This window comes from Ochotona princeps, chromosome 1, assembly GCF_030435755.1.
Source record: "Ochotona princeps isolate mOchPri1 chromosome 1, mOchPri1.hap1, whole genome shotgun sequence".
Taxonomy (NCBI): Eukaryota; Metazoa; Chordata; class Mammalia; order Lagomorpha; family Ochotonidae; genus Ochotona; species Ochotona princeps.
Genome location: NC_080832.1, coordinates 53495692 through 53784049, shown reverse-complemented (window position 1 = coordinate 53784049; position 288358 = coordinate 53495692). Strand labels below are relative to the sequence as shown.

At 43.4% G+C, this 288358-nt stretch overlaps 2 protein-coding genes, 1 long non-coding RNA gene, 1 other non-coding gene and 1 pseudogene across 6 annotated transcripts; 3 read left to right on the top strand and 2 right to left on the bottom strand.

The window, feature by feature from the left end:
- Positions 1-12289: 12289 nt before the first annotated feature.
- On the bottom strand, positions 12290-12396 carry LOC118758358 (U6 spliceosomal RNA). The gene has a single exon (XR_004995656.2). It is a non-coding gene; the product is annotated as a U6 spliceosomal RNA (small nuclear RNA).
- Positions 12397-12658: 262 nt separating this feature from the next.
- Positions 12659-52600, bottom strand: SNX3 (sorting nexin 3). Of its 2 annotated transcripts, XM_012925539.2 has the most exons (5): positions 52140-52600; positions 19271-19366; positions 14420-14544; positions 13280-13391; positions 12659-12876 (listed from the first exon to the last, which is right to left on the bottom strand). In XM_012925539.2, exons 1-4 carry the CDS (start codon positions 52299-52301, stop codon positions 13286-13288), a joined length of 489 nt encoding a protein of 162 aa, XP_012780993.1. In that variant the 5' UTR covers positions 52302-52600; the 3' UTR covers positions 12659-12876; positions 13280-13285. The 2 variants fall into 2 exon arrangements, with proteins under 2 accessions (XP_012780993.1, XP_004580396.1); XM_004580339.3 differs by having other exon boundaries at positions 12718-13391.
- Positions 52601-76451: 23851 nt separating this feature from the next.
- On the top strand, positions 76452-263604 carry AFG1L (AFG1 like ATPase). 2 transcript variants are annotated; one of them, XM_004580338.4, is made up of 13 exons: positions 76452-76764; positions 96250-96473; positions 125662-125713; positions 133597-133698; positions 135328-135458; positions 149081-149180; positions 172277-172335; positions 197708-197790; positions 225478-225548; positions 225805-225905; positions 259365-259505; positions 262032-262145; positions 262777-263604. In XM_004580338.4, the coding sequence occupies exons 1-13, from the start codon at positions 76626-76628 to the stop codon at positions 262903-262905; spliced, it is 1446 nt and encodes a 481-aa protein (XP_004580395.2). In that variant the 5' UTR covers positions 76452-76625; the 3' UTR covers positions 262906-263604. The 2 variants fall into 2 exon arrangements, with proteins under 2 accessions (XP_004580395.2, XP_058516027.1); XM_058660044.1 differs by lacking the exons at positions 76452-76764; positions 125662-125713 and having other exon boundaries at positions 96344-96473.
- Positions 204864-206233, top strand: LOC105941555 (ribosome biogenesis protein NSA2 homolog; annotated as a pseudogene).
- A 1550-nt stretch (positions 263605-265154) lies between the features above and the next one.
- On the top strand, positions 265155-282010 carry LOC131479492 (uncharacterized). The gene is made up of 3 exons (XR_009244895.1): positions 265155-265263; positions 269813-269980; positions 281779-282010. It is a non-coding gene; the product is annotated as an uncharacterized LOC131479492 (long non-coding RNA).
- The last annotated feature ends 6348 nt before the right edge of the window (positions 282011-288358 follow it).

Below are 288358 nucleotides of genomic sequence, written 5' to 3'. Positions count from 1 at the left end.
TCATCAGAACCTCTCCCAATACCAGATCTCACACACACACACACACCAGTAGTTCCATAGGCCAGTCCTGCTTAGTCCACCTCCTGTTGCACAGGAGCAGTGGCCTTTCCTGACTGGCCCTCACCCATTCCAGTTCTTGTTGTTGGGAGCTACAGCCCAGCCAGACCTGATCCATACCCTGGCATGACCTGCACTCCAGCCTGGTTTCTGCACTCGCCAGTGGGCTAAGATTTGCTCGGCTCTGCCCAGTCCACCTCTTCCAAAACCAACCCACACACTTGCCAATAGATGGGCTACCTTGCCTACCTGGCCTGACCCCTAGGTCTGGACCATGTGCTCACCAATGGGAGCTATGACCCAGTGGGGGAGTTTTCTAGGTTGTCCCATTTGGCCCACTCCCAGACAGATTTCATATGCATCGGTAGGGGCTAGGCTCTTAGCCTGCCTCTTCCTTCTTGGCCTTTGGATGAGCTGGTGGATGTTGTGGGCCAGCCCACCCCATACCCTGTTTAAAGGATGCACAATTGGGTGCAGCAGCTTGGACCTGCCTAGCCTATTCTCGGCACTGTACATGCAACAGCGGGTTCCATGTTCATACCTAGTTCAGCCCAACTCTTGAGTTAACCAGTGAGACTTGCATTTCCACAGGGTTGGGCGACTTATCCCCCATGGAATCTACCCCCAGACCTAATTCTCTTGTGTGCTAGTTAGTGTCATGGCCCTGTCTGATGTGACCCGTTCCCTGTTCCGACACTCAGTTAGGTACTGGGATTTAGCTCTGCTAGACAGGCTTCCAGCCTTAGCTTTTGTATAGGGTGGCATGTGGCAGTCAGAGATGCTCTGTGCTAACAAGCCCATTTCAGGACTCCCATGTGGGCTGCGGAATCAGTCTGACGCATACAGATCTTTTAGTCTCTACCCTCCAAACCACCAGGTCTCAGTCCCCTTGCTTACCTGCAAGTACAGTTGCCCTGTTGTTGGGCGTCCCTCAGGATTCACTCCTCATCTATATGTACTGTGGCCTTATCCATGGACGTCCCTAGGCTGTAATTCGTTACTCCCAAGTCCCCAGAGCTTGTCGGCAGGTGGCCAGTGGGTGGAGCCCAGTGCTGATTGGCATTCTGGCTGCCCTAGTCAAGATGGCCATAGCCGCTCCAAATCAGCCAGGTTCGGCCACGCCCCGCACCCCAGCCAGAAGTGGCTGATTGGGTGAGGGATCCTGTTTGCACAACCAGCCCTCCAAGCCCTCCAAGTCCTCCAGTTTTTTGTGTGTTTCCTCCTGGTGACAGGAAATATATTCCAATTTTGAGATTCTTTCTTCTGCTTGTTTCATTCTGTTATGGAGATTCTCCACTGCACTTTTAATTTGCTCCACTGTATTCTTCATTTCTGATATATCAGCTTTTATTTGATTCATTTCCTGTGATATATTCCTTAAATTCCTTGAACTCCTGCATCACGTGCTTCTCACTGATGATAGGAAGCTTTATAACAAGTGATTTGAATTCTGTACTCCCCATTTTCTCAATGTCTTCCTCAGTTAACTCTGAGGTTGGTTCCTTTGCAAGGAAGTCTTCAGTAATATTCATTGTGCCTTTGTCTCTTCCTTTGCTTTTGGTCATTGTAATTCTAGTTATAAGATTCTTCTCCTTGGGACAGTTTTTTTTAAAAGAATTATTTTATTATTATTTTTTAAGATTTATTTATTTTTATTGCAAAGCCAGATATACGGAAACGAGGAGAGACAGAGAGAAAGATCTTCCATCCGATGACTCACTCCCCAAGTGACCACAATGGCCGGTACTGTACCGATCTGAAGCCAGGAGCCAGGAGCTCTTCCAGGTCTCCCACATGGGTTCAGGGTCCCAAGGATTTGGGCCATCCTCGACTGCTTAGGGAGTTTGCTCCCAGCTCAGCTTATGCACAGCTCACTATTGTCTGCGCAGTCCGTTTTTCCACGCTGAACAAACTGGCACCTAATGTGCCATTACTAGAGTTCTTGATCTGCTGGCCATCAGGTCTGAGGGCTACCTGGACAAATCTTGGCTGGAACCTGTAGGATGCCTTGTTGTTGCAGTTCACTGAGCCAGAAACGAGTTCACTCCCAGCTCAGTGTATGCGCAGTACTGCCCCTTGACCTTTGCCTTCCTATACAAAATGGTGCCCGATTCGGCTTTAAATGGCAGTCTGGGCTGTGAAATCCACTCTTTTCCTGAACCACCCATCTGAGACCGGCCACTCTGTCTTTGCTCTTGGTCAAATCAAACAGACCAGCAGGATGGGCAGTTTTTGTCTGGGTTCACCTCCTGAGCTCCCGGTGAACACCCCTGCCCACCTTGTTGCTGGTGTAGTTCCAGCTGCTGGTGCAATTCAGATCACAGCTGGCTGAATGCTGCTGGAGTATTAGTCACTGCAACATCACACCATTGTCTCTGCTGCTTTCCTGTGTCTGTCAGTCTCCAGGTGCCCCTCTGCTGTCATTCTGTCCTCCCCTATTTCCTGGAATGTTCCCTCTCTTTTTCACATTGGCTAATGTTTCTCTGTTTAAACATATCCTTGCCCTATTCGGCCATCTTGATTCCCCATCTACACTTATATATATTTTTTTTATATTGTTTTTTTAAAGATTTTTTTTATTTTTATTAAAGTCAGATATACAGAGAGGAGGAGAGACAGAGAGGAAGATCTTCCATCCAATGTTTCACTCCCCAAGTGACCCGCAATGGCCGGTGCTGCACCAGTCCAAAGCCAGGAACCAGGAACCTCTTTCAAGTCTCCCACGCGGGTGCAGGGGCCCAAAGCTTTGGGCCATCCTCGACTGCTTTCCCAGGCCACAAGCAGGGAGCTGAATGGGAAGTGGAGCTGCCGGGACTAGAACCAGCGCCCATATGGGATCCCAGTGCATTCAAGGCGAGGACTTTTGCCGCTAGACCACGCCGCCGGGCCCTATACATATTTTTAATTTACTTAAAAACAGAATTATGGAGAGAGGGAGAGACAAATACCTTCCATCCACTAGTTCACTCCCCAGATGGTCACAATAGTTGAGAATGGGCTGGAATAAAACCAGCATCCAGGAACTCTATCCAGGTCTCCCACGTAGGTGCAGAGGCCCAAGCACTTGGGCCATCTTTCACTTTTTTCCCAGGTGTCTTAGCAGGAAGCTGGATCCGAAGTGGAGAAGCTGGGACTGGATACTGTCATTGCAAAGCAACAACTCAACCCACTGTGCCACCACAATAGCCCGTTTCTTAATTATTATTTTCTTAAGATTTATTGAGAGTTACAGAGAGGGAGAGAGAGAGATATAGACAAAAGCACGTACACACAAACACATACACAGAATTTTCCATCTGCTAATACACTCTGCAATGGCTGCAACGACCAGGGCTTGGCCAGACTGAAGCCTGGAGCCAGGAGCGTCATCCTGATCTTCCATGCAGGTGGCCCCAAACCTTTGGACCATTTTCTGCTGCCTTCTGATGGTGTGACTCACATACTTAGGCTCCTGCACCCATGTGGGAGACCTGAAAGAAGCTTCTGGCTTTGGAATGACCCAGCCTTGGCCAGTGCAGCTATTTGGGGAGTGAAGAGTGGTTAGAAGAACCTATTTGGGCCCCGTGCGATAGTCTAGTGGCAAAATCCTCACTTTGCATTTGCCAGCATCCCACATAGGTGCCGGTTATGTCCTGGCTATTCCACTTCCCATCCAGCTCCTGTGTGTCACCTGGGAAAACAGTGAAAGCCTTGGGACCCAGCACCCACTGAGAGACCCGAAACAAGCTCCTGGCTTCAGATAGACTCAGCTCCGGCCAGGAACCACTTGGGGAGTGAACCAGCAAACAGAAGATCTTTCTATATCTCCTTCTCCCTATATATCCGCATTTCCAATATAAAAATCTTTTTTTTTGTTTTTTTAAAGATTTATTCATTTTATTACAGCCAGATATACACAGAGGAGGAGAGAAAGAGAGGAAGATCTTCCGTCCGATGATTCACTCCCCAAGTGAGCTGCAACAGGCCGATGTGCGCCAATCCGAAGCTGGGAACCTGGAACCAGGAGCTTCAGGTCTCCCACACGGGTACAGGGTCCCAATGCATTGGGCCGTCCTCAACTGCTTTCCCAGGCCACAAGCAGGGAGCTGGATGGGAAGTGGAGCTGCCGGGATTAGAACCAGCGCCCATATGGGATCCTGGGGCGTTCAAGGCGAGGACTTTTGCTGCTAGGCCACGCCGCCGGGCTCCCAATATAAAAATCTTAATGAAAGAGCCTCTTTGCCTCTCTCCTCCTCTTTCTGTAACTGCCTTTCTAGTAAATTAATCTTTTCTGAAAGGGCGGATTCCCACTTGTCAGTGGGCCCCACCCACAATCAAGGGTCATGCGGTGTCCTGTCCCCTCTGACGACCATGACCCCTGCCGACGGCAGCCATGGGTTCCCCAGGCTTCCGGCTTTCCATAGGGGTAACCATAAGGGAGTCCAGGAGATTGGCAGGAAAGGGGGCTGTGAAGCCAGCTCTTCTCTGGTGCAGAGTCTATCTCCAGTCCAGGCCACGGCTCCCACTGCAGTGTCTTCTCCCAGCAGCTGCACGTCCAGCCAGCAGGTCCACGGCTCCCCTGGGCCAAGCATCAGGGCCAGTCCTTGTGGCTTCTCTATGTCTTGCCCTTGTCTTTGCAGATAATTTTTTGCTGAACTCTCCTCCAATTACACAATGTGAGTGGTTAGCTCCTGTCTCCTGGAATCCCAAGAATGTGGATAATATTCTGAAAGGGAGTCAATCAGCTTTGTGCTTGTAGCCCCCCCCCTTTTTTTACATATACATTTACATATTTAATATCCAGATTATAAGATATTTAATCAAGTAAAATGCTAACTTTGAATATATATAACTATATAACAGTGTCATATAACAACGTATTGTTAATACCTTGCCTCTTATCCTAGAAAGTACAGATATTTAGTAATTTAATTATATGCTTGTAGCCCTTATAGGTGATCCTGCGGCACCAGTTGCCTAACATACACATGTATATTAATATTATACCACATTTTATACATTATATAATTATATATTAAATAAGTTAATACTTTAAACATTATACATAAATATATATAATATAGCATGTTGATATATATTAAATCTATAATAACTATATCAATAATATGTACATAGTATGTGAATATCTATGTTGTTGGAATGAGAAAAGGAAGCAGAATCTTCTTTTTGGGACCAGCGTAGTGACCTAGTGGCTAAAGTCCTTGCCTTGCATGCACCAAGATCCCATATGGGCCCCAGTTCATATCCTGGCTGTTCCACTTCCCATCCAGCTCCCTGCTTGTGGCCTGGGAAAGCAGTAGAGGATGGCCCAAAGCCTGGGGACCCTGTACCCGTGTGGGAGACCTGGAAGAGCTTCTGGTTCCGGGCTTTGGACTGGTGCAGCACCAGCTGTTGTGGTCACTTGGGGAGTGAATCATCGGATGGAAGATCTTTGTCTCTCCTCCTCTCTATATATCTGACTTTCTAATAAAACAAGTAAATCTTTAAAAAAAGAAAATAAATATATCTTTTTTTTTAAAGAATCCTCTTTTCATACTGATAATGAGCTGGAGGGGTGGGTGTTGTGGTACAGCATGTTAGGTGCTGCTTGTAACACACACACACACATCCCTCAGGGTGCAGGTCTCAGTCCTGGTTACTCCCATGCTTGCAACCCAGCTTCCTGCTGATGCACCCTAGCAAACAGTCAATGATGATGCCTGAGGTGCTTGGGTCCCTGGCACTCAGAGAGAGTTCCTGGCTCCTGGCTTCAACTTAGCCCAGCCCTGGCCATGACGGCTATTCAGGGAGGAAAGCTCTCTCCTCTCTTTTTCTGTTGCTCTGCTTCTCAAAGCAAGTAAATGAAAATAAATATACATTGAACGAGCAGACTTAGATATAACAAGCTTACAAAGCAAAACTACTATTTTGAGCATTCCAAATTCTTTAATTCTCTCCTTTCTTTTAAAGATTAAAAAAGATTTTTTATTTATTTAAAAGATTTAGACAGAGAGAGATGAAAGAGAAAGCTCTTTCACCTGCTTGTTCACTCCCCAGATGATGCAACAGGCAGGGCCGGGCCAGGCCGGGCTGAAGCCAGGAGCCAGGAGCTTCTTCCGGGTTTTCCATGTGGGTGCAGGGTCCCGAGGCCTTGGGCCATTTTCTGCCGTTTTCCCAGGTGCATCAGCAGGGAGCTGGATCAGAAGTGGAGTAGCTGGGATTCTAGCGGGGGCATGTGTGGGATGCTGGTACTACAGGCGGCAGCTTTGCTGACTGCTTAGTTTAGTTGTGTTCAGCCATCTCCCAGGGAAGTTGCACCATTCATGTTGCCAGACAGTATCCCTGAGGGCCTGTGGTCTAGCACGCCACTTTTGGACAATCCCCTGCGGAATGCTGTCACAGACCCCTACAGTGTCAGGCCACAGGGACTGGACGGGCAGTCTAACAGGGACCAAGCAACCAGACAGCGACAGCGGAACTGCAAAAACGCTTCCTGACAGCAACACCTACTGTCCCCAAGAGGAGACCTCCCGAAGGCAGTGTGTGTGGCGCGGCACACAAAGAGTCAACCTTCTCTGCTGTGCTCCTAGGGGTGGGGGTGGGGGGCGGATTACAGCCCCAGGAAGGAGCTCAACTGCACCCAACTCTCCTTCCCCCTTGCCCACGCCCACCAGCAAACCAACCGGTTCAGCACGGCTAGGACTCGCTAAGGCCCAAGCACCTGCATGAAAGGGTCAGGATGTGGGCGGGCAAAGCTGCAGTGTTTGCACCCCCATCCAGCCTTACAGCAACTTCTCTGCAACATTTGCTTGTCCTTGGCCCAGCCCTGCTCCCCAGGGCTGTTGGCCAGCCTGTCGTGCAGTCTGCATCCCTAATGGTGGTGGTGGTGAAGGGGCAGCATCCAGGGAACATGTGCAGCTTCTATTGGCACGAAGACTTGGGTTTGAAACCTCTTTTCATGTTTATTGGCGGTGACCTTGGGTGTGCCAAACTCTGATCCAGTTCCTGTTTTAGTCAAACCAGGAAAATATCCTTCAATTGGGGTTACTCTGGGAAGTCAATGCGATATCAGCACAGGTGAAGGGCCATGGTTGAAACCACAGCCACGGTTTCTCTTCCTCTCAAACACCCATAACCTGCTTCCCATAAGGCGGATTGTCACACTAGGGTACCTTCACCTCATTTTTGTTGTTGTTGTTGTTATACCAAAGACCTCTATTTGCGTATCAGATTCTTAAAACCCGAAACACGCAAGATTACACAAGAGGGAGCAGTGCTCTGGTGTAGTGTGTAAAGCTGTAAAGCCATAAAGCGGCCGCATGACGTGCCACCATCCCATATGGGTCCTGGCTGCTCCACTTCCAAGCCAGCTCCCTGCTCATGTGCCTGGGAAAACAGCAGAAGATGGCCCACGTGTCTGGGGCTCTGTACCCCACATGGGAGATCTGGATGGAGCTCTGGCTTCGGCCTTGCACAGTTCTGGCTGTTAAGACTGTTTAGGTAATGAATCAGCAGATGGATTCTGTCTCTTCCTCTCTGTTTTTCAAATAGATGAAAAACCAATTTATTGCAGTATTAGTTACATGTATGCTACACCTGTAAAACGATTTGTCTCCTTTCCTCTCTGTATATCTGACTTTCCAATTAGAAATAAATAAGATTGCTATGAAAAAGGTGCAATTTGCAAGATCTTCCACATGCTGATTCTCTCCAAGCGGTCACAACAGCTGGTGCTGAGCCGATCCAGAGCCAGGAGCCAGGAGCTTCTTCTGGGTCCCCTACATGGGTGCAGGCTCCCAAAGCTTTGGGCCATCCCTGGCTGCTTTCCCAGGCCACAAGTAGAGAGCTGGATGGGAAGTGGGGCAGCCAGAACATGAGCTGGCCCCCATATGGGATCTCAGCATGTGCAAGGTGAGGATTTTAGCCACTAGGCTACCGCATCAGACCTAAATAGCAATCTTTTTTTTTCTTAAAAATTAATCTTACTTGAAAACAGAAGGATACAGATAAAAACAATGATCGCTCATCCAGTGGTTCACTCCCCAAATGCCCAGTTAGAGCTGGTCTAGGCTGAAGGCTGGAGCCTGGAACCTTATCCAGGTCTCCCATGTGGCTGGCAGGACCCAAATCCCTGAGCTGTCATAGCTGCCCCCTTAGGTGTGAACTTGCAGGAAGCATGAATGAACAGTGGAGCCAGGCCTTAGTCCCAGGCACTCTAGTATGGGAAGCAGGCATCCCAAGCGGCAAATCAATCATCCTGTTAGATGCCTGCTTACTGCCCTGCACCCCCATCAGAACCTCGGACATTGTGATTCATTTGGTTATCTGAAAAGTAAAGAACAAGACCCACAGAAGGATCTTCCACCCACTGGTTCTCTCTCCAAATGGCTGGCAAGAGCCAGGGCTGGGCCAGGCCAAAGCCAGCAGCCAAGTACCCCAGGTCTCCCCACATGAGTACCAGGAACCCAAGTACTAGGACCATCACCTGCTGCCTCCCAGGATGCAGTAGCAGGAAGCTGGGCACGAGAGGTGGTGGAACTTGAGCCCATGCACTCCAATATGAAATGGGGCAGCAGCTTTACTCATTATACCGCGCCAACCCGGCTTTGGTAATTCCAAGTGGAGACATAGCTGACTCTACTTCTGATTGCTTCACCTCTTCACACTCTTTTCTTGCCGAAGATGTGCCACTGGGTGACACTGTGGACATGGCTGGTGCTCTTTCTGGGGGGCATGGATGCCCGAGGCTTCTCCTCTCCTCTTGTCCCTTTTTGCTCCTCTCTCAACCTTGGCTTTCCCAAAGGACTCCTCAAAGGAGCCTTCACCATTATCCACATGGCCCACACTGGAGCCCACCAGGATGGGTGTCAAGGCAGGGGACAGGCAGGCTACACCAGCATTCCTGTAGGGCTGTGATCATCACAAGTGCTCCCCCCACAGTGTGGTTCTTGGCTCCTATTACTTGCCTGGCTGCCACATTTTTGACCCATCTCTTCCAAGGCCTGACCACTCACTGTTGACTGCTCTTCCTAGGGCATGATATGAAGGTAAGCAGCAGGGAAGGCTAGAATGGCAAGAATGACCAGCTGGACCTGGCACAACAGCTCAGTGGCTAAATCCTCACCTTGCACACACCGGGATCCCATATGGGTGCCAGTTCAAGTCTCGACTTCTCTACTTCCCTTCCAGCTCCCTGCTTGTGGCCTGGGAAAGCAGCAGAGGACGGCCCAAAGCCTTGGGACCCTGCACATGTGTGGGAGACCCGGAAGAAGCTCCTGGCTCTGGATCAGCCCAGCTCTGGCTGTTGCTACCACTTGGGGAGTGAACCAGCGGATGGAATATTTCCTTTGTCTCCTTTTCTCTGTAAATCAGCCTTTTCAATAAAAATAAATTTTTAAAAAAATAAAGTGACCAGCCCCCAACTTGCATAAGCTTTCATCTGGCAGTAGGTCTTTCTGGCTAAAAAGCTTCTAGCTGTTACTTCACAAAGGTTATTCATCTGATTCCCTTTTCCTGGATTTCACAGTGAGGCTCTGGTGTGGGGTTGTTGGAGCAGAGGCCATGAACACACAGTCTGTCCTAAGACTGCAATTCTCCAGCAACTCATTCACATTTTCATGACAAGTTTTATAGCCCAGCAACTTCCATTCTTGCTAATCCATGTTGGCACTATTTCTAAAACTTGGGGATGGTTTGACCCTACAAACTTCAATTCTCCAATGGGCCCTATAGTCATTGATGTGGCCTGTCCACCTTTTTTTGGCTCCAAGAGTGCCAACTCTTGAGTGCTTTACGTGTAGAAGCCGCAACAGGAAGTATTCACTTTCAATGACCATCCCCCTCCTCTGCATTCGAATCCCAGGCTCTCCCTGCACTCTCATTTACCAGGCAAGACCGGCTGGAGCTAAGTGCTGCCCTCTATCTTCCCCTGTGTGTACTGCACTGTAGTCAGATGTAGCACCAGCTGTCGCTGCTGTACTTCCAGGCTGACATTCCTGGCCTCAAGTCAGGTCTGATTTCTTAAATAAGATGGGAATATGGCTAATTGCACTTATGCTAGGTTCAACTTGCAAAAATGGTATCCTAAGAACAAAATTATTTTTCTCAATTTCCTGGTTTATTTTTCTGATGAATAAGGTAGGCAGGTAATATATGTATATAATATAAATATGTGAGCCTCTCCGAAGTCAGGAGTCAAGAGCTTCTTCTGGGTCTCCCATGTAGATGCAAGGTCCCAAGGCTTTGGGCTGTCCTCGACTGGCTTCCTGGCCACAGGCAGGGAGCTGGATGGCAAGAGGAGCAGCCAGGCCACATGCTTAAATCCCATGTGGGATTCTAGCGCTTGAAGACGGAAGGTTAGTCAGTTAAGCCATTGTGCAGGGCCCAGCTGTGTAACTTCAAAATCTCATTACATCTGATCAAATTTTAGGAAAGCAAAAGGTCTCCAAGTTAAGTGCTCAAACTAGGCTATTGCAGTTTTTTATTTGTTTTTAAATATTAAAAAATGAAGACAAAACAACCTGGGTCGGTCCAGGTTGTATACAGCTACATTTAGGACAAGATGGTACCTCATTACATAAACTCTCCACGTACACAAGAGCTGTGTACAAGTTGAGAAGCAAGCCAAAAGTGCTTCCACTTAGCTCGCAGATATGGGAAGTGTTACTGAGGCCTGATCCTTTCGCTCACTCACAGTCACTGAGTGAAACTGCCCCCAGTCTCACATCCCTACAGTCTAAACCAAGCATGCACCTGGGTCTCCTCATCTGGAAAGGAAAGCACTGTGAGGGTCCAGCATGGTAGCCCAGTGGCTAAATCCTCACCTTGCACACATTAGAATCGTAAATGGGCACTGGTTCATATCTCGGCTACTCCACTTCCCTTCCAGTTTCCTGCCTATAGCCTGGGAAAGCAGTAAAGGATGGCCCATGGCCTTAGGACCCTGCACCGGTGTGAGACCCAGAAAAAGCTCCTGGTTTCACATTGGCTCAGCTCTGGCTGTTGTGGCCATTTGGGGAGTGAACCAGAGAATGGAAGATCTATCTCTATCTCTCCTTCTCTCTATAAATTTGACTTTCCAATAAAAATATTTAAAAAAAAAACAAAAAGAAAAAAAACACTATCTACTTCCAAAGCTGTGATGGAGCTCAGAGTGGGACAGCTGCAGAGGAGCCCTCTTGTGTCCCAGTGCAAACACTGGCCTGCTGTGCGGCAGCAGGCAGCCGCTGGGCCTTGATCCACAGGCCTAACAGGCTGTTCTCTCAGCTGCTCCTCCTGTGAAAGCCAACGAGCCTGCAATCTTCTCTTTTGGTTGGGTCTGGTCTTCCCCAATCCTGTAACTGCCACAACTTTTTGCTGGGTTTCAGTGACACTGTCTTAAGTGATCAACACCCAAAGGGCCCTCAGAGCCCGTGGCCAGCTTTCCGCTGAGCGGGACCATCCTGGGCCTCCCCCTCTGGGATTCCAGTAGCTTCTCCTACCTGTAACAACCAGACTACATTTAGGCAAAAATGAAATGTCCCCCCCGGGGGGGGGGGGCAAGCCATCCCTGGCTGAAAGCCATTGCTTTAGGGAAATCATTCAGTTTAGCAGACTCATCATGCCCTTTTCTGCCAGCCTTGGAGTTTCTTTCTCTAGCTCATGGAAATGCAGTCAGGGTGCTGCTTAGCTTTGTAGCTTTTGCAGTGACCAATGTACTCAGTATCCGGGAATTGTGAAATACTGCTTGAGCAATGAAGGGCCTTACCAGAATGCAACTCTTGGCTTCTTCCTATATGACTTCCTATTCTCCACCTTTGTGGGGCCAAGACCTCAACCTCTTTCCTCTCAGATGGACTGGTCTGTGTCAGAGAAGAGGCATATGATATAGCTGGAGAACACTTTCCAGGTCATGGTTGGTCCCTAGATCAGCAGAGGTTGTGCAGTTCATCTGGAGACCCCATCCATGGCTGCGAGCAGCTGGCGACAGCACAGGGCAAGGGCAGGCAGCCATGGCCTTTCTCATCTCCCATCACGTACCCGAGTCAGGGTAGAATGCTTCTCCCCTTAAAGAGGATAATGCATGCCACTACCCCATGTCAAATTAAGCACAGCACAAATCTGCTAAGGAGAGGATTATTATACTCTTGTGAAGTTTAAACAAGTCACTTGGACGAATTAGGGGAAAAAAGTTCTTCTGAGAAGTAGGAGGTATGGTATGGACTCAAATGGCCTTTTAATGAATGACTTGAGATCATAAGCTACTTTTTTTTTTTTTAATATGTAACGCTTCACGAATTTGCGTGTCATCCTTGCGCAGGAGCCATGCTAATCTTCTCTGTATTGTTCCAATTTTGGTACATGTGCTGCCAAAGCGAGCACATAAGCTACTTTTCAAATACACAGAATGCTGCATAACAACTCGCTAAGCTTTAAGGAATGCCTCTTTTTTTTTTTTTTTTAAAGTGCATCACGTTTTATTGTCTAAAACACCCCATTCAGGGGGCGGAAGCACATCTGATATTACCTCTGTTGGAAGAGGAATGGAGTTACAGGACTGAAAGGCACGATCAGTAAATAATCCCTCTCAACAAGGGAGCCAAGCAAAGCCAGGAGGGAGAAGAGTCAGAGGCAACACAATTAGTACATATCAGAAATGCATTTCCATTTTTATTTGAAAACAACCTAAATTTTTAGACAAACGATTTTAGTATATAAATTTTATTTTATTTTTATACAGAATATAAAGATTTCCCTCATTAATCTTCCACGTGAAGGGTCTTACAGGCCTGAAGGAAGAGACTTTTTTGCACACAAATGTAGATCTCACATGGTTGGTACTGGAAACATGGTGTAGTGCTCCTACACATAGATTAGGCCGAGTGATATCACACACGTAAAGGGGCAGGGAGAAGAAATATTCTAGTTAATCAGATTCAAGAAGCAAACATGACACAAAAACTGTGCAAATGAGACAAAGTAATTTTAGTTAGGACAGAGTAGATTGTACGAGGAGAATTGTGAGGCTATAGTGTACACCACACCAAACAGCAAGGAAGAGCTATTCGTATAGAAAGGCTGGGGTGAGGGATTTTCACTAAAGCAAATTAACTTCTTGTCAACTGCCAAAACAAAACACAACTGAGCATGTGAGTGTTAGTATACTGAAGGCATGTTACACCAGCTTCTGTGCAGCATGCTAAAAGTTAGAACTTCTCCACCGGTGCCTATGAATCACAAATGGTCATGTTTTGCCCCTTCTCACCAAATCTCAGGCATGTCTTATTTTAGATGGAGTATAGCTTTTATCTATGATTTCATCCTGTAAAAACATGTGAAGACAACGTTCATTCTGGGCCAGCGGGTGACCAGCAACCCTGGGAATAAAAAATGCACATTTAAATTGAATACAAGAGCTTAGTAGCGGTGCAAACACACACAAGCAGTTTACTACTGACAAGTCTTACCCTGGACCGCCCATAAAGCTACACTCTATCAACTAATGGTATGTCTTCTCCTCTGGTTCACAAGATTAATTCAGAACACAATTAAACATAGATCAATCTTGCACAGCTTCCTGGCATGGTTGCCTGATTAACTTCCTACACATTCACTGATGTATTCATAAGGAATTTGAGTGAATTTTATGTTAAAAGTGAAATATGTCAATGGACTAAGAAATTACAGTCAGTCTTCTCCTGGCATAACATTGGCTCTGAAAAACAGGCACAGAGAATCCTCAAATCTTCATGGACAAATACACATATGGTTTTTTAAAAAAATAAATTTCCAACTTTTTTTGCACCCAAGTAATTTAATTTTTCCAGACATTTTGAAGCCTTTTTGTCTGACAGTTCATGTAGGAGTAAATTAAAAGCTAGAAATATTGGTCTAGTTTTATCAAGCGTTTCTACAGAAAAAAGCAAACAGTCCTAAGTTTTACATTTTCAAAAGAATACATTTTGCATTAAAATTAAAAATGTACACCTTTACGTAAGACATGCTGATAATAAGCTCCATCTGCAATCAAACAAAATGATTGCAAGTGTATTGTTAGCTTTATTGTTCATGCTAGAGCATACCGTAAATCAGAAAGAATCATAAGTAAAAGTATATTTTTTAAATGCTGTAATTTTAAATGTAATTTGCATAAATTATCCAAGAAAAACAAATAGAAAACTTAGGCCAACACAAAGCTATTCATTTCAGTTACTCAGGTGTGTTAATATTTATCACATGATACTCAACTTGTCAAATACTTTTATTTTGCTTAAAAAGAAAGTTAGGAAATGGTCAGAAGCAAAGGCGCGTTCATAGTTGAACTCACCACCGAGTTACTGGCAGTCACCTAAAAAGAGTCTCCAAGCACCATTCACATACACATTGTGGAACAGAAAGCACTTACTTGTTTATAAACTGCTCCAGCCCTTGCTTCCTTTCTTCAATAAAACTGTCATCAAATATTCCATCATCTCCTCTAAAAGGCAGTTGTCGCAAAAATGCTTTCCCAGGGAGTGGGGGGACTACAACCTAAAAGGTGAAGAAAGAACATTCCTGACTTCACCAGCTGGGCTGTGGGAGTTTACAAAGCACATCCTGAAGGTCAAGTATACCTCCTCCATGAGAGCCATCTTACTCTCACACTTGTTCAAATAGAAGAGAGTTACTTTCAAAAAAAATAAACATTGAAAAAAAAAGACTGTCCCGGAAGCAAGATAACCAAATGTGGCCCAAAGCTCCTCAAAGGCTTGGGTCTGGCACTCCAGAGAAGTGGTGTACAACGAACATTCACTCAACCGACGTGAGGGTGCTATGCACCCCTGGAGCTGATGACACACGGGAATGAAATGCGGTGTTCCCACCGCACATGGCTGGATTCGAATTTTGTGCTAACCATCTGCAAGTTTCTTCCTTGTGTCTGAAGTGATGACAAAATACCCAACCACATCTGTCACCACTCTTCCAACTTTCTCCCCAATTTCCTACTCTGGATCTTTCCCTATAGACCTGTCATTTCATCTTTCCACACTACCAGAAAGTCCTAAATTTAGCCCCCACTTACGTTCAAAACCTAACAGAACCAACTTGGGTTGATCTTTCCTCCTGGAAATTATCTGAGGACCAACTCACTTCAGCTAGCGATGAGCTCTTCATCTCACAGTTGACTTGGGCTTCTCCAATGTGGCATCCTGCCACTCTGAACCATGTGATTCTGTTATTGGGGGCTGCCCAGTGCACTGAGCCACATCCAGTAGCACTCCCGCACTCTCTACCCAACAGCTGCCTGTGCAGCCAGCCCTCATAACAAGAAAAAAAATCTCCAGAAATTGCCAAATGTTGCCTGGAGGGAAACTGTCCTATTAACACCTTCAGACGGAGAACTCTGCTTTAGGATTCTAATGGTTCAAAAGAGTTGGACATACTGTAGAAGATCAAAGGTCTTCAACGACCAGTCACTTAGCTGGATCCTCATCCTATATCCAAACAGGAAAGGTTTCAGCAAACAATCAGTATGTGGAAAAATGAAAATAACAAACATATATTCAAAATACTTACCGCAGGTAACACATTCTACCAGAGTGAAAATTTTAAGTCCTTGTTTTAGTTGCTCTCTCTAGAAACTTTTCCTAAAACAATGACCTTATAGAACAAAAAAGTGAACTAGCAATTCAACAGCATATAAATAAGCAAAAACCAAACGATAGCAAAGAAACATGAAACCAGATGCCTAACACATGTGATAATTCCTCCCAGATATTCAATGATTAAACACCCAAGGTTTTATTTTACAAAGTTTGCTCTATCATTCATTAATCTCTCCCATAACAACACTGTTAAGTCACAAGTTGCAATCTGCAAGTTCTACCCTTGGGAAACAAGGGATTCCAACCACTGAGTACCTGGTGAGCAGGAGAAAAATATCACTCGTTACAAAGCTATGAGCTACAGCCTATGATATGAAAAGAGACTTGAGAACCTACATACTAAATAAATGACCACTATTAACCCAGGGAAGAATGTAACATGAAATTGAGCAACAAGAACATGATGTATGTAAAGATACACTCTAACATATACTAAAAGAGTCCTTCAAATGGTCGGTAAGACTGCATGCAATGGAACTAATCACCCACAATCATGAGCAGCTCGTATTGGCTGAGCTCCCAAAGATCCTCTTCAACATCGCATTCTTTCTGCTTAAATAGTCTGAAAAGATCTAATTAGACTTTCTTACACCACTTTAAGTTATGAATCCAAAGATTCTGGAAGCCAGAGCACACTCAAAGGAAAGCTGAGAGACCTAACCAGTACCACCAGGAAAGACATAAAAAGTCACCTCATTTGATCGTAGTTAAAAGTACTAACACGGTAACTTGACTATACTATTCTTAGCAATACAATACCACGAGTACAACTTCCACATAGGGTGAATGTTAAATGTGAAGCACATGCTTCAAAAGACACCACGAAGAAGGTGAAAAGGAACCCACAGCCAGGGAGATTTCTGCAAATCCTGTATCTGATAAGGAAACTGTGAGAGTCTTTTGTGCATTGTAGCTACAAAGCCAAGTAAAGAAACAAACAACAAGATAAATAGGCAATGGGCTTGAATAAACATTAGTCCAAAGAAGGCACCTACATGGCCAGTAATCACACCAAAAGACCATTCACATTATTAGCCATCAGGCACGAGAAAAATCAAAGCCAACAGTAAAGGAGACAGCACTTTCACAGCTGTAATGCAGAGGAGAAGCGGGTGGAGAGAAGTGAGACCTTCACATGGCTGGTGGGGATGGGAACAGGGCAGCTGCTCTGGAACACAGCCTGGCAGAAATGTTATGCCTAAGAGAAATGAAAGCAGGTCTGACAAAAATATGTGCATAAACGTTCACAAGAGTACTAATCACAGTCTCAAAAAAATAATAACCTGAATAGCCACTAAATGATGAATGGACAAATAAATCATGGCATATCCACAACAGGATGTCATTTACCAACACAAAGAAATGAAGTACTGATACATGTTACAACTGGCTGACCCTTAGAAACCTGCCAAGTGAAATGAGCCACACACAGAAGAGCACATATTCTATGATCTTCTGGTTATTTTAAGCAAAGCTGGATATACAATTTGAGCTCAAATATTTGTTAAATGCCATGTACCATTTTTGTCCCTGGGGAAAACAGCTTAGCGGTTACTTATAGCTACAAGAGGAGAAATTAGAAGTGACTAATGAGAATAGGGCGTCTTTTAAAACTGACAATGATGTTTGTACAGCTCTAAATACTACTGAACTGTACACTTTAAATAAATGAATGTCGGTGGGCATTTGGTCTAACAGGATGTCAGTACATATGTATTCCACATCAGAGCATCTGAGGCTGATTCCTGGTTCTGGCTGATTTCAGCTTCCTGCCAATGAGGACCCTGGCAGGAGCAGTGATGGCTCCAGCGTTGGGGACCTTTTCCTCATGTGGGAGACACAGATGGATTTCTGGGCTCCTGGTCTCAGCCTGGCCAGGCCCGCATTGTTCCGGGTATTTTGGGAGAAGGAACTAGCTCTCTCTTGCTCTACTGATTCTCTGTCAAGTACATGAAAATGAAACACTAAAATATAAAAAAGGTGAATATATTGAATACACTTTTAAAACATTCCAGCACGCCATGCCTGGAACAACACACAGAAAAGCTCCTAGCCTATGATCACAATTCTACTTCCCCTAGCAAAAACACTGTATCGCCCCTTCCCTTCTACTAGCTGTCACAGGCCATACCCTGAGGCTATAATAGATAAAACAGCAAGGAATTGCTTGAGGTTGGGCATATAGATTAGCAAAATGTTATAACTTAGAAACTGACCTTTGTGCTTTAGGGAGCTTAGTTAATAACAGAAATATTGTCAGTGGGAAAAATGGTTTCATAAGTGGCTGACACATTTGCTTGCCTATTTAGGAATAAAGATTGATCAACCAAATGCACACAACTTACAATTGGCTAGAAGACCTAAATGTGTGTGACAGACCAGCTGGGAAAGGAGGGATGATGCAACAGTGCTCCTTTCTTTCTACTACATCTTTTTCTTTTTCTAAGATTTATTTATTTTTATTTGAAAGGCAGATGTACAAAGAAAAGAGACAAAGATCATTCGTTTGCTGGTTTATCTCCCCAGGTGGCCGACAAGGCCAGAGCTGAGCTGATCCAAAGCCAGGAGCCAGGAGCTTCTTCTGGATCTCCCACACTGGTGCAGGGTCCCAAGGCTTTGGGCCGTCCTCTACTGCTTTATCCCATCACAAGTAGGGAGCTGGATGGAAAGTGAAGCTGCCAGGACGTGAACTGGTGCCCACAGGAGATCTTGGCACTTGAAGGGAGATGATTAGCCAATCAAACCATTGGACCAGACCCACCTGCTTCATCTTCCTATTTATTCAGCAGAAAGGGACAGACACAGAGAGAGAACACTCTTATGTGCTGCTTCACAGCAGCTAGGGCTGGGGCAGGCTGGAGGCGGAGCTGGGACTTCAATCTGGGTCTCTCACGCGGGTAGCAGGGACCCAACTAATGGAGCAATCACATACTGCCTCCCATGGTGTTCATCTACTCCATTTCAGTCACAAAGTAACTTTTCACCAATGACTCCAAGCCTCTGAAGCCATTTTGGTACAGGGCTGAAATAGGGACATTAGGGATGGACTCTGCTCCACCTCATTTATTCTGAAGCCAAAGCCACCGTCAAATTTTCTTCTAAGAGAAGCCAATTCTTATCAAGGAAATGTGTTCTCCAAGTTACAGACAGCCACCCCTGATCAGGGCCACCCCTGAGGAAAATCTAAAGAATTTGTACATCTTACACAAAGATAACTGCTGTTTTACAAAAACCGTTCTTTGTACAATGTGGTGATGGAAAAGTATACTTATGACAAAATTGGAAATACACTGACAGGAGATGTATGGAGGAAGAGAAATGCCAAGAGGAATGGAGAAGGTGAGGTGGGACAGAAGACAGAAAGGAAGGAAGTGAAGAAGAAACTCCTGAGAAGTGTTTCTCAAGTGATTTGGCAAAGGCCGTGGCTGACAGGAGAGTTCGAAGCAAAACTACAATGGCTCTTCTCCAACTCCTGTGAAATCATGTGAGACTGAGCTATTTGAAAACAAGAAATTGTGTCTGCTTTTCTACCCGACTTTATCCAACATAATTTTCCTGAAAGGTCTTCAACATTGAAACCTGAGACATTTTCATTTAAAACCAACTCTTACCTTGCTTTCTCTTTCTAATTCACTTCGCAGCCACTCAAAGTCACTGTATCTTCTTCTAACGGTTGATTCCTTCAGCTTGAAAATTGGAAGATTTGTCTGAAACAAAAAAGTCACTGCTAAGTTGAAATGGTTAAGGAGGTTTCAAGAAAAGGGGTGGGGTGGAGGGCAAATCTGTCAGATTAACAATCTTGTTACCTTAGATAAAAAAAACCATTAACTTCTTAAGACTTTTTAAAAAACCTATAACAACACATTGCTGGTGGTAAGAGTAACTTGTTTAAACTAGAATACAATTTCTAAAATACATCTTTATGGGTCAGTGCTACTGGCTAAATCTTCACCTTGCAATCACCAGGGTCCCATTTGGGCACTAGCTTGTGCTCAGGTGGCTCCACTTCCCATCCAGCTCCCTGCCGGTGGCCTGGGAAAGCAGTGGAAGATGGCCCAAAGCCTTGGGACCCTGCACACACGTGGGAGACCTGGAAGCAGCTCCTGGTTCCTGGCTCCTGGCTTCGGATCAGCTCAGCTCCCAGCCCTGAGGGAGCAAATCAGCAGATGGAAGATCTTTCTGTCTCTCCTTCTCTCTGCATATCGGTCTTTCCAATAAAAAAAAAAAAAAAATCTTAAAAAAAAATCTTTACATGCACGTTTTGATTGTCACTGCCTGAGGTTATTTACATAAAGCCAGCTCTGTTACCTAGCTTAGCCAGTACCTCACTATTTAGTGTCCAGAGGGAAATTAGACGCTACCTACTTGTAAATGAAATACAAAACACTGTTATTAGGACTAGATTAAATCTTGCATAATCAAAGAAATGAGTAAGGCTTTTTAAAGTTTTACTTCTTTAAGCACACATTTATGGGGTGCAAAAACCAGAGAACTGAGTGAGAACGTAGATACTGCTTGTTACTGGCTGCAGTCCCCGGATTGAGCCCGAGCAACAAGCACTTAGCCTGCTCACCCACAGAGACGTCCACCCACCAGCCTCTGCCCTCTTTCCTGGCCTGTCCCACCTCTGACTGTAAAACATCCTGCTTAAATTATTATTATTCCTCCTAAAGAAAGTAAGGAAGCATATTCCTTGATTCAACTTTTGCTTCTAGAACTACAAAATATTTTCAAGTTGAAAAGAGAAAAAATTCCATCTGAAGGGCAGGCAGGTGTTCCACTTTGCACACGGGAACATCTCCGACTTGTAAAATCATTGCTAGGAACATTCTTCTCATGTTAAACCTAATGCTACTGGTAAATACTTGTCATTCAGCAAAAGAAAAGCTCTTTATTCAGGTCCTTAAATCCATTTTGTAGTGGCCTCAAATTTTTTCCCCGAGTATATTAATTCCTCTGTGTTGTATACCTTACAGCCTGGAATCTTCTACAGATGCGATTGGGCATAACAGTGTATAAGTTTCAAGCATGAAACTCAATCTCAAAAGAGGTTTAAAAGCACTTGAATTTTCTTTCCCAGGTAACCACAACATTTGTTCATTGTATTAATGACTCAGAGCAAAACTGCACCTAACAAGACTCTCATTATACTAAAAGTCAAGCTTATATTTAGAGGTGCTGGTTTGTTGTACAGAAAGGTACTCTCATTTCCCACAGGGACTAAAACCGGGTCCCCCGGAGAGCAGGACGCTAATTCCCAGAAAGAAAGCACAGGATTATTTCTCTCTAATTTCACCCATTGGCTTTTTAACCAAGTTCACCCTTCCGCATAAAAATATGAAGTCTTTGTAAGTGTCTAAAGATAGAAAGGCCTTTACAGAGCAGTGTTTTCTACAGGTGAGATTTTACATTTTGAATTCCCTCCTCTCAAATTACTTTACAAAAGGGATTAACTGCTCTCTTTATTCAGTATGTTAAGATCAAGCCTGTGAAAAAGAGTTCCTGAAGAATTTTCATACTTCTGGGTACGGAAGTCTATAAAGTTAATCTCTGAAACAACATATCAAGCTTACAGGTACAATGTTGAGGGAAAAGTGCCAATTCAGCTCATTTTACCTTCCATTTTCCCTTTTGAACTTTTGACACAATCACGGTTATATCTGATTCACTTTAATCGAGGGGGGAGGAGTAAGTGAGGGAAAAGTCCCTTCCCTTCATGATTAGCTAAAAATCTGATATATTACACATTAAAAAAAGGATCACGGTTGATTGAAGAAAAATTCTTTTTTTTCGTGCTTGCACCTGGCTGTGATGAGTGCTGTTTCAGAGTTTTGACAAAGTCACATCAAGAAACTATTATCCGCTTACATTGAAAGCGGTAAGTCCACTTTGTTCACCTTTTGGCATGTATTACCCAACATTAAAATGCCCCCTGTCCCACACTGCAGCACCTGGTTCCAGTTACTTGCTAATGCAGACGCGGGGCAAGGAGGGGGTATGTCAGAGGTGGGGAACAGCAGCTGACTCAGGTAGCCGAGCTCCTGTCACCACGTGCAAATCAGTTGGATTAAGTTCCCAGTATCTGCTTCAGCAGGTTGCCTGCCGCTATTGTGAACCAGAAGAAAGGGTGTGTCTCTGTTCCTCCGCCTTTCAAATGAGAATTTAAGTAAGTTTTTAAAAATTAGGATGGGCGAACGGCATTGTGACACGGCAGGGTAGCCACTGACTGCAATGCCAGCCAGCATCTCTATGGGCACTGGTTCTAGTAACTAGCTGCTCCACCCCCAGTCCGGCTCCCTGCTGAGGCACCTGGGGAAGCAGTGGGAGAAGCGCCCTCCGTCCTCGGATTCCTGCCACTTATGCAGGAGGAAACCCGGAAGAAGTTCCTGGCTCCTGCCTTTGGCCTAACCCAGCCTCAGCCACTGTAGCCATTTGGGGTATGAACCAGGGAATGGAAGATCTCTAACGCTGCCTTTCAAATAAATGTAACTTACAAAAAAAAAAATTTCTCTTATGTAACCACAAAATAAGCACCAAATACAGGACATTCAACATGACATACATATTCAAAATTTCCTCATTGCTTCAATGGTATTTATGATTTTCACTTATTTTATATTTATTTTTCTAAAAAGATCTATTTATTTTTATTGGAGGGCAGATTCAGAGAGGGCGAAGGACAGACACAAGACGGATCCTCCATTTGTCAATTCACTCCCCAAACAGCCACAATGGCCACAGGAGGGCCAGTCTGAAACCAGGAGTCCAGAACCTCCCCCAGGCTCCCACACACATGCAGGGACTCAAGGACTTGGGCTATCCTCCACTGCAGCTGAATCGGAATTGGGAGCAGCCAGGTCTGGAACCAGAACCCAAATGTGATCTGATACTGCAATCAGAAACAACTTGCTACACTAGGCACCAGCCCTCTTTATAATTAAAAAAAACAAAAACAGAATCCAACGAAGATTCAAGCACTAGGGATTTAGTATTCCAGTGGGTTAAGCTGTTGCCTGGATGCTCATATCCCATGACGAAGTAACTGGGATTGAATCCTGTTTCCATTTTCAACTCAGCTTCCTGCTAATGCATATCTTGAAGCTTACATACTCAGATCTCTGCTACTCGTAAGGAGGACCTGGTAGGAGTTCCTGGGTCCTGGCTTCAGCCTGGCACAGACCAGGGCATTTGGAGATTAAACTAGCAAATTGAAGATCAGACTCTCTAACTGCCTTCAAATAGATGCTTTAAAAATAAAAACCAGGTATTTAAATAAGAAAAGTGTGGCAAACTGGTGAATGAAAATAACCTTTAGGGCCTGGTGTGGTGGCCTAGCAGCTAAAGTCCTCACCTTGAATGTACCAGGATCCTGTATGGGCACCAGTTCTAATTCCGACAGTTCCACTCCCCATGCAGCTTCCTGCTTGTGACCTAGGAAAGCAACCAAGGACGGCCCAAGGCCTTGGGCACCCTGTACTGGCATGGGAGACCTGGAGGAGGTTCCTGGCTTCTGGCTTCAAATCGACGCAGCACCGGCCATTGTGGTCACTTGGGAGTGAATCATCGGAGGGAAGATCTTCCTCTCTGTCTCTCCTCCTCTCTCTGTATATCTGACTTTGTAATAAAAATAAATCTTTAAAAAAAAAGATTTATTTTATTTTTTTATTACAAAGTCAGACATACAGAAAGAAGGAGAGACCGACAGAATGTTCTTCCGTCCGATGATTCACTCCCCAAGCGAGCCGCAACGGGCCAGTACACGCTGATCTGATGCCGGGAACCTGGAACCTCTTCCAGGTCTCCCACACAGGTGCAGTGTCCCGATGCATTGGGCCATCCTTGACTGCTTTCCCAGGCCCCAAGCAGGGAGCTGGATGGGAAGTGGTGCAGCCGGGATTAGAACCAGCGCCCATATGGGATCCTGGGGCTTTCAAGGCGAGGACTTTAGCCGCTAGGCCACTGTGCCGGGCCCAGCGTATGTGTTTTTAAATAGCCTTCTGGACCATTTTATGTTTCTACATATGAATCTTTGCTTCACTTACAATTTTTTTAGAGCATTCACTTTTTTTTTTTTGAAGTTGGAAAGGCAGATGTACAGAGAGAAGAAGAGACAGAGAGAAAGATCTTCTGTCTGCTGGTTCACTCCCTAAGTGGCTGCAATGGCTGGAGCTGAGCCAATCCAAAGAAGCCAGGAGCTTCTTCCGGGTCTCCCATGCAGGTACAGGGTTCCAAAGCCTTGGGCCATCCTCTACAGCTTCCCCAGGCCACAGCAGGGATCTGGATGGGAAGCAGAGCCACCAGGATTAGAACCGGAACCCAAATGGGGTCCTGATGAGTACAAGGTGAGGATTTAGCCAACTGAGCCATCACACCAGCCTGTACTTAAAGCTTAAAAAAAAAAAAAAAAAGACAGATGAATGTTGAAAGGCAAAGTGCCAGACACAGACAGACAGACAGACAGACACACACATACATACATATATACAGAGACACACAGTGATTATCTTCCATTTGCTGGTACATTCCCCCAGTGCCTGCCAACTGCTGGGGTTGTGTTAGACCAAAGCCAGGAGCTTTAAGATCATCTAGATCTTGCATGTGGGTGAGGCCCAACTATTCAGACTCTTCTCTACTGCTTTCCCAGATGATCTGAACTGCAAAGGAACTGGACAGGATGCACGGTATCAAAAACTCACCCTGGCCTTTGAACTGGGTGCTCCAGTACGAGATGCTAATGTTGTGGATAGCACTTGAAGCCACTGCACCATGTTGTTGGTACCTACTGCTAATTTAAAAGAATTCCAAAAACTGGCACTGTGGCTCAATGGGTTATGACGCCCTACTTGACAAATAGGGCCAATCATTTGTGCTTGCTTCTTAATAAAATAGAGCAGTATTTTATTTATTCTTTTTTGTTGAGGTGCAGAGAGACAAAAAAAAGAAACTGCTACCTGCTGGTTTATTCAACAAATGTCTATAATGGCAGGGATGGGCCTGGGGCCAATTATTTTAGTCATCACTGATATCTCTCGAGGACTACACTGAATGGAAGCTTAAGTCAGGAACGGAACCAGGGAAGTGTAATCCAGGCAAACCAATGCAGGACGCAGGTGTCTTAACCACTGGGTTAAGCAATTATTCCAAAAATATTTTTAAAAAGATATTATTTAGGGCCCGGCACGATAGCATAGTGGTTAAGGGTCTCGCCTTGCATGCCCAGGATCCCATATGGTCGCTGGTTCTAATCCCAGCGGCCCTGCTTCCCATCCAGCTCCCTGTTTGTGGCCTGGGAAAGCAGTTGAGGACTGCCCAAAGCCTTGGGACCCTGCACCCGTGTGGGAGACCTGGATGAGCTCCTGGCTTCGGATTGGCTCAGCTCCAGCCGTTGCGGCTCACTTGGGGAATGAGCCATCAGAAGGAAGATCTTCCTCTCTGTCTCTCCTCCTCCCTGTATATCCACCTTTCCAGTAAAAATAAATCTTAAATATATATATATATATATATATATATGTAATTTATTTATTTTTATTGGAAAGTCAGATTTACACAAAGAAAGATCTTCCATCTGCTGGGCCACTCTCCAAGTGGTCACAATGGCCGGAGTTGAGCTGATCTGAAGTCAGGAACCAGAGCCTCTTCCAAGCCTCTTCCAAGCCTTTTCCAAGGGTTCCTGGGCTTTGGGTCGTCCTCCACTGCCTTCCCAGGGCACAAGCACAGAGCTAGAAGGGAAGTGAAGCAGCCAGGACACGAACTCATGCCCACATGGGATCGCAGGCATGCAAGGCAAGGACCAGCCACTAGACTACCACGCAGATCCTTTATTTATCCCTTTTAAATTAATTTTGGGCCTGGAGCAGTAGCCTAGCAGCTAAAGTCCTCACCTTGAACACACCAGGATTCCATATGGGCGCCAGTTCGAATCCCAGCAGCCCTGCTTCCCATTCAGCTCCCTGTTTGTGGCCTGGGAAAGCAGTCAAGGATAGCCTGAGGTTTGGGACCCTGCACCTGCATGGGAGACCCAGAAGAAGCTCCGAGTTCTTGGCTTCAGACGGGCTCATCTCTGGCTTGAGGAGTAAAACAGTAGATGGAGGATCTTCCTCTTTGTATATCTGACTTTCCAATAAAAATAAAAATTAAAAAATTGATTAAAAACAAGAAATTGAAAAAATTATTTTTATTTGAAAGGCAGACTATTTGTAAAGAGTGAAAAGACAGAGAGAGGGATTTCCCATTTGCTGATTCACTTCCTTGGCCAAAATGGCTGGAGCTGGGCCAGTCCTAAGCCAGAAGCCTGGATCTTCTTCCGGGTCTCTCATGTGGATACAGGGGCTCGCATTTGGGCTGTCTTCCACTGCTTTCCCAAGCTCATTGGTAGGCAGCTGGATCCAAAGCAGAGTAGTCAGGACTCAAACCAGGGTGCATAGGGGATGTTGGCACTGCAGGTGGAAGCTGCACAGGGCTCCAAAAAGATTAATTATTTCTATTTTTATTTTATTTATTTATTATTTTTTTAAAGATTTATTTTTATTACAAAGTCAGATATACAGAGAGGAGGAGAGACAGAGAGGAAGATCTTCCCTCCGATGATTCACTCCCCAAGTGAGCCGCAACGGGCCGGTGCGCGCTGATCTGATGCCGGGAACCTGGAACCTCTTCCAGGTCTCCCACGCGGGTGCAGTGTCCCAATGCATTGGGCCATCCTCGACTGCTTTCCCAGGCCACAAGCAGGGAGCTGGATGGGAAGTGGAGCTGCCAGGATTAGAACCAGCGCCCATATGGGACCCCGGCGCGTTCAAGGTGAGGACTTTAGCTGCTAGGCCACTGTGCCGGGCCGATTAATTATTTTTGAAAAGATTTATTTATTTTTATTGGAAAGTCAGATATACAGAGAGAAGGAGAGACAGAGAGGAAGATACTCCGTCCAATGAATCACTCCCTAAGTTACCACAGCAGCTGGAGCTGCACCGATCTAAAGCCCGGAGCCTTTTCTGGATCTCCCAATGCAGTGCAGGGTCCCAAGGCATGGTGGTGCAGCCGGTTAAGCTGCCACTTGTGCCAGCCAGTCTCAGCCGCTCTGCTTCCAGTTCAGCTCCTTACTAACGCACCTGAAAAGCAGTGGATAATGGCTCAAGTACTTGAGTCCCTAAAGCCCACATAGAAGATCCAAGATGGAATTCCAGTTTCCTGACTTGAGCCTGGCCCAGCCCCAAACGCTATGGTCATTTGGGGAATGAGCTAGCCGACTGAAGCTTGTGCATGCTCTCTCTCTCTCTCTGCCTTTCCAATAAATAACACAGACTGAATTCACATTTTCATGTAGTTATTTGGTTTTAATCATGGGGAGTAAGAATGTCACAGAACAGCCACACACCTGGCCAAATTTAGAGTAAATATGCAAATTTGTAAATACAATAGGCTCACAATTTAACAGACTATGAGGAGGGTTTGTCTGTATGGTCTATTTTGCTAGAATGAAGTGATATTTAAAATTCAGGACAACTCTTATTCTTCTGCATGACTTGGCTTTGCCTTTACAAAATCATCATGTATTCTGCAGTACTACCTCATGGAAAGGTGATGGGCCAACTGTAAGCTCTAAGGATAATGATAAAACTAGGAAAGAACAAGACTAAAAGCCTGAGAACCATCTAATATTATCTGGTTGCTGTGTATTTGCTCTGATAATACACCAAAAACAAAAATTGTAATGAAATGAGACATATTTGTATGCCTGACACTCTGAAACTGCTATATGTATCAAAGAATAAGAGCAATGTTCTACAAAAAGTATTACTAACCACAGAAGTGAGATTATCAGGAATCCAAATGGGCATCATACACCAAAGAACAGATTTTGAAACCATGATATGGTATGGAAATCTAAAACAAGTGCTTCCTTCCAGTCTGAGCACAGGAAACTGCCACAAAAAGGCAAGTCCTACACACTTACACAGGCTCATCTAGGAAAGTCAGCAGCTCGCTGATACCCTATCTATACCCTGATTATCACTGATAGCCAAGCAGAAAATCAATCCTGAAAATGTGATCCCCTAAACTAGGTTCAGAATAGATGTCAGAGAATTGTTTACTAGGTGTGTCTAGTATTTCTTCAGATAGTGTCACGTGTACATTTGAAAGAGACTGGCAACAACATCAAAAGTATTCTCAATAGGCCACACTCTATTCACCAATCCTAAGAGATGTAAATGGATGCCCAGGACCGTTCTCATTGAACAGTTGCATTTCTTCAAATATCTACATCTAGAGATAAAGGATAAGCTGAGAAGTGCTTAAGCTATTACCTCCCCCTTCAGCACTTTGGATACTTGTTTTACCCTATCTGGAACAGCATGAATAACTGGAGATATGGTTCATAACCTAGATGAACTCTAACTATGGCTACAGAGAAGTCACTTAAAGGAAGAATAAGCTTTTAGTCTGGAGAACCTTTGAAATGTAGATTGTCACTAAGCCAAGGTATTTGGTTTCTCTCTTTTAAAAAATAAGGACATAGCCTTACAGTGATACAATTCCTCACCATTTTAAAAGCAGTATCCTTTATGGTATTATTTCTAAAACAGTAGAGAATTATCTGGTTTAGCTTTAATGCATAAACCAAGTAATTCCATATACCTTTCCTACTTTTGTCCATATTCATTATTTGAGGATTAGCAACAAGCAACATTTGTGTTACACTGCAGTTTTCACTGAATAATCTTTAAACGACCTGTGTAATAGTTATTCTATAATAAAGAAATAACAGTTTGTAAACATTTACATAATTCTACAGGCTTATGGGGAAAGAAAACTGCTTGTTAACAGCCTAGAAGCTTTCTGAACAACAGTAGTGGAGTATTTTCTTTATCTTTCCAACTCATATCATTCTAAAAATCACACCCCTCAAAAGTGTCATTATCTGGAGAATCTCATTCAACTTTTCATGACAGAGTTTGAACACTAGTATTTTATCAAGTACACAGAGAGAAAGATAGCTCCCATCCACTGGCTCACTCTCCAAATGCCAGGAGCCTCTTCCTGGTCTCCCACACGGACACAGGGTCCTAAGGCTTTGGGCCGTCCTCCACTGTATTCCCAGGCCACGAGCAGGGAGCTGGATGGGAAACATGGCTACTGGGATTAGAACTGGTACCCATGTGGGATCCTGGCATATGTAAGGTAAGGACTCTCTAACCACTAGGCTACCACAGAGGGCCCCAAAATAAATAAATCTTTAAAAAAAAATTAAAAATGGGCAAAGATCGTTCTTCAAAAACAACAAGACACAGTATGTCATCTTTTTGGTACAAGCAAAAAGGGACTGAAATCGTCACCTCCTAAAGCCACCTGCACGGCATGTGCACGGCAGCACTGTTCCCAGCGCTATGCCTGCACAACTGAGAATCATCAGCTCTGAAAAAGGTCACCCTGCAAGGGCCATGACTTGAGTGGACCCAGACATCATCATGCTAAGTCAAGTAAGTTAGACACAGAGAGAAAAATGACATGACCTCACTTACAGGTGAGTACTAAACTGTAGATAATTAAAACAGAGGTTACCAGGATCAGGCTGGGAAGGAAAAAACGGGAAGATGCATGCCACAGGATACTAAATGGTAAACAGATAAAATGTAAATTACGGTTGCAATTCCTAAATGTGATCAATTTTGGAAGTCTGCATTTTCTTTATTCAGAACCTGAAAAAAAGAACTGCTTTTTATTTTCTTTCTAAATGGAGTTTAGCTTTGGTCCATCTTTTCCTTCACCATCAACTTCCTGTTAACAGTCTGTTGCTCAGTGAGGTTGAAACACAACAGTGTTCATTTTTTTTTAAAAAAGATTTATTTATTTTTGGGCCCGGTGGTGTGGCCTAGTGGCTAAAGTCCTCTCCTTGAACGCTCAGGGATCCCATATGGGCACTGGTTCTAATCCCAGCAGCTCCACTTCCCTTCCAGCTCCCTGCTTGTGGCCTGGGAAAGCAGTTGAGGTCAGCCTAAAGCCTTGGGACCCTGCACCTGCGTGGGAGACCTGGAGGAAGCTCCTGGCTCTTGGCTTCGGATCAGCACAGCACTGGCCGTTGCAGTCACTTGGGGAGTGAATCATCGGATGGAAGATCTTCCCCTCTGTCTCTCCTGCTCTCTTAAAAAAAAAAAAAAAAAAGATTTATTTATTTTTATTGCAAAGTCAGATATATAAAGAGGAGAGACAGAGGAAGATGCATCCGTCCAATGATTCACTTTCCCAAGCAGCTGAACCTATCCGAAACCAGGAGCCAGGAGCCTACTCTGGGTCTCCCATGTAGGTACAGGGTGCCCAAGGCTTTAGGCCATCCTCCACTGCATTCCCAGGCCACAAGCAGGGAGCTGGATGGGAAGCGGGGCTGCCAGATTATAACCAGCGCCCATATAGCATCCCGGCGTGCTCAAGACAGGACCTTAGCCACCAGGTCCCGATGTGGTAGCCTGGTGGCTAAGGTCCTCGCCTTGAACTCACTGGGTCCCAACATGGTTCATTTTTTACCAGATGATCTATTTCTAGGCACCAAGTATGGAACTGATATATGAGGACTCTTCAAAAGTTCACAGCACAGGTGAGCACTGCAGCCTAGTGAGTTAAGCTACCACCTGCAATCTGGATCGCATAGGGATGCTGGCTCCAGTCCTGGATGCTCCACTTCCAAGCACCTGCTAATGCACCAGGGAAAGCAGCAAACTGCCCAAATGCTTGAGCCCCTGCTCCCACCAGGGCAACTCGGAAGAAGCTCTGGTCTCCTGGATTCAGCCTTCGCAAACACTTGGGGGAGTGACCCAGCAGATGGAAGATCTCCATCACTGTCTCTCCGCTTTGTAATTCGCCTTTCAAGTAAGTGAACACAAATCTTTAGAAAAAAAAGTTCATACTATACAGCTTTAATGTTTTTGTGCCAAAATAAGCATATTTCAATTCCATTTTCCATGAACTTTATCTTCATCTACTTGAAAGGTAGAGCCACAAAGACAAAAGAAACCCCTAAATCTGTGGGTTCACTCTCTAAATACGCAACAGCCAGGGCCAGGCCAGGCCATGCGGGCGTAGGTACCCAGGCCACTTCAGTCTTCATCTGCCACCTTGCAGGATACACCAGCAGAACGCTGGATGTGTAGTGGAATAGCCAGGACAGGAAGGAGTACTCTAACCTCACAGCTACAACATCTGCCTCTTCATGACATTTGGAAATTTTAACTAACTTACTTCATTTTATTTGAAGGCAGAGCAACAGAGAAAGGAGGAGTAAAAATCTGTCCACTGGTTCACTCTCCAAATGGCCACAACAGCTGGAGCCAGGTCAGGCTGAAGATGGGAACCTGGAACTCCATCTAAGTGTGTGACATGAACAGCAGGTGCCCAAGCACTTGGGCCATATTCTGCTGTTTTTCTGGTGTGTTTACAGGGTCCTGGATCAGAAGTGGAGCAACCAGAACTCAAACCAGCACTTGTGGGACATGTGCTCTCAGACTGCAGTAGCTTAACATGCCGTGCCACAACAGCTGCCACTCCATGAACTTTTAAAAACATGTTCACAAAAAAGGTCATTCTCAACTTCTAGTTAACAGCTAAACCCAAGTTCATGAGGAAAAATATTTCAGCAATATGTCATTTTCCTAGATTTTTAAAATACCCTCATGGTAATCACAGTATCTTGGTTTATAATGAGGTATTCTTGGGAAGGATTTTGCTTTTGTATTATCCATGTAAATGGGGGATTATAGTTAAATGATTTGTAAACAATCAGGTACAAAAACTGGTAATACTACTCAGCCACCCCTCTAAACATACACACACATACACACATACACTCCAATTTTTTTATACTCTAAACAAAGTTCTAAAATAATGTAAGATTCAGCTACGCTTTCTATAATAAATGACATGATAAACCTCTAAGGATAGATACTAGAAAACAGTATGTCATCTAAAAACAAAAAAGGGAATGGGCAGGTTTTTTCAAAGCATGTAATTCTACCTGGAAACGTTAAAAAAAAAAAAACCACGAAAAGGATACTGAACGAGTCTTAATTCTCTAAAACATATTAATAGACTTCTTTCTCTTGCAGGAAGTGATTAGCTATAAAAAGAGCAATCAGACAATGACATTAAATACTATACACATGCGTGCTTGACATTTGCAGACTGACAGTGGTGCCACTGCAATACTTTATTCCTTTCACAAAGTCCCACAAAGAATAATTACTGTTATAATAGCTTGACAGTACTCAAGTCAATAACAGAAATCCATTAGAAACAGAAAATAACTCTTTGTCTAAGAATTCTCATCGTAAACCCTGCCTAACAGTACAAGTCAGCAGAGGAACTGCAACTTGCCATCAAAGGCTTCCAGACATTTAGTTTGGCACAATTTAAAATATTTTCAAGCTAGGGGCCAGTGTTGCAGTGCAACAAGTTAAGTTGTCACCCAGCAACACCAGCATCCCACACAAGTGCAAGCTATAAGTTTTGGCCGCTCCATTTCCCATCCAGTTCCCTGCTAATGTGCCTGAAAAGCAGAAGATGGCCCAAGTCCCTAGACCCTACATTTGCGTAGGAGACCCAGAAGCTCCTGAAGCTCCTGGTTCCTGGCTTAGCTCCAAGTTACTGCAGCCACTTGGGGAGCAAACCAGTGGATAGAAGACCCCACTCTCTTTCAAAAAAATAAAATAAATCTTAATTTTTTTCAAGGAACACACCACCTGTGTTGGGGGTCACCAGATGTGAGGTGGGACGAGGGAACATGGTACTCCGCTGTTTCAGGCTCTTCTCCCAGTCCTCCGTTCCAGTCTTCTTCGTGCCCATACTTCTACCCCTTGCTAAGTTGTAAAGTTTGTAAGGAAAGGAAGGCACTTCAGATCCTTCACCAACACTTCCAAACCTTGCTAGGAAGAATGGTGAATGAAGGATTTAAGTTATGCCATTCATAAATATTAATTATGAAGCATTACAGGCTATTAAATTCATGCTGCTGAGACTGTCATTAAGTATAAAGCCTAAGACATTACATTAAGAATCTACTGTAGGGACAGGTACTTGGTGAAGCAATGAAGTATTTATTTGGGTTATTCACATCCCACATCAGAGTGTGTGAGTCCGAATCCTGGCTAATGCACACTCTGGGAAGTAGTAGGTGATGGCTAAAGTAGCTGTATCCTTGCCACTCACAGAATTCAGCCTCCCTCAGCCCCAAATGTTGCAGGCATTTAGGGAATAAATTAATGGGAAATCTGGTTCACCTCCTTTCAAATTAAACAAAGTTTTAAGAACAATTAATTTAAAGTTTAAAATAAAAAAAGAACTGACTGTGACCGCTGCACCATGGGGTACACGGACCTGGTCCCTGGCTTAGCTGGTCTGTAACACAGGTAAGCACTGTAAGCGGAAACCAAAGCAGACAGGCCAGGCCAGAGAGGATGAAGGGTCCTGGAATATTGTTGGGGAACTTCTGTAACATATACGTACATGCAACCTAAGGGTTCTATTTACTGCTGTTTACACCAAAAGTGTTCAAGTTGTGCTGTTCACCTTTGAGGATGAAGAGTTTATAGTCTCTGTTTCTCCACTGGCCTAAGAAGTTTAAGGTTACATTAACACTGAACCTCAGACACAAGGTTCAGACTGCTCCATTACTATTTGTGGAAGTTACTGACATGTTGCACTGTTGAAGAAAAAAGTGCAAGCAAATACATGAGTATAATTCAGTATTTGCTTTGTACCAGGATAGTTGATTTAGCATAACAGGAGCTAATCACCAATTTGACAGCATTTCTCATTTCTGGAGGTAACAAGAAACAAATCCATTAATCAACCTGATCTGGGTTCAATTCTTCCTCTGGAAATTATTAACAGTATACCAACTTACTATCTCTAAATCTGAACCTTATAGTTTTATTTATTTTAAAAAGACCTAATTATTTGAAAGGCAGAGTGACAGAGATGAGAGATAGAGATCTTCTGTCCACTAGTTCATTCCCTAAACAATTGCGATTGGTCGGCAACGATCAGGACTGGGTGAAGCCGAAGCCAGGAGTCAGGAACTCTCCCAGGGTGTCTCACACGGGTGGCAGGAGGCCAAGCACAGGGCCACCTTCTGCTTTCCCAGGCACACTGGTAGGGATGGGACTAGAACTGGTGCCCTGATACAGGATGCTAGTGTTGCAACTGATATAACGTAATCTACCAAAACACCAGCCCCATGAGTTTCATCATTTTTTAAATGAAAATGCTGCCCATAATTAAAGGAACTATTACCACCTCACACAGCTTATCAGTTTGCATATTTAGTGTATGGCAAATGCCATACTTTCTGTCACAGTTTATTCTCACAATTTACTTTTTGGCCGAAGAAATGCAGAGAAGTAACTTGTTCAAGGTCACAGGTATACTGACAGACAGATTCTGCCCATGGATACAAAAATCCAAGTTCTGAAGGCATCCTGTAGTTACAAGTACCTGACTCACAGCAGAGATTAAATAAATAAAGCTTTAAAAGTACACTAAAATGACATTTGAGAAGCATTTTCCTCCTGGCTGTTATGAAAAGCCATCTTTGCCATGTTCCCGGACGGGCTCCCCGCTGGCAGTGGCCACCCATAGCAGCTGTGGTCACCCTGAACTTCTGCTCGCCTTGAACTCTTCTGCAGCATCAGCTCACAGGTGTCCCACAGGCCATAAGCTCCATCTCCAAGATCAACACCCAGGACTTAGAGGAGGAAGTTGTGGGGAGAACGGAAGAGTCACTAATGAGCACACTAATGAGGAAAATGGGGAGGAGGCAAAGACTGAGGTATAAAGAAGGGGAGGAACAGGTGGAAGAAGAATAGGGTGATGGGAGGAGAAGAACGGAGATGACGATGAGATGGCTGGGGGAGTTACAGGCAAACTGGCAGGTGAAGACGATAAGGATGGTAATGGTGACACCAAGAAACAGAAACTTTTTGAGGATGACCAGACAGCAAAAAGGGGAAAATCCAAAGCAAAAGGTCACTTGCCAGTATGGGAAGTGCCACCAGCAGATAATATATGCTCTCCACCACATAATGGGAATTTGTAATAGGAGAGGAAAAAAGAATCAAAATGACTATTGAACCACAGTGATGCTAGTGCTCAATGGGCTAATCCTCCACCTGCAAGCTCCAGAATCCCGTATGGGTACTGGTTCCTGTCCCAACTGCTCCACTTCCCATCCAGCTCCCTGCCTGTGGCCTGAGAAAGCAGCAGAGGATGGCCCAAAGCTTGGGACTCTGTACCTTCGTAGAAGACCCTAAAGAATCTCCTGAAAGAAGCTCCTGGCTTTGAACAGGCCCAGCTCTGGCTGCTATGGCCACTTGGGAAGTGAACCAGTGGATGGAAGATTTTTCTCTCTCTCTCTCTGTAAATCTGCCTTTCTAATAAAAACAAATCTTAAAAGAACTAAGACTCTTAAAAGGCAGAGTTAGAGGAGAGATTCACCATGGGCTGGTTTACTCCCCAAACACCACAATGCCGGGAGTGGGCCAGGCCGGAGCCAGGAGGTTCTTATGGGTAACCCCAGCGGGTGGCAGGGACCCAGGCACTCAGGTCATACCCTGCTGCTTTCCTAGGAGCATTAGCAGGGAGCTGGATAAGAAGTGGAGCAGCCAGGACTGGAACGAGCCCTCATGGGATGACAGTTCAGCACAGCTGCAGGAGGCAGCTTACACCCAGCACACAGCACTGAGCCTTTCCAGGTGTTTTGAAAACGACAATGTGTGGAAAGAGGACATCTTGAATACAGAGCTCGTTCCTTCCCCAAGACTGTGACTTTCAAAGTCAACCCTGCCCTCACCGCCTCTTGTCTTTGATAAAGAGTCTATATTTTACCCTGATATAATGATTAAAACATTCAAGAGAACAAAAAAGGAAAAAGTGCATTTTTTTATACTTTATGTTTACATATATTATTAGGGGGCCACCACTTTTAATGGCCACTTTTAAAGACCAAGCCAGTCTTTGGAGCATCCCCTGACTTCTGACTTGACTTTGCTTTGACCACGGTCACTGCAACCTCAAAGGAGGAAGAAAAAAAAAAACAAAAAAAAACCCACCGGTTTTTCCCCTCCAAAAACAAGTAAGTGATCTCATTCTGAGCATTTCAGTGACCCGTTTGTGTATGTACATACGTGCACTCTAAGTGGCTGTACTTTATAACCTGCATGAGATGGCTAAAAAGGACAGAGACAAAAGATTTTTGTCCATTTTTGTCTATAAAGTTACTGTTTATGTTTTGCTGTTTGATGTATGTGTGAAATAATGTCCAAAAATAAACTGGAATTTTTTCTTTAAAAATTCCAACAATTATGTTAAAAATATTTTTTGAAGTTTAAATGCTACATAAAGAGCACTCTTGAGCAACAATAAATTGTCATTAAAAGCTTAGTAATTTAAGAGGCTGGAGGCATTGCACAGCAGGCTAAGCCTCTACCTGAGGCCCTGGCAACCCAACTGGGCGCCAACTCAAGTACCAACTGCTCTACTTCTAACACAGCTCCCTGACAGTGGCCTGGAAAAGCAGCATACCTTGGCACAAGTTCTTGCTCCTGGCCTTGGACTGACACAGCTCCAGCTATTAGGCCATGTGAAGAGTAAACCAGCCAATGGGAGATCTCAATGTCTTTGCCACGCCTTCTCTCTGTAAATCTGCCTTTCAATAAAAAATATATCTTTAAAAAAAGCTTGTTAATATCAATAAATAGGGTTAAGGTCCTCGCCTTGCATGCGTCAGGATCCCATATGATCACCGGTTCTAGTCCCGACAGTCCCGCTTCCCATCCAGCTTCCTGTTTGTGGCCTGGGAAAGCAGTTGAGGATGGCTCAAATCCTTGGGACCCTGCACCCACGTGGGAGACCTGGAAGAGCTCCCGGCTTCAGATTGGCTCAGCTCCAGCCGTTGTGGTCACTTGGGGAGTGAACCATAGGACAGAAGATCTTCCTCTCTGTCTCTCCTTCTCTCTGTATATCCGCCTTTCCAATAAAAATAAATAAATCTTAAAAATATATATATATCAATACATAACTGCTAAAAAGTGCTCCAAGATAAGAATAAGATCTTTAATCCGGGGTCCGGTGGTGTGGCCTAGCAGCTAAAGTCCTAGCCTTGAACGCCCCGGGATCCCTTATGGGCGCCGGTTCTAATCCTGGTAGCTCTACTTCCCATCCAGCTCCCTGCTTGTGGCCTGGGAAAGCAATTGAGGATGGCCCAAAGCCTTGGGACCCTGCACCCGCGTAGGAGACCCAGAAGAGGTTCCAGGTTCCTGGCTTCAGATCAGCGCACGCAGCACCGGCCGTTGCGGTCACTTGGGGAGTGAATAATTGGACGGAAGATCTTCCCCTCTGTCTCTCCTGCTCTCTGTATATCTGACTTTGTAATAAAAATAAGTAAATATTAAAAAAAAAAAGATATTTAACCCACACATTTACAGAGTTAAACAAAGCCCAAGCAAGATAAGCACAGACATCTCCACCAAAAAAACATCAGGTCATGGGTGGGCATCTGTGAGTGGTCAGTAAGGGGGCCAGGGTGGTGGTGTACATACTAACCCTCCGCCTGTGCCACCAGCATTTCTCATATGGGCACTGGTTCATCTCCCAGCTGCTCCACTTCCCATCCAGCTCCCTGCTTATGACCTGGGAAAGCAGTGGAAGATGGCCCAAGGCCCTGGGCCCCTGCACCCATGTAGGAAACCTATGAGAAACTCTTGGTCACGGTTCTAGGCATCCGCAGACCTGGCAGGTCCTGTCAGGGCTGTTGGCTGCTGCAGTGTGCAGATTATAACTGTTTTTATATATTGTAAGTTCCCAAAACATCAAATTTGGTTCCAAGTTTTATAGACGAATCACTATAATTTGTATTATGCTTTCTGATTCCATAAAGGTTTTCTTTAGACTTAAGAATTAAAAAAAAAAAAAGGAAGATAAACTGTCCCACCAAAAAAGAAGCTCCTGGCTTCAGATCAACTCAACTCTGGCTCTTTTGGCCATCTGGGAAGTAAATAAGCAGATGGAAGATCTTTCACTGCCTCTCCTTCTCTCCATAAATCTGCCTTTCCAAAAAAAAAAAAAAAAAAAAAAAAGAATAAAATCTTTACAAAAAAAAAAAGTTCACATGGAGCCCCAAGACAAAAACACAAGAACACAAGCACCAAAATGACAGATGCAAATCCAATCATCCCAATAACTTCATCGAGTAGATTAAATAATGCAATCAAAGGGTAAGATGGTCATATAGAATAAAAAGTAAAATTCTATCATATGTCTCTATAAGACACACTGGGGGCCAGTAATGATAGCTTAGCTAGTTAAGCCTCTACCTGCAACACTGGTATCCCACAAGGACACCAATTCAAGCCCTAGCTGTTCAACTTCCAATCCAGCTCTCTGCTAATGGCCTGAGAAAGCAGTGGAGGATGGTGCAGAACATTGACCCGAAGCCTTGAGATCCTGCATCCATGTGGGAGACCAGAAGAAGCTCCTGGCTCCTGGCTTCGGACTTTGCTGCTGAGGCCATTTGTGGAGTGAATTAGTGGACAGAAATTCTGTCTCTCCTTCTCTTTTATGCTGCCCTTCAAATGAAATAAACAAATAAATCCTTGAAAAGAGACACACAGTTGGGCCCAGCGTGATAGCGTAGTGGTTAAAGTCCACGCCTTGCACGCCCGGGATCACATATGGTTGCTGGTTCTAATCCCGGAGGCCCTGCTTCCCATCCAGCTCCCTGTTTGTGGCCTGGGACATGGGAGACCCTGAAGCTCCTGGTTCCTGGCTTGAGATTAGCTCAGCTCCAGCCATTGCGGTCACTTGGGGAGTGAATAATTGGACGGAAGATCTCACTCTCTGTCTCTCCTCCTCTGTGTATATCTGCCTTAAAGTAAAAATAAATAAATCTTAAGAAAGAAAGAAAAAAGAAAGAAAGAAAGACAAACAGACAGACAGTGAAATTTCAAAACAAGGTTAACAGTGAAGAAGGACAGTATATATTCTGAAAATGACCCTGAGAGTGCTGAAAGGTGTGGGCATCGTAGTGCAGGGGTTTAAATGCAAACTTTAACACCTAAAGCACATCCCGTCGTGCCTGGACTGTATACAGACTCCTCTGCTGCCAATGCAGCTTCATGAGAATGCGCTCAGGGGGAGCAGATTATGAGTCCAGCGCCTGGAGTCCTGCCAACTACACGGAGACTCAGACCTGGCTTTGTGGGCACTGGGGGATCGAAACAGCAGAAGGAAGGTCCCCCAGCCTCTGCCTCTCTTTCTCTGTTGCACTCCCCTTCAAACAGTCAAAAATAATAAATACGCATTTTTTAAAATAATGGAATGGCAGTGTTCTATTGCATGGCAAGGCAACTACAGATGACAATTCATAGTTCAAAAAAGCTTGAAGGAAGGAATTCTGATTATTTTCATCATAAAGAAATGATGTATGAGAAGACAAAAATGTTTACCCTGATTTAAACATTACACAACGTACACAGGTATTAAAACATTTTTGTATCAATTAAATAAGTAAACTGGATTATTTTTATGTCCATACCAGATTAAGGATATTGTATTAAATGAAATAAATCAAGGAAGCCAAGTTGTGGTGAAGTGAGTTAAGCCACCGCCTGCTTCCCATAAGCATGCCCACAGTGGTTACCAGGATGGGCGAAGCGGAGAGGCAGGCAGGCAAGGGAGAGGGGAAGATGGAAAGGAGATGGTTAATGTGACAGTGGCGGTGGTGTGTGTTTGCCATTTAAACACATTAAACTATCAAAAGGAAGAAAACTTGTCCAAAAAAAAGATGTGTTGAAACAATTCAAACAATCTTTACACAAAAGGATCTGTCAACAAGAACTGAAATCAGGAAGTTACAAAAACGGAAATTCTCAGAGGCATTTCAAGAAGCGACAATGGAGGTTATTTCTGCTCTGCAACTCGTGCAGGATGACCAACACTGAGTCCTTACCAACTTCAGGTGTTCTAGAACATGCATGTTCTTGTGCATACTCACGACAAAAACGGTTCATAAAAATGCTTTCAATTCTAGGGCCCAGTGCCATGGCCTAGCAGCTACATCCTCGTCTTGAATGCACTGGGATCCCATACAGGCACCGGTTCTAATCCCGGCAGCTCCACTTCCCATCCAGCTCCCTGCTTGTGGCCTGGGAAAGTATTGTTGGATGGCCCAAAGCCTTGGGATCCCGCACTCACATGGGATACCTGGAGGAAGCTCCTGGCTCCTGGCTTCGGATCCAGCACAGCACCAACTGTTGCAGTCACTTGGGGAGTGAATCATCGGACGGAAGATCTTCCTCTCTGTCTCTCCTCCTCTATGTATATCTGACTTTGTAATGAAAATAAATAAATCTTAAAAAATATTTTCAATTCTAAATATCTACGCTGGATTACCTTAGGTTTGTCTATATGAGAACTTACGTCACAAACTTTTATAGTTTATTCTTTCCCTTTCTGTATAAACAGCCTACTTTTGTTATTCTGGCGACTGATGTCAAAAAACTTTGAGATGACAAAACGTAAAACAAATACAAACCCTGGTCAACAAGTCAGGTGTTAACTGTGCTGTCATGCGGACACACTAGGAATGCGGCATGGGTGAACAAGGCGGGCGGCCGCACAGCTGGGCTGCTGTGACGCTGCTTGTGTTCACAGGGTGTGTGTGCTCACAGAAGAGGAAGGGGTGCGCATGCCTGGTCAAGACAGGGGCGTCCTGCTCTTACCACACCCCCTTGTTCTCGTTTTTACTGATTAAAAGTATTTATTGATACAGAAAACATAATTTTTTAAAGATCTATTTATTTTTATTGGAAAGTCAGATATACAGAGAGGAGAAGAGAGACAGGAAAATCTTCAGTAAGCTGATTTACTCCCCAAGTGGTCGCCAACAGCCAGAGCTGAGCCAATCCGAAGTCAGGAGCCTCTTTCGGGTCTCCCACGCGGGTGCAGGGTCCCAAAGCTTTGGGCCGTCCTCGACTGCTTTCCCAGGCCACAAGCAGGGAGGTGGAAGGGAAGTGGAGCCGCCGGGACTAGAACCGGCGCCCATATGGGATCCCAGTGCATTCAAGGTGAGAACTTAAGCCGCTAGGCCACGCCGCCAGGCCCGAAAGTGTGTTCTTAAAATTATGTTTTCTGGGGCCTGAAGCAGTAGCCTAGTGACTAAAGTCCTCGTCTTGAATGTGCTGGGATCCCATATGGGTGCCAGTTCATGTCTTGGCGGCCTTGCTTCCCATCCAGCTCCCTACTTGTGGCCTGGGGAAGTAGTGAAGGACGGCCCAAAGCCTTGGGACGCTGCACCGGCGTGGGAGACCTGAAAGAGGCTCCTGACTTCGGATCAGCGCGCACCAGCCGTTGCGGCTCACTTGGGGAGTGAATCATCGGACGGAAGATCTTCCTCTCTGTCTCTCCTCCTCTCCTTGTATCTGACTTTGTAATAAAATAAATAAATCTTAAAAAAAAAAAAAAGAACACACTTTACACACATTTTGAAGGGCTTATAAATCACAAAGAACCTTTGAGGAGGTGGGACAGGAAGGGAACTAGGAAGCACTTCCTCTTCCCCTGTCAGTACAGAGGTAGAAGAGGAAGTCACTTTGAGACCCTGAGCTGACAATTCGAGGGAGGGCCTAAGGTTGTCCACAGAGGTAAAAGCAGATCCAACAGATATCCATCCAGGAACAGGCACTTTCAGATTTTTAGCATCCAACACGGACAGGTCTGAAAGAAATTAAATCACTGTCCATAGCAAGAGGAGCCAATGACCCTCATCTTGGCTCACTGTAGCTAAGCTGCAGTCTAATACAAGACTATAGCCTTTAAGATTATATTTAATTTCCCAACATAATAAAATATTCTGGTCAAGACAGTAAGTCTTTATTCTTTGGCTAAGCAATGTTTTCTCCTTTATCTTGATCTGCATGTTCAAGTCTGTCATCCCGTGGTTTGTGGCACAGTTGTGGCAAGCCAACTAACAGATGCTTAAGCCGAGACAGGGTGAGCCAGACTGATCAGAGCAGCTCAGGTGGAAAGCTCTTGCATGGGACACTGGTCCCTTCACATCCCAGCAATCCTGAATATTCCAGAGAAGCTGATATCAGGCATAGTCACGAATGACAAGTCTTAACACATCAACTTCAATTCAAGGAAACCGAACTAACAGAAGTCTTGTGGTTTTAGCAGAACACTTCAATTGAAACAGCCATGGGTGGCCACTGGCTACAATATTTAAACAATTTTAACGAAAAACAGATCAATGAACATTTTCCCTCTAAACAATCAAAGAACTAAATTGAAAACGGATGGCCTACTCCAACCTTTAAAGCTTTTCTTAATTTTATGAATGTTTTCTCTGATTGTGATTTATAAATTTGCTTCTACAATGTAATCCCCACCCTTTATTTTGCCAGTTAGAGACAAGATATTGATCTTCCATCCACTGATCCATTCCTCAGATAAATGCAACGTCCAGGGCTGGGTTAGGCTGAAGCCATGAACCAGGAAATTCATCCAGATCTCCCAAATGGGTGGCAGGACCATAAACGTTTGAGCCATTTTCCGTTGTTTGTTTCAGACCATCAACAGGGAGCTGGTTTGGAAGTGGAGCAGCCAGGACATGAACTGGCACCCATAATGGGATGCTGCACCACAGGCAGAGGCTTTTACCCGCTATATCACAGCACTGGCCCCCCCTTTTTTTTTTTAAGACTAACTTACTATTTAACTTATTAACTTACTAAGTTAACTTACTTAACCTAATAAGTTACACATAGAGAAGGAGATTCAGAAAAAAGAGATCTTCCATGCACTGTTTTACTCCCCAGTGCTGGGCTGGGCCTAGGTCAGGTGCTAGGGCTTCTTGGAGGTATCAGTTGCTTTCCCACGCCATCAGCAGAGAGCTCGATTGGAAATGGAGTAGCCGGGACTCGAACCAGGCCACATAATATGGCAACAATGCAGGTAATGGCTTTTTCCGCTGAGCCACAACATCTTACCTATGGTATTTTCTTATGTTGTATTTTTAGTTTCTGACTCTTTTTTAAAACAAATTATTCTTAATTATTTTAAGTGACTGAAATTATAGTGAACATGTCAACTAAACACAGAAACTAAAAAGTCATTTGACATTAGAAAAAAAAGTAACTACTCATATATTTAATATAATGTCTCAGATACCAAAACAAATTTTAGATAATGGGACTTGAGAGTCACCAGTTGCAAAAGCGAAGGGACTGGCAGATAGGGAGGGAAGGCCTGAGGTCTCGGGCAGCTTTGCCGCCCACACACCTTAACTGTACCCCAAGGGCACCAGTGGCAAAGTCAATGCCCTGCCTGCCTTGGCCACAAGACCAAGATCTGCCTCCAAAAAAGGCTGGTGAAAATACTGCCAAGCCTTCTGGGAACCGGAAGAGCCTGAGGGTCAGAGGGCCCTAATTCAGTGGCAAGTCCTGCCTCCACCCTCATCATCAAACCCTCAAGGAAGCACCAAGAGAGAAAGACGAAAAAACATCCAACACGGTAGAATCTTCCCTTTGAGGAGTCTGACACCATTACCCAACAGAAGTGGCACTGACCTTCAACCAGAGAATTCTCTCAAGCCACTGAGGAGCTCCTAGGGACTCCCCAGTCTGTGAACTGTCACCGTGACATCATAGAAGACCAACAGAGGATTTGTAGAATGTCTGGCTGATCACAGCTCTGCAAACACAGTGAGGCGGATGGAGACAACTGGGAGGCAGTGCACTTGGCCTGCCAGTTAGGCAGCTGGTTAGGATGTCCACATTCTGCGCCAAGAGTGCCTGGACTCGAGCCCAAGTCTGCTACTGACTCCAGTTTCTTGCTGCTGCACACCAAGAGAGGCTGCCAGGAATGGCTGAATTTACTAGATCCTTGCCGCCCATACGGGTCACTGAGACTGAATTTCTGCCTCCTGGCTTTGACCCACTACTTCAGTTTTGTCACTGCTTTGATGGCCAGCTCTAAATTATCAGGAATCTGTCTTCCTATTAGTTTTATCAGCAATAACTTCCACTTTAGTTACTCAAAGATGTTCATAAAAGGTATAAATGAGAAAAGAAGTCTGTAAATTGGGCTCGGCAACGTGGCCTAGTGGCTAAGGTCCTTGCCTTGATCCCATATGGCTGCTGGTTCTAATCCCGGCAGCTCCACTTCCTCTCTATCTCTCCTCCTCTCAGTATATCTGACTTTGTAATAAAAATAAAATAAATCTTTTTAAAAAAAAAAGAAGAAGAAGTCTGTAAATTGAAACAGCAGAGTAACATACAGAGTCTACATAAAACTTGGGACTCTAGAAAGAAAAAGGAATGTCTAGGGCCCAGTACGATAGCCTAGTGGCTAAAGTCCTTGCCTTGAGCGCACCAGGATCCCATATAGGCACTAGATCTAATTCCGGCAGCCAGCTTCCAATCCTGGGAAAGCAGCCCAAAGCTTTGGGAGCCTGCACCCAAATGGGAAACCTGGAAGAAGCTCCAGGCTCCAGACTTCTCATCGGCACAGCTCTGGCCGTTGCAGCCATTTGGGGAGTGAATCAGCAGACGAAGATCTACCTCTCTGTCTCTCCTTTTCTCTGTATTTCTGTCCTTCCAATGGAAAAAAAAATCTTAGAAAAAAAGTCAGGGCCTGGCACAGTAGCCTAGCGGCTAATGTCCTCGCCTTACATGCGCCAGGGATCTCATATGGGTACTGGTTCTAATCCCAGCTGCTCCACTTTCCATCCAGCTCCCTGCCTGTGGCCTGAGAAAGCAGCAGAGGATGGCCCAAAGCTTGGGACTCTGTACCTTCGTAGGAGACCCTGAAGAATCTCCTGAAAGAAGCTCCTGGCTTTGAACAGGCCCAGCTCTGGCTGCTATGGCCACTTGGGGAGTGAATCAGCTGATGGAAGATCTTCTCTGACTTTCCTTCTCTCTGTGCATCTCACTTTGCAATAAAAATAAATAAATCTTAAAAAAAGAAAGAAAAAGTAGTGCCTAACATAGCATTCACTCAGCAACAGGTGTATGCATTAATATCCTCTTCAGGGCTGGAGTTGGCACAGCACACTGTCTCGGCATGCCTGACGAAGCTCCAGCTCCTCCCGAGGGACAGAGGAGAGGGAGAAGGAGAAAGACAGGGGAGACAGGGAGAGGGAGCTGGGTGCTCATCCACTGGCTCACCCTCCAAGTGCCTGCCTTGGCCAGGGCAGGCCTGGAGTCAGGAGCCAGAAAGCAAGCTGGGTCCCCCAGATGGGTGACAGTGAGCCTGAGGGTCATGACCACAGACTTCAAGGGTCTACATTAGGTGTGGGCAGCTAGTGTCAGGAGCGGCAGCCTGGAACCGCACCAAGGTGCACTGATACGGGATGCATTTCCATTATGTCATTATTTCAGTGCCTCATAAACAAGCTTCAGGCCAGAGATTGGGAAGTTTTTTCAAACATCGTCTTTACTTCTTAAATTTTACTTAAAGATTTAATCTGAAAGTTACAAGGAGAGGAGAAAGAGATCTTTCATCCACTTGTTCATTTCTTAGATAACTGCAAAGGTCAGCGCTTCACCAGGTGCTTCATCCAGGTCTCCCATGCCGATACAGAGGCCCAATGCTCTTCCCAGGCCACAGCAGAGAGCCTGGATGGGAAGCGGAGCAGCGGGGACACAATTTTTTTGCTCCCACAGAAGGATGTCTGTCGCAGGCAGTGGCTTTACCCTCTACATCACAATGTCAGCCCCCAGGAAATTTTTTCTTAAAAACAGATATTAAATATTTTAGGCTACTGCAACTATTCAATTCTGTTTGATACTATGTGCATAATATAGTACAAACATCAAAGAACCTAACAACAGCCCAGTACTTGGGGGGGGGCGGTGACAACCATAATTACGAAAGTGAGAAGTAAAGGAAAACCTGTATTATATGGAATCACCGGATTGTTGAAAACTAATCATGGTTAGACTTTGATCTTTAAACTATAGACAACTGGGCCCAGAGCCATGGCTCAGTAGCTACATCCTCGCCTTGTACATGCCAGGCGCTGGTTTAATCCTGGCTGCTCCACTTCCCATTCGGCTCCCCACTTGTGGCCTGGGAAAGCAGCAGAGGATGACCCAAAGACTGGGGACCCTGCACCTGCATGGGAGACCCAGGAGAAGCTCCTGGCTCCTGGCTTCGGATTGGCTCAGCTCCAGCCATTGTGGCCACTTGGGGAGTGAACCAGTGCATGGAATATCTTTCTCTGTCTCTCCTTCTATAAATCTGATCTGCCTCTTCAATAAAAATAAATCTTCTAAAAAATATATAAAAAGTTAAACAAAACTTTGGAGAATGGCAATATTTATAAAATACAGATTCCTTTCTTAAACGAACAAACATTCTGTCTTTTGGCTTCCTTCCATGATTATGCTCAGGCTTAGCTGCATACGGTCCACACCTGCCCCTTTTCAAAGGCGAAGCTGTAGAAGCTGGCATGCCTTCAGCTCACACTTAAATCTCTGCCCTTCAAAAAGTTTCCTCTCTGACAAATACCACTGCTTTTCTCTCTGCTGTCAGGATCTGCTATTTTTTGGTTTTGTCTCATATACCGACTACAATTTTAGAATCTGCTTTTTTAAACCCCATGAAGGTTTCCAGTCGTCGTGACTGTTTTTCTCGTTATTTCTCAGTGACACAGAGAACACAGTGCAGCCTTGCTGTGAATCAGTCAACACCCTTACTGGAATGCCTTTTAAATTCGCCACTGCCCAAATATGACCTCATTTCGATTTTTAAAATACCTCAATAGTTTCAAAAGCTGCTTAGGCAATCTGAATGTTTAGTGAGGGTGAAAGAAAAATAATGGGTTCCTAAGCTCAGAAGATTGATTTAGATCGCATTTTAACCATTTAATAGACGTGACCTGGGAATTTTCCTAAATTTTGTTTATCACAGAGCAATGTGAGGCATTGCATTAGGGTGACTTAACAGTCCTGTCCTCCAGAAGTTTACAACAGAAAATAAAGGAATCACAGAAAGCCACAGAGAAGCAAACAATTCCAACAGAGCTACTAGGACATGCAGGAAGCACAGGGATCAACAAGCCCGGGTGCTGAGACCTCAGTACAGCCCCGCTGCCAGGTGAGATTGCTAAGGGAAGCCCACTGCCAACAAAACACAAGTGCCTGCCAAGGCCTGCATGTAACAGAACTCAGCTTGGTCAGCAGGACTAAAGCATAAAACAAGTAAGGCCCAAGAGATGAGGACCCACAGCAATTTCAGCTTCTTAACCTGCAAAACAGGGATAGTATCTCCTCTATTCAGTTACCTGGACCATGGAACTATACACACACAATACATATACACATACACTTAACACAATGCCTTGTACAGAACAGGTACTCAGGTGAAAGATTTCTTTATTACTCAGTTTTAAAATCTACAGAAAAAGAGCCTTTTACAGGCACCCCTAGAGAATCACTAACATACCTTCCTGTTGAACTCACACCTCATCAGAGCATTCCGTTTAATGCTGAGCTCGCTCTTCATTTCTCCTGGGTGCACCTTACCTGTGCTGAATCACGGGGCTGAAGTCAGCTCCCAGGTATCAAGGCTGGCATTTCCTTCAAAGGGTCACACACTGGAAAGGGCCCCACCACTTCACTACATGTAACACAGACCTGAAAGTACGCTTGACTTTTTTCTGGCTTTAATTAAACGGGCTGCAGCTGCTGACCTATTCAAACCTAAGCTTAAATACTGGTTGACATCAATTAGATAACTTGGTTGAGAGAAAATCACCTGCACCTTGGCTCTGTGATAGGTGAAAATGAATAAAGTACAAAGTTTCTAAGAACCTGAAAGATAAGAACAGCAACGTTTGTATTCATGTTATAATTCTTTTCATTTTACTTGAAAGAAGGAGAATGCTATCTGGTATGGTAGCCTAGTGGCTGAAGTCCTCGCCTTACATGTGCACCGGTTCTAATCCCGCAGCCCTGCTTCCCATCCAGCTCCCTACTTGTGACCTGGGAAAACAGCTGAGGACAGCCAAGGCCTTGGGACCCTGCATCCACATGGTAAACCCAGAAGTGGCTCTTGGCTCCTGGCTCCTGGCTTCGGATCGGCACAGCTCCACCTGTTGCGGCCATTTGGGGAGTGAATCAGCTGTTAGAAGATCTTCCTCTCTGTCTCTCCTCCTCTCTGTATATCTGATTTTCCAATAAAAATAAATAATTATAATTTAAAAAACTCAACTTCAAAAGGCTAAGACAGCTTCTTGTCACAACACACTTGCCTCAATGAAAGTGCATTTCCAGTCCAAGTGTTTTTTTTTTTTAAATTTACTCATTTTTATTGGAAAGGTAAATCTTTTTTAAAAGATTTATTTATTTATTTTTTATTGGAAAAGCGGATATACAAAGAGGAGGAGAGAGAAAGGAAGATCTTCCATCTGATGGTTTACTCCCCAAGTGACCACATCAGCTGGAGCTGAGCCAATTCAAAGTCAGGAGCCAGGAGCTCTTCCGGGTCTCCCACACACGTGCAGGGTCCCAAGGCTTTGGGCAGTTCTCAACTGCTTTCCCAGGCCACATGTAGGGAGCCGAATGAGAAGCAGGGCCTCTGGTTTTAGAACCGGCAACATATGGGACCCTGGGTGTACAAGGCGAGGACTTTAGCTACTACCGTATTGCGCCGGGCCCTGGAAAGGCAAATTTCACAGAGAGGACAGAAAGATCCTCCATCCACTGGTTCACTCCCCAAGTGGCCATAACGGCCAGAGCTGAGCTGATCTAAAGCCAGGAGCCAGGAGCTTAGTCCCATGTGGGTACAGGGTCCCAAAGCTTTGGGTCATCCTGTACTGCTTTTCCTGGCCATAAGCAGGGAGCTGGATGGGAAGTGGAGCAGCTGGGACATGAACCAGCACTCAATTGGGACCCTAACACATGATGGGGGAGGATTAACTACTAAGCCATCACACAGGACCTAAACATGTTTCTTGAAAATGAAAACTTTTAATGTTGGTAATTGAACTGCATATTAACACAGAAAATGTCTCTGGGCCGAGACATTTTATTTAGAAGACACATGTTGGGCCAGGCACAGTAGTCTAGTAGCTAGAGTCCTCACCTTGCACACGATGGGCACCAGTTCATGTCCCGGCTGCTCCACTTCCTATCCAGCTCCCTGTGGTGGTGGCTGGGTAAAGCAGTCAGGGACGGCCCAAAGCCTTGCGTCCCTGTACCTGCGTGGGAAACCCAGAAGAATTTCGGGTTCCTGGCTTTGGATCAGCTCAGCTCCAGCTGTTGCGGCTACTTGGGGAGTGAACTAGTGGATGGAAGATCTTTTTCTTCTCTCTGTAAATCTGACTTTCCAATAAAAATAAATCTTAAAAAAAAAAAAAAGACACTTGTTTTCAGAAAAATCTAACCTCTGTGTGTGTGTGTGTGTCAGTGCTCACGAGGTTGATGTGTATTATCTCAGTTCTGGGAGTGAAGTACAACCCTCAGCAAGCTATTCCACAGAGGGGAAGTGGAGCCCTTCCTCTGCTAGTAAATGATGTATTTATTCTTTGAACCCAAAACTATACCAGAGCTCAAGAATGCTCCTTACCTCCAGTCCTGCTCAAAACAGTCATGTCAAGGTACAATAGATCTTAATTAATTAAAAATATTGGAAAATTAAAGTTACAACACACTTCAAAAACAGTGACTGAATTTCCCTTCTCCAGCCTTCCCTTTAATACGCCAAAATAATTCTAGCCCCTGAGCTTTCCTAAACCTTTAATCACTGATGGTACTCTGTGCTGTACCTAGCCATTAGAACAATTTAAAAAAAATGAACACTGTGCCAATTATCTTCAACAGCCCAGAGATATCAATCAAGTGATCCTAATAGTCCTAAACACCACCCTCAAACCAAAAGAGAAATGGAGATTGGAAAACTTGCATTCTAAAGTGCTGCCATCCAGACAAAATTACCCTGTGAATTAGAGTAATTTCAATCAGATCCTGTAAAATTGAACATTTTTCTCAAAACCAGAATTACAGAGTAACTATTAAATTTGTTTAAGGGCCCAAAGCCTGGAACAGAAAATGGTTTTCTCTGTGGTAAATTCGATAGCAAAAGGCAGGAAGCAGGAGCTAAGGAGAGGAGCAACAGTTTAGGAAAGTAGCAATAAATAAAATTACAAAACGATTAACCTATTCATCTACCTTAAGGCAAGATCTCACAAAACCACACACTGCTGAAATAAGGCCTAATGTCTTACTCTCCTATGGGGGCCTGAGATTTCAGCTAACCCCACTGCACGTTCAAGGTGCCTCCAAGGCATTTCAGAAGTGTTAAAAATTCACCTGTATTTTCATACAGGGCAACTGGATTCATGACTGTAACAGTCTTTAAAAGGCAATGGTTTGGGCCCAGCGGTAGGGCCTAGCGGGATCCCTTACGGGCGCCGGTTCTAATCCCGGCAGTCCACTTCCCATCCACCTCCCTGCTTGTGGCCTGGAAAAGCAGTCAAGGACAGCCCAATGCTTTGGGACCCTGCACCCACGTGGGAGACCCGGAAGAGGTTCCAGGTTCCTGACTTCGGATTGGCTCAGCTATGGCTGTTGCACTCACTTGGGGAGTAAATCATCGGATGGAAGATTTTCCTCTCTGTCTCTCCTCCTCTCTGTATATCTGACTTTGTAATAAAATAAATAAATCTTTTAAAAAAAAAAGGCAATGGCTCGCCTAAAAATACAAACCAGAACAGGAGTGCTTTTTCATTCCCTAAATCATAAATCACTCTTAAAAAGGATTACTTTCTCTAATGCACAAATCACAACATCATAAACAATCTGAGCATCACAAAAGATAAGCTACCTGGTAAATAACCTATCAGATGTATAGAAAAGGAAAGGCTTAAATCACTACTCTAGAATCCATTTAAATATAACCCACTCAGCAAGATAAACACGAAGTTAGTGAAGTGGAGGAAGTGGAGGGAGGAGATTCCATTCAACTGCTTGACAGGAAGCTGCCAGGCAGGGAAGTTCAGACACAGGAATACCAGTTTTGTTTCAGCAAAAGAATAAAGGGAAAACACTGGTGAGAGAGGGCCAAAGAGGAAGTTCTTTTTAGCGAACAATCTGCCATATATTAAAGACAATCCAAAATCATTTAAAAAAAAAAAAACCCTCACTTTTTCATGAATTCCATGTGCAAATGTACTTGCTAGGCAGACTGGAGCCTGAACTGGCAGCTTCCCTGCTTCCCTATAGCAAGAACGCATCAGGGTGACTGACAACAGTCCATCACCTTCAAAATAAATTTTGATGATTAGCCTTTTTTAAAAAATCAACACTTTTAAGAGGAACATTAAGTTTCACAACTATGTGAATATACTTAACATTAGACATTTCAAAAACGGATAGGGTGGCAAATGGTGGCTTTGTGGGTTTATTTATTTATTTATTTATTTACCACACACACAAATGAGTAAGTTGAGAAATCATTCCACTCAAATGTTGATAGTAGCTTGTTACATAAATCCTGAAGTACCCTAAAGGAAATAATCTTTCACTTATTTTTCTTTAAACACAGTAACTTGTGGTTGTCTTTAACGACTAGGTTATTTCTATGTATACGTAACTGATCTTGAAAGATCCCTTCCACATACTTGGGCAAGGTCTTTAGAGTGAATACAGAGTGAAAATGAAGAACCCTTCCCAATTAGCATCTTTCAAATCCTCCGAAAGACTCTCTGCCAACCAATACCGCCTGTGAAATTCTAAGTTGTGTGTGTGTGTCAACTTCAGCTGAGTCCTTCATTCCGCGAAGTGTAAATCTCGAAATTAAAAGAGGTAAGACTCCCCAAACCAACAAGCATGTCTTTAATGCACTTGTCATACTGGCCAGCGAAGGAGGGACACCTCCCCACATCCTAGCCTTAAGCACCACTGCGGTCACCGTGCTAAGTCCTTTGCAAAGGCCTTGTGGGCGCTCCCATAGGTTTCACCCTAAGACTCCACAGGGCACGGCTTAGGAGCGCGGCAAGCCCGGCTTTGGCAGCCCAGGGGGAAGCCTCCTGGCGAAGAACCTCGGAAGGCTCCAACTTTGCGCAGACACCCTTCCCTGCGACAGGCGATGTTCTCGAAAGATCTACTCCCTTCCCAACTCAGATGTCATTCCCAGATCAGCTGCCTCAAGGGCTGGCGGCGCTCAGCCCACGCCCTCTTCTTCGAGCACCTTGTTCGGGGGGCCAGCGCCGGGCTCGCACCGCAGCCACCTCCCAACCCCCAGCCCCCACAAACCAGCAGCGGCTCTGGCTCGCGACCCCAGCCTGGCCACAGGGCTGCCCGGCCGAGTCCGCAGGCGGGAGGGACAGGGGGAGGGATCGCCGGGCCTGGGCGATGCGGAAACCCGATCCGCTGAGGGGAGCAACAGGGCGGGCGGGCGGAGCCTTTCCAAGGGGTCCGGGGGCAAAGACGGCCTCACCTTGACTCTGATTTCGTAGGTGGTGAAGCGGCCGCGGCCGACCCCCACGGTCTGGGGGTTGCTCACGTCGATCTCGAGGAAGTTGCTGGGCGGCCCGTAGGCGTCATTCAGATTCTGCGGCTTGGTGATCAGCCGTCGGGTGTCCGCCACGGTCTCCGCCATTTCGCTGTAGCCGCCGCGGGCTCCCTCCGCCCCCTGCGCCTGGCGCCGCCGCTGCCGCCCGCTGCGGGGACACGGGGCTCGCGCGCTGCGGTCGCGAGGGAACGAGCACGTAGGGCGGGCGTTCTCCCCGACGCGCGAAGCCCCTCCCCACGCCCCTCGGGTTTCCGCCTCTCGGAATCCCAAGGGACAAACAGCTGACTCGCCGCGAAGCCGCGCCCCGCGGCCCGGAGGCCCTGCGGAGACAGGGAGGGGCTCTGCGGGCGCGGACCTGAGCCTCAGCGGGCTCACGCGATCTGTGCCCGGCCTCGGGGCCAGCCGGACTACAATGCCCATAATGCAGCGGGCGAGCGCGGTGTCACCAGGCGGTGGCTGAGAGGCCAGGCGCTCGCCGGCGGGAGCTTCCTGTGTGCCGGCTCCAGGCTAGGCCGGATTGGGCTTCAGCCCCCCAAAGGAAGTTTTCACCGGTTGCTTTGGGGGTTGCGAGACAAGTTTAAACGACAAGCCTGGAGGGGAAAAAGTCTGCCTCTGCCTTAGGCCGGTCTAACCACTCTCATTTTGAACACATGAAATTGTCTTTCTAGATAGCCTTTTAAACATTAATGCAAATGATGATTTTAACTTTGGCCGGGGTTTCACCAGACATGTTTCTGGTAAATTGAAGGCGGTCAGTGAAGGAGAGGAAACAAATATTTAAAAGCCTGGCGATGGCCCAGCACGATAGCTGTGGATAAATCCTCACCTTGCATCCACCGTGATCCCATATGGGCACCAATTCGTGTCCTGGCTGCTCCACTTCCCTTCCAGCTCCCTGCTTGTGACCTGGGAAAGCAGTGGAGGATGGCCCAAAGCCTCGGGACACTGCATCTGCGTGGAAGATTCGGAGGAAGCTTCTGGCTTCGGAATGGCTCAGCCTTGGCCTTTATAGCCGCTTAGGAAGTGAGCCAGTGGATGGAAGAACTTTCTCCTTTTCTATATCTGCCTTTCCAATAAAATAAATATTAAAAAATAAAAAAACCTGGCAAGATTATGGCGCTGATATCAGTTTTTGGAGACCGATCTGCCTGCTAAAACCATGAGGAGTTGACAGGCTGAAAGCTACCTAGAGTAGCCTATGTCTGGAAGATCTCTCTGGATTCCTCATTTCCCACAAAGTCCCTTTTGTTTGTCAAGTGGTAACTATGTCGCTACGACACTTCAAACACAACTCAGACAAGTTTTCTAAAAAAACAACGAGACAATCAGATCCCAGTTCATCTCTCCCGGTCCAACAACAAAGGCAGATTTGAACTTCGACAACCTAAGATGATTTTCCAGCTCTGCCTTGTAGTCATGACGTCATCATGAGTGACATCTTAATATGGTAAGTATCACTAACTTCATTTTGATCTGCCCCTCCTGGAAAGTTTTCCAGATCAACAGCAGCTATTCTTTCTCTAAGAAAAAAGAGAGAGAAGGAAGAAAAGAAGGAAGGGAAAAAAGAAAAGGGCCTGGCACCGTGGCTTAGGGGCTGCATCCTTGCCTTGGCTATGCTGAGATCCCGTGTGGGCGCTGGTTCGTGTCCCAACTGCTCCACTTCCCATCCAGCTCCCCGCTTGTGGCCTGGGAAGGCAGTGGAGAACAGCCCAAAGCCTTGGGACCCTGTGCCCATGTGGGAGACCTGAGGCTGTTGCTGGCTCCTGGCTTCGGATCCCCTCAGCTGCAGCCCACTGCAACAGTTTGAGGGTGGGCCAGCAGATGAGGATGTTTCTGTGTTGCCTTCTTTCTCTGAATCTACTTTTCTAAGAAGGCTAAATGAATCTTTTGGAAAAAAATTATTCATTGTTATTGGAAAGGCAGAGTTAGAGAGATGTTATATCTGCTATTTCACTCTCCAAATGGCCTTAACTGTAGGAGTTAGGCTGGTCTGAAGCCTAAAGCTTCTTCTAGGTCTCCTTTATGGGTGCAGGAACCCAAGGCCCTGAGCCATCTTCTGCTGCTTTCCCAGGCCCTAAGAAGGAAGCTGGGCTGGGAAAGCTAGATAAGAACCAATGTGCTTATGGGATTCAGACATAGGGCCAGTCTGGATGCTAACCCATGACCATGATGTACATTTGGTGGGGATGTCTGTGTTTGTCTTACTTGGATTTTGTTTAGGTTTATAGATGGGTGGGTTAAAGATCTTAGTCAATCATATTGGGGGACTTTTCAATGATTATTTACTGATATTTGTATTAGCCTTTTAAAATATATATATATATATATTGTTTGTTTGTTTCAAAAGCAGGTTTACAGAGAAAGAAGGAGAGGCATAGAGAAAGAGATCTTCCATTAACTGGTTTACTCCAGTGTCTGGAGCTGAGCCGATCTAAAGTCAGGAGCCAGGAGCCTCCTCTGGTTCTCCCACGCAGATGCAGTGTCCCAAGGCTTTGAGCCATCCTCCATTGCTTTCCCAGGTCACAAGCAGGGAACTTGATGAGAAGCATAGCCACCAGGACCCAAATCAGTGCCTGTGCAGGATTTCAGGAGCATGCAAGGATCCAGCCACTGGGCCATCACACCGAGCCCATATTACTAAGATTTTAATGTCAATTTATTAGTCCTCAAGAGTATTCTTTATGTAGCATTTAAACGTTTTAAAATATTTTAAACGTAATTGTTGAAAAATTTTAAAGAAAAAAGCAAAATTCTGGTTTATTGACAAACAGAATAGTTTCATTCATCAAACAGAACAGAAAAACCAAGCAGGTTCATAGGCAAATAGGGAAAAAAATCTTTTATCTTTGGCTTTTTTAATCATCTCAGGCAAACTTATAAAGTACAGCTACTGATAGTACAAGTAAGTATGTACACAAAAAAATTTACTGGAATGCTCAGTGTGACACTATTTTAGAAAAAAACAAGGATTTTCTTTGTTTTCTTTCTTTCTCCCTCCTTTGAGGTTATAGCAAGTTTGGTCAAACTAAAGTCAGAAGTAAGAGGGGGCCCGGCGCGATAGTTTAGCAGCTGAAGTCTTCGCCTTCGTGCCAGGATCCCATATGGGCGCTGGTTCTAATCCTGGCGGCCCTCTTCCCATCCAGCTCCCTGCTCGTGGCCTGGGAAAGCAGTCGAGGACAGCCCAAAGCCTTGGGACCCTGCACCTGCGTGGGAGACCTGGAGGAAGTTCCTGGCTGTTGGCTCCGGATTGGCGCAGTACCAGCCATTGTGGTCACTTGGGGAGTGAATCATCAGACAGAAGATCCTCCTCTCTGTATATCTGCCTTTCCAATAAAAATAAATAAATCTTAAAAAAAAAAAAGTAAGAGAGTGCTTCCGAAACTGGTTTGGTCATCCTAAGGTTATTAAAAGTGGTGGAGTCTTCATGAGTGGTTTCCTCCTTTGTCTCTCCCCTTCCCTCAGGAACAAGAGGCAGCAGCAGCAAATTTGGAAGCAAGGAGTTCACCCAATTTTCCCTAACCCTATGTCCTTCCCACTCTGATCAACTATGCAATCATTATTTAAAAAAAATAATAAAACAAAAACAAAAAAAGTGGTGGACTCTTAACAGCCAGAAGACAAACTCCAGCTCTTATGGGATGTTGGCAAGGCTTTAGCCTGCTACAGTCAGTAATGGTTCCAACAGTAATAATTCTTAGTAACACTTTGAAAGTTTGTAATAAAAAGAAATTACATGACGTATATTAATGATGCAGATTATTTTCTAGCAAAGTCAATGCACAATGAATATGTATTGAAGGCCTAAATGTGTTTTTCATCTACAAATTTAACTGTAAGTTTATGGTCCTCCTAGAAAATTCGATCGTACTTGCCATTATGATTGATATTATGAAGAAAATAAAACTTGGTGATACAGCAGACAAAGACAAGCTTATTAGATGCTATAATGAGAGAAGCTTCAGTATGTTTCTCTTTCAAAATAAATAGTATATTTCTCTTTCAAAGAAACAGATTTTTTGGCTTGAAAGAAACCAAGTGGGAACTGGTATAAGCCCAGCAGTAACCTGAACAGATGAATTAAGCAAAGTGTGGTTTGTGAGAGCTGAGAGAATCTGTGCATTGTGATGTCATTCATGACTCTGCCACAAAGCAACAAGTCTTATGGAAAGCTCTTGTCTCATTCCTTGGAGGCACCTAGGACAGCATAACAAATGCCTATGTAAGGGAGGGGGCTGCAAAAGGATGTCAGCCCAGCCTTGTTGTACAGTCAGCCAGCTAGATCTTCTTATTGTAAAACTCAGGGGGGAAAGGAATTTAACGTTTTAGGGACTAAAATTGTTTTTTTCTGATGCCAGCACGGTGACTTAACAAGCTAATCCTCCTCCTGCAGGTGCTAATAGCCCATATGGGTACCAGTTTATGTCCCGTCTGCTCCACTTCCCATCCAGCTTCCTGCTTGCGGCTTAAGAAGGCAATAGAGGATGGCTCAAGTCCTTGGCCATTTGGGGAGTGAGCCAGTGGCTGGAAGATCTTTATCTCTCCTTCACTCTAAACCTGTCATTCCAGTTTAAAAAAATAATAATAATAGGGTCCAGCGCCGTGGCCTAGCGGCTAAAGTCCTCACCTTGAATGCACTGGGATCCCATACAGGCACCGCTTCTAATCCCAGCAGCTCCACTTCCCATCCAGCTCCCTGCTTGTGGCCTGGGAAAGCAGACGAGCACAGCCCAAAGCCTTGGGACCCTGCACCCGTGTGGGAGACCTGGAGGAAATTCCTGGCTCCTGGCTTCAGATCGACGCAGCACCGGCCGTTGTGTTTACTTGGGGAGTGAATCATCGGACATAAGATCTTCCCCTCTGTCTCTCCTCCTCTCTCTATCTGACTTTGCAATAAAAATATAAAATAAAATAAATCTTTAAAAAATTATAATAATAATAAAATGTAAAAAAATTAAAAGAAAAAAAAAGGGTGGAGAGACATCTTCTATTCGTTGGTTCACTCCCCAAAGGCCCACAACAGCCAAAGCTGGACCTGGCTGAAGCCAGGGTTCTCTCACATTGGACAGGGAAGATCCAAGTATTTTGAGCTGTTGTCTGTTTCCTCCTAGGGTATCTGCTGACAATACTGCTTCCCACAATGGCATGAAGAATGTTGGAGAGATTGAGAAAATCAGAGGTGAGACAGACAAAAGCTAAAGACTGTGAAAGCAGGCGGCCAGAAGGAAGGGCGAAGAGGCAGAACTGGGAAGCCTCCCTTCACTAAGTAAGGGAGGTCGACCTAGAAGGCTCGATGCCAAACCTTGTTTTGAGCTGCTTTTGGAAGTTCAATAACAGGAATTGATGTGGTACAAACTTTGGAAGCTACAACCCATACTGATGTTTATCAGCCAATGCTTGATAATCAGGAAGCAACAGTGTGACCAACCACAGAAGTCAGTACATGATTGTCTGAAGGAAGTTCTTAAAACACACAGGTCTGTAGCCTTGGACCATTGCCCACTGGCACACACCTGTGGGCCTCAATCTTGGCCGTGGACTTTTGCCCACTTACAGACGATTGTCCACAGAGGTAGACCTCAGTCTCTGGCACCAGCAGTCTGTGAACTCAAGATTCCAGGCACAGTCTTTCCTGCTCTTCCTTAGCTTGTCATGCTGTCTTGTTTGTGGCAAGCAAGAAGTTGAACAGCTGAATTAGAGGCAGAGGCAGGTCTCAACTCCAGACAAGTTAATGTGGAATGTGGCATCTCAGAGAGACAACCCAGCTCTGCCACAACGTCTACCCCATTTATTTATTTATATATTTATATGAAAGTCAGAGTTACAGAGAAAATGGTTTTTCCATCCCCTGGTTTGCTTCCTAAATTGCTGCAATAGCCATACTGAACCAATTCGAAGTCAGAAGCTGGAGCTTTCTCCAGGTCTTCTATATGAGTGCAGGTGCCCAAGCAATTGGGCAATCTTCGACTGCTTTCCTAGGTGCATTAGCAGGGATCTGGGTTAAAACTGGAGCAGCTAGGACTGAACCAGCACCCATGTGGAATGCTGTTGTGCAGGCAGAGAGTGGTTTTACCCACAATGCCACCATGCCAGCCCCTGGTATATGCTCATTTAAATTTTGCTTATTCTGAGTGCATTTGAGCATCTTTTCATGTTTAAAGTCATCAGATATCCTTTTTTGGTAAGCTACTTTTACAAATTCTTTGTTCCTTCCTCTCCCCCCTTTTAAAATTTATTTATTTTTATTGGAAAGGCAGATTTACAGAGAGAAGCAGAGACAGAAAGATCTTCCATCTGCTAGCTCACTCTGCAAGTGGTCACAATGGTCAGAACTAAGCCAATCCGAAGCCAGGGAGCCAGGAGCTTCTTCTGGGTCTCACACACAGGTGCAGGGTCTCAAGGCTTTGGCCAGCCTTGACTGGTTTCCCAGACCTCAAGCAGGGAGCTGGATGGGAAGCAGGGCCACTGGGAATAGAACTGGCACACATATGGGATCCCAGCATATACAAAGTGAGGACCTTAACCAGTAGGCTACTGTGCCAGGCCCTCCCCTCCTCCTTTTTTAAAAATTGTGATTGTTTCTGGTGAGATATCAGAATATATTGAATATAAATTGGATGGGCAGTGTGGCACAGTGTGGTAAGTCATTGATTGGCATGCCCATGTCAGAGTGCCTGGTTTGTGTCCTGGCTGCTATGCTTCCAAATCCAGCTCCTGCGAATGAGCCTGGAAAGGTAGGCAATGATGGCTCATAGGAGGTCCAGCTGGAGTTCCTACTTCTGACTGTTGTGCAGTTTGTATAGTAAGCCAACCATAAGAAAATCTCTGTCCCTCTTTCTGTTACTCTGGCTTTTAAATAAATCTTTTAAAAAATATATACATAATAAACCTTTCATGTTATAGAAATCAGATAATCTCCTTGCTTTAATTGATTACATTACTAATAGTTGTTTTTCAGACATTTTGTAATTTTTTATATAGCTGGCTTTATTGCTTGCTCCTTTATAACCTCTAAGTTTTGAATTATTACTGGAAAAATAATTGTGATCCTTTATAAGATGGTGAAAAATGTTTTTATTCAAGCCTGTTGGCAGTTAGGAATCATGATTATTTCATTCAGGGACAGATACTGGGGTCAAAAAGCATACAGTAAAAACAAGTGGAGATTTATAGCCAAGGGGAAGGATGGGAGGCGTCAGTGGATGGAGAGCTAACAGCAGTAACAACAGAGGCATGGGGATTCTTGCTAGACCGAGTTAACAGGAGTCTTACGAAAGGCCAACCAAGGATTTGGGTGGTAAAAATTTTGTTTATTTATCTGGAAGACAAATTTACAGAATGAAGGAGATAGGGTGATCTTCCATCCATTGGTTTACTCACTCAAATGGTCACGAAGGCCAAATCTGAGCCAATCCAAAGCTGGGAGTCCAGAGCTTCTTCCGGGTCTGCTTTGTGGGTGCAGAGACCCAGGGACCTGAGCTGTCTTCTGCTGCTTTCCCAAGCCATAAGCCTGGAGCTGGATCGAAAGTGGAGCAGCTGGGACCAGAACCAGTCCTTGGGATACCTTGTGCTACAAGGCAGAGGATCAGCCTGTTGAGCGACCACTCCAGCCTCTAGGGAATAAGCAACTTGATCAGATGTCAAGGGTGGTAAAGACCTAATGGAGCAGAATCCAGAGCTTGGTCAAGGAGTTTGTCTGTAGTTTTGGGGCTCAGGAAGTGATACCTGCAGTCCCCTAGTATGGTGACTTCGAACTAAAATAGTAAGCTCAAATTTCTGTACTGACCTCCTCTTCCTCCACTACCACTGCCCAGACTCTCAAGTACATTTCTTTGTGTGTGTGTGTGTATATATATATATATATATATATATATATATATATATATATATTCATTTTTGTTGGAAAGACAGATTTACAGAGAGAAGGATAAACAGATCTTCCACCCACTGGTTCACTCCCCAAATGGTCACAATGGCTAGAGCTAGGCCTAACCAAAGCCAGGAGCCAGGAGCTTTTAACACTTCTGTAAGTTTATTTAGGATGTTTTGTTTTTCATGGGCTTCTCCTGAAATGCATTAGCTAGGAAAGATTAACCACTGCCTGGGATAGCAGAGACTAAAGGTCTTAGAATCCAGGACTCTAGAATAGACTTGTCATTTGTTCATCTGAAAACAGCTCACCTCATAGGCTGTCTTCAGGGTGAGATGACCTTTGTTCCTTGTTGTCCCCTCCCATGGCCGCTCCCCCCAGCTGGTTCTCATCACCTTCCAGGATACACCAAACTCACTGCCAACCTGCTGTTCTCAGTAGCTCCTGAAGTTACGTATGCAGCAACCATCTGGCACTTAGGGGTGGCTCATACTTTGTATGTGTCCCATGCTGTGATCCCAAACTCTGACATATGTGTGTCTCTTTTCTCCTTTTTTAGTCTATCTTCAGCTCATTTTTTAGGGTGGAAGGAAAAATTTTCTCTTTATTACTAATAGGTCTCTTTAAAAAGCCCTTCCTTCTGTTATTTAAAAAATTGCTTGTTAAAAAAATGTATTAAGTTTTTAATATTTCTGCATTTTGTTTACCTGGACTTTATTTTTTAAAGACTTATTTATTTAAAAATCAGAATGACAGAGAGAGGAGAAGAGATGACAGAAAGATCTACCGACTGCACTCCTTAAATGGCTGTAACATTCAGGGTGGGCCAGGTTGAAGGCAAAACTTCATTTGGGGGCCCAGCATGGTAGCCTAGCAGCTAAAGTCCTCATCTTGCATGTGCCACAATCCCAAATGGGTGTTGGTTCTAATCCCGGTGGCCCTGCTTCCCATCCAGCTCCCTGCTTGTAGCCTGGGAAAGCAGTCAAGGACAGCCCAAAGCCTTGGGACCCTGCACCCATGTGGGAGACCCGGAAGAGATTCCTGGCTCCCTGGCTTCGAATCAGCACAATTCTGACCATTGCGGCCATGTGGGGAGAAAAATTAATGGACAGAAGATCTTTCCTCTGTCTCTGCTCCTCTCTTTATATCTGACTTTGCAATAAAAATAATTATTAACAAAAAAACTTCATTTGGATTTTCCACTTGGGTAATAGGGACACAATTACTTGAGCCATCACCTGCTGCTTCCCCGGCACATGAGCTGGGGATGGAACAGAAGTGGAGTAGCCGGGACTGGAACAGGCAGTCCACCTGTAAGGCAGACTTCTGAATCAGTCCGTTAATGTGCTTCACCTCAATGCTTGTCCCTGGATTTTATTGGCATAAGAAAATTATGGATCTAAATTTTTTCCGTATTTATCTATCCAGTTTTTTCCAATACTGTTTGTCAAACAGCTCTCTTTTACTCGTTGATTTCAGTGTATTATACATAAAGTTTCACGAGGGACAAATTTCTTAGTCTTGTGGATTTCTGTACCTGTGCATGAAATAATAAAAGCTATATTTGGGGAGCCTGATGCCATAGCATGGCAGTTTAAGCCTCTGCCTGTGGTGTTGGCATCCCAAATGGGCATTGATTTGAGTCTTGATTAGTCCACTTTCAACCCAGCTCCCAGTTTGTGGCCTGGGAAAGCAGCAGATGGCTGTTTTTTTTTTCCCCCTGCACCCACTTGGGAGATGTGAAAAGAGCTCCTGGCTCCTGGCTGCAGAACAACCTGGCTCCATTGCAACCATTTGGGAGTGAACCAGTCGATGGAAGATCTTTCTCATTGTCTCTCCTTTTCTCTCTGTAACCATGCTTTATGTGTGTGTCTATGTGTGTGTGTGTGTGTGTGTGTGTGTGTATACATATATACGCTGTATTTGATTTTTGTCTCCAGTTCTTAGCATAGCTTTGTGAAAACCTTGAGTGATAACAATGTTGTGTTTTTCATAATAAGCCCTTTTGGAAAACACCTGAGTTTATCCTAATAAGGTGGCTGAAATAGGGACCAGATAGCTTTACTGTAGAGACTGGGCTTCAGAAAGACCAAATGTTTTTGAACCAAGGATGGAAATTTTCTTTTTCTAAAATATTTTTTAATTAATGTTACAAGCAATAAGTTCTTTTTTAAAAAAAAACTTATTTTTATTGGAAAGGTAGATTTATGAGAGGAGAGACAGATCTTCCATCCACTGGTTCGCTCCCCAGTTTGCCATAATGGCCAGAACTCAGCAGATCTGAAACCAGGAGCCAGGAGCTTCTTTTGGGCTTCCCACGCAGGTGCAGGTCCCAAGGCTTTGGGATGCTCTACTCTGCTTTCCCAGGCTGTAAGCAGGGAGCTGCATGGGAAGTTGAGTAGCTGGGACATGAACTGGCACCTATATTGTATTCTGGTGCTTGCAGGAGGAGAATTAGTCTACTGAGCCATTGTGTCTGGCCTGGATGGGAACTATCAACACACTCTGTCACCAGGCATGGAGAATGTCTGGATATTGGGTTCTAAAAACTCAGGAATTCAGGAAGTTCCTAGATGGGTGAACACATGGACATGCTGGGGTAGTCTGAGCATCCCTTTTGCAACTGGTGTCTGAAGTGTAGACAGTTTTGGGGGACTGAGTCCTTCAGCTGTGGGATCTGCACTTTCTTCGGAGAGTTCATATTCAGAATTGAGTTGAACTGTTGGATACCAAGGCAATGTCAGAGAAACGAAGAGTGAATACAGTATTACCTTGGGGATGATGCTCCTATTCTTTGAGGCCCCCAGAACTAGACTCTGGATCCTCTTAGTAAACCTCCACTGGCTCCCCTGAAGGTTGCTTGTCCTGTTGAGCTGCTCCAGTGGCAAAGGAGATCTCTCCGCGCCTAACTTCCCAACCACCACAATTAGGAAGACATCAGTATGTAGTTAGCCCTCTGCATAAGAATGTCATGTCTTCTTGAAGTGACTATTTAAGCACATCTTTATCTTGTTTTTCTAAGACATTTATTTGCTTTCTGTAGAGAAAGAGGTTAAGGGTTGCTGAAGACCAGAGCTGGAAAGAGCTAGTGCCCTATTTGGATGTTCCTTTCAACAAAATAAGCCTGCAGGTCGCCCAGTCTCCCTCCCGGCAGACTAGGGAGTTAGTGCTCCTGTGTTTAGGCAACCATCTCCTCTAAGGGATCTCCCTTGTTGCCCTGAGATAGTTTACAAAGATCTCTTTCAAAATACACATGTAGAGTTACATTTTTGGTTTTGTTGGTTTTTTTTTTGCATTTTATGTATTTTTGTTTGTTTGTTTTTTATGTATTGGTAAATTAAGCAGTGCCCAACTAGTTGTATCAATATCAGTACTACTGCCACTTGCTTTTTCCAGGATCTTCAGTATCACAGTTATTATTATTTTAAATTGTATTTATTTTTATTGGAAAAGCAGATTTACAGAGCAAACAAGAGAGCAAGAGAGAGAGAGAGAGAGTGCTTCCATCTACTGGTTTCCCAAATGGCTGCTAACAGCCGGAGTTGAGGCAGTCCTACCTAACCCAGGAACCAGGAACTTTCTCTTGCTCTCTCCCATGGGTACAGGGGCCCAAGAGCTTGAGCTATCCTCTGCTTCATTCCCAGGTCATAAATGGGGAGCTGGATGGGAAGTGGAGCAGTTGGGACATGAACTAGTGTCCATATGGGATGCCAGCACTGCAGTCAGAGGGTTAGCTTGATATATCGCTATTCTGGCTCCACCAATTATCCTTCCCCTGCCCCATCTTCATATCCCATGTGGTAGTCACAAGATGATGCCTCTCTGATTTCCAACTGTCTGAAGCATCATTTACCAATGTCCTCAGCTGCTGTGCTTTGAAATTCATTACTGCATTTACTCTCTGGTCACACTTCCCAAAGGCTGCTCTCTGCCAATGCCTAAGCACACCAGAAATACTAATGCAGGCGAGAGGAGGGACAAATGACATTGAATCGGATGCCTGGAGGAGTCAGTGACACCTAGGGCAAGGAGCAGTTTCTATCTTCAGTCAGGTGGTTGATGTCCCCTGGGGTTAAGTTCTGAAAGCACAAGGCAAAACAAAACAGGATTCCTGCAGAGATAGGTGAGTCCCTGATGTCATGTCATGCTGAGTGTAAAGCCAGATAAGGTTCATATAAACCTGGATTAGGGGGCTATTACAAAGGTCACTGGTCACCCCGTGATGGCTCACAGTTAAATCCTCAACTTGCAAGTGCTGGGATCCTTTATGGGTGCCGCCTCCTATCCCAGCTCCACCTCCCATCCAGCTCCCTGCTTTTGGCCTGAGAAAGGGACCCTGCAACCACATGGAACACCTGGAAGAAGATCCTGGCTCTTGGCTTCAGATCGGTTCAGCTCTGGCCATTGGAACCATTTACAGAATGAACCAACAGGTGGAAGATCTTTCTGTCTTTCCTTCTTTGTGTAAATCTGATCTGCCTTTCTAATAAAAACAAAACAAAAGTTCTCCACTGATTGAACACAGGGAAGCAGGAATCTTTCTTGCTCCATAAGTTGGATTGCCAACATTTAAAGTAAAGAAATAGTGTTTCTGGGCCCGGCGGCGTGGCCTAGCGGCTAAAGTCCTCGCCTTGAACACCCCGGGATCCAATATGGGCGCCGGTTCTAATCCCGGCAGCTCCACTTCCCATCCAGCTCCCTGCTTGTGGCCTGGGAAAGCAGTTGAGGTCCCAATGCATTGGGACCGTGCACCCGTGTGGGAGACCTGGAAGAGGTTCCAGGTTCCCGGCTTCGGATTGGCGCAGCGCCGGCCGTTGCGGCTCACTTGGGGAGTGAATCATCAGACGGAAGATCTTCCTCTCTGTCTCTCTTCCTCTCTGTCTCTCTTCCTCTCTGTATATCTGACTTTGTAATAAAAATAAATAAATCTTTAAAAAAAAAAAAGAAATAGTGTTTTTTAGAGTACTGTTTCTCAAGCCTTAATTCATATAGTAGATTAAGCTCTCTGCCTGCAGTATGGGCATCCCATATGAGTTCCAGTTCAAGTCCTGGCTGTCCATTTCTGACCCAGGTCCCTGTTATTATGCCTGGCAAAGCAGAAGATGGCCCAGGTCCTTGGACCCCCTGTGCCCACTTGGGAGACATGGAAGAAGCTCCAAGCTCATGGCTTTTCATTGTGACCATTTGGGGAATGAACCAGCAAGTGGAAGATCTCTCTTTCCATCTCTCATTCTCTCTGCTGTGACTTTGCCTTTCAAATAAAAATAAAGAAATCTTAAAAAGAAACAAAAAGGCCTTGGACTTTGTAAAAACTGCACGTTCTATCAGTACTTCTAGGATGAGGCCTTGGATTGAGTAGTTCTAACAAGTTCCAGGTGATTTTAATGTTGCCAGTTCCCAAAACCTTCCCTAACGTAGATGGAAGTATCTAGAATGTTAGATACATTTGATTAATTAGTGAGTTGTGGGGATTGCTCTGCTCCGGAGCCAAGGGCATTGCTTGGCCCCTTTAGCTGCATAGACTTGAGCTGTTTACTCAGGTGACACAAAAACTTATTTTACTAGGTGCATATGAAATGGAGGAAGAAAGATGGTGAACAAGGTATACTTTTTGCTTCCTCCTGAATGTTTCAGTCTGGTCACAGGAACAGAAAGATGGAGCAAGCCATGTCACTGGATGTGTGATAGGAGCCACGCGGTCTAGCCTTGGAGGGAGAGGAGAGGGGAAAAATTTCAGAGTGAACCAGCAGTGAGATGGAGACATAATATTGGTGCTTGACAGGCAAATTGTGACTCAGGTGTGCTTGAGTCACATTCCACAGTCAGGGAAGACCCATGAAGGAGCTCAGAATGGAAGAGCATGGCCCATCCAGGCGATTGCACTCAGTCAGGAGCTGCTGGGATGAAAGGGTGGTATGAAATGGCCTAAGACCAGGGGACTAGGCCAGAGAGGCATTGCATGTTTGTGTAGTTCTGTACATTACCAAGCGATGTTGTAAAGGAAATCATTGAATGGGATGACTTAATTCCATTTACATATGTTTTTAATTTCATCTTACTTAAAAGGCAGAGGAATATTTTCATTTTAATAAATTTATTTTTACTGGAAAGGTAGATTTATGAAGAGAAGGAAAGACACAGAGAAAGATCTTCCATCTGTTGGTTTACTCCCTAAATGTCCATAATGGCCAGAGCTGAGCCAATACGAAGCCACAAGTCAGGATCCTCTTCAGGGTCTTCCACTTGGTTGCAAATTTCCCAGGTTCGGGGCCATATTCTGCTGCTTTCCCAAGCTACAAGTAGGGAGCTAGATGGGAAGTAGAGCAGTCAGGACATGAACTGGGATCTAAATGGGAGCCTGGTGCATATAGGGGGAGGATTAGTCAATTGAGCCATCAGGTCAGGCTCAGAGGGATATTTTTCGTCCTCTAGTTTATGCTCCAATTGCTAACAATAGCTAGGGCTGGGGCAAACCAAGGGCAGAAACCAAGAATTCAATCTGGATTTCCTGCATGGAAGGCCGGGACTCAAGTGTTTGGGTCATCTATCACTTTCTGCCTCCCAGGGTACACATCAAGAGGAAGCTGGAATCCAAAGAGGAGTCAGATACTGAGGTGTGGGATAGAGCAGTCCCAAGTAAAGCATCTTAAATCACTGCACCCAACTCTCATCCAAAATGATGTCATTTTTAATTTTGAAAGAGTATACTGATAAAACTAAGATAATACCAGTGGAAATGTGGAGAAATAGATGAACTTGAGCTGTCTCTGGCTAGACTCAAAAAAGGTAAAATGGAGGGGATTCCTCCGACCAGAAGTCTATGAGATGCCAGGTCAGAGGAAGGATATGAAGATGCTAACAGCATCACGACTTCTGTGGGGAGTGGGAGGGTGTGGCCAGTGAACTGCTGTCACTGTTCTAGAGGAAGGCTTTACTCACAGGGACAATGTAACCCCACACACACTGGGTTTGATTCGTAATTCTATTTGAATGCAAGTTAACACTTCTAACTTTTCATTTGGAAGCACATTGGTATAGGAGATGTATTTGTCCAAAACCTGTAGGTTGGGATCTGATATAGAGTCTGACTAGATCAAGGTTTGGCCCCCCTCAGCTGTCTAAAACTCCTAAATCTATACTTGCCTCAACCAGGAAAGTGGGCTTGTCATGGCAGCATACATCTTTAAACATACCACTCACATAGGCACCCACTTGTTATTTCTGTTTGTAATTCTACTAGCTCAACTCAAATTGTCTACAGTCTGGCTTGGGCCAGTTGTTGAGGTTCACAGAATGCCAATTAAGACAGCTGTGTCCCACATCAGAGTACCTGGCTTCCACACCCAGCTCTGGCTCCTGACTTCAGCTTCCTGCTAATGTGGATGCTGAGAGGGAGGGGTAATGACTCAGTAGTTGGGTCCCTGCCACATGTATGGGAGACCTGGATTGAGTTGCAGTTCCCAGCCTCAGCCTCAACCCACTTCCAGGCGTTGCAAGCATTTGGGAAGGGGATCAAGGGAATCAACAGATGGGGGTTCTCTTCTGTCATTCTTCCTCAAGAAAGAAAGAAAGAAAGATGGAAGGAAGGAAGGAAGGAAGGAGAGAGAGAGAGAGAGAGAGAAAGAAAGAAAGAAAGAAAGAAAGAAAGAAAGAAAGAAAGAAAGAAAAAGAGAAAGAAAGAAAAAGAGAGCAAGAGAAAGAAAAGGAAGGAAGGAATTAAAATCAGTCTCATTCCATTTGCCCCAAGCAACTCCCAATATTAACATCATTTTTTTTTTCTGTAAATGACATTATTATTCTACTTATTTGAGCTGATAACTGCAAGTCATCTTTTTTTCTGTTTCACATCTACCCTTCATCACTCTGTCATACCTGAGTTCAGTTATTGTTCGATTCCAGAGATCCTCATCTTGCCTTGTTTTCTCCCATCCCTCAGGCCCATTGTGCATAATGCGAGCATGATTTGCATATGCCTATTCTGGTATGTTTGGCCTTTCTATTATAAATATCTCTTGGCTAGCGTGTTATATAAATCTGTCTGGCTTGAAGACAATAGTTTGAGCAAATCAATGCTGTTTCATCAGGGCTTGATAGAAGAGATGGGCAAAATCATTTAGTAACTGCATTAGCCTGGACAGGTTATTTCTCCTGTCTGTGTCTCCAACTCTTTCAGTATAAAATAGGGACAATAATTGTACCTATTTAACAGGGTGCTTGTGAGGCTTGAAGGAGTCAGTGTGTGCAAATCATCTGAAACAGCGCCAGACACACGGTAAACCCCAACATGCCAGGAATCTGTACGTGAATTACACGGGAAAGAGGCTTATCTTGAAAAGAATGTGTTTGGAAATGACAAAATAAGGTCTTGAATGCTGCGATAACTTTGGTTTGGATGGGTTTGTGAGCTGGGAATAGTAGAGAAATGAATCTGAGGGTGGAATATCTGAAGAACTTGGGCTTCCACCTACTAAGAGAATGTTTGAGCACCTCATTTACTTACTGTTGATTTAGATTCAAAACATTGGTTTTCACAGGTATTCCAGTAACACGCAGTGTCAGTTATGTCTCAGGTAGAAGAGTTGCCACAAGAGGTTTACATTACCCTCCTTTGCATTTGAGAAAGCCAAAATTCTTAAAATATGGATTGTTCCAAAGTATATCTTTGATAAAGCAGCTTGAATACTGCATTGTGGATAACAAGGTTAAATAAAGGTTCTAATAAGACAAACAGTGACAATTTAAATAAATCAGATGTTTTTGTGGAAGATTACTCTGTGATTTTCTCCAATTATTCATGACATTTCACCCATTCATATTGTGATCGGCTTTAATAGTGGAAGGAAAAAAAACCCCTTGTCTCCTTGTTTATTCTTTGTTCTCAAGGAGATAAGCTGTTTATAAAGATACATTATTTGTTATTTAAATCACTTTTACTGAAGTTGTTTATTTCCTTGTTTCAGTTTCTAAAAATATTGCAACAATTGTAATGCTTCTTAGAGATGTCTATTCAATTCAGAGTGATTTGTACTGAAATTCTTTGCTAAATGGGCACAGGTGCTGGTGTATATAACATACTAGAGTGAGTCAAAACTAATTGATGCTTTTTTAAAAAAAAAGGTTCTTGTGTCATCTAATAAGGTCTGTGATTAAAAACATTTAGACTTCAAGTCTTAAATATTTGTAAAGATTTGCCTTTACATACACCATTTTGTAAGTATTTAATAATAATAATAATGTCCAGAATAAATTAGACATAACACTGAAATTATATGCAGAAACATTGTGTAATATAAATACAGAAATCTATTTCTTAGACAGTGCCCTTTAGTCACTTTTTGCACTTTCAAGATCAGAATTATTATATAAGGGTAATTACATTAAAAGATAATTTACCTGGTAGTAAAGTATCAAATTAAAGCTGACAGACAGTACTTGTAAACAGAATTTTAAATGCATACATATATTTAAAAATTGTTGAACAGCAAACATGTGAAATTATATCTCTTGCTCTCTTTGCTGTGAATAAAATTGCCTTCAGAATAAATTTTGGCAATTTGATGCTCTACAACTAGATAACAGTATAGCCAACAGCTACATCCCATGCCTTGCGTATCAATCTGTTCACCATATACTATAGCTTATCTAAGGTAATCAGCAAGATTAATGTATGAAGTAAAGCCAAGTGGATTTGGTATCTTAAGGGACCATTGATTATTTCCAATAACTGAAGGTTCAAAATCCTGCTGGGATGATTTGGCTTAAAAAAAAAAAAGTAAAGCCTGGTGCCATAATTTATAGCCTATGTTCCTGCTGAGTAAGCCCTGGGAACTGCAAACTTGGATCTGTGGGCGCACATCTCTCCCTTTGAAGTTGATGAGAATTGCTTGTGCTAAATGAGATGCATGCTGGGAAAATTGGGCCTTTACAATTGGTGTATATAGACATTAGAGGTTTCATAACACTTTTCTCTTCTGGTCTCTCAGTTTTCTCCAGTCCTGGCCTTGGAATGAAGGAACACTCTGAATTAGATATGCCTGTTACTAACGGCCATGTCGGTTTTGTTTTGTTTTTGTCTTAATTAGGAATTTCTCCATCATCAGTAAAGTTGGGTAAATACAAGTTACCTTGATCTAAATCTTATTCAAGCAATCTCCATTGGCTGTCTATTTGAAAAACAAAGTGAAACAATGATTGATTTCGTTGAAGTTTAGGTCAAATCCTGATTTCTTCCATGTGTTGTCACCCTGAGCAAGTACTAGACTTAAAATCACAGAAGTTTGGGCCCAGCACAGTGGCCTAGCAGCTTAAATCCTCGCCTTGGGATCCTGCACCCACATGGGAGACCTGGAAGAAATTCCTGGCTCCTGGCTTTGGATTGGTGCAGCTCCAGCCATTGTGGTCACTTGATGAGTGAATCATCGGATGGAAGATCTTCGTCTCTGTCTCTCCTCCTCTATGTATATCTGATTTTGCAATAAAAAAAAATAAATCTTTAAAAAATAGTCATTATTAAAAAAACATGGAAGCTTATAAATTGTATCATGGCATTTTCAAGTTTTAAATATTGACTGCACTTTAGATCGACTTTATTTCTATAAAAATTTAAAAAAAGACTTTAATTGTTTTAAGTAGGTCGTATATAGAACTGAGAGAACAGCAGGACCCTTTGATTCCCCATAGCATAGTATCAGATCCAACTAACCAGTCAGCAAAACCATATTGGCTATGGCCATTTATCAGCAGCCGTCAAGGCTCTATGTGGCAGTCTACTTTTTTCCTTTATATAGATCTGGTGTAAGGGCTGTTGAAGAACTGCTTCACAAAGTCAGGTTTCAGTCCTAACTGTTAGCTTCAAGAAAGGTATTAGCTGTGTTGCCTTGGACAAATCATTTATTGTAACTCATATATAACATGACTGTATTAAAAATCAGGTCTGGAAGGTCCTTTGAGAATGAACTCTATATGTCCATACTACATGAAGTGCATCATGTGAATGCAATGGGTCATATTAAACACATACACAATACTAAACTCCAGAACATTTTTGAGGTTGTCGTAGAAATATTGAAATTTAATTAATAATTGTTAAAGATTATGTACATTTTTTTGTGATTTACACGCTATTAGGAAAAAGTATCATTATGTTTAGGAAATGACTGAGCCAGTCAGTGGTTGGATGAGACCAATTTTTTCAGTTTTTCCAGAGTAGCATGTACTGGTTCATTAAAACAAGATGTTTTGATAAATCATGCAGGCCAGGTGATTTTTTCTGGGTTTAAAGCATTTAGGTGATAAAAGATGGAAAGGTAAGAAGAAACCAGTCCTTGATTTTCTTCATTTTTTTTAAAGATTTATTTTTTTTTTATTACAAAGTCAGATATACAGAGAGTAGAGACAGAGAGGAAGATCTTCCGTCTGATGATTCACTCCCCAAGTGAGCACAACAGCAGGTGCTGTGCCGATCTGAAGCCAGGAACCAGGAACCTCTTGCGGGTCTCCCATGCGGGTACAGGGTCCCAAATCTTCGGGCCATCCTTAACTGCCTTCCCAGGCCACAAGCAGGGAGCTGGATGGGAAGTGGGGCTACTGGGATTAGAACTGGCGCCGGCGAGGACTTAAGCCGCTAGGCCATGCTGCTAGGCCTGATTTTCTTCTTTAAAACATTTTTTTAAAAGATTTATGTAGGGTATCTCTCTCTCTCCCTCCTCTTTCAAGAGGCACCCACCTCCCGGCTTTCTCTCCAGAGGTGCTTCCCCTTCCCTCTCCCTTCCCTGCTCACCTGGTCGCTTCGCAAATAGACTTTTCTGTCTAAAAAAAAAAAGATCTATTTACATGAAAGGCAGAGTTAGAGAGAGAGGGGAAGACGGAAAGATCTCCCATGATCTGGTTCACTCCTCAAATGACTGCAATGGCCAGAGCTGGGCTGTTCTGAAGCTAGGAGGCAAGAGTATCTTCCATGTCTTCCACATGGATGTAAAGGTCCAAGGACTTGGGTCATCTGTTTTGCCAGGCTTCAGACTGGCTCAATTCCAATCATTGTGGGCATTTTGGGAGTGGAACGGCTGATGGAAGAGCTTTCCGTCTCTCCTCTCCGTAAATCTGATTTGCCTTTTCAAAAAAATAAAGAATAAATTTTTTTAGGTTTTCTTTTTTTTTTTTTAATTTGCAAAATCAGATATATAGAAAGAGGAGAGACAGAGAGAAAGATCTTCCATCCGATGATTCATTCCCCAAGTGACCACAACAAACGGTGCTGAACCGATCTGAAGCCAGGAGCCAGGAGCTCCTCTGGGTCTCTCATGTGGGCACAGGGTCCCAAGGCTTTGGGCTGTCCTTGGTTGCTTTCCCAGGCCAGAAGCAGGGAGCTGGATGGGAAGTGGAGCTGCCGGGATTAGAACTGGCGCCCATATGGGATCTCAGCGTGTTCAAGGCGAGGACTTTAGCCACTAGGCCACCATGCCAAGCCTCAGGTTTTTAAAAGATTTATTTGAAAGAAAGTGATAGAGAGGCAGAAGATCTTCCAACTGTAGCCTGAGAAAATAGCAGGCGATGGCTCAAGTGCTTGGGGCCCTTAAGCCATGTGAAGATGGAGACGTAGCTCCTGGTTCCTGGCTTTGTCCCTACCCAAACCCAACCGTAGTGGCCTTTTGGGAGAGAACCACAAGGTGGAAGATCTCTCTGTTTCTCTTGTCTGTAATTTTGCCTTCAAGTAATAAAATAAATCTTTAAATACACACAGGAATATTATCAATTCTTAAAAGTGACAATTCTTGTCACTTGCTACAACACAGAAGGACCTAGAAGACATTATTCGAAAGGAAATAAGCTAATATTGAAAGAATCTTGAAAACTGGGGGAAAAAAAGTCAAATGTACAGAAATAATGAATAAGCAGTCACTACCAGGTCAGTTTAGGAGAGGAGAAAAAAGTAAGATGTTTAGGTCAAAGGTTCAAAGTACGAGATAGGATGAACAACTCTAGAGACTTAATATGTAACATGAAGACTCTTGTGACTGAAAGAAATGGCATGGTATTTGGAGTCTGCTAAATAGGCAGATTTCAGCTACTATTGCCATAAGAAAATAGCTGTGTGGGATGACAGGTTAATATGCCTCAGTATAGTAACTATTTTACAATCTAAGTGTACAACATTGTACTGTAAACTTCAAGAACATCATATTCATTTTTAAAATTTGTTTTTATTGGAAAAACAGATTTTACAGAAGAGAAAAAGAGACAGAGAGAAAGATCTTCCATCCGCTGGTTTACTTCCCAAATGGCTGTGAGCTGAGCTGATTCCAAGTCAGAAGTCAGGAACTTCTGGGTTTCTCACATGGATACAGGGTTCCAAGGTCTTGGGCCATCTTCTACTGCTTTCCTAGGTCACAGGCAGGTTGCTGGATAGGAAGTGGAGTAGCCAGGACAGGAAGCGGTGCCATATGGGATCGTAATGCATTCAAGGTGAGGATTTAATCACTAAGCTATTGTGCCGGGCCCAAATAAACTTATCTTTAAAGTTTCATTTTTCCATAAAGTATGCTTGTATATCCTCTGATTCCTAAAATTGTACATTTTCCACTGACCATTCTCTTTCATTTATTTCATTAGTTTATCTGTCCTTTTCTAGATACTTCTTTTTAAAAGATGTATTTATTTTTATTGGAAGGGTAGATTAGGTTTACAGTGAGAAGAGGAGACAGAAAGATCTTACATCCATTGGTTCACTCCCCAAATGGCCGCAAGGGCCAGAACTAAGCCAATCTGATGCCAGGAGCCAGTAGCTTCTCCCAGGTCTCTCAGGAGGGTGCAGAATCCCAAGACTTAGGCCTTCGTTGACTGCTTTCCCAGGCCACAAGCAGGGAGCTAGAAGGAAAATGAAGCAGCTCGACCACAGAATGTGGTTAAGAAATCGCATTTGTTTTCAACATATTGGTTACTCAATACTATATCAATTAATTCCACAACGAAGTTAATTGTTGGTGAGGGTATGTTGGAGCTTTTAATTGATCGGAATGATACTCTGCTGGTTCTGCCCTTGGACCAGACAGGGTCTCCCCAAGAAGTCGAGGAATTTGACTGGACTATAAGATGTTGGACTCTATGTATAGTTTATGCTTTCAAAGAGGGAATCTCAACTGAACTTGAACTGCGGTTATGCAACAAGGTGGAGTAATCCACCATGAGGGGAGGGTGCAGGGAGGGGTGGGGAGAATCCTAATACCTATGAAACTGTGTCACATAATACAATGTAATCAATGAATAAAAAAAAAAAGAAAAAGAAAATGAAGCAGCTGGGACACGAACCAGCACCCATAAGGGATCACTGTGTGTGCAAGGTGAGGATTTGGCCACTATGCCATCAAGGCACCAGGAATTGTCAAGAGAGAAAGAGAGTAAGACAGAAAGAGAGAAGAGAAGAGAAGAGAAGAGAAGAGAAGAGAAGAGAAGAGAAGAGAAGAGAAGAGAAGAAGAAAGATATTATTTGAAAGGCAAAGAGTTTTTAGAAAAGTCCCAAAATTACTATGTTGTGCCTCATTTTCCTCACACTTGATCTTAGCCAAAAAGCTGAGAAGCGATGCCACACTTTCTCCTGTTTGTTTTAAATTCCTTCTCAAGTGTGGACCAATTGATCAACTTTCTGGAGCTCTTCTTAGTGTTGTCTTTGCATCTGTTTTCACTCACCTAAAACTTGACTTTCTCCTTCCTATGTGCCAGACATTTTGCTTGCCTTTGTTCATACTATTTCCTGTTCTGGAAGGTTTTTATTTATTTATTTTTCTTTGTCTCTTTAAAGATTTATTCAGTTTGGGCCCAGCGCGATAGCGTAGAGGTTAAAGTCTTCGCCTTGAACGCGCCCCGCGATCCCATATGGGCGCCGGTTCTAATCCTGGCAGTTCCGCTTCCCATCCAGCTCCCTGCTTGAGTCCTGGGAAGGCAGTGGAGGACGGCCCAAAGCCTTGGGACCCTGCACCCAGGGGAGACCCGGAAAGAAGTTCCTGGCTCCTGGCTGTTGTGTTCACTTGCGGAGTGAATCAACAGATGGAAGATCTTCTTTGTCTCTTCTCTTCTATGTACATCTGCATAAGTCTTAAAACACACACACACAAGATTTATTCAGTTCATTTGAAAGGCAGAGTTACAGAAGAGATCTTCTAGCTGCTGGTTCACTTTCCCAAATGGCCAGGCCTAGCTCTGGGTCTCCAACATGGGTGGCAGGGATAGGGTTGTCTTTTGTTGCTTTTCCAGGTGCATTAGCAGGGAAATGGATTGGAAGTGCAGCTGCAGGGACTCATCCTGTGACCTAGGCAGTGGCTTAACCGGCCCCAGCAGGTCTTCTTGATTGTGAAAGTTTTGGAAACCGTCCCTTCACTCCCAAGCCAAAGTTATTCCATGAGTTACACCAGAATTTGAATTGTTTTCTTTGTCTCATTCTCCGCCTCCTGCCTATGATAGTGTTAGCATCTTTTTTCAGTGACATTTTCTGCAGTGTCGCATGAGGGAAGATCATTTAGAAGTTCCTTTCCAGGGCCCTAGCGGCTAAATCCTCACCTTGAAAGCACAGGGATCCCATATGGGCACTGGTTCTAATCCTGGCAGCCCCACTTCCCATCCAGCTCCCTGCTTGTGGCCTGGAAAGCAGTTGAGGACGGCCCAAAGCCTTGGGACTCTGCACCTGCGTGGGAGACCTGGAAGAGGCTCTGGGCTCCTGGCTTGGGATCAGCTCAGTTGCAGACATTGGGATCAGTTGAAGAGTGAACCAGCAGATGGGCAATATTTCTGTTACTCCTCCTTGTAAATCTGACTTTCCAATAAAAATAAATAAAACCTTAAAAAAAAAGTTCCTTTCCAGCTGCACCATCCATCCTCCAGTCACTCAGAGCCATGGGCTTTCCTATGTCTTAGAAAATCTTTCAAAATATTTTTGAATGTGGGCCATATTGGAAGCTAGTCATAATTTTTAAAATACTGACAGGAATAGTGGTGGGAGAATATTTTAGGTACACTCCCAAGGATGAGTTGGATACTAAAACAAAAGAAAAGGAGAAAAAAAAAGCAAGGGCGGAGAGGGCTATTATTTATGAGGGTGGGAGGGTGTAAGGAGATAGTCAATACTTTGTTCAAAGATGACGGCCCACCGAGCCACCTCCAGGTTATCTGGATTTCAGTGTATCAATCACGTGCGTTAACTTTCCAAGCCAAGGGAATGATACACATCATAACCGTCTCCCCGTTCCTCAAAGCTTTGCGTTCCCTAGCGGCCCTCGAGAGCCGAGAACTCTCCCTTCCGCCGCCAGAGCAGACCTTTGCCCCGCCCACCCTGGGCGGCGCGTTGCACGCTGGGAAATGTAGTCTTCGGCCGCTCCGGAAAAGTCTGAAAGGCACGGAGTTCAGGCAGCCAGCTTCTCTTGTTCTGGAGGTCACGTTCCTTGGTTGTTCTCTCTATCACTCGAGAGGAGCCGTCAGCGAGCGAGTACGGTTAGATTGGACTGTGCCACAGCCTCTGTTCTGTGTTTCAATATAGTTTTCCTCTTCCTCTCTTCAAGATGGCGGCCTCCTGGTCGCCCTTGGTTACCCTGCGCTCCTTAGCGCTGAGCCGGCTGAGAGGGCGATGTTTGGGTTTCGGGGCCTGGGTCGCCGCTCTTGCTCCTCTAGCCACCGCCCCAGGAAAGCCCCTTTGGAAAGGTCAGTGACTGTGACATGAGTAGGCTGAGCGTCTGGGGTCACTCTTCCGCTCCGCGTCGCCCCCAGCTGCCTCCGGGGTTCATGGCATTTCGGAACTGAGGGTGCCTTCAAGAGGTGTTTCTGTGTCTCTTTATTCTGCCTGTGCCTGAAGGGAGGCCTGAGCGCAGAGGGCTCTAGCCCGGAGAGACTTTCTTTCTGAGGGCCAGAGGTGCCTGGCCCTTGTCCGACATGAGAGACCCGTTGAACCAGGTGTGACAGTGACTGACTCGAAGGACCCCCAAGTGTGGGTCCCCGGCACTACGACCCTTTCCCAGACTATCCCGGCTGGCCAGGGGGCTCAGGAGGAGCTCCGCCTCCGACCCCTGCAGGCCCCTGGCTCCCGGGATTCTGGGAATGCCAAGTCCGGAGCGTTCTCAGAATGTGGGTTCGGTTCTTTTCAGGGGGGCGGGGGTGTAGGGTCTTCGGGGGTGAGGTGAGGGTGTTTTTCTCCGGGATTCATTCATTCATTCGTTCTGTATGCATTCATGAGGGAATGAATGTGGATTCTTTTGCTTGGCCTCTAGCTGGACAGCAGGATACAGAGGGGCAGGGAGCTTGTGTAAGGTTTCCTCCGCGCTAGGCGCCGTGATTGGTACCTCATGGGCAGATAGGGTTTTTGAATGAGGTTGTTCTGGTTGCCCCTCCCCTCCATATACCTTTCTCATCTCCAAGCACCCCTTCTTACATACTTAATACATGGATATACTGTAATAAATATATGCCTTTATGAATTGATACTCATTGGCCAATTGAGCTAAGAAAACTTTAGTCCATTTTCATCGATAATGGATACTGCAAGTGTGGTTAGGTCACCTTAGATTTTTTCTGCAAAAATCAGTTTATGCACCTTGTATGATAAACCAGGATATAATATGTACTTTGTATAATAGGACATAATACGTAATTTTATTTCAGCTATTATTTTTGGAATAGTTCATACAATAATGATCTACATTTTTTTTAAAAAAAATGCAGTATTGAGCATAGTAAAATGTAGAATTTTTCTTTTTATTGCTTTTTAGTTGCTTAGCTTTCCTGCCCCATAGGCAACTTCTCATACCGGTTTATTCTTAAGCATACTCTTGTGCTGCCAGTTTATGTGTGCACAGAGGTACTTGTATGTAAATATTTGGATTTTAAAATCCAGTAATGGTAAAAAAAAAAAAAAAGAAACAGTAATGGTAACATACTAAGAAACTTCTATGCCTAGGACAGTTACTTCTATTACTGCTAATTTTATTTTCAATTTAGTATATATTGGAGATCATTTGTGATCAGCAAATGTGGAACTTCTTCATCTTTTAAACTGCTGAAATAGCATTGCAGGCTACGCATGAGCCATAATTGATGAAAATTAATGTAACATTTAAGGAATGTTGTTACCACAATGCATAAAACTTACTGTGTGCTTATTCTGCATCGTGTAATACAGTAAGTACTTTCTACTTATCGTATCTCATTTTGGAAATCGTGTGACTCTAAAGTTCCACAGGTGATGTAGTTACCAGGCGGCAGAAAGTGTGGGCTCAGGTACAGGCTATCCCTGAGTTTAGATCTGATCCTAAAGACCATGCTACTGCATTTATGCCCTCCTGTGCTCAAAATCCAGCCAGTTCTGATTTGGGGGAATTGATAAAATGCAGTTAGGGAAGAGGTCAAGGTAATTGTAATCTAACATGTTTCATTCCACTCTAAAGGAAATTTTGTCAAAATATTGTTCAGTATTTAGGAAGTCTGATTTACAATTTTGACTTCTGTCCTCTTCTTGATCTTGTGGAGGGGCATTATGTGTAGTTTATATTTGTGTTTCATCTCAGTTTTCTATTTTGAATTCTGTTATTTCCTACGGAGTAATGTGAGTGAAGCATTAGGTTAATGTTAAAGCAGAGAAAGAAACGAAGACAGGAATGAGGAGAGGAGGAGCATGTTCTTGGCTTTCTGTTTATGCCTTGTCTCAGCAGAATGCTCCTAAGCTTTCTAAAAATTAAAAATTTGCATGTCTTGAATTGCTTTAGCCAAAGCACCCTTAGAAATTGTTTATTTTGGGCCCAGCATGGTAGCCTAGTGGCTAAGGTCCTTGCCTTGAATGCTCTGGGATCCCATATGGGTACAAGTTCTTATCCCAGCAGCCCCACTTCCCATCCAGCTCCCTGCTTGAGTCCTGGGAAAGCAGCTGAGGACAGTCCAAAGCCTTGGGACCCTGCACCTGCGTGGGAGACCTGGAAGAGTCTCTGAATTCCTGGCTTCAGATTGGCTCAGCTCCAGCCATTGCAGCCGCCTGGGGAGTGACCCAATAGGTGGAAAATCTTCTCTGTCTCCCCTCCTCTCTGTGTGTCTGACTTTGCAATAAAAAAAAAATTGTTTATTTTATACAGGCAACATAATATGCAGAGTGTACATTGTTACTGTGTCCTTCTGTATTACAGTGCTGTATTTTTAGGTATGGCTAGTAAATGATGACTCATATTTACCTTTAACTCCAAAATCTTTTTTTTGGGTCTATATACATAGGCAATTATTCCCAATTTGATATTAGTGTGAGCAGAGTTAAAACTCTCTACCCCTGTCCTGTGGCCTTAAGAACTGGCATAATTTATTGGTAATACAAATTAGCTTAATTTTTTTGCCATTTATTTGAGAGAGAGATTGAGCAGTTAGGAGAGAGACAAATATGCAGAAGGAAAGAGCTCTCATCTGCTTGTTTACTCCCCAAATGCCTGTGATGGCTGCGGCTGGCCTTCAACTCAATCCAGGCCTCTCACACAGATGGCAGGGAGCCCCATGACAGGAGCCAAAATCTTCCTCCTCTCAGGGCACACATTAACCGGAAGCTGGAGTGGGAAGTGGAATCCATGCATGAAGCCAGCACCTTGACATGGGATGTGGCTGTCCCAAGTGATGGCTTCACCACTGTACCCCAGCACCTGCCCCCTGAATCTTTCTTTTCACAATACACGGTTTTGTAGGTGGTACAACCACCCCCCATGAAGCTGGAGTCCCGTATGGGTGCTGGTTTGTGTCCTGTCTCCACTTCCAATCCAGCTCTCTGCTAAAGGCCTGAGAAAAGCAGCAGAAGATGGACAAGCACTTGGTCCCCTACCACTCACGTGGGAGACCCAGATGAAGCTCCAGGCTGCTGGTTTTGGCCTCGCCCAGACTTGCCATTGCCATCTGGGGAGTAAACAAGCAGATGTCTCTTTCTGTAACTCTGACTTTTAAAAAAATATGTGTATCTTTTAAAAAAGATCACTTTTATTAACAAAAAAGAAACTACAGAACTAATAGACGTAGAGTTTGGAAATTGATATTTCAGTTTGAGACCTGGAACTGTAATACACTATATAAATCCTCTGATGAAAAATCATTTAGGTTTGGCTTGAATGTATCCCACCTTTGATTTCCCAAAGTCATGTTTATAATTTTCTGATGTTTGACCAAGATTTGTCTAAAATCATGTTCTGCTTTAGAAACATCTAGACAGATTCTTCCTGCTGGGATTTGTCTCCTTTGCTCACATTCCTCTGTTGGGGTCCCATTTCTTCTTTCCTTCTTTCTTTCTTTCCTTTTTTTTAATTGTTTATTTTTGAAAGGGACAGAGAGCGAGCGAGAGCTTCCATCTCCTAATTTGCTCCCTAAGTGTTAGCAACAACCAGGGCTAGGCCAAGCCAGAGCCAGAAATTCCACCCCATCTTCCACATGAGTGGCAGGCTCTAAGTTCTTGATCCATCATCTGTTGGCTCCCATGCTGCCTTAGCTGCAAGCCAAATTGGAAGCAGAACACTTGAAAATGAGGTGCTGGCATTGCAAGTGGCAGCTAAACTCACTGTACCACCATGCTGCCTCCTGCTCACTTCTCTTCCTTGCTGCATTCCAAGAGGCTATTCTCTCTTAACAACTTATCTATCTAATCTTGACCAGGCAATTGTCAATGTGTGAAAGTATGAAGGTGTATTGTTTTTAAAAAGATATATTTATTTTTATTGGAACAGCAGATCTACAGAGAAGGAGAGACAGAAAGATCTTCCATTCTATGGTTCACTCCCCAAGTGGTCGCAATGGCCAGAATTAAGCCAATCCAAAGCCAGGAGCCCAGAGCCTCTTCTGGGTCTCCCACGCGGGTGCAGGGTCCCAAGGCTTTGGGCTGTCCTCAATTGCTCTCCCAGGCCACAAGCAGGGAGCTGGTTGTGAGCTGGAGCAGTCAGGACATGAACTGGTGACCTTATGGGATCCTGGTGGATGTAAGGCAAGGATTTGGCCACTAGTCTACTGTGCCAGGCCCATGAATGTGTATTTCTTTCTTCCTTTATTTTTTTTAAAAAGGTTTATTTTATTTTTATTGGAAAGGCGGATATACAGAGAGGAGAGACAGAGAGGAAGATCTTCTGTCCGATGGTTCACTCCCCAAGTGAGCTGCAACGGCTGGAGCTGAGCCAATCCGAAGCCAGGAGCCTCTTCCAGGTCTCCCACGCAGGTGCAGGGTCCCAAGGCTTTGGACTGTCCTCAGCTGCTTTCCCAGGACTCAAGCAGGGAGCTGGATGGGAAGCAGGGCCGCCGGGATTAGAACTGGCGTCCATATGGGATCCTGGCGCGTGCAAGGCGAGGACTTTAACCACTATGCTATAGTGCCGGGCCCAAATGTGTATTTCTTTTTTTTTTTTTTTTAATTTTTTTTTTAATCTATTTTATTGTATTGTTGTTGACAATCTTTACATAGTTAATTACAGTTAAAGAAAGAAAAAAAAAAGGTTCAGGGGGATAGGGAAGTGGGTAATACTATTATGTCCATATTGTTTCCATCATGTATCTGAGGTAAAGGGGAATATTGAGGGAGAAGCCCCACCCAGTTTCCCGCCCACCCCGAGTCCCAGATGTGGGGCATGCTCTGAGATATGTGCTCGAGTGGTGTTAATAGTTCTCCGGTTATGAATCGCTGCCAGTTTCGCTCGATGAGGTCGTCCACTGATTGATATGGTCCATCATAAAGTCTCCGTTTGCCCCATATTTCGCTGCCAACATATAGCTGAGATGAATGATTGATCTGCTCTGTCTTCTGTCTTTTCTTGATTAGAGTTCTGAGTCCAGCAGTTCGATTGGGGAGATCTCCAAAGAAACTTTGAGGTATTCCCAGACTAGTTTCTTGCATGTTCTAGCAAGCACAGGGCCTGGCACAGTCCATCACCCCGATCAGCTGGTGGTTTCAATTGCTGGGTTGGTTCTGTTTTCAGTCCCGAGTTGCACTGGAACCAATGGGTGTTGCAGTCCAGTCTGGTTCGGCCCTTACATCAACCAGTGGGAGCTGCAGCCTAGTCGGGGCGACCCACAATAACCCCCACCAGGCCCGCCCCCTACCCTGGTTTGCCAGTATGTATAGCAGAAGACCAGTCTGTCCCCCATCCCATTTGGCTCTTGTACTTGTCAATGGGTATTAAAGCTTAGTTCTATCTAACCAACTCAACCATCCAGCCCTCACGGGTGTTGTTGAGTGCCTCTCTATCTAGCCATTCCAGCCCCCGTCCTAGTTTTCATGCCCTCCTGCGGGAGTAGTGACCCAAGAAGGGGGAACCCACTTTTTCCCTTTCAGGTCTCTGTCTCGGTTTGTGCACTCTTTAGGTGGTTCTGTGATTTGACTTGACAGAATTAATCCCCAGTGCCAGCTTCTGCAGCTATGCCCATACATCCCTCACCCACTCTAATTTATGCTTGCACCAGCAGGGATAATCAGCCCAGCCTGGCTTTTCCCTGGTCTAATCCACATGCAGCGCACAGGTGATGTAGCCTTGCCTAGTCTGGTCTGTCTCTATCCCAGCCCACGCTCTCCAGTGGGAGTAGCTGTCCAGCGAGGGGACCAGCCCCTTAATCCCCCTGCCGGCTCTGCCCCTCCCTTCCTGGATCTCACGTGTGCTGGTTGGATGCTGCAGTCAAATCCAGTACAGGCAACCACGCCCTGGCATTCCATAATGTGTACTTGTTTTGTCGCGACCAAACCCGGCTCATCCCACACTCTGTTCTGGTGATCGGATTTGCCAGTGGGTGACATGAACTGATTGAGCCTGGTCTGCTCCTGACCCATGCTGAATGTGTGCCAGTGGGAAACTTTCCATGGCCTATTCTGGGCTGTTTCCTATCATGCTTCTTGCGCTAACCTGCAGGGATTGTGTCCTGCCACAGGAGTTGCCCAGGCTCCTCCATCAGAACGCCTCCCAATGGCAGATTTTGCGCATGCCAGGGGGTCCTTGAGCAACTCTACCCAGTTCACCTCCTGTCCTAGCAGGAACAGTGGCTTTTCCTGGCTGGCTTTCACCCCATTCTGGTTCTTGTTGTTGGATGTTTCAGCCCGGCCATGGCTCGTCCATACCCACATACAACTCACGCATGGCTCAAGAGGGGATTGAGACCCAGCCTAATCAGTCCCACATCTACCCTCTGGTTCTTCATGACAGCAGATGGTGTTAGGATCTGAACTGGCCTGGTGCATCCAATCCCAGCCCACACTAGTGCCTCGGGTGACTACAACTGTTTCCTAGATAGAATGCAGCCCCCATTACAGCACACGCACCCCTTGGTGGGAACCTCAACCCAGTTAAGGTGTCCCCATGCCTCCCCAACTGGGCCTGTTCCTAGCCGTAGATCATGTGCCTGCCAGTGGTTGCTCTGACTCAGCTTATCTCAGTCCCTCACTTGCCCTGGCCTCTACCTTAGACAGTATGACTTAGCGTCCTTGACTCAAGTAGCTACCTAAGCAGCGATTCAGGCAACCAATACCCCACAGCTCCCTGGCCGGGCGGCCAGCAGACAGAGCCTGGCACCACATGGTGCCCTGGCCGCCCTGGGGGAGGCCGAGGACTCGTTCACTGCCTTGCGGCAGTGTCTTTGGCGTGAGCCCCCAGCATTGGGTCCGACCCGGCAGGGGCACCCCCCACAGCCGCCACACTGTGAGGAGCGTCACTTGCCCCCGAATCCCAAGGCCCGAACCCCCAAATGTGTATTTCTTATAGTGGTTTCTTCAGTGGCAGATTGTAATATATGTCTTAAATATGACCCTTGTAGATTCAATGTACAATTCTCATTTATGTAGGTATGCACATATGCAGTTTGAAATAACCAACATAGTGAATACATCTGATGTGTTTATAGTCTTTTGAAAGAGATAGATCCCTTAGATCTCATTATTACATGCTGCCTGAACAGAGTGAATATTAAGGAGTTACCCAGTATGCTAGGCCATGCCGATATTGCTGCAGAATAATTTTATTCAGATTTTCAGGCAGTATTTTACTGATTTGTTATTTTGAAATTTGAAATACTACTTCTTTCCTTTTGTAAAGTTATACACATTTAAGATAAACATCTTCTTGAGGAAAGAATGTTAACCAGGAAGCATTTAGTTTTAATTTTCATAATTTGTTCTATTTAAATCAAAAGCACCCTTTTAAAGCCTCTAAATCAGCCTTTTATAAATAAAGTAAATCATCTTGTGATGCATTCCTTGATGATGGCTTATGTTGTTTTTCTAAAGAAAGAGTTTAATTAAGATTTGATTTTCTTCCATTCCACGCTTCTCCTATTCATCACTGAATCACACACAGGTCTTCAACGTCACTGATCAGTTTGACTTTAAGGGGCCATTGATGATGGCCACAGTTTCTGATAAAGCAGCTGAATGTTTATCTTCTGAGTGTCATTAAAACCAATCGAGCGTAAAGGGGCTGGCTGTGGCCTTGGCATGGGTCTCTGTCGTGCAGCACAACAGTTCTGGTCAGTGGCTACTGTTCCCAGTTTGTGAAATTCATACAAATGTCTAAATAACCCATGAATAATTGTGAGTACTGTATTTGAATGGCTGTTTAATCAATATGCATTAAAATCTAATTACAGTAATGAAGTTTACTGCTGAAATTTTAATCCAGCCCTTTAGAAATATTAAATGTGCTTTTCCTGATTGTGCATTTTTTCTCACAGCAGTTGGGTAAACATTTTAAACTAGGAATCTAAATTCCTATATAGTTTTGATTTCACTTAACTAGACATGTGTTCTTTTTGGCAACAGTCTTCTTTCTCTTTGTGAAGAAGTGAAGCCTCATTATTCCATAACTGTTATTTTGAAGAATTTTGATCCATTCTGTGTTAGGACTGGTGAACATATGGGATGCCAGATGACTAATAAAGCCTGACCTGAGAAGATTGGAGTGTAGATTTGGTTTCAGTCTGTACTACAGGACCAATCATTTAATTTTTAAAAAAAGATTTATTTATTTTTGTTGAAAAGGCAGATTTACAGAGAGGAGAAACAGATCTTCCATTCACTGTTTCACTCTCCAAATGGCTGCAATGGCTGGAGCTGAGCTGATCCCAAGCTAGGAGCCAGGACATTTTTCCAGGTCTCCAAGACGGGTACAGGGTCCCAAGGCTTTGGGTCATCCTCTGCTGTTTTCCCAGGCCATAAGCAGGAAGCTGGATGGGAAGCGGAGCAGTCAGGTCAAGACCCAATGCCCATATGGGATATCCGTGCTTGGAGGTGGAGAATTAACCAGCTGAGTCATTGTGCCAGCCCCAAATTATTTACTTTTGTATTTCTATCTCCTCATCTGTAGAATGGGATTAGGTTTCCTAATTCTGCCTGCTCTGCAGAAGCACTTATAAGGCTCAGATAGGTTAGCATATAAGAAAACCCTTAGGAAACTATGAGAAATGCTGCATAGGGGCCAAGTGTAGAGGAATAGCCTCATCTCATCAGGGTACTGATTTGAGTCTTGGTTGCTCTGCTTTTCATCCAGCATTTTAGCAAAGAAGCAGATGGTGGCTAAAGTGTGTGGGACATTGCTATCCACCTGGGTGGCGGCCTGGATGGAATTCCTGGCTCCTTGAGTCAGCCTGGCCCAGCCCTGGCAGTTGTGAGAATTGGGAGTCAACCAGGCAATGGAAAAATCTGTATCTTTTCTTATTTATCACTCTGTTTTTATCAAATAAGTAAATAGCACAAAAAATAGTATCTCATGTATATTCTAATAGAAAAACCAAGACTTCATTGGTTTAAAAAAAGAAATGTTATATAAATGTGCAGCTATGCTAGGAATAAATTAAAATAGTAATACAGAGGCAGTGGATTCCAGTCAGCGATTAGAAATGGAACGAACCCAGCTCTACACAGATTTACTAAGGCCATTCTATTTCTGGTAAATTTTGGCATTGGCAAAGGAGCCAGTCTGATTTCAGTGCTTTGAATTCTAGAAAGTGTAGTTTTGATTTTTCTCACACTTTGCAGAGGGCCCTGTAGATAACCACGGATGGGTTTTGTTCTCCAGGACTTCCCTGCCTTTTTGTCTGGATGCTCCGCACCTGGAGGCTCATAGGAATTGGGTATTGCTGTTTTCATCATGAGGTTTCCAAGAAAGCTGTTGAGATTTGACATACAGTATGTAGATAAATCACTCAGGTTATTTCTCTCCATCTAGTAAGAAATGGAAAAGTATTTTCCATGATTTTTTGTGCAGCAAGCTATAAAGACATCAGTGCATAGAACTGGAGAACTGAAGAGGCTGTTTGGGTTATGTTGATATTACACAGGCATGTAGTTTATGTTCTTATTTGGATAACCCTAATTGTGAAAAACTCTATGCTTAAATTTGAGTCTTTCTGTAACTTCTCTCCGAGGCACAACATCGATAAAATGTTCTTAATTTCATGTGAGACAGATGTTTATACCTATCAGCACTGCTAGTATCTAATTCACTTACTTACCCATGCATGCATCAGATTATTGAATGCTACCTTGTCCGAACTCTACCTGCCTACCTTTAAAACACTGAAGACTTACTATATTTCTCTCATTCATTCATTTCCCATATATCTCTCGATGTCATCTATATACTACACAGAGGTGCCGGGATGTTATTCAGCCTCAGCATCAACTGTTCTTTGTTTTATCACTAGTCTCATTGCATGGTTTATGGATGTGTGAACTCCTTCCCTTCTTGAGATTACAATCTGCAATATGCTTTTTGAATGCCCTTCTGAATGCAGGGTCCCTAGACTTTGGGCCATCCACTGCTTTCCAGGCCACAAGCAAGGAGCTGGATGGGAAGTGGGGCTACTGGGATTAGAACCAGTGTCCATATGGAATCCCTGTGCGTACAAGGCGAGGACTTTAGGTGCTAGATTAGTGTGCTAAGCCTATTAATATTTTTTTTGTTATTCTTTCTTTAAAAGGACTTATTTAATTATTTATTTGAAAATCAGAGAGGTAGATGTGGAAGAATGAGAGAAAGGGAAAAAGAGAACTTCCATCTGCTGGTTCACATTCATGTCTCTCAAGTGAGTGACAGACTGAATTAATTCAGCCGTAGGTTGCTTCTTTCCAGGCACATTAACAGGGTGCTGGATCAGAAGCACAATAGCCAGAGTTCATACTGGTACTAATTTATGTTTTAAGATTTAAAAACTTAAAAATTGCGGGAAATGCACTGGGTTGAAGCTGCTGCTTGTGATGTCAACATTTCAGATTGCAGTGCTGGTTCAAGTCCTTGCTGCTTTGCTTCCAATCCTGCTACTGCTCTTCAGAGACAGCAAATGATTGCTCACATATGTGAGTCTGTGATACCCACTTGGGAGACCAAAATGGGGTTCCTGGCTCCTGCTTCAGCCTGGCCCAGACTTGACGGTCGCAAGTATTTGGATAGTGAATCAGTCACCAAAAGATCTTTCTTTTTCTGTTTCAGGTAATTGAATGTATCTTTCATAAAAATTGTGGGATAAAGCTCCTGTTGATAAAGCTCCTGTAAAGTTAATGAATATTCCTAAAACTCATCAACTTTTCTGCAAGAAATTGAACAAATACCAATCCCACAAAGTGCTCCCATAAAAGAGGGGCAGCAATTCTTTGTGTGCCCTGGTAAAGTGGACAGGGTTGCTGTGGTAGGAAGACTAACTAACCGGGTTACTTGGAGAAAGGCTAAAACCATATCGAAGATTGTGTGAGATTTCAGTGTCTTGTACTCAGATGCAAATACAAGAAAATTTTGGCCAAGAAGGGATGTGGCCCTTGTGGAGTTAAAGGGGCATGTGATCCAGTTTTAAATGTCATTATTTTAAAATGAAGACAACAAAATCCTTAAAAAAAAAAAAAAAAAAAAAAGGCTTATAAGGAGAGAGAGAATGTTTTTATTCATTGGTTTGCTTTTGAAATAGCCACAACAGCTTGGACTAGGCCAAGCCAAAGCCTGGAGTCTGGACCTCCATTTGGTTTTCCCTCATGGTTAGCAGGGGTCCCAGGAACTTGGACTATCTTTTGCTGCTTTCCCACATGTGTTAGCAGCATGCTGGATTGGAAGTGGAGTAGCCAGGACTCCAACTGGCACCTATATGGGTGTGTCAAAGGCGGTAGCTCAACCAACAAGCCGCAACATTGACCTCCAAACAACAAAATATTAAAGCTGTGTTTACATAATGATGGCAGAAAACAAAGCAATCGCACACTTTCATCAGAGCCCAAGAAAACTCAGTTTTACCCCTGGGAGAGGTTAGAAGCAAATTAGAAGTGATTGTTGAAATACTATGTAGGAAGTTTTAATGAAATGTAATCATTCAGAGGCTAACACTTGAAGGTACTGGCCACATCTTCTAAGCAAAAGGCCTGTGGAATTTAGTAGAGTTTTCATGAATTGGTTTAGGAGTAAATAGTGCAATCTGGTTCGAAACTGAGGTATTAGAAAGACACAGAGTCTTTAGGCCTTTGAAGTTCTTCCATTTATGTTTGCAGATTAGCGCTGGAATTTCAGAATGGCATTTTCCCCACTGTCCATTTGGAGTACAATAAGACAAATTAATACAAATCAAAATAATATGGCAGCAGCATCACATAATTTGTGTACGCTGATGTAGTAACAGACTTAATTTAATGCAGCTTTTGAGAAGGCTTTTGTATTTCAATTTATACAGCTGCTCTCCAGGGCTAAGCTGGCCAATCTCAGCCTTGCGTATCTTGCCTGATTGATTCTCCCCCCCACCCTATCCTCTCTCTCTCCCATCCTCTCTCTCCCATCCTCTCTCTCTCCCATCCTCTCTCTCTCTCTCTGCTGATTCGCTGAATCCATTTCAGTGCCCCTTGATTTTCTGTTCTGAGAAGTGGGAGTGAAGCTTGCACTAGTACCTAATGATGGTAGGCTGGTGAAATTACAAGTGGAAAGGAAGGACTTCCAGCTCTCCCTGGGCAGATGAAAAAAAAAAAGTCAAACCAAAAAACCAACATGCGTGCCCTTCAGGTCTGACAGTTCTTGTGAATAACTTAATAAAATGAGATATTTCAAAAGTGAAATCAGGAGCGTGAAGCCTGAGGAGTAGCTGCAGGACTTGGCAGCAGTTGGCCTTAGGAGGACCTGGGCAGAAGCCATGTCACATGGGTTAGCAGTAAAGGTAATGTGGCTGGTTTGGCTGTGATGAGGAGAGCAGGTGAAGAGGCAGATGTCCCATGGCTGTGGGGTCAAGGAAATTTAGCTGTGGCTGTTAAAAAACACAGGAAATGAGGTGGGCACAGGGTGTGGTAGTTAAGTGACTGCTTTGGTCACATCCCCCATTGGGAGATACAGTTCAAGTCTTGGTTTCTCTGCTTGTGATTCCAACTTCCTGTTAAGGTGCCTCCTGGAAGGCAGCAGATGTAGCACCAACTAGTTGAGTCCCAGACACCCACGTGTTCCTTACACAGCCCCAGGGAGTGAACTAATGGATGGAAGATTATCTCTGCCTTGCAGCGCACACACATGCACACACACACACACACTCACACACACATACACTCAAGGATTCTGATATTCCCTTGTCACCCATGTCATGTGGTGGACCCTGGTTCATTTCTGGAATTGATGAATGCCTTTTGGAGAGCAGAGGGACAACAGTCTTGTAAGGCAGGCAAGAGCTGTTTTGAGGACTCCTTGATCCCCAACTTGAGGATACTGTCTGCATCAAGGGCTCCCAGAGGAGCTGCAGGTTTGTTGATTCTCCAGGAGGACTGACAGGACTCGGTGCCAAGTTGTCCTCACAGCTATGATTTATTACAGCATCAGAATCAGAGCAAAATCAGCAAAGGGAAAAGGAGCAGGGAGCAGGGCCTGGAGGGTAGCTGGAGGCGTACAATACACACTTATTTCTACGAGCAGGCAGTCGTGAGAACAAGCGTGAAGTGTTTGTCAGGGACACTCACTAGAGATGTAACACCTTCAGTGTCTTATATGGGGAGATCATGAAGTGGGTACCAAAATGCCGGGCTTATAGAAATGGTATTTTTTTTTTTAAAGATTTTATTATTATTGGAAAGCCGGATATACAGAGAGGAGGAGAGACAGAGAGGAAGATCTTCCATCCATTGTTTCACTCCCCAAGTAAGCTGCAACGGCCAATGCGCGCCAATCCGATGCCGGGAACCAGGAACCTCTTCCGGGTCTCCCACCCGGGTGCAGGGTCCCAAAGCCTTGGGCCGTCCTCAACTGCTTTCCCAGGCCACAAGCAGGGAGCTGGATGGGAAGTGGAGCTGCCGGGATTAGAAGCGGCGCCCATATGGGATCCCGGGGCTTTCAAGGCGAGGACTTTAGCTGCTAGGCCACGCCGCCGGGCCCCAGAAATGGTATTTTGCATAAGCTACTTTTGTTCATCAGACAGTGTAGGTGTAGGAAACCACTCTTAACATTCCTGGGCTGGTGAAAACTCTCATGGAGCTCAAGTTCCCAGGACCATTCAAGGCCGAGTCTCACAAACAGGCTGTCTTAATGGACAAGCAGTCTCACATTTTAAAGTGGGGAAATGGCATCAGGGGATGTTGGCAAATGCAGACAGTCTGGGTGAAAGAATGAGGATTCCCTGGGAATTTTTGTACATTAAAAAGGTGGTGCTACTAAAATTTGAAAGTCACTCCTTGAAACAGATGAATTTCAAATGTTAAACAGCACCCTACGGGAGACTATATGGACTAAGCTCCTGAGCAGGGCCTAACAGATAAAATGGAAATGGAGTCCGCTCAGTGCTGAAGTTCCACGTCACCAGCCAGTTGTTTATCTGACCTTCCCAGGAATCAGCCCAAAGTCTCCAGTGGGCCAGTTGTAGCTGCCAAGATAAGGAATCTCCTCTGCTTTTACCTTTGCAAGGAAAGTAGCTCATTTTTTGTGTCTGCTCTCCTCAGCCCCCTCTGGGAGGCCAGCCTCTGCTTGGCTCCTCAAAAGGTTCTTCCTGTTTAACGAAAAGAAATGTTGCCCAATTCTTTTCGTCTTGTCTGCCTATTAACATCTTCTTGTCTGCCTATTAACATCTTCACATTTGTGGTAGTTTTGTGTTTCGACCCAAGCAAGAATTTCATGAGCTCACACTTGGAGTTTACCAGAGTCATCTGTGGAGTTGGAGGAAGGTCTTTCAGAACTCACAGCTAGGGGAGTGGAGGCTAGGGGAGAAGGGCTACTGTGAGAGCCTGAGCTAAGTGGAAGGGTGAGGAAGCAGCTTAGGACATGGGTGTGCGATTGGGTAGCATTGATGATTCATTGGCTGAGCACCGGGTTGAGGGGTGGTGGGGAAAGGGGTGGAGTGAAGAAATTACTGTTCCTCTGAGCATTCTTTTTTTTTTTTTAAAGATTTATTTATTTTTTATTACAAAGTCAGATATACAGAGAAGAGGAGAGACAGAGGGGAAGATCTTTTGTCCGATGATTCACTCCCCAAGTGAGCTGCAATGGCCAGTGCTATGCCAATCCGATGCCGGGAACCAGGAACCTCTTCCGGGTCTCTCACATGGGTGCAGGGTCCCAAGGTTTTGGGCCGTCCTCAACTGCTTTCCCAGGCCACAAGCAGGGAGCTGGATGGGAAGTGGAGCTGCCGGGATTAGAACCGGTGCCCATATGGGATCCCGGGGTGTTCAAGGCGGGGACTTAGTTGCTAGGCCACGCCGCTGGGCCCTCTCTGAGCATTCTTAAACTTGGCTCATTCCAGAGCATTATAAAGGAGGATTTGCAGAAGAGTTTTCTGCTGGTTGTGGAAGTCTCAGATCCACTGGCATCCTTCAGTGTCTGACACTTTGACTTCATTCTGACTTTCAACCTGGAGTGAGCATCAAATCTTAGAGGTAAAAGGCTCTGTCGGTCCCACAGAATGTCCCCACTCCAGATTCCAATTGCAAATGAGGTGTCCAGGCTGCCTGCATGCTTGCCTGGTTCACTGCACATCTGGAAATTCCCATACCCTCCCTCCTGCTTTGTTTCTGTAGATTGCAAGAATGGGTGATAGAATATGCCCCTGGTTTATGATAATAAATACAACTCAGGAACAGCCAAATGGAAGACAGGGTATATAGAGGTGGGTGAGGTGGGCTGCGCCACCCTTCTCGTACTTAATGCAAAGGCTCTGCTCATCTTTTCAAGAGTATTTACCACTCCTCCTCCCTTCCTAGAGGTCAGTGGTTCTAACCCTCTTACCAGCTGATTGTTCCAGTTACCAGTCCTTTGCAGAGGGCCTTAGAGTAAACTCAGGTGTGGTGGTAAGGACTCCTTGCAAATAATGGCAGGCACTCCTATTAGAATGTTCTAAGGGTTTTAAGTGCTGTGGGCCAAGAACCAGGGACAAACACTAAATGTATTTATCACAGTGCTACATGGGCACATATCTGAAGCTGCTGGCTTCAGCCCTGGACCCTAGCTCCATCCTGCGTCCCGTGAGACCCCCCTGTTTCAGAGGACCCTTACTTTTCTTTTTCAGGTTTTCAGCACCCTATGTTATGGAACAAGCTAGGATTCTGTAACACAGAGCCGCCAAAACACATTGTTTTATAAAGAAGAGATAAGCTGTTCTAATTCATACCAGTTGTTGATCTTGTTTCATGGCTTCTCATTTATGGAAATGTATAGTGATGGAATACTGGGGTCTACCATGCCCAGATGTGGGGGTACAATGCAACATGCATCCCTGCTTCCAAACAAAAGACAGACTCCCAATGAAACTGTTGGAAATATGTAGACAATGGGATCCTGGACTGTCTGACATTGTCTGTACCAGCAGTGTTGGAGCACACTTAAATAAGAGACTGATGGAATTATGACTCCTTATGAAGGACTATACTGTTGTAGCAACATGGGGAAAATCTGTCGAGGGTGAGAGTTTGGAGGGGAATCCAAGTCCATATGAAATTGTACCACAAAATTCAAAAATTCAAAATAAAAATAAAACAAAAAGTCATTAAAAAAGAAGAGATAAGCTTATTTTTGTTGTGCACAACTGGCCATGTGGATGGTTTCAAGCTGGTTTGGCAGCTTGGCCTCCTTGTAGAACCAGGCCTGTGCATCAGGTCTCCCTGCCTTAACTTTCTGCACTTCCTTGCTCATTGGGCCATCCCAACAGGGTGGGGAGGCTAGAGATCACCTCACTCCATGTCGATTCTTAGATGGACTTTCAGCTGTGTTTAGGAGCCCAGCTGTCCTCAATTTAGTTGCCAAGGCAGGGGTGTGGAGGAGAGGTAAGAAATCAGTGAAGTTATGGGCCCAGTGTGATAGTGTAGTGGTTAAAGTCCTCACCTTGCACATGCTGGGATCCCATATGGGTGCCGGTTCTAATCCTGGCAATCCCACTTCCCATCCAGCTCCCTGCTTGTGGCTTGGGAAAGCAGCTGAGGACAGCCCAAAACCTTGGGACCCTGCACCTGTGTGGGAGATGCGGAAGAGCTCCTGGCTCCTGGCTTCGGATTGGCTCAGCTCTGGCCATTGCAGCCACTTGGGGAGTGAAGATCTTTGTCTCTGTCTTTCCTCCTCTCTGTATATCTGCCTTTCTAATAAAAATAAATAAGTCTTAAAAAAAAAAAGAAATCAGGAAAGTTAATTAGTTAACAGTTATAGGAGAAACCAACAAAAACTGATTCACAAGCGTATGTGTTGGACTCTTCAAGCTCATCATGGCCCCTGACCCCTGTTATACTCTAAGCTTCCTGGACTGTGGACCAGAGCCGTTCCAGAAGCAACAGTGTTTTTTTTTTTTTTCTAAAGATTTATTTATTTTTATTACAAAGTCAGATATACAGAGAGGAGGAGAGACAGAGGGGAAGATCTTCCGTCCGATGATTCACTCCCCTAGTGAGCTGCAATGGCTGGTTGTGCACCGATCTGAAGCCGGGAACCAGGAACCTCTTCCGGGTCTCCCACATGGGTGCAGGGTGCCAAAGCTTTAGGCTGTCCTCGACTGCTTTCCCAGGCCACAAGCAGGGAGCTGGATGGGAAGTGGAGCTGCCGGGATTAGAACCGGTGCCCATATGGGATCCCGGGGTGTTCAAGGCGAGGACTTTGGCCACTAGGCCACGGCGCCGGGCCCGCAACAGTATTTTCTCTGGGTGGACTGTCCTCCTATCTCCCCACACCCTACATTTAACCTCCCATCTCCTTATTTATAGCCAATGTAGTATCAATGTAAATAGCTAGTCTAACCCCAATTCATCAAAATACTCTCAGCTCTAGGTCCAGTGAAAATTTTCTGTCTTTTTTCTTTTTAAACATAAGATCACATGAAATTGCTTTCATTTATTTTTAATTTTATTTTTATTTGAAAGCTAGAGTTAAACGGGGAGGAGGAGAGAGGGAGAGAGCTCTTCCATCCGTTGTTTTCCTCCCCAAATGGTCACAGAAGCTGGAGCTGAGCTGCTCTGAAGCAGAAGCCTGGAGCTTCTTCCTGATCTTCCATGTGGGTGCAGTAGCTTAAGGACTTGAGCTTAAGGACTCTGCTGCTTTCCCAGGCTATTAGCAAGGAGCTGGATCAAAAGTGGAACAGCCAGGACATGAACTGGCACTGATATGGGATGCCAGCACTGCAGACAGAGGCTTAGCTTTTACTACATTGTGGCACTGGCACCCCACTGGGCATTTTCTTTAAAAAAATTTTTTTTTCATTGCAAAGTCAGATATACAGAAAGGAGGAGATACAGAGAGGAAGATCCTCCATCTGCTGATTTACTCCCTAAGTGGCTGCAACGATCAGAGTCAAGCTGATCCAAAGCCAGCAGCCACGAGCCTCTTCTGGGTCTCCCATGCGGGTACAGGGTCCCAAGTCCTTGGGCCGTCCTTGGCTGCCTTCCTAGGCCACAAGCAGAGAGCTGGATGGGAAGTGGGGCTGCCTGGATTAGAACTAGCCCTCACATGGGATCCCGGCACACGCAAAGCGAGGAACCTAGTGCTAGGCTACTTACTGCGCTAGGGCCCCGAGTGGGCGTTTTCTCACTGCTACTTAGATAGCTTTGCAAGAATTTGCCCCAGGACTTCGTCCTGCCCCAAACCGCTTTTTTCTAGCTTCCGTAGTGGCTCAATACACCCTTTTATTTCTGAATGCCCTCAGTCTCTAGGGTTTTGGTTTGCCTTAGACTAGCAGAAGAAAAGCAAATACATTCCATTAGAACTTTACACGCACATGAGAATCCTCACACAGAGGGAAGGAATGGCCAAAGTTCAAAGTTTTTTTGCTCTTGAAATAAAGAATGGTAGATTTTTGTGAAGAAATGACAAGACAGAGGCATCTGGCCCAAGGGCTGTGGATTCCAAGGGGCACAGTAGGAGCTCCACATGGAGGGTGTTAAGTCATTTGGAGAGAAGGGTCTTTTCGGTAAGTTAGTTTATACTGATCCATTGCACTGTAAGTTTTCAGTTGCTGACAACAAGGTGATCTTCTCATGCTGGCACAGGGAGGTGGTGGTCTTTCAGGAGTTTTCTTAATGGCTTGCTGCATGCAGCAAAGGATAGCTCAGGCAGCCCTTTCTGTAGCCACAGGTTCTCCAGTGCTTTCAACTGGAGATAATCAACATACCATTCAGCATGTTCTGGAGTAGATCTCCCTAATCCATTTCCAGCTGTAATCATCACACAGTTTTTCTTTCCTTTTTAAAAAATTTATTTTATTCATTTGAAATGCAGAGTTACTGAGAGAGGAAGGAGAGACAAAGAGGAAAGATCTTCCATCTGCTGATTCACATCCCAAATGACCACAATGGCTAGGGTTGGGCCAGGTGGAAGCCAGGAGCTTCTTCTGTGCGGAAAATAAGCTAGCAGGTGAGAGCCCTTGGGACTCATCTCTAAGTCTCTGTTTTAGGGCCCAAGACCAACATCTAGGCCTAACTCAATGTAAGAAGAACTAATGGACCAGGTGGTTCATTTAATGGAGCCAGGGTAAAGCAGCGACTCCAGCAGATTGGACATTCTAGAGAGCAGCGACAACAGCAACTTATGACTTGGGGCTTACTTCTTTTGATTAAATATGAAACAATTATGTTTATTGTATACTTTGTGTTTTATATTATGATGATCAAAAATGGCATTTGCAGAATCTACTCCAGTAGGTAACACTGATAACAGGTTAAAAGCTTTACTGCGACCCTTATGAAACACATGTGAAGCCTAATGACCGCTCTCAATTTGAAAGAGACTAAAATTGGGTGGGTGTTTTTGTTTACAGCCTATACTGTTTGGACACCAGAGAATGTGACCCCAGCTGCTGCTCCTGAGTCTTACTCCAAAGCCTTGGCTGCTTGTCATGGACCCCTGGACCACTATGACTTTCTGATTAAAGCTCATGAGCTGAAGGATGATGTACATCAAAGAAGAGTCATCCAGTGTTTGCAGAAATTACACGAGGACCTTAAAGGATACAGCATAGAGGCAGAAGACCTGTTTTCAAAGGTGAGGTTTTGTTTTGTTTTCTAAAATGTACTTGCTTATTTGAAAAAGCACAGCTTCAGGGAAAGAAGGATTGAGAGAGAGAAAGGGGTGGTGTGAGAACGTCCATTCATTTTGGTCCTCTTCCCAAATGACAGTGGTAGCCACATCTCTTCTAGGCGCAATCTTGTAGCCAGGAACTCCATCCAGGTCTCCCTCTTGTGTTGTCTTCCATTGCCTTGCCAGGTGCATTGGCATGAAGCTGGGTTGGAAACCAGCTCACTGGGCCTCAAGCCAGGGTACTGTGTTAGAGAATGCTGATATTCCAAGCAGCAGCTTAACCTACACCACAATGCTGGCCCCTTAAAGATGATATTTGTTTGATGATAAAGGTTTTTTTTTTTAATTACAAAGTCAGATATACAGAGAGGACAGACAGATAGGAAGATCTTCCGTCCGATGATTCACTCCCCAAGTGAGCCGCAACGGCCCCGGTGCTGTGCTAATCTGAAGCCGGGAACCTGGAACCTCCTCCGAGTCTCCCACACGGGTGCGGGGTCCCAAGGCTTTGGGCCATCCTCGACTGCTTTCCCAGGCCACAAGCAGGGAGCTGGATGGGAAGTGGAGCTGCTGGGATTAGAACCGGTGCCCACATGGGATCGCGGGGCGTTCAAGGCAAGGACTTTAGGCGCTAGGCCATGCCGCCGGGCCCGATGATAAAGGTTTTGAACAGTTAAAAGCACGTCAGTACATTAATACAGGAGACAGTCAAGAAACAGCTTGAGCATTTCCCACCAGTTCCTTTACACAGGCTGTTCTGAATCATTCTTTCTGACCTCATAATACTCCATCACATGCTTTTGCTTCAGAATGGGGTATTACAAATGCAGCCCAGGAGCCGGCACTGTAGCATAGCAGTAAGGCTGCTGCCTGTGGCGCCTGCATCCATGGGCTGTTCCTCTTCCAACTGAGCTATTTGTAGTAGACCTGGGAAAGCAGCAGAGGATGGCCCAAGTGTTTGGACTTCTGTACCCGCATGGGAGTCCTGGAAGAAGCTCCTGGCTTCTGGCTTTGGACTGGCCTAACCCTGGCATTTGCAGCCATGGGGGGTAGTGAACCAGCAGATGGAAGATTTCTCTTTCTTCCATCTCTCTGTGCCACTCTGTCTTTGAAATAAATAAATATATATTTTTAAAATGTAAAAATAAAAATGTCTCATTTAAGGGAGAGCATCCATGCAAGGTGCAGATTTCCTCTTCCTCTAGTTTAGGCCTCCCCCGGAAGGGGTCTGCAGTGGTGGAGGAGGAGTGTTGTGTGCTGCCCTCTTCTTCCCCTCTGCTTGCTTGCTTTGGGTAGGGTCAGAATGAGAGGAGGGAAAGATGAATGTATGACTGCAAGATTGCATCTGGCCGGTGAGCTGTGGGGCCTGTGTGTGTGTGGCCAGGCTGGCTGCTTGCTGAGGGCCACTCAGGTGGGTTCTTTAGGATGCCTGTGGGGACTGGCTGGCCATTCTTGAACTCTCATCTCTTTTGTTTATTTTTATTTATTTGAAAGGTGGAGTGGAGAGAAAGAAGGATAGAGAGAGAGGTCTTTCATCCTCTGTTTCACTTCGCAAATGGCTACAGCTGCCAGGGTTGAGCTAAGCCAAAGCCACAAGCCAGGAGATTCTTCCAGGTCTCCCATGTAGGTGGCAGGGGTCCAACCACTTGGACCATCTTCTGATGCTTTCCTAGGTGCATGAGCAGGCAGCTGGATTGGAAGCACAGCACAACCTGTACTCCTGTGGGATGCCGGCATTATAGGCAGAGGATTGGCTTGCTGTACCACAATGCTGTTTCTCTCACCCCCCAACAAATTCCTACTTTGATCAGTGCATTCAGCCATCAATTCCACTTTGGTTTTGGAGCCTTTCCTTCCTTCCTTTTTTCTTTTAAAGTAATTCTTGCATGAATATGATTAATATCCCCTTCTTTTTTCAAGATTTATTTATTTATTATTGGAAAGGCCGATTTACAGAGAGAAGAAGAAACAGAAAGAAAAATCTTCCATCTGCTTGTTCACTCCCCAAATTGCCGCAGTAGCCTAACTGAGCTCATTGGAAGCTGGGAGCCAGGAACTGTTTATCCGGATCTCCCATGTGTTTGCAGGGGCCCAAGGACTCGGGCCATCTTCCAGTGAATTCCCAAGGTACATGCAGGGAGCTGAATCAGAAGTGGAGCAGCCAGGACATGAACCAGTGTCCGTATGGGATGCTGGCATTTGCAGGCAGAGGATTAACCAGTTGAGCCATCACGTAGCTCCAGTTAGTGCCTGTTTTTAGAGTGTGGGAGAAATTTATCTCCTGTTGTTTCCATTTTGAGTTTTTCCTAAAGTTCTGTGGCAACAGAAAAACTCCCATTCTTTATGCTATTATGGAAACCAATGTCATCTTTAACTTTCAAGGGATATCTGTAGGGATAAGAAGCTACTTTTCCTTCAACTGGCCACACTCTTCTGTCCTGTGGCTGGAATCTTCTTTTAGTATGAAGTCTTCAGAAGAGAGGTACTGTGTAACATATCTTGGTAATACTTTATTTAAAACTCTAATAAAAGTAATTTTATGTTTTTTTGAAGCCCTTGAAAGTGCAATTAAATAGTTTTATTTTTATAGGAAGAGAAAGGCTCCCATTGTGTTAATATCTTTGGTAGAAAGGAATACAGACTTAGATTACAGAAAAGGATGGAGATTTAGAGTGAGATTATGGATGGAAGAAGCAAGGAATAGCATCTTCATTATCCTGGCAGACCCAGGGGTGCACTGCCTGCTGTAGCCAGCAGGACCTGGGTGGTTCACAGACCACAGGAAGCCATTTCTCAAACTTAGGGAACATAGAAAGCCTGAGATCTGGGTGCTGTGCTGGCAAATGCAGTGTTGGTGAAGCCCTACATCCTGTTACCTTGGGCTGCATCTGCACATGCTGGATGGGGCAAAGGTGCCCTAGCATCTTCTGTAAGGGACTGGTGCCACTCATGAGGTTTTGTGGTTCAGATGTGGTTGTCCATCAAAGGCTCATGCAAGATGAGTTTGGTCCCTAGCAGGACCATGTTGAGAGGTGCCTGGCATCTTGGTCAGTGGCTTTAAGCTGCTATGCCACAGTGCTGTCCCTGCCTCCCCTCCCCACAGAATGCTTTAACTGTGTGTTTTGATTATCCAGGAGTTGAATTTGAATTTCTTTCATGAGCTTTGTGCCTTGTTTTCTTTCCTGTTCTCTTCCTTTTGGAAATTTACCGCTATTTTTCCTCCTGCTTACTCTGTAGCATTGCAAAGGCTCATCTTCCAGGGGTTAGTGAACTTCCATGCACCACAGTATCCTTTAATCATTAGCTTAACTGGTTAGTAATTCACTGACCGTTTTGTTATTGTTTTGGCTTTAAAATCATTCACTGTTTAGGACCCTCCTCTCACTTGTCTACTCCTGTCTTAGGTGTTGGCCATGATGGGCTAATCTAGTGAATAACCCTGGTTTTATTGTGTAGTTGCAACCTGATGGAGATGAAAGGTTTGATTTGTCAAGGTAGAGTTTTAAATGTATCTAGTGAAAGTTCATATTTTTTAAATCCTAGTACATAAATTAAAAAAAGTTTATCTCTTTGTAATAGTATTTGTTCTGTAATTTAAGTCAACTAATTTTTCTAAAATAAAACTACCACTTTAAAAATTACTTTTTTGTTTTAAAGTCAGAGAGAGGGAGAGAGGGGAGCAGGTAAGGGAAGAGAGGAGGAGAGAGGGAGAGACAGAGGTAGAGAGAAACAGAGAGATAGAGAAAAGAGAGAATATCTTCCATGTGTTGGTTTACTCCTCAGATGTCTGCAATAGCTGGGACTGGCCCAGGCGGAGACTAGCAGCCCAGAATGCTATCTGGGCCTCCTAAGTGGGTGGCAGCTGTGCAAGACTGTGCTACGACCTCCTGCTTCCAGGGTGTGCATTGGTAGGAAGCTGGAGTTAGAAATGTAGCCACACTTGAACCCAAGCACTCTGGTAAAAGATGCAGGTATACCAAGTAACATCCTAATTGCTTCACCAAATGCCTGCCCTATCTATCAAATATGTAGAGCATCAAAAAAGTTCCAGATTTACAGCATAGTTTGAGAAAAACATAGAACGTTTATTTCTGAAGATTGTAAAGATGTCACATATAGGGTTTATTTTTAAAAGATTTCATTTATTTAAAAAGCTGAGTTATAGGGAGAGAGAAACATACACACACATATACATGGCGAGAGAGATCTAACAATACACACAGAGATCTAACAGACACACACACACACACACACACGAGATCTTCCATCTGCTGGTTTACTCCCCTAATTGCCTGGATGGCCAGTGCTGGGCAAAACTGAAGCCAGAAACCAGGAGTTTCTTCTGGGTCTCCCATATGGATGCAGGGACCGAGTGCTTGTGCCATCTTCTGTTGCTTTTCCAGGCAATTAACTGTAAGCTGGATTGGAAGTGGAGCAACTGGGACGTGAACCAGCACCCATATGGGATGCTCGTGTTGCAGGCAGCAGCTTTACTTGCAATACCACCATGCTGGTCTCTCTCTCTTTTTTTAAAGATTTATTTTATTTTTATTGGAAAGTCAGATATACAGAGAGGAAGATGAGCTGATCTGAGCTGATCTGAGGCAAGGAGCCAGGAACCTCTTCCAGGTTTCCCATGCAGGTGCAGGGTCCCAAGGCTTTGGGCCATCCTTGACTGCTTTCCAGGCCACAAGCAGGGAGCTGGATGGGAAGTGGGACTGCCGGGATTAGAACTGGCGCCCATATGGGATCCTGGCACATTCAAGGCGAGGACGTTAGCCAGTAGGCCAATGCGCTGGGCCCAATGCTGGTCTCTTAAAAGTGAATACTGATGTACCAGTTTTGGGAGAAAGGAAAAATTTGAACTGTTAGGTTTACCAGTGATGAGAGAACTCTACTGAGTTCTCAATTCTGGTGAGTGGGAGTTGGACGTTAGCCAGTAGGCCAACGCGCCGGGCCCAATGTTGGTCTCTTAAAAGTGAATACTAATGTACCAGTTTTGGGAGAAAGGAAAAATTTGAACTGTTAGGTTTACCAGTGATGAGAGAACTCTACTGAGTTCTCAATTCTGGTGAGTGGGAGTTACGATTTTATAAATTTTGTTGTTTTTAATGCCAATGCTTAAACATTCATTATGATGGGTTTTCCTTGTTCTCCACCATTGTTTTCCAAAAATCCTTGCTAAAACTTGAACAGTAATGTTAAATTCATCTTTTTCACAAAATGCCAGGTTATCAATCAATGAGGAAAAATTGGTGGTGGAGCTCTAAGATGCTTTCACCTGCTCATATGGCCACATTTTAAGAAACATTTAAAGAAGTTGGGAACTGGTGACCTTAGCATGCAAACCACCAGCTGTGAGAAATTAGCATTTGTGGACACTACCTTTGTTACCAAATAAAACTTAGAACCTGGTTAGTCTGACACATTTAATGTATGCATAATTGTTATTGTGCTGGGAGGTAATTAGGCATAAATGGCAAGTAGTTCATGGAAATCACTATAATTAGAGTTACTTTGACACAGCCAAATCAAGCATTTCTGGAGTCAGAGAGGGAGGGAGAGATTGAGTGCAGAGCTACTCTGAAATGTTTCCATCAGTCAAGGGCATGCATCCAGCTAGGGCTCTCCATTTCTCAGGAGGATACTTTGTAGCCTAAGAGACCCAGGGTTTAGGGGCCACAGGACTTCTCATTTTTCTGTTGTTCCCCACCAAATATTTTTGTTTTTCTCTAATGAGAAATCATTATTTCCATGTTTCTTTTAGATCTTGCGATCTGGTATTTGGGTACTTCCAATTCATTCTCCCAGTGCATATATATTATATAATATAACTTTCTCTCTCTCTCTCTCTCTCTCTATATATATATATACTCTCATATGTATATGCATATACACACACATACATGTATACATCTATAAATATTATATATATGTGTATATATGTACATTTACAACATTATATATGCTAGGTGGAAAAGAGCCAGTCTCCCCTACATATGGGATCTGGATGCATTTCTTGTTCTGGCTCCAGCATGGGTAGGCCAGAAGCAGGATTCCCACAGTGTTTGGGTCTTGGGAGCCTCAGGCAGCCTACTTGTTTGATCCCTTCAGTTATTGATTCTAGAATTTTCCAGAGAGATCTCCAGGCAGTTTGCTACCTTTTCTGTTTCTCTCGTCTCTCCCCTAACTAGGCCAGCATTTACTCCCTCTGTTCATCTTCTTTGCATTGCCATTTCTTGTGGATACAGTGGTGTGTGATTCAGGTAAAACTTCCCTTATCTCTGAAACTTTCTTCTTCAGAGAATCATAAGAAACATTAAGAATAAAGTGAACAATGTCTCATCACCACAGTTTATTAAAGATCAGAAATCTTTTAAAAATGAGTATTTCTTATGTTAAAAACAGAAGCAAAGTATTGTGTTCTAACCCAGTGAAGGCATACCTGTGAGGAAGTGAGGTTGAAGATCAAACTACATTGCTTTGGTACAGCCAAACTGAGCATTTCTGGAGTTAGGGAGGGAAGAAAGGAGAGATTAGAGCTACTCTGTACGCAATGAGTCACTAAAAAAATCTTAAATCTGAGAAACAAAATGTAATCAGCTCAAATCAGATTCCAGAAAAATTAATCAATGTACTCCATTCTATCTTAAGCTTTGTCTTGGTTCCAAAGGATGAAATGATGCCATCAATGTTGATGAGAATGTTTTTAACAAATCTCTGAAAATGTGTTTATTTCTATAATTTTCAGGATTGACGTTTTTATTTGTTATCCTCAGTCAGAACTGGTTACTTTGGTTCTGACAGTGATATTACGAAGAAGCATGCGTACCATGGGATCCTTGTTGGGGTTCTAGTCAGGTCATTAGATCAGGGATTGGCAGACATCTTCTGAGAGGGCTAGGTCAGCAATCTGGTTAGCTGGACTGCATGGGTCAGCTTTTCCTGTCACAGGTATGAGAGAAGATACTAATGATGGGAGTTATCCTCTTAGACACTCAGTGGTTCAAGATTGAGTGGTTGCATTAGTCATGCATCTGGGAGATGGGGAAATTGCAGACAGGGGAAGGAGCACCTGGTGAGCCAGGAAGCAGAAATGGGAGGGACAGTTTATCTTTTATGACCAAGCCTATTGTGAAAATCACCCTCTGATACCCAAGAGGCCTCCCTCCAGGCCCACTTCCCAGTCATCACAACTGAATTAACCCTCCAACCTCCCTAGTGATGTTAATTTATGAAGGTCGATATGATTTGTGAAGCCAGACTGTTCAGATAGCAGCATGGACCATACAAACTCTGTCCCAGATCTTCAGTTCCACCATTGTAGTCAAAGCAATGCTAGCAACATATAAATGTATTTCAAAAAATATTTGTTTATAGAAATAGGTGACAGACTGGATTTGGTTCATGATGGCCATAATTTGCTTTTTGAAGGTGATTGCTACCTGGTAGATTGGAGGACTGGTAGACAGTAGATCACCATGTTCTAGGTTCTTCTTAAACTGCATTCAGGCGGGCCTGGAGTGCTAGCCTAGTGCCTAAAGCCCTCGCCTTGCTTACCTGGGATCTCATGAGGATGCCAGTTCATGTCCCAGCTGCCTCACTTCCCTTCCAGCTCCCTGCTTGTGGCCTGGGAAAGCAGTAGAGGATGGCCCAAAGCCTTGGCACACTGTACCTGCGTGGGAGACTTGGAAGAAGCTCCTGGTTTCTGGCTTTGTATCAGCTCAGCACCGACTGTTGTGGCCACTTGGGGAGTGAACTAGCAGATGAAAGATCTTTCTCTCTGTCTCTCCTTCACTCTGTAAATCTGACTTTCCAATAAAAAAATACATCTTACAAAATACTGGACTCAGTCTAATTTTCCAGTGTAGTATCCTATTATCTGCCATGTATCTTTTCCTCTAGTCAGTGTGCAAGTATGTAGGCAAACAGACAAGAGGAACAAAATACCAAGTCCAGAGCATGCATGGGAACTTGATAGGTGATTTATTTCACATTGAAAAATGCTACTGAAAGATGTAGATAGCCAGAGAAATTGCTTGGCAAGAAGTTATTTATGGGGTGGGAAAACAAAGACCTCTGATACAGTGATTAAGATGCTGCTTGGGATATGAGTGAGCTTGAGTTTGAATCCTAATTTCACTTCTGATTTCAAGTTCAGGTTCAAGTTCTTGGAACCCTGACATTCAGTTTGGAGACCCAGATTGAGTTTCAGCTATTGTACTTTGACCTTGCCCAGCCTGGGTATTGCAGGCATCTGGAGAATGAATCAGTGGGTGGAAGATCTCTCTCTCTCTCTCTCTGTCTTCCTCTTCCAATATAAATTTTAAAGATATCAGAATTAGCCTAGCCTTATGTTTTATAATGTATTGTATTTTTTTCTAGGTAGCATGCTCATTTCATGTATTTGGGAAATAATTTGAGCCATGTGTCCACATGTCTAAGAAAAATTAATACATCTCCAGAGGGAGCACTGTGTTCTACTTTTCCTAGCTGGGAAAAACACATGAGTTCTATTTTTATGCAAAAGTTCATTATACCTAGTTAGAAAGTATATCTCTTATTTATCAGAGGACATGGAATTGTGAAATATAAATCCAATTGAGCAAAAATAGAGCTAGTCCTCATTAAGTGTTATGCTCCATGCTTGGAGCCAAGGATATGAGTGTGAATAACGTTAATGGTTTCCAATTTCAGTGATCTCTTCTTTAGTGGGAAAAAAAATAGTCAAAGTTGCTTGCTACTCAGTGAATTAAGTAAATAATAATAATAAAAAAAACCTGGGCGGGTATAAAATGTGTCAGTGGGTGCATTACAGAACCTTCCCATAATAAAGCGGTGTTGGGGTGGAGATGGCAGCAGTAGTTGGTCCTGGCCATTTGCACAGGCTGACCTGGATTGAGCTCAGAAGACCTACACTGAGTGTTGGGTACCTGACTTGTGCCTGGCCCATCTCTGGATGTTGTAGGCATTTCAGGAGTGAACTAGCAAATGGAATGTCTTTGTCTTTGTCTCATTGTTTTTTAAGTGAGAATACGTAAATAAAAAATACAAATGACATTACTAGTGATTTATTCTTTCTTTTTAAGTTTTATTTATTTGAAAGATAGAGTTATATGTAGAGAGTGTGAGACAGAGAGAGGTCCTTCCATATGCTGATTCACTCTCCAGATGGCTGCAGCAGTTAGGGCTAGGTTGGATGAAAGCAAAGGTTTAGGAGCTTCATCTGGGTGTTCCATGTAGGAGCAGGGATGCAAGTACTTGGGACATATTTTGCTGCTTTCCAGACCGTTAGCATGGAGATGGATGGGAAGTGGAACAAACAGGACATGGTCTGGCACTCATATGGCATGCCACCATTGCAGGTGGCTGCTTAACTCGTTATGCTACAATGCCAACTCCTGGTGATTTATTATTGAAGGACAAGATTCCAAATGTGGGTGCATATATAAAAATTAATAACAATATAAAACTCATGATGATTATCTGATGCAAATATACACTTATTTAGATTTATATCTCTGTTCCTGGAAAGAATTGATATGACTATCATTATGTTTAAAATATTTACAGTTTTTAAAGAGCTTTTACGTGTTTTTAAAAGATTTTTTATTGGAAAAGCAGATCCACAGAGAGAAGGATAAATAGAAACATTTTCCATCTGCTCGTACACTCCCCAAGTGGCCATAATAGCTGGAACTAAGCCGATCCAAAGCCAGAAGCCATGAGCTTCTTCTGGGTCTGCCATGCAGGTGCAATGTGCCAAGGCTTTGGGCCATCCTCTACTGCTTTCCTAGGCCACAAGCAGGGAGCTGGAAGGGAAGTGGGGCAGCTGGGACATGAACTGGCAACCCTATGGGATCCCAGGCATGCAAGGTGAGGATTTAGCCACTGAGCTGTTGCGCTGGGTCTTAAAATACTTACAAATTCTAAAAAACAATTAAAAATGTATTCAGGTTACTTTTGTATTTGTCTTTTTTTTTTCTTTAAAAAATTTATTTGGAACGTAGAGTTACAGATAGATAGGAAGGGCTAGAGAGAGAGAGAGAGAGAGAGAGAGAGAGAGAGAGAGATCTTGGCCACAGTGACCAGACTTTGGCCAATTAGAAGCCAGGATCCAGGAGCTTTTCTTGGATTTCCCACATATGTGCAAGGATCTAAGCACTTGGACCATCTTGTACTGCGCTTCCATGTGCATTAGCAGGGAGCTGGATTGGAAGTGGAGCAGAAATGGTCAAGAAAGCAGTTCCCTGATGGGATGGTTACATCACAGGTGGCAGCTCTACTTGCCATACCGTAATTCTGATGCCTCACATTTGTCTTATAATTAGAATAAAATACTATTTTGGGCATATAGAAAAGGCTTTGCCATTTTAAATTTGTCCTATTTTGAATTGGTCATGTAATAGTGTTAGCATTGTATAAATAATTTTTGATATTTTTCCTGTAGTAATAGACTATTAATCAAATAAAAAGTAGAGAATATTATAAAATGTAAATAATGCACTCAAGATTAACATTTAATTAAAATTCACTTTTGAAACACTTCTTGGAATTATTCTGTAAGCTTCCTATTTAGGCAGAAGTCTATCATTGAAATAAAAGCTATTTTTAAAAATAAAATTGAGCATTCAGGATTACATTTGAAGAGAGACAAAAATAGTCTTAAATTGTCAAGATGTTCAGCAGTAGAAGCTTGTATGAAAATGGAATCAACCCTAATGACAGTTCTCATTTCAGGATATGGGTTTGGTGGAGGGAAGTTCAGCACGTAGGGGAGAACAAACAGGAAAACTTTTTGTAGGCTACAGAGATGCAGTCACCCTGGGAAGTGTCTTAGCAGAAGGGTCCTCATGGGACTTGCTCTGAAGAGCTGTTGTCTTGCATCCACTGGCAACAGGAGGTTTGATGTGGGGAAGCAATGGGAAGGCAGGCAGCAGGTAGGTAGCAAGGCTGAGGCTTTGGGTACAAGAGAGTGGGAAGACTGCCTGTGATGAAGGCCAGCTATTGTTGGGTCAGAGCTGGTTGGGAAACACCCCTGACATGATAGATCTTGATTTGTGTTCCAGTGTGTTTCATCTTTCTTGGGAAGTCACCTGTCAGTTCCTCTTGTTTTGAATTGTTTTATTTCCATGTGTCTGGGTATGTTTCTACAAAATTGACTTCAGCTTGCAAATCAGTGCGCTTTCCCCCACTGCCTTCCCGGCTACACTTGTTTCTTTCTTTCTTTCTTTTTTTTTTTTAAGATTTATTTTTTTTTATTGCAAAGTCAGATATACAGAGAGGAGGAGACAGAGAGGAAGATCTTCCATCTGACGATTCACTCCCCAAGTGACTGCAATGGCCGGTGCTACGCCGATTCAAAGCCAGGAGCCAGGAACTTCCTCCAGGTCTCCCATGCAGTGCAGGGTGCCAAGGCTTTGGGTCGTACTCGACTGCTTTCCCAGGTCACAGGCAGGGAGCTGGGGCTTCTGGGATTAGAACCGACACCCACAGGGGATCCCGGCGTGTTCAAGACGAGGATTTTAGCCACTAGGCCACTGCGCCAGGCCCTAGCTGCACTTCTTGACATCTCCCTGGGAAGGTGGCCTTGTAAGGGAATGTTCTCTTTGAGTCATACAGAATTTTTCAGAAAAATAATACATTTACCTTCCACGGGTTTTTGAAGTTGCATAAGCTGATTTTTGCCTTATTCCAAATGGATTTTTTTTTTATTGAGTGAAAACACCTTACTCCAAATCAAGAGAACTATAAAAAGCATAGAATAATTTTTTTCCTGTGTTGCCAGCTCCTGTGGAAGCAAGCAATTACTAGGCCCTGAATGCATATTTCAGGCCCCACTGCCATGGCCATATAGAGTTTCTCCAGGGACAGGTAGAAAGTGTAGCTTCAGGTCTGCAGGTCACCATTGCCTCACTGTGTCACAATAAAGCTCCCTGAGTTTCTCCCACCCCCATTTATTTTTCTTTTCTGTTTTTCTTTAAATATATATATTTTTAAAGATTTATTCACTTTCATTAGAAAGGCAGATCCACAGAGAGAAGGAGATACAGAGGAGAAAGATTTCCATTCGCTGGTTCATTCCCCAAGTGACTGCAGTTTCTGGAGCTGAGCCGATTTGAAGCTAGGAGCTATGAGCTTGTTTGGAGTCTCCCACATGGGTGCAGAGTCCCAAGGCTTTGGGATGGAAACTGAAGCATCTGGGACACAAACCAGCACCCATATGGGGTTCTAGTGTGTGCATGGCAGGGATTTAGCTACTGGGCCATTGCACTGGGCCCCTGGCCCCATTTCTACCTGACCACTAGTTGGGCTTTTTAGAGGAAAAAATACTGGTGGTTGTGGTGGGTGTCCATGCCCATGATTTCCTCCCATTCAACCTATTGTCCACATTGGGTCAAGAATGATTTTTTTTTAATTAAAAAAAATTTTTTAAAGCCTCTTATTTGAATAGCAGTGTTTGAGATGGGGGTGGGAAGGGTGGGGAGACCGAGAGAGAGAAAGATGTATCTGCTGATACATTCCCTAATTTGCTGCAGTCAAATGCTGGATGAGGCTGAAGCCAAGACCCTGAAACTCCATTCAGGTCTCTGTGTGGTTGGCAGGAGCTCAAGCACTTGGGCCACTGCTTTCCCAGGCACTTGAGTATGGAGCTAAATTAGAAGTGAAGCAGCTGCAGCTGGGACTAGAACTGGCACTCAAATGCATCACAGGTGATGGTTTAACTCACTGTGCCACAGCACCAACCCCCAGAGTAGTATTTGTGGTATATACATCTGATCACATCATTCTCTGCTAGAGGCCTTCAGTGCCTTCTGGATAAAGTGCAAGTTGGGTAGCATGTTTTTCAAGGTCTTCGAGAGCCTCCTGGGTCATTGCTCTCTGTAGGTATTAGAAACATCAGCTGTGACGAGCTGCTTGGAGATCACTGGACTGGAGCCTTCCGTTGCCTTTAGGTCTTTGATGAAGCTGGCCCCTTTTCTTTCCCACTATTCATGCTGGCTTCCTGGGTAAAAACTGTCTTTGGTTTCTTGGTCTTCCGTACCCATACAACCCAGTTCACTGCTTGGTGCAAAGTAGATGTTCAGTGCTAAATATGCATTGAATGAGTGGAAAATGAATGACTAACTCACCTATCACTGAAGATGTACAAGATAATGCTGTGCTGACTCTGAAGGCAGTTGTAGCTGTGGACCCATCCATATGTCAGTGTGAGAGGGCAGGGTCTCAGAAAGTTCCTAGAGCCATGCGTCTCTGACCATTTCTGAGATGAACTAACCGATTACATTGTCTGGAAGGCCAGTTAAATTTCTCAAAGATGGAACCGCAGGATAGTTCACAGGGAGGGAACCACTTGCTTTTGATGAACTCCACATCCATTTGAGAATTACACTTGTGCTTCGGACATTTCTCAGAAATTGTGGTGCATTGTGGTTGGCCAAGCCTATGGAGTCTCTTCATCTAGGCCAGAATCAGAAAATCAGGAGTGAATGTAGGATTTTGCTGGAGAAGCTACTCCTGTCACCTGTCTCCCAGGGGCTCAGAGAAGCTTTTGTAGATGTTGCTTGCTTGAATATTTGAGGCATTAACAAGTCTTTATCTTCAAATTCTGCTGTAATCAGATTGAGCTGTTTCTTATGTTAACTGTGCTAGAATTTTAAGCCCCTCCTCTGCCACCTCTCCTGGTTATTTAGATACTTTAAATGGGCTTAATTATGCAAGTAAACTGAGTGAATTGATGTACTTTGGGTGATAAGGGTTCCTCTGCAAATCAGCACAAGGCGTTAAGAAAACCATTTTCACTTAGAGAACATTTATCAGTGCTAACATATAGTTCAGTTTTTTAATTTTAAAGATCTCCTTGGAACTTTAAGTGATCTACTTTTATCAAAAAGTGGTCCATGTTGAGAATGATATAATGCCAGTTTTTAAAAGATGTAATTATGCTCAACATTCCAGCTGGAATCATTGTCTGTGATCGTTTTGGGAGATAATAATGCAGTGGTGGGGGGAGTGGGGAGAAACAGGAAAAGTAGTATTCCTGCATTTTAAACAAATTGAAAACAACACTCTTCATTTTAACAGCATCATCTTTATTATCTAATTGTCCTAATGGAAATTGTGCCAGAGAAGCAGGTGTATAGTAATCCTGAAAGGCAGAGGACAGGCTATGTTAATTTATGAATTTGATGAGAACCACCATGGGTCATTTTAGAATGCTGGAATATTAATATCACAGAGAAGAAAGGAGAAAGTTAAAATCACTCAGTCAAAATATTTAGAATGATGGATAACAAATGTTCTAGTTCTAGCTCAATGAAAAGAAAGGAATAGTTTCGATCATTTTGAAAGCAAGTGTCTATAATGCAACTATACAGACACTTTTGAATAATTTTAGATTTAGCTAATAGTAATGTAATTTTAATATTATAATATTAATATTACATTGTTAATATTATGACCTTCACATTTTTCCTGATTTTTAAATGTTTTAATTTGAAAACATAATGGTTAACATTGACCACATTTTTTCTGTCTCCCAAATGTATTTTTTCTTGGATTATTTCTAGATCAGTTGCAACATTTTAACCCCTAATCTCTAAATACATCATGTGTAACTATAAATCATTACATTCAAGATAATTAGTGCTCATTTATTCATATTATTAAAACTAGGGTGGTGGACTTTTGGCCTAGTGATTAAGACCTCAGTGAAGATGCCTGTATCTCATACTTCTTTTTTTTTTTTAAGATACTTTACTAGAAACAGTGGTCTTACCCAATTTCCCCTAGCCCTCTATCCTTCCCACACCGATCAACTATGTAAACACCATAAGAAAATAATAATAATAATGACAAGGAAATCCCCCACCAAAAAAGATTTCTTCACTTGGATATCAGAGTTACAGGGAGGGAGGGAAGGAGAGAGGGAGAGAGAAATATCTCAAGATCTTTTATATCTGATTCTCTCCTCAAATGGCCACAATGGCAGGGGTTAGGCAGACCAAAACTAGGAACCTGGAGCCTCACTGGGGTCTTCCACATGGTAGTTGTAGGGAGCAATGTCTTGGGCCATCTTCTACTTTCCCTGGCATATTATAGCTGGGAACTGGATGAGAAATGGAACAACCTGGACTTGAACTGACGCCCATATAGGATGCCAGCACAAACAGTGGCTTAACACGATGTCCCACAGTGTTGCCCCCCTGCATCACATATTAGAGTGCCTGGGTTGGATGACTGCCTTCCAGAACCAGCTTCCTCCATCTACATGGGGAGCCTCTGTTGAGTTCCCAGCTCTTGATTTCTGACTGGCCAGGCACAGCTCTGGTGGATGAAGGCTCTCTCTGTCTCCCTGCTTCTCAAGTAAGGAAACAATTAGGGGCCAGTGTTGTGGTGCTGCAGCTTAAGATTCTGTCTGCAACACAAGTATTGCATGTTGAAGTTTCAGTCTGCATCCCAGCTGCTCCACCTCTGATCCAGCGCAATAATAATACACCTGGGAAAGCAGCAGAAGATGGCCCAAGTTCTTGGACCCCTGGGCACCCACATGGGATGTCCAGGTAAAGTCCCTGGATTCTGGTTTCAGGCTGGCGCAGTCCCAGCTGTTACAGCCATTTAAACAGTTAGCCAACAGGTGAAGATCTCTTTCTGTCTCTTTCTCTTTCTCTCTGTAACTCTTCTTTTCAAATAAATAAAATAAATCTTTAAAATGTTAATAATTTAAAAGTGTCTTACAATATGATTGCTAGAACTAGCAAATACAATTTAGGATGCCCAGATAAATGTGATTTTCAAATAAATAGCAAAATTAAAAAAAAAATGCATTGTGTCATGCAATATTTGAGACCTACACATACTAAAAGACATTATTTGATGCTAATCTGAAATTCAAATTATTCAAATATTCTGTATTGTATCTGTTACCCAAAAAAGTGTGTGTGTATGTGAGAGGGAGAGAGAGAGAGAAAGAAGAACTAGGATCCACATTTTGCATTTGATTTTGTCTTATAAGATTAGAATGCAATAATTATTAGTTATCTACTTTTAGAAAAACCATGTTCTAAGATTCTTTATATGGCAAATGGGTTTTATATGTGTAATATTTAAACCTAAATGCTATTTTTAAAAACAAAATTTTAAAGATTTATTTATTTTTATTGGCAAGCTAGATTTACAGAGGAGAGACAGAGAGGAAAGATCTTCTGTCTGATGATTCACTCCCAAAGTAGCCACAACAGCTAGGGCTGAGCCAATCCAAATCCAGGAGCCAGGAGCTTCCTTCCAGGTCTCCCACACAGGTGCAGGATCCCAAGGCTTTAGACCATCCTCTGCTGCCTTCCCAGGACACAAACACAGAGAGCTGGATGGGAAATGGAGGAGTTGGGATTAGAACTTTAATCCATGAGGCATGCAAGGTGAGAACTTTATTTATTTATTTATTTATTTTAAAGATTTATTTACTTTTATCGGAAAGGCGGATATACAGGGAGGAGGAGAGACAGAGAGGAAGATCTTCTGTCTGATGGTTCACTCCCCAAATGACCGCAATGGCTGGAGCTGAGCCAATCCAAAGCCAGGAGCCAGGAGCCAGGAGTTTCTTCTGGGTCTCCCACTTGGGTGCAGGGTCCCAAGGCTTTGGGCTGTCCTCGACTGCTTTCCCAAGCCACAAGCAGGGAGCTGGGTCAGAAGCAGAGTCGCCGGGATTATAACTGGTGACCACATGGGATCCCGGCACATGCAAGGCGAGGACTTTAACCACTATGCTATCGCGCCAGGCCCAAGGGGAGAACTTTAGCCACTAGACTACCGTGCCAGGCCCAAAAACAAATTTTGATTTTTTTTTATATGAGAGGCAGAGAAAGAGAAAGGGAAACATTTTCCATCTACTGATTCACTTCCCAAAAGCTTGTAACAGCCAAAGCCAGGAGCAAGAAGTCAATTTGGGGCTCCCATATGGTGACAGGGACCCAAGGACTTGAGTATCACCTCCCAGGAAGATGGAATTGGAATTGGAGATAGGGGTCTGGTGTGATGGCCTAGCGGCTAAAGTCCTCACCTTGAGCCTTGACCACGCCAGGATTCCATATGGGTGCCAGACTAGATTATTGCCGTCTTGTGGGACTGAGCTCTTGCTTACACAGGCTGGGTTGGTAACTGTGAGAATCAGTTATAAAGCAAGTTTGGCTTCCTCACTTTTCTTCTGCTTCCTATTTTGCTGTGTGACTCTTTTGCTTATACCTGCTTGTTATTCAAACATGAGGCCCTCATTGGAGGAATTTCAGATCAGTGCTCATATCCAGATGTTTGCCAAATTATTTGCTGCCTTGTACTTTCATGGACTGTGGTCATTACAATGCTTTAATCTAGAGGATTTCTGTAATATGGTGGTTATCATGTTCACCTCACACAATTCTCTAATTTGTAATTTAATGCATGAATTCATTTAATGCATGTGTGTGTGTGTTTACTATGTATTTATATATTTATCCTCCCATCACTAACCTCCTGTAAGCTCCATGAAAGCAGGAACTGTTTGTTCACTAATGTGTACTGGTTACTCTATTTAACCTATGTAATCGCAAACACACACAAAATTTATTAGGGATAAACCCCCTTTTCCTTGCTGAAGTGGCATATTTTGGTGTGTATTCCACTACCATTCATTATTTACTGGTGTGTTGTTTTATGAGTGCTAAGTGCTTAAGTCTATATGTCTGCCATGAGGAGGTCCTTTCTAAATTTTTTAAAGATCTATTTATTTATTTGTTTTGAAAGTCAGAGTTAGCGAGAGAGAGACACTGGTGGACCTGGGGGAAGAGGGAGAGAAAGAGATCTTCCATCCCTTGGTTTATTCTGTAGATGGCTACAGTGGCCAAAACTGGGCCCGAACAAGCCGTAGCTTCATCCTGGGTGGCAGGGGCTCAAACACTTGGGACAATCTTCTGCTGCTTTTTGCAGGCCATTTACTGAGAGCTGGGTCGGAAGTGGAACAGCTGGGACAGGAACTGATCCCCACGTGGGATCCTGGCACCACAGGCAGCAGCTTTATAAGCTATGGCACAATGCTGGTCTAGAGCTTGAACTTCAACAGGAAACTTAAAATATGACAGTGTTTGGAATTGAGGGCTGTGTTCTGTGTGGTCTGTTGGCTATACACAGTGGATGAGAAAGGTTCCCTGTTGGCATGGAATTCCTAAATTGTATGCTGGTCTGAGAAGCTTCCGTGGAGTACAATACCTGTCTGCAGGGGAGAGGTAGGCAATAGGAGTGGGTGTACATGACCTTCCAATATCTGATGTCTACTTCATTCTCTTGTTGTCTGCCCATGTTCTCCTGAGCATCCCTCCATCCTTGCTGGTAGTCCTCATCAGAGCGCCTTTCTCCCAGCCACTGTTGGCTCTGCCTTTCCATCCTTCAGATGCCACTCCTTTGCCAATGCTCCATGTTACATAAGGTTGTTAAAGTCTGTCATCAGCTGAAATTTTATTTATTTATTGTTGTGCTATGGTTTAGGGGTCCTCAAATGCAAGCACTAGCTATTCTTCTCTAAAGTGCCATTTTGTTAAGATTGATTTATTTTTATTTGAAAGACAGATTTACAGAGATAGAAGAGACAGAGAGAGAGATCTTCCATTCACTGGTTCACTTCCCCAGATGCCTGCAACGGCCAGAGCTGAGCCAATCCAAAGCCAGGAGGCAGGAGCCAGGAGCTTCTTTTGGGTCTCCCACATGGGTGCAGGGACCTAAGGTTTCCCAGGCCATAAGCAGGGAGCTGGATGGGAAATTGAGCAGCAGGGACTCGAACCTGCACCCATATGGGATACTGGCATTTCAGGCAGAAGATTAGCCTGATGTACTACTGCTTTAGCGTCTTATGAAAGGGCCATTTAAAAAAAGTTTTGTTTATTTGAAAGAGAGTAAAAATGAGTCTTCCATCTACTGGGTCACTCCCAAATGGCTACAACAGCCACGGCTGGGCCAAACTGAATCCAGAACACAGGAATTCTGTTCAGATCTCCCACACCAATGTCAGGAGCCCAAGGACCTGGGCCATCTACTGCTTTTCTAGGTGTATTAGCAAGGAGTTAGATCAATAATGGAACAGCTAGAACTCAGACCAGTGCTTATATGGGGATGCTCCTGCTGCAGATAACAGCTTAACTCATTGTGCCACAGCAACAGCCCCTGAAATATTCCCAAACCTTTATCAACTCACAGAAGTATGTGAATTCCCACAAAGCCTATTTCTTATTAGGTGAGATATACTTTATTCTACACTTAGAAAAAAAAGCACTCTGTCTGGTAGAGCACCCTCCATCAGACTTTTTGGTATAATATAGGAATATTCCAATGTGTCTTTTTAATGGACTCAAGAGGGTTTTCCACTAGGAACTGTTCAGGTTATATTTACTTTATAGTCTAACGGACAATGCCAGATTGAGTCAAAAGACATCGCAACAACTGATACTCAGTAGTTGATGAGCTTGCCTCTTGTCCTGCCTCTTTGACAATACTCTGTCCTCCCAGACTTCTAGATATTTGTTGTGGCAGTGTTTCACTGTAATTTGAAGCCACGTGTCTTTTACTATGAATGAAATTAAGAGTTGTTTCAAAGTGTAAGCTAGTTGCATTTATTTTTCTTACTGACTTTTCTAAAGCTGCTTGTTTATTGAGGAAGCAAGTTCTTGTTTATAATACTTGACGCATTCCCCTCTCATCTGTTGTTGACTCTTTTACCTTTCTTACATGCTTTTCCAAACTGAAAAATTTTAATTTCATTGTTTTACATGTATCTCTACTTGATGGGTTATGACTGTATGGCTTGCCTGTAAGATCTTAAACTTTAAGACTGTAGAAATGAATAGGAAGATATTTATTAAAAATGTTGATGAAGACTACAAAAGAAGGAGTGATTCCTGAGAAGGGGTGTGTATGTGTGTGTGACAGGGTGAAATCTAACAGTTGCTACAAGAGCGGAGAGGAAGAGGAGGAAGGGAGGAAAGGAAGAGTTCAGATGTGGGATTTCATATGGGAGTTGCAATTTCATTCCTTCTGCTTTCTTTTTGTGAAGAAGTAAGGGGACACCTGGTGAATTCATGGGAAAGAGTATGCAGCTTGAGGAGAGCTGAGAAGCTTGCAGAGAACCACTGCAGACACAGTTAACTAACCAGGGCAAGTGCAGTACAGACAGTGTGGAGGGGTGCGTGAGAGAATTGCCTCCACGGACTGTGAGACTTTTCCCATCAATCTGCAGCTATCTGGGTGATGGTCTTAGGAGGACAGATATCCTAGCATGAGGATTTTTGTTTCATTTATTTTTTTTAGCTATCCTGCCATCATTTATTTATGATCTTATTTATAATCTTCTAACATTGTGGCTACAGTACACTTAATTCTTCGAAATTTATTGAGGTTTCCTTAATGCCTTGACAAATGCACTGTGTTGGAAGATGTGCCACGTATTTTTAAGTGTGTTATTGATTGGTTGGTTAGAAACTTTGAAGTAAAACCCGTTGAGCTTACTGACAGTGTGGTCAGATCGTTGAGGGGTGTGTACCACAAAGTGTGTGCTCCTTCATTTCTCATGGTCCACAAGACTGGGCGTTAACAAGTATCAGTGAGCACGCGGAGTTTGCCATCTTCCAAGTGACTGAGTGTGCCTTGTAGGCAGTGAGTGGGCCGCTCCCCCTGGCTGTGGCCTGCACCCTGGAGATAAGGGAACAGCTCGTTGGCAAGTTGATGTGGCTTATCCAGGGCCCCCTATCTAATAAGTAGCAGACCGAGGATTTGCACCTGAATGTTTTGGATTCTGCCCCAGTCCTCTTCTGCCATTCCGTTAATGCTGAGCACATTCTAAATGGCAGCATCGTTGTATGTTTTATCAAAAACCCACTAGAAAAAGTATCATTTTCCTACTTTATAAATTCTTTCCTGAAACCTCATTTCCAGGTCATGTGACCTCCGGATCCAGCTCTATGCAAACTACTCACTTAGTCACAAATGTGTGTGTGTTTTAATTTTATTTTTATTTGAAAGATAGATTTACAGAGGGAAGGGGAGAGAGAGTAACTTCCATCTACTGGTTCACTCCCCAATTGGCCACAATAGCCAGTGTGAAGCTTAGCCAATCTAAAGCTAGGAGCCAGGAGCTTCTTCCAGGTCTCCCATGCAGGTGCAGGGATCCAAGACCTTGGGCCATCCTCTGCCACCTTCCCAAGCCATAAACAGGGAGCTGAATTGAAAGTGGAGCAGCCAGGACACAAACCAGTGCCCATGTGGGATACCGACGCTCAAAGGTGGAAGAATTACTAGTTGAGCCATTGCACTGGCTCTGTGATATATGTCATTTTGATTCAGGGATGCTTTGATTCTTAAACACTTAAAATTCTCCAGGACTAATAAATTTGTTTTGTCTCGAAAAAGAATTAAAACAAAACAGAGAATCAACAAATTCCTTAGGTTAAACTAGGACAAATCTTGTAACCGATCATTAGAAAAATGTATTCATTTTACACTGTTGTGGGGTATGAGCGATATCACGCCAGGCATGTCTAAGGTTTATTAAGGAGTCTTTATTAACCAAGCTTGGTAATAACAGAGCCCACTAGAAATAGCAAATCACAACTCCATATGACAATCCAATCAATCACAATCCAATCAATCGTAACCCCAAGAGGAATAAATGGTCATTACCCTCAAGTCCATCCATTAAACTGAAGACCTATGTCCCAGCTTCCCCAACAATATAAGTTATCCTAAGAGACATGCAACGAATAACCTGGACACACTTAACAAAGCTGCAGACATTCACCTTTCCCTGGCTTCTCTGCCCACATTCCACTACTGCTAGGCCTCACCCCTCCTGGAACTCCCGACAGCACACAAACCAGAAATACAAAGCATCTTAACATTGCTTTCTTCATTGTCCCACCTAAACAGTAAACAGAGGGTGAGGAATACAGATACACACAGGAGCCATGCTAAGAGGATACCTTGTCCTGGGACAGGCCAAGAGTTTGGTGCCAGAGCAACGAGGGTGCACATGACAAAGAGAGCAAGCCCCTCCCTATCATGAACCTTTAAGGGGGCTAGTGAGTGGAGTTGCTACACAACAATGCTATACTGCTCCCTCTCAGCTGATAGGTGAGAATCACAGGTGGGCAGGAGGGAACACCTAGGTGGTGGGGAGGAGCAGTTGAGGGTTTCTCCTTAAGGATGGAATTAACATTCCATTGCTGTTAGGCCCCACCTTCAGGAACTCTTTTGAGAGCACATATTTAGAAATATAAAGAACATTAACATCTTCACAGACTCGCCCAAGCCTTGAATAGAAGGCGTGGGACACAGCCACATTCCATTTGCCCACTGTCAAGGGTGCTGGGTATCACTGGCTGCATCCCATAACAACAGTTTTTAATCTGAGTCTAGTGTTCAGTGTATGTCTTTATGTAGGCAGGAGACAATGCAAGCAGGTATTTCATATAAAGGTTAAATCAAGCCCTTACCTAGAGAGGCATGGCCAAGTCTAAGGCAGCAGGCAGAGGGGAGCCTGATGAGGGGTGAGAAGGGGGGCAGGTGCTGTGGCCTGAGGATGGGGCACCTGATTACCCTAGGGGTATGCAGCGCTGCCGTTGAAATCCCTAGCTGAAGGGAACCAGAGAAAAAGATCAGATCCATCTTTATCCCCTCTTCCCTGTCTTCTGTGAAGAGCATGCCAGCCAGTGAGGTCAGCCTCCCGAGGTTCAGGAACCAAACTGAAATGGTTTCTTGTGGGGAGGAGAGTACTTGGAGAATGACCAGCACTGATAAGTCATGCAAGGATCATGTCCATGGTCAGTGTCACAGTTACCTGTTGTTTCTAAGACATATAATAACTTACAGGAAATTAGAGCATGGGAACAGGAATTGTAATGAAACTGAAGTGAAAATATACATTAGGAGCATGCAAATGATGTGGGTTCCTGTGTGACAGTCATCTTGAAGCAAACCGTGTGAGCCTGCCTCTCGTTGAAATCGTAATTAATAAAAAATTTAAGAGGCCAATGTCTCATGTACCAGTTAAGGTCATTCACTTCCAAAATCGCAGTGCCTGGTTCCAGCTTGTTTGTTATGCCAGTATTCTGCTGTTTTTGAGAAGGAAACAGAGAGAGAGCGAGAGGGATCTTCCTTTTGCTGGTTCACTCCCCAAATGGCTGCAATGACCAGAGCTGAGCCAATTCAAAGCCAGGAATCGGGAGCTTTTTTTCCCATGTCTCCCATGTGGGTGCAGGAGCCCGAGAACTTGGGCTATCTTCCACTGCTTTTCCAGGCCACATGCAGGGAGCTGAATTGGCAGAGGACCAGCTGGGACACAAACTGGAGTCTGTATGGCATGCTGGTGCAGCAGGCAGAGGATTAGTCTTATATACCACTGTCCCGGCCCAGTTTATCTATCTATCTATCCATCTATCTATCTATCTATCTAATCTATCTATCTTATCTATCTATCTATCTATCTATCTATCTATCTATCTATCTATCTATCTATCGGCACTGGTTTGTGTCCCAGTGGCTGTATCTCCTTCTCTCTGTAAATCTGCCTTCCAATAAAAATAAATAAACCTTTAAAAAAATTTATCTGAGAGGCATAGAGGTACAGACAGACATATACAGAGATCTTCCACCCTCTTATTCACTCCTCAAGTGCCTGTCGCACCAGTGCTGGGCTCAGCCAAAGCCAGGAGCCTAGGATCAGTGTGAGTATTTTCTGAGTGGTGGGAACCCATGTGTTTGAGCCATCACTGCTGCCTCCCAGGCCTCACATTAACAAGCTGGATTGGGAAGTGAAGCCGGGACGCAAACCTACACACTCTGATATGAAATGTGAATGTCCCAAGTAGTGTCTTCACTGTTGTGTCCAAACCTGCCACTTAATGCAAAAATGTGTTACAAAAAGTTATGGATTTCAGTCACATTCCTAGTTACTTAATATAGAATGTTCCTTGGTTTGTTTTTTTTTTTTTAAACTCCTACTGCCCTCCATACCTGTCTTTATTTCTTCCAATGGAAAAATGACAGATTTGAGCACCAGTATATGAGGTCACACAAGATTTTCCAGATACTTCTGATGACTTCTTTTTAATTTATTATTTAAAATATATATTTTAATTTTCATTTTTTATGATATAGTTTCATAGACTCAGGGATTTATCCCTTTTCCCTTCATGATGTCTTCTTAAGGTCACCAAGCTTGCAGTTACATGTGTCTCTGGATCTTCCCCTTTTTCTATGCTGCTGTTGTGCTGGGTTCCACTGCGAAGCTTCTGGTTCTTTTCCTTTGTTTTGTGAAGGCCTTCTGCATTTTTATTCATTTCCTCATTTCCTTTACTTATTGTTTGTTTCAGTTGTTAAGTCCTCATCTTGCATGTTAGCGTTTTCCATCCCAGCTGATCTGGAATCCATTTTCCTGCCACAGCTTTTAATATTTCTTTTTACAAGAAATATTTTCTTCTTTCAAGTTTTGTAAATAAATGTCATGCAGTCGTGGCCATCAAAGTAGAGAAAATTTCTGCTCTGGACACTGATTATTAGATTTCATGGCAGTTTTCTCATGTGAAGCTGTTCTAAGATTAAGAGCACAACACACCTGGCCCTGCCTGACCCTCCTGGGCCCAGCCTGAGCTCAGCCCTGTGCTCATGAGGGGATGGGGGTGCAAGCTTGTGGGGAGCCTGGGGGATGCTGCTGGCAGGAGCATGGGGAGATGTGGGGCTTTGTGTCCAGGCAGGTGGAGTGAGCCTGGAAATTTCCCCATGTGCGGGGTCCATGGATTGATCAGGGAAGGGGGTAAGGAGATGTGTGAGAGGGAAGACTGCTGAGGGAGTATGTTGCAGGTGAGGAATGACTTCTGAGGGACTCCCATTGACAAGCCACTATATTTGCAGGTAAGTGAGGGGACTGAGAGTGAAATATTTGGAGGGTGGAAGCCATAGGACTTCTGTGGGTCAAACAGATGCAACAGTCCACATAGGAGATTTCAGCTGGGTTGGTTAGTGTGGATCACAGCCGACTACCACTCATGGATGCATACTGAAGCTTGATTCGAGCACCTGCCAGTGAGAATCTGAACAGGGGACGGATGGGTAATGTTAGGCTGGGCCATGACACTAACCAGCACTCGAGAACCAGGTCCGGGGACAGATTCTATGGGGGATATGTGCACCCATCCCTGTGGAACAGCAATTTGTGCTGGTTTGCTTAAGAGCTGGGGGTGGTGACAGGCTGAGCTAGGCATAACCATGGAACTCTCCATGTTGAAACCTGGTTGTTGTTGGGCTGCAACATCCACCAGCTCATACAAAGGTTGGGATGGAGGCAACAGACTATGCCGGGTAAGGGCATACTACCCACCAGCACATGTAAGATCTGGGTTCAGGAATGGGACTGGTAGGAGAACTTGGAAAACTCCCCCAGTGGGCCATAGCTCCTGCTGGTGAACATGTGATTCAGACCTGGTGTTGGTCAGGCTGCGCAAGGTAGCTGCACTTTTTGGCAAGTGTGTGCGCTAGTTCTGGAGAGGGACAAGCCAGGCAGGGCCAGACTAACCTTAACTATGGCATGTGCAGGAGCCAGGCTGGAATGCGTGTCAGGCTGGGCTAGGCTATCACATCTACGGGTTTGCATGAGCCAGAGCTGGGAGCAGTCTATGGCAGGGCTAGACAACCAACAAGAGTTGGATTGGGGTTGGGCTGGGACAGGCCATACTGCAGCATCCGATGGCAAGGACCAAGATGGGGAGATGGACTGTGTTGAGCTGGGTCAGGACAGCTGCTGGCACATGCAGGATCTGTGGCTGGGAACAGGCCTGGCTGGAGAGCTAAGGTGGTACCCCTCCCTGGGTTGTGGTTCCCACTGGTGAGTGCAAGAACCAAAATAGGGGCAACAGTATGGGCTGGTCATAACTGCAGTATCCCTTGGCATGGGCATGGATGGACCCCGGGGTTTGCCAAACTTGGCTAGACTCCAGCACCCACTGAGAGCTGGGCTAAGTCTTGGGCCAGGGTGGGTGTAGGAAGGGCTGGGCTAAGTCTTGGCACCGGCTGAACCAAGTGAGAGCTGTGTCAGAGCATGGGCCAGGTGTGACTGTGTTGTAAGAACTGGAACACGTGTGGACCCATTGGGCAAGGTCACTATTCCTGCCAGGACAAGAGGTGGACTGAGTCTAGGCTAGAGACCCACCTGTGTGTATGAGATCTGCCACTGGGAAAAGGCCTGATAGAGGAACTTTGTCAGGATGCAGTCCCTGCAAGTGAACGCGAGAACCAAGGCTGGTAACAGCCCAGCCCAGACGAGGCCAGGTTACCGTGCCCGCCAGTATACATGGTGGGTCAGGTCTGGGAGCAGGTCAGGCTGGGCCAGTTCGTAGCACCCGTTGGCATATCTGAGAACCAGGACAGGGTACAGGACAGGACAGGTCAGGCCGCAATACCATCCAATCCACATTAGGGCCGGGACTGGGACTGGCTGGGCTGGGCTGGGCGGCTGCACCCATCAGCATGAGCTGAAGCTCGGGGCAGACCAGGCTGGACCAGGCTACAGCACCCCACCAGCTAATGCTGAAGTGAGGTGGGCCTTGGCAGACTGGGCCACAGAACCCACCAGCAAACATGAGACTCAGGGTAGAGGGGTCAGGGGGTTGCAAGCCCAGTAGGGGGGCTTTTGGGGGCTCTCCTGTTTGGCCACTGCTCCCATTGGTGAGCATGTGTATTGGAACCGGGGCAGACCAGATCAGGCAGAGCTGTAACACCTGTTGGCTTGCAGGTGAGCTGGGTTGGGGGAGAGCCAGGCTGGGGGTGAGCCTAGTGTGAAAATTGGGAAACTAGGCTGCAGTTCCTGCTGTTGAATGTGAGGGCTGAGTGTGTGCCAGGCAGGATTGGGCTCATCCACAGCATCTATTGGTTTATGTAACATACAGGATTGGAGATAGAACTGATCTAGCAATTACAGCTGCCAGAGTGTGTGTGTAGGCTGACATGGATGGCATATTTAGCCAGACCTGTACTAGCAAACACATACAAGAGTTAGGTCTGGGATTGCCTCAGAAGAGTTTTCCTTGGGGATCCCCTCAACTGAACTGTTGGACTCAGAACTCCAACCATGGGAGAATCACAGGATCTGTGGATTGACCGTGGAGTGCATGTGTCAGAACTGAACCTCCTTAGTGGCTAAGATGAAGCAGTGGAAAGCATGCCCAGATGCACATGGAGGATGTTGCTGTCCACTGGGGCCTGCAGAACATCTGGTACCATAGCAGAGGATGGAGGACAGAACAAATTGCTCAACTTCCCCAGCCAAGCATTGACAGCAAATATCTGGACAAAGGGAGACTTGGGGTGGGCTGTGTCAGCAGATGGAACTTGGAAGGATCTTCTAATCTTTGGATCAGTGAGTTCGACAGCATTTCGGAATTGTCAAAACCACTCAAGCAGAACTCTTGGAGCAGGTCCACATTGGAGACCCTGGGATAGCATTGGTGGCTGCTCCCTATCTGTGGTTACTGGGGCGATAGGGAAGCTAGGTGTGGCTTCTCCCCTAATTTCTCCCCGTCTCCCAGATACAGGAGGAAGAGGGGGAAGATTTGGAAACAGTATTTTCACCAACTCTCCCCTAATCCTTGACCCTTCGCACCCTGGTCAACTATGTAAACATCATCAAAAAAAAAAAAAAAGCAACACTCTTTCTGACAAGTTGAAAACATAATAACCAGTGTGCATTAATGATTCATGCAAAAAGAAAAAAAATTAAGAGGCTTTAGTAGGAGCAAAAATTTACTTGCAGTTGAGATTTAAGAATATCTGGAGTATGTTAACATGCAAGAGGCTGTTCAGGTGGAATACTCATTTCTTTAGCCTGGCCTACGTTGTGAAGATATCTACAAGCTGCATGGTTGCACCAGGGATTGCATTTAATAGAGAAACTCAAGAGGAACAAGTAGGCAGGTTATGATTCAAAATCCAAAGCACTATGGACTAGATCCTGAAATCTAGCTTTTGAGAATGTTCCCTGCTAAATGATTGGCCATGTTGGTCAATACTGAGTCATGTAACCTTTGCTTTTCATCTGCTTTTTTCTTTTCCTCGTTCACACTGTTCTGACTTACCTTGGTTTTTGCGTAGGGGCCTGGGAAGTGCAGCCAAGGTTGAAGGTCACTCATAAAGGGAATCCCATCTGAGATGGTTATTCAGGCTGATGATCCTATCAGGTGAAGGGCAGTTGTGTTTTGTTTCCTGTCTGGAGCCCTGTAATCCAGTTCCTGGGGTGTTTTCCTGGACCTTCTGTGCACTGTAATCGCCAAGTAGTCGTCCACTTTTCCAGAGTTCACTTCCGGCCCAGAAACCCTCTGTGGTTCCTGGAGCCCTAGTTTTCCTCCATGTGGGAGGGTTTTTGAGAACCTACATATTTGAAATGTCAGTTTTTTTCACTGTCACATTTGATGGATGGATGGAGTAGATAAATTAGATTGAAAATCATTTGAGTGGCAGAGACCCACAGTGACTTGAGCCATGATATCTTCCTCTCAGGATTTGCGTTAGCAAGAGGCTGGCATCAGGAGTCAGAGCTTGATATTGACCCCAAACACTCTGATATTGAATGTAGATGCCTTAACCTGCACCCTAACTGCTGGGTCTCATAACTCATCCTTATTAATTGGTCTTAGTAAAGTTCAGTGATATTAAATTTATTCACAATGCTCTGCAACCGTCAGCACCATCTGTCATCCACCTTGTGAGTGGACATCCTGTGCCAATTAAATACCCCTCCCCATTTTCCTGTGCCACCAGTTTCTGTCTGCTGTTTTTCCTACTCTGTGTCTCTATGGTTTCTAACCACTCTGAGTACCCCATGTGAGTGGAATTGTACCATGCATATCTTTTTGTAACTGGCTGATTTCACCTATACGTCTTTCAAGTTCCTGCATGTAGCAGGTGTCAGAATTGTCTTTCTTCTTACAACAATGTACTTTTCTGGCTTCGTGGCTTTTGATATCCAGCTTTTTCTTACTTATATGTGTAACGGCTCCTTCTTGGTCCTATGATATAGCGTTAGGAACACTTTGTATGTGATTTTAATTATGTGCATGGTAGAGATTTATGATCTGTTCTTGATTTGCAGCTTTTTTCGAGGAGCAAACCTCCAAGGGGCCTATATGTTTACGGAGATGTTGGTAAGTGTGTTAAAGCACGTTTTGGGTGGGCCATGCAGAAAGCTTTCTAACCTCACTCAGGGATAAGGTGCCTGCCTGTCCATCCCTTCATCCTCCTCCAACAGGGGGATGGGAAACAGGAGGAGGCAGAGGAGCTTAGGGGGAGAGACCAGGTGCCAGGAGGGCAGCTGTCTTCAGCTTTCGCCTTCTCAGGAATCAGTAGGGCTACTGAATAAGCTGAGGTTTGTTAGCAGGTTAGCGTGCAAATGTTGTTTAATGTGCAAAGTGAGTTGATCTCAAGGGACCAAATCCTCCAGAGATAATTAATAGGTAAATCAGGAGCTCAGAGCCAGTGCTCTCTGACTCTGTTTAATATTTTCTAAAAAAAAAAAAAAGTTGTGGGGGGGAGGTAACTTTTTATTTCCACTCATATTCTACTTACAGCCAAAGCTCTTAGATGAATAACTTGTTCATAAATTTTTTTGAGCTTAGTTGCTAGTAGATACTTAAAAAAAAAGATTTGTTTTATTTTTATTGGAAAAGCAGATTTACAGAGAGAAGGAGAGACACAGAGAGAAAAATCTTCTATCCATTTGTTCCCTCCACAGATGGCTGCAATGGCTGGAGCTGAGCCGATCCAAAGCTGGGAGCTGGGGCATTTTCTTGGTTTCTCATGTGGGTGTAGGGACCCATGGTTTTGGGCCATCTTTCACTGCTTTCCCAGGTCATGCACAGAGAGCTGGATAGAAAATGAGGCAAGTAGGACAGGAACCAGCATCAGTATGAGATGCTGGTGCTTGCAGATAGAGGACTAGCTAGTTGAGCCATCCTGCCAGCCCTGCTAGTAGATGCTTTTAATGTAGAAGTGGTAACATATCTTTGGTAACATTTGGGGCCAAAAAGAGGAGCAATTGGTTAGCTCCATCTGAGGGAGTTCCTTTCTTTGTAGATTTTCCTTGTCAGTGATGTCTTGCTTCTTCTTTGGCTTCAATCCTACTGCAATAACAATCTGTTTTCTGGCTTTCATTTCCTCTGAAGGACTGCTCCCCACCTGGGCTTACACCTTTGTTTGGTTACTGCCACTCACTATGTTGTGAAGAAGGCCTGCACTTTACTGGGCTTCCATGCCTTCAGCATTGTCAGTTACTTTTTTGTATACTCAAGATTCCCATTTCCATCTAAGAAGATTGGTTTTGCCAGGCTAACACTGTGGTGTTGCATATTAAGCTGTTGCCTGCAATACAGACATCTCATCTAAGTGCCAGTTTGAGTCCTGGCTACTTTACTTCTCATTCAGCTCCTTGCTAATGCACCTGGGAAAGAAGTGGAGGAATGTCCAAGCCCTTGGGCCTCTGTACCTACATGAGATACCCAGAGGAAGCCCTTGGCTCCTGGCTCTGGACTGGTCCAGCTCCAACTATTGTGTCCATTTGGGGAGTGAACCAACGGACAGAAGATCTCTCACTCTGTGTCTGTAACTTGCCTATCAAATAAATAAGTCCATTTTCTTTAGAAAGATGGTTTTGCACCCAGATTTCTAAGCATACTTCAGGCTCCATTAGATCTGTAACACATTTGTGTTGGGAAAGAATAGTGGCAGGAATTATTTTCTTAGTAAAAATTTCAGGACAAGATACCAATAGGAATTGAATGTTGAGTTATAGTGACCTTAAGATAAAACCATGGTGGGCATTTGGCCTAGTGGTTTAGCTGCTGATATGGGTGCCCATGTCCTACATTGAAGTGGCATGTCCATGACTGTTCTTGATAGCCAATTCCAGCGTCCTGCTGATGCAGGCACTGGGAGGCAGCACATGATAGCTCAGGTAGGTATTTCCCTGCCATCCACAAGACCTGGAGTGATTCCTGGCTACCACCTTCATCCCCTCTGCGTCCTCCTGGCTATTTCAGGTATTTGATACATGAACCAGGGGGTGGGAGAGCGCACGCTCTTTCTTGCTCTTTCTTTGCTTCTCAGAAAAAAAAAAAACGAAGAAAAGGATAAACAGTCCTTGCCTTTCTCCTCTTTTGATTTGTCTACAAATGCCTTTTCCCATCTGTTTTGCATTTGAGACTTAAACTTATCTAATAAAAAGAATTATATAGCTTACAGAAGTGGAAAATAAACGTTATTTAAAATTTGTCAGAGCTCAAAACTGACAGATTTAAAAAATAATCAAGGAGTTTGAACTATTTTTTCCGAGTCCATTTGCCAGGTGATAGGTTGGAGACCAGTGTGTACTTGCTATTTTAAAGCTGTTTAGACAAGGAGTTGCTTCTGCTTTGTGAGCCTGCACCTTTGGTTGCTGCTGGCAGAGCCTGTCCTGCTGTCTGCTCTCACCCCTGGCCTCCTGCAAGCATGTTACTTCCTGAACCTTCACTTTCAGATTCACTTATTACTAAAACCAACATCATCATTTCTCCTTTTGCCTTAACCGCTTAACCATAAATGGAGACATTAGGAAAACACTATTGCTTCCAGTTCTACAAATGGACTTTTATTACTATTGTTATTATTACTAGTAAAGCCTATTAAAGTTGTTGAATTATAATTTGAAAAATGCTCCAGTGTGCTTAGAAGAATTAGAAAAGCTGTGGTAACATGGGAGACTCTCATGGCGTTGGGTGGGTGGCAACTTGAGGTTAGAGAGGGGAAGAGAAAGGAACTGTGAGATGGGAAGTGAGATGAACACTTGATGGTAATGCTTACTTTGTTTCAAATACTTACATAATGGGTGGTGAAAGGCAGGCCCCTTTTTCATTTTGGGGTATGTCAGTGACATCATCTGCTCTTCCTCTTTACTGCTGACTATTTAAAAGAATATTTATTTATTTTTATTTGAAAGGCAGAGTTTTACACACACACACACACACACACTCACTCTCTCTCTGTCTGAGAGAAAGAAAGAGAGAGATCTTCTTCCACTGGTTTACTCCCCGAATGGCTGTAATTACCAGGCCTGGGCCAGTTCTAATCCAGGAGCTAAGAGCTTCTTCTGGGTCTCCCACATGGGTGCAGGGGTCCTAAGACCTGGGATATTGTACACTTTTTTCCCAAGCTTATTAGCAGGGAGCTGTATCAGAAAGTGGAGCAACTGGACTCAAACTGGTGCCCATAAGGGACATTGGTGCCAAAGTAATGACTTTACCTTTTACAGCACTGTGATGGCCCCCTAGCAAGCTTTCTTATGACAAAGTTTCAGAATTTTTCTTAAGAAAGGTTTATTTTGTTTATTTGAAATGGAGAGAGAGAGAGAGATCTTCCATCTGCTGGTTCACTCTAAATCCCTATAGTAGCTGAGGCTGGGTCAGGTCTCATTCAGGAATCTGAAACGCTATCTGGGTTTCCCACATGACCAGCAGGGTCCCAAGTGTTTAGGTTTTCTTCTGCTGCTCTCCCTATCGTGTTAGTAGGGAGCTGGATAGGAAGCAGTGAACTGGTGTTCTGTCCCATTTGGGATACTGATGTAGCAAGTGGTAACTTAACCCTTTGTGCCACAATGCTGGCCAGTTTCAGCTCTTGGCCAGCAACCTGTAGCATTAATTAATGTCAGGGTTAATGATTTCTCTGACACATTAGAAAAGAACAAAGGTGCATTTTGCTTGTCAATTCCTTCTCTACTCGTTTTTATTTTAGCATCTCTCGTTTTACTTTTTACAGTGGGTACTAATTTGTACTGTTGAAAGGTGGGCTGATTTTAAGGTAAGGAAATGGGAAGCATGGTTTTGTAAGGCTTGGCGGCAGTGGTGGAGGACCGCAAGTTTTCCAGTTTTTTTCTGCAGGTGCTTGTTATAAAACGTGATGGCTGAGTAAGAGGGTAGGGGCTCTCTTGAGTAATCCTCTTGGGCTTCCTAATTTTTTATGGATTTGAATGTTAGAACTAAAGAGTTAGGGTTTAATGTAAATCCCTTGTGAATCTTCCTGAGAAAAGTAGAAGGCTTTATGTATGGCTCTGTAGAGACTAAAGCAAGATCAGTATTGGTTTCTTCCTCACCGATCACTGTCTCCTGTTTTCCTTTTTCCATTCCCTTGACAGGTCTTTGTTGAACATTTGCTTTGTTGCCATGCAGTGTATCATTTCTGGAGATGTGATGGTGAACAAAGGAAGATACAGTCTTTGTTCACCCATCGTACAAACTGGCTCAATAGCTTTAAAATACATTTTTTGGAAGCATCTTGAAGCTGTTATTCTTACCACTGACCCAATGTTATATATGTACATATAGAGATTTACATAGGCACTTGGTGTGCACATTTATGCCTGGAAATTAGTTTCAGAAGAATATCTCACCCTACACGTGATGCATTCTGATCATTTTTGTTCCGTTTCATTTCATGATGTGGCCATTGCAACTGTGGTGGCAATTTGGAAAAGCTCTGGCCCCATGTCTCTGGTTTCCATTGCTTCCCATTGGTCTGCTGGTGCTGGCTGCTGTTTAAATTTGTCAACTGATCTGGTGTAATGGCTCAACTAGGTAATACTCTGCCTGTAAACTCCAGCAAACCACTTCCCATCCAGCCAGCTTCCTGCTTGTAGCCTGGTAAAGCAGTGGAGAATGGCCCAAGTGTTTGCAAGTGTTTGGAAGAAGCTCCTGGCTTTAGATCAGCTCAGCTCCAATCATTGTGGTCATTTGGGGAATAAATCAGCGAATGGAAGATCTTTCTCTCTTTCATTCTCTTTGTAAAAATCTGCCTCTCCAAACAAACAAATAAATCTTAAAAAAACCCAAAAGACAGAAAACTTGTCCTTGCAACTTCTCCAGACTCCTTACCAAATTGAGTGGGTGCCACTGCAATTGTAGCTTCATGCTTCACTAGATTTTTATTGTTTGATGGAGACCTTTAGTGACCCTGCTGGCCCACACAGTGATTTGAAGCACAAATCTTCTGGAGTTGCTGAACTGGCCCAGCCAGGATCCTGTCCATCATATGTATCCAAAGTCCTACTGAAAGAACTTGGCGTTTTGGACAGTCCTTGTTGTCTTTTTCTGTTTTGTTCATTATCACGAACTGAACATTCTTATCTCATGTTCACTCTATGCCCTATTTGGTGCTGGAGTGAAAAAAAATCAATAATTGCTTTGGTATAGCCATTGATCTCTATTAAGGTTAGGAAAAGCAGATGTGAGTAGGAATTCATGAGAAAAGGATGAATGCAAAATAAGTAAAAATTTAAGTATGACCTCTACCAGTTCACCTTCAAAAAATTAACAGTATTTTAAACTTCATCTAATAATCAGTTATTCAGACTTCTAATTGTGACATAATTATTTTTCTTTTCATTGTGATGTTGATTGAATTTTTAGGACATTTCAGCTATCTTTCTGTGTTATTTCTCTCGTTCTTTCTCTGGACTTGACTCTCCTCAGGAACCTTGTATGAGTGGACTCATACAATTTCTGCCCTATCTCATCCATATTATTTAGCAAAATATCTTCAAGATCTGCCTGTGTTCTGGCATGTGTCAAAATGCCCTTCCTTGTAAAGAATGACATTCTTGGGCCCAGCACATTAGACTAGTGGCTAAAGTACTCGCCTGCATGTGCCAGGATCCCATATGCGTGCCAGTTCTAATCCCAGTAGCCCACTTCCCATCCAGCTTCCTGCTTGTGGCCTGGGAAAGCAGTCTAGGATGACCCAATGCCTTGGGACCTTGTACCTGTGCAGGAGACCTGGAAGAGGCTCCTGGCTCCTGGCTTTGCTCTGGCCAGCAGAGCCAGTAACGTGGACACAGCGAGGGTCTGGGGATGAGGCACAGGAGACCAGTGATGGTAGAAATCTCTCCGAAGCCTCCCTTTATTACTCCTTATATACTCTTTCCCCCAAGCCCTTTATCCAAATAATAGGATGCCAGTGAGTCCCATTAGACAGGGTGCTCTTAGCCGCAAGCCCATTTCCTGTTACTGCTCAGTTTAATGAGTGCTAATCAACTCCTTAGCCCACAACATGGCTTCAGATCAGTTCAGTTGTGGCCAGTTGGGGAGTGAATGATCAGATAGAAAATCTCCCTCTCTGTCTCTCCTCTTCTCTTTCCAATAAAAAAATATTTATATATATGAAGAAAGAATGGCATTTGCTTCTATGTATATGTTACATTTTGTTTGACCTCTCTCCTACTGATGGATGCTTGAATTTTTTAACCTTTTGTTGGCTTTTATAAATAATGCAGCATAAGCACTGATTTGTGTTTGTTCGAACCCATGATTTCAATGTCTTACTGAATAAAAGGGTTCCTATAAGTGGGATTACTGGATTGTATGGTTGATGATATGATTATTCTGTGTTTAATTTTTACCTAGTGTCAGTATTGTTATCATTCTCATTGATAAAACAAAGGAGATCTAGGTTTTATACCTTCTCACTAAATTGATTTTTTATGTTTTAAAAAAATAGTAGCCATTTGAATATATGTGAATATCTCCCAGTTTTGACTTTTTCTAAAATTTTTTTTTTTAAATTGGAAAAGTAGGTTTTACAGAGAGAAGGAGAGACAGAGAAAGAAAGATCTTGCACCTATTGGTTCACTCCCCAAATGGCTGCAATAGTGGGGAGCTGAGCTGAGCCAAACCTGGGAGCCAGAAGGTTCTTTTGTCTTCCCAAGTGGGTGCAGAGTCCCAGTGCCAATCTCTGCCACTTCTCCAGGCCATAAGCAGGGAGCTAAATGGGAAGTTGGGCAGCCGGGATATGAACCAGTGCTGATATTGGATGCTGGTGCTTGAAGATGGGGGATCTGTTTGTCGAGCCATGGTGCCAACCCTGGACTTCTTTTTTTTAACCCCAATGATCAGTACTGTTGAATTTCTTTTCATTGTAAATTTTTGTGTTTATCCTTTATGCTTCTCCCAGCTTTCTAAACTTTTTTGTCATAAAGTTGAAGTTTGTTAACACTTTTTTCCAGTGTTGTGATGATATGGTTTTTCTTCTTAATTTTCTTCACATGGCTACTTTTAAAATTTATTAAGCTGTTCTTGGATTTCTGGGCTAAGCTTGATTCCATAATGATGGATTTTTTTAAATCTATTGCTGGTCTCAGAAAATAAACTGGGATGAAGCCTTTCGCCCCTATGTTCTGAAGAGTTAATGTAAGATTGTTGTTCTTTAAATTTAAAATATTCAGTAGTTCTAATAATAGATTTAATAGTTCTTGCTAGTGATACCTGTGGGCCCTAGAGTTTTCTCTGTGGGAAGGTTATTAATCATAAACTCGCTGTTATCAATTATAAAGTTGTTTATAATTATTTTATTTTTAGTATCTTTAAGAGCTCTGGTGATGCTTTCTTTTATTGCTGATATTGGCAATTTGACTTGTTCCTCCTTTTTCTTAATTCAAGTGAAAGTCTTATCAGTTCTTTTTTTTTTCAAAGAGTCTGCTTCTGCTGTCATTGATATTTCTGTTATTTCATTTCTTTTTTAATTTTAACATTTACTTATTTATTTGAAAAGCAGGGTTTCAGAGAAAGAGAAGGGCACACACACAGGCACACAAGAGAAATAAAGATTGATTGATCAATTGATCTTCCATCCACTGGTTGGCCACAATGGCTAGGACTGGACTAAGATGGTACCAGGAGCCAGAAACTTCATCTGGGTCTCCCATGTGAGTGTCAGGGACTGAAGTACTTAGGCTATATTTCACTGCTTTTCCCAGGCCATTAGCAGGGAAGTGGAATAGCTGGGGCTCAAACTGCCACCCATATGGGGATGCTGCTGTTGCAGGAGGTAGTAAATTAACATGCTATTTTTTATTGCCAGCTCTTCATGGGAGATCTCTCTGTTTCTCTTCCCTTTCCTGTAACTCTCACTTTAAAACAAAATAAATGTTTTAAAAAACATAAAAGCTTATAAATAATCATTAATGCAATCAATACATGCTGCTTATCAGTATTAATTTTTTATTTTTAAGGGACAGGAAAAACAATGGTGATGGACATGTTTTATGCCTATGTGGAAATGAAGAGGAAAAAACGGGTCCATTTTCATGGTTTCATGCTAGATGTGCACAAAAGTAAGTTAATAATCTGGAAGAAATGATTTTCCAGTGGACCATTGCCACAAAACAAATTAGATTTTTACTTGAAGTAAAATTTTATTTGGCTTCATTTGTGGGTTTTTTTTTTTTTTGGTATGTTAAAATCATCATGTAGCCAGAGTTGGTGCTTGAGACAAATTCTGTACTTCCAAACCAGAAAACCAAACTTATTATATTAAGTTTAGGTATATTATATTTCTATTAAATGTTGGTTTTAAAAAAGGCATGAAAAATGCACCTAGAAGAAGTTATTTTTCATTAGGACATTTATTTCTTTCCCTTGGTTATTTCTTGTACGATTTGTATCTTATTTTTCAGTACTTATTTGTACCGGCTTATGTGTTCCTAGGTTAGTATCAGGGTAACATGCAGAACCAAGAATTGTATGGAACCAATACCAAGGCCGTGGGCTGAGATCCCTTGCTGGAACCCTGCCTTTGAGGCGTCTGTAATCTGATGCCTTGGGTGTCAGTGTGCATCCCTTGGCTATTGGCTCTGCAGTCAATGTCCAGAGCCCCAGTTTGGCTTGATGTTGTTGTCCTTGAGTTTGGGAGAACAGAGCTGATGCATGACTGTACAGCAGCCGAGAAACACTGGCTGTTTGGAAGAAAGCGTTTTGGAGACCGATCAGCTGTGCTTAGAACTTTTCTAGTGATTCAGTTGCCTCAGGTTTCTGAACCCCAGCAGATGGGTAATGAAGCTTAGCCTTAAAAGCACCCTTGAACTAGTTAGAACCATGCCAGAACCTAGCAGCTCTGGAGTGAGTGGCTTTCAGCATCTGAGTCCAAATGCTGAACCCAGAAATCCTCTAACACTGTAGAATCCAGGCTGGCAGAGACCACCCTCCATGCCAGGGTCACAATCACAGGAAGGCAGAACCCCCAGGAGTCTCAGACCAGGATTCTTGGGTCCTTGACTGTATGACTTTAGCATTCAGTTTGTACCATCCTCTATGTCTGGTTGCCTTGCCGGCATTGTTATGTTGTTTCAGTTTGGCATGATTTGTCTACCAGCTTCACTTTAACTTCCCCAGAGTAGAAATATCTGAATTAAAAAAAATTATATTTTATTTGACATATGCGTATTGTACTTGTTCATGGGGGTAAAGTGTTTTGATGTTCTGATCCATGTATACAATGCATAACTGTATCTTTTTTCCTAATACTTTTCAGCATTTAGTGCCCACACAAAGACTGGTGTTAGTGCATTAGGTTAGACCAGGGGACATTCCGATTAGATAGGCTAAACAAAATTGGGACTATGTAGGGCAGAATCACTTCCTCTGCTCCCTTCGCTGAAATCCTCAACACTGATTTGTCCATCCATTTCGTCACCTGTCTACTGCTTTGTCATCTCTGAAGTGACTGAACAGTGCATAGAGTTGGAGTTTTCTTACAATTAAAAGCATGATACAGTGATACCTGAATAAGTTATTTTCGAGGCAGAGAAATGCAGTCAGTATCAAGAATCAAAATTGTTTTATGCACAGAATTTGAACTGAATTTTTATGTCCACACTGACATTTCATTTAAAAGTTTAAAAATTATAGTAATCCAAAATATACTAGTAATACAGTTTGCCTGTGTTTGATTTCATGCATTTAAGGAATACATCGCCTTAAACAGAGCTTGCCAAAAAGGAAACCAGGATTCATGGCCAAGTCATATGACCCCATAGCTCCCATAGCTGAAGAAATCAGCCAAGAAGCGTGTCTCCTATGCTTTGATGAATTTCAGGTAAAGTTGGGATTTTTTTCATCATTGTAGAATGGTACATTGAATGAATTGCAAAGATTCAAATTTTGTTCCTGGTTTTATTATTTAGTGAATTCACTAGACACATCACCTCTTACCACTTAAGTTTTACCATCTGGCTCAGGGGTTGGAAGCCAGGGTCTGCACAGGACCCTCCCATTTTTGTATGACTAGTGAGAAAGGAAGGGTTTGAAAATGTCTTAAAGTGTAGTCAAATGAAGGAAAAGAAAATACAACAGAGACTGAGACTTATGAAGCCGAAAGTATTTACTGTTCAGTATTTTCTGCAAAAAGTTTGTCTACCTCTAAAGTGCTGGTTAGTGGGTCTACATTTGTCCCACACCATAAAGTGCTTTTAAAGATGTTTGTTTGTTTGTTTGTTTTTTGTGGGGGAGAGGCCACACACAGAGAGAGACAGAGCTGGATCATGCTCCCATCTGCTGGTTCACTTTGCAAATACCCACGACAGGGGCTGGGGTACTGCAAAGCCAAGAACTCAGTCCCTCCCTCTCACTCTCTTTCCCGCTCTAGAATTTTGGCTTTCAAATAAGTAAGTTCTTTAAAAAAGAAAAGAAGATCTTCCAAGGAAACACTTAAGGAAAAGGAGAGAGATTTTCCCAAAACTCTAAGGCAGTATAATATGTATGACAATGTATTATAAAGAGAGACAGGCTTAATGTAGCTGTCTAAAAGTAGAACCAAGTTAACTTTAGAGAACAAAATTAATGAATCAGTGAGGTCCATTTCTGTTGAGTTTTCATTACTATCTGTTTAGCCAAAACATTTCTAAATAAAATGGAGTTGGCAAGGTTTACCACATTTTTCTTCTTCCTCGCTCTCTCTTTTCCTCCCTCCCTCCCCTCCTTCCTTTTTTTTTTAAGAGGCAAAAAGAGACAGGGACCAGAAAGAGAAAAACATAGAGCTTTGATTTGCTTGTTTCCTGCTCAATTACCTGTAATAATCTTGGGCTGGGACTGAAGCTGGGAGCCAGAAATTCATTCCAGGTCTCTCATATGGGTAAAGGAACTAATAGCTTGAGCCATTACCACTTCCTCATCAGTCTGCATTAGCAAGGAGCTAGGGTCAGGGACCAGAGCTGGGCGTCAAACCCAAGCACTCCAATATGTGGCCTTCTTAAACCGGTAGCCCAAAAGCATACCCTTTTCCCTTAAAAAGTTCTTTTTTATTTATAAATTTTTGATTGTGATTTTGGAAATAGAAAATTTTATAGGAATATTAATAGTCAAGCTTTGTAAAATGGTTTATAGTTTACAAAGTATTTTTAAAAATGCTTGCTTCATTCTATAAAATTATGATTTTTTAATCTGCACATATATAAAGAATCTAAAAGCATCTTGATTTCCTAGGTGTCATTTAAAAAGCACTACTCTTAATTGTAAAACTGTTAAGTTCTAAACATTCAGAGAAAAATGATTGGCATGTTTCCATGGCATGATGGCTATTGAATAAGAAGCCTGAGAAGGTTAGGAAGTCGTTAGAAACTCAGCTGCACAGAGCACATGATCCTGAAGAAGGTGCTGAGCAAGTAGGGCACAGCAGGCATGGTGGTTGGGGTCCTTGATACTTTCAGGGGTTGCAGAAGGTGTTTTAACCTAAAAAACAAATGTATCAATCAGTTATGTGTCTAGGCTGTGTGTTACAGCTGTGTTACATCTGTGTCTGTTTATCTTTGTTTTTAAATTTTAAAAAATTTAATAAGGGAGAGGACTCATGAAAATAAAAGTACTTATGGCATCCAAAGTCATAGTGCTACTCTGAAAGTGAAGCCTGAATGAAGACCTGACCAGTTACTCTGGGCATGCTCCATTGAGTTCAGTTTGTTTGTTTGTTTATTTCAAAGACAGACTTACAGAGAGAAGAACACACACACACACACACACACACACACACACACAGAGACAGAGAGAGAGAGAGAGAGAGAGAGAGAGAGATCTTCCACCTGCTGGTTCACACCTCAAATGGCTGCAACAGTGAGAACTGAGCCAATTTGAAGCCAGGAGCTTCTTCTGAGTCTCCCACATGGGTGCAGAGGTCCAAGAATTTGAGTTGTTCTTGGCTGTTTTCCCAGGTCATAGCAGGGAGCTGAGTTAGAAGTGGAGTAACCAGAACTAGAACCAGTACCCATCTAGAATGATGGCACTACAGGCTGGGTGTTTTCTTGTGGTGCCACCACGCCAGCCCCTGAGTTCAGATTTTTAAAATGTTGAAATATGGACCAGAAGAAGGATATCAAAGCAATTGTCAGGACTCTAATCTTGCAAATTATCAGGTCATTCAAAAAAAATAAAAATACAGGCAATGAAAAGCAGTTTTTAAGTTATATGTTTAGTGTTCAGAGAGTTCAAGGAGAAATAGACCCTCATACGATGCTACTTAATAAGAGAGAAAGAAGAGGTTATCTGTTACTCCCTGACCCATGCAGACTTGGTTTGATATTCATTCATTCATGTGTTCATTCATCCAATTGCGTGAGAGAGCAGTATTCCATGTCACAGGATCCTGTCTCTCCCAACAGTTAAATAGACTGTGCCTACACATCTGATCTGCATGTAACCAGTCCCCTTACTTGTCAGCAACACTGGGCTTGAGTGGTTGGTGTGTCCTGGGGAATGGACCACTCATATTCTGTTTCTCCTGAATTTGACTGAACTGGCACAAAAGGAAATGATCACTTAGCAGTGACTCAGGCATAAAGAAGTACAGAAAGTAACTGAACTGCTTGAAGGGAAAGGGCACGAGGGTGCTCCCTAGATAGCTGATGAGCTCTGAGCATCCACCTCCAATCTCAAGCTGCAGTACTCCTAAGATGCCATGAGTGTGCTACTTTCATTCTGAAGTCTCCAGGACATCACTTTCATTGAATTGGATTTCCTATGCTTGTGACAGTGGCATGATCCAATTCGTGTTTTATTCCTGTTTCTCAATCAAAAGAGATTTCCCTATGACTTGGTTTTTAAAATTTATTTTATTTTTTTAATTTTTATTTTTTTATTATTATATTTTTGACAATCTTTACATTGTTAATTATGGTAAAAAGGTACAAGGGAAGTGGGTAAGATTATTATTTCCCTATTGTTTCCTTCACATAGCTGAGGTAAAGGGAATTTTGAGGGAGAAGCCCCACCCAGTCTCCCACCCATCCCAGGTCCCCGATGTGGGGCATGCTCTGAGATCCTTGCTCAAGTTGTTTTGGTAGTTCACCAGTTATGAATCGCTGCCAATTTCACCACTCCAGGCACAATGAGGTTGTTGAAGAATCCACTGATTGACATAGTCCATCATAGAGTCTCCATTTGTCCAGTATTTCGCTGCCAACATATAGCTGAGGTGGTGGAATGACTTGCTCTGTCCTCTGTCTTTTCTTGGTTAGGGTTCTTAGTCCACCATTTCGATTGGGGAGATCCCCAAAAGAAACTTTGAGGTATTCCCAGACCAGATTCTTGTATGTACTAGCAAGTATAGGGCCCAGCACAGTCCATCACCCCGATCAGCTGGTGGTTGTTACAGTTGCTGGGTTGGTTTTGTTTTCAGCCCCGACTTCCACTGGAACCAATGGGTGTTGCAGTCCAGCCTGGTTCTGCCCAACACACACTCGACCCTCACATAAACCAGTGGGAGCTGCAGCCTAGTTGGAGTGACCCACAATAACCCCCACAAGGCCTGCCCCCTACCCTGGTTTGCCAGTATGTGTAGCAGACTAGTCTAGTCTGCCCCATATCCCATTTAGCTCTCGTACATGTCAAAGGGTATTGAAGCTTAATTCCATCTAACCAGCTCAACTATCCAGCCCTCACGGATGCTGAGTGCCTCTCTGTCTAGCCACCCCAGCCCCTGTCCTAGTTTTTTGTGCTCTCCCATGGGAGTAGTAACCCAAGAGGGAGGAGCCCACTATTTCCCTCCCGGGTCTCCCTCAATCCCAGATTATGCACTGTCCAGGTGGTTCTGTGGTTAGACTTGACAGAAATAGCCCCCAGTGCCAGCTGATGCTGTGACTAAGCCCAGACAACCCTCACCCACTCCAATTTTGTTTGCACCAGCAGGAATAATCCGCCCATCCTGGCTTTTCCCTGATCTGGTCCACATGAGGCGCACAGGTGCTGTAGCCCTGCCTAGTCTGGTCTGTCGCCATCCCAGCCCACGTTCTCCAGTGGGAGTAGCTGTCCAGCAAGGGAACCACTCCTTATTCCTCTGCTGGCTCTGCCCCCTCCCTTCCTGATTCTCACATGTGCTGGTCGGGTGCTGCAGTCACATCTGGCATAGGCAACCTCACCTTGGCTTTCTGTGTTGTGTATTGCTTTTGTCGCGACCAAACCTGGTCTGTTCTGGTGTTCAGATTTGCCAGTGGATGACATGAACTGATTCAGCCTGGTCTGCCCCCGACCCATGCCAAATGTATGCCAGTGGGAAACTTTCCATAGCCTGTTCTGGGCTGTTTCCTATCATGTTTCTTGCGCTTACGTGCCGGGTCTGTGTCCTGTCAGAGGAGTTGCCTAGGCTCCTCCATCAGAACCCCTCCTGGTGCCAGATTTCGCGCATGTCAGTGGGTCTGTGAGCCAATCCTACTGAGTTCACCTGGTGTCCTAGCAGGACAGTGGCTTTTCTTGGCTGGCTTTCAACCCATTCTGGTTCTTGCTGTTGGATGTTTCAGCCCAGCCACGGCTCGTCCATACCCACATATAGCTCATACATGGCTCAGTTGGGGTTGAGACATAGCCTAGTCCGTCCCACATCTACCCTGGTCCTCCAGAACACTAGAAGTGTTGCAGTCTAACCCGGCTCGGTGCGTCAAGTCCCAGTCCACACTTGTGCCAAGGGAGACTACAATTGTTTCCTAGTTAGAACGCAGTCCCATTCCAGCCTGTGCGCCCCTTGGTGGGAACCTCCACCTAGCTAGGGTTTCCCCTTAGCTCCCCAACCGGGCCTGTTCCCAGCCAGTGTTCAGCATTCCAATGGTTGCTCTGACTCAGGTTGGCACAGCCCGTCCACCTGTTGCAACCTCTGCCTTAGACACTGTGGCTCAGCTTCCGTGGTTCACGCAGACCAATTGGTGCAAGAACCTAGCTGAGCATGTCTTGTGCTCCATCCTGGTTTCTAATTTTACTTGTGGGCTATGGTTTGCTCAGTACTGCCTGGTGCACCCGTTCCATCACCTTTTCATACACTGACAAGCAGTTGGAGCTGCTTTACCCAGCTTGTCCGACCCCCAGATCTGAACCACCTGTTCACCAGTGGGAGCTTTGATTCACCAGAGGAGTTTCCCAAGTTTCTCCCCTTGATCCCCTGCCATACCAAATTCTCATACATGCCATTGGGTTTTAGGCCAGTGCCTGGCATAGACTGGCCTTCCATTTGGCCTTGCATGAGCTGGTGAACGTAGTAGCCCGGCCCACCTCACACCCTACTCAGGATGCACATTCGGGTGCTGCTGCCTTGACCAGTCCAGACTGTTATCGGTTCCTTTACCTGTGATTGATGGTATGTTCCTTGGTCACCCCTAGCTTAGTCCATCACCACCCCCACTCTTAAGCTAACCAGTGGGGCTAGAATTTCCAGAGGGTTTGGCCCACACAACCCCCACATAATTTACCCCCGGATATGGTTCTCGAATGCTGGTTAATGTCATGGCTCTGCCTACTGTGACCCCTCTGCTGGTCCATCATCATATCAGGTAATGGGACATCCTGCTGGACAAGCCCAGAGCCTTAGCTTTTGCATGAACTGGTGTTCGGTACTCAGCATTGTTAAGTAATTACAGGTTCTTCAGAGAAAGAGTTACTGTCATTGGGAATCTTTAGGATTGATTCATGTCCCCAAAGCACTGTGGGTTCAGCAGTGAGTCAAAGAACCAAATTCCCAGAGCTCCCCGGCCGGGCGGCCAGCAGGCAGAGCCTGGTGCCAAATGGCACACTGGCAGGCCCGGGGACAGCTCACCACGTGCACATGGTGGCTGGAGCCAGGATCTGAGCAAGACACCCCTTCCTGAGGCCCCCCAGCTGCTGGGCGGCTGCTGGAAGTTTAAACCCCCAGGCCCAAGGCCACGCCCCTCCCCAATCCCTATCACTTGTAAACATAGCATAAGCATTGGTCAGAGCTACTACAAGGAAATGTCTCCCTCCTTAGTGTAGTATCTGTTACCTGTAGTGGAAGTACTGATGAACTGAATCCCAAGAACAAAGATGAGGAATCTACTAAAGATGCCTTTGGCTGTAGGTAATTGAAAATCCAACTTGACAGGGTTTGTACTCTGAGGAGGAAATACTTGATCATTTCTGTCACTTAAACCCTCCTGCTTTCTTTTTGTCCTTATCTTCTGTACATTTAGGTTCACTATTTGCAATCCTATTCTCTTCATAGATCATAGAGTCCCTGTCAATAGTTGAGTGTATGCTTATTTCCTGGCAGGTGTCTGAAGAAGTCATGTGCTGAGATGACAAGGCTAGATACAAATCCAAGAGTTTTTATGGAACCCCATATTTTGGGTAGCATCCCAGTCTGTTAGAGGTAACCATTTTTAGAGGTTCTCTTCCCTTGTGCAAGGTTGGCTTGTTATGTCCCAGAATGAAAAGTGTTAATAGTTTTGCTCTTCCATTTTCCTCCACAATTACAAATTTAAATCTTGAAGCTGACCATTGCCTGCAAAAAAAAAAAAAAAAAAAAAAAAAGCCAATATCTATGTGCATGTGACAGCGAGAATGCCAGGGAATGTGAGGATGCAAGGACAGGATTGTGTCCGGTAGGGCAAGAGGCCATCTCCAAGCAGAGCCTGAGTGTCCTGGTTCCAAATACCTGACCTATGCTGTCCTCTGCCAGGCTTATGGCAGCTCCTCCAGCACATCACAATTGCATCATTGTGAGTGCAATTCTCTGCTTGTCTCCATTCTTCAAAATTCAAGATGATACCCCCTGAATATTACTTTCCTTGTACCTTGATCCCCAGCAGCCGTACAAGTTAAAAAAATGGGTACTGGTCAACTCTGCACAGAACAGTCTCTTAACACTGTTAAGAGAATTCCCAGACACTTTGGGGTTCTAGTAGCAGGCCAAATAGCACTTCCTGTGTGTCTATCATAGGATACTTCTTGTACCCAGCCTAATACCTGTTGTCTGATAATGACTGGGAGGGAAAACTTGTATAAATGGACAAATGTCCTTGTGACTCTTGTCTGACCCACATCTAGTCTGTTCTGCCTGACAATGGCTGTGGTGCTGGGAGTCTGTTCATTCGTTCTCTCCTGTATCCCAGGCAAACATGACTTGGGGTAGCCTCTGCTTCATCAGGTGGAAGGTGGATATTTAATACATCACCACAATGGAAAAAAGGGTTAAAAATTTTGCTACTTTAAGATTCTAAGGGTTTAGTGAGTTGGGGTCATCAATGAAGAGCTAGACAGGGACAAATGTGGTGACTAGCAATATGTATAAGTACATCAGAAAGTTCATGGGAGATGGAATTATGCAAAGTTTAGGAGTGGGAGTTTGGCCTAGAGTTTATATTAGTGTGTTTGAGTTTAATCTCCCTTTCTGTTCCTCATTCCAGTTTCCAGCTGATGCAAGCCATGTAAGATAGTGGCAGTGGCTCAGGTAATTTGGGTTCAGGCTTGAATTAAATTCCCAGACCCTAGCTTCCTCCCAGCCCAGTTCAGGCTGTTTTGGATATTTGAGGAGTGAACTAGCGGACAGGAGCTCCGTCTGTTTCTAGAACACATTAAAAAAGGAAAAAGGAGAAAATTCATTTCAATGTACATTTCTTTAATCTGTGCATTCATGCAATCTTCAAAAGGTTTGTAGAGAATATATATCATGAAAAAAATTATGTAGGGGATAGGATAGCGTTTACATCATAGGTGGAAACCTGAATGGTGCATTAAAATCTGCAGCAATAGCTGGGAGTCCCATTTGCTAGATGGGGAGATACTTCCAAGTTTTTATCTCTGGCCACAGCTCAAGCCATTTGGGTGTGGTGTTCTGCTCATAACTGTCTACGCCTTTCTTGTTATAGTGCCCCTAGATCCATAAGAGTAACTCCCTTACTCTTCAGGTTTTTGCCCTGGCACCTCCTCCTTACAAGGTCTATCCCAAAACCCTATTTAAAATGGCAGTTTAGGGACCCGCACTGTGATACAACAGATTAAAATGCCACCTGCAGTGTCAGCATCGATATGGGTGCCCATTGGAGTCCCAATCACTCCACTTTGGCTCCAGCTTCCTGCTAATGCTCCTGGGAAAGCAGCAGAATCTTGGGTCTGTGCATCTATATGGGAGACCTGGAAGCAGCTCCTGGCTCCTGGTGAGCCAGCCAGGCACAGCCCAGACTGTTAGTGGGGTGGGGGTGAACCAGTGGATGGAAAATTCTGCTATCTCTCCCTCTCTTTCCATCTCTATCTTTCTCTGTAACTCTGCCTTTTAAATAAATAAAGTAAATCTTTTTTAAAAATCCGGCAGCTTGGCATTCACCTTCACCCTTCCCTTTTTTCTGTGGTGCACAACATATAAAATATTTATTATTTTTAGAATTATTGAATTACTTAAAAATATTTGAAAGAGTTGGGGGGAAAGAGAAAGAGAGAGAATCTCCCATCACTGGTTCACTCCTCAAATGCCCAGCACACCTGGGGCTGAATTCTCTCAAAACCAGGTGCTGGGACTCAATCTGAGTCTCCTACATGGGTAACAAGGACCAAAATACTTGAGCCATCATCTTTTATCCCCCCAGGGTGTGCATTAGCAGGATGATGAAATCCGAAGAGAGCAAAGACTGGAACCTACACAGTGGGATATAGGATGCAGGCATCCCAGACAGAGTCGTCATTGCTAAGTGCCTGCACTGTGTTTATTGTTTATTATCCATATTCTTCCACAAAATATAAACCTACATAAATGAATGTTTGTTTTGCTCATTGATGTATCTCAGGTATCTAGAACAGCTTGAGAATTAATAGTGAATGAATGAATGACTTTTAGTATCAGATGATAGCTATTATTAGTATAGTTCCTCTTTAAAGTCTCATACCTTGTATATTTAATTTTTAAAAATTTTGCTTATTTTTAGTGGTAAGGCAGATTTACCCAGAGAGGGAGAGACAGAAAGATTTTCCATCTGCTGGTTCACTCCCCAAAAGATTGAAACAGCTGGGGCTGAGCTGATCTGAAGCCAGGAGCTTCTTCTGGGTCTCTGAAGTGGGTACAGAGGTCCAAGGATCTGGGCCCTCCTCTATTGCTTTCCCAAGCCATAAGCAGAAGCTGGGTGGGAAATGGAGCAGCTGGCACATGAACTGGTGCCCATATGGGGTGCTGTCTCTTGTAGGAACAGGATTTCTCCTGTTGAGTCACCATGCTGGCCCTGCATATCTAGTTTTTTTTTAAATGTTTATTTAGTTATTTGAAACCCAGAGTTATAGAGAGAGTAGGAGTGGGAATGAAAGGAGGTGGGGAGAGAAAGTGAGCTTTGACTTTTTGGTTCACTCCCCAGATGACCACAATGGCAAAGACTGGGTCAGTTCAAAACCATGAGCTAGGAATTTTATCTAGGTTTTCCAAGTGTGTGCTAGGGGCCCAAGTATGTGAAGCCACCTTCCTTTTTTTTTTTTTTTCCTAGGCACATTAGCAGGGAGCTGGTCTGGAAGTAAAGCAACCAGGACAGGAACTGGTGCCCACATGAGATGCGAGTGTTGTGGGCAGTGGCTTTCCCTCATGCACCACAACGCTGGCCCTTTCCCATGTAGTTTAAAGTGTTTCTCAGGTGAAAGAATTTATAGAAGCTAAGGCATATTACAACATCAACTCCAGTATTTTTTCTATCAACCTCCCGGATTATCTAAACATTTGTATGTAATTTAATTAATACAAGTTTGTTTCTTGGTTGATTCAGTTTGCATTGTTGTAATTATGTGGTTGATTCTTTCCCTCCACTCATGTTTGATTATTTATTAGTTACATCTATTTTTAACCAACTGAAATGTTGCCCATTCCATTTATTCCATCTACCATGCATATTCTGTAATAATAACTACTACTTGTTGAGCAAACTCTATTTTATTAACAATTGCAGAATACTGTGTATCAGTGCATTTAAAGCTAAAATGCTAAACTCTGTCCTTTAATAATATGAATTATATTAGCATACATGCCATACAGAGAACTTACTATATGTCTTGTAACAATTTTACAAGGTAGATATTGTTACTGCATTCATTATATTGAGGAATTTGAGGATCCGAGTGTTTAAATAATTTGACCAAGGTCACACAATTAGTAACTAACAATTTAAATCTAATGGCAATGCTCTTATTCACTGGTGAAAGTTATGCTCCATGAGTTTCTTGGTATGAAAACCTAAAAATTATCTTTAAGCCCATTAAGCCTGGTACAATACTTGCTGATTTATCAGAAAAAATAATATTTTAAGCACTTTATTCTCAGTGACAGTACATCTACAATCACCACTTCACTTTCAAAATTGAATCATACTAGGAGCCTTGATTTTTTATCTAATTATTACTGGCCTTTAGGTGGTGTTAATTAGAATAATATTTATTTTACTGGGAAGATGAATGGGAATTATTGCCACTTAAATACAAGGATATACCTTTTCTCTTTTGCATGCTGGAACCTGAGGAAGTTTTAAGGTCATACTCTGGTAACAATCAGATGACATTTACAGAAAGCATTTTTTGCTAGCTAGATCGTCTTTCCTATTGCCAAGGTGGCACTGAGGTTTCTGCGGTATTAGATAAAGTACTCTTACTTTAATTGGGAAATGTGTGTCTTTTGGTTATTTTTTTGTATATTACTGAAATAAAAGCTTATCCGCACAGTTTTCTCTGGGATCTTCATTATGTCCTTTTTGCATGTGTGTGTTACTTGTTAAATCGTTTGTGAGTGTGAAGACTGTCAGAATAACAAGAGAAAGATTTCTTTTTTCAAAATGTTATTTCTTCATGTCTTTCTTTAAAGACACAAAATAAGTTTTACCACTGTGTCCCACCTCCTTTCCTCCCTGCCGAAAAAAGAAATTCTGTACAGCTTCATCCAGAATTGTCCTCTGTGAGCTATCAATATCATTGAAGAAATAGTCTTAGCCATTTTTATAGAACAGAAAAGCTATTAAAAACTGCTAATAAAAAAAGGTGCTTATTTTTGTGCTAATACTAATTACTGATAATGCATGCTTATGTTTGTCATTCATTATGTGGCACTGTACCAATCAGCCCATGACTGAGACTCAAGCACTTACACATGTAAATTAACCATTAGAGTTTTTTTTTTTCTTTTTACTTAAGTGAGTCATAATGGAAAGCAACTCTAGGTCATAAAAAAATCTTTTCTCTTTAATGCTAATGAAATGTCTCCACTCTCTGTATTAGCAGGCTAGCCTTATTGGTAATCTGTAGCCTTCTCTTTTGTTCCCCGGGGGTAATGAAATGCTGGGTGCTGAAAAAACCGCCTCTCCAAGAATGTGTAGCCAATTGTCTTCTGTTCACTTGTACTGTAAAATTACTGTTCCCCGGCAAAGCTGAACAAGTGCAGGGACGAGATCAAAAGAGGATACGCTGGCACCCGGCTACCCCAAGTGACTCTTGCTTTATTAATTAGTCATAGCTTCTCCAAGTTAATTTACTCTGATAGGGCAAAACCATTCTGCAGTATAAAGACAACAAAGTAGAACTCAACCCCAAGCCTTTCCTGTTTGCTTTTTTCAGTTTCCAGTTTAAACCTTTACACTGTGTCATATCCTAAGCTGAATGGGCCTTCCATTTTCTGAATCTTAAGGCATAAAAGCCATTTTTTTTATTTTTTCAGAAACATTAATGATAAAGCAAAATGATCATCTTTATGTCCTAAAATTAGATAACCTTTAATTGACGTCATTCTTTTAAAAACTCAGGGCATTGGGAATCCAGTGTCAAAGTGTGCATGCTGTCAAAATTTGCAAGCTTGTTCTGTCCGCTCATCAGAAATGCCACTCATGTTTTAAGCATTTGAAAAGGACCCTGTTTGTGAGAGTGTGTGTGTGTGTGTGTGTGTGTTTTTCCTCTGCGGAAGCAAAATTTGACAGTGATCCTAAGCTCCAAATCAAATAACATCAACACCATTTTCTATTTGTTTTAATCACTGTCCTAGAAGTTCATGAAGTTGCTTTAATTTAAGGAATTTTTAACAGTGTCTTGGTTAATGCTTTCAAGATATAGACTGAAACAGCAAAAACATTTTTTTAATTGACAAATACACAATCCCATTTAGTGGTTTTGTTTTGTTTTGTTCAGGTGGAAAGAAATAATTCAGCTTTTGAATAAGATATCAACAGTAAGGGGAAAAGAGATTTAGACCTGCGCAACCCAACGTTTGTGTGATAACCATTGAGTTGGCATCTTAGTATTTTGATGTAACTAAAAAAACCCTAATGATTTGTATGTTCTCTAACACAATCTGAAAATAACAATGTGGCATATTTGTGAATATAATTAAGCAAGTTTCATTGAGATTATTTGAAATGTGCTTTTTGAGATAAAAATATTTTTATACTAGTATTAACAGAAACTTATGTTATAGGCTTAAGGAAAGTTGCAATGATTAATATCAAGCCTCATCCATGCATTTGTTTTGGAAGTCAGCTTCCTTCTTGGTGAATCTTAAAAGCTTTTTCAAAAGTTATCGTTGCACTTACTTTTAAATTATGAATTTTAGAAAGAATTTCAGAGAAGAGCCGTAATTATGCTTGTCTGGAACCTGGCTTAGATGAATTAGTTTTGTTTGCATCATGCATTTCTAAGTTCTGCCAGAAGTGATTTTTTATGCACTGTATTAACCATTCTTGTAAGGTTTGTTTTCTTTCTTTTTTGGGGTGGTGGTAGAAGGAATATTTGTGTTTGTGGAGGTTAGCAGAGGCTGGCTGTGCTGGAAGTGACTGCAGTGCCTTTTGATTATTCATGGACAGTAATAGAAGGCACTTAAAAAGAACAATGAAATTGCTTATTTTTGTGATGGGCCATCTGTTGAATTGTTTTGTGCAACAATTGCACAATAGTATCTATGTCATATCATTCTATTTTCAACAGCAGCTGATTATGTCTCACTGGTTACTTGTCCTTATTTCTGAAGTCCCATGACCATTTGAAGTCACCTTTCAGGGGCATTTGCCAGAAAGGTATTTGAAATCACAAAACAGCCTGCATGTTTTATTATTTCTCTCTCTCCCACACTCTCTTTCTTTTTATTTTTGTTTTTCTGGAGGGAGGGGGTGAGTAGCAGTAAGAAGAGGGAGTTGATCGTGTTCTCATTAATTCATCTTCCTAAATGCTCAGAATAATTATCTGTGCTTTCCACCTGTAGTTCCATAAAGGAAGTTAACAGTATCATTTGATAATTCATGCAGAAATGACAGGCTTGCAAAAAGAAGAGTCAAGTTTAGAAGACTGTTACACAGTCTTTCATGTGTTTAATTATCTACTCTTTTCTTCATTATGATAATTAAAATTTTTTCTTGGACATCACTTCCATCTTAAAAAAAATAAAAGCTGAGCCATTAGCAAATTTGTTAGAGCAGAAGTGAAATTAAAGTAAAACAAATGTGTTGTTGTCCATAGGTCACTGACATTGCTGATGCCATGATTCTGAAACAGCTTTTTGAAAATCTGTTCAAAAATGGGGTCGTCGTTGTGGCAACGTCCAACAGACCACCGGAAGGTAAAAACAGAGATCGGCTGGTCTCAGCCAATTAGGTGGAAACTAACAAGCTTTGAACAATCCATGATTTTGTGCTGATTTCGTTGTTAATAAATCTGATGACTTTGCTCATTGTTAACTTGGTAACTGGTGTAATCTGAATAAAAAAATCAACCAGTAGCCGTATTTTAAAAATGTTTGCAAAAAAAAGTTTGCATTCTTAGCAAGGTAATCCAGTTGATCTTCCATATTTGATGCATTATTGCCCCCCCCCCCAACCCCTGTCAGATATGAGATGTCAGATAATACAGGCCTTCCAAATGGCCATGAAAAAACTCACGGGAATGAAAGATGAGACTCCTAATTAAACGTTAGAAAAATACTTAAAGCTCACTTGTATGAGTAGTTTCTCATCCTTCACTTAATTTATCGTTTCTGAAATAGCACTTGTAGCTTATTAGAAAAGTATTTAAGAATTAAAATGCAAGTAACATTTAGATAAAAGCAACAAGTTTAAAATCTTGCCTGTTTCAGCATGGTCAGTTAACAGTTGGGGAACTGAAAAGAATGTCATATGAGAGCTTCCATGGCACGCTGTCCCCCTAGACATCTGCCTGGCTGAGTCTGTCCGACCAAATCTTTACTAAAGTTGCTTTGCCACTGAGGTGGAAACTCATGTGCCTGTTTGAATCCACAGCACAGCCCTTCTATTCTGGTACTGCTGCCCTGGACCTGCTCCACATTTTCCCCAGAGCATGTATGGATCCACGATATGATTCGGTTATTTGTTGTATTTGTGGCTTATTATCTGTCCCCCTCTTGGATGTGAAGGCTTCCAGAGGGCAGTGATGTAGTTTCTGAACACTGAATGAATGGATGTTTGAGCAGAATGTCCCTAACTGCAGCATGCAGAGTGACTGTGGGGAAGAGGTATCAATGGTAGAAGGAAGGAGACCATGTGGGTGACCCTGCCGTGTTCCTGCAGGCATGATCCTGATTCCAGCTATAGTAGAAGGTAGAATCAGTAGGATTCACTGATGGAATGGATATACAGTATGATAAATAAAGATCAGGAATGATGCAGAGTTTTTTTTTTTTTTTTTAAAGATTTATTTCTTGGGACCCGGTGGCATGGCCTAGTGTCTGAAGTCCTCACCTTGAACACGCTGGGATCCCATATGGATGCCAGTTCTAATCCCGGCAGCTCCACTTCCCATCCAGTTCCCTGCTTGTGGCCTGGGAGGACAGTCGACGACGGCCCAAAGATTTGGGACCCTGCACCTAAGTGGGAGACCTGGAAGAGGTCCCAGGTTCCCAGCTTCGGATCGGCGTGCACCAGCCGTTGCGCTCACTTGGGGAGTGAATCATTGGACGGAAGATCTTCCTGTCTCTCCTCTCTGTTTATCTGGCTTTGTAATAAAAATAAATACATCTTTAAAAAAGATTTATTTCTTTTAATTAGAAAGGCAGATTTACAAAGGAAAAGATAGACAAGAGACAAAGATCTTCCATCTACTGTTTCACTCCCCAAATGGCCTCAATAGCTGGATATGACTGGACCAGGAAGCAGGAGCCTCCTCTGAGTCTCCCACACAGTTGCAGGGCACCAACCAAAGCTTTGGGTCATCCTTTCCAGCTTTCCTAGGCCACAAGTAGAGAGTTGGGTTGAAAGTGGAGCAGCTGGGGCAGGAACTGGAGCCCATATGGGATGCTGACACTGCAAGGCAGTTGTGATATTGTACCATCTCCAATGTAAAGGTTTTTGCCTGAGCGATCCCAAGGATGGAGTTACTATTTTTCTGAGATGGGAAGACCATGGGGAAGATGGTTTTGGGCTGGGTGGTAGAAGTAGGGGTTGCTGTGATGGTGGGGCAGATGCCTGTAAGAACCTGGGTACCCTTGGAAAGGTTTGGACTCAAGGTATTTGGGAATCATTGATCCCAGAGGAAACCAGAGAGTTCAGCCAGGTAGCCAAGATAGGATTAAATGAGGAAAAGAGAAGTGACAAAGAATGAATGACACTCTTGTTAAACACTGCCACAAGGTGGAAATGAGATTAAGAGTTGGATTGACAGCATTGCATTCATTCATGAATCTGAAAAAAAAAACCAGTGTAATAGTGCATGCTTTTTTCAGAAGAAATTATGCCTCACTGATGACTTATTTTGAATTCATGATTACGAACACACTCAGATACACTATTGGAACTACTGTCAAACTACATCTCTTATTCTGTGTTTGTGTTGTGATCTCTTTCTCTTCCTGTTACATTTCAGCCTTCCAGTTTATCTGTTTTGTTCCATTTGATTGGTTTTTGATGAAATACTTTAAAAACTAGTTCATTTTATTTGAAAAGCAGAGAGATAGAAAGAGAGACAGAAATAAATCTCCTACCCACTGGTTTACTCTCCAAGTACACACAATCCTTGGAGCTGGGCCAGGCCTAAGCCGGGTGCTGGGCCACACAATCCTGGTATCCTCTGTGGGATACCCTCACCTGCTGTCTCCTCGGGTACACATGGGCAGCAAGCAAGAATGGAGAGTACAGTTGGGATGTGAACCCATGCAGGCATCCCAAACTATGTTACCAGCTATACCACATGCCTGCCCAAGAAATCTTTTGGAAATATGACTTTAACATAATTTTTTGACCCTCCCAAATATCTATGTTTATAAATTTGCTAATAGTATTTCTTTATCTTTAGCCACTCATTAAAATGTGGAAAAAGGAAAAATCTTAGTTGAAATCACCGGTAGTATACCACTGGAGCCCCAATTTAAGGGCAATATAAATTACTTAATGAACACTTTTTGGAATCAGTCATGTAAACAATTATAGTTAAACCTTATGTGTTGCACCACAGGAGAATTTTGAATGATTTTGTCAAACATAGCTATTAAATCTGTATGGAGTTAGGTATAGCATTCCTCCAATTTACTCGTATTAGCACCTCTGTGAGCCAAGGCAGTGAGCTTCTTCTTTTTTTTTTTTTTAAAGATTTAGTTTTTTATTTTATTACAAAGTCAGATATACAGAGAGGAGAGACAGGAAGATCTTCCGTCCAATGATTCACTCCCCAAGTGAGCGCAACGGCTGGTGCACGCCGATCCGAAGCTGGGAAACTGGGACCTCTTCCAGGTCTCCCTCTTGGGTGCAGGGTCCCAAATCTTTGGGCCGTCGTCGACTGTCCTCCCAGGCCACAAGCAGGGAACTGGATGGGAAGTGGAGTTGCTGGAATTAGAACTGGCGCCCATATGGGATCCCAGCGTGTTTAAGGTGAGGACTTTAGCCACTAGGCCATGCCACCGGGCCCCAGTGAGCTTCTTAATAGTAGATCTGTGTAGGTAGATGTGAAGTTGGCTTCTGCTGTAGACAACATGTTGGAATACAGTGTCATCAGCATTTCCTTTAGGCATTCAGTGACAATGTCTATAAACGGCAAGATGTTACAACAATTTTGGATGCCCCTAGTGTAGATTACTGACAGGAAAACTGCAGTTGGCCATTTAAGCCTCTTGCAGCATGGTAAACTGAGGAAGGACAAAGTCACAGAGAGTTTATGGACTGTTTTAGAGTTCATGGCTTTGTAGGAGTGAACAAAGATACTGGTGTACCAAGGGAACATGCAAAGCTAGAGCCAGCCTTCAATAAATAGACAGGAACAGGGCCCGGCGGCGTGGCCTAGCGGCTAAAGTCCTCGCCTTGAAAGCCCTGGGATCACATATGGGCGCCGGTTCTAATCCCGACAGCTCCACTTCCCATCCAGCTCCCTGCTTGTGGCCTGGGAAAGCAGTCGAGGACGGCCCAAAGCTTTGGGACACTGCACCCGCGTGGGAGACCCGGAAGAGGTTCCTGGTTCCCGGCATCGGATCGGCGCAGTACCGGCCCGTTGCGCTCACTTGGGGAGTGAAACATAGGATGGAAGATCTTCCTGTCTGTCTCTCCTCCTCTCTGTATATCCGGCTTTCCAATAATAATAAAATCTTAAAAAAAAAAAAAAAGAGACAGGAACAGGAGGCACAATTTCAGATGTTGAATATTGGTCACAAACTTAGAGAGAAAACCTTTCCTGAAAAGGAACTTCATAAGGGTGCTTGTGTGTCCAGCACAATGGCTCGATTTGCTTATATTCCTGCTTCAAGTGCTGGGATCCCATATGGCTTTGGATTAGCTCAGCTCCAGCCATTGTGGCCATTTGGTAAGGCAGAGGTTGAAAAATCTTTAAAAAAGAAAAAAATAATTAGAAAGGTGCTTGACAGATGCCAGATTTCTTTTTTTTTTTCTTTTTTAAAGATTTATTTATTTTTATTGGGAAGGCAGATTTACACAGAGAAGGAGAGACAGAGAGAAAGATCCGGCTTGTAAGCCAGTGAAGCTTGTCTTCAACAGGGATTGGCTGATTAGATTGGGAGCATGGCTGTAGCTGTGGTGTAGAGGCTAGACTTCTGCATGTGTGCCAACATCTGGTGGGGGCAGAGATAACAGCTCTTAATGCATACTAGCTAAGAAGGGAAGTCACTTAATAGAAGGAAGTGATACCCATTTGGGATTGGGAGCTGGGGAACTTTTTTTTTTAAGATTTATTTTTATTTCTGTTGGAAAGTCAGATATACAGAGAGGAGGGGAGACAGAGAAGAAGATCTCCCATTCGTTGATTCACTCCCCAAGCAGCCACAGTGGCTGGAGCTGTGCTGATCCAAAGCCAGAAACCCAGAGCATCTTATGGGTCTCCCACGCAGATGCAGGGTCCAAGGCTTTGGGCCAGCCTCTACTGCTTTCACAGGCCACAAACAGGGAGCTGGATGGGAAGCGGGACTGCTGGAATTGGAAGCGGAGCTGCTGAGATTAGAACCGGTGCCCATATGGGTTTCTGGTGCATGCAATTTGAGGACTTTAGCCACTAGGCTACTACAGCGGGCACTGGGGAATGTTTCTGATTGTCCCACATGAGAGTTGGGGACCACAATGGCTTCTGGTATGTAGTGGCCATGGGCATTTCCAAAATATCCTATGAAATACCAGGTGACTTCCACTGCCCAGCACCATTCTGTAGCCAAAAATCTCAATAGTGCTGAAACTAAGGATTGCAGTTGTAGAGAGTTGCTGTGGATGTGGAGAGAAGCTATATTTGAAAAAGATTTAGGGAGTAAGATGGGCAACATCTGAGTATATGTTGGATCATTAGGAAAAGGGGCGAGACAGTGTGTAAATGTCTGGCTTGAAGCTGGGTGGATGGAGCACTTGGGACTCCAGAGGTTAGGAGTCTGTCAGACAATGGCTGGGGGAGAACATTTGATTTTTTCTTCTTTGTTTATCCTTTGGTATGTTTGTTTATTTATTTTTTTGCTTCATTCATCTTATTCCTTTCATTTCTAGTACATCAACTTCCTGGGAAAAAGAGGATCATTGATGGTGGTGCTGGGATGCTGTAAACACACCCTGATATTTTACTAGCTAATAACTTGCTCATTCATAGACAGGTTAATTATAAAGTTAACACAAAAGGATAAGGAACATTTACTAACCGATCATTACTTTTAGTAGAAAATAACTGTTTAGTCAAGTGAAAGCAACACCAGAACATTGAAATCTAGGACCTGAATGGCTGTGGAGTGGCATGGCCTGGAAAACCTTGTAGAAGAAAGCAGAGGGGAGCAGTATTTGAGGCCGAAGGGAGTAAGATGTAAGGACTGATTATCTGCATACCACTGTTTTTTTTTGTTGTTAAGATTTTTGTTATTTATTTGAAAGGCATCATGATAAAGATAAAGAGAGATCTTTTTTCTTTTCTAAAGACCCAGTTATTATTATATCTAATATAATTATATAATATAATTATTATGTTTAACTAATTATTATTATTTTTAATTTTATTGTTTATAATGATTACATGGTTGATCAGTGTGGAAATGATCAAGGCTTAGGGAAAATTGGGTGAACTTATTGTTTCCAAATTTGCTATTTCTTCTTTTTGTTTCTGGAGGAAGGGGAGAGACAAAGGGGGAAGCCACACATGACTTTCCAAACGTCCTAGTAACCAGAGATGAGGAACTGCCACCTCATATCAACTCAAGGTCTCCATGTGTACATATTCAGAGGGTTCTGCCCAAGTGGTTTGGATAGTTCTGAAATGTTGTTGGTTTCACCTATTCAAGGATGAAGCCACTCTCCCAATGTCCATTGGCTGACATAGTAATCCTCAAGTTTCCATTCACTGAGATTTTTTGCTGTCTTTGTTTGACTGGGGTAGTTGTCCAGTTTGTTCTGTTCTCCTTCTGCTGCGGCACCAAGGGAGCTGCCATATTCTCCTTTTATAGCTGGGCCTGTGTCTACTGCTCTGCCTTTTTCACTAATTAGGAAATGCTTTAGCAGGTGAGCCCAAGGTCAGTGGTCCCAAGCCTCACTGGGTCCCGCACCCTGAACTCATGAACCCAGCACCCACCTTGCAGGTTGGCCAACAGACCTGGGCCAGGTAACCCAAACCCCACCAGATGCTCCACCCCTGAGGCTCATGAACCTAGCACCCCCCTCATACGTGGGCTCAAGGACCTGAGCCAAACAACTTGAACCCCACCAGATACCGAACCCCTGGAGTTCAGGAACCCAACACCCCCTCACTGGCAGGTCCCAAGGCCAGGTAGGCGACTCGAGTCCCACCAGTTCCCCCATTCTCTCGGGGCTCACTAACCCAGCCCCACCACAGAGGTGGGCCCCAGGACCTGAGCCAAGCTACCCAAGCCCTGTCAGATCCCATGCCCCTGGACTTCACAAACTTGGCCTCTGCTGGCCCCAGACTGGCATGACTCACCTCACCTCAGCATCCACAATCTTATTGCACAACCTGGCCCAGTCTAACCTGCCCCCTGTTCTAGCTCCTGCTGGTGGGTATTGTAACCTATTCCAGCCCAGCTTGATTATTGTACTGACCCTAATGTGAACTGGCTGGAGTTGCGGCCCTATCTGGCACCTCCCTGCTCCTGTCCTGGTTTCCTGGTTCTCCAATTTGCCAGTGGATGTTATGAATTGGCCCAGACTGGTCTGTGCCCAAATCTGACCTACATGTGTGCCAGCAGGTACTGTAACGTGGCATGGTCTGGGCTGATCCTTGCCTTGATTCTTGTACTCATCTGCAGGGACTGTATCCCAATGAAGCGGTTTCCAAAGCTCCTCCATTGAGGTTCCTCCCAATGGCAGTTCTCCCGCACACCAGAGGGTCCTTTGCTTAGGTTGACTTTGTCTACCTCCTGCCCTGGCAAGAACAGTGGCCTTGCTCAACTGACCCACATCCATTCTGGTTCTTGCTGTTGGGTGTTGCAGCCCAGTGATACCTGGTCTGTGCCCAGATACAGCTTTTACATGGTACAGCAGGAGTCAAGACCTAGCAGGGCCTGTTGTATATCCAATCTGGCTCTCATGAGTACCAGTAGGGATTGGATTCTAGCCCAATCTGTCACTACCCAGAACCAGTGCACACCAGAACCAGTGGAGGCTGTTGCCATGTCCAGCCCAGCTTGCTGCCACAAATCCTACTCTCATCCTCACCAGTAGGAACCCAAAACCCAGCTGGGGCTTCGCCTTTGATCCCAAGCTAGGCCTGTTCCCATTGGCAGTTCTTCGGTGAGCCAGAGAGATTGCAGTTCCACAGGGTTGAGACTACACTTCCCCCACAGATTCTGCTATGAGATCCTCTTCTCTGACTCTTGTTCTCCCCTCCAAACCAACTTGGTGTTAGTCCCCTACTTACATACCCATGTTGTGGACTTATCTATGGAGGTCATTCAGGTGTAATTCCTAAACTTTGCATAAAACCACAGGTCATCACAAACTACCACCTGTGTGATCCCACCATTCCCTGTAAATACATACCCATCAAACCCCGGGAAGGTAATGTGCTCAGCTGTGCATGGCTCACCAGTTAGATAGGGCTCCAAACTGGGGCTCCTGAAGGTCTGTCACGAATTCCCCTCCCCCAAGGGACCCACACAGCCTAGCTACTTGCACCTGTGCAGGTAAAAAAACAAAACAAAACAAAACAAAACAAAAAAACACTTTTGGGCAGGGTGGTCCTGGAAGCCTGCTGAACATTCCTTCCCCCTGGGAGACAGTGTGCTCAGCTGTGTGTGTGTACCTGCGCTGGTTAGAAAGGCCTCAAAGCCAGAGATCCTGAAGGCTCTCCATGAACTCCCCTCCTCAAAGGGAACCATATGGCCCAGGTACATGCACCCGTGCAGGTCAAAAAAACAAAACAAAACAAAACAAAACAAAACCAGATTAATTTATTTTTATTGGAAAATCAGATTTACAGAAAGGAGGAGATACAGAGAGAAAGATCTTCCTTCCACTGGTTCACTCCCCAAGTGGCCACAACAGCCAGAGCTGATCCTAAACCAAGACCCAGGAGCTTCTTCCAGGTCTCCCTCATGGGTGCAGGGTCCCAAAGCTTTAGGCTGTCCTCTGGTGCTTTCCCAGGCCACAAACAGGGAGCTGGATGGGAAGTGGAGCAGCTGGTACATGCACTGGCACGCATATGGGATCCTTGCATGAAAGGTGAAGACTTTAGCCTCTGGGCTATGCACCAGACCCAAAAGGAAAGATCTTTTAAGTGACTGCAGCAACCTGGGACTGGATCAGGCCAAAGCCAGCAGCTAAGTGTTTCTGCCAAGTCTCCCACATGGATGACAGGGTATGGGACTTGGGCCATTTTTCCTGCTTTCCCAAGCACATTAGCATGGAGATGGGTTGGAAGAAGGGCAACCAGGATTTGAACAGGCACCTATATGGAATGGCGGCACTGCAGGCTTAGCCTATTATGTTAAAACGCCAACCCCTTGCAAGTTACTCATGTTCCTAGTCCTAACTTTCAGTTCCTGCCTTGCCTGTATATGTCACGTGGTTGTTATAACCCAAAGCCAATTTATTTTTTGGTCCCTAAGAATTTTTCTTATTTCTTTGTAAATACAAAATATGTGTGGTTTATTTTTTGCAACAGTTCCAGTACCTTGAACCAGCTGCTGTTTTATATCTCATAGAATAATCTACTGAAGATTTTGGAGGCTGAAGCAGAGAGAATCTTATATCAGATCCATAGGAATAGAAAAATCCTAGAAAAGTTTCAGATAAATTGCACAAAGAGTTTGTATTTTTAAAATAAAACTTCAAATGAATAGTCTTGTCATTCTGTGTTGGCTCTATAAAAACAGATGGTCTCTTATTATTAATGTATTTGAAAGGCAGAGTTCCCTCCACTGGTTCATTCCACAGATGTCTGCAATAGTTGAGGCTGGACTGAGTGGAAAGCAGGAACTTAGAACGCCATCTGATTCTTCCGTCGGGTGGTGGGGGCCCAAGGGAATGGGCCATTTCCACAGCTTTCCAGGAGGATCAGTAGAGAACTGGATTTGAAGTGGAGCATCTAGGACTCCAACCAACGCATGTATAGGGTGCTGGCTTCACAGGTAGTGGCTTAACATGCCATACCACACCCGTCCTGAAAAGAGCAAAGTGAATTTTGGAGTTTCTGTGTATTTATTGTTCATTATAATAAGATTGTATTAGGTAGCATTAGATGTCAAATATAATTCCTTTTTTTGAAGATTTACTTATTTTTATTGGGAAGGCAGATTTATAGAGAGAAGAAGATGCAGCGAGAAAGATCTTCCATCCACTGATTCACGCCCCAAATGGCCGCAATAGCTGTATATGAGCTGACTCAAAGGCAGGAGCCTCCTTCGGGTCTCCCACATGGATGCAGGGTCCCAAAGCTTTGGACCATACTCTTCTGCTTTCCTAGGCCACAATCAGGGAGATGGGTGGGAAGTAGAGCAGCCAGTATAAGAACTGGTGGCCATGTGAGCTCCTGGCATTTGCAGTGGGAGGATTTTAGCCAATTGAGCCATTGCACTGGGCACTAATTCTATATTCTGTAAATTGTCGGGCAACAATATGATTCTTACTTGGGTCACCAGAGCCATCATTAGTAAAATGATAGATATCACTAAAAAGTGATAACAGTTATATGTAAATGTATATACATGTATACACATTAATGTAATTTATCATTTTGATAGTTCTAGATGGAAGAATCCAATAGTCATTATGCTGAAGACTGGAAAAACATTTGGAAGAATTGAGCATCCTTTCTTCTTTTAATTTGTTATTGTTTATTTATTTGAGAGCTAGATACACACACACACACACAGAATGAGCCAGCACTCCTGTCTACTTATTTATTTCCCACATGCCTGCAATGGCCAGGGCTGGGTCAGAGCTTGAGCAAGAAGCTGGTATTGCAATATCATTCTACCATGTAAGTGTCTGGAATTATGTTACTTTACCCATCACCAGAGTGAGCATTGATTGGAAACTGGAAGGAGGAACCAGAGTCCAAATACTTTGTTTCTTTCTTTCTTTTGACTTATCTGTTTTTGTTAGAAAGGCAGATTTACAGAGAGAAGGAGATACAGAGAGAAAGATCTTCCACCGATGGTTCACTCCCCAAGTGGCTGCAAAGGCCAGAGCTGAGCTGATCTGAAGCCAGGAGCCAGGAACAACTTCTGGGTTTTCCACATGGGTGCAGGGTCCCAAGGCTTTGGGCCATTCTCTACTGCTTTCCCAGGCCATGATCAGGATGTTGGGAAGTGGAGCAGCTGGAGTATGAACTGGCATCCATATGGGATCCTGACGCATGCAAGGCGAGGGCTTTACCTTCTAGGCTACCTCACCAGGCTCCAGTAGATGTATAATTTTTTAAAAATGTATTTGTTTAACTTGAAAGAGTTACAGAGAGTGAGAGAATCTTCCTTCTGCTGGTTCACTCCACAGATGACTGCAATGGCCAGCGATGAGCTGATTTGAAGGCAGGAGCCAATAGCTTCTTCTGGGTCTCCAGCATGGGTGTAAGGTCCCAGGGCTTTGGGCTATTCTCTACTACTTTTGCTGATTATAAACAGAGAGCTAGATTGGGAAAAAGAGCAGCTGTGACTTGAAGCAGCACACATATGGGATGTTAGCCCTATAGGCAAAGGATTACCCTGAAGTGCTATCATGCCAGTCCCAGTATATTGATGATATCTAAATATGTGAGATTGTGTATATACCTAATGGAGAAACTATGAGATAATTTCTACAACTACTACAAACAATTCAAGATGAAAACGGTCACATTTTCTTACTTTTTTTTTTTTCCTTTTAGGATTTATTGAAGGGAAGGATATCACACAGAAAGATTTTCCATGTACTGGTTCACTCCCCAAATGGCCGCAACAGCCAGGTTTTCGGTCAAGGCTGAAGCCAGGAACCAGGAGTCAGGAGCTTCATTTGGGTTTCCCACGTGGGTGTAGGTGTCCGAGGCTTTGGGCCATCCTCCACTGCTTTCCCAGGCCACAAAGCAATGTGCTGGATTGGAAATGGAGCATCCAGGACATGAACTCATGCCCATTTCAGATGCTGGCATCACAGGCCATGACTTTACCCACTATGCCACAGGGCCCGCGTCAACTCTCACTTTTTAATATTGAACCAAACTAAAGACAGCAACATATGAGAACAACTAGATAGATAGTGATAGAAACCAAATAAAAGCCACGTGTATTGATTTTCCTGAATGCATGAAGATTAAGCATAGCACCCCATGTCAATATTATATAAGCTAGAAATATCTAGCTTGGGAAGATTAAATATGATTATTAATGGTAGAAATATAACATCTTCCAAAGCAAAGAGAAATATGTTTAAGGAATTTCTATTTTGTATTTGTTTAGAAGCAGGAAAACATAGACTTGGTGACATAGAAAATTTAAGCTGCGAGAAGAGGACAGATTGTACTGAAAGGTTGTATATTGAGAGGCCAGCTGAAAAAAGAGATAAATGAAATCAGAAGTGATTAAATTAATCAAGATGGACTCATGTGAATACATTAGATTACAGAACTGAATCTATGGAAGAGAAAACAATGTAGTAAGGAAACTAACTTAAGAAGCTCTGGGGGTTGGCATGTCTCATAGTAGGCTTACTTCTATCTGCTGTGCTGGTATTTCACATGGGTGATGGTTCATGTCCTGGTTGCTCCACTTCTGATCCAGGTCCCTGCTTATGACCTGGGAAAACAGCAAAGGATGGGAGATAGCTTATATCCTTGAGCCTCTGCACCCATGTGGAAAACCAGAAGAAGTTCCTGGCTTCAGATTAGCACAGCTTCAGCCATTGTGACCATTTGGGGAGTGAACCAGCAGGTAGAAGATCGCTCTGTCCCCCTCTCTCTCCTTCTTTCTGTGTAATTGTAACTTAAAAAAAAACTTAAAAAAGAAGCAGTTCTGATAGAATATAAAAATAAAATAATGAAAAAGGATATGTAAATTCCCTCAAGGAAAAAGAATTTAATGTGAATTTAAGAAAACAGTGTTTGAAGAGAGGAAAAATTACCAATTGCAATTTGACTATGAATCATGATTTTGTTTTATTTACTAGGAAAAGTTTATGGATTCTTAAAAAATATTTATTTTTATTGCAAAGTCAGATATACAGAGAGAAGGGGAGACAGAGAGAAAGATCTTCTGTCCAATGATTCACTCCCCAAATGACCGCAATGGCTGGTGCTGTGCTGATCCGAAGCCAGCAGCCAGGAGCTCTTCCGGGTCTCCCATGTGAGTGCAGGATCCCAAGGCTTTGGGCCGTCCTCGACTGCTTTCCCAGGCCACAAGCAGAGAGATGAATGGGAAGGGGGGCCGCCGGGATTAGAACCGGTGCCCATATGGGATCCTGGCGCATTCAAGGTGAGGATTTTAGCTGCTAGGCCACCATGCCGAGCCCAAAAGTTTATAGATTTTTGAGTGAAATCGTTTTTGATACATATACAGTCAAGTGTATATCCATGAGAGAAAAAAATCAACAAATATTGGTATGCTCTACAGGGGCGAATAAGGGCATTAAAGTAGCAGTGTAATTATAATTGCTGAGGAAATGAGGTATGGAAAATACGTTCATAATGAATGCAAAAAGAAAAAAAAATCAAGAAATAACAGTAGAGAAATGAAACCTTAACCACAGCAAGGTAAGTTAAGTTTTAGACAAAGACAGTATCTTGAGTAACTTCGTGGGCTTAAAAGCAAGATAGAGACAATGGCAGAAAGAATAAGAGAATTTCACATTTTAAATTAGCTAATGTGAAGAATAGAAAAAATGACAAAAGAAATAGCTTTAAGAATTTTTAAAATCGTGCCCGGCAACGTGGCCTAGCGTCTAAAGCCCTCACCTTGAACACCCTGGGATCCCATATGGGCGCCGGTTCTAATCTCGGCAGCTCCACTTCCCATCCAGCTCCCTGCTTGTGGCCTGGAAAAGCAGTTGAGGATGGCCCAAAGCCTTGGGACCCTGTACCTGCGTGGGAGACATGGAAGAGGTTCCAGGTTCCCGGCTTCAGATCGGCGCAGCACCGGCCGTTGAGGCACACTTGGGGAGTGAATCATCGGACGTACGATATTCCTCTCTGTCTCTCCTCCTCTCTGTATATCTGACTTTGTAATAAAATAAATATACAAAGAGAAGGAAAGACCAAGTGAAAGATCTTCTATCTGCTGATTAACTTCACAAGTGGCCACAATGGCCAAAGCTGAGCAGATCTGAAATCAGAAGCCCCGAGCTTCTGCTGGTTCTCCAATGCGGGTATAGGGTTCCAAGGCCTTGGACCATCCTCTACTGCTTTCTCAGGCCACAAGTAGGGAGCTGGATGGGAAGTGGAGCTGCCGGAACACAAACTGGCACCCATATGGGACCCTGGCACATGCAGTGTGAGGATTAGCCCTAGGCTGTCATGCTGGGACCCAGAGTCTGTAGATTTTTATTACTGTTGAAAGCCTTTGGCTCTAAGCTTAGATCTACCAGTTACTGGTTAAGAATTCATCGAATAGGGGAGTGAATCATCGGACGGAAGATCTTCCTCTCTGTCTCTCCTCTTCTCTGTATATCTGACTTTGTAATAAAATAAATAATTCTTTAAAAAAAAAAGAATTCATCGAATTAGTATTTTTTAAGCCATAAATTATTTTGTTTATTTGAGGCAGAAAGACAGCTGTCATCTACTTATTCACTTCCAAAATACATGAAGTACCTGGGGTTGGGCTAGGGCTGGGCTGGGCTTGGGCTGAAGTCAGGAACTAGGAACATAGTCTAGGACTCCCTTGTGATGTCAGGAACTCAATTACTTGAGCAGTGCTTTCTGTTTGTAAGGATTTGTATTATCAAGAAGCTGTAGTCAGTAGTTAGAGGTTGGTATCAAGCCCAGGACTTTTGATAAGGGAAATATAACCCCTTTTTAATTTTTTTTAATGATACAATTCCATGGGCTCTGGGATTTCCCTTCCCCCTCCCTTCCCCCATTGATTTCCCCTATATTGTTACAATACAATAGTCTTTCATAAGTAGTCATAAGTCCATCATTCTGCTAGGGCAATATAACTCTTTTTTTATTTTTAATTTTTTTTATTTTTTTAAACATTTTTTAATTTTTATTACAAAATCAGATATACAGAGAGGAGAGACAGAGAGAAAGATCTTTCGTCCGAGGATTCATTCCCCAAGTGACCCCAACGGCCGCTGCTGTGCCGATCTGAAGCCTGGAACCTGGAACCTCTTCCGGGTCTCCCATTTGGGTGCAGGATCCCAAATCTTTGGGCCATCCTCAACTGCTTTTCCAGGCCACAGCAGGGAGCTTGCTGGGAAGTGGAGCTGCCGGGATTAGAACTGGCGCCCATATGTGATCCCGGGATGTTCAAGGTGAGGGCTTTAGCCACTAGGCCACGCTGCCGGGCCCAGAAATATAACTCTTAATCACTAGGCCAAAATGATGCGCCTCTCCCCAGAAAATTGTTTTTAAAACTCTGAATATCAGTTTCTTTATCTGTAAAAATGGAGGTAAAAGATCCATTACAGAGTTATTATGATTTCTGTATAGCACTTAGCAAATTACCAGGCTTCTTATAGTTATTCTATTGTTATTCCTCCTTTTGTCTCCAGCACTCACTTCAATGAGTATAGTATAGTAGCAATTTGTGAATATATGTTGAAATGACTATCAAAATAATATCGCATGGGAACATTTAATTAGCTGTATTGTCTACAGATAGATTTAGTGAAATATTATTTTAATTTTACCTCTTATTTTTTTTTAAAGATTATTTATTTATTTTACAGACTTACAGAGGAAGAAAGACAGAATCAGAGAGATTGATGTTGCATCTGTGGGTTCACTCCCCACATGGTGACAGCAGGCAGGGCTGGGCCAGGCTGATGCCCCAAGTCAGGAGCTCTGTCTGAGTCTTCCATATGGGTGGCAGGGACACTGGTTTCTCAGGCCATTAACAGGGAGCAGGAGGGGAAGTGGAGTAGCTGGGACATGAGCTAGCACCCATATAGAATGCCAGCTTCTTCACTGGCTTTACCCTTTATGCCGTAATGTCAGCTTTTTGTTTGTTTATTTTTTAAGGATCCAAGTAGCTATTGTTGCTTAAAGGGTCGAAAGTACAGTTTTCTTTGAATCTACAATAAAATAAGAACTTTCTGGAGGGACAAATCAGATTTTCGTGGATCCATAAAACCATTTCATTATTTTTTTAATTTTTGGGAAAATGTTTTAATTGCCTAACTAAAAGTTTTTTTCTACTCTAAACTAATGTGTTCATAGATGAAAAAGCATTATTCACCCTATTGTTCTGAGACTCAGAGTTTTAAGGCAGAGATCCACCCAGCCTTGTGCAGCTCCAAAGTATTGATGTAGGTACTTATAATTACTTTAAAAATCCTCTTTGCATGTATTTTCTCTGTAAGTATTATGATAGTTATTCACTGTGAAGAGTTTTAAGGTCCTTATACGAGTGAGTGCCCCATAATTCCAGTGCTCTGTCTCATATGGCCAAATATTCATTTATCTCTGTTTAGAGATCATTAAAAAATCCTAGGCAGCAAGTGCTGAATTTTTAAATAGTATTTAGTAAATAATGACAAATGTTGACATGAATGTATTATGAAATCTTTATGTCTTAGAAAAATAATATTAAACAACTAATATTAAAAATTTTGGTAGCTAAATAACATTTCAGGAGATGGATCTATTGCATTGATAATTAGCATAATATTTGAATTGCAGAAAAACTCTTCAGTTTAATGAGTACAATCTTTTTTCACTTAAGTGTCCTATAAAATCCTAAAGATTTTCAAGCCAAATGATTCCTATTTAGAATTCTGTTTGGAAAGTACTTTTCAGAGAATAAAGTTTTGAATTATATGTCTTTGAAAAGGCTGATTATTTTTAAAAGTTAACCCTTTAAAAATTAAAGGCATGAAGGCATTGTTATTTTGTTTTAACTTTGCTGATGTGTGTGACTCTTAAGAATGTAACAAGTGAACTTCACATCTCTCATTGGTATTAACATGTTAAAAGATGCATGCTTTAAGGTTTATCTTAAAAATGCATATATACAAATATTAATGTGCATCTACAAATAAGACCAACGGTTGTCTTTATATAAACTTTCATTAGTTCAACAATTTTAGTTGTGTAATAGTGATGTATATTGTTTCTAATGAAATTTTGAGAGCTTTTTGAGGAAAAGCTGATAAGTGGTACAGTTTAAAAGAGGCCATTTCAAAATATTAGCATATGCACATATCGGTGAAACCATCCTCACCATCAACATAGTGAAGATCCTTGTCCTTCTCAGAAGTTTTTTTTGGTGCCAACCCGCTGGTTCACTTTCTTTTTTTTTTTTTTAAAGATTTTTTTATTATTATTGGAAAGCTGGATATACAGAGAGGAGGAGAGACAGAGAGGAAGATCTTCCGTCCGATGATTCACTCCTCAAGTGAGCCGCAACGGGCCGGTGCACGCCGATCCGAAGCCGGGAACCAGGAACCTCTTCCAGGTCTCCCACGTGGGTGCAGGGTCCCAATGCATTGGGCTGTCCTCAACTGCTTTCCCAGGCCACAAGCAGGGAGCTGGATGGGAAGTTGGAGCTGCCGGGACCAGAACGCTGGTTCACTTTCTGTTCTTATCCATTACTTTGCATTTAAAAAGTTTTGTCTATATGGAATCACACAGTATGTGCTTATTGTTTTATTCTGGCTTTTGTTAGTCTCTGTGTGTGGGATTCATCACTTGTTGTGTGACTGAGTCATTTGTCCTTTGTATTGCTGAGTCATGTACCTGGACAGATGTGCCATGATTTGTTTCTCCATTCACCTACTGATGAGCATTTGGATTGCTCTTGGTTTTTCACCGTTACAAAAAAAGATGATGTGTTCATTTGGTATAAACACTGAGTGTGGGGCCCGGCGGCGTGGCCTAGCGGCTAAAGTCCTCGCCTTGACCGTCCCAGGATCACATATGGGCGCCGGTTCTAATCCCGGCAGCTTCACTTCCCATCCAGCTCCCTGCTTGTGGCCTGGGAAAGCAGTTGAGGACGGCCTAATGCATTGGGACCCTGTACCCGCGTGGGAGACCTGGAAGAGGCTCCTGGTTCCCAGCTTCGGATCGACGCGCACCGGCCGTTGTGGCTCACTTGGGGAGTGAATCATCCGACGGAAGATCTTCCTCTGTCTCTCCTCCTCTGTATATCTGACTTTGTAATGAAATAAATAAATCTTTAAAAAAAAAAAAAAAAAACACCGAGTGTGTTTTAAAAACTATCTTGTTTTCATTTTTACCACCTCTTGGAAGACATGGCTCTCACGTCTTATTGACAAGCAATGTTTTAGCTGCCTTTCCCAACAGCTTGGTAATTAGGGAAGAATATGAAAATACTTAACTTTAAACTTATTTCCTGCATTTTACTCATTAGACATACTGATTATAGGAAAGAAAAGATTTCATTTTGAATTTTGAAATCCTAGCAGGCTGGCCAGCATTATCTTACCTTTTATAATAATACCCTTAAATAAAAATTTTAAATGTAACTAAATTGAAACCTCTAGTCCTTAATTAGCCAAAGAACTTATGCAAATACTTTCTTCACTATAATGATGTTATGATGAATATTTTTCTAAAGAGAATAAATGTTTCCTAATGACCATATTTTATTTCCATAAGTAAATGTGACAGTTGAAGTCTATCATAGTTACTAAGTTTTCTCTAAACAAGGAAATACAGAAAAGATCCTGTAATGCCATAGTCAAAAATAATTGAGATGCATAATCTAGTTTGTATTTTTTAACAATGTGAAAACTTTTTACTATTTCTGTTTTTATCATAGTGACTATTAAAAGGAATTTCTTTTATGCAATCAATTTCAAACTCTTGAAAAAATATTTTTAAAGAAAATTAAGCAACGCTTAAAATTTACTACTTGTTTATCCTTAACAGTCAGTAAGTGTGGGTGTTAAGTGTATATGTGTGAATGAAATATATGTATATATAGTATATAGATATATTTCAGAACATCTATCTTGTTTATGATACAATTGCATTACATGCAAAGTTTAAGATTAGAATTTTAATTTTTTAGGGACTTCATTTAATGTAAAGTGGAATTTATTTTCCTTGATATCAAGGATGAATTCTTGATACACAAAGCAGTTTTGTCTATTAAAGTATTTTCTAACGAGGATATTATTATGTAACCTTTAACTCTTTACTGAAAACTTTTTATTAAAGAATGAATAAGGGATTCCCTTCCCAGTAGGATCCTATATCCAGGTGTTGAAATATCAAGTACTTTTAGCTGCATCATCTTTTTTATTTTGGATTATTGAGTTAGGATTTGAAAGTGATATCTTCTAAAGTATTTCTTGATGCGGTGTAAGCTAATCTGATTCAATGTCTATTGATTTTCCTGTGACTGCTAATTTTTTTAGTTAATTAAAAAATGGTAGAGCCTGGTGCAATAGCGTAGCAGCTAAAGTCCTCACCTTGCATGCACCAGGGTCCCATAGGAGAGCCGGTTTTAATCCTGGCAGCTCCACTTCCCATCCAGCTCCCTGCTTGTGGCCTAGGAAAGCAGTTGAGGACGGCCCAAAGCCTTGGGACCCTGCACCCGTGTGGGAGACCTGGAAAGAAGACCTGGAAAGAAGTTCCTGGCTCCTGGCTTCGGATTGGCTCAGCTCTCGCCATTGTGGCCGTTTGGGGACTGAACCATCGGACGGAAGATCCTCCTTTCTGTCTCTCCTCCTCTCTGTATATTCACCTTTCCAATAAAGTGAATAAATCTTTAATAAGTAAATAAAATAAAAAATGGTGAAGAGGACAGAATGACAGCAGAGGGGCACCTGGAGACTGACAGACACAGGAAAGCAGCGGGCACAGCAGTGTAGTGTTTTTTTTTTTTAAAGATTTATTTTATTTTTATTACAAAGTCAGATATACTGAGAGGAGGAGAGATAGAGAGGAAGTGGAGCTGCCGGGATTAGAACCAGCAGCCATATGGGATCAAGGCAAGGACTTTAGCCACTAGGCCACACTGCCAAGCCCACAGCAGTGTTGTCTTATAGTGACTGATATCCCAGCGGCATTGAGCCAGTGGCGATCTGAATTGTACTGGCAGCTGAAACTCCACCAGCAAAAAGGTTCCGGCCAAGATAGGTCCGGAGAGCCCTCAGACTTGATGACTAGGAGATCAAGAACTCTAGTAGTGGCACATTGGGCACCATTTTGGACATTATGGCAAAGGCTTCAAGACTTCAGGGACAACAGTGAGCTGTGCATGTGCTGAGCTGGGAGCAAATTCACTGAACTCAGAGCATTGTACTGGTCCCACAGGAAAATAATACGGACTTTGGTATCATACAGGTCAAAATAGGTCTGTGTGTCCCTCAGACCTAATGGCCAACAGGTTCTGGCAAGATCGGCACCACCAACAATCTAGTTATATACGACACCTCGTGTCTCCCTAATGCTGGAAACTGCTCTTACAGGAAATGGGAGAAAGGTTGTACAGACAACGGTGCAGCCTCAGCATGGTATCACAGGTAGTGGAGAGTGGTGAGCCAGGAGCTGGGGCTACGGAGACTATGGTGGAAGTTTAACATAAGAACTCAGACCTGGAATTCGCTGGAGGGAGTGGCACAAGTGACTGCAAACAAAGAGTCATGTACCAACTGCAATAGGTAAAATTGAACTGTAGACCTGTTAGTGAAACAGCTTAGAAACCTGACCCAAGGAGAAGAATCTGATAGCCAGAAGTACAATGACCAAGAGCAAAAGAAGAGACAGAGGCACAATGAATATTACTGAAGACTTCCCTGCAAAGGAACAAAAAACCCTTTGCCAACTCCAGAGTTCACTGAGGAAGACAACGGGAAAATGGGGGGATACAGAATTCAAAACACTTGTTACAAAGTTTCTTATCAACAACAAGAAGCACATAAAGCAGGCATTCAAGGAATTTAAGGAATATGTCACACAGGAAATGAATCAAATGAAAGTTGATATATCAGAAATGAAGAATACGGTGGAGCAAACTGAAAGTACAATGGAGAGTCTCCAAAATAGAATGAAGGAGGGAGAAGAATGAATCTCAGAATTGGAAGATGTTTCCTTTCACCAGCTGGAAACAAGCAAAAAGCTGGAAGCAGAGCTGGATCAAGTTAAATAAAAGCATTCAAGAATTGAAACACACTGGTAAAAGGCCAAATATAAGAGTTATGGGAGTTCAGACAGTGCAGAAACAGAAGCTGGGTTAAAGGTGTATTCAATGAAATGTTAAAGGAAAATTTCCCTAATCTAGAGAAAGAATTGGGAAATAAGATCCAGGAGGGGCACAAACCCCCAACAGGGTTGACCAAACTTCACCATGACACATGATAATCAACCTTTTTTCAATCGAACATAAGGAAAAGATCCTTAAATGTACACATGAAAAAAAATCAATTGACATATAGGAGAATTCCAGTTAAACTCACAGGAGATCCCTCACAGGAAACTCTACAGGCAAGAAGAGAATGGAGCAACATATTCCAGATTCTAAAAGCAAAAAATTGTCAGCCCAGGATAATATATCCAGCAAAGCTTTCCTTTGTCTTTTAAAATGAAGTAAAATTCTTCCACAGTCAAGACAAGTTAAAAGAATATGCTTCTTCCAAATCTGCCCTAGAATGATACTTAAAGATGTTCTCTTAACAGAGAAGAGAAATAGCACCCAAACAAAACCAACAGCAAATGTGAAGAACATCCCAGTAAAATAACAACAGAGGACTAAATGAACAACCCATTCCTAAAATGACAGTACCAAATTACCACCCCATTCATGTTAACCCTGAATGTAAATGGCTTAAACTTATCAATCAAGCATCACAGATTAGTAGACTGGATTAAAAAATAAAATCCATCTGTTTGTTGCCTACAGGAGACATATCTCACCAACAAAGATCAGCAGACATTATATTGCTGAGGTCCGTGCAGTGGATGTGGTGGACACGAAGGTGTGAAGAGTATTGTTCCATTGCAGTCAGGGTCACAAGGAATTTCCCACTGTATGGTAGGGCCTGGCAGATGTCTCTACAATCACCTGAATGCAACTCCACCTTCCTTTGCATGGACACTGGACCACCCTGCGGAAGAATTCTGCAATCCATTCAGGCATTATTTGGTGCGGTGGAGTTGGTTTTTTACTATCAATGTGACCTTGGAGGTCAATATTGCTAATAAGGTTTTTTATTATTCATGCTGTCCCAATTGACTTTATGCTAATCAAGGGACCTATGTTTAGGGTTTCATTCTTTTTTTTTTTTTAAAAAAGATTTATTTATTTATTTTTATTGGAAAAGCGGATATACAGAGAGGAGGGGAGACAGAGGGGAAGATCTTCCGTCCGATGATTCACTCCCCAAGTGGCTGCAACGGCTGGTCTGCACCGATCTGAAGTCAGGAACCTGGAACTTTTTCTGGGTCTCCCGTGCAGGCACAGGGTCCCAAAGGCTTGGGCTGTCTTCAACTGCTTTCCCAGGCCACAAGCAGGGAGCTGGATGGGAAGTGGAGCTGCTGGGATTAGAACTGACACCCATATGGGATTCTGGCATGTTCAAGGCAAGGACTTTAGCTGCTGGGCCACGCTGCCGGACCCTAGGGTTTCATTCTTTCCTTGATCTTTAGGTTCTCCTTTTCTTTGTGATACATTTCTTCCCTTATGCTAATCAAGGAACCTATGTTTAGGGTTTTATTCTTTCCTTGATCTTTAGGTTCTTCTTTGTGATACATTTCTTGAATTGTAGTAGGAATGTGTTACTGATTTATATGTACCCTCTATTGAGAACTTCTATTGAGAAACTTCTATTGAGAGTGTTTTTGTGAAGCAAATGGCAGAATTACTCTTGGATACACTCACTTGACCAAGATGTAAAAAGTCTGTGCCAGAGTTTGTGACTGCTTCTGTATAAATAAAGGGGACCGCTTTCTTGCATCATCCATTATGATCCTGAAATTGTAGTTTTTCGTTTATTTTTTTCTCACGTCTACTGTATACACCCTTTGTGAGTTCCAAACTTTGCTGGAGCTGGACTCTGGCATTGTATCTCATGGATTTTGATGTTTTTAAATTTAATTTCATCTTTTCAAAAACACTTTCTTTCTCATTAAATTCTTCATTGAGTCATAAATCACATAGTAGCATCATTTTCTTCAAGAAAATTCTTGACTTCCCTTTTCATTTCTTTAGTGACACATTAGTCATTCAGTAGCATGTTACTTAACTTCATGGTGTTGTTAATTTCTTCTTTTCTCCCTGTTGCTTCCTGTTGTTGATTTTGTATTGTGGCTTTTCAGTTAAGGAGATGTATAGTAGTTGTGCAATGGAGACTATCGTATCCGCATATGGGGATACAATGCAGTATGCATCTCTACTTCCAGATCAGATATGAACTCCTAATGAAACTGTTAACCATATCTTGACAATAGGAAGCTGGACGCTGCCATTGTCCATACCTGCAGTAATGGACATATGACTGTTTATGAAGAAGTATATTATAGAAATGATATAGCGGAACTCACTGACGAAGGAGAGGCTTGGGGAGGGAGTAAGAGGAATCCCAAGACCTATGGAACTGTGTCATAAAATAATAATAATAAAGAAAATAATAAAAAAAATAAAGTAACATGATTTAAACTAAGTAAATAACTAATGGCAATATTTCCTTTCAGATCTCTATAAAAATGGACTCCAACGAGCTAACTTTGTACCATTTATAGCTGTCCTGAAGGTAAGAAAACTCACATGTATTTTGTGACTGAGATCATATTGGCTGATAATCAAGGTCTCTACAGGATTGCTTAGATCTTGCATTCAAGCAGGATTTATTGTGATATTTGGATAGACAATAATAGTCAAAGGCGCTTAAGGAGAAAGCAATCCCTTTTATGTAGTTTGTTCATTTGTACTTGATAGAAAATCACAAAACATAGTCTAAGTTACTTTAACTGAAGCAATTGATAGTGTACATTTTATAAATTTTGATTTGAGGTTAAGAAAAAATAGTGTAGAGAAATGTTTAAATTTATACATTTATTTCTGAAAAAAAGAATGTTTAATATTCTTTGCTTCCTTCAGGTTAATGACCATTACATGTTTTCCTAGCTATTAAACTTGCTATTCTAGGGTAGTATTATTTAAAAAATATTCTAATATATTTAAATGTGACTGTCATCAAGTTATCATGAAATTATATGAAGTTGAGGTACCTAAATAATTTAAATATTTGTGTGTGTCTTCACTGCATGGATTTTAAAAAAGCCTTCATTACAATATGATTAAGAATAAAATAGCCTCCTTTTTGCTGTTAATTCTAAGTAATTTTAGTATAATTATTTAGTATCTCCACATTCTATCATTAATTGTTGAGAACCTACAATGTTTAAAGTGCTACGTGAGTCAAAATGGGCACTGTCATTATGAAATGGATCTTGTGTTCCTTGTAGACTGTTTTAAATGTAGTTGGAGATAAAGTATAAACACAAGTACTTATACCAGACAGTAAAATACATAGTAAGTACCAAAAGGAAGCACAATTATATGCTAAGGTATAATTTCTATAATTTTAGGAAGATAATTTTTCTCAGCTCATGTCAATATATCTTCAGTAAAGAATGAAGTATTTTTCTAAAGTTAAAAAAAAACTTAAAACTTTAAAAATTCTTACCAAGAAGGAGTTAAAATACTTTATCTTCACATACTCTAAAGGTATACACAGTTCTATTGATGAATTCCTTTGGTTGGAGTTATTGTTAGTGCTGAATTTTATACCCTAGGATATACTTAGGAGAATTAACACATCTGTTTCATTGAGCAATTTTAGGTTCCTAAGGAAATGCATTTTTCTGAAATATATATAAATATAGGGAAAAGTACTTTTGGAAGTTTTTCAATGTTATTTCACTTTCTTTTCATGTTAGGTATATGGGAACTGGTAGATTTTCTGTATTTTCTCTATACTAGGAATCTAAAGTATTATGTCTATACAAACACCTTAAGATATTTAAGTAAACTGCAAAGTGCTAAAAATAGCATAAAACATGCAAAATTGAAAAAGAGAAGGCTTGAGGAATGAAACAAATTAATACAACCTCAGGAAACTGTGTAGCTGTATCTTTTCTTCTTTTTTCTTTCTTTCTTTCTTTTTTTTTTTTTTTTTTGGTCCAGTGCTGTGATTTGGCTAGGATATAACTCCCAAATTTCTGTGGAGTTCAATCTCCAATTCAGAATGTAATAATACAAAGAGGGTAGATGCTGAGTTCAGTTATATCTGATATTTAGGAGGCAGGCCTTGGGGGTGGTCTTTACTTCACTGAGGGTATCCCTTGGGAAGCTGACTCTTGTGACAGGATTGGGCATCAAGGCTGAGATGGACCCAGCCACTCTCTCTGCTTCCTGGCTCATTACGTGGTTCTTTCTTTGGACACTCTTCACCATTGCCATCCTCTGGCCTCACTGGTGGCAGAAGCAGTGGGGCCTACCTGGTCTTGGATCATGAACCTCCCAAAGCATGAACTGAAAGAGACTTCCTTAATATGCTTTCAATTACCTTCATATACCTTAAATATTCCTTCATATTCTTTCAATACCAAGGCTTGGGTATTTTACTAGAGTAGTAAAAAAACTTCTCATTGACTTATACAGCCAGGAGTTTGTCAAGTGACTGGAGCTGTACCAACCCAAAGCCAGGAGCCAGGAGCCAAGAGCCTCCTCAGGGTCTCCCACATGGGAGCAGGATTCCAAGGCTTTGGGCCATCTTCAACTGCTTTCCCAGGCCACAAGCAGGGAGCTGGATGGGAAGTGGAGCTGCCACGATTAGAACCAATGCCCACATGAGATCCCGGCGCTCGCAAGGCAAAGACCCTAGCCACTAGGCTACTTTTCTGGGCCCGCAGACCCATTTTTAAAAAATATGAAGTGTTTTAGAAAATGCAAATCAGACAAGCATTAAAAATCAGAAAAAATCAGATAAAACTGAAATCATTAACAAAGAAATCACTCATGAAAAACTCATACAAAACAAATTTAGAATCATCAGAGATAAAATATTACAGAGAAAATATTAGTTATGGAAAGCAGACAGCAGAGATCATCTATTCACAGCATTTGTATAGTTAAAGAGAATATAGGGGCTGGCACGCTGGTGCGGTGGGGTGCACTGAGATCCCATGTTTGAGTCCCAGTGGCTCCATTTCTGAGCCAGCTTCCTGCCAGTGTGCCTGGGAAAGCAGCAAAAGATAGCTCAAGTGCTTAGGTCCCTGAGCCCACATGAGAGAAGCAGATGAAACCACTGGCTCCTGTCTTGGTACTGGAGTGGTTCAAGCCATTGCGGGCATTTGGGGAGTGAGACAGAAGGTGAAAGATTGACCTCCCTTCATCCTTCTCTTTCTCTCTCTGTCTCTGTTTATCACTATCCCTCTTTCTGTAACTTTGCCTTTTAAATAAGTGAGTCTGTTAAAGAGAAGGAATATAAAGATTAAATAGAACAAATTTGATGTGAAGGAATTAAAATACTCCCTATGTATTTTCCTAACACCATCAAAAGTAATTTATTTTTCTGATGCATAACTGAATTTTTAAAATAAAGATAGGGTTGACATTACAGTGTTGTTTATTAAGGCACCTGCCTGTGCCCAAAAATCAGCAGAAGATGGGCCAGTTGCTTAGGCCCTTGCCACCTGTTTGGGAGCTTCTAACTGCAGTTTGACTTTTGTGACCATATAGAGAGTGAACCAGCAGATGCAATTTCTTTCAAAATTTGATTCTTAAATAAATATTCTTATTATTATTATGAGATTGGCCTACATTCAGAACTCTACTAACACCTGCTGGCGTGAATGTAGGAAGAAAGATACCCTTTTTCACTGCTGGTGGGAGTGTAGGCTAATGCAACCAGCATGGAAGTCAGTATGGAGAGTGCTAAGAGAACTGAAAATTTACCTGCCATACGACCCAGCTATCCCACTTTTGGGAATATATCTCTCTGTTGTTGACTTTGTTTTATGGCTTTTCATTGATGGGGATGTGTAGTAACTGTAATAAATAGAGATTCTCACATACAGATGTGAAGATATAATGCAGTGTGCATCTCTACTTCCAAATCAAAGACAGACTCCCAATGAAACTGTTGAGTGTATCTTGACAATAGGATGCTGGACTCTGCCAGTGTTCATGCCTGTAATGTCAGGATACACTTAAATAGCAGAATGATGGACTTGTGACTGATTGTGAAGGGCTATACTATTGTAATGACAAGGGGGAAATTGGTGGGGAGGGTGAGATTTGGGGAAGGGGAGAAGGGAAATCTCAGAGCCTATAGAACTATGTAATGAATAATAAAAAATATAATATTAAAAAATCTTAAAGCTAACAGGGAAAAACAAACTGGTTAGGCTTTTTCACTACAAGAAAATATTAGACTATAATGAATATTATACTTTTTACTATAATTAAAATGAAAAATGTGGCATCTGGTTAGTTGGGCTATCAGACCCATCCAAGTCCATAGATGCATATTTTGAATATATGATAATTTATGAATTATAGCTATCAAGAATCTTCCTGAGGAAGGTACTTAAAAATTTTATGCCAACAGCCAAAATTATAAAGGGAGACTTAACAGCAAGGAAAGGTTGGTATTAGTAATTGAATCCAATTAAAAATTGTCTTATTTTGATATGTAAGACTGTCACGATTTTTTCTTGTATCATGTAATATCTTCCATTGCTGAGTCAACTGCAGGATAGTAAAGGATCTAGAAAAGGGGCCTGAATCAGACCAAGAGGTGGCACATGTTAGAAATATTTCTGAAGAGCAGGTAATGCTTTTTTGAGATTCAAAAGACAAAATCAGGCAAAGTCAGAGGAAAAAGCCTGTTGGAAAAAACAGAGAAGCATGAGAATTATCATTTAAAAATTCGGTGGGTAGCCATCAGTTTGCTGAGATTTTCATAAGATAATAATTATTGCCGCTTTTTTGTTTGCTCAGAGCTTTATTTAAGAGAGATTTATTTAAGAGAAATTTATTTATTATTTATTTATTATTTATTCACTTATCTATTATTTATTCATTTATTATTATTTATTTATTATTTATTTATTATTATTATTTATTTATTATTTATTTATTTGAGAGAGATTTATTTAAAACTCTTAATCTTTTTTATCCCCACATAAAAGCAAGATTTTTTGTATTGTATGCAAATTTTAAACTTTAGTGGTTCACACTCTGATTTACATATAAAGATGGTTAGGGTCGGATGTTTGGTGCCGCAGTCAAAGCACTGCCTGGAGACATCTGCATCCCAGGTGGAATGTCTCGGTTCAAGTTCCAGCTCGACCTTGGGAATCAGTGATGCCTGTGGTACTTGGGTCCCTCCCACCTGTCATGAGCAGCTTGGATGAAGCAATAGGCTTCAGCCTAATGCTGCTCCAACTACTGAGAGTCTTTGGGAGTGAACTGGTGGATGGAAGATTCCTCTCTGTATGTCTGTCTATCTGTTTCTCTGTGCCATTCACAAAAACCATGATGATCATAGACCTTTTTGTTGTAACACAGACTCACTGAAGCAGACACAGTTACGAAGTTGAAGCTTCTTGATGACCGTATGGTGTACTACCCTGACCTTATTGATTTATTCTTTTTTTTTTAAGATTTATTTTATTTTCATTACAAAGTCAGAGAGGAGGAGAGACAGAGAGGAAGATCTTCCATCCGATGATTCACTCCAAAGCCAGGATTCCGGAGCTCTTCCAGGTCTCCCACACAGGTGCAGGGTCCCAAGGCTTTGACTGCTTTCTCAGGCCACAAGCAGGGAGCTGGATGGGAAGCGGGGCTAGAGGCAAAGAGACAGAGAGTTTCTTGAAAGTTTAATAGGATGAACAGATATCAAATAATCATGTCCACATGGGAAATGTTTCTGTGCAAGATGATCTGTAGTGTTTTTGTTACATAGCAATGGATTCTAATGTCAGCAATTTAGCACTTTAAGTCCCATTCACAGTGACCTCTGGTCAGCCATGTCCTTCTTATTTTTTTTATTTCTCCGTAACATTGAATGTTAGGTATTTAGTGGATTTCTGAAATGATAGTTGTAATCTGGTGAAAAATAACCAAGAAAGCATTCTGCAATTTCTGTAATTTTCTTTTTGCTGAATTTATTAGATGATGAAATTAGAGAAATGCAAGATTTTAGTGGTAACTGTTATAACTTTCCCCTTTCCCCCCTAAAAATGCTGTCCATCTGGAAGAAATAATCTGATGTAACATTTGCTAGATTTGAATATGGCACACCTAAAGATTCTTTATAATCTTAAGGGAATAATAGTTCTAAATTTGCTTAATATTCAGGCAAATCTGGGTTTTTAATTTAATTGCTAACGTGTCTAGAATAGCATGCATCCTTTAAATAAAACTTCATGAAATACTAAGTTAACAAGTGTTTTCTTTGTTTGTTTTTTTCATCCTCTGGAGGTGTTTCTTCCAAGGAATTTTAACCTGAAAATAAGCAGTCTGAGAATATTCTCATGGTGTGATCTGCAGTTCCAAGCGTAGAAACACTGTTTACAACCCTTAAGGAAATGCTTCAGTGTTCAGCCTGGTCAGATCATCAGCATTTGGATTGAGAGATTTGTTAAAATAACTGTCTATTTGCTCTTCTTTGAAGTTGTTGTGCCGGTTTGTTCATCATAACTTGCAATCCTGGAGCTCTGCAAATCAGCCTGGGGCGGGTGTCAACCTCCCTGCCCTCCACTTGTGTTGTCACCTGAATCGGCCTCAGAGGGATTAACCCTTTGTCAGAGTGATAATGTCTTTTTGGCTTTTTTATGCTTAAGAATGAAAGAAACAAAAGACAGCACCAAAGTAATAGTGAATTCTTGAACTGAAAAGAATTGTGTCTTTCTCCTCCAAACCATGAAAAAAGTGTTCAGATTTAGTTTTTGCTATTTTACAAGACCAATAAATGATCAATTTGGTTAGAAAAATATCTCCATAGTTATCAAGTTTTAGGCTAAATAAATTAGATAACTTCGTAAATGAACTTACTTAATCTATGTTTAAGAGACTCCATTGAAGAGAATTATATACAGTAGTAGGCATTCAACTTTATTTGTAATGGTGTTTTTGTGCTATGTCTTTAAGTTGATAAGTATTTAAGATTAAAAGTGTCAGGTGGATTTAAAAATGCAATTCTTATCATTTTCCTTAAGAGAATGTAGCCTTTGTAACAGTCAGGGCCACCCTCTGAAAAAGTAATATTGGGCAAAAACTTCTAAACATATTCTCTCTAATTGTCCCATGTAAAAATGACAATAAAAAGTTTCCTGTGAAGACTAAGAAAAATTCATATGTATTTACCTGGAATATGACAAACTTACTTATATGTAAACATAGATTGTTCAGAGCTTAAATTCTTTTCTCAGGGTAGCAAGTAGTCATTTCTCTTTTAACTAAAAGAAAGCAATTCTTTAATGACGGAAACAGTGTAAAGGAAGTGTGCCTTAAATATGAATTAGTTGGTTCTTGGTTCTTTGAATCATGAAATGAATTAGTTTAATTGCACATGGCAATTTTCTTGACTAGTAATGTAATATGAAATAAAATTCTCCCTGTCCCCACCCTGAAGACTCAAGCCAATTAATAGAACTTTTAAGCTCTTTGTCATAGGCCACCATGGAGGTCTGTAGAGAAGAACTTTAATCCAATAAACATTTCATTTAGATCATGAAAAGAAGGCATGACGAGAAGCTCCTGGAAGAGAGGGTGTTACTATGATTCCAACCATGAAGGGATGGGAGGAATTTGCTAAATTAACCAAGAGGTCCTCATATTGAACGCATAAATGTGTCAGAACTCACAGAATCATTATTTAATTTGCTTGAACTCTATATTGAGGAAACTGAAAAAGCCACAACTGTTTTCTTCAAAGTTTTCTCTGTTGGGATGCGTGGACAGGGCAGAGGGAGGTTGTGAGAAATCCAGATAGCAAATAATACTGGCCGAAGCCGGTCAGAAAAGGGAATAGATAATTAGGTGTAATTAGCGTGTATGAATCGTTGTCTCTCTGCCCTTCGCTTGAATAAATTTTCAAGGAAAAAACCCTAGTGGTGGAAATCCTTTGATGTAGGAAGAGTCATTGTGTCTTGGCAGCATAAAGGCAGTGTTTTATACTTTTTACATAATGGCGGTGATGCAGAAAGGGTGAATGGAACCTCCCCCCTCCCGCCCGTCTGCCTCAGTGCAAGGACTTCTGGATTCTCTTGAAACAAAATGCATCACAAGTTTTCAGTTGTTTGTAATGAGGTAGTGGACCTCAGCAGGGCTCGGAGGAAGCCATCTTTGGCTTTTGTTTAAATCTTAATCACAGCTTTTTTTTTAATTTGTTTTTTTTCTTTCTGGGAAATTGTTTTCTTAAATCAACACTTCACTTACACATCCAATAAAAAAAAGGAATAATACACAAGCAAACTAAGCAGAAAGTTATAAATTATCGCATAAAAGGCTTATACATTTTTGTGTTTTTAATTGCAGGTAAGAAAGAGGTGTGCTATATTCCTTTTCGTTCTTTGAGTCGGTAGCATTGTGGGGTTTCATAGTAAAAATGTAGAAGAAATCTTAGAAGGGCTTTTAGAAAGTGCTTATTTTTAAATTGGAATTATACAGAGTAAAATGGAAGTATGCTGCTATTTCACTGTATTTAAAATATTTTGGGTGGAAATCTGGCAAAAAGGATTACTCAGTAGTTTTAGCATGAACTTTATTTGTTTGAGTGAAGTAGTTAAAAATAGGTTTGAAAATCTAGCTCTGTGTCCAAATAGTCCATTATTCCATATTCGCTATTGGAAAGACAGAACATTCTTGCGAAGGAATTGTGTTTATTTCAAAATTTTCCAACAAAACTGAAACAACAAAGTACCTTAAAGTTAGTTTCATTGTATTCTGGTATTGAATTCTGTTTGTTTGACCATTGGAAAAAATCTCCAAAAATTAGTTCTCAGCAAAAAGAGAAGTTAGCTATCTCAAAAGTCTAAAGTAAGTAAGTGTTTTGCATGGGGACAGGGAGCTGAAACAATTTGCATGTTAATCTCAGAATCAGAATTGTGTCTCTAATTTTTCTATTTCTGATGACTTTTCAACCTTTTCATCAGCTACTTTGAAATTACATTTAGGAAGAAATTTATTCTTCACATATTAAAATGCTCAGATTTCTTTCTAATTAAAATCTTTGTTTAAACCATTTTTAATTATAAGACTTTCTGCAGTAGTCATCAGCATCCCATTCCTTAATGTGTAAATTGTGAATCTATTTTTATAATGTTGCTTCGCTTTAAGGTAGTTTTATTATGACGTTTTGATTCCGGATAGCCTTCTTTCAAGCCACAAGGCTCTGAGATGCTTTTGGCTACTTAACCTATTTTGCATATTGTGCCATTTGTAGAATAAAGTAGCCTTTTGTACTTGAAGTTGATTTGAACTCTGAAAGGCAACACCTGAACATCTCACAAAACTGGATAATTATGGCTGATTGTGTTTTTCAGGTATAGGTCACAGGAAATTCATTTGGGGTAAAGTATGTACAAAGCTAAGAAATATGCAGATTTTCTGTTGTAGGATTGTGTAAAAATTATTTACAGTTAATACTTGCATAAAGGTTAGAAAGGTTGATGAAGTGATATTTAGTTTTGCTTTACTATTCACTGCATGTCAGAATGTAATTATGACTGATTCATGAAACTGTCTTAGAAACGAGCCATCTTTATTAAAATGCTGATCAAGATAAGAGCTGACAGTAATAAAGAATAGAACATTTTAGTCTTGTTGCTTTTGAATGATTGCTAATTACCCCAGAGGTCACGTATAGTGCTTGGTAGGATTCATTGACATTATTTCTTTTAAGTCTGCTGTTTCAACAACATCTGAGCATGAAGACACAAACTGTGTGAGCATTGAACAATAGTTTGACCAAGTTTTAAGGCTTCAAGAAATCTAAGAAATTTTTTTTAGCCTTAGTGCATTTGGCTTTTCTCTATCAAAATTATAGAATAATAGGGATATTGGGACCAAATACTTTTTATATTCATTTACAAGGACTGTGTCTACACTTCCTATTTTTCAGTTGGCGTTGAATTGGACATAGGTTCTTGAGGCAATGTCAGCTCTGAATATTCTTATAAGCATATCAAATTAGTAAGAATAAAAATATATATTGACTCTTAAAATCCATACAAAGGACTTCTGGTGTTTAAGCAGAATGCACTCTGTCAGTAGTTAGTGTCAAGTTTGTTTTCATTCAAAGTGAACTTTGTCTCTGAGTTGTTGTGGAAGTCTTTCTGGTATATTCCTTAGCCAATAGTGATTATTAGGATGTATATGCAGCACAAAAGATAGTATATAAACTGAAGGAATTCTGGAGTAATATCTGCTATAACTTAAACCTTTAAGATTTGTAGCAAGCAAAAGTAGAAGAATGTAGAACAGATATGTAACACATATAAATGCACATCCATAGTATGTACATAGGCAAACCTGTAATCATGTAACACATATTTATGTGGTTTCTATAATGTAATAGGACATAAAATGGGTTAGCAGGGCAATTTTTGTGAGCCTGGCTTTGTCCCTCACTTTTTCCAAGCCTATTAAACCTTCTTGAACTTACTTTTTTTTTAACCTGTAAATGGACTGGACCATGGACTTGCTAAGATTCTTATGATGTTCTGAATTTTTCAAAAGGATTAAGTTTGAAGTTTGCTTATAAATTATTTCTTTTGAATTATGATCAATTTCTTTCCCAAACATTGTTCTAAATGTAACGTTGAAGACCTAGAATAGTTAGTCTACAAAAGCTTGTCCCAAGAGCTTAAATATTATACCCTTGTAAAATAGGGAAAAGCCATACTTATATTTCTTTTTTAAAAAAGATTTATTTATTTTTATTGCAAAGTCAGATTTACAGAGAAGAGGGGAGACAGAGAGGAAGATCTTCCATCCAATGATTCACTCCCCAAGTGACCGCAACAGCCAGTACTATGCCGATCCTGCAGCCAGGAGCCCAGATCCTCCTCCAGGTCTCCCACGCGGGTGCAGGGTCCCATGGCTTTGGGCTGTCCTCAACTGCTTTTCCAGGCCACAAGCAGGGAGCTGGATGGGAAGTGGAGCTGCCAGGGTTAGAACAGGCGCCTATATGGGATCCTGGGTGCATTGAAGGCGAGGACTTTAGCCGCTAGGCCACTGCGCCAGGCCCCATATTTACATTTCAACATTAAGTACTTAGTCACTAAGGATACAGTGATGAATGTGTTACAGAGACAAATCTTGCCACCAAGAAAATTAAATTGTTCTAGTAGGGAAAAATAGATGCCAAGAAGTAAAATATTTTAGTACATATTGAGTGTTTCTTTGCCAAAATATTAAGGCTAGAACGTTTTCAGACATTTAAAAATTGTTTTGGAATTCTTGCATATACATAACTAGATATCTTGGTCATGGAACTCAAATCTAAGCACAGAATTATTTAGGTTTCATATACACCTCACTATACATCTTGAAGGTAATTTTATATGGTATTTTTCTTGCACTTGCATTTTGATTGTGAAGCCATATGTAGAATTTTCCATTTGATAGTATCATATCATATTGGTGGAAAGTGTCAGATTTTGGAGCATTTTGGATTTCAGAATTTTGAATTGAGGGTGCTCAGCCTGAAAGGAAAAAATACTGTAATAGACAATGAGTAGGAGTGGTTAGCATATGTTGGGAGGATGTAATGCTAGCAATAAAATAAATGAATCCACAAGTTTTAAAAATATTTATTTTTATTTGGAAGAGTTGTATATATGTATGTATGTATGTATGTGTCTCTGAAGTATACACACAGGGAGAGACAGAGTATACTTATATGGAGAGACAGAGAGCAAGAGATCTTCTATTCCACTGGTTCGGTCTTCGCTTGACTGCAACAGCTACAATGAGTCAAGCTGAAACCAGAAGCCAGGAGCTTCTCCTGGATCTCTCGTGTGGAAACAGCAACCCAAGCACTTGGGGCATCTTCCACTGCCTTCCCAGTCCATTAGCAGCTAGCTGGATCAGAAGTGTAGCAGCTGGATCTCCAACTGACACCCACATGGAGTGTCAGAATCTCAGGCAGCAGATGAACTTACTACACTACAAGGCTGGTCCCACAAAACTTTTTTAATTATTTATTTTATTTGAAAGACTGAGTTAGAGAGAGAGAAAGGGAGAGACAGAGATTTTCCATCTGCTGATTCATTCCCCCAGCCGGGGTTATGCCAGACTGATGCCAGGAGCTCTGGGTCTCACACATGGGTGGCAGGGTCCAAGCACTTAAGACATCTACTGCTTCCTTGGGAACATTAGTAGGGAGTTGGATAGGAAGTGGAACAGTCAGGACTCAAACCAGGCACTCATTTAGGATGCTGGAGAATTGTAGGTGGTAGCTTGATCTGAAATGCCACAATGCTAGCCCCAAACCCCAACATTTTTTCCTTCTATAATAGTGCTGCTTATAGAAGATGAATGAATAAAGTGGGAATGTGACTTCTGAATGGATTCCTGTATATGTTTATGAATTTTAATGGCTGTGAAAATGTAAGTTTGTGACACCCTTCTCTTTTTTTCTGTGAATGTATCACTTCCATTACTCTTGGTTTAATAGTCATGCTTATAGTTTTGTCTTTGCATCAATTGTAACAAAGTGGATGTTTTCCTGAGAAAACTAGGTAAGGTTTAAAGGAGAGAAGTACAGGGAAGAGAAAGCTAAAACTCTGTGTGGGAGAACCTGCCCAGTGTGGAGCCAAGCAAGTTATAGAGGGCAAGGCACTTGTACAAACTTTTGTTGGGGGTGGGAGGAATGAGAGGAAGCAGGAGGAAAGGGACAGTGCTCCCATTTGTAACCAGAGCTGATTTAACTCATAGAGTATCCTCTGTGTGTGAGGAAGACAGAATGCAGACCGAGGTTACACAAGTTGGGCATTTCATAATTTCAAGAGTGCTTGTAAATAAGGATCATCACTCAAACTTTTTAGCTCCTCCTATTTTTAAAAGGTGCAACATTAACTGCTCAGTATGTGATTGGTTTTTTTTTTAAAGATTTATTATTATTGGAAAGCCGGATATACAGAGAGGAGGAGAGACAGAGAGGAAGATCTTCCGTCTGATGATTCACTCCCCAAGTGACTGCAACGGCCGGTGCTGCGCCGATCCGGAGCCAGGAACCTGGAACCTCTTCCAGGTCTCCCACACAGGTGCAGGGTCCCAAAGCTTTGGGTCGTCCTCGACTGCTTTCCTAGGCCACAAGCAGGAGGCTGGATGGGAAGTGGAGCTGCCAGGATTAGAACTGGCGCTCATATGGGATCCCGGGGCGTTCAAGGCGAGGACTTTAGCTGCTAGGCCACGCCGCTGGGCCCTCAGTATGTGATTGTTGTAATTTTTCTCCTACTGCGATAGTGCTATAAAGATGACCATGACCAAATGTTTGTCTTCTGGTTTAAGTGGCAGCAGGGAATCTTCTGTATAATAAGTAGAAACTTAAAAGCTTATAGGCTCGATGTGGTTCAAATGTTGTTACTCTACTGTGGCTAGAAACAACTCTTCATACTAATGTTATGATTCTAATTTTGCTTTCTATCTCTGTACCAAGGTATTTTGCACTGAAAAAGGGCAAGACTTTTTTTCGGTTTTCACTTTCTCACCTGATGCATGATGAGTTGAATGCAAACTAGCATCTTAGATCATCCAAATTAATAGTCTTATCAGAAAACTGATATGCTCACTGCATCCAAGGTCTTGACCAAGTTCACAAAATTGGTATAGAGCTTTGTTCTCTACAGTTTCCTGTTGACATTCCAATGATGAGAAATACCATAATGTATTTATTACAAGACTGTAAACACCGTATAAATCAGCATGATTAAGAGAACATCGAGGAGAGTAGTCTGGCATTCTGAATCTTTAAACCAAAACAATAATTATACCTTTTCTTAAAAAAACCCATATATGTTTGCTTATTTGTTTGTCTATTTATTTATTTATTTATTTATGATTGGAAAGTCAGATATATAGAGAGGAGAGACAGAGGAAGATCTGATGATTTACTCCCAAAGTGGCCACAAAGGCCAGAGCTGAGCTGACCTGAAGCCAGGAGCCAGAAACCTCCTTTGGATCTTGCATGTGGGTGCACAGTTCCAAGGACCATCCACCACTGCTTTCTTAGGCCACAGGCAGGGAGCTAAATGGGAAGTGGGTCCACTGGGATATGAACCTGTGGCCATATCGGATCCTGGCACGTGCAAGCTGAGAACTTTAGCCACTAAGCTACCGTGCTAGGCACTATATATATACATATACATGTTTTTAATATATATGTTTTAAAAATATATATATGTTTAATATGTTTAATATATATATGTTTTTAATATAAACACACATGTATATGTTTTTAATGTATTTGAAAGGCAGAGAGGGAGTGGGAGAAATCTTTTTGTTGTTGTTATATTTCTATTTTGAAATTTTGAATTTTGTGGTACAATTTTGTATAGACTGGGATTTCCCCTCTGCAAACTCCCACCCCACAACAGATTTTCCCCATGTTGCTACAATAGTATAGTTCTTCGTAAGGAGTCATAATTCCTCCAGTCTCTTATTTGAGAAAAATATTTATTTGTTAATTTACTCCCTTAAGGATCCATAACAGCCAGCATGATGCCGGGTTGAAGCTGGTAGCTAAGAAGTGCATTGCATATGGGCGGAAGGAATGCAAGGAAGGACTGAGGGTCGCCTTGCTACCTGGCAGAATGCTGCTTAACAGGAAGTTAGAATTAGGTGCAGAGCTGGAGCTTGAACCGAGGCACTCCCATGTGGGATGTGCGTGTCCCACCTTAACTGCTCTATGAAATGATGCCTCTGGCCTTTCCTTTGGTAGATGGTGTGACCTGTGAAGCCTCGTGGTCCATCTCTGGGTCCCACACACTGACAGAGAGGTCCTGACCACTGGGCTCCAGTTCTCCACTTAGAGGTTGCTGTGGCGTTGTACCAGATGTTGATGCTTTGCCTTCTTCCAAGGAAGAGCAGGAATCCAGGTAGTTTGAAGACAGAGGAAAACTTCAGAAATTTTGGGAAGAAATGAAATTAAAAGCTAAATTTATTTTGGTGTGAAAAAAATATTGGAAACCAAGGTCCATTGTTATGGCTTTGTGGATTAAGCCAACCACCTGCAAGGCCAGCTTACCATATTGGCGCAAATCTGTTAGAATCCAGGCTACTTTGTTTCAGATCCATGAACCCCTGCCACCCACATGGGAAATCAAGATGGAGTTTTGGACTTTTGCCTTGGGTCTGGGCCTGCTGTAGCCATTGTGGGCATTTGGAGAGTAAGCCAACAAAAATGGAGATCTCTTTCATCTGTCACTTTGTCTACAAACACATAAATAAATCTTTAATAAGTTTTTGGAAATTCATGCATAGTTTTTCATAATATACATTTTCTGTACTTTGCAGGACCCCTCATAGGCATTGTTTTAGTTTTTCACCTCAAAATAAATAACTTTTTGTTTCCTATTTATCTTGTATTTTGAGAGGAAAAAAAAAGACAAAGGGAGAGAGAGGGAGCTCCCATCCACCGCCTTATTCCTCAAATATTTTTTTACAGCTGGGTCTGGAGTATGAAAAATCTGGAGTCTAGAACTCAATCTAGATTCTCTTACAAGGATGGCAAGAATCCAGTTAGTTGAACCAGCTGTACTACCCTGCAGGGTCTGCATGAGCTGGAAACCAGAATCAGGACTTCAACCCAAGTATTCAGACACAGTATAAAAGCATCTTAACTTAAGGACTTAACTGCTGGACCAAATGCCCACCCTGAAACTTATCTTTTAATTCCATTTTCCATGAACTGTTTGAATGACCTTCCTACTTTCAGCCCCATGACCATGGGGCTCTTTGTTTCATGGACAACTGAGAAGTTTGAAATCATATCGGTACTCAAAAATATCAGGAGGTAGTCTCATTTATAATCTAAACTGCAAGTTGGAGACCTAACAATAAATTTAGATCCTCTAGTTTGAGTTGTTGAAGTCTTGTTAGACCCATCTAGGACACCTCATCGCCCAGGTCGTTTAGCCCGCTTTGCATTCTCCAGGCAGCTTTCATGGAGCCCTCTTAATCTAATCAGATGATTCCAGCTTCACTACTTTTCTCCAACTTTACCCCTCCTCTGTTTCCATCGTATGCTGCTTTTCCTGCTCTGTTCATCCAAGTGTTCTGAGCATCCCACATACTTATGTCCTTTACCTGCAAAACAGAGTAAGTAGCACTTTACTTTTCATTTTATTTTATCCCACCTATGTAATAAACCAGAAGTCAGTGCTGCCTATCTCTAGTATTGTAAATAGCAACCATGGGAAGTCCCATGGCTTTCATTACCACCTATGGTGAATATTGTTGTGTCCCAAAACATATTCCATTTGACGACATTGTGTAGTAGTTATGTGATTTAGATGGGACTTGGTTAGGCTAAGTCAGTGGTCATCAGCTTAAAACAGCACAAAACAATGGCAACAACAAAAAATCAGTTAACCAAATTCTGCTCCTCCAAAATGCCTGTGCTTTCCAGATGGTTTCCAGCTGAGCAGCAGCCATTGTTGAGAAAAACTGGTCTACCATCATCACTACCACTTGTCAGTTCGACTGTTTCTCTGCCTTTCATATACATAAAAATAAGTGAATAAATAATGAGATTTGAGCAGTTACATTACAATGTATTATGCTTTAAAATAATTTGAAAAGATACTCTTCCACTTGATTTGGGGGGTGGTTTGAGGCTCAGTGCCGTGGTATAGTAGGTTAAGCCTCTGACTGCAGTGCTGGCATCCCCTATAGACACTGGTTTCAGTCCTGCCTGCTCCACTTCCAACCCAATTGTCTGCTTGTATGCCTGGGAAAGCAGCAGAGTATGATGAAGGCCTTGGACCCTTGTACCCCCATTGGAGACCCAGAAGAAGCTCCAGGCTCCACTAGCTTACTCCTCAGATTGGCTGTAATAGCCAAAGTCAAAAGACAGGAGTTTCAGCTGTGTTTCCCATGTGGATGAAGGAAGCCCACACACTTGGGCTGTTTTCCCCTGCTTTCCCAGGCCATTAGCAGGGAGCTGGATGGGAAATGGAGCTGCCAGACTTGAAGCATTGACTATATGGGATGCCATACAGGTGAGAGCTTTATTGGCAACACCACAAACACTGGCCCCAATTTCTACTTCTGATGTAATTTGATTTTTTTGGCAGTGAACATAGAAATCCTTTTAGGTCAAAAATACATTTTAAAAGAATTAGGTAAAAATAAAGGTCTTAGTTATTCAATTATTTAGTGGCCTCAACTCCTTTTATTGTTGTTTTCTAATTAAAATTAACCAATTTAATTTTTTTTCTAAAATATTTATTTATTTTATTGGAAAGGAAGATGTCAGAGAGGAGGAGAGACAGACAGGAAGATCTTCCACACGATGATTCACTCCCCAAGTGGCCACAACAGCTGGAGCTGAGCCAATCCGAAGCCAGGAGCCAGGAACTCTTCCAGGTCTTCCACGCGGGTACAGGATCCCAAAGCCTTGGGCTGTCCTCAACTGCTTTCCCAGGCCACAAGCAGGGAGCTGGATGGGAAGCAGGGCTGCTGGGATTAGAACTGGCGCCCATATGGGATCCCGGACGTGCAAGGCGAGGACCTTAACCACTACACTATTGCACCAGGCCCTAACCAATTTATTTTTATTAGAACAGCTAGTAAGGCTGATCTCTTCATTTCTTTTTTAATATAATCACTTAGATACGATATTAAGTTTGATTTATGTAGTTAAGATTTTTCTCTTTTGTTTCAGATTTCCTATAATTAAGCAGTCACTTTTACAATAAAAATGGTTAACGTAGCCAAATTTTATTTATTGTTTCTGTGTTAATATGCTGTGGTTTTAAAGGACTTTCCCCCTCCATATTTATAATTGTTTTACTGCACCTGGGAATGGAGACAGAACTACATGAAGTCTTGTGATGTGGAATTATTCAGGATAGTTCACAGGTACACAGTAGATCCCGAGGAGAATGTGAATTGCTGTCGTCCCATTCTTTTGGTCAAACGCTTCTCTTTGCAGAGCCAAGGTGTTTGCTTTATGCCAGGTCCCTAAGGCTGAGTTCACCTCTGTCCTCTTCCTCTCTTCATTTCCTAATTGCATTTTTAGATCCTGTAATTGTATTTGTCCTTTGTGTGCATAAATATACAAACTATTTTAAAGTAAATTTCATTTTGACTGATTAATGCTATATATGAGAACAGGTTGGCAATAAGAGGTCACAGATCTTATCAACACCCTAGGAAACTGGGGGATCACTTAGAGACCATGCCCTTTGGTGAGATTCATGCTCAACCTGGGAATAGCTTAGCGCTGACCCCCTCTACCATGTGATTTGCAGAATCTGATGTGAGTTGAATCTGAAAATACGAGGTTTGTTTTTCTTTAAAAATGTAAACCAGGCGTTAGTATTTTTCAGACAATTAAGAGCTAACATCTGAGGGCTTTGGTTATAGTTTTTCTTTCCTTTCTTTTTTTACCCCTGCTGATTAGGTATTCCTCCATGGTGATTAGTGAATGTACAAATGTAATCATTTGGTAGAGCTTAATCACTCATATGATAGAGAAGTTAGTTATCCACAAAGCAAAATTGAAGCTTGTGTAACTCACATTAGCTTTATTTTTTTAATGGCAAAAAAAAAATAAGATTTTTTTCCCCACTAAATTAGAAATATTGAGTCTTGGGGGATAAACTACAGATTAAAAGAAATCAAGAACCTGAGCAAATGCATTGGTATGAACATGTTGCAACACTGCATATTATATTGTGTGTCCTGTGGTTGGTCATGAACAGTTGCCTCTTGGTTACCTTGTCAGGACAGCTTTCCCTCAGAGTGGACAAGTGAGGACCTGCTTCCTAAGCAAGAACATTTCCTTCTTTCTTTGCATAGGTTGACCGAGCACCCTCCATTAGAGCAGGGGCAAAAACAGGGGCATATCTCTTTTTCTAAGTTTACTATAGTACTTGGAGCAGATTAGAAAAAGACATATCTAGGACTCCATTTTTTTCCTAAAATATTTATTTGTTTTAATTGGAAAGGCAGACACACACAGAGAGAAGGTGATACAGATAGATCTTCCATCCACTGGTTCACTCCCCAAGTGGCCACAATGGCCAGAGCTGAGCTGATCAGAAGCCAGGAGCCAAGAGCTTCTTCTAAGTCTCCCACGTGGATGCAGGGTCCCAAGGCTTTTGGGCCATTCTCTACTGCTTTCCCAGGCCACAAGTAGGGAGCTGGATGGGAAGTGAAGCAGCCGGGACACAAACTGGCACTGTGGGCCGTGGGCCTTTTTTTTTTTTTTTTTTAAAGATTTATTTATTTTATTACAAAGTCAGATATACAGAGAGGAGGAGAGACAGAGAGGAAGATCCTCCGTCCGATGATTCACTCCCCAAGTGAGCGCAACGGCCAGTGCTACGCCAATCCGAAGCCGGGAACCAGGAACCTCTTCCGGGTCTCCCACACAGGTGCAGGGTCCCAAAGCATTGGGCCGTCCTTGACTGCTTTCCCAGGCCACAAGCAGGGAGCTGGATGGGAAGTGGAGCTGCCGGGATTAGAATCGGCGCCCATATGGGATCCCGGGGTGTTCAAGGCGAGGACTTTAGCTGCTAGGCCTAATGCAAGCCATGTGAAGCAAGAAGAGAGAGAAAGGTATTTATCCTGATTCTCTTGTATTGGGGGTAGGCTCTAGGGCCCAGGTTGTGAATGAAGGAGGCCTGAGGAGTGGGTTTGAGCCACAGGGTGTGAGGAACCTGGGAGCTCTGTCTGTAGAGGCCCTCTGGCTGCTCAAGTCAAGATTAAGATAGGGAGCCAAGGCTCTGTTAGGTTCAGGGTTGCCCTTCAGTACGTAGGTCAGAAGCTTGGCTCTGTAAGCTGCCCTGGAGGGCCCCCTGGGTTTGATCACCCTGCTTGACTCCCCCAGTGTGGGCGGAGTGCTCACGTCCTCCTGCTGCTGCTGAGCAGATGGCCAGCAGTCCTTGGCCTTTGTGTGGTTGGTGGTGCCTGCTGCCATGCTGCTGTTTCAGGGAGGAAGAATGTCAGCATTTCTTAGGTGTCTCCACATGTTACTGTTCTGGTTATCTCTTACTGTGTGATGAGTGACTGCCAAATTGGGAGAATTAAAACACAACATTATTATTGTTGTTGTTACTCTCTTTATTTTATCTCTCCTGGTTTCTGTGAGTCAGGATCACCGGGCAATTCTACAATGGCTGTAGGCTGGTCAGTCTCTTTAGGTCAGCTCAGTGTCTCTCCAGGGCTTCTTTCCAGATGCCCTTGGTTGGCTTTCTATTGACCCCCCAGGCTGCCAGATGCCTGCCTGAAGCTTTTGTGTTCCAGAGCAGATGCTCTAGGCAATAAGCAGAAGCTGCCACACATGTCTGATAGCATAGTATTGCAAAACATCATTTGGAGTCACCTGAGTCAGGGGGTGGGATATAAGGGCTGGTATCCCCTAGGGCACTGGTTCAAGTCCTAACTGCTCCACTTCCAATCCGTCTCAGTGCTAATAGCCTGGGAAAGAAGTAGAAAATGGCCCAAGTGTCTGCTCCTGCACCCCTGTGCAAGATTTAGAAGAGACTTCTGGTTCCTGGGTTCAGCCTGACGCAGCCCTGGCTGTTGCAACCATTTGAGGATGAAAGATCTGTCTGTCTTCTGCTGCCTTTCAAATAAAAGAAAGAAATCATTTTTTATTTTTTAGTAGGGGAAGAACATTGACTGCACTTTTCATTGAAATTTCTTTATTCTTATTTTTTTACATTTTATTATTATTATTATTATTATTTTATGATACAGTTCCATATTCCCTTATCCCCTTATTCCTCCCCCACCCCAGTTCCTCTATATCATTACTAACATATAGTTCTTTGTTGTGCCGGATTTTGATATCCCCAGAAAATCATCAAGTCTGAAGTTGGTGCTAAGGCATAAAGGTGGTTTATTCAGGTTATCCTAGGTCTCCCAGCCACCTCCCCCAGCACAGCATGTCTGGCCAGGGGAGGGGCAGCCGCAGCCAAGGCTGCAGGATCCGCAGGGAGAGCAAAAAGGAGAGCCCAAGACAGAGTGAGAGAGAGCCCATGCCCCCCAGTTCTTATACATTTTAGGCTATTAGTTATACAGTCATGGTGGGTTTGAAGCAAGCAACTTGCAAAAAGTACAAATCGGGGCTCGGCGGTGTGGCCTAGTGGCTAAGGTCCTCGCCTTGATCCCATATGGCTGCTGGTTCTAGTCCTGGCAGCTCCACTTCCTCTCTGTCTCTCCTCCTCTCAGTGTGTCTGGCTTTGTAATAAAAATAAAATAAATCTTAAAAAAAAAAAAAAAAAAAAATTAATTAATAAAAAAAAAAAAAAAAAAAAAGAAAAAAAAAAAAAAGTACAAATCGATGAGCTATAGGGCGGTGAATCTTATCAAACACCAGGTACCTCCTTCTTGAGGAGTGGTCTGCCTACGTGACCTGCCAGGTGTCCTGCCGGGTGTCACATAGACTGTCAGGCCCAGAGTTCACACAGCCCCCAGCCAAGCCATTAAGGCAGAATCACAAAAGGCAGAAAGCATCCAGGTTCTTCATCTTCATACTCAGTCATATGTCCATCATTGCGGGCATGGACAATGGCAAAGAGTCCAGAATCCTATTGTCAAGATATAGTAAACAGTTTCATTGTAAGTCCATCTTTGTCTGGAAGCAGAAATGCATACTACACTGCATCCTCACATCTGGAAATTTCTTTTTTAAAAAAATTTTATTAGTGATGATGTTTACATAGTTGATCATGGTACGAATGGTTGAGGATCAGGGGAGAGTGGGTAAAACCGTTGTTTACACATTTTCTTTTTCCCATATATTGGGGAGAGGAGAATATAAGAGAAGAAACCATGCTCAGCCTCCCCACTGCTGCATTACCCAGGGGATGGGGAACTGCCACCTGATGTCATCCCAGGATCCCCACTGTGGAGCATTTTCTGAGGGCTCTGTTCATGTGTTTTTCATAGATCTGAGATGCTGCTGATAGCATTGCTCCAAGGGTGAGGAAATCCTTCCGAGGTAGATTGGCTGTCATAGTCCGCCTCCAAGTCTCCACTGGCCCAGAAATTTGCTGTCTAGCTTCACTGTGGTAGTTGATCAATTTGTTTTACCCTCCATCTTCAGAAAACCAATGGGTGCTGTGGCCCAGCCTGGTCCAGCCCTGCCTAACACATGCTTGGTCCTCACGTACCACAGGGGGAGCTGCAGCCCACTCTGGTTCTTGTGCCTGCCAGCATGTGCAGTGGATTGGTCCAGTCTGCCCCACATCCCAATGAGATCTCATATACATCATTGGACTTTGAAGTCTAATTCAACACAACTGACTCCACCGCCTAGCACACACTCACGCCATCGGCTGCCATCACCTGTCCAGACAGGCCCACCCCCAGCCCTGTTTCTCATGCTCAACAGTGGGAGTTGCAGCCCATCAGAGAGGAACCCCCAACCTCCCCATGGACCTGCTCCCTGCCACAGATCTTACACTATGCAGGTGGTTCTGTGGTCTAGTTTGACAGGACTTACCCCTAGTCCCAGCATTTAATAGCTGATGCTGCGGCAAAGCCCAACCCACCTGCCTTTATTATGACTCATGCCTGTACCTGTGGATATAATCAGATACCCCAGTCTGGCTCTTCCCCAAACCCAGTTCATATGTAGGCCCGGTGCAGTGGCCTAGCAGCTAAAGTCCTCATCTTGAACATACCGGGATCCCATATGGGCTCCACTTCCCATCCAGCTCCCTGCTTGTAGCCCGGGAAGGCAGTTGAGGATGGCCCAAAGCCTTGGGACCCTGCACCCGCGTGGGAGACCTGGAAAGAAGTTCCTGGCTCCTGGCTTCGGATTGGAACAGCACCGGCCGTTGTGGTCACTTGGGGAGTGAATCATCAGATGGAAAGTCTTCCTGTCTGTCTGTCTTCCTCTCTGTATATGTGACTTTGCAATAAAAAGAAAATAAATCTTAAAAAAAAAAAAAAAAGATGTGGCTACCAGTGTTCTGACTCAGATCTCTTAGACTATCTCTCAGCTGTAGGGGAGCTTAGGATCCATGAGGTGTTCTCTCTGGTAGCTTCCAGCTTCTCATTCCAGGTTATGAAATTGAACTATGTAAGAAAACAAACAATTATGCAGTCATTTGGGGAATTTTCTGGACAACCATGTTTTGGTAAAGCTTCAGAATGGCATGATCCAAAATCTTAATATTTTTAAAAGATTTATTAGCTTATTTCAGAATCCATTATACAGAGAAAAGAAACAGAGTTGTCTATCTACTGGTTCCTTCACCAAATGGCCAGAATAGCTGGAGCTGGGCCAGGCCAAAGCCAGGAGACAGGAGCTCCTCCAGAGTCTCCCATAAGAGTAGCAGGGTCCCTGACATTTTTCAGCTTCCACTGATTTCCCAGGCCATCAGCAGGGAGCTGGATCAAAAATGGAGCATCCGGGACATGAACTAGCACTCATATGGGACCAGCATTGCAAGTGGTGGCTTTATCTGCTATGCCGTAATGCTGGTCCCAAATCTTATTTACATATATATTTATTTAGATGATGTTTACATAGTTGAGAAGAACAGATGCCCATATGGACCACTGATTAGGGTAGGGAAGGGTCAAGGAATGGGGGAAGACAGATGAGAGAATTGTTTCCCATTTTTTTCCCTTCCTGTATCTAGAGGAAGGAAGGAACGAATGGGAGAGAGCTGCTTCCAGCTACCTAACTGCATCAGTACCTGGGGATGTACCTGGCCACTCGATGTTATCCTAGCATCCCCAGTGTGGAGCATGTTCTGAGGGCACTAACCACATGGTTCCAATAGTTCTGAGGTGTTGTTGGTTTTGTTGTTTCAAGGCTTCCAAGGTCCATTGACTAACATAGTCCACCTTAGAGTCTCCACTCACTCAGATACTTGGCTGACAGAGCTGTCCAATTTGTTCTGCCCTCCATGATACTAGACATCCTCTGCAGGCCTCAATGATCTTTTTTTTTTTTTTTTTTAGGATGTATTTATTTTATTGGAAAGGCAGATGTACAGAGAGGAGGAGAGACAGAGAGGAAGATCTTCCGTCCGATGATTCACTCACCAAGTGAGCGCAACGGCCAGTATGGTGCCGGTCCGAAGCCAGGAGCCAGGAACTTCTTTCCTGGTCTCCCACACGGGTGCAGGGTCCCAAGGCTTTGGGCTGTCCTCAACTGCTTTCCCAGGCCACAAGCAGGGAGCTGGATGGGAAGTGGAGCAACTGGGATTAGAACCAGAGCCCCTATGGGATCCTGGCGTATGCAAGGTGAAGACCATAACCATTATGCTGTCGCACTGGTCTCAGACCTCAGTGATCTATCCTGTCCCCCATGTGCATCTGGGCATGCTGTCCACTGCGCAGGCTTCAGCAACTGAGGAGGTCCGGGTCTGACACATACACTCCATGGTCAAGCCACAGATCCTGTGATTTTCCCTGTGGTTGAAGTTTTGAGACCATTGGTCCAGTTGGTGGTGGGGGAAGGGTCCCCAAGAGAACCTCACCAGAGGTGACCCCAGACCTGATTTTGTGTGTCCCAGCCAGTGCAGGGTCTGACTCAGTCTGTCACCCACTTCTGCCTACCAGCTTAGTTGCCCAGTCGTTCTGTCTCCAGCCCCATCTCATACACAAACCAGTGGATGCTCTGGCCCAGTCCAACCCTGCCCATCACACATTTGGCCCTCATACACACCAGTGGGAATTGCAGCCCAGTTGGAGCAACTCCCAGTAACTCCCACCAGGTCCACCCCCAGCCTCAATTTGTTCGCATGCCAGTATGTGAAACAGACTGATCCATTCTGTCTTGCATCCAGCTTGGTTGTTGTACACACCAATGGGTGCTGCAGACTTGCTCAGCCCAACTGACTCACTATCCAGCCCACCATTATGCCAGTGGATGCTACATCCTGTCCAGCCAGGCCCACCCCCAGCCCTGGTTCAAATGCTCACTGGTGGGAGCTGCAGCCTATCAGAGGTGTGCCCACAGTTTCCCTAGCAGACCCACTCCAAGCCCCAGGTCTTCCGCTTTCCAGGTGATACTACAGTCTAACCTGACAGGATTTGTACAACCCCCCTCCACCACTCCTTCACCTCCCTCCCCCAACTCCACACTGGTCCCAGCACTTGCCAGCTGATGTTGCAGCCTGCACTTACTCTGGCTCATGCATGCATCAGTGGATATGGTCACTTAGCCCAACCTGGCTCTTCCCCTAACCTAGCTCACATGGAAGTCAAAGAATGTTATAGCCCTTCCCAGCCTGGTCTGCTTCCAGTAATAGCTCTCAGGTTCCCCAGTGGGAGCAGTGACCCGGGAGGGCAGCCCCTGCAGCTCCCCTACTGGGCTCACCTCCAGGGGGTGTTACATGTACTAGTGGGTGTTGTGACCCAGTCTGGCATGGCGCACCTCACCTCAGCATTCGCTGGGCTGAGCCTGGTCTGACCCGAGTCCCCGCTCATGCTGGCAGATACTGCAGCCTAGTCCAGCCTGGAAAGCCCCCGGTCCCAGCCCTAATGTAAACTGACTGGTGTTGTAGTTCAACTTGTCCTGTCCTGCAGCTGGTCCTGGGTCTCAGGTTTGCCAGTGGGTGCTGGGAACTGGCCCAGCCTGGCCCACATATGCTAGCAGGCATTGTAACATGGCATGGTCTGGGTACTCCCAGCCTCAATTCTTGTGCTCACCTGCAAGGACCGTATGTGACAGAGGAGTGCTTACTTCTTTAAAAGACTTACTTCATTAGTTTAATGTATGTTTCATGTCACAACCTTACCTACCTTACATGTTCCTAATTTGTTCCTAATTTATCATATCATATCCTAATCTTTTCTTAATTTATCATATCATCCTCCTGAAGGAAATTTTCATGCATCAAAAAAATGTAACACAATAATGCCTAGCTACTGCTGTGTCTAAGACATTGTCTGTGTTTTGATGGTAGGAGTACTGTAATACGGTCCAGCTGGATTCTGGAATAGATTACCGCAAAAGGGACCTTCCTGCTGCTGGAAAACTTTACTACCTGTAAGTTGTTTGTGTGTGTGTGCTTTTAAAATGTTGTCAGTTTAACATCTGATCAGAAAAAGGTGAGAAAAATGAGTTGTAATGATCGAAATAGGAAAGCCTGGTTTTGAAGGCTGTGGCTTTTAAACTCCAAAATGTTGTGATGTTAACTTCCTTAAACTGTGTTTTTACTCTTGGTCTTTGCATCATTTATAATGTGTGATTGGATGACAACCTAATTAGGTTTTTGGGGAGGAGGGATGACAGATGGTTAGAAAGTAATGAGTATCCTTACAAGAACTTCGAATATTAAAAGAATGTCTTATAATGTGCTAAAGTAATTAATTACTTGTGGGCATCTTCTAATAAGTGTGCCATTTCCATTCCGCTCAAATTATTGTTTTAGTTTGTTCAGCAATCTGTTTGTATTTATCGTTGTTGATTGACTTCCATATGGAACAAATGGAAAATATATAACATATGCAAATACAACTGGATGTATTTTGACAAGTTTATGAGAAGATCCTCCTGAGTAGGAGCAATTTTTAGTAGCAGCCCTATTTGGCACATGCAGTTAACGGTGAAAAACAATTAGAGTTTGCTTTAAAATGTCATTTGTGAAAACTTGAGAAGGAAAATGCTTTGCAAAAGCAAACTGTTGTTTAGTCTATGCCAACAATGTTTGGCACGTAGTGGGTTCTCAGGACAGATCTGTCTAAGGGCTAATTGTACTTGAGCTAAAAGCATGTTTCTGGTAATTTAAATTTTGATGACAACGTGCATATGAGAGGTTCCAAAAAGTTTTTTTCTTTGCCACCTTGTAAACAAAAGTACTTTACTGTTTTTGAAGCAGAAATTAGCTAAGAAAAAAAATCACGTAATTAGAATTGTCTGCTTTACAGCGTACCAGGGGGACTATTTCAGTTTATTATTCAGATTCTGATGATTATTATAGGAGCTTCTTCATCTATCCTTAAGTACTTTGTCTTTAAAGTACTTTGTAATTTCGAAAAAAATTCTTAGAGCACTAGTTTTTCCTGCTTTTACTTGGACTTTTTTGCTGTTTTTTTGCTGTTTTCTGCTTTTCTACCCCCAATCTGTTTTTTTAGAGATTTATTTTATTTTTATTGGAAAGTCAGATGTACAGAGAGAAGGACAGACAGAGAGGAAGATCTTCTGTGCGTTAATTCACTCCCCAAGTGGCCAAAATGGCTAGAGCTGCTACGCCGATCTGAAGCCAGGACCCCAGAACTTCTTTCCGGCCTCCCTCGTGGGTGCAGCATCCCAACGCCGTGGCTGGCCTTGACTGCTTTTTCAGGCCACAAGCAGGGAGCTGAATGGGAAGCGGGGCTGCCGGGATAGGAACCAGCACCCATATGGGATCCCAGCATGTGCAAGGCGAGGATTGTATCCGCTAGGCTACTGTGCCGAGTCTCTCTACCCCCACTATGTTAAACCTTGCTAATTATTTCTGGCTATTCCAGGTATGCAGTCCTTTTACGTGAATTATTACTGTTCTCTTTACCATTTAATGCCTGTTCCTTGTCTTTCCTCATGGTAACTCTTTATATGGGAGAATTGGAACTTTTCCTAGTGAGAAGCTCCTTTGGTAAGGCTAAGAGCCTGGATCTAGATCACAAGCTTTGCTTCATAATGCCAGAGAAGTCTTGGTAGGAGACCGGAAATGTCTTTGAACTTGAAACACAAGGATTTTTTTTTTTTTTACCCTCTTTCCTGTGGGTGGTATTCCCTTTCTGATAAAAGAAGCACAATTCTGGGATAGATATTTGGCCTAGTGGTTAAGAAATCCATTTCCCACACTGGAGTTCCATGGTTTTGATCTCTGGTGCCAAAAACTGGACTTGTTTCCACCCATGTTGGTAGGCCTGGATTGAGTTCCTGGTTCCTAGCTCTAGTCTGTCTGAGCCTCCGCTATTGTGGGTCCTAGGGAGTGAACGAGGGATGGGAGAGCTCTCTGTCCCTGCCTCTCAAGCAAAGACAATCACATAAGTAAGATGTCACTTGAAAGAACAACAATGAAGCATTTTTTCAAAGTTTGTTTAAATCCTTGTCAAATTGTGAAGAATTATAATCTGCCATAGTTTAACAATCTTGTGACTTTTTAACATTTACTTTTTATGAATAAAATTGAACATCTTTTCATTTAATTATTGTTTATAGCCCTTGCCTACTTTCAGACTCAACTAACAAGCTTTTTACTTTTCTATTCATTGAACTCTCTATTTAGTAGTACACTAAGCCTTTGACTATAATGGAAATTATGCATGTTATCTCAAAGATAAAATAAATAAGGTTTTAAAATAAAGAACAGTAATATAATTATTACACAATAAAATTCAGTTTCATTCTTAGGACACATATTAGAGGGAAATTTTTAGAACTCCAACATAGTTCCAGAGTCCAGGAAACTGAAATCTACAAAGAATATCATGGAACATTGGAACATCTTTCTTACAAATAGATAAATGTGTTTACGTATTTAATGTCAACAGAGTTTGATCATCATCAGGTAACCAAGAATGGAGTCTGGGTTCCCATCTCAGTCAGAGGGTAAGGCAAGTGTGTGTTCCTGGAGGGATTTAGGGATGAAAGCCCCTGAAAATAAGGAAATGATATTAGATATCAGCATGTTTTCAGGGAAACAACATCATATTGCTTCACATGAGCACTTGGATAGAACTCTTCATGGTGAAGTGAAAGAAAATTTCCTGAGGGATAAGCATTATGGCACATTTTGTTCAGCCATTGCTTGGAATACCCACATCCTATATTCTAGTGCTGATTCAAGTCTTCAAGTTACAACAGTTCCAATCAAGCTTCCTCCTGTGCACATCCTGGGAGGCAGCAGGTGATGGTCAAGTTCTTGGGTTCTTTCCGCCCACTTGGGAGACTTCCAGGCCCTTGGCTTTTGTCTGGCACAGCCAGCCCTGATTGTTGTATTTGTGAAATGATTCAATAGATAGAAGGTATTTCCCTATCTCTGTAATTGTATTCAAATTTTTCATGTTTCCTGAGATCATGTTAATACTTCATTTTTAGTTTAGTTTTTATCTTGTATTTATAGAAAAGCTCAATTTCTACCTGTAACAGACTTTAAGGTGTTGTGCTATTTGTTGCTCTATTAAAGTATATTTCTCTTTGTTATCTTCTGGCAAAATACCTGGGATTAGTTCACGAATATGTGAATCCAGACTGTCTACTTGTCAATTTCACTGGAGCATCAGTAGTCTAAAGAGAAAAACCAACCAACCAACCAACCAGCAAACCCCAAATCTCAGTTTCCTTTCAGGAATATACCAAGTACTATCTCAGAATTATCTGTCAGTAGAATCTCATATAGGAGTTTTACCTGAGTAGAAATATTCACTACATTAGTATTTTATTAGTTTAACTTTGTAGAAGCCGGTTAACAAAATGTTCAAAATGCAATCCAAATACTGTTGATGATTGCTGGAGACTTTAAAAGCTACCCCTGATGCTTTCACAGAATAATGTGTAGTTAATAAAATTATCTTGGTTCCACAAGAATGATTCTTTTAAAATATTACATATTTGTATGTGATCTATTATTCTTGAGAGACAGAGTAACAGAGAGACAGAGCTTCCATCTGCTGATTTACTTCCCATATGCCCATGTAATTTATTATTATCATTATTATTAATAGAGAGGTAAATGACAGAGACAGGCAAAATTTTCATCTGCTGATTCACTCCCCAAGTGCCCTCAACAGCCAGGTCTGGGCTAGACTGGGCTGAAGCTAGAAGCCAGAAATTCAATCCAGATCTCCCACCTGAGTAACAAGAACTCAATTACTTGAATCATCCTCCCTGTCCTCCAAGGTCTGCATTAGGAGGAAGCTGGAATCAGGAACCAAAGCTGACTATTGAACCTAAGTCCCTATGTGAGATACAACTGCTGGGCTAAACCTCCTCCCCCAGTTACAAGTTTATATCACTAGAAACACTGGATTACTAGAGTTGTTCCATTTGCTGATTTGCTTGCAAATACCTGTGATAGCCAAGGTTGGACCAGAATGAAACCAGAAGCTGGAACTCCATCTGGGTCTCCCACATGGGTGGCAGGGATCCAAGGACTCGAGTCATCCTCTACTACCTTCCAGGGTGCGCATTAGCAGGAACTTGAAGTGGGAAGTGGAGTAGCTGGGACTTTTGCCAGGCACTGTAATTGGGATGTGAACATTCCAGGCAGTGACAATTCCTGTATCAAACACCCACCCCCAGGTAATTATTTTGCTGTGTTATAAAGTCTATAGTCCACTCTGCCAATGTCCATACCTACAATGTCAGGATACACTTGAATGGTGGAATGATGGACTTATGACTGTTCGTGAAGGAGTATGCATTGGACTAGTAGAGGGGAAGTTGGTGCAGGAGGGGAGGGGACTATGTGAGGGGAAGGAAATCCCAGAGCCTATGGAACTATATCATAAAATGATAATTTTTAAAAATTCATAGTCCATTGAATTCATTTTTGTTTAAATAATATTTTAAGTGACTTTTTAAGATAAGGAAAAGTCTTTCACCTACGTATCATTTTCTGTACTCTTTATTATGTTGTATAGATGAGAATCTCTATCTGGTATAATTTTGGTTTTTGTCTGAAGAACTTTAAGATTTTTTAGCAGCATTTATCCACTAGTGATGAGTTTTGTTTTATTTTATACATCTCCTATGCCTCAAAAAGTCCTTATTTTGCTCTGAACTCTGAAATAGTTTTGCTAGCTAGCTAATTCTCAGTGGCAGATCTTTTTCCCCTTTATTTTTCTTTCTTCCTTCCTTTTTGCTCCTTAACAATATTGCTTAATTATTTTCTGACTTGCATTGTTTCTGCTGAGGAATCTGTCATCTTTGACCTTCTCTATGTAAGGACATATGTCTTATCACTGACTGTGTCTACAGTTTTCATTCTATCGTTGGTTTTAAGCCATTTGATTGTGCTGTGCCTTGGTGTGATTTTCTTCGTTTTCTTTTTTTTTTCGTTTTATTTTTTCACATTTTTTTCCCTCTACTTTCTCTTCTTCCTCCACTTTCTTGGAGTCTAGACATATCTATACTGGACTGCTTTATGTTTCCCATAGATCATGGATGTCTTGTCCATTTTTCTCCAGCACTTTTCCATGTTTCATTTTTGGTTGTTTCTTTTACAATGTTTAATGTGTTTCTGATCTTTCCAATATATTGCTTACCTCAGGATGTGGTGTTTTTCTTTTGTAGAAGCTCAACTTGTTTTTTTTCTCAAATATATCTTCTTTGTCTCTTTGTATATTGATGCCTTTTCCCACCTTATTGAACAGATGGGATATATTTAAAAACACTATTTTCATGACTTTATATTTCAGTTCCATCATCTGCATCATTTTGAGTCTGTGTCTAAGAATGGATGTATATTCTCTTTATGTATTCACTTTCCTGCTTGGTACTTTTTTTTATGGAATGTCAGACATTCTGAATTTTGCATGGCTGGGTGTAGAGTTTTTGTCCTTCTTTCTGTTAGGGCACTTTGTTCTGGAAGGGGATCACATCACGTGGAAACAAACTTACCCTTTGGAGATTAGGCTTGCTAATGTGAAGTGGAGTGCTTTTCTTCTAGGCTAATTTTTTCTGAGGATTCGCTTTGATACTGTAGGTGTTGGAGGGCTTTGTATTCTCACTGAAAGGAACCTGAACTGTCACTGGTCATGTGGGAGATGCTTTGCAGTTCCAGTGGGAATTTCCTCTGTAGAGAGCAACTCTCAGGTAGCAACTCCAGGGACCCTCTGCAGGTCTCTGGACCTTACCCCTGTGTCACTCTACCCAGTGCACTGCCATGGGCTTCATAAACATTGAATTCTTTTAACTCACAGAGTCCACTTGACACTGTGTCTACACTTCCGTAGCCTGGAAACTCCACAGGACCAAGTAGCGCTAACCTTTCTGGGATCACTGTCTTGTGCTTATGGTCATCCCACGTCTCAAAGCCATTGTTCCATAGCTTTAGACCATTTCTAGTTGTTTAAGGGAGAAGATAGATCTGGGTCCTTGTTAATGCATTGTGATCAGAAACACAATTCTCTAGCCTGTTGTTCTAAAAGCAAATAGATAAAAGAAAAAGAAACTCAAATGTTTTCTCTGCGTTTTTTTTAAAGCAATTCTTAACATAGCAACATGATTAAAGAAGAAAGCTTCTGTTTGTACACTTTTCACAGGTAACAAATGAAAAAAAATGAGAAAATTTGAGTACAACCAGAATATCACCATTTTGCAAAACTTCCATAGTTTAATGGACCTCATTCATATTCTATAATAATTGCCACAAAAGACAGAACCTGAGTTTTATCAGTTTACAGAAAAAAAGGAGGGGCAATGGAATATGTCAAATAACATCATGTGATAAAATCCATCGAAATGTAAACTGTAGATTTTTTTAATGACAAATAAATTGCTTCTTTAATAAACAAGACAAAAAAAGTGACAGAAGGGAGAATTTAGTGACCATGACAACCTCCTGGAGGGCAGGAACCCTATATGGATCCCGAATCAAACTGTAAGAATAAAAACAAAAAGGAAACAAAACCAAAATTATGGCACAATCAGAGACATTTAAACACTAGTTAGGACCTCATGACTCTGAATAGTTATTAACTCTGTTGGGTGTGAGAAAGATGTTATACTTCTTTTAAGAACTTACTTTTACGGCTTTTTCAAGATATAGTTCACACATAATTCACACGTCTAAAATCATACAACTCAGTGGTTGTTGGGTTTGTATTCACAGATTTGTAGACTGATTACCACAATCAATTTATAGTAGTTATTCATTCCCCCAAAGAAATGCTGCATTCTTTATCAACCACTGCTACACAAACATCCACTAGCTTTGCCTGTAACAGAATCACACAAGCTGTGGTTCTTCAGGATGGACAGCCTTCACTTAACGTAACTAAGGCTCACTCATGCCCAACTTCACTCCTTTTCCTTGCTGAATGATGTTTTGTATGAATCATACCTTTTGAAAAAACCAGGAAGTTCTTTGTGCCTGGGAGGCAGCACACAGCAGTTCTAAGTTGGCCATCATGCCACAAAATGCATACATTGAGTTACATTATAAATACATTCTCATTAGATTACCATGAGAAAAAAAGAAAAAAGAAATGTTGGGATGCTCATATATGATCAGAGAAGGCAAAAAAGATGATTAGTTTGAGGGCCAAGTGCTACTATAAGCAGCACCATGCGGAGAAAATATAGATGATAAAGAGAAACACCAAACAAATGAACAATGAGAAGACTCCCTAGGGAGCAGTGTCTGCCTATCTACCAGTTAGAGCTAAATCAAAACGAAGAAAGAAAGGAGAGGGATGTGCAGAAATGGGAATGCCCTCTTCCTAAAGTTCGTGCACAGGAGCAAACAGAAGTATTACAAGTTATTCAAGGACCGGGGCCCAGCAGAATAGCCAAGTGGCTAAAGTTCTTGCTTCGCCTGCACCGGGATCCCATATGGGCACTGGTTCTAATCCTGGCAGCTCTGCTTCCCATCCAGCTCCCTGCTTGTGGCCTGGGAAGGCAGTACAGCACAGTCCAAAGTTTTGGGATTGTGTACCTTTGTAGCAGACCTGAAAGAGGCTTCTGGTTCCTGGCTTCGGTTCGGCTCAGCTCTGGCCGTTGTGGCCGCTTGGGGAGTGAATCATTGGATGGAAGACCTTCCTCTCTGTCTCTCCTCCTCTCTGTATATTTGACTGTCCAATAAAGATAAATCTTTAAAAAAAATTATTCAGGGACCAGCACCATGGCTGATTAGGTTAAGCCTCTATATACACCCCCTTCCCACTCTCCCCAGTATGTGCCCATTTGAGTCCCTGCTTCCGCAACTCCTGATTCAGCTCCCTGCTAATGGCCTGGGAAAGCAGTGAAAGATGACTCAGTTTCCTGGGCCCTTGTACCCACATGGGAGACCTGGAGGAAACTCTAGGCTCCTGGCTTCAGATGGGCCCAGCTCCAGCCCCTGGGGATTGAACCAGAGGATGAAAGATCTCTCTTTGTCTCTCCTTCCCTTACTGAAATCTGCCTTTAAAACAAAAGTAAGTAGGTTTTTTTAAAAATTATTTGAACAGGAAAAAGAAAAAGGAAGGCATGAAAGAGGATGGATTACCAAAGTATGCTTTATTGGAGATGGCTTTACAAGAAAACCACCTAAATATGAAAGAATCATTAGAACAGTGGGCTGACATTTCAAGAAAGCCCACGTAACATATTCAGAACTGAAACCCACCTCTGTCTGCCAATACTTGGTATAATAACCACAGGTAGTCATTGATGTGAATGTGAGTGAGTTAGGCCTTATGACACAAGGAGGCAAAGTTATATGGCGGAGATATGCCAGGTCACCAACAATCCTGAAAATGGCAGATACATAAATACTCTTATTCTTTTGACAACAATATAATGTAAGTAACATGTAATCATCGTTGAAGATCACAAAAAGACTGTCACTACTGTGATGTTTCTGAGAACTACCAAGCATCCTTATGTATCTGTGCTCATCAAGATAACTACTTATTAAGCTTTAAACAAACAAGCATTAAGAAGACCCACTTTAAGGGGGAAAAGCATACTTTTTTCTTTTTTTAGATTTTATTTTATTTTTATTGGAAATGCAGATCAGACTTACAGAGAGAAGGAGAGACAGAGAGAAAAATCTTCTGTCTGCTGGTTCACTACCCAGGTGGCTGTGACAGCCAGAGCTGAGCTTATTCAAAGCTAAGAGCTAGGAGCTTCTTCTGGGCCTCCCACATGGGTGCCGAGTCCCAAGGCTTTGAGCCATCCTTTACTATTTTTCCAGGTCACAAGCAGGAAGTTGGATGGGAAGTGGAACAGCTGGGACATGAACTGTCACCCATAAGATATTCTGTTGTGTGTAAGGTGAGGATTTAGCCATTGAGCCATTGGGCTTGGGCCCAACACATAACTTTTGTTTGCCCATTTTTCAGTTGTTGGCCATTTGGTTTGTTTCTGCCTTTAAGCTATTGTAATAATGCAGCAATGAGCATTTTTATATGTGTTTGATGTGGACTTACATTCTTATTTCCCATGACTGTATGATAGGGTTACTGGCTTGTGTAGTAATTCTATATTTAGATTCCTAAGAAACTTCCAAATTGTCTCCTTCAGCTGTATCATTTTATAGGCCCACTAGTAGTATATGGGGATTCTGATAGTGCTCACTATCTTATTATCTGTCTCTATGATTATACTCCTGTGATAATTTTCTACTGCATCTGCAATAAAGTACCACAAACTGGTCAATGAAAAACATCAGAAATATGTCTGCTCTGAGCAGATGTTTCCCACAATGGTTAAGAGCTGACTGGAATGCCCATGTCTCATATTGCAGTGCCTGGTTGAATCCTGGCTCCTCTGCATCCAGTTCAGTTTCCTGCTAATTTCTAAGTGATAGCTTAAGTAGATGGATCACCAATCAGGTGGGAGACCTGGATGGAATTCCTTGCTCTTAGCTTTGGACTGAACTAGCTCAGGCTGATGAGGGCATGTGGGGAGTGAATCAACTAATCAATGATTGACTCTCTCTTTCTCTCTCTCTCTCTCTCTCTCTCTGTCTCTGTCTCTAACTCTCCTTCTCCCTCTCTTTCTGCTTTTCTTCCTTCCTTTCTCTGCCTTTCAAATAAAATGAGAAAGATAAAAACAGAAAAAAAATAAAATCTTATGATTTCAGAGACCAGAGGTCCAGAATTGAGGTGTTGGCAGGCCGTGATCCCCAGAGGCTTCTAGGGCTGACTTCTTCCTCACCCCATGTACCATCTGTCATTTCTTGTGCACACATGGTGTTCCTTTGCTTGTAGATGCATTGCTCCTATCTATCTCTGTTGTCATGTGCCAGCTTTCCATATGTTTCTCTCCTTTTTTTGCAAGGTTAATAGTCATATTGAACTAAGGGGACCACTAACATCTGTAGTGACAATATTGCTTAATCATTTTGAGAAAGTGGGGATTTTGAAATTCTACTTACCTTTTTAGGAGATATAATTCAGCCCACCCTAATGAGTAGGAAATAGTATCTGATTGTGACTGATTTGTATTACTTTGATGGCTAATCCATATTGACCATCTTTTTATACAATTACTGCAATTTGTGCATCTCCTTTTTTTAAAATATTTGTGTATTTATTATTGTAAAGTCAAATTTACAGAGAGAAGGAGATACAGAAAGATTTTGTGTCCACTGGTTCACTCCCCAAGTGGCTGCCAAGAACCAGAGCCGAGCTGATCCAAAACCAGGAGCCAGGAGCTTCTTCCTGGTCTCCCAAGTGGGTGCAGGGTCCCAAGGCTTTGGGCCGTCCTTGACTGCTTTCCCAGGACACAAGCAGGGTGTTGGAAGGGAAGTGGAGCAGTCAGGATATGAACCAGCACCCATATGGGACCCTGGTGCATGCAAAGTGAGGACTTTAGCCTCTAGGCTACTGTGCCAAGCCCAATTTGTATGTTTTTTTTTTTTAGGAAAAAATATGTTTAGATATTTTTCCATTTAAAAAAAGATTTATTTATTTTATTGGAAAGGCAGATGTACAGAGAGGAGGAGAGACAGAGAGGAAGATCTTCCATCCGATGATTCACTCCCCAAGTGAGCTCAACGGCCAGTGCTGTGCCGATCCGAAGCCAGGAGCCAGGAACTTCCTCCGGGTCTCCCATGTGGGTGCAGGGTCCCAATGCTCTGGGCCGTCCTTGACTGCTTTCCCTGGCCACAAGCAGGGAGCTGGATGGGAAGTGGAGTAGCCGGGATTAGAACTGGCGCCCATATGGGATCCTGGCGTGTTCAAGGCGAAGACCTTAACCATTATGCTATCGTGCCGGGCCCTATTTTCCCATTTTTATAATTGGGTCACTTGTCTTTTTTTTGTTGTTGTTGTTATTGAATTTAAGTTTTCTCTATGTATGTTGCATACACATTCCTTGTTAAACATGTAATTTACAAATAAGATCCTTACATTCTGTGGTTTGTCTTCATGCTTAAAGAACAAATGTACTTAATTTTGATGATGTCTCATTCATCTTTTTTTTGGTTTATGCCCATATCCTATTTTTAAAATCTTTATTTAATCCAAGGTGATAGAAAGATCCAAGCCTGTAATTTCTTCCAAGAGTTTTGTGGTTTTAAGCTGTTACATTTAGGTATTTGATTAATTTAAATTTTTGTACTAAAGTATATTAAAGTAGGGATCCAACTATATTCTTTTTCCTTTCAATATCCAGTCATCTCTGGACTACTTATTAAAAAGGTTATTCTATTTATTGAGTTGTGTTGATACCCTTGTTGAAAAATGAGCTGAATTATTTCTGAACTTTCATTTATACTTAAAGATGCTTCTGAAAAAATGAACTCACAGATAACTTTATTTTTATGCAAGAAAGTTGAGGTCCATAAAATAGTTTTTTGATGATATTTGCTTTCCATGGATTTTTTAAAAATCTCATTACACTTTTTTTTTCTCTTCGAATGTCAGTACCACACTGTCTTGATTGCTGTGCCTTTGTGGTAAGAGATCAGCTCGTATGGCCCTCCAGTTTTATTCTTTTTTCCCCCAAGGTTTTTTTAACTAGTCTGAATCTTTTTTATTTTTTAGCTTACTTTTACTTTTTATTGTAAAGGCAGAGTTACAGTTGAGGGGGAGAGACATAGGGGTGGGGGAGAAATCTACCCAGTGGTTTTCTTCCCAACTGGCTGCAATGATTGGTCCAAAACTGGAACCAGAGGCTTCTTCCAGGTCTCCCATTTGAATACAGGGATGTAAAGACTTCAGCCATCCACCACTGGCTCCCTAGGCCACTAGCAGGGAGCTGGATCAGAAGTGGCATAGCTGGGACTCAAACTGGCACCCATAAGGGATGTTGGCACTGCAGTTGGAGGCTTAGTCAGCTACACCATGATACCGACCCTGTTTTGAACCCTTTTAATTCCTACATGAATTTTTTTAGCTAGCAATTTGTTAATTTCTACTAAGAAGCCAGCTGAAATTTTAATACAGATTGTGTTGAGTCTATAAATCCTTCCAGAAATATTGTCATCATAATATTAATTCTTCCACCCCATGTGCATGAAATGTTGTATTAGTGCCTTAGGACTACCAAAACTAAGTACCATGAGGCAGTGTTTTAGGATAATAACAGTTTACTCTGTCTTTATTCTGAAAGCTTGGAGTCTGAAATCAAAGTGTAAACAGGTTGGTTTCTTCTGGACATTCTGGAAGAGAATCTGTTCCGTCCCCTCTGCTGGTTTCTTCTGGTGGTTGTTGGCAGTCTCTGGGGTTGGGAAAGCCTCACTCCAGCCTCTTCCTCTGCTTCCAGTGATGCTTTCACTGTGCGCCTCTGCTTCTGACTTTCCTTTATTTGTAAAGTCTTCAGTCAGTGATTCAGAAACCACCCAATATACTATGCCATGGTTTCAGTACAGGTTGAGTGTCCTCACAGCTTTGTATGTTGAAATTTAATCTTCGGGCCCGGCGGCATGGCCTAGTGGCTAAAGTCCTCGCCTTGAAAGCCCCGGGATCCCATATGGGCGCTGGTTCTAATCCCGGCGACTCCACTTCCCATCCAGCTCCCTGCTTGTGGCCTGGGAAGGCAGTCGAGGACGGCCCAATGCTTTGGGACCATGCACCCACGTGGGAGACCTGGAAGAGGTTCCTGGTCCCCGGCATCGGATTGGCGCGTACCAGCCCGTTGCGGCTCACTTGGGGAGTGAATCATCGGATGGAAGATCTTCCCCTCTGTCTCTCCTCCTCTCTGTATATCCGGCTTTCCAATAATAATAAAATCTTTAAAAAAAAAAAGAAATTTAATCTTCATTACAGAGATTAAATTGTGGAATATTCAGACAATGGAAACTTAATCTGACTGTGATGTGTAGAAGTAGGGTCTGTAAGAAGTAGTCAAGATTAGATAAGGTCATTAGTGGGAAACCACATGACTGTGTCCTGGTGGCTTCATGAGAGGCAGAGAGAGATCAAGCAAACACAGGGGGACATATACGTACTCCCTGTCACTTGTCTTGTGATTCTCTCTGTGCCACTGGGCTGCCAATAAGAAGATCATCTCCCTGTGAAGCTGCCAGAACTTCAGATCTGTGAGAAAAAAAGAAAAACTTTTCAAAAAAGATTGACTTACTTTTATTGGAAAATCAGATTGACTGAGAGAAAGATCTTCCTTCCGCTGGATCACTCCACAAATGGCCATGATATCCAGAGCTGAACTGATCCGAAACCAGGAGCCAGAAGCTTCTGGGTCTCCCATGTGGTGCAAGGCTTTGGGCCATCCTCAACTGCTTTCCCAGGCCATAAGCAGGGAGCTGGATGGGAAGTGGAGCTGCTGGGATTAGAACCGGCGTCCATATGGGATCCTGGCATGCTCAAGGCAAGGACTTTAGCTACTAGGCCACGCCGCAGGGCCCAGCCATTTCTAATAGTAAAATATCCAAGGTAAATTATTTTATGAAGAAAAAAAGTTTTGGGGCTGGCACAATGACTCAATTATCTAATCCTCCACCTACAAGCTCCAATATCCCATATGGGCACTGGTTCTTGTCCTGGCTGCTCCACTTCCCATCCAGCTCCCTGCTTGTGGCCTGGGAAAGCAGTTGAGGACGGCCCAAAGCCTTGGGACCCTGCACCCACGTGGGAGACCTGGAGGAAGTTCCTGGCTCCTGGCTTCGGATCAGCACAGCACCAGCCGTTGTGCTCACTTGGGGAGTGAATCATCGGATGGAAGATCTTCCTCTCTATATCTCCTCCTCTCTGTATATCTGACTTTGTAATAAAAAAAAAAAAAAGAAAGAAAGAAATGGCTGAGATGCCATGGTGGTGCTGGCTAAGCATTTTCCTGTGGAACAAGCATCCCATATGGGCACAGTTCAAGTCCTGGTGGCTCCGCTTATGATCTAGCTCCCCACTAATGTGCCTGGGAAAGGAGCAAAAGATGCACCCACATGGGAGACCTTGAAAAAGCTCCTGACTCCTGGCTTTGGTTCAGCTCGGCTCTGGCCATTGCAGCCATTTAGTTAGTGAACCAAGAGATGAAATAGCTCTCTCTGTTTCTCTTCTCTCTGTAACTCTGCCTTTCAAGTCAAGGCAAATACATCTTTTAAAAATAACTAATATGAAATCTAACTTCACTTTAATTTGAAGTTAAGTGCCTGTTTCAGAATAAGGTTATGTTTAAAGATACATGGGAATAGAACTTTAACATGTCTGTTTGGCGGATTCAGTTCATCCTACAACAAGTGTGTTTTCATTTATTTTGGTCTGATTTCTTTCTAACAGTGTTTTCTTATTTACAATACATAAGTTTTTATACATTTTTATTACATTTATGTGTAAATCTTGATTCTCTTTGATTCTAGCTAGCATAAATGAAAATATTTTCTTCATTACAACTATATAGAAATACAGTTGGTTTTATATATATATACATACATATATATGTATGTATATATATGTATATGTATATATATACACATATATATGTATGTATATATATGTATATGTATATATATATATGTATATATATATATATATATATATATATATATATAGTCGATTTACACAGATAAGAAGGGGTAGAAAGATTTTTCATCCACTGATGCACTCCCTCAGTGGCTGCAATGGCGAGACATGAGCTGATCTGAAGCCAGGAGCCACGAACCTCCCCTAGGTCTCCCAAGTGAGTGCAGGGTCCCAAGGATTCAGGCAATCTTTCGCTGCTTTCCCAGGCCACAAACAGGGAGCTGGATGGGAAGTGGAGCAGCTGGGACGTGAACCAGCGGCCATATGGGATGCTGACACGTTAAGGCGGAGAATTCGTTGAACCATTGTGCCAGGTGTACCAACTTTCCACCACTGATTATAATGATGTTATCTGTAGGTTTTGCATAGATGCTCTTTATCAGGTTGAGGAATTTCCTTCTGTTCCTAAGTTACTGAGTGTTTTTTATGTCTGTCGAGATGATAACATGGCTTATGTTTATTTTCCATTGACATAGGTGTTTCCTTAACTGGGATTTGATTTCAAATAAATCTTGTGTTTCTGGGGTAAATACATCCTGGTCATATTTATTCTTATTTGTAGTGTTGCAGTTGGCTTGCTAATCTATTGTTGAGAATTTTTTGTTTATATTAATTGTAGATACTGGTCGGTTGTTTTTTTTTTTTGTTCTGGCAATGTCATTGTCTAACTTTGCTCTTAGGATAGTGCTGGCCTAGGACAATTCATTTGACAGCATTCCTTTTATATTCAAATTTTCTTTCCTCTTGAATCAGTTTCCACAGTTTGTGTCTTTTCAGGAATTTGTTCATTTCATATAGACTACCTAATGTTGCTAAAGAGTTATTCGTAGTATAGAAATAATACCCTATGTAGAATGTTACAGGCCAAAAGTATTTTGGATTTCAGACTTTTTTGAAATATTTGTGTAGATTTTATTGGCTGAAGTTCCCTAATCTGAAATTTGAACATATTTTGAACAGAGTGCTCAAAAACTTTTGCATCTTCAAATTAAGAATGTTCAATCTTTTTTTTTTCTAAAGATTTATTTATTTTTATTACGAAGTCAGATATATAGGGAGGAGAGACGGAGAAGAAGATCTTCCATCTGATGATTCACTCCCCAAGTGAATACAACGGCTGGTGCTGTGCCGATCCGAAGCTGGGAACCAGAAACCTCCTCCGGGTCTCCCACGCGGGTGCAGGGTCCCAAAGCCTTGGGCCGTCCTTGACTGCTTTCCCAGGCCACAGGCAGGGAGCTGGATGGGAAGTGGAGCTGCCGGGACTAGAACCGGCGTCCATATGGGATCCTGGGGCTTTCAAGGCGAGGACTTTTAGCCGCTAGGCCATGCTGCCGGGCCCAAGAATGTTCAGTCTTTATTCCCTTTTTATTTCTACAAGTTTGGCAGTGATGTCCTGTTTTTCATCCCTGGTTTTTGGTTCATCTAGCTGAATTGAATCAAAATTTGTTGATTTTGATTTAGTTTTCTAAGAACTGACTTAATTCTGTTGTTTTTCTGTACTGCTTTTATTTCAGTAATTTCTGATAAATGTTGTTATTTCTTAAAAAAAAAATGTTTAGTATTGGGTTCGACACGGTTCCCTCATGTCTAAATGCTCTCCTTGCATGTACCAGGGTCCCATGTGGATGCTGGTTTGTATCCTGGCTGCTCTACTTCCCATCCAACACCCTGCCTGTGGCCTGGCAAAGCAGTAGAGGATGGCCAAAAGCTTTGGGACTCTGCACCCACTTGGGAGACCTGGAGGAGGCTCCTGGCTCCTGGCTTTGATTGGCTTAGTTCCAACTGTTGTGGCCACTTGAAAAGTGAACCAGTGACAGAAGGTCTTTCTCTCTGTATATCTACCTTTCCAACAAAAATAAATAAATCTTAAAAAAAAAAAGTGTTTAGTACTTTCATCCATTTGAAAGGCAAAGTGACCAAGCAGAGAAGAGAAAGAGACAGAGACACACACAGACAGATGGTGATATTGACTGATTCCACGCACTAGTTCATCCCCCCCAAATGCCTGTAATAGCCAAGGCTGGGCCAGGCTGAAGCAGGAGCCAGGAAATCCATGAGTCTCCCACATTTATGGCAGGGGTTCAGGTACTTAGGTGATCATCTGCTGCCTTCCAGGATGCATTAGCAGGAAGCTGGATCAGAAGTAGACTAGCCAGTGCTTGAACTATTACTCTGATGTGGGATGCAGATGTGCTAAGTGATGGGCTAACCTTCAGATTCATAACACTCCCCGCATCTCGTGAATATTCTCTCCTTTCTCTTGTTTTAGGTTTTCTTTATTTCTCTCTTTCTTTCTTCCTTCTTTCCTTTCTTTTTTCCCTTTTTTCCCAGAGTCTTGTGGTGTGAGTTTACATTGTTCATCTGGTAGTATTTTTTAAAAAAAGAGTTATTTATTTTTTAATTGGAAAGTCAGATTTACAGAAAGAAGGAGAGACAGAGAGAAAGATCTTCATCTGCTACTTAATTTTTCAAGTGGCCACAAAGCCAGAGCTGGGCTGAGCTGAAGCCAGGAGCCAGGAGCCTCCCCTGGGTTTCCCCTTGGCCTCCCACACAGATGCAGGGTCCCAAGGCTTTGTACTGTCCTCTACTGCTTTCTCAGGCCACAAGCAGAGAGCTGGATGGTATGTGGAGCAGCCAGGATATGAACCGGCACCCATATGGGATCCCAGCTTGCAAGGACCTCAGTTATTAGGCTACTGTACTGGGCCCAGCTTTCTTCTCTTCAAGTTAGGTATTTATGACTATAATTTTCCCTGTAAGGATAGTTAAATATATTCTAAAATTTTTGATGTATCCTACTTTCTTATATTTCAGAGTATTTTCTGATCTTTGTTTTTGACCTGTTGCCTGTTTAGGTGTGTAATGTTTAATTTCCACATATTTGTGAATTTCTCAAATATCCCTTATTTGTTTGGTTTTATTTTTATTATTATTTTACATGATACAGTTTTGCAGTCATAGAGGTTCCACTCTCCCTTCCTGTTTTTCCCTCCTGCCATTTCCCCCAAATTATCACAATATTATCTCAAATATGTAAAAATTCCTCACCTCAAATTTGACACCAATGTGATTAGAGAGCTTATCTGTATAATTTCCATCCTTTTTAAATTTATTAAGGCTTGTTTAATGGCATAGGATATGGTCTTTTCTTGGGAATGTCTCAAATACACTTGAGAGAAACATGTGATTTGCTGCACATACTGCTTGTATAGATGTATAGTTTGTGTGTAATGTATTTGAGCTTTCATATTTCCTATTAAGCTTCTCCCTAATCATCTTATCCATTATTGCAGGTTCAGGTTGGAAATGGAAATTTCCAGTTATCATTATTGCATTGTCTAGTTATTCCTTTAATCATATCAGGTTTTGCTTCAAGCGTTTTAGAGCTTTTTTATTAGGTACATGTGTTGGTATTTGTAATATCTTCCTGACAGATTGATCCTTTTGTCTATATAATGACCCTTTTAATCTCTGATCACATTTTATTTCAAAGTCATTTTGTCTGATATTAGTATTAGTTGCTTGCGTAATGTATCTTTTCTATTTTTAAAAATTTTAAACTGTATTATTGAGTGTGAAGCCCATCTCCTAGTCACAGTATATGTAATCAGACCCCCAATATCCAGGGGATCTGTGTTAGCGGATTCAATAAACTAGAGTCCAGAAGTATTCTGAAACAAAAAATCCATCTGTACTGAATGTGTGTAGACTTTTTCCCTGTCACTGTTCTCTAAACAATATTCACAGAAATGGTCTCTGTCTTGTAGTGGTTCAACATATGTTTATTTTTCTTCATAATGGTGCAAAAATGGTACTTTAAATTTTGAATTTTGATCTTTACTTGGGCTAGTTATATATACTACCACACTCTCCCATGATGCTGAGCAACAAGGTACAGCTCCAGCCAGCCACATGACCACAAAGCTGAACTCCCAATATTAATGGTGCAGTGTGTAGCAAAGCCATGAGATTTGGTAGAATTGATGTATGAGATGCATTTTCAACTTAGTAATGTTTTCAATTTGTGATGGTTTTATTGGAATGTAAGCCTATCATAAGCTGAGGGCCATTTATACATTCTAGAAACTATTTATGAAGCATTTACATTGCATTAGGTATTGTAATTAAGAGGTGGTTTAAAGTATACATAGTATAATATACATAAGTTATGCATAAATAATACACCATTTTCATAATGGTTTGAACATCTACAGATTTTGATATCTGGGAGAAATTCTGGAACCAATACACCACAGATACTGAAGGGTGACTGTCATGTTATTTTGCTTTTATTTAGCTTCTTACCTCAGCTCTTTAACTATATTTTAAAACCCATTCATAAATCATTTAATTTCTGTCACAATTGGAATTACATCTGATTTTTACTTGAAATTATTATTTTTTACCTATTTGAAGGTTAGAATACATAGATAGGAAGAGACACAGAGAGGAAGATTCTGCATCTGCTGGTTCACTTCCCGAATGGCCAAGCCAGGAACCAGAACTCCTTCCGTAGGTGGCAGGAGCCCCAGCACTTATACCAGCTTCTGCTTCCTTGCCAAGAGTGGCAGCAGGGAGCTGGGTTAGAAGGGTCCTGGATCAGCCGAGACTTGAACTGGCAGTGATATGGCATGCTGGCATTGCAGGTGGTAGCTTAAGCCACTGCACCATGATGCTGGCACCTTGCTTTATTTTTTTGTATTGTTTTAATGAAGATTTATTTTATTTAGTTGAATGACAGAGTGAGTGAGTGAAAGAGAGAGACTCTTTCATCCACTAGTTTACTCCTCAAATGGCCCAACTACCGGAACTTGGCTAGGTCAAAGCCATTCTGAAGTTCCATCTGGGTTTCCCATGTGGGTGCAGGGACCCAAATACATGGGCCATCCTTTCTGCTGTATCAAGCACAGTAGCAGCAGCAAGCTGGATCAGAAGCAGAGTAATTTAGACTCCCAGCACTGTAATCATGACACTGTATCACAGTGCTGGCATATGTTTTGTATTGTTTGAGCCCTGTTCTTGATTACATAATTTTACACTAACTGCATTCTATATATTTATTTATTTAAGAGGCTGTAGACATACACAAAGAGAGACAGAGCTCCCATATGCTTTTACTCCACTAGCATTTGCAGTGGTTGAGGTTGGGTAGGCAGGGCTGAGGATGGGAACAGGGAACTCAGCCTGAGTCCTAGGTCAATGACAGGGACCCAAGCACTTGAGCCATCAGTGTTGTTGCCCAGGGTCTATGCTGGTGAGAAACTGAAATCAGGAGTTGGAGCTGGTACTCCAAGTGAGGTACTGGGATATGGGATGTGTATATCTTAATCAGTATGATCAGTGCTCATTCTAAGAACTCCCTTTTACTATCTTATCAGTAAGTTGTTTTGCAAAGTTATAACTGTGTATTATAAACAAAAACAAGAACTTTGTTTTATGTCCTGTAGAACACAGTCAGGCAGACTATTTGCAAAACATTTTTGTCTGTTAAATCACAAAATTATTTGATGCAATTTAGATGCACATTTAAATATTCAGTAATTAATCTTAATTATTAACTCAAGGACTACTTAATTAAAAATTAGTTTCAAGGGCCTGAAACTGTTTGAAGCACAACCTAAAAAGTGGAATAGCAGCCAAAGTTTAGTTTGTGTAGACTTCACTGTTAGGTTCCAACAGTATGCTTAGTGTAGCTTTTGTCTTCGATTCCTTGATCAAACTATAAATTGACAATAGGGAATGTCACTGTACTTGCTTTCTAGAAGGCCAGACAGGAGCAGAATAGAGCTGGATTATCATTTCTAGCTAAATTCGTTAACAAAAGAATTCAATTGTATGGCCATGCTCATTTTGTAAGACATGTGACTAATATTGCGTGTTTATATATATATACATATATATATACAAAATATCACATAAGCAGATAATATGCATCCTTAATAGATAATATGCATACTTAGAAAAGTGTAGAAGAAAGTTTTTAGATGTCTCTAGTATCCTTATTTCATATTCATATAGATTACAGTTATATAAAAGTCAACCTCCAGTGTAAGAAAAGCAGCAAAATTCTTGCTCTTGAGTTGGTTGCTATGGATATTCTTTAGCTATAGAACTTCTTGTTCTGTCTTTCCCAGATGGTTATGACCATCTTTTACTCCTGAAGAGATGTTAGAACTTTTTACTTTGCAGCTTCTCCTTCAGCTTTATCATATATGTATGTGTATCTTAATGTTTAATCATTGTGAAGAAGAAATATGTTTAGATCCTTCAAGCTGTTATTCTCTATACTTATTTTGGGCTGGAGGGGGAAACACAATATATGGATTTGATAGATATTTTATCAGGAGTTTGGGGTTGAGAACAGGAGTGAAGGTCTGGAATTTCAGAGCCAAAAGCACAAGATCCTGCTTTCTGTATTATACATGGGTCGAGATTAATGGAACCAGGTAAGTTACTCTCCAGGCGATTGAGAAGGGTGGGAAATTCAGAGACTGAAACAGATCTCAGAACAGTCAATTAAGCCTCTGAGTGATTGAGAAGATAAATACTCGGCCAAAATCCATTCTAACAACTGATTCCGTTATGTAAAACACACCTACAGCATTTGAAATGCAACCAAGTCTATTTTATATGAATGCAAGTATAAACCAACTTAATTTTAGACCTGCCTGCAGCCCCAGATTATGTTTGGTGTGAAGACAAAGAGCTGTACAGCATGAAAGCACAAGGCATCAGGAAGGTTGAGAAGGCTCCCTGCCAGGGAAGTTTGGCAAAGAACTCCAAGAGGAAGGAGAAATTTCTCTGCGAATCAACTTTGGCTCTCTGGAATAGAGAACACGGAGAGAGAGGGACTAAGGAAAGCCAGCCCTATTCTACTTGTTGATACCTTAACAAGCTGTTGGTTTTTGAAAGGGGATAAAGGAGCAAAGTGTGGGTAGCATTCTGTTCCCCTGAGTCAATCCTAATGAAGTGGGAGGTTCTTGAAGAAATTAATTTCCATTTAAATTCATGCATGACCCTCTTCCAGAAACCTCCAAGTGTTTTGAAATTTTTGTTGAGAGTTTCAAATGATCCAGCAATAATAAGGTCTTCTTTGACATGTTCTGTTTCTTTGGGCCTAAGCTTTACAGTAGAGACCTGATTTCAGCTGGAGGAATTTTCTCCCAACATTGGAACAACTGATTATGTTCTTCTCTGTTTACTAAGTTAACATGGGAACATAAATCATGATTCTCATATTCTCAAAGCAATCACGTTTTTAATCCGGGCTACTCTACTCACTGGATTCTTGTAGGAGCTGATGCCAAATTTCCTGGCAACTAAACAGGAGTTGATTCCAGGGCTTTTCTGACTTAAAGACACAGTGGAACTACTCAACAGAAAATAGAAACCTGCCCCTCCACTGCAGTTTCTGAGCTTAACAAAAGGTGACAGAAGCAATGAAATGGGTGGATTTTACCAGGGCACTGGAGAACAAAATCAAAAAAGGGTCCATGCTTTCTTTGCTCTGTCCCCTTCTCCTCAAGAAAAAAAAAAACCCTACTTGAATAGAGTGACCCTGTTTTCTCATCAGAAATGACTTTAATTCTTTTTCCTGTGGTCAACGTTTGAGGAGCTTTGGGTAGGTTTTTCTATTTTGCATCTTATGTGCACAAAGGGCACAGTATCTAGCAGCGCCCATTGATGGGGAAATTACCCAGAGGCGAGCTGTTTCACAGGAGTTAAAGGAAGTCAGTTTGATTATTTGCCCTTATTCAGCGTCTCTCTCCACTCAGGAGAAAAAACATGGATATGATTCATGACATCTGAGCTTCACTCCTTTATTTTCTCCTGTTGATGCTACCCTCAGGCCAATTCTCTTTGTGATTAAAATGAAGTGAACAAAGCCGAGCAGAATATTTTCTCTCCTGCTCTATGATGTAGTCTTCCCATAGCCCTCACAGGGAACTTTGTATTTAGCAACTTTTTCACATTGAAAACATTGTGTGAAATTCATCAAAGTCTTCAGTGGTACCTTTTTCTCACCACTACTATTCATCCCTGGTATGTTGACTTCCTTAAATTTCAAAACGCATTTGTAATGTAATTTTCATCGTATTTTTGTGTCATCTATATCCTTTTGTGTTTCTGTACATTTGTTTTCTAAACAGACCAACCTTAGGTCTTGTTGCTATTCACTGTTTCGCTCTTCCAAATACCACAGTAGCCAAGGCTGGGGCGAGCTAAAGCCAGCAGCCAGGAATGCTTTCCAGGTTTCTTACGTGGGTTGCAGGGACTCAACCACTTGAGCCATCATTGGTCCCTTCCTAAGGTCTGCATTAGGAGGGACCCTGAGTTATGACTCAGAGCCAGGAGTCAAGCATAGGTACTTGAATCTTAACTGGCATTATAAATGCAAGCCTAAACACATACCCACTGTCGTCATAAATGGTTTCAGTCCAAAACTGACAGGCATTTCTTTAGCTTTTCTCCATTGTAAATGACAGGTATCCCTGCTATTATAAAGTTAAAGGTATTTTCTCAAACTTTAGGTCTTCAAAAAGATTTATTTGAAAATTTTTTTTGCCTGAAAGACAGAATGGTAGAAAGAGAGAGAGGGGATGAGAGAGAGAGAGAGTGAGAGACAGAGAGAGAGACAGAGACCTTCCATTCACTGGCTCATCCTTCTCCCCCAAAAGATTTCAGCAGCAGGACTGAGTGAAACAGGCTGAAGCCAGGAGTCAGGAACTCCATCAGGGTCTCCCACAAGAGTGGCATGTCGGGGCGGCCCAAGTACTTGGATCATCCTCCTCTGCGTCCTCAGGCACATTAGCAGTGAACTGGATGAGAAGTGGGGAGCATCCAGGAATGGAACTGGCACTCTGTTATGAGATGCATATATTACAGACAACAGCTTAAGCCTCTGTACCATGAAACTGGCCTCCTCAAGCTTTTATATCAGTGTAGGCATTCTTGTACATATTCTTAGATATTATGAAGAATATATTTTATAATTTTTACATTTATTATAATGACATTGGGTGTTTCTGGATTAACTATTTCAGCAACTAAATTATATTTATATTTTATGTCTCATTTGTGTCCAAAATTAATTTGAGGCAGCTTACACTGAAGTCATTTATAATACATCTACTATAATATCTAAAATGGAAGAAATGGAAAATACCAAGTGTTTGCAAGAATATAGAACGAATGGAATTTATTGTACATTGCCAGTTGCGGTATAAATCATTACAGTTCCTCTGGAAAACTGATTATTTCTGCTAAGCTGATCCCAGGTGTATCCCAGGAACAGCAGTTCTACTCTGAGATGTGTACCTAATGGACACTTATGAGTGAGTTTACCAAAAGGCATGTACAAGAATGTTCACAGTAGTGCTATTCACACTAAGCTCAAACTGTAAAGTATATAAATGTTCACTGTTGTGGATTGAGTTGTGTGTCCCCCAGACCCTAACCTCTAATGTTACTATACTTGGAAATGCAGCCTTATAGAATTAAGGTTACAAGAGTTCTTTACAATGAACTCTAATCCAGACTGGCTGGTATCTGTACAAGAGGAAATTTGGAGGTTGAGCATTATAACACAACAGGTTAAGCTCCCTGTTGGATTTCTCAGAAGCCATTGGAGAGCTGAGCTCAGGTTTCATTTCATTTCCTAACCAGCTTCCTGCTAAGGCCCCTGAAAAGCCCAGATTCTTGGGTTCCTGCCATCTATATGGGAGACCATGATAAAATTCTTGGCTCCTCGCTTCAGCCTGGCCCAATCCCAGGTGTTGCTGACATTTCAGGAGTGAACCCCATATTATTGTGTGTGTGTGTTTCTCACTTTGCCTGTGAAACAAGCAAATAATCAAACTTAAAAAAAAAAAAAAGACGAAGTAGAAGTTTCCACACAGGCATGTATATACCTATTGGAAAGACCATGTGAGTACACAATGAGAAGTCAACCAGTTACAAATCAAAAGAAGGAGGACTCAGGTGGAACCAAACTGTTCTATCTTGACCTTGGACTTGCAAATTCTAGAACTATGAGAAAAGAAACTTCTGTTTAGTCACCAAGTCTGTGGTATTATGTTGGTGCTGCTCTAGCAGATGAAGACACGTACCAACAGTAAGATAATGAACTGTGATATTTTTATGTGACAAAACCTAGTATAGCAGCAAAAATTACTTCTATGTACATTGATATAGATTCATTTTAGAAACATACTATTAAGTGAAAAAAGCCAGACACATATTAATAAGGGAGTTGAACTTGTATGAAATAATATGCACCTTATACTTGACCCAAAAATGATTTAGAAGAAACTCTTAATGATTCAAACAAAGTTAGTACAAAAATCAAAGATATTTTCCCACTTCCTGTGGAAAACAACCCTAAATTATATAAATTCCTTTTATGAACTATTTGTAGGCCATTTAACTCCAATTGTATTTTTTATCTTGCAGTTTGTAGCTTCTGAGTAACTTTTTATGAGACTATGATAGAATTGTTGTTAAGATATTGTGGTAATGAGAGTAATTTTGAAATTTCACATATATTTTTACTATATGTGAAGTTATATACAGTAATTTCACAGATGACTTAGGAAATGCAGACTGTGGGCCTGGGCATGGTAGCCTAGCGGCTAAAGTCCTTGCCTTGCACGTGTCAGGATCCCATATGGGTGCCAGTTCTAATCCCAAAGGGCCCTCTTCTGATCCAGCTCCCTGCTTGTGGCCTGGGAAAGCATCTTGGATGGCCCAAAGCCTTGGGACCATGCAATCGCATGGGAGACACAGTAGGGGCTTCTGGCTCCCGGCTTAACTCCGGCCGTTGCAGCCTGTTGGGGAGTGAATCAATGGATGGAAAATCTTCCTCTCTGCTTCTTCTCCTCCTCTTGTATATCTGACTTTCCAATAAAAAATAAAATAAGTCTTTAGAAAAAAAAGAAAATGCAGGCTGTTAATATGTTAATATCATGTTAATATATTTGATCAAAGCACAAAGCAAAAAAAATTCACCTTTGAGTAAGTTGGTACACAATTGTTGATTCACAGAATATATTTAGAGATCTAATGGTCTCTGTCTTGATTATTTCAGAATTGAGTTATCTGCACATGTGAAAACAGTGCTAAGGAGAGGATGACTGTCTAGAAGGCAGAAGACATTGGGTGGCTAGCATTGCCTTCTCCTTGTACCTCTCCAGAAAGTAACTCACTTCTCCAGCTGTGCTGGTGTGTACCACCACTGCAAGGTGGAGACAGTTCCAAGTGTACTCTCAAGAATGATATCTGATTATCTATTTGCTTTACATGGCGTTGACATTAGCTTATGTGATTTCTTTTTACCTTCAAATTGTTTTTTATTTTCATAATCACTCTTTGCATAGTGTCATTTTATAAACTTAATATGACTGCTTTACAATGTCACATAAGGCTATGTGAAAGCTAATTTTTTATTAAATTTTTAAATTTTATAAAACAATTTATTTTATAAAAAACATTTTTACAAAAAGTTAACCATGGCAAAAGGTATTTCTGAAAATATTTTTTCTTAATTGCAAAAGATGTGTTTAACGTTTTCTGAAGAGGAGTGATTACCAATTGGAATGTGACAATTCCAAACCCTTAACAATGACCGTGAGCTAACTGTGCTGCATTTTTAAGGCTCTAGAACAGCTGAAGCACTAGGTGTTTGTGTCTGCTAAATGCCTGCCCTCTGATGATTATTTCAAAGGAGAATGATTTTATTAGTTTAAGCTCAATCTAAATGAATGATAATCTGTCATACTCACTTTCAATAAGACTTTATTAGGATAGATGTCCAGGGCCCGGCGGCATGGCCTAGTGGCTAAAGTCCTCACCTTGAACGTGCCGGGATCCCATGTGGGCGCTGGTTCTAATCCCGGTGGCTCCACTTCCCATCCAGCTCCCTGCTTGTGGCCTGGGAAAGCAGTCGAGGACGGCCCAAAGCTTTGGGGCCCTGCACCTGCGTGGGAGACCCGGAAGATGTTCCAGGTTCCCAGCTTCGGATTGGCACAGCACCGGGGCCGTTGGGGTCACTTGGGGGTTGGGTCATCGGATGGAAGATCTTCCTCTCTGTCTCTCCTCTCTGTATATCTGACTTTGTAGTGAAAATAAATAAATCTTAAAAAAAAAAAAAGATGTCCAGACTTGAGTTAATTGCATCTACAATAGATTAATTTTTGTGTCAAAATTAAGCAAATTGGCAGGTCATCCTGCATAACTTCGATTCTAGCATTGAAGTAAACTTATATTTTCACTTTAAGTTTTTTTTTTAAACAGCATTCATTTCTTCTGCTAGTGATTTTATCTTATTGACTGTTAATTTATCAACCCCTCCTCAAAAAAAAAAAAAGTGAGAGGAGGAAAAGAGGACACAGCATTATCACATTTGTACTTCTGGGTTTCCTACACCATATGGTGATTTCTAATTAGAATACAAAAGATCGTGTGCCGAGACCCACCTCGCAGTAACGTGGTTGGTGGGCACCACTGAGAGAGTTTCTTGAATTTCCAATGAGGACAGTTTTGAGCAAAGCTGTAAGGTCTATAATTGTTCTGACACTAGAAGTCTGATAAAGTTACTGAGGTGCAGATCAAGTTGGTATTTTGAAGCTCATGATTAAATTCTGGATGTTTAATCCTCTCAGTCAGTAGCCTGACTCAATTTTTTTCCCTTAAATCAGCTTCAATATTTAATTTTATGTGTACCCTCTCAGGAGAGATTTCAAAGGATGCTCTGCTAGATGCTTGACTGCCTTGTCTATTTGCTCTTGTTTTGCGTGCAAGAGAAAGCCAGAGGCTTTCTTCTCATTGTGTACACATAGTATTAATGGATTTACTCTGCCTGTATCGTCTCATTACTGGAAACAGCTAGAAGCACAGAAGTCTTTCAGTGTATGCAAATAAGGCCAAATCATCTACCTGAGAGTTAATATTCTCTGCTTTTAAGTGTATTCTAAATCTAATGTTTGTATTTAGAGCATAACATCCTGTTCTCTCCTCTCTCTCTCTCTTTTTTATGGGCAAAAAGCTAAGCAGGCTCAGGCAGCTGTTTGATGTTGGCTTCAAGTGTTATTAATTTCATATTCTATTATTCTTTTCACTGTAGCACAAGTGAAGCTGATGTGGAGGCTGTCATGGATAAGTTGTTTGATGAGCTGGCTCAGAAACAAAATGATTGTACGTAAGTTAATTTCTCTTGAAAGAGAATACATTTAGAACACAATGCCCAATCTCCACTGACCAATTAATAAGTTCCATTGCTGTATATGGGTTGATGCCACGCTCAAGTGGCAGTCATTGTATCAGCATTTTGTCTAATTTATGTGTTGAATCATGTGCTATTATTCATCAAGCTATGCATTTCCTATCTGTAAGAGATGAATTTTATAGTAATTATCCAGACAAGATTGAGTCTTTGTTCATGTTCCCATAGTAACTAGACCAAGGATTCTAAAAGTGCAAGGCAGAGAGCTGCGGCTGAATAAAGCCTGTGGAACCATTGCCGACTGCACATTTGAAGAGCTGTGTGAGAGAGTAAGTATCCAGGCACGGCCAGGCTCATTGGCCTTTTCACGTGTTAAAATACTTCATGTGTTCCTTGCTGCCAGTTTTGGATCTTCAGATACTCTTCCTAGGGGCAGAACTTATGTGAAAGTCTCATGCTGGCAAATAGGCAAATATCAGGAAGGGACACACTCATCCACATTTGCCATTACTTTTTATAGATATGGGCACAAAAATCTGCACCGAGAGGAGCTCACAAACAGGTTAACAAATGCAGAGAACCATCCACTGTTGCTGGAAGCAAAACTAATAAAATCAATTTCAGGGATATTTTTTAAAAAGCAAAAAGAAAAGACAAATTTAAGAAATTGAGATGAAGTTGGTGGGGAAAAAAAAATATGAAATAGTTCTTACCACCTGCCATCCCAGGAAGCATGCGTAAAGAATTTCCAATCTTTATATTTATTGTCCACCTTCTGTTGTCATAACATCTGACCTACAAGTACTTGGCCAGAGCCCAAGCAAGCGGATTTTCATAACTGTGAAATTATGTTCTATAATAAATATTACATTCAGCAGAGAAAAAAGTATGTGTACACCTACATACATATGCAAGTGAGAAAGACTTGACTGCAGGTTCATTCAGTATGAATTCTATCCTTTAAAAGCTCTGCAATTTCAGTACTCAATAGGTGTTTGATTATAAAGTAGACATAATGTTAATCCAAATCCCTTGATTGACATGCACAAATGACCTTTTAAGTTAGTCTCTGATTTATCTCAATCTGTAGGTAAGTAAAGAAGAGTTGGTTTCCAATGAAGAGGGAGAAAAAGTTGTCCTATCTACCAGCCCGCTGTCTCATAAAAGCTAGTGACTTCTAAGTAGCGTACACTCGTGGTCCAAGAGATGAACCCAGTTGTTTAGCACTTCAAAACCAGTGCAGCTTAGCAATCTTCAGGATTTCCCAGCAGGATGGTGATGCCAGGCTGTTAGTGAACCCAGTCTCATGGTGTGGCCCCTGACGAAGTCCACCCGTCCATCTCCTAAAGGCCCTGGGAACTATGCATCTTAGATGTAAGTTGCTTTAGGCTTCACTTGCTTGGTAATTGTTTCGCCTGAGAATTAAGACGACCCTAAAAAGCAGAATGTGCTTTCCTTCAGGCCTTGGGGAGGAGGAACACAAACACAGGCCTTTTGAGCAACTACAAAGTGTTTTTCTCTATTTTCTTTTTTTTTTAAAGGTTTGTTTTAGAGTTGTGGAGAGAGGCAGAGACACAGAGAGAGGTCCTCCATATTCTGGTTCATCTCCCAGTTGACTGCAACAGAGGGGGGTAGGCCAGGCCTGAAGCCAGGAGCCAGGAGTGTCCTCTGGGTGTCCCATGTGGGTGCAGGGGACCAAGCATTAGGAGCATCTTTTGCTGCTCTCCTTGGTGCATTTGCAGGGAGTTGGATCAGAAGTGGAGCAACCAGGACTTGAACCCATGCCCATATGGGATGCTGGTGTTTGTATACTTGGTATGTCACAATGCCAAACCCTCTTTCCATTTCTTTCTTTTTTGTATGTTTGTTATTTCAGGAGACTTAGTACACAGAAAAGGCCCAGTGAAAAATTCTTCAAAGTCCGTTTACTTACTGTATGGGGGCTGTAGGAATGAAGGCTAGTTGAATCTGGATCTGAAAATTACAAATAATACTTATAGAAATATGTTTTATTTTTTATTGCATGTGACAAAATCCCTATTTATCTTTGGCATTAGTTTCTTGACAAAATTCTAGGATGAGTAAGTAGTACATCCTTCACAAATTGGTGGTTTACACATGGCATAATTTTTCCAAAAATATTTAATAATTGTTTAGGTCTTTAAACATGAATATTTCAGTTAATTCTTTTGAAAAAAATTTTTAAACAATTTATTTATTTGAAAGACAGAGGGGTGGTGGGTAGAGGCTGATCTTCCATCTGCTGGTTCACCTCCAAGTGGCCACAATGGCTAAGGCTGGGACCAGGCCAAAGCCTGTTATCAGTAATCTTCCATGCGAGTGCAGGGACCTAAGCACCTGGGCCATCTGCTGCTTCTTTCCCAGGCACATTAGCAGAGAGCCATATTGGAAGAGAGCAGCCAGGACTTGAACTGGCACATCACAGATGGCGGCATAACCCACTTAGCCACAATACTTGCTCCATTTTGGAAATTTTTTGTGGTATAATTATTCTTGATTGTTCTTCTTTGAGTTGGGCAGACCCTCATTTGTCAGTGTCTTGTGTGATAAAAGCTTGCCTTTTATTTGAATCATGTGTACTACATCAGACAAGTTCTGAATGATTGACAAGCCAAAGACGTGAGGGGTGAGGTTAGGTCCTAGAATTAATCTGTGAAGTACGTTTGAGTAAGGGTTAAGTATTTTAAGTGGTCATTTCATTTGTGACTATTTTCTTGCTGGGATGATTCTTCATTTCTCTGCCATCTTATGACTGGCAATTCAGATGGCGAATACTTACATGAAGAGGATCCTTGAAATCATTCAAGTTCAGATGCAGCTTCAAACTCTTAATTAGTTATAATGTTCTTATGGGCCAGGCAGGATAATTGCCCAAAACTTCTCAATAAACTAAAAATTGCATCCAACCCACAGTAAAGAAGCAGACATCTAGTGCATATGAAAGTCCCAGTTTTGGATATAGCCTATGCTAGATATCTGGGAGGTGCTTTGACCCCCGGTTCTACCCAGCTGCTACTACTGGTATCATCTTGAAGTTTAAAAAATGTTGGCAAGGAGTGAGGTAACCATCTGTAGGGATGACTTTTGAGCCATAGTCCCAGGGAAAAAGTTATGTATTATATGTTACATAAACATTGATCCATGAGGTCTTGATAAGTAAAAGCAGGGAATTCAGCTGAATGCCCTTGACACTTACCACTAAGGAGATGAAAGAAGACCAGCGCATTCTGCTCTTTGCATCCCTCCTCTCCCTGGTCCCAGCTGTTCCTCAGGTGTGGAATCCTGCAGGCGGACATCTAACTTCTTGGTATCACCAGCAATCTCTTTCTTTGCAAATGTCGTTCAACACTGCCAGGCTAAGAGAAGCATCCCCGTTAAATGTCCTGATAACTGCATAAAAATTATATGTAGCTAACACAACCATGCCTCAGGTATAATGCTAAGTATTTTTTATTTTGTACCTTATCTTATAATATACAGGCCCTGTATTGTTTTCATTGCATAGGTGGGATAATCAAAATATCAAGGTGCTAGGCTCCTTTCCCAAGATCATTCAGCTAGATTGTGGCAGAACCAGTAGTTGAACCCCTTAGTGTTTGAATCTCAGATTTTGTGCTCTTAATTGCAACATTGTTTCTGAAAGTGTTATGGACTCATTAATATAATTTAGATTCTACTGTGAAGTACAATCAGATGTCTTTTGAGGGGCAGAAAGATGGAAAAGGAGACGGGGGAGAGAGAGTTCCTACTTACTATTTCACTCTTTCAAGTGCCTGCAACAGCTGATGCAGATTGGGTCTGGGCTAAGGCCAAAACCTAGGACTGGACACTCAGTTCAGGTCTTCATGGTAGGGGGCAGCAACCCATTTCTTGAGCTGTCTCCATAGGCTCTCAGAGTAGGCTTCAGCAGGAAGCTGTGGTTAGGAGTCAGAGCTGGGAATTGAATCTAGGTGCTCCAGTGAGGGATGGTGGGATTCAGGCTTTTTTTTTTTTAAAGATTTATCCATATTTATTGTAAAGTCAGATATACAGAGAGGAGGAGAGACAGAGAGGAAGACCTTCCGTCCCATGATTCACTCCCCAAGTGAGCCGCAACGGCTGGTGTGCGCCAATCCGAAGCCAGGAGCCAGGAGCCTCTTCCAGATCTCCCATGGAGGTGCAGGGTCCCAAGGCTTTGGGCCGTCCTCGACTGCTTTCCCAGGCCACAAGCAGGGAGCTGGATGGGAAGTGGAGCTGCCGGGATTAGAACCAGTGCCCATATGGGATCCCGGGGCATTCAAGGCGAGGACTTTTAGCCACTAGGCCATGCCGCCGGGCCCGGGATTCAGGCTTTTTAACCAGTAGGCTAAATCCCTACTTCTGAGTAAGCTTTGAAACGTTTGTGGAGCATGAAGCTGACCAGGAAGCAGTTGTCCTCCATTCCTGAGAGCCCCCTGTGTCCCAAGACTGTTGCTACAAAACTGTCCAACTTCCCTGCCTTGACATACCCACTGGGAATGGATACCGCTGCTGACCCTTCTGCCTCCTTGTAGTGCTTGTACCTCCAAAGTAGGAACTTCTGATACCTAGGCAGCCTCATTCCCTACCCTTTCATGAAAATATAATTATTTTCTCTCCTTGCCATTCTGTAGAAAGACTTGGGAAGTCCTTCCCTAGAAAACTGTGTATGTCAAGAAGAATGTGTGCAGGTGGTCTCCGTTCCCTGCCATGCCCTGCTATCAGAGCCATGGCAAAGGACGTCAAAGAAGATTCCACTCTGACTTCAAGCTTTCATCTCCTCCGTGATGCAGCTACCTGGTTTAATCAGAGGATAGTGGAGACCTGAGGATTATTCATTCATTGTTCCTGAAGTGAGGCTCATATACTCTGAGACCTTTTCAAAGGTCCCTAAGTTCAAATATCCTTACAACTCTATTAGGACACTTTCTGCTTTTTCACTGCCATGACATTTACAGTAATGCTGCAGAAGTAGCATGAATCAAAATAGTGACACCAAACCATATTGTATTCTTTACTGCCCATGTACTCACAGAAAGAAAAAAATAAATCCAGTTTCATTTAAAAATGTCTTTGAGGGGCTGGTACTGTGGTGTTGTGGGTGAAACCGCCACCTGCAGTGCCTGCAACTCATATGGACAACAGTCCTGGCTTCTCCACTTCTCCAGTTCCAGGTGAATACACTTGGAAAGCAGTGGAGGCTGGCCTCTACATCCACATGGGAGGTCCAGAAAAAGTTCCTGGCTCCTGGCTTTGGCCTGTCCCAGGTCTGGCTCTTGGGGCCAACTGGGCAGTGAACCAGAGGATGGAGGATCTCTCATTCTGACTCTCCTCTCTTTCCCTGCAACTCTGCTTTTCAAGAAAATAAATAAATAAAATAAATAAAAAATAAATAAATCTTTCTTTTTAAAAAATAATATCCTTCAAGAAACAGTGAAACTTGCAAGCTTTGTTCAATCTAAACTGACAAAGCATGTCCTTCAAATATTCTTGATGACAAAAATGAGCAGCTGTGCATGATAAAGCGCTTCTGGACACCAAGTGCAATGGCTGTCCTGAGAGGCAGGGTGCGGCTGTGTGAGTTGCCAGCTGAACTAGCCGCTGGAAGCCATCTTTTCTCTCAGCCCACTGTTCTGACCCAGCTTCTCAGCTGACAGACAAACCATGGCACCTTAGGTTTGACAGGCCTTATAGTGTTTGACAGATATTTTCTTGAATAGCGAACAAAAAGGAAACTGTCATCTCAGAGGAAGCAACTGACAGTATTTGTTGCCAGTGACAAAATGTGAACAAACAAGTGAAAATTACAGTTTTGGAAAAGTTGTTTCTGCCATAGTGAGCTTGACAGCATCTTAATTCTTAGAATTTTTTTTTCTGCTGCAATTGATGGCAGTGTTTTGATAATTATAAAATTAAATGTGTCAGTGTTGAGAAGACCTACATAACTCAAGGAACTGATTTTCTAACAACCAGAGCAGGATCTTAAAAAAGTATACGTTTCAACAGATCCATTTAAAATGCAAGAAAGACTAATACATTTTAATATTATAGAATTTAAAAAGGATCCTAATAGTTTCAGACCCTCCATTGCAACTGACATTTTAAAAGCTACCTCTTGTTAGATTAGAAAATTCTTAATAGATTTTGTTTTTTTTTTTCTGTAACAATTTAGGCTTATAAGCAAATAATAAGATATTGTAAAATTTCTATAGCTGAGCAGTCTGTATTCTAGTTTTTCCTTTTATTAATATCTTGCATTAGTGTTATACATTTATTACAATTAATGAATCAATATTGATAAATTATTACTAACTAGAATCCACCTTTCCTCATTTAAAAATTTTTTATTTTACTTATTCAAATAAATAGTGCTTTCTAGAGGAAGAGAGAGAGAGGAGAAGAGGGAGAAAGAGATGCTCCATCTGGTGGTTCACTTTGCAAATGGCCACAACAGCCAGAGCTAGACCGGGCTGCAAGCAGGATCCAGGAACGCCATCAGAGTTTCCCACTTGGGTAGCAATGATCCATGATTTCAGCCATCTTCTGCAGCTTTCCCAGGCATGTTTAGTGGAGAGGTGAATCAGAAGTGGAGCATCCAGGACTTGGAACTGCCACTCTGATATGGGATGCTGGCATCACAGGTGGTGGCTTAAACCACTGTGCCAAAAAAGTGGTCCAAAATTTCCTTTATTTATACCTAATATCCTTTTTCTGTTCTAGGATCCCACCTGGAATATCACATGATCCATTTTTATTTGTTTAGAGGTAAAGAGAAAACAGAAACAAAGATCCACTCCCCACATCTATCTGCTGGTTCACCCTCCAAGTGCCCACAATGGCTGTAGCTGGAATTGATGCTGGGCTAAAACCAGAAGCCAGGAGCTCCATCCAGATCTCCCACATGAGTGGAAGGACTAACTCGCCTGACCCATTTCCTGTTGCCTTACAGGGAATGCATCAGCAGGAAGCTGGAGTCAGGAGTGAAAACCAAGACTTGAACCCACTCACTCCAGCGTGGCATATGGATATCTCAGTTCAAGTCTTAGCACGGGGCCAAATGCCTGCCCCAAATTACATTATTGTGTCTCCTAAGGCTCCTCTTGGCTTTGAGTTTCTCAGACTTTTCTTGTTTTCCATGATCTTAGAAGTCCGAAGGAATAGTAAGAGTTTTGCAGTTTCTTTTAACAGAGATATAGCTGTTTTTTGTTTTTTTTCCCCCTTTAGTAGACTAGCTTTGGGAAGTAGACCACAGAGATGGAGTACAATTTTTCTTTTTTTTTTTTTTTAATAAAGATTTATTTATTTTTATTACAAAGTCAGATATACACAGAGGAGGAGAGAAAGAGAGGAAGATCTTCCGTCCGATGATTCACTCCCCAAGTGAGCCGCAACGGCTGGTGCGCACCGATCCGAAGCCGGAAACAGGAACCTCTTCCATGTCTCCCACACGGGTGCAGGGTCCCAAAGCCTTGGGCCGTCCTCAACTGCTTTCCCAGGCCACAAGCAGGGAGCTGGATGGGAAGTGGAGCCACCGGGATTAGAACCGGCACCCATATGGGATCCTGGGGCGTTCAAGGTGAGGACTTTAGCCGCTAGGCCACGCCGCCGGGCCCGGAGTGCAGTTTTTCATCACATCACGCAAAGGTGCATACTGTCAGCATGTCTTATCACCACTGATGTTAACCTTCAAGACACTTGCCTGAGCTAGTGAGTGTCAGGTGTTTCCACTCTAATTATTTTCTTCCCTTCTCTCTTATTCTCTTTGAAAAGAAACTTCTCAAGCTACTATAATATTTGTCTCTTCTGCAACTAAATATCTATGTGAAACCAAGTTTTCTTATGGACTTTCCCCAAAACAAGTTCATTGCAAAGGATGAAATGTAGAAGCAGATAAGAGAATCCAGCTGTTTTCTGTTAAATTAGGCATTAAACCAGATTTACAAAAATATAAAAAATTGTCACCATTCATGCAAATTATTTTCATTTTAGAAAATATTTTCATTAAAAAAATATTCATGTGGGCTCGGCGCAATAATGTAGCAGTTAAAGTCCTCGCCTTGAACATGCTGGGATCCTGTATGGGTGCTGGTTGTAATCATGGTGGCCCTGCTTCCTATCCAGCTCCCTGCTTGTGGCCTGAGAAGGCAGTCATGGACAGCCCACTGCCTTGGGACCCTGCACCCACGTGGGAGACCCAGAAGAAGCTCTGGGTTCCTGGCTTCAGATTGGCTCAGCTCCAGCCGTTGTGGCCTCTTGGGGAGTGAATCATCAGACGCAAGATCTTCTTTGTACTCCTCTCTTTATATCTGCCTTACCAATAACAATAAATAAATCCTTAAAAAAAAACTATTCATGTTAGTTTGGTAGATTTGATGCAATGGTTTTATCAGTATTGTTTAAATGAATTAAAATTTGTAAATATCCTGAAATTTTCTCAGTTTTAACATCTGCCACAGTAAACATTAAGAGATAACCCATATAAACAGAAAAACTCTGGGTTCATCAGTAATTTTTAAGAGTGTAAAGGGGTTCTAAACTTCCAAAGTTTGAGAACTGCTTGCTTTAGGGTTAAACTTTTGTAGACAAAAAAATGAAAGAATCATATTTAAAGAAACCTAGCCAGTGCTGAATTCTAAAGGCTTAATGAGTAAACTGACTACATACCTGAATTTTCCTTATTGAGAAATAATTTTTACAGCTGCAGAAAATTGTTTCCTCTACCAATAACTGTAACTATTTGCAAGAGCAGTTTGTTATTTGTGTTATAAAAATAATGACAGGTGCCCAGGTGTGTTTGCAAAAGTCTGGGCAGAAAAAAATGTCTATGGGTTGATGCATATGCATGGGTACACATTGCTCACCATCAACTTCCTGCTTGTTAGCTCACTTCTTTGGTTCTTAGTACATAAGGAATGGAGGCATACACTGTGTGTTAGCTTTCATGTGACTATTAATCTTGAAGATTTAATATGCTTTATTGTTAGGCGTACAACTGCACCAAATTGTACCTCTTGAGGAGTTGAGAAGTGACATTTCTCTTCTCTTCCTCTTTCCCTTCCTCTCCCTCTCCATTTTCCTCTCTTTAAATGCTTTGGTTGTATTCCAGATGAAACCACTAGTTGGGAACTGCTTTTGGTTTGTCCTGTGCTTGGTACCCTGTCAGTGAATAGTAAAGATGAATGGCTTTTATCTATACTATTTGGCCAAGAGTCAAGGCTGATGGTGTTTGGATGCCAACAGTGGTGATTAGAATCAGGGAAGAAGGGCATTAATCATCAGAGCAGTGGCAGTCCAGGAATCTTGGCCCCTCACCATCCCAACAGCCAAATCATTCTTTTAGCATTGCGGATCTGTGTCGTCCTCTCCCGTATGTACCGAATTCTGGAAATACCACAGCTAGGTAATTCCAAACAAAGCAGAGGTGACAGGGCAGAAGTAAAATTGAAAGGAAAAAAAACAAAACAAAAAACAAAAAACATTGGCAGAGAATGCATCAGATTCTTGTGGCAAGGTTACAAGTGAGCCCCATGTCTTTTGTCCTGTGTCTCTTCCCTTGACACATTCCTAGCCAACCTGTAAGGTAAAGAGCCATTGTTTTGGGGTTGGCAGGTGTCTTGAGAGTCATCTAATCATTCAACAAATACTGAATCTTCCCTGTAAGATGTTGTTTTTCCACTTGCCTCGCAGTGTCAATTCGGGAATGCAGTTAAATATATGAGAAACAATTCAGAAAATACTCAGGGATGAAATTTAACTGTACATAGAGGTACTTAGGCCTGGCCTATCTCTTATGGGTTCTCAGAATTAGAAATGTTTTGAAATAAAATCTTGTAAGTGACCAATACCAAACTTGATTTTTTTTAAAGAATTACTTTTATTTGAAAGGCAGATTACAGATGAGAGACAGAGAGGGAAAGATCACATTTGATTTTCAAAGGTGAGAAGTAGCTTTTATATCAGTAGCTTTTGCCTCAGTTTATTTTATTAGTCTGCAACTTTACACATAAAAGTCTTCTACTTCACTTCCTTATTAATGTACCTGAGAGGCAATGGGAACTGGGCTAAGTCCTTGAATCTCTGCCACTCACAAAATGGGCTTGGATGGAGTTCCTGGCTCCCGGCTGCACCTTGACACAGACCTGGCTATTGTAGGTGGTAGACTTCTCTCTCCCTTTCTCTTCCTTTGTCACTGACTTTCCAATAACTATTCAGGCCAGGGTCGAGACAAAGTGAAGAAAGAGAAATTAGGAGTAAAGAAAAAACTGAGCCAAGAAAACATCTTCCTACTTTCTTCTTCCTTATTTTTAAAGATTTGTTTATCTTTATTGAAAAGGGCAGATCAGATTCATGGAGAAAAAGAGAGAGAGAAAGATCTTTCTTCCACTGGTTCACTTTCCAAATAGCAACAACAGTTGGAGCTGAGATGATCTGAAAACAGAAGCCAGGAGCTTCTTCCAGGTCTCCCATGTGGGTGCAGGGTCCCAAGGCTTTGCACCATCCTCTACTGCTTTTCCAAGCCACAAATAGGGAACTGGATGGGAAGTAGAGCAGCCAGGATATGAACCAGTGCCCATGTGGGCTCCCCGGGCTTTCAAGGTGAGAATTTAGCCACTGGGCCATCGCTCTGAGCCTTCTGCTTTCTTCTTCATGGCATGTTTTCTACTAATGGGGAAAACAGTGAGGCTGGACAGTCTTGCCTCACTTCTGCAGTTCTGGTCCCAATCCTGGGCAAGAATAGCTTCCCAGACTCTGCTGCTTACCAGCTGTAGATTGTAAACTCCAAGAGCCATGAACTTCTCAGATTCAACTACCTGGAGCATCTCTCAGAGAGAAGGTAGCTTTTGTTTTCCATAAAAACATTAATCTTACGCTGTTCCCTGAATTGGCTTAAAAGCATGTCCAGTCCCTGTAACGGGTTGAAAGTATCCCTCAGGGTTCCAGAGAATGAAGAAAAGAGAAAGTGAAGTAAGTGTGCCCAGAGTTGCTTCCTTTCTTTCTTTAAGATGTATTTATTTTTTTCAGGGGCAGAACAACAGAGAAAGACAAAGGTGGAGAGGAAAGGGAAGATGAAGAGGGGAAAAGAGGAGGGAGAGGAGGGGAAGTATAAGGCCGGGGTGGGAGGGTAGAAAGAGGAAGGTCTTTCACGGGCTGGTTCACTCCCTAAATGCCAGAAACAATCAGGGCTGAGCCAGGAGTTCCATCTGGGTCTGCTGTGTGGCTGGCAGCAACTGAATTACTTGGGCCATCATCCACTGCGTTCCCAGGCAGATTGGCAGGAAGTTGCCTTAGAAGCAAAGCCACTGGGACTCAAATTGCCACTGTGGTTTGGGATGTTAATGTCGTAAGTAGTGGCTTAACATTACTGTGCCACACTACCCATCCTGAATTGCACATTATAAATGTGTTCTCTGATTCAGGACTAAAATCATTTTGAGAATTACATCTAGTTGTAGTAGACACGTCTTTATTGTAAGATCACTTCTACGATAGGAAAAAGTGTGGTAAAGTCATATTTAATATTCTGTCTTTGGAGAGAATATGCCATTTGCTTGCTCATACAAAGATTGGATAAAAAGCTTTTGTTATCATTAAGTTTTAAGTAATAGAATTCAAGGTAAATTATCTCATATGGCTTATAGTAATTAATGTTTGAGAGTTCTAAAGAAACAGAAGACATCTATGAAAAAGGGATTGAAAAGCAGTAGCGAGAGAAAAAAAATCTAAGCCAACCAGTTGATAATGATCATAAAACATTAGAAGTGCTTGTCTGAGTTTTTGGAATAGTCTTTTTTTTTTTTAAATGTATTCATTAATTACATTGTATTACGTGACACAGTTTCATAGGTACTGGGATTCCCCCCACCCCTCCCCAAACCCTTCCCCCATGGTGGATTCCTCCACCTTGTTGCATAACCACAGCTCAAGTTCAGTTGGGATTCCCTCATTGCAAGCATATACCAGACATAGAGTCCAGCATCCTATTGTCCAGTCAAGTTCAACGGCTTCTTAGGGAGGCCCTCTCTGGTCTGAAGGCAGAGCCAGCAGAGTATCATCCCGATCAATTAAAAGCTCCAACATACCATCAGCAACAATCCAGGTACGATGAGGCTGGTGCAGAGTCCATATGATTGACATAGCCCATCATAGAGTCTCCCCTTGTCCAGTATTTCGCTGCCAACATATAGCTGAGGTGGTTGATTGATCTACTCCATCTTCCATCTTTTCTTGTTTAATGTTCTCATTCCTCCATTTTGATTGAGGGGAACCCAAAAGAAACTTTGAGGTGTTCCCAGACCGGGTTCCTACATGTACTAGCAAGCGCAGTGCCCGTCACAGTCCATCACCCCAATCAGCTGGTGGTTGCAACTGCTGGGTTGGTTCTATTCTCAGCCCCGACCTCCAAAGGAACCAACGAGTATTACAGTCCATCCTGGCTCTGCCCATCACACACTCGGCCCTCACCTGAACCAGTGGGAGGTCTTAATGCTGATGGCTTACCTAACAATTGGCTTGGTTGCTCTTAAGCGAGGAATAACTATTTTATCAAGTAACTCTTTGATTTTGTAATGTTTTAAAAAGATTTTATTGGAAAGGCAGATTTATAGAGAACGACAGACAGAGAGAAAGATCTTCAGTCTGCTGGTTCACTCCCCAAAATGCCATTATAACCAGAACTGAGCCAATCCAAAGCCAGGATCCAGGAGCTTCCTCTTTGTCTCCCACATGGGCACAAGGTCCCAAGGCTTTGGGCCATCCTCCACTGCTTTCCCAGGCCAAAAGCAAGGAGCTGAATGGGAAGTAGAGCAGCTGAGACCTGAACTGTCATGAATATGTAATCTCCATGCTTGTGAGAGGAGGGTTAGCCAATTGAGCCATCATACCAGGTCCTGATTTTGTGATTTTTAAATATTTATTTCCTATTGTAGGGTACCTGATCTGATAGATTCTCAAGTGCCTTTCCTTAAATCAGCTAACTCAAATCAATAATTACTACACTACCAATTAGCTTTCAATTTCAATGAATTATATTCCAATAGATATTTCATTATTTGATATATATTTTGAGGATAATATTTGGAAATTGTTAGAATATACGATTTTATGTACTAAAATAGCTTGATAAAGATATTGAGTCAGGAAAAAGAGTTTGATTAAAAAACTGGACATGAGTTGTAATATGACTAGAATTAGAAGTTTTCCACAGTTTTTGTGTCAAACATTAATTTTTTCATTTTTTATTAATTGTGTATTATATAGTTTATAATTTCCCCTTCCCAAGAAAATTAAATTGATTTAGTGGTTAGAAACTATTTCTTAAATGCTTCCCTATCTGTATACCCATGTTATGAGGGATATTAAAAAAACCTAAAAAGTTTCTTTCCCAAAATTCACAATTTAGTAGAGGAAGTAACATGACTTGGATACCAAATAGTGCAGCAGAGTAGAATAAGACCTGTAATAGAAAAGTAAAGACAAATCAATTCCAACCTTTACTCAGATACTCCTTGGCTAGGGACCACTGCTGTGACATTGCAGGTTGAGCCTCTGTCTGTGGCACTGGTATCCCTTATAGGCATCAGTTTGAGTCCTGGCTGTTCCTTTTCCAATCTAGGTCCCTGGATCCTTGAACAGAGAAACATAGACTTCTTATCATGGTCCACAAAGGATCATTCTAGGTTCTGAGCAGGAACAAGCAGATCTAAGATTAATGTCAGGGGTAGGGTGAGCTGCATTGTAGCATAGCACATGAGGCTGCCACCTGTAAGTCCAATATCCCATATGTATGCCAATTTGAAATTCAGCTGCTGTGCTTATGATGTGCCTGTGAAATCAGTAGGGGATGGCTTTCAAGTGCCTGGGCCCCTGCACTCACGTGGGAGACCCAATGCAGCTCCAGTCTCCTGGTTGTTGCTGCCATTTGGTTTTAAATCAGTGCATTGAATCTCTCTCTCTCTCTTTCGCTCTCTTCCCCTTTCTGTCTTAACTGCCTTCCAAACAGATTTTAAAAAACCCACAGACAATTCAAAAAACGTTAATGTAGCAGTACACTCCAAGTGAAGTACACTCCAAGTGAAGTTGCAACTTTGCCCAGCATGCTCCAGTTGGTCAGCAAATAATTTCTCCCCTGGGCTGGGGAAGATCTTTCTTTCAGGGAGGACTCTTGTTTCAATAACCAAACACTGAATAGCTGAGGATACATCAGAAAGTTTATGGAACATGGAGTTAAAGCTTATGCTGGGGACACAGTGAGTCAAGATGCTGTCTGCAACTCTGGCATTCCAAATGAGTGCTGATTTGAGTCCTGGCCGCCTTGCTTCTCACTCAAGATCCCTCCTACCATTTCTGGAAGAGCCACAGAGGATGACCTAAATCCTTGGGCCCCTGCCACCTGCATGGGAGACTTGGGGAGGAATTCTAGGCTCCTGGCTTCAGTCTGGCTCAACCCTGGCCATTGCAGCCATTTGGGGAACAAACCAGCAAACAGAAAAATCTGTTTGTCTTCCTTGCTCTGTTACTCAGTTTTCAAATATATGATTTTTTTTAAGTTTAGGGTGGTATAAAAATGTTATTGTGTATTACATTAAATGCATGTATGAGGAATCTTCAAAACTTAATGAGAAATGTTACAAAAAACTATAAATGACTCTCAAAAATGTTTTACACCAAAAATCCCATTTTATTTCCATTTTTAATGAACTCTTTGGAGTACCCATTTATTTAAATTGCTTTGTGCAAAGTAACGGGCAGAATGGCAGAGTCCTACCCTTTGTATATTTTATGATACTTCTCAAACAATCAACTACTGAATGCTTGATAGGGTGGCATGGTTTGGGGTGCTGTGACAGGGAGGATCACAAGATGATAACAGGCAATCTCCACTCTTACGTGGTCTCAATTTGGAAGCGATAATGTGGTCACTACCTAGATCCTGGAATGTGAGGCACAGATACTTACAGGCTCCAGATGCTGTGGATTTCTAAGGAATGACTGGGGCTCAGATGAGTGAGGAGCCAGTTATTGGTTCTTAAGCATGTATCAAGCGTGCAGGGGCATGAGGGAGACCTTCATGGTCTCTTCCTGCTTTGAGGATCTTGGTTTCTATGCCAAGACAGTCTCCAGAGAGATCTATTTCCATTATTTGACTATCTCACCTGCTAAGCATATCTAAGCAATGGATGAAATTTGAAAGTTAACTGTCCCAGGACCCAACATGATGGCTCACTTACTGAATCCTCACCTTGCAAGTGCTGGGATCCACATGGGTGCTGATTTCTGTCCCAGCTGTTCTACTTCTGCTGCAGCTCCCTGCTTGTGTCCTGGGAAAGCAGCAGAGGATGGCCTAAAGCCTTGGGACCCTGCACCAACATGGGAGACAGAAGAGGCTCCTGGCTTCTGGCTTCAGATCGGCTCAGCTCCAGCCATTGTGGCCATTTGGGGGTGGACCAGTGAAAGAAAGATTTTTCTCTTTGTCTCAGCTTCTCTATGCAAATATGATCAGCCTTTCCAATAAAAATAAATAATAAATATTTTTTTAAAAAATTGATTGCCCAGAAGGTACTGTTGTACAAAACCAGAGAGAAAATTGGAATGCCATCAACATACAGAAGAAAGACCTAATACCAGTGAAATCCTTATTTTTAAGTTTTTCACTTGGGGACTGATCCAGTTGGACTTGTATGAACCTAAAAATTGAAAAATCACAATATGTGCTTGCTACCAGATTTCCAGATGTCAGAAGAATTTGTGGACCTGAAGACAGATGAGTAGAAAGTATACAATATAGAAAACAAGGTTAGAAAATAAAATTCCCCAAACTCTATGTTTAGAAACTCTGTGTTTAGAAACTTTATCTAAAGCTTTAACACATGGCTTTGGGTTCTGAAGGGAAGGGTGTCTCAGGGTAGGTACTGTGGCCTGGCAAGTTAAGCTGCTACCTGTGACTCCTGTAGCCCATAGTGGAGTGCTGGGGAGTCTCAGTCGCTCTACTTCTGATCTGGCTCCCTGCTCATGTGCTTGGGAATGCAGCAGAAGATGGCCCAAGGACCTGGGCCCCAGCTATCCTCTGCTGCTTTCCTAGAAGCATTAGGAGGGAGCTGGGTTGGAAATGGAGTAGCTGGGACATTTAACAGAGCCCACCGGGTTGCTACTGTCACCTGTGGTGGCTTCACCTGTTATGCCACAACACCGGTGACATCCCCTTCGACTCTAATGTCTGTTGAGGCCATAGAATGGCAGTAATAAAGTGTGTGCAGAGTAACAATCATGTGGTGGACTAGGAGGCAGAGAGAATTTCTGGTCCTCACTCAGGTGTAGACATGGCCCCAGGACACACAGCCCTCTTCCTTGGGCCACCTCTTAGACACTATAATGGAATCAAAGCTCCACCCTCTTAGTTCCACTGTCCTTGCCTTTGGGACTTAGGCTACGGAGCTCAGGAGCAAAGATGAGCAGTGTCTTGAGATCTGGATGCTACTTTGTAGAGGGTGTTAGTATAGCAGGTCACTGTTCTCCCAAGGTTACTAATAACCTGAACCTTTATGTAATAAACTATAATATGTGAATTACTGTTACATATTTTATGGGGATATAAAATCATCTTGTATTTCTTTTAGCACGGACAATTTCTTTCTCAGACATTCTGTACCATCTCCCTGCTGTGTCCTAATGTAAATAAAGATTTTTAGATAGTCCTGCCATTCTGGACTGCTGCGGCCTTCACAATGCATTTCCTAATCTCCTGCTCACTTCTCCACTCCATACCAGGTTCAGTTCAGTTCCATGTTCAGAAGTAGATTTCTGCTTTCCTACAGTATCTGTTGCCCTCTCTGTTGAAAGCCCACCCTACTCTAATAGTGCCCCTCATTACATTCGACACTGTACTAATGACACTTGCTCAATACATACTTGTTAACTAGCAGAATGAAAAGAAGCCTTGCTGGTTTTTTAAAATCGAAAGTTCTTATTAACATTTTCTTTTTCAGTTTCCTTTTTTCATTCTTTTTAACTAAAAACAAAGTAAACAAGTAAACTTCAAAAATAGAACAGGAAGACTTTTAGCATGTATTTTTTGATACTTTATCTGATTCCAAAAAAAGTATTTTTAGAATCGTATGTATGGTAGCCTAGTGGCCAAAATCTTGCCTTGCACATAAGCCAAGATTCTGTGTAGGTGCCAGTTCTTTCTTTCTCTTTTTTTTCTAAGGATTTATTTATTTTATTGGAAAGGAAGATGTACAGAGAGAAGGAGAGACAGAGAGAAAGATCTTCCATCCGATGATTCACTCCCTAAGTGGTCGCAACAGCTGGAGCTGAGCCAATCCGAAGCCAGGAGCCAGGAACTTCTTTCTGGGTCTCCCAAGCGGGTGCAGGATCCCAAGGCTTTGGGCCGTCCTCAACTGCCTTCCCAGGCCACAAGCAGGGAGCTGGATGGGAAGTGGAGCAGCCGGGATTAGAACCGGCGCCCATATGGGATCCTGGCGTGTTCAAGGCGAGGACCTTAACCATTACGCTATCACGCTGGGGCCAGGGCGCCAGTTCTAATCCCAGCAGCCCCGCCTCCCATCCGGTTCCCTGCTTGTGGCCTGGGAAAGCAGTTGAGAATGGCCCAAAGCCTTGGGACCCTGCATCTGCCTGGGAGACCCAGAAGAGGTTCTGGGCTCTTGACTTTGGTTCGGCACAGCTCCAGCTGTTGTGGACACTTGGTGAGTGAATCAGCAGATGGAAAATCTTCCTCACTGTCTATCCTCCTCTCTGTATATCTGACTTTCCAATGAAAATAAGTAAAATCTTAAAAAGAAAAAAGAATTTTATGTATGCATATATGTATTTTGAGAGACAGAGGTTTTCCATCCACTGACTTACACGCCAAATGCCCACAACAGACGAGGCCGAGCTGGGAACTAGATCCGGGTCTTTCTCATAGGTGGCAGCGACACGATTACTTAGACTGCGCTATCACCTGCTGCCTCCCCCATTACCAGGAAACTGCCAGGACTTGAACCCAGTCACTCCAGCCTGGGATGCAGGTGTCTTTGGAAGGCTACATCAAATGCCTGTCCCATACCAAAGTATTTGGTATGTGAGTACATGTACAGATTTCAGCAGACCCACAGGGCCAGCAGGAAACAGAGAATGGTGATCTTAGAAGACAGAAGAACTTGTCCAGATGCTCCTTTGCATGTAATGAAGTTACGTTCTGATAATCCCACCTTGGGCTGAAATATGAGTTGAGAATTCATCCAGTTCACCTAACCTACTTTACAGCACAGCTTAGCCCAGCCTACCTACAATGTGCTCACTTACTAGCCTAGAGTTCGGTGAAATCATCTAATACAAATCCTGTTTTGTAAGATGTGTTGAAGAGCTCACATAGTCATTCAGAAACTGCACCCAATAAGCACATCATAAAATGGATGGTTGAGTACTCACCATTAACTCGCAGTCACTTCTGCATCATCACAGAAAAAAATATATATATATATCACAGGATGTCAAACTTGTGTAAGTAGGGGACTATCTGTAGATGAATCCATGTCATAAACTCCTGCACAGTTCTTGACACTGAGCAATTCAGTCAACCCTGTCAGTCAAAAAAAAGAGGGGAGTATCTATAAGTTGGGAGACAGAATCAAATCGGTCACTCAGAAGGGGGCAAAAAATCCAGCATGTGGGGGTTTCATAAAGGAACTTCTAAATGATGCCAGTGGACAGCTCCTGCAGCCCCACAAGCACTTCCAGGACACATTTCTGCAGGAAAGATTCTGACCTCAAGCTGGGGAAGGGGAGTCCTAGGGACGAGGCCAGAGTCTAGGAGATTGGTGTTACAAAGTCAGCAAAGTGCTTCACAAGTCAGCTTTCCTCTATTATTCCACTGGAGTCAGAAAAAGTTTCAGATGTATAAGGATGGGGATAAGTTTACGGCGTTCAAACCTTGCCTGAAAAGTTTTATTTTTCTGTGAAACTCGGGCAGTGGATACTTCAAAGCTGTGTTTTGGCAAGAGGATGGAGTGCATAATTCTGAGTCTCATTCATGGTTTGAAGGGGTTGGCCTTTGTTGTAAGCAGCAGCTCTGGGAGGCATTCAACCTTGCTCTGATTTGCTTCTTAATATCCTTAGAATATGAATTAGCATTTTTTTTTACTGAGTATTGACATGATTTGGAAAGCAGGAGAGTGGGAGGGAGAATAATAACTCCTTGATATCCATGTCCTTTCCAAGTCTGTTTAGGCTTTTCAGATACCCACGCCTGGAAGACTTCGTTTTCTCCAAAGAGAGCAAAACAAACCAGAAAGCCATGACAGAAACAAAACAACAGTAGCAAGACCTCTGCAACTTACAGGACTTCATGCACACATTCAGAATTTATGTTTCTCAAAATTAAAATAGGTTCTCAGCTCTTCTAAAGCCCTCAGCCTCTTTTCTTTTTTGGCATTCTAAATGTCCCTCTTTGTGTCACATCGCTCTGAATTCCAAAGGAAATGGCATTACTTGACCTCTCCTTTCACTCCCCCATAGCAGAGGGTCTAGAACCTGATCTTGCCCTGAATGGATCATTTTTAAAATTTCCCTTGGGCAGATAGCAAAGGCAGACAAATTCACCGCTTTCCTCTCCTGGAGACTCAGCAAACACTGCCCTCTACTGGGGGAATGCTTGCCATGATTTGCTTTTTGTTAATGATGCAAACCTTGTTCTTGCAAGGCTGATTTTAATTATTTTGGAAGAATAAGCTGTTACTAATGACTTTGTTATAACTGCCTGTGTTCCTATTAAAAATAGAACACAAAACTACGGGACTGTGTCTCAGCCTTGACCATGTGGTCAAGCCTTGACATTGTGGTCTGTAGAATCAGGTGTCTGAGCACCATGTCCGAGGCACCAGTGACAACACTTGCTGAGAAAGTATCTTGATGCATGGGAAATTAGAAGGGATAGGTCACACCATTCTTTTCATAAGAAAATTTGAAATAATTCTAGCAAAAGTCGGGCAAATATTTTGTCTCCTTTTCAAAATTTGTTCAGCATCTGGTAATATATTCAGATCAGTAATTTCAAAGAACCATAATAAACTGTTTTCATCCTTCAGAATTTTATTTATTTCAATTTAAAAAAGCATTTGAGGAGGCCAACACTGTCACAGCCAGTTAAGTCACTTTCTGCAGTGTCAGCATCCCATGTGAGTGCCAGTTCAAGACCCAGTTCTTTGCTTTCTGTCTAGCTTCCTCCTCACGCACGTGGGACAGCAGGAAAGGATGGTATAAGTCCTTGGGCCCCTGTACTCCAGTGACAGACCTGGGAAAAGCTCCTGACTACTGGCTTTGGCCTGGCCCAGCCCCAGTCATTGCAGCCATCTGGGGAGTGAACCAATGGATGGAAGATTCTTTCTCTCCCTCTTTTTCTCTCCTGTTTTGTATAACAATAAAATCTTTCTTTTTAAAAATTTATTTGAATGGTAGAGTCAGAGGCAGAGAGCTGTCTTACCTGCTCTTTCACTCCCCACGTGCTCACACTGGCCAGGCCTGGCAAGGATCTGGGGTGAAGCTGAGGGCTGGACTAGGACTGATGCCAGGAGGAGAGAATGAAGTCCAGGTCGCCCATGAAAGAGGCACAAACTCGGCTGCTCGAGCCATTGCTGCGGCTTTGGCAGGAGCAGGAGCTAGAGATTCAGATGTGGGATCTATATATATATAAATAAATAAATATAAAAATATAAAAAATATATATATATATTTGTGGTGGGAGAAGGAACTCATATATCTTAACAGCTGGGCAAAAATGCGCATTCCAATCCTGCATAATTTTAAAAGGTGAATTGTTCATGTTTAATCATGGAGGCTCACATCAAGTTTAATACCTTTGAACCAAAAACTCATCAAAGGGGTACTACCCTAACCAAATGAAACCTGTCTCTCTCTCTCTCTATCCACCTGCTTGCCTATATGTTTATGTATATACTCACACATTTGCATGTGGCCCTTTCAGAATGTTGTGTCACGTGTGTTTCCTGCATGTGGGCGATGCAGGCTGTCTGACTAGGCTAAACACTCAGCCCATTGTGCTGCTCAGCTCACATGTTTTCCCTGGAACCTGCTTTGCTTACGATCATCTGAAGCTACACAAGTCTCAGCAAGGGGACCATGAGAAGCAAAATCTAACAGTCCAAAATGTCCCCTGGCTTTGCATGAAATCTAAAAGCCTAAACCTCTCACTGCCTCCTTTCCGAAACCTTAGATATGGGGAGAATTAGCAGGAGGGTCTAGCCAGGGTGAGTAGCATGTCCAAGCCATGGTTGGCCTGTCAAAGCAACCCTTGCCCTCTTCGTCCCAGCCTCACAAATCAGAGCCGCAGCTGTGTCTTTGATGGACCCTAGGCTGCTTGCTGACCAGCCCTCACCTTGCAGTTACACTGACAGCTGAGTAGAGTAGTACTTGGGCGGGACTTTCGACTTTCTAATCCTGGAAGAATTGGCGGGGTAGGGGGGAATCAGGGAATGTTTTTCTGAGTGGCCAGCTCTGAGCTATACTAACTCACCCTGTTAATTCTGCTGTGGTGGCTGAACCCATTTGATCCTATTTCCAAAAGGGTCAATTTTTAACTATCCTCCCCCCTGCCGAATTCTCAATGTCAACTTAGTTATTGAACATTCCATCCTAGTCTGATTCATCGTCAGTAAAAAATTGATAGCTGACTTTCCTCAAGTTCCAGTTACCAGTTGCACAGATTCATCCCCACCTCTGGAGATGGGCTTGCAGCGTTTATGTATTGCCTTGGAACTGAACTGGTGCTGACATGCGAGGTTGCTTGTTAATAGTGACTATGCTGCTGCTGGTGATGATGGTGATGATGGTGGTGGTGGTGATTTTTCGCTTCTTCACAGTGTCATAACCCTGTGTCCTTAACCTGTTGCCACGTTGTTTGGTTGGTTGGTTTTCATTTTGATTTTCTGTGCCACAGGCTAGAAGGCAAATGTTTTTAGACCACTTGTTGAATTCCTATCCTGTCTTTGTACAAACCAGAAGTTTCCCAGGAACCAGCACAGTGCAGGAGCCTTCCACATGGCAGGCTCCACATGAGTAGATCTGACTTAATGTGGCTTGTGTTCTGGGGAGAGCATCAGTTCCAGGAGCTCCAAAATTAGAATCTCCAGAGTTTGGCTGTTTCTTTATTTCAAACACAGAGCTGGTCAAATAGGGGAGGGGAGGGCACATTCTCCTCAAATTTGCTACTATTGTCTTTTTTTGGGGGGGGGGGGTTAAACCATTGTTTCTGCAAGTTCTCAGTTAAAAATAAAACACCCACACATCTCTAGAGTATTGTCATTAATAAGAGATGGCAAGTTTAGCAAAGGCCTGGGAGATTTTGGCTATTGAGACTAGAGAAGTCAAGTAGTGGAACTGGCTCAGCACCTTGAAGAACTCCTTTCTGAGGCCGACTATGTAAGAGCTGATAGTGTTTTCCCAAGTGGTGAGCTACTTCCCAGCTGAGAGCTGTGGATTCTGTATAATTAAGGATTCTCATCTTAAGAAAGATACCATATGAATGTTGGCAAATTATTTACTCTGCAAATCCACACATTTCAGCCCTCTGTTTCTCCAATTCTATTTAGTAGTTTGGACTCTGGCACGTATAAGTTGTTTAACACCAATCTCTATGGTATTTTCAGTTTGTTTTGAAAAGGGTGCATCTATCATAATTCCATTCAAGCGTTTTCCCCTCTAAGGTGCTTCTTTGTCTAAGATAGGAGGTATTGTCATTTCTGTGTAAACAAAGCAGGATGCCACACATACTTGTTTAATGAGGAGCTGTCAGGTTATCACTACACAGGCTTTGTAAAGAAGAGTCTACACAGATAAAGGGTAACCCTCAGGATAGTATAATTCAGACAGAGCTTGAAATCATAATCGTCCTACTTGAACCGAAATAACAGTGACAGAGCAAGCATTAGTAAGCCGTAAGAAAGAGACTCAGGCTGACAGCTCATTCGTGAATGAATGCTCAAGTGGATCAACCACTCCTTGTAGGGCAGAAGGCAGCCTGCTGGTTCACGTGTATGTATCATATTGGTGTGGCCCCGAGCAGGATCCTCTCTCCCTGTGTTAGGCTGAAAACTGAGGCAGACAGGCGATGCCAGTTCTGCTAGGATGGGAAGAAGGGAGCCAGCGAACTCCTTATCCTGAAAGTTTGTTGGAGAAACTGTGCTATGTATAATCCAGCTGTATATTCCTGGTGATTAAAGAAAACAAATGCTCTTTGCAAACTTATTATAGATTTACAATTCTTTAAGTTTCCATCAGGTTTCCACAGAAACAAAGAGTTGCAAACAATAGTCGAGAATGCGCAAACCACCAAGTAAGTGGATTTTAATTGTCCCTGCATGGGAAATTATTCAGGTAACCAGCCACATCAAAGACTATTAAACTTTTTAATTGCTCAGGTAGAAAGATGGAAAGTGTCATCATTATCGAACATAAGAAGGATCTGCATTAGACAATGCTACTTGAATTCTGAGCTAGAATAACATACTCAAGGATGCTACTAACTGAAGTGCCATTTAGTACTCAAAAGTAATCATATGCTTTAATTATTCATGGGGAACAATGCATGAATTCATAATGCTAATTATGGTTTCAAAATGTCTTATGCTATGGCTTACTTACAGAGGAGGATCAACTAACATGAGACACAAGTATAAATATTTGCAGCCGTCATAAATAGCATGTGCCGGCACTTTAGTTGTATGTTACTGTGGCCTCAAGGGTGGAAACATGTGTTTCCTCTGTGCTTCGCAAAGTTCTTGGAGGATTTAGTACAGTGTTTCATGTTTCCTAAGCATTCAGGGTTACAATTGATTTTAAATAAGGCTTGGTGTTAGTGTCTTCATTTATTTAATAATTATGCATTGTACAGACTTGAGCAATGGGCTAGAGACACTGAGTTGAATAACACGGTATGGATCCTTCTGACACTCCCAGGCTTGTATGATGAAGTAGATGAGGCTGGCAAGTTTGAATAGATTTACAGTTCCTTAAGCTCTTTAGCATATGGATTTATGTTGAATATTTAATAACAGATTAATGCTACATTATTATTAGAGAAGATTCAGGAAAAATAAAAACATAACAACTCTACTGTATTTGGATTAATGAAGCTTCTCAGCATTGATTCTCTGCATCATTGCATCACTTGGGGGTTACTCTTTGTCACAATATTTATTCCCCTCTTGGAAAATACAGAGAAAGTAAAAAATAATTATCCTGAAACATACCTCTATCAATTAGGCCATTTAAATATAAAAATTTTGTGTAATCACGCCTTTTGCTCATACATCTGAGTAAAACATGTGTCTTAATATAATTATGTAGCATTTTGCATTATGCTTTTGTCATAAGCTTGTCTCTGTGTCATGAAATATTTTTCACAAGCACTGTCATTTGTTGACAGCGTGGTATTTTATTGTTATCAAAGCATCTTCATGTATCGAGTCACTCTTCCGTTAGACATTGAAGTGGCGCTGTGGCCACACGTGCTAAATGTCGTGGCCTTTGGTTGGATTTCCGACCACCTCTTCCTGACTGATTTCTAGAAGTGGAATGACTGGGTGAATTTTACACCTTTTGGAGGGTTCTTAATACAAGACAACAAATTATTTTCTGAAACAACTGAAATATCGGTTCTTCCAGCAGCAATGACTGACCCCCCACATGCTTACCAAGCATTTAGTAGTATAATCTGTTTTTCTTTGCGAAGTTTCCATGTGGAAAATGATAGTCATTCTTCCTTTATTCTTTATTTAGCTTCTTTTTTGAATTTGATACTATTTTTCATTTACTTGTAGCTACTTATACTTTTTATATTTTGTGTTCCATGAATTATCTATTGAAATTTTATATCCTTTTTTTCCCCTTGGGCTGCACTTAAAATTTTATCTAATTGCAGTCAGTCCTAGTCTTAGCCAGCTCCCTCTTGTTGTCAGTAAGTTTACTCTTTGTGGGTCTCTGCATTTTGTTTTGTTTTGTTTTTGGGTGGTGATCCTATCTTCTTGCGTTCTATAAGCATGCCACATAATATTATTTTAAAAACTTTTTATTTATTTTATTTTATTTTTATTGGAAAGGCAGATGTACAGAGAGGAGAGACAGAGAGGAAGATCTTCCATCTGATAGTCCCTAAGTGGCCGCAATGGCTGGAGCTGAGCCAATCCGAAGCCAGGAGCTCTTCCGGGTCTCCCACACGGGTGCAGGGTCCCAAGGCTTTGGGCCATCCTCAACTGCTTTCCCAGGACACAAGCAGGGAGCTGGATGGGAAGTGGAGCGGCCGGGATTAGAACCGGTGCCCATATGGGATCCCGGTGCATTCAAGGCAAGAACTTTAACTGCTACTTTATCGCGCTGGGCCTGCCATATAATATTCTAACATCAAAATTTTTGTTTTCATGTGTTTATTGAGGAATATGGAGGGCCAGGGAGGACATAGAGAAAGGCACCTGATTGTTAGTTCACTTCTTCAGTGGCACATGGAGGGGCTGAAGCCAGGACCCAGGAATCTAATTCAGGTCTCCAGGATGGGTGACAAAGACATACTTATCTGAACCAGCTCTGCTGCCTTCTGTGGTCTACATAATAGGGAACTATACTTACGAGTCCACAGTAAAAGCCAAGTACCCCTGTATGCAACATAGGCATCGGAACCTAGACCAACCACCTGCCCAGAATTTCTTTTTTCTAGTTCTCATGTGTAGTATGTATTGGAGAAACAGAAAAAGCCTCTCTGGCATAATCTGATTGTATTGTATTACTACTTTCTAGCACTCCAGTAAGAAGGCTGTCCAGTTCTTCAGTCTGGACTGGCCTTGTAACTTACCATGGCCAGTAGAGCAAGGTAAAAATGATGGATTTCTAGTTCTCACTTAGGTTTCAAGAGGTCTAACACACTTTTGTCACTCTGGTTTTTTTTAATTTCCTTCCTTCTTTCCTTCTTTTATTTTTTCCTTCTTTCTTTCCTTCTTTTTCTTTCTTTTCTTTCTTTCCTTCCTTCCTTTGAAAAGCCTTGAGACAAAGAAAGAGAGAGAGAGAGATTTTGTCAATTAATTAATCTTCAAATTACTGCAACAGCCAGAGGATGGCCGAGACCAAAGCCAGGGATCAGGAATTCAACCTAGGTCTCCCATATGGTGGTAAGGACGGCCTACTTGAGCCAGTATCTGATGATTCTCAGGGTGTATACTAACAATAAAATGGAATCCAGTCAGGACTTGAATCCAGGCACTCTGATTCTGGATTTAATCCCATATGGATTTGAGTCCTGGCTGCTCCACTTCCAATCTGACTTCATGCTTGTGGCCTGGGAAGGCAGTGAAGGATGGCTCAAGCACTTGAGCCTTTGTATCCACATGGGAGACCCAGAATAAGCTCCTGGCTCCCAGCTTCAGATCAGCTCAGCTTGGCTACTACAAGCATTTGGGGAGTGATCCAGTGAAGAGAAGACCTCTCTTTCTCTCTCTGTCTCTCCTCTCTGTAAACTCTGCCTTTCAGATTAAAAAACAAAAAACAAAATAACCTTAAAATATATATAGGGGCCCAGTACAGTAGCCTAGTGGCTTACATCCTCACTTTGCATCCTCCAGGATCCCATATGGGTGCCAGTTCTATTCCCGGCTGCTCCACTTCCCATCCAGCTCCCTGCTTGTGGCAGTCAAGGACAGCCCAAAGACCTGCCCCCTTGTGGGAGACCCAAAAGAAGGTCCTGACTCCTGGCTTCAGATCAGTTCAGCTCTGACGACTGTAGCTACTTGGGAAGTGAATCAATGGATGGAAGATCTTTCTCTCTGTCTCTCCTTCTCTCTGTAAAATCTGACTTTCCAATGAAAATAAACAAATCTTTAAAATACAAATTTATAAATACATATTTCTTTTAGTTCTTATACATAGTGAATCGTGTTGTACTTTATGTGATACCTAAAAATTCCAAAGCTGATCAGAAAAATAAATGAACATAAAATAAATCACAATACATTTATTTACATATGCTTACCAATTATGTAAAAATTATGTAATCCCTAGGTATAAAAGCTAGATCATATTTTTCTCAAGGTGATGACTTTAAAAATTTCTCGTAAACCTCACCATAGTGAGTATACTGTATCAGTTAGCTATCTCTACCCACTAACTCTCCCCAAAGCTCATTGTCGTCAAACAGCAAGCATTTATTATCGTTCCCTAGTCTAGAGGTCGGCTCCTTTAACCCCTGTTGTGGTCATGTACGTGTCTGTGTTCAGTTTTGCTGATTGTGGTTGTGCTTTGTCCCCTGTAGGGAGGCCATTTGGCTGTGTGCTGGCCTAGGACACTCTTGAAGTGAGCTGTCCTTCTTGTCCTCTCCTCCAGCAGGCTAGCCTGGGCCTGGCAAGGGGTGGGCATTTAGCACAGCAATTGCCATGCCCCTTGGAATGTCCACATCCCCTGTTACTGTGCCTAGATTCCAGTTCTGGCTCCTCTTCCAATTGCAGTGTCTTGTTCACGCACACTCAGAGAGGTGGCTGTGATGACTCAGGTGAGTGGGTCCCTGCTGCCCACCTGGGAGGCCTGGGTTAAATTCCTGCGTCCTGGCTTTGGTCTAGCCCAGCCTCCAGCTGCTGCAGGCATTTGAGGAGTGCACTAATGGATAGAAGATCATTTTGTTTCTATTTAGTTGTTTGCAAGTAAATAAACAAAAAAATATAAAGAATGAAGAGTGAGCAGAAGCATGCTAGACCTCTTGAGACCTAAACTCAGGACTGGCCAGTTATCACCCGTGCCTCATTTTCTTTTTTCTTTTTTCTTTTCTTTTCTTTTCTTTTCTTTTCTTTTCTTTTCTTTTCTTTTCTTTTCTTTTCTTTTCTTTTCTTTTCTTTCCTTTCCTTTCCTTTCCTTTCCTTTCCTTTTCTTTTCTTTCCTTTTCAAGATTTTTTTTTTTAATTGGAAAGGCATATTTACAGAGAGGAGGGACAGAGAGAAGTATCTCCCATCCACTAGTTCATTCCCCAAGAGGCTGCAACAGCCAGAACTGAGCTGATCTGAAGTCAGAAGCCAGGAGCTGGGAGCTTCTTCTAGGTCTCTCACGCTGGTGCAGGGTCCTAAAGCTTTGAGCCATCTTCTACTGCTTTCCTAGGCCACAATCAGGGAGCTGGATGGTAAGTGGAGCAGCCAGGAGGAACAGGCAGACATAAACTGGCACTCACATAGGATCCCAGCATGTCCAAGGTGAGGATTTAGCCACTGAGCCATCGGGCCGGGCCCCCTTGCTTCATGTTGTTGAGGTCAACTCTATGTCTTAGTGGAGGGCTAGAAAGTCGTAATGCAGAGGACAGCTGGAGCAGTAGTATAATCAGACTATGCCAAAGAGGCTTTCTTCATTTCACCAAAAGTTTTCAGATTGGTTTAAAATTCTCATAAATTTCTAGAGAAATTTTGAATCAGTGCATGGTAATATTCCCTGACTGAGCACCAGGCGAGCAGGTGGATGGTCTCATCAATATCTAGTAGTTATACTAACAGGATGTGCACATCCCACCCCAGAATGCCTGGGTTTGAACCCAGCTGTTTCTGGTTCCTGCTCTCACTAGCGCACACTTTTGGAGGTAGTGATTGACTTCAAGTAATTGGGTCCCTGCTTCCCAAATGGGAGACCCAAATTGAATTCCTGGCTCTTGGCTTTGGCTTGGCTCAGCCTAGCTGTTTTGGACATCTTGGGAGTGAACCGGCAGACAGAAGCTTGCTCTTTCTTTCTCATTTTGTGCCACTTAAAATAAAAAATAAACACATTTTAAAATGTTTTTTTTAAAAAAGAATAGGTTTGATCCTTGACATGCCTAAATGCAGTTCTTGATTTAGACTTTGTCATGATAATCTGAAACCAATTTGAAAAAGAATCCTTACTCACACAAGTAAACATTCGGAAGTCTTGGAATAGGGTGGTGATTGTGACACAGTGGATTAAGCCTATATCAGAAAGCCTAGGATAGAGTCCTGCTTCCACTTCCAGTCCAACTTCCTGCTAATGTGTATCCTGGGGAGGAAACAGATGATGGCTAAAATACTGGGGTCCCTCCAGCTCACATGGAAAATCCAGCTGGAGTTCCTGGTTAGGGAGTGAATCAGCCAATGGAAGAAGTGTTTCTCTCTGTTGTTCTGTCTTTCAAATAAATGACAACAACTAAATAAGCCTAAAAATGAGAGACAGATACAGAGGGAGCTCCTGTGTGCTGGCTCATTCCCCTAGGATAATGCCTCGGAGCTGGGGTTACTGAACTCAACCCAGGTCTCCCTTGTGTGTAACAGAAACCCTACCACGTGAGCCAGCACCATACAACATAAAATTTACCGTTTGGGCCATTGTTTTAGGGTTCTGGCATTGTATGACTGTCCCCACTATCTATCTCCAGAACTTTGTCCTAAACTCTACTCATTAAAGGTCAACTCCACATTTCCACCGTGACTTCTTTTTGAAGGACAGAGATGACTATATTAAGCTGTGTTTTCTCTATGTGAATGGGTGCATAATTGCCTTAGAAATAGGAGGAAAAGAGATGTTTGCTAATACAAAGGCAAATGCAGAACCTACCAACAAAGGTATATAATGTATAAAATAGCTGAGTGGGCAGAATTCTGATCTTCAGTTGCCCCAGGCACTTCATTGCGCTTCTATAATAATTTTCCTTGGGCAGGTAGTTGTACTGATAGGAATCAGGTCCGCACATAACGAGTGAGCTTAATTATACATAAGTGCATCCCTGATGTGAGGGTTTACGTTCTTTTTACATATGCTATCTGATTTACAAAAGCTGAGGCAGTGAATTCTAACTGATCTCAATAAGGCAGCTCAGAAACTGTTACCCTTTTCCAAGAAGATCCATGTTTTTGCCTGCCTGCCTCCCTCCCTCCCTCCCTCCCTCCCTCCCTCCCTCCCTCTCTCCCTCCCTCCCTCCCTCCCTCCCTCCCTCTCTGGGGAATTATTTTTGTTCTGCGGTGATTCCACAGCCTTAGGTGGTCAGACAAATACAAAAAAGAAAAGGTTGATTAAAGGTTTTAGGTGTATGGAGCAAAATTAGCTGATTTCCTGTTGAGAATATTTCTTTACATCCTTAAGACATTTATTCTTTTTTAAACAATATATTTTTGTTGGAAAAGCAGATTTACAGAAAGGAGATACAGAGAAAAATATCTTGGTCTGCTGGTTCACTCCCCAAGTGGCCACTATGGCCAGGGCTGAGCCAATCCAAAGCCAGTAGCCAGGAGCTTCTTCCAGGTCTCCTGCTCAGGGATAGGGTCCCAAAGACTAGGGCCATCCTCCACTGCTTTCTTAGGCCACAAGCAGGGAGCTGGATGGGAAGTGGAAGAGCTGGGACACAAACCAGCACCCGTATTAGATCCTAGTGGACACAAGGTGAGGACTTAGCCACTAGCTATTGCACCAGGCCTATTCTTAACCAATCATTTGAGCTCCAACTAATAAATACCAAGGTAGCCAAAGCATATAAAATTAAAATAATAAAATCAAAATGTTAAATGTGGGCCCAGCACAATAGCCTAGTGGCTAAATCCTCACCTTGCATCTGCTGGGATCCCACATGGGCACCTGAGGACCCTGCACCTGCATGGGAGAACCGGAAGGGGCTCCCGACTCCTTGCTTTGTATCGGCTCAGCTCCGGCCATTGCAGCTGCTTGGGAAGTGAACCAGAGGATGGAAGACCTTTCTGTCTCTCCTCTGTAAATCTGCCTTTCCAACAAAAATAAATAAATCTTTTTTGAAAATGTTAATACATGTTAATTGTATTATTGTATTGTATTATTGCATTTATCCTGTGGCACCAGAATCAAGTTCTCAATTTAAAGATGACAAACTGAGAAACTTAGATTCTTAACTTGCCCCAGGTTCCCAGCTATGAGTGACAGATGAGAAATCAAACCCAGGCAGTCTCAAGCCCTCCCTTCTAGCTTCCCTAGTCCATCCAGGCTCAACAGTGGGGTACCCCGGAAGAGACCCAGAGTCCAATCAGAACTTCCCACCAAATCACCAACAAAGCCATGAGGTTCTGAGCCCCTGCGTGGCAGAGGTGAGGTCAGGCCCTGGGTCTAGGGTCGAGGCGAGCAGTCATGTCCTCCTGGACCCTGGGTTAGGAGAGGGAGCAAGGGCCATTCCAGGCACATTTCCAAAGGAGGCCGGTCCTTCTCTGCATTCTCTGTGGTTGTGTGGCCTGGGCCTGGGCCGCACCATCACTGCGTCCTTGTTTGAACTGCTCTGGCGAGAAGGGACCACTTCTCAGAACTCAGCTCCTCGGAGTTATGTGTTCCTGACCACACCTCCCGGGGAATTCTTCTCCCCCAAGCGGGTTTCAGCTGGTTGTTGGCACAGTGCTGGCTTATATGAATGAACACAGAAATGTGGCTTTTTTGGCCTTGCTAAAATAATTTTTCCTGCCAAAGGACTCCCCAGGTAAGAGAGACATTTTTGGACAAGGTGGTGGGTCAAAGGATTCTGTCAGAAATTGAGGAGGCTCGGCCCCCTATGTTGTAGGGGTGATCGTGGCAATGCAGGAACCCTTGGGGATCTCAGGCTAACTCCCAAGTCACTCAGTCTCTGGTCTTCTTGGTACATCAGCAAGGCTAGGCTACTCTCCAGGCCTGAGCCCCTGGTGTGCTGCTCAGAGTACAGCTATTCACACATATCTTAGAACGAGTAGAGGTGGCATTTCCTGGCAAGAGGCCTAACCCCAAGAATGTGTTTTGCAGAAAGCTTGCACAATGTTGAATTCACATGCGGGAGCAAGCACTTTGTGTCTGTAGGTGGTGGCTTGGGTGAATCATTTTGTGGCCCTGGGGCCCTGTGCCCTTCTTGGATCAAGAGATAAGGCTCAATGTGTGGGCTCATTCAAGCTCCCCTGGGGTGTTTCCTAAAGAGGTTGGCAATATTCACTGTGTTGCATTTGAATAATTACAGAGAGGGGTACAGCAGGTTAAGTCACTCTCCAATGGTGCTGGCCTCCCAAATGGGCACCAGTTTGAGTTCTAGCAGCTCCTCTTGTGATCAAGCTCCCTGCTAATGTGCCTCTGAAAACAGCAAAAGATGTCCAAATGGTTGGACCACTGCCACCCACAAGGGGAGAACTGGATGGAGTTTTAGGTTCATGTTTTGGCCTGGCCTAGTCCTAGCCATTAACAAGCCTTTTGAGGAGTGAACCAGTGGATAGAAGATCTCTCTCTCTTTCATTCTCTCTTTAACTCTGCATTTCAAATAACCAAGTGAATCTTTAAAAAATAACTGTAGATTACAGAAAACTGAATTTCTGATGATTTTCCATACTGAAGCATAGTCTTTATCTCAAAACTGTTTCACAGTAATTATGCCAGCATAAAATAGCAGCATTGAAGTCTGGTGCAGTAGCCTAGTGGCTTAAGTCCTCACCTTGCATGCGCCAGGATCCCATATGGGCACCAGTTTATTTACTTATTTTTTAAAAGATTTATTTATTTTTATTACAAAGTCAGATATGCAGAGAGGAGGAGAGACAGAGAGGAAGATCTTCTGTCCGATGATTCTCTTCCCAAGTGAGCACAACGGCCAGTGCTGTGCTGATCCGAAGCCAGGAACCAGGAACCTCTTCCGGGTCTCCCACGCGGGTGCAGGGTCCCAAGGCTTTGGGCCGTCCTCGACTGCTTTCCCAGGCCACAAGCAGGGAGCTGGATGGGAAGTGGAGATGCCAGGATTAGAACTGGTGCCCATATGGGATCCCGGCGCATTCAAGGTGAGGACTTTAGACGCTGAGCCATGCCGTCGGGCCCATGGGCACCAGTTTAAATCTGGCAGCCCTGCTTCCCATCCAGCTCTCTGCTTGTAGCCTGGGAAAGCAGTCAAGGACGGCCCAAAACCTTGGGACACTGTCTGCATGTGGGAGACCCAGTAGAGGCTCCTGGCTCCTGGCTTCGGATTGGCTCAGCTCTGGCCATTGTGGCCACTTGGGGAGTAAATCAGTGGACAGAAGATCTTCCTCTCTGTCTCTCCTCCTCCTCTCTCTATATCTGACTTTCCAGTAAAAAATAAATAAATCTTTTAAAAGACAAAAATAAAATAGCACCATTGAATAATAGTGCCACTTTGCAGTTGAGTCAAAGGAAAGATTTACCATGATATGTTTAACATTATGTCAAAAATGTGGAAGACCATGATTAGGCCTAATGTCTAAGAAAATACCACATGAATTCTGCAGTGACCTCATTGTGCTTGGAATGGTGAGACTGACAGCAATTCATAACTGTTGAACTATCAAAACTACTTGAGCAAGACCCTTGGCGCATGCCCCATGTCAGGGACCTGGGATGGGTGGGAGGCTGGGTGGGGCTTCTCCATTTATCTCCCCCTTTACCCCAGATACAGGAAAAAGAAAATGTGGAAATAATAGTCTTACCCACTTTCCTGTAGCCCTTGAACCTTTGTTCCCTAATTAACTATGTAAAGACTGTCGAAAATAAAGAAAAAAAATGGGGGAAAAAGAAGGAAAAAAAACAGAAAATACCTAATGAGGCTGAGACTGAAAATGTTTTTTCACTCCCCAGCACACTCTTCTTACATTGACTATCAAAGCAATACCCAGTCAGTATCCTTAGACTGCCCAGAAAACCAGCCCAGAGCTACCTCCCAGACCACACCATGATGGAGAGACGTTTTCAAATTAAACCAATTCAAAGGTGACCATAACTGATTTATTTTCATTTTATTTCCTTTATTTCATCTTAATGACAGCCCCTTGGAGCCAGTGACTATTTGGAACTATCAAAGAATTTCGATACAGTATTTTTACGAAACATTCCACAGTTTACATTGGCAAAAAGGACTCAAGCTCGGAGATTTATAACTCTAATCGATAACTTCTATGATTTCAAGGTAAGGGTGTGGTACATGTCTTTTTCTTTCTTTTTTTTTTTTTTAAAGGCTGTCTTTGTTCAAACTGTATTCTTTTTTTTTTTAAGATTTCAAAGATTTGGAAAGGCGGATATACAGAGAGGAGGAGAGACAGAGAGGAAGATCTTCCGTCCGATGATCCACTCCCTAAGTGGCCGCAACGGCTGAAGCTGAGCCGATCTGAAGCTGGGAGCCGAGAGCTCTTCCGGGTCTCCCATGTGGGTGCAGGGTCCCAAAGTCTTGGGCTGTCCTCGTCTGCTTTCCCAGGCCACAAGCAGGGAGCTGGATGGGAAGTGGGGCATCCGGGATCAGAACCGGCGCCCATATGGGATCCTGGCACGTGCAAGGCAAGGACTTTAACCACTGCGCTATCGTGCCGGGCCCCCATGTCTTTTTCTTAAGACTGAACGTTTTGGGTGGTGGAGCCAGATTTTCTGAGCCGGAACCCTGGTCCCCCACTTTGTTCAGTCTCCACCTGTGTGTACTGGGTAGAGTCCGGGCTTCCTGCCAACGATGGCTGTCTGGGCTGAGAAGCCTAATCCATGTGAGACTGTCTCAGCACTGTTAGACACAAGCTGAGTGCAGCGTCAGGACTGTTAGCAGGAACAACCATTACCAGCAGTGTAAAACTCCCATTTATAAGATCCTCTTAAGATTTCCACCATTCCACCCCACAAATTGTGTGCTCCAACTGTAACTATGTAATGCACAATGCCTTGCCCAGACTGAGTGTCCAGTAAGACTAAATTATTGGACTGATAGAGTAATGAATGCTGCAGAAGGGCCCTCCTCAATGTTAGAGCTCTCTCTTCCAGAAACCACAGTCACTAGCATTGCATCATCTCGTCCATGGATTTCAGCATGTATGGCAAAGCCACTGCCCCTTCATCAAGGGCAGGACAACTTAGTGGGTAAGGAGCATGGAGTAGGCTGTCTGTCCTGAAGAGTGACAGTGGAGATGTTGATCATGTTTATAGATTGCTGTGAAGACTGAGTTTGTATGGAAAGCATTAAAAGCATTAAGTCGAGCACCAGGAATAGTATACGTATGTTGGCAAATACTTATTTGTAATAAAAGTACAAGTACTGTTTCATCTCTACTTTTCCATTTCTTAGTTAAAAAAAAAGCCCAGCAGTAATGGTGGGTCGGGGGGGCGGGGCCCACTGTCCTAACATTGACCTTAACTCAATAACACATTTGCAAGATTACCTTCTTTAAAATAGAGTTGAAATTATGAAATTATCATACTTTGAGAACCTAGGAGCATTCAACACATTGTTCTAGAATGTATTCATGGAAACTTGTGAAATAAGGATACTCCCAGCTAATGAAAATAGTGTCATCTGTGATTAAAAGAATTGTTGCTGAGGAAGGAGAAGGCCATTTGGATGTTAAAAAGCTAGCGCCAAGTGCCGACACATTATTTTAAAAATAATGGAGTGTTTATTTCAAGAACAGATTTTAAAAGGGGAGCTTGTAAATCCTGCCAACAGGTTTAGGACTCTTACACTGCCCAGGAGAAAATGTTTTGTGTTTAAAGCAGAGGACATAAAAAAGGCAGAGAGGGTAGAAAAGCTGTTTTAGTATGTGATCGCACACATATGCACACTCTAGTCCCCATGTAACTAGGGAGTGTTTAGGTGAGCCTGAGCCCTTCTGAAGAATGACCTGGCGGCATGCTGCTGTAGATGTTGGATCTGACACCTAGAGGTGTGATTACAGTGGCAATGAACTAGTTTGCACAGTCAAGGGGAACCCCCTTTGACAGGGCCTGCAAGAGAAGTCTCCATTGCACTCACGGGCCCTTGGCCAGGAAGTCACCAGGGCAATGTGGCAGTGTCGGCCCCCGGTGCTGGGTCATAAGCAGCTGAGACTCTCTCGCTGTTGTATTCTGGAGTGTTCCCAGTTCCCACATCATGGGGCTGGACAGTGGCTGTCCCAGGTGGCATTTCTCTTCATGTCCTCCAGAGGGCAGGGCACAGATGTCATGTCCTCATAGGGCAAAGGGGTGGACAGCGGAAAGGGGAGGGCTCCTTCCTTTGAAGCATTTTATAACAGCGTCCATTCGCATTGGTGAGGGCTCAGTTATGCCCCCTGAAGGCCACCCATCTCAGAACTTCGGGGCTGAGGGTTCAGTTTCACTGTGGATTTTGGAAGGGAAAGCAGACATCCACACTTGCAGTAATGGATGGAAGGAGAGCGGAGTCCAAAGCCACAGGCCCCAGGCCAGCACCACGAGCCTGAAGCTTCCCTACCGAACCTTTGTCCTATATTTGGGTATCAAGCTGCACTGTAGAAACACTGTGAAAAGTTCTGTGCCACTGAAAAATCTCACTTTAAATAGATAAACTACTAGTAAAGAAATATGTAACACATAGTAAAAGCAAGATCCAGGATCCCCGATGTGACAGACAGGTAAGTATGTATTTTTGTGTGAGAGCTCTGTCTTACCTTCAACTCGGAAGACGGAAAGAGTAGCACCATTTACTCACCTCTCTTGATTTCAGGTGCGCATAATTTGCTCTGCGTCAACTCCCATTGCAAGCTTGTTTTTGCATCAACATCTTGACAGTGAGTTGGAGCAAAGCAGAATACTGATGGATGATTTGGGGCTGAGCCAGGTAGGCGATATTAACATCATCTCTTTTTATTATAAAATAGCATCATTGTTTTTGGTTGGACTCTTGGCTGCTTTCAGAGGAAGGAAGGCAGCATCTGGTTAACCACCAAGGTGCTGCTTTCTTCTTAAGCCCGTGCAGCAGGTATTCTTCTGTGACCACATTGAGAGAATGATGGTGTGAGCGTGGACGGGGCCCTAGTGACCAGCAGGCCAGAACTTTATGCATGTACGACATGTGCGTAGACATCCGGGCTAGGCATCCAGCGCAGTCGTCAGGGTGCCTGGGTTTAATTCCAGCACCTGACTCCAGCTTCCTGCTCAGGCAGACCCTGGGAAACAGCAGGTGATGGCTCAAGTTTTTGAGTCCCACCAATCCACATGAAAGACCTTTGTGGAGACCAACCTGGGCCAGGTTTAGATCAGTTGACACTCTAAGAGATTCTTTATGACTCTTAAGTGTAAGAAATCATATATGAAAAAAAGAATTTGTAGAAAATTTTTGAATTATCAATGGGTAGATCTCACCTGCCACCCGCCACCCCAATTGCTTTCTGAAAGCTGTGCTTGGTCAGGAGTCTTTGTGCTCACCATGGTTTTGATCAGTGCTGGCTGTGTGCTTGTGTTGGGACCAGGACTCAGCAGAGGGGCTCTCCATGTTCACTGGCGAGGAGGAGATCTTCGCATTCCAACGCACAGTGTCCCGGCTCACGGAAATGCAGACGGAGCAGTACTGGAATGAGGGGGACAGGAGCAGGAAGTAGCTGTCACTTTGGCCTGTGTGCAGCTCAGGGCTGCTGATCCGTGCACAGAAAACTCACCTCTATGAAACCTGCAGGAATCATCTTCTCATTAATGAATGCACTTTGTTTCCTGGAACATTTTAATCCAACATTGCTGCCAAGAGTATAGTGGGTTAGTAAGTTATAAAGACTTGCCATTTGTATAGATAAACATTTTGCCTATTTATTTGGCCTTATTTCTGTACAATAAAATGAAAATCATTGGGGCCAGGATTGTGGCATAGTGCCTTAAGCCTCTGCCTGTGAGGCTGGCATCCCAAATGGGTACCTCTTCACATCCTGGCTACTCCACTTCCCATCCAGCTCCCTGCTAATGTGTCTGGGAAAGCAACATAGGATGGCCCAAGTGCTTGAGACCCTCTACCCACATGGGAGATCCAGATGGGGCTCCTGGCTTTGGGCCTGACGCAGCCCTAGCCATTGTAGCCATTTGGGGAATGAAGCAATGGATGGAAGGTCTTTCTTTGACTCTCCCCCCACTCTCTAACTCTGCCTTTCAAATAAATTGAAAAATAATCATAATGAAAATCATCATTTCTGAATACTGATGTTGGACTAGACCCTAGTTTCATATTGAACTCCCTGAATCTTGAACACACCTATGGCAAATAAAATCAGCTGCATGGGATCAGGTGCTAGAAATGTGTTTTTTATGAGAGGGAAAACATTTCAATTAAAAACAAAAAAAAATGTTCTGATGTCACCAAAAAACTAAAGGGCATAGCACTTAAAAACATGAATTTATACAACCTCCCAGGCTTCTGGGCTTCCTTGCCATGGCAAATACATGTTTGTATCATGAGATCACACTTGGTAGGCACGACCTGATCTCAAGCAGACACAGGGCCACCTGGGAAAAAGTCGTGAATTAATGATACCATCAGATAAGGAACAAGGTTCCAACCTAGGGCAGATCCCCCTCCTGACGGCCAGGGAGAGGGCCCCAAATGGGGACCAATAGGAGAGCTTTGTGGGAGGGGCAAAGAGTTCACCACCAGCCAGGCAGCAGGCTCTGGCACCTGCCCCGGTGAGAGTGGGTAAACAGCAGGCTCCCTCCCACCCGTCACAGCATTTTCTTTTTCCAGAATTCCGCTCCCCCTTGCTGCTGAGCCTGAGGTGAGAGGTACCCCCAGCAAGCAGGAAAGACCCCTTAGCAACTTGTTTTAAAGAAAATCTGACTTGGGCCCAGCATAATGGTGCAAACTGGCTAATCCTCTCCCCTGTAAACACTGGCTTCCCATATAAGTGTCAGTTTGTGTCCCAGCTGCTCCATTTCCCATCCAGCTCCCTTCCTGTGTCCTGGGAAAGCAGTAGAGGACAGCCCAAAGCCTTGGGACCCTGCACCCACGTGGGAGACCTGGAGGAAGCTCGTTGCTTCGGGTCGGCTCAGTTCAGGCCATTGTGCCCTTTAGGAGAGTGAACCAGTGCATGAAAGATCTTTCTCTCTGTTTCTCCCTATGGATTTCCCTTTCCAGTAAAAAGAAATAAATCTTAATTTGTTTTAAATCTGACTTGTCCTTCATTGATTCATTTAAGTAAAATGTGAGTTTGCTAACTTTTTTTTTTTTATAAGAGGGTCTTGGTTGAGAATGTTCAGAAAATCTACGTTCACTTTCCTGTGAAATCAAGGCTTCTGTGGGGACAGGCACAGGTAGGTCAATGTGGATGAGGATTATGGCCGTCAACCTAAGGGGGCTCTTTGCATTTATTCCGTTAGTTTAGGACCTATCCCCACTAATCCGTTTTTGGCATGAACCTATGTCAGAGAAGCAGATGGATTTGAATAGTGACCAAGACTGAAGAAAGTCTAAATCAAGGCTTCTTAAAATTAAACATGGTTGTAAAATGTCTGAAGTGAACAGGGGGTGGTGACTTGTCACAGTGTGCCTGGTCTAGAGATGGGTGTGTATGTGATGTCGGTGAAAAGCTAGGCGTGGGGAGCAAGCCCAGTCACCCCTGTTTACAAATGAGGAACCAAGACTTGGCAAAGTGAAGTTGCTAGACCTGAGAGTCACAATTTACAACTGCAGAGTTCACCATGTTTTAGACCACACTGCCTCCTAGTCCATCAGAAAGAGACCGTGTTTAATACTGTTTCAGTGAAGATGAATTTTTTATAATACAGAAGCTTTTTAAAAATTCTTTTGATTTTACAGTTGTGTAGGTGTAGGGTCTCCGCTTTCCTGACTGTTCCTTCCCCTCCCCACTGGCCCGTGTTTCACAATAACGGGGTCCTTCAGTTGCAGTCCCGGCTCGGCACCCCGCTCTTTCCGTGTGTCAGGACACTGAAGATGAGCCACAGCTGCTGCTCTGCACTCGGTGAGTGGACCACACACCACCTTCCCGACCGCCAGTGTGAACAGATGGACAGGCAGAGGACTGACAGAGCTCCTGCTGTTGCCACCCCTTGGGGAGTGGGTGGAAGATCTGTCTGTCTGTCTCTCCTCTCTGTAAATCTGCCTTTCCAATAAAAACAATCAAACAAAAAGAAATGGAGAGCTTTGATCCACTGGGTCGTTCCTCCAAAGGACCTTATGGTGTGCACTGGGCCAGGGTGGAATCTGACACTTTATCCAGATCTCCCACAAGCACTCGGGCCATCGTCCAGCAACCTTTCCAGGCACACTGGCAGGAAGCCAGATCAGAAGCAGAGCAGCTGTCTGCAGTGCATGAAGCTCCAGGATCTCATCTGTGCACCTGTCTTGCTCATGCAGCAGCCCTGTCCATAGACTTTTCCGTGCTTAAGGTCCCGGGCAGCTGACTACCCAAGTCTGATGCAGTGAGCAGGGCTCAGGATTCAGAATCAGAACATTGATTTCTGCCACACTTTGTGACCTTGAACAGGGTAGAGCTGTGAAGCCTTCTAAAAGAGAACAGCAGTGGTCACTTCAGAGTTCTTCCAAGGATAGCTGGTGAAAAGCACTTTACAAATGGTTGTTCAATTCAAACCCTGTCAGGATGGATCATTGCCTGTTTGGGTAACGTCAAAGATTTCCCAGAGAGACAGCACCATCTTGTGGCCAGTGCAATGAACTGACGGAAAAAAGGCCCAGAATTACCAAAAAGGAGCAGTGGATTGTCACAGCAGCCCATTTCCGGGCCTCGGCCCCATCTTCAGAAAAACAGGGAGTCCCTGGCATCAGTACTCAGCAGTAGCCTCTGAGGATTCTAATCTGCATTGGGATTTGAACCTCTGACTGGGCCGTCTGTATGTAAAACACCAAATATCTTAGCAGAGCACTAGGAACAAGTGCATGCTCTCAAACAAAACCACCTAGCGGGACAAGCGGTGTTATTTACGTTTTGGTGCATTTGAAGCTTAGTAGAATTCAGCTGGATTCTCCCATATATTTTCTCATATACTTAATCTGTTGTGACGTCACACATCCCATAGTTTCTGGCAAAATCAAGTGTGTATGAGAGAGTAGGGGCGAGAAAGGTAAACAAGGCCTTAGTGCAGGTGTAACCGTCCATTTTGTGCTGTTAGAACAGAATCCCCGAGTCTCGGAAGTTTCAAATAACAGGGATGCACTTCTGACGCTTCTCTTGGCCGGGAAGTACAAGAGCGAGAGGGCCCGCCTCTGGCAGACAGCCTCGTCCTGCAGCAGCCCGTGGTGGAAGCAGGCAGGACAAAAGAGCAAAGAGAAGCCAAGTTCACTTACATGAATGTTCCCCTCACCCCCACTTGGGGCCTGCACTGTGGCATAGCACATGAAGCCGACACCTGCAGTGCTGGCAGCCCCTGTGGGTACCAGTTAGAGTCCTGGCTGCTCTACTTCTGATCCAGCTCCCTACTAATGCACCTGGGAAGGCGGCTGGGGATGGTCCACGTGCTTGTCTTGCATGCTCCCATGTATGTGGGAAACCCGGAAGAAGCTCCTGGCTCCTGGTTTCAGCCTGACTCAGCCCCATTTGTTGCAGCCACTTGGGAGATTGAACCAATGGGTGGAAGATCTCTCTCTCTCTCTGTGTCTTTGTCTCTCTCTCTCCATCTGCTCTGTTTTCTGTGTAATGCGTCCTTTCAAGTAAGTAAAATAAATCTTTGAGAAAAAAAAAACCCTTGGCAATAGTGGCTCCATCCGTGAGATAATAGCATTCATGAGGGCACAGCTCTCGGGACCCACTCTCCTCCAGGAGTTCCCCCTGTCAGCACTCTTGCCTTGAGGGTTAAGTCTGCAACACATGAACACGCAGCCACATCAATGGTAAGCTGCAAAGTGGCTTCCCCTTCATGGACACACCAGACGCGCCTGGCCCATTGAGAGTCGCTGGGTCACACCTGCGCAGGGCTCAGCTGATGGCTGAGGGCTATGGAAGATTCCAGTAAGCCCTGTGGAGCCTGGTGGTAAAAGCTAGAGGAGACCCCTTGGCACGCAGGGAGGGCACTAAGCCGTGGAGAGGTAGGACCAAGCCAGAGGGGAACCTGAACGTAAGGGTAGGCGGTCACCAGGCTCTCTGGTGAAACCTCTGTCGCCCTCTGGCCAACCCTGATACCCTCAGCATCACTCTCACACACTGCCTGAGCCCACGAGCAGATAGCTGCTCCTGGACCTCCTCCACAGCCCAACTCCTCAGCTGAATGCTGTCAGCTTCCTTCTTACCTAGTTTTGATTTTAATTTGAAAAGCAGAGATTGTCTGAGAAACAGTTCTTCCAACCACTGAATCACTCGCCCAAATGCCTACCACAGCCCAGCATGAAGCACAGGCCAAAGGCAAGAGCCTGGAACTCCAGCCAGTCTCCCAGATGGGAGCAGGAAGACTGGACTGCAAGGTGGAGGAGCCTGCATAACACCAGCCATTCTGCTACCGGATGTAGACATCCTAGCAAAGCCTTGACCACTGTGACAGCAGCCCAGCCCTGCTGGGTCCTTTTTAAAAAGAGTAGTTATAGCGCCCAGTGTGGTAGCCTAGTGGCTAAAGTCCTCGCCTTGCACACGCCGGGATCCCATATGGGCATTGGTTCTAATTCTGGCGGTCTCACTATCCATCCAGCTCCCTGCTTGTGGCCTGGGAAAGCAGTCAAGGACAGCCCAAAGCCTTGGGACCCTGCACCCATGTGGGAGACCCAGAGGAGGCTCCTGGCTCCTGGCTTCGGATTGGCTTTGCACTGGCCATTGCAGCCACTTGGGGAGTGAATCAGCAGATGGAAGATCTTCCTCTTTGTTTCTCCTCTCTGTATATCTGCCTTTTATCTGCCAATAAAAATAAAATAAATCTTTAAAAAAGAGTAGTTATAAAAACTATACCCAGTGTTTGACAAGCCTTTCCCCACACAGTGCCTCTTCCCAGTCTTGTCTTTATTTCCATTGCTTCAAAGACCAGCTGATGCCAAGTCTCTCCAAATAGGTACTCCCAACCCTGACTTCCTTCAGCTCCTGTTCTGCACACCCAATTGCCTTTGGGATCCCCCTTCTTGAGTGTTGCTTGAATTCAATATGCTTAAAACGATGTTGATTTCAACCCAATCTTCTGCATCCATGATGTCAGTAATAACGGCCACAGGCCCCCATGTCACACAGCTGCAATGCTCCTGGTTGACAAGGCCAGTGTTGCTAAGAACATAAAGGAAGGAATAGGATCAGTGGGCAGTATCGCAGGTAAAATCCTTGTCTGCAACAGCAGCATCCCACACAGGTGTCAGTTCGAGTCCCAGATGTTCCATTTTCCAATCCAGCTCCCTGCTTGTGGCCTGGGGAAGCAGTCGAGGACGGCCCAAAGCCTTGGGACCCTGCACCCACACGGAACGTCCAGAGGAAGCTCCTGGCTCCTGGTTTTAGATGAGCTCAGTTCTGGCCATTGTGGCCACTTGGGGAGCCAATCAGCAAATGAAAGATGTCTCTCTGTATCTCTACCTTTCAAATAAAAAAAGAAATAATTTTTAAAAGAAAAAAAACCCACTAATCTCAATCAAAATTCAAACCAGAATCTCCAACACCTTCCAACTTCGGAGCAGGCAGCCTCCCCCGTCCCGACGATCACTTCTGCTAAAGTCTGTGAGGCACTCAGGCAAGGAGGAGCCACATTTGTTGAAATTTCCCCAAATCTCAGCTAGGGCTGCGGTTGTTTAGAGACTATGCACACCCAAGTCAGAATGACATTCAGTATCTCCAGGATCTAGCTAACGACACGTGACTTTAGCACACTGCTCCCCTTTGCTCCAGCCTCACCTCCACATCTCAGACAGCCCCCATCCAGCATCCCCAGGGGTGCTGGGGGCGGGGGTCCTCTCACAGGCTCCTAGATGCCTCCTGTGCTGCTCCAGGAAGGACAGGGTCCAACTATGTCAGCCATGCCCAGCTGTCCTCTCTTCCCAAGCGCACAGGAGGCCGCTACTGCCCAGCCTGTGGCAGTGAGGCAAGGCCCGGGACCAGCTCTGAGCAGCTCATGGGGAGTGGGAGTGAGCATTTACAAGGTGATGCACCCAGGAGCTGGGCTGGCAGCTTCTAGACTTGCTCTTTTCGTGCACAGGAAAGTTGGACACATCATGTTAACACACAGAGCAACCCAACATAAAATATCTGCAGTACTGGGTCAAGGCAGGGCCAGTGTTGTGTAAGAAATTTCCATCCAGTTAGCCACAGGGGTTTTCGGAAGTGTTTGCTATGACAGCATGATCTAGCCTTCTTGACTAAGCATCCACCAGCCGTCAGGCCAACCCTGTCCACTCCTGTGTTTTTATCTAGGGACCTGATTCTTCTAAGAACTGGTTCTCAGGGTGGCTTCTCCTCTCTGTGGCGTGTCCCCAGCAGCACTTAGCAACGTTAGTACATCTCTCCACACCCGCAAAACCTCAGCACTCAACCCTACACAACCGCTGGCCTTATTAATACTCTCACCTTATTTTTCTCTGTATGTTCTTGCTCACAGTGAACACATGACATGGACAGGTTTGAAAGTGTTCTCAGTACTTAAAACATCCTCGTGGTGAGACACAGGTGGCCAAGAAAGCTGTTACAAATTCACGAATGCTTGAACTTAAACCGTCAGTTGTTTACAACTTGAAGCATGGGCAAGCGTTAAAAAACATTGGCTCAAGTAAGTAAAGTCTGCACCCAGAGAAGACCACTTTTGGAGATGAGATCAGTCTAATCAAGAAGACAGAAAGCATCGGACCAGGTGGCAGTGGAGTACATGCTTGTCTTTGTTCAAAATCCAGCCATAAGCACACAGCTTCGGGTGAGTCACTTGACTGTAGGCTTCCGCTGGGACCCTCTACCTTAAAAAAAAAAAAAAGTATTTAGATGGTTGTTGGAGAAGGAGAGGAAGAGCAGGTGTATGGGGAGATAAGAGAGTGCCTATCATGTGCTCCCCACGTGCCCACAGTGGCTGGGCTTGGCTGGGCTTGGACTTGCGGCCGAGACTAGAAGGCAGAAACCCAACCCAAGTCTCCCACACGGGTGGCAGGAGCCCGTCCTTTGAGCTGTGGCTGTTGTCTCGGGGGATCTGCATTGGCAGGCAGCTGGAGTCAGGAACTAGAGCAGGGAATCACACCCAGACACTAGGAGGTGGGACATGAGTGAACTGACCATTAGGCTGAACACCTGCTCTTACGAAGGTCTGACATTTTGTAACTTGACCAAATGATGTACGGGTACAAATGGCCAGTAATCACGTGAGAAGATGCTGAGTCTCACACGCAAGTCAAAGCTACAGTGAGGCTCTACAATGGCCAGGGTCAGAGAGACAGAAAGTAAACATGCTGTCCAGGTGAGAAGATACAAGAGGATGCAGCTTTGGTAAGTGGTGAATTGATATTTCCTTAGAAATATTAACCATAGGGGCCCGGCGGCATGGCCTAGCGGCTAAAGTCCTCGCCTTGAAAGCCCCGGGATCCCATATGGACGCCGGTTCTAATCTCGGCAGCTCCACTTCCCATCCAGCTCCCTGCTTGTGGCCTGGGAAAGCAGTCGAGGATGGCCCAATGCATTGGGACACTGCACCCGCGTGGGAGACCTGGAAGAGGTTCCTGGTCCCAGCATCGGATTGGCGCGTACCGGCCCGTTGCGGCTCACTTGGGGAGTGAATCATCGGATGGGAGATCTTCCTCTCTGTCTCTCCTCCTCTCTGTATATCCGGCTTTCCAATAATAATAATAAAATCTTTAAAAAAAAAAGAAATATTAAGCATAACGTGGTGTGGTGTACCAAATATACTCCTGGACACCTAAGATAAATGAAAATGCATGTCCTCATGAAACTTACACATGAAGGTTGACAACATTTTTCATGTTTGCCAAACAAGTGGAAATAACTGTGTAACCAACTGATGAATGGATAAACATGTTTACATATTGTATAGATGGAATATTATTCAGCAATTAAGAATGAACAGTCAAGGTAGGTGTTTGGTTAGGACACTGGTTAGGATACCCACCGCACCCCACATCGTAGTAGCCAGCTGGGTTCACTTCCCAGCTCCAGCTCGACTCTACTTGCTGTCAGTACAACCCTCGCGGGCAGTGAGGCTCAGGCACCTGGGTTCTGCCACTCACATGGGAGACCTGGAGTGACGTCCCACATTCTGGCTTTGACCTGGCCTCACTCCGGCTGTTGCAGGTGTTTCTCTCTGTCTCTCAGCTCTGCTTCATTTTCTTAACTTCCTCCTTCCCTCCCTCTCTTTCTCTCAAATGAATGTATTTTTTTAGAAAAAGTATTGACACATTGTGCAATGTGGATGACCCTTGAAACTGTCATGATACGTAAAAAAGCTTATCATGAAGGTACTATATGACACCGTGTCTGTGACATGTCCAGAACACACACACACACACACACACACACACACACACACACGTAAAAGATGGAAAGTGGAGCTTTTGCAGGGACAGGAACAAGAAAAAAATGCTAAAGGGTACAGGGTCTGTTTTAAGAGTAATGAAACATCTAAAATTAGATTATGTTAATAATTGCATAACATGACAAATATACTGAAGACCACTGAATTGTCAGTTTTCAATGGCTGGATTTTATGGGGTATGAATGGGTGTGAGTTATGTTTCCATAAAGCTGTTAAACACAGTGTGCAGCTATGCATGAAGCACTCATTCATTCAGCATTTACTTGCTGTCACCCTAAACCAGCAGCTGAGGACACCCAGGTGTGAATGAGGCAAGCTTGCTAGCCTTGGTGGGCTTATGGCTTGAAGGGACAAGGCAGGGGACAGAACATGGTACCACGAAGCTGGCCTGCCCAGCCACCCTAGGAATACTGACGGTGCTAGCCAGGAAGTGTCCAGAAAGGCACAGAGGGACCAGGCTGTGGCTGACAAGGTCCCTCCCTAAACAAGTAGGAGACGGAGTGAGCCCAAAGGGCCAGGCCAGGGCCAAGAAGTCCCATGAGGAGACGCTAAGGGCTTTGGGATGTATGGAGGAGACAGAATGTGTTGAGCAATACTCTTCTCAATGTTCAGAGGCACCCAAAACGAGTTTGGCCCTCCAGACTTCATTGCCGTTAGAACCCCAGGTTTGAGGTGCATGGTGTAAAACCTGCTACTGTCATCAGAGGGCCCCTCTTTTTGCATTAATAACCTGTCGTATTTTTAACCCAACTCTGGAACATGCAGGATATTAAATTCAATTGCTGAAAGAGCTATCAGTTGATTTCTGCTGATTAGAGTAACAGAGTCTGTGGAATTAAAAATAATTTCCCATACTTTTGTGGGTATGGACATAATCAGATTTTCACAGCACAAAAATAATCCTGAGATCCTGATCAAGCAAAATGCAGCTTGGGGTAGAACAGACCCCTGATGTTGGGGTGAGTGGCACATGCCACCTTAGCACCCCCACTTGGTAGCCCCTGGCATGCTTAGAGACGAGAAGGAAGGGAAGACCTGCTGAGCTGAGGCCAGGAGACTCCTTTGGGAGGACAGGGACCTTAACATCCATTGTCTGCACCAGACGCTGCTGGGATGGCATGGGGTCAGCTGCAGACAAGTGTGATCAGCTCTGGGTGTGATAAAGCAAGGGCCTCTTATTTTGGGGTCAACCTGGACCTGCAGCCTGTATGCAGCCCCTACATTTGCCCAGGCTCTTGGCTCAAGAAGTGTTTTGGATTCCAGGGCCCTCAACTGTTACCTCCAGGCTATAAATTATTCCTCTACGGGTTGGCACTGTGGCATAGCAAGCTAAGTCTCTGCCTGCAGTGTCAGCATCTCATATGGGCTCCAGTACAAGTCCAAACCAGCTTCCTGCTAATTGCTTTGGAAAGCAGCAGAAGTTAGCTACAAAAAAATTAAAACAATTTTGAAAAAAAAATAATATGGAGGGATTTCAAGAAGTATAGAAATTAAAACTGTTTAGATTTGCTGGTGGGATAGTCACAGAGATGAACAAGACAGAAGAGAAAAAAAGGCATGTCATCAGGATCGAGGATGAGGCAAACAATTTTTAATTTTTTTTATTGGAAAGGCAGATTTCACAAAGGAGAGACAGAAAAATCTTCCATTCACTGGTTCATTCCCCAAGTGGCTGCAACAGCTGGTGCTGCACCGATCTGAAGCCAGGAGCCAGGAGCTTCCTCCGGGTCTTCCAAATGGATGCAGGGTCCCAAGGCTTTGATCCATCCTCTACTGCTTTCCCGGGCCACAAGCAGAGAGCTGGATGGGAAGTAGGGCAGCTGGGACAGGAACCAGTGCCACATGGGATCCCTGCGTGTTCAGGGTGAGGATTTAGCCACTAGAATATCGTGCTGGGCCCAGCAAAGAGTTCTCAGAGTTCACCGCTGAAGCTCAATTCATGAAAAAAATGGACTAGTTGCACCTCATCATAATGAAAAACTTGCTCTGTGAAAGACAGTTAAGAGAGGAGACCACAGGAGACCTACTGGCTAAAGCCCTTACTTTGCACCCACTAGGATCCCACATGGGTGCCGGTTCCTATCCCAGCTGCCCCACTCCCCATTCAGCTCCCTGCCCATGGCCTGGGAAAACACTCAAAGATGGCCTGAAGTCTTGGGACCCTGCAACCACATGGGAGACCCAGAGGAAGCTGCTGGCTTGGGATCACCTCAGCTCCAGACAGTGGGACCACTTAGAGAGTGAACCAGCAGATGGAAGATCTTTCTGTCACTCCTCTTTGTAAATGTGACTTTCTAACAAAAATAAATAAATCATTTAAAAGAGAGTGGCAGGAGTGGGGCAGCATTGTAACTCAGCTGGTCGAACCAGCACCTGCAGTGCTGGCATCCCAGATGGGCACCAGTTCAAATCCTCACCTTTCCACTTCCAACCCAGCTCCCTGCTAATGCTCCTGGCTAATGTACCTGGGAAAGCAGAAGACAGCCTGAGCGCTTGGGTCCTAGCCAGGCCTGTGGGGGACCCAGACAGAGCTCCTGGCTTGGGCCTGACCTAGCCCTGGCCATCATAACCATCTGAGTAGTGAACCAGCAGTGGAAGAACTCCTTCTCTTGTAGGTCTACCTTTCAAATAAGTAAAACACTCAAAAATCAATTAAAAAATCTAACTAACCCACCAGCATGTTTGCGAACTGTACAGCGGGGTTAGTTGTATTGAACTAGGCTTCATGGTCCACTTGAGACATATGAGAGCTGAACGGGATGTGAGATGGACTGGACCACTCAGCTGTACATACTGGCAAGCACGGGAATTAGGGCATGAGGCAGGCCTAGTGGGTGTTATTGTGGGTCGCTCCGACTAGGCTGCAGCTCCCACTGGGGTACGTGAAAGCCTAGTGTGTGGTGGGCAGGATTGGGCTGGGCTACAACACCCATTGGTTTGTGTAGAAGACAGGGCTGGAGGCAGAACTGACCCAGCAATGGCAACCATCAGATTATGCATAAGCTGACTGGCACGAGTGACTGTGCCAGACCCTGCATTGGCACACAACACAAGAGTCAGGTCTGGGATCAGCTCAGATGAAGTTTCTTCAGGGATCCCCAGCTGAGTTGCTGGACTCAGAACCCCAAGCATGGAGAGAATTGCAGGTTCCATGGTCTGACCGTGTCAGAGCTGGGCCCCCTTGGTGGCTTAGACAGAGCAGTGGCCAGCATGTTGGGGTGCACATGGAGGACATGGCAGTATGTGGGAGTCTGCAGAGGACACCTGATACCACAACAGAGGAGGAAGGACAGAACAAATTAATCAACTGCTTCAGCCAAGTGTTGGCAGTGAATATCTGGGTAAACGGTGACCCGAGGGTGGACTATGTCAACCAGTGGATTCTGGAGCGATTTCATTGTGCTTGGAGTGGCGAGATCAGCAGTAATTCACAACTGTTGAATTACCAAAACCTCATGAGCAGGACCCTCGGAGCATGCCTCACACTGGGGGGATCCAGGCATGGCTGGGAGGCTGAGTGTGGTTTCTCCTCTTATCTTGCCCCTTTCCACAGATAGAGGAACCAAAAAAAGAGAGAGAGAGAGAGAGACTGTGGAAATGGTGATCTCACCCACCTTCCTGTGGTCCTTGACCCTTATAACCCTAATTATGTATGTAAAAATCATCAAAAATAAAAATAATTTTAAAAATCTAATTAAAAAATGAGAGAGATCCGAGCAGGAATGTCACCGAAGAGGATACACTGGTAACAACTGCATGCGAAGACAGTGTTAGCAGCCATTAAAGAAATGCAAATAAAATCACAATAAATATCGACGCATCCAGCAGAACAGCTGAACTGAAAAAGTGTGACAACACTGAACACTGCTGAGGACACACATTCTTGTCACTCAAACATTGCTTGTGGGAATGTAAAATGGTATATACAGTCTAGAAATGTTTTATAGATTCTTTAAAACCAAAATATGCGATTATTGCTGCACATTTATGCCAGAGTAATACAACAATACCACATAAAGACCTGTACACTGGTGGAGGTACGTGGAGCTTCGTTGATGCTTTATGTGCCAGCCTAGGCGTCCTTCCAGTGGTGGATGGTACTTCCCACCTCCCTATCGCATTACAGGCAATACAAAGTCACGAGCTGTGGGCTTAGCACTGTAGCCTAGCTGCTAAAGTCTTCGTCTTGCATTTACTGGGATCCAATATGGTCACCAGTTTGCGTCCCAGTAGCCCCGCTTCCCATCCAGCCCCTTGCTTGTGGTCTGGGAAAGCAGTGGAGGACGGCCCAAGGCCTTGGGGTCCTGTACCCACATGGGAGACTCGGAAGAGACTCCTGGGTCCTGGCTTCAGATTGGCTTTGCTTCAGCCATTGTAGCTGCTTGGGGAGTGAATCAGCAGACAGGCGATCTCTCTTCCTCTCTGTATATCTGACTTTCCAATAAAAACTGTTAAAAAAAAAAAAACCAACAAGAAACAAAGTAACGAGCTGTGTCCTTCACCAGGTGCATGTCACTTTCCCACCTCCCCACATCCTGACCGCAACCCAGCAATACAAAGTAACGAGCTACAGGCTCTGCCAGATGTCCGCAGATTAGCTCTGCCAGATGTCCGCAGAGAACCTGGCTTAGCGGCAAAAGCTGCTCCCCTCAATTCAGAGCGTCTGGTTCCATTTATGTAACATTCTGGAAGCGGTAAAATTATAGAAATGGGGACCAGCATAGTGGTCGCCAGGAGTTACTGCAGGGAAAACAGGTGCAGGTACAATACAACAGGAGGGTCCTTGCTGTCACGGCCCTCCTGTGCATTCTGATAGTGATAGTTCAGCAAGATGTCACCACCAGGAAGTCTGAGTGAAGCTTATATGAAGGTCTCTTCATTATTTCTTCCAACTTTAGGTGAATTTAAAATGATCTCTAAAGTTGAATTTGGAAAAATGGCATTTGAGCCAGCAGTGATATTTGATTCAAGAAAACTTCTGTAGGCATTTGGATGTTGTTTAGAACCCCTGCATCTTGTTTCCAGTTTCTGGCCGGGCCCCTGGCTCCATGCCCATTCCAACTTCCCACTAATGTGTGCAGGCAGCAGGTGATGGCTTCAGGGTTCTGGTACTGGGTTGCAGCCTTGGCTCCTGGCTGAGTCCGGCCCAGCTGTTGTCACCTTTGGAGTGGAGAAGTGCGGGTGGACTCAAATGGGAGCTCTCTGCCTGTGGGTCTGTCCCTGTGTGCCTTGCCAAGAAGCCAAAGTTGCTAATTTTGAAATGAAACTTCTGTGGGTGCCTTCACCTCATCAGATGCATAAACCAAGGTGAACCAATCCCCCGGCCCACCCGCAGATGAAGTGGGGGGAGCGTGCCCTCAGGATCCTAAATAAGTAACAGCCAAGACTAAGACTGCACCTGACAACGAGGCTGGGCTGGCTTCTCCAGAGCGGTGGGCAGTAACCCTACTGCGTTCTCATTCTGCTCGGGCCCCTAGGGGGCTCCCACCCCCCCAAACCCCCTCCCGAACTGGCCTGGAGTGTCTGCCACACCCTGATGCTCCTTGTAGCTTCACAAGGGAGGTGACCTGAGGAAAAGCACACCCCAGGAGCCACAAACAAGGACAGATCGCCCTCCAAATGTCACTGGATGTATAATGGATAAAATAGATATCAGAGTAACAATATGGTTAGGGACAGAAACAGAATCACTTAGTGTGATGCAAGGGCCAGTTCTGCCAGAGGCCACAGCAATCCTGACTGTTGGTAACTTTTATTAAACAGAATAGCAAGATGCACCAAGCAAAGCCCGAGAGTGCTGTACCGTGCAGAGATTCACAACTCTTATGGAATTTCTACACTTTTCTGTCAATTTATGAAACAGTAGAGTGTCAAAGATTTTTACAGTGTTGCTAATCCACTTAGTCTAATTGCTGTCTATGATACTGGCATCCCCTGTGGGAGCTGGTTCAAGTCCTGGAACTCCACTTCCAATTCTGCTTTCTGCTAGTGACCTGGGAAAAGTAACGGAGGTTGACCAAGTATTTGGGTCCCTGCAGCCACACGGGAGACCTGAAAGAAGCTCATGGCTTCTGGTTTTGGCCCGACCACTGCAGTCATTTGGGTAGTGAACCAGCAAATGGAAGATCTCTCTGTAGTTATTAGAAAAAAACTTAAAGTCATGCAAAGTATGGACTCTGATCACAACAGAATTATCAATGATAGAAATATATTTGGAAAGTCATCTAACATTTAAAAATTAAACAGCGTAAGAAAGCACTTTTAAAAGTTCATGAAAAACTGGAATTAAGAGGCTGGGCACCAAGGCTCAACGAGCTGGCCTTCTGCCTGAAAGCACCAGCATCCCATATGGATACCGGTTCACGCCCCGGCCACTCCACTTTTGATCCAGCTGTCTGCATGTACCTGGGAAAGCAGTAGAGAAAGGCCAAAGGACCTTAGGACCCTGCACCGCATGTGAGACCCTGAAGAAGCTCCTGGCTCCTGGCTTTGGATTAGCTCAGTTCCAGCCACTGTGGCCATTTGGAGAGTGAAACAGTGGATGGAAGGTCTTTCTGTACTTTTAATTTCCCCTTTCTAATAAAAATAAATAAACTTAAAAACATAGGGCCTGGCGCAGTGGCCTAGCAGCTAAAGTCCTCATCTTGAACATGCTGAAATTCCATATAGGCATCAGTTCTAATCCCGGCAGCCCCGCTTCCCATCTGGCCCCCTGCTTGTGGCCTGGGAAAGCAGTCGAGGACGGCCCAAAGCCATGGGACCCTGCACCTGCGTGGGAGATCTAGAAGAAACTCCTGGCTCCTGGCTTCAGATCGGCGCAGCACTGGCCACTGCAGTCACTTGGTGAGTGAATCATCGGATGGAAGATCTTCCTCTGTCTCTCTTCCTCTCTGTGTATCTGATTTTGCAATAAAAATAAAATAAAGCTTAAAAAAAACCAAATTGAAATCCAATATAAATTTATTCGGTGAGGTACATGCGTTACACTTTCTTTCCTTCTGTCTCTTTCTTTCCCTTCTCCTAACACCCCCCTTCAAGAAACAACAACAAGAACAAAAAATAAAAAAGAAAAACAAACAACAAAAAATCAGAAGTTTGAGGTTCTGTGCCTGGAAGATAGACTGGAATTTGCCTGCGTGCTCCCCTTTCAGCCACTAGAGGGCAGGCAGATCTCAGTCCATCCGTGGCTCTGCATGCAGGACCACGCTGGGAACACTTGCTCCACTTCGAGGAAACCACGGCCTGGCAGCACCTGGTCAGCTGCTCCTGTGCCTAAGTTGCCCTGGAAACTCACACACTCTCTTTACTCCGGAGCTTCTAGCGGTACGTGAAGGAGCACAGGTGAAAGCGAGTGGAGGCTGAACATTTGAAAGAGTCCTACAAAGATGAAGAAGCAGAGAGACAGGGGAACTTCCATGTACTGCTCAAGTCCCAGAGGGCCATAACAGCCAGGGCTGGGAACGCCAAAGGCAGGAGCTTCTTTGGGGTCTCCCACGTGGGTTCAGGGGCCCAAATACCTGAGTCAACCTCTGCTGCATTCCCAGATATGTTAGCAGGGAGCTGGATTGGAAGTAGAGCATCAGGGACTAGAACTGGTTCCCATATGGGCGTGGCAGGTGGCGGTTTATTCCACTATGCTACAGAATTGACCCCCAGAACTATGTTCTTAAGACGTCTTGGCATTTTAAGCTGTGAGATATGTAACCTAACTGGACCCACTATATGTTTTTTTTTTATTTTACTTTTTTTGCTTAATAATCTTAGTTACTTAAGGTACAGAGGGTCAAGGGCTACAGGAAAGTGGGTAATACCATTGTTTTCACAGTAATATCATGACCACTATATGTTTTTATTCTCATCAAGTGATTCTTACTGAGTTGTGTTCCAATCACCTTCACCCCCTCCACAAATATCCTGTCCGTGGTGGCTGGGCGGTAAACATTAAGATGAGGTGCAAGGGGTGCTAGTTAACAGGAAGGAGGTGCTGGAGAACACGGCCCGTGCTCTGACCTCCACCGGGAGCTTTTCTCCAGGTGCGGTGGGCTTTCAGAGACATCAGATAACCTGGTGGAAAACCACGCCCTCCTCCAGAGGGAGTGTTTTCTGGAATGGACCCTGGCCGAACGTCTGGCAGGTCACATAACAAGGACTTGCAAACGTGAACTGAGGGTGAAGATGGGTCATGGGTGCAAAGTGATTTTGGCAGATGCCAGGCCCAGGAGAAGGCTCCCATTAATCTCCCCCGCTGGGCTCAGCCTGGCAGCCTCCCACTGGGCAGCTGGAGGCACCAGTACATCCTGCCGCTGGCTTTTCGGCAAGAGTGCAGGGGACAGTGTCGGATGACAGCAGCAGGAGTGGAGAACCCATGAGCTGATAGGGCAGGGCGGTCACTACCCCTCCAGAGGGACACCTCGCTCCCTCCCCCACAGGGAGACAGACTGCGGAACAGCAGCCATGCAGTTCCACCTCTCCACACTGCTCTGCTACCCCGTCTTTGCAGGAAAAACACACCCCGGCCCCAATGTGGAGGTGGTTTACTTTGCAGCATCCATCCAGATTTTGAAAATTATGCAAACTTATAATGGGGGGGATGGTGACAGAGCTTATAAAACCCAGCATCCGTGTTAAGAATTGCATTGTGCAGCTGATCTCTTTTTTGGTTTTGCTCCTCAAAAAGATTTAAGCCCCCCCTCCCCCCAGCTAAATCTCTGCTGTGACAACAGTTTCAGGTCTCAGTCAACACACAGGTGTAAAGACGCCCAGGTCCGCTCAAGCAGAACGCCCTTGCTGCTGAAGAGTCAGCATTTTCCCTAAGCCTCACCCACGAAGCGGAGGCCCTAGGAGGGCATCCTCAGAATGCCACAGGTGCCAGGGACCCCTCCCTGTGTCTGTGGTTGTACCTTATCATCCCTTGGCTGAGGAAAAAAAAAACTCACAAAAGTAACTCTTTACAGTAGCAGCTCAATACCATTCAGGAGTTAGTAAGGCAAGAATGCGTGAGATACTGTTTTTCAATCTCAGGCAATGTTGAGGCATCTAGAGAGAGCTGTTGTTACGGCTCCATAAACCCGGAGGAGGGAACACTGCTATCCCCACCCTAAGTAAGTCTGCCATCCTCGTGTTCCCAAGGGGCCTACCCAGGACTCAGCCCCAGAACCTTGACACTGGAACAGCAGTGGGCGGGTCAGAGCTCTGGAAGAAGGCAGGTGGCACATGCTAACCAGCAGGCTCTGCTTTGGAAGCCCTGCTAACTACAGGATGGAAGGTGGGGCCAGGGGTCGTGGCCACCATCAGCTGTGCAGCCTGACACCCACAGGGGGTGGCAGTGAGCCCAGAGGGGTGGAGGTGAGCACATGGACCCTCCTGCCTACCTCAGGACCCCAGCCCCTCCTGGATGTTAGCATAGTATGGCCTGCAGCTGAGAACGAAACTCTCTTTGCACTCCTTCGCCCAAAGCTTCCTCTGGAACTTCTTTGGCCTGAGAAATGTAAGCCACGTAGAATGTAAAGCCCTGGCTGTACCCCAGGGTCGTGCCTGTCCGGTGACAAGCAACTGCATCTCTCCAACTAGAAATGAGTCCTCTGCCCCGCTGCTTTGGAAGAAGTGGGGGAAAAATAGAATGACCACCTGACTGCAGGTGCAGACCTGGGGAGTTGGGAGGGACGGTGCTCTGTCCCCCAGCCGCTGCCCTTGAGGGCTGCAAACCTAAGGCTTCCTGGGAATGGGAGGGCAAGGGGGTGCCTGACTAAGCATGGGAGAAACCCTCGAGGGAGGGACCTGGGGGTGACTGGGTCTAGCAGGAAATGTCCTGGGGCATAGTCATAACCACCAGTTTAGCAGCACACAGATCAGACCTGGCAGCGGGGGGAGCCAATGAGTTCCTTCCATTAGGCTCAGGTGCCCTGGCAGAAGGAGGCCTGTTTCCAGCCATGCCAACTCAGCAGAGATGGGTGTCCCCCGCGGCAGCAGATCGCCTCTGCTTAGCAGCCCTGAGTCGGTAACTTGATTATAACCTTCGCTCTCCTCCTTGCGCTCAGGAGCACTGGGCATCCTCTAGCAGGGCCCGGAGTACACTACGTACCTGCTAAAGGCCTCAATGGAAGGGACGAGCTGCACCCAGCATGGGGGGCCTAACGGGTAAGTCCTCGCCTTGCATCTGCCAGGATCCCCTCTGGGCGCTGGTTTGTGTCCTGGGTACTCCACTTCCCATCCAGCTCCCTGCTTGTGGCCTGGGAAAGCAGTAGAGGATGGCCTGAAGCCTTGGGACCCTGCAACCACATGGGAGACCCAGAAGAAACTCCAAGCTCCTGGCTTCAGATCAGCTCAGCTTTGGTCGTTGTGTCCACTTGGGGAGTGAACCAGCGAACCAAAGATCTTTTTGTATCACCTCTCTAAATCTGCCTTTCCAATAAAAGTAAATACATCTTTAAAAAAAATAAAAGAATGTGCTTTTCTACAGCTCTGCTGTTTGCTGAGTCTGAGGGTCCGCGCCCTCCACCAGCGGCACCCCCACGGGGCAGGGCTGTGGCTTCACCAGCGACCACGGCTGTGTCTGGGAGTATCACCGCACAAGACTCCGAACATCACTCCCTCTCCTCCCGCTTGTCTGCATTTACTGAGTGCCTGCCGTGTGCTGGAGATAACAAAGGCCAGGTCTCAGTGAGCTTTCTGTCTCCCAGCAGAGAAGGCACTTGGTCAAGAAAAAAAAAAAAATCCTGGACGCTTGGTCATACCTCACAATGTACAGATACGATGAACACCCGTGCTAGTGAGAACAACAAAAACCGGCAGCTGTGGTATGACTGTTTTAAACGGAGAAATACTGCAGGTGCTTGATAAACGCTTATTGAAGCCGTTCACTCGGACCCGCTCAGACGGCAGGATCTGTGAGTCTCTAACCCGTATGTGTGCAAAGGCAATGGAGGCTGGATGAGAGGAGGTGGAACAGAGAGCTGTGAGCCATTCCGGAAGTCCCTGTAGGCAGCTGACATTTCTCAACAGAGAGAAAAAAGTAGATGCTACAGCTGTTGACTGGAGCATCAACCTTACAGATGTAGGCCAATTCATCATGTTTTAAAAGTGATTTCCAGTGCTTTGTTTCATAGAGTAAGCTGGAAGATTCAAGCACTTTATACTAGTGTGTGAAGAAGCATTAGGCAGGGTGACATTAAGAAGGTCTCTTCTGGGCCCGGTGCGTTAGTCTAGTATCTTAAGTCCTTGCCTTGCAAGTGCTGGGATCCCATATGGCTGCTGGTTCGTGTCCTGGCTGCTCCATTTCTTATCCAACTTCCTGTTTGTGGCCTGGGAAAGCAGTAGAGGATGGGTCAAAGCCTTGGGACCCTGCACCCGTGTGGGAGACCCAGAAGAGCTTCTGTCTCCTGGCTTCAGATTGGCTTAGCTCTGACTATTCCAGCCACTTGGGGATTGAACCAGTGGACCAAAGATCTTTCTCTCTGTCTCTCTTTCTGTCTGTATATCTACCTCTCCAATAATAATTTTAATTTTTTAAAAATTTATTGATTTTATTTGAAAGGCAGATGTATAGAGAGGAAGAGAGACAGAGAGGAAGATCTTCTGTCCAATGATTCACTCCCCAGGTGGCCACAACAGCTGTTGCTGCGCTGATCCGAAGTCAGGAGCCAGGAACATCTTTCCGGGTCTCCCACGTGGGTGCAGGGTCCCATGGCTTTGGGTTGTCCTCAACTGCTTTTCCCAGGCCACAAGTAGGGAGCCGGATGGGAAGTGGAGCTGTTGGGATTAGAACTGGCGCCCATATGGGATCCCTGCACATTCAAGGCAAGGACCTTAACCATTATGTTATCATGCTGGGCCCTCCAATAATAATTTCAAAAAAATTTTTTTTAAAAAAAGTATTTTCAAGCCATCTAATGTTCTTATTTTCCAAGAGTTTCAATGCAGGGACCCAGCGCAGGGGCCTAGCGGCTAAAATCCTCACTTTGAATGATCGGGATCCCATATGGGCACAGATCCTAATCCCGGCAACCTTGCTTCCCATCCAGCTCCCTGCTGTAGCCTGGGAAAGCAGTTGGGGACGGCCCAAAGCCTTGGGATCCTGCACCCATGTGGGAGACCTGGAGGAAGCTCCTGGCTCCTGACTCTGAATCGGGACAGCACCGGCCATTGTGCTCACTGGGGAGTGAATCATCGAATGGAAGATCTTCCTCTCTATCTCTCCTCTCTGTATATCTGACTTTGCAATAAAAATAAATAAACCTAAAAATTTCAATGCAGAAATCAAGTAACATTGACATATGAATTTTGGCCTATTGCCAATATTTATTTACAACTGTGAAAGAGGACGGACTTAGAACATGCATGGACAGACCAGTGTTTATCCTTTAAGAGTTCCGGTTGTTCACTTGGAAATCTATGAGAAACCTGACTTAACCATGATGCTGAGTTGGCGTGGGGTTGAGAGTAAATGGTTCACAGTGGCTGTCTCTTTCAGACTGGGCCACGGTCAATTCCCGTCACATCCCCCCCTACTGCCCAACCCACACTCTCACCGCCTCCCCCCAGCCCTGTCTGGTAAAGGACCTGGATCTTGTCCCTTGGCCCTGAGAAGTGTGGGGCCTGGAGCAGCAGCTGACAGTGGCTTTTTAGGGCACCAGCCCTCCCTCAGGCTCAGCTCGCTGCTGTGTGTCCCCTGGGGGACGCAGGCGGCCAGCCCAGCGCAGGCCTCCCCCAGCCCTGGGCCCTGTGTACATCTCACGGACCCTTTCTGTCAGAGTTGTCATGACAACCCACTCCCTCTTCAAAAATGCTTTTCGTGGCATGACAAGTGGGAACACAAGGGCTCAGTTCAAACCCTGCCCTTTCACTGGGTGGCAGGTCCAGGAGTTTCCCTCCGCATAGAGCTAACAGCACGCCTGACCCTGCACAGCCCATCCCCCAAACCAGGACCCTGGGGATTGCATTTGTTTCAGGGAATGATTCATGTCATTACATTTTTCCAAAATACAGATCTTATCCAAGTTATTTGAAGCATAAAAAACATTCTTCCATTACATGTGAGCAGAAGCAAAGCTGCAGACGGCCTGCAGTCCCGCACCGATGTGTGAGGTTCAGGTGTTAGGCTTCTTCCAGGAAGTCACGTCTGGAGGCCTGGACACTTCCTCCTCACATATGTCTCCCTTGGTGATTTTTGTCACCCTTTTTGGTGGCTTCAGCTGTCTCCCCAGCAATGAGCCCAAGCAGCCCCTTAGGGGGGCTCTGAGCTGTGATATTAAAGACAGATCCAGTCAGAGAGAGGAGCAGCAGCAGCAGCTCTCAACACCAACTGGAACGGCTTCTTTGGTGGAAATGCCAGTGGCCCCAGGCCAGAGGCCTCGACTGCCATCTCTGGGTGCCCACCTCAGGATGGGTAGTGAGGGGCTCAGAGATCTCCATCCCACAACCGATGGGAGCCCTAGGCTAACAGGCCATCAACAGGGGTTCACCCAGGTCTGAACTGAGAGGAAAGTGCCTCCAACGTGGGACATAGCTCCTGCAGGCCCATGTGATGCCCTGCTCAGCAGGGGCATTCACAGCCCACAGCGATGGCTGCGCCTTAGGGCACTTCTCCATTGCCATGGTTTGCTGTGCGTGTGCACACAAGCTTGCTAGCTTGTTTACAGCACAATTGCCAAAGTTGCCCAACTTTGTTCTCTGCTGTCTTCTCATTTTACAGGTTGACTCCGTTCTAGGTGTGGGGGAGGTGGCGGTGGTGGCAATCAACAGATTTCATGTCAGGCTCTGAATTACACAGTTCTGAGAGGCTAAGGGGCAGCCCAGCCCAGCCCAGGGCGAGGAGGTATACCCTCGCTGAAGCCTAACCAGCGGATCCTTCTGGCCCTTGTTTCCCCAAAGTGCTGCACTGGAGCTCCAGGACTCTAAGATGCCAAGTGCTGGGCATTAGCAGTGGGCATGCATACCTGGGCACTTTACAATTTCTCCCCAGATGAGAAATGGGTAGAATGGACCACGTTCAAAGCTCAACACCAACTGTTGTAGGCAAGTCAGTTGGCATTCTGACTTCATGTCCTCCTGTTCCTGATGTTACAATGAGAATTTTCACACATTTACACTTTAAGGCTATAATCACAAACTCTCATTTGAAAGGCAGATTTAAGGAGAGAAGGAAGTCTTCCATCCACTGGTTCACTCCCCAAACGGTGGCAATGGCTGGGTCTGGACTTGTCTAACTCCAGGAGCCAGGAGCTTCTTCTAGGTGTACCATGTGGGACCAGGAACCCGACGACTTGGGCCATCTTACACTGCTTTCCCAGCTGTGTTAGCAGGGAGTTTTGAAGTGAAGCAGTTAGGATTCAAACCAGAGCCCATGTGGACTACAGGCTCCACAGGCGGAGGCTTAACCTACTATGCCATGGTACTGGCCCCACAGACTCTCATTCTTACTGCTGGCTTGTAAACCAACTGAGTACTTTCTCCAATTGGCCAACAATAATCTGTCAGATACTTAACTTGTTCCCTGGGTCTCGAGGTCCTAAAATCTGATCGGGAAAGAAAAAATTGAAACCAAGTAGTAAGTGTTTATTTTTTAAAAGAAATGTGCAATCTTTTTTTTTGAAGATTTATTTTTTATCTGAGAGGCAGATTTACAAAGACAGAGGCAGATTTATAAAAAAAGAATCTTCCATCTGCTGGTTCACTCCCCAAATGGCCACAGTGGCCAGAGCTAAGCTGATCAGAAGCCAGGAGCCAGGAGCTTCTCAGTCTCCCACATGGTCTCCTGCTTTTGCCCCAAGAGTTCTTAAAGGGGCCCAGATCCCTCTTTCTCAGGAGTTGGGGCATGCTACCTGTAGCCGGCCACTACACAGATAGCAGACACAGGTGGGGATGGCTGAACCCCAAGCAGGAGGAGGCACACGTGGAGGGAGAGGCCCTGACGGACATGCACACTGCCCAGGCACAGCATGCCACGAGCCGCCAGGACCACCAGCTCTTCAAAGTTTTCAAGAAGACTGGAATGCAGAGTTTAGGTGAACTCCCCCAGCTCTTTAACTGTCAGCAGCCGACTCAGAAACCTTGAAACCTGGGCAAGTCAGAAAACAGCCAACCTTACAGGAGCTGTGGCCGTTTCCTGCCACAGCCTGGGGCTGGTGAGGGAGCAGTGTGGAATGTGTTTGTGCGTCAGCTTCTGGCCCTGTGTGTGGAGGCCCAATGGCCCACAGGAAGCGCCTGGCCTCTGGGCGCAGGTCCTGGCCGGGTGGATTCAAACAGACCTGCCACCCTACAGCAGGAGGGGGCTGGGCCCTGCTGGGGGAGGTGGCTGCCTCCAGGGATCAGCATGGAACGAGTGGGTGCTCGTGGCTCTGCCCTCAGTTCAAGCAGGAACAAATTAGAGTGGAAGCACACACCGGGCTCTGCAGGAGACCCTCGGTCGTGCCATCGGCCTTCACTGCCTTACCTTCACCAGGGCGAGCTTTTGCAATGAATTGCAACATAAACTTCCACCTGTGGAGCTTGACATTCATTCACTCCAAGAGGCATCCCAGGTACTGCTGGTTAAAAAACTCCCCCAGGTGCAGTACCATTGGAATCTGAATGTTTCCACCACTGCTCTCATTGAACCAAATCCCCCAACTCCTGGAAGCTATCATTCACATTTTCCAGGAGAGGGACTAGGGGCTCCGTGGTTAAGCAGCACCCCCAAAGCCACACAGCTGGTAAGCTGGGAACCTCTGAGGCTGCATCCTTTCAGGCCAGGTGCCATGCAGCACCACGGTAACTTCCTCCTGTGGTCTGTGTGGGGCTTCAACACTGCGGATGAAGTGCTGAAACTGACCAAGCAACACCAGCTAAGTCCTCATCTTTATCTCATAAACCAGAAATGCAGACTTGCCCCTGGTTTCTACCCAGTTCCAAGCCAGCACCTGAAAATGGGCAGACTCTGCCCTCCAAATGACCCACAGGAGGACATACCCACTGGGGAAGCTTGGCCGGGGAACTGAATCGGCCCAAGACTGAAACAGGCAGAAGGGGGAAAGACTGGGAGCTCCTGGCGCTGGCAGCTGCAGAGGGTGGTGACAGAGCTCGCCTGGATTGCTACCCGCCTGCCAGCATCAGCCCGAGCTCATGGTGTGTACTCAGGTACACAGTGTTCACCAGGGAAGTTCATGGGAGTAGCTGGCTGAAGACAGCGGAGGCAGAGAAGGGGACACAGCAAGGTACAGGGTGGACACAGTGGGGCAGGGGTGTGGGGAGGATATTGGGGATCCTTGTTCTCTCCAGTGGGCATGTATTCTGTGTCTCTGTGTTTGCTGACTCTGCTGGGCTGGGCAGAGAGGCCATGCTTGGTGGGCAAGGAGTCCCGCGGGGAGGCAGTAGGCTGGGTCCCTGGTCATCAGCTCTCAGAGGGAGGCTCCCACCGCCTGGGGACTGGCACTGGCTGGCACCCAGGGGCCGAGGCTCACCTGGCTCATCTTCTTCAGGAAGAAACTTGGAACTTGTGTGGCTCCAATCACTGAATTTACCAGCCAAAAGGAAAGACATCACTGCCTTAAGCCATTCATGGAAATATTTAGGGCACAGCATAACACGGATCAGGAACACGGCGCATAAGTTTGAAGCAAAAATTCTTCCACTGGCATTCCT

Excerpts from the sequence above, each read along its gene's own strand:
- SNX3 (XM_012925539.2), bottom strand. The coding sequence starts at position 52,301 with ATGGCGGAGACCGTGGCGGACACCCGACGGCTGATCACCAAGCCGCAG. Across the intron at positions 14,545-19,270 it reads AATTAGAAAGAGAAAGCAAG|GTTGTAGTCCCCCCACTCCC; the intron begins GTAAGAGTTGGT and ends TTCACCTTTTAG. Across the intron at positions 13,392-14,419 it reads CTGGAGCAGTTTATAAACAA|GGTTGCTGGTCACCCGCTGG; the intron begins GTAAGTGCTTTC and ends TTTTATTCCCAG.
- AFG1L (XM_004580338.4), top strand. The coding sequence starts at position 76,626 with ATGGCGGCCTCCTGGTCGCCCTTGGTTACCCTGCGCTCCTTAGCGCTG. Across the intron at positions 135,459-149,080 it reads TATGCTTTGATGAATTTCAG|GTCACTGACATTGCTGATGC; the intron begins GTAAAGTTGGGA and ends TGTTGTCCATAG. Across the intron at positions 225,549-225,804 it reads GGCTCAGAAACAAAATGATT|TAACTAGACCAAGGATTCTA; the intron begins GTACGTAAGTTA and ends ATGTTCCCATAG.